Source organism: Pseudonaja textilis, chromosome 1, assembly GCF_049901715.1.
Source record: "Pseudonaja textilis isolate UNSWEBS1 chromosome 1, rPseTex1.2, whole genome shotgun sequence".
Classification (NCBI taxonomy): Eukaryota; Metazoa; Chordata; class Lepidosauria; order Squamata; family Elapidae; genus Pseudonaja; species Pseudonaja textilis.
The window spans coordinates 244,244,800-244,456,878 of record NC_141990.1 but is presented as its reverse complement, the minus strand read 5'-3'; the positions used below and the strand labels follow the sequence as shown (position 1 = coordinate 244,456,878).

Here is a 212,079-nt window from a genome sequence, read left to right as displayed (position 1 = left end):
ATCCCCGCTGAAGATTTCTACTTGAGATAAGATATCTTCTTGAAATAACTTGCTTATTTATGCTTTAAAGCCCTAAATACCAAGTTGATTTGAAAAGGTTCTCAGGAAATCATTTGGGAAGTTTATCCCACCTCCACTGAAGAAGAACTAGATTTTGCCCCATTTCACAAAGAGTCAAGCAGCATCCACAAGTTGCTGGATGTGAGACCCTGTTCATTAAGTTGAGTTCTAGGGATCAACTTCCCGGCTGCATAACAACCACCCTGCCTGAGCTTCTTGACTCAGCCTCAGTATTAGTAGTGGAGGTGCCCAAGTTTATGGTCCTGGGAGACTTCATTTTCTACTGGTGGGGCCTGGGGTAGATCAGACATTCATGGCCATCACGATAGTCATTCCAGGTCATCCAGGGCCTGGCACAAAACCATGGTTACTCTCCTGATCTGAAGTTCTTGTTGGAGCAATGTCAATATGATCTGAAATTAGGGGTACTTTTGGTGTCTCCCATCAGATCATGTTCTGGCAGTTATGATATTCTCTGATGCTGGCCTCAGTCACAGGAGACCACCTGTGCAACTGATCAGTCCACCCCAGGCAACTGATGGTCCCAGATGCAACTCAGAGGGAGTTGGGGATTATTCCTGATGATCTGATGCATATACCAGCTGAGTCCTTGGCCCCCGCTTGGGCAGCTAGGGTCTTTAGTCTAGATCATGGTCATGCAACCTCTTCTGTTTTGTAGATCCCATTGTTCCTCATGGTTTACAGAAAAGCCCAGAGAGCTGAAATGGGAGACAAGGCTTCTACAGCACAGTTGGAATTCAGTAAGGAATGAACTCATGAGACATGAATGAAACATGAATCAGAACTGCTATTGAAGAATACTTTGTGCTAGTAAGGGGTGATGAAGTGACAACAATTCCCTGCCCTTATTGCATCTGCAAATAGCCATCTGGTAGCCTTGTTTAAGATGACTGGATCCCTCTCCTGGGAAAAGACTTGGAGTTTACTTACAAGGCTGTGTAGAGGAATTTGCAGAGCATTTCTTGGACAAAATTGTTCAAATTCATTCCAAGTTGAATACCAGCTTTGATAAGGTCCAATAAAATTGTCCAATCTTGCTTTACTATCTGGAAATGATATGACTCTTTGGGCTTGAGAAATAGCCAGGGTTCTTTTGAATGAATTCGATCACCTACCCTTGAAACCAGAATTGGTACAGAACCCATTTGTGCAGAAAGTTATGCATTCACCTTGGACACTCATGACAGCATGCACTGCACCTCTGTTCTGAAAACTGCTTTGGTACCAGTTTGCTTTTAGGTGAAATTCAAGGTGCTAGTTTTGACCAGGTTATTTGAAGAGTCATCTCTTCCTAATTACATCAGATTTAGTAAGAGGAATGTGTTGCAGGTCCCATTATACTCCTTTCAGACAAGGGGTCATTTGTATTCTTTTAGCAAGTCATTAAGGACATCTAGAGGTTTATCTGTGTAGCCAGGGTCACCTGAGTATTGAAAATAGATATGGAGCCTTCTTGGAACTGTTGTAAGGACTGTGTTGTTGACTGGAGATAGATGATGTCGTATCCCTGTCCCTTTGTTGAGAGAGGGCTGTTCAATTTTGACATAGATGGCCTCTTTGACTGCTCTTTCAAACCAATGGTTCTCCCCGTCCAAAATGTGGACTTTGCTGTCTTCAAAAGAGTGGCCTTTGTCTTTTAAATGCAGATGGACTGCTGAATCTAGCCCTTATGGGCTTGTTCTCCTAGTTGTGTCATGCATTTATGAAGTAGTTGTTTTGTTTCCCCAATGTATAGATCTGCACATGGCTCACTGCATTGTACTGCATATACCAAATTGCTCAGTTTGTGTCTTGAGTGTTTTTATCCTTGGGATGGACAAGCGTCTGCCTTAATGTATTCTTTGGTTTGAAGTGTATGTTGTGTTGGCTGAAGATCCTCCTGAGGTAGAGTCTATAATTTTGCTGCCATCCACAGGTCATCCAGGGTTTTGTTGCAGAAGCACAACAGCCCTAGTATATATTTGTGCCTAAAGGAAAACAATATGGCATATGTATGTCCTGTATATGGAAGATAAAACAAGCACACATTTGGGGGAATTAGTGAAGTTTACAGATATTGTTTCACAGGCAATTAGCTTAGTCAATAAATATCAATAAATCAATAATATTAGGGTATTATTTTCCCTTTTAACTATTCATTTTTTTTTGGAGTATGACCTCCAGCACTGCGTTCAAAGGTTTATGTGGCCCTTTCTTGCCTCATCAAGATTATATACCCTGGCATAAATAAGTTTCAATGGACTAAGGATTTAAAAAGTAGAACAATATTAACAATGGACAGGGTCATCCTGTTCCAGGTTTTGAATGGATTTTCTGGAGAAAGGGTTGCTTATGCAATGTGTTATGTATAGCACAGTGTGCAAAATTCTTTGTCTGCTTTGTTTGGTTTGCTCTTCTATCACAAGAAACTGCAAACACATCTCTAAATCAGTTATAGTTCTTTTAGTCACTCCCAGCAGGGTTAACTGGGCCTGCAGGAGGGTTTTAAAATCAAAACTCTCTTTCACCAAGCAGAGTTTGCTGTATAAAATCACACATCTCTGTCAAAAAAAAATCAATTATTTGCTGTATGCAATCAAAATTGGAATGGGACAACTTGCTGCAGCCAACTTGCCCCGGCCATCTTGTCATGGCCATTTCACTGTGGCCATCTTGCTGTGGCCAAATTGCCACAAGACAACTCCCCACAAGTCACCGTGGGACAACTTGCTGTAGGGCAATTACACCTGGGATAATTTAACGTGATAAATATTATCTGCCATGGTTTCTTTAACATTATTTCCATTGACAAAAATGGAAATAATGTAGATGAAACAGTGACAGATAGCATTTACTGTGTTATTTCTACATGGATTGTCCTGTGGTGCATTGTCTCACGCTAAGTTGGCCACAGCAAGTTATCTCACTGTGATGAGATGGTTCTGGTGGGTTGGCCATGATGGGTTATCCACTTAACCCACCACTTAAATCAATATTTGAAATATGAAATGAAAACTCCATTTCAGATCAATTTGTGCTAAAATCAATATCTGTCTCAGGCAGGGAGTAGAAGGAGTCAGAGGTTGCTTTAAAAAGCTCAACTCTCAGATTATACTTTCGGGAATCTGGCATCAGCTCTCCTAGTAGTTATATGTTTCCTTGCTACTTCCTAATCCATGGGTGTCAAACTCATGACATCATGTTGGTGGGATTCCAATTGTTTTACTACCAATTCTGTGGGCATGGCAGGGGAAGGATAATGTAAAATCTCCAGTCAGAGATGCTGGTTCTCTGAACTATTCAAAATTTACGCTACTGGTTCTCCAGAACTGGTCAGAACCTGCTGAATACTACCTCTGACATTGCCATCACATGACAAATCATGATGTTTCTTCCCTTTGCAGAGTTGGGGTAGGCATGGCCTTCATGTGACACATCAGGTGCACAGACTGCTAGTTTGATACCCCTGTCCTAGTCTCTCACATCAAGTAGGAGGTAGCAGCAACATTCATTCCCATGGAAGCTTATTCTTGAACTTCACTGACAGCCATCATTTGTTACCATCCACTATCATTTGCTGCCACTGCCTACCACTATCCTTCCCCTGCAAGCATGGGACTGGAGATAATAATGCCATAATAATGCCATGGGACTGGAGACAATAATGCCAGATATTTTGGGGCAATCTTTGCAACCGGGACTAAGAAAGAACCGTTTGGGGAAAGCCAAATGCATAACTCCATCAGTGATTTCAGTAATTGGCTTAAATTGGCTAATTGTCAACAAAAAAAATCACAGCTAACAGAAGCATTTTTACAGCAAGGTTAGGGACCACTGCAGCAAAGTTATAGGCCTGTTTTAGGAAACAGTTGTTATAATATCTTAATTAGCAGTCAAATATTCTGATTATTATCCCAGAATAATTTATGACAAAGATGCAATTTAAAGAAATGCTTCATTAATGCTTAATACTTTCATCCTAGTATTTATTTATTTGTATCCCAGCTCTTTTAAAAGAATAATTCAATAAGTATTATAATATTAAAACTGTAAGAGAAATTACACATTCCTATTCCTGAATAGGAAGATTTTCACCAGTTTTGGAAAATTAGCAGTGCATAATAAAGACAAACATCTTGGAACTGGAATCCAGAGCCACTCTTTAGAAGACTGTTTCCTCAGTCTCCATCAGAGAGGTCCAGAATTATAGAGAAATACAAGATTTTCTTAGAAGATGGACTCCCAAACTCCTACTATGTAGGTAGATAGTATACTATGTAAGTAAGAACACAGGAAAAAGATAGGGAGCCAAATGAAGATAGCAACCAAGGATTAATTGTTGCGATCTGAAGAAAGGATCCCATTTATTCATATGTTTATCTAGCCTTTTGCTTTTTCTTATTTACCTATTCTTACTTTTTCTTGTTCGTCTATACATGTCTTGCTTTTCTCCAGCTTTATTAAATTTATATGCTGCTCACCTCATTCTACATAGCATCTCTGGACTTCTCATTTACTTCCATGTTCACATCAAACAACTAACTGCACACTTTTTGTCTGCCCTAGTTTTAGATGGCCAAACTATAAGCAATTGCAGTGGAGACTCCTTACCCATCTGCCTTCCAGAACTACACACCATACCAACATTATACAATGATGAAGATCAACATCACAATTTGCTTAGTCTAAAGTCTTCAAGCTCTCTTTTCTTATCCATTGAGTTCTTGGGTACTATAATTACTTGAAAGAATGAGAGGAGATTTAAGAATAAAATTTCTTTTAACTTTTCTTTTAAAAAGTGTGGAGATTAAAAAAAAACCCTCCAGTAATGTATATTGGAGGTGATGACCCTTTGAGAGCTATATGCAATGAAATTTCATTTTAATGTATGCTGATTAGTGTACATTTAAAGTGACAATAAAGTTGTTTTAAGTTCTAAGTGGAGAGAAGAATGACAAACATGATAAAAGTTCAGATAGCTAAATTGTATGATAACTTTGAGGGAGCTAGACATGTCTAACTTATTGAAGAGAAGAATTGGGGGAACATCTATCTTCCTGTACTTGAGGGATTTTTCTTAGAGAAGAGTGCCAAGTGCTAGGTCAAGGGTCTTCAAATTTGGTAAGTTTAAGACTTGTGGACTTCAACTCCCAGAATTCCTGAGCTTACATGACTGGAGGAGGAATTCTGGGAGTTGAAGTCCACAAGTCTTAAAGCTGTCAAGTTTGAAGGCCCCTGTGCTAGGGAAATCAGGAGATGCACAAAGTTCGAATGGGTATAAAGGTTTCTTTCAAGCTTAAGCTCTCTACAAGAAGCTAAACCGATATGGTCAAAGCAATTTGGCAGTAGAAAAGGAATTCAATATAGGTGGACTTAGACCTCTTGTGGAAGAGATCTTAAACTTCTGTGTGAAGGGACTCATGATGACCTCTCCCTCAAGTTCAGCCTGGTCAGCTCTTACAAAGAGGTCAACCTATTTTCTAAAGCATCAGACGGCAGGATAAGAATGGATGAAGCTTGTTAACCTAACAGTCCAACCTAGAAGGAGATATTTTCTGACAGTGAGAACAATTAATCAATGGAATAGTTTGCTTCCTGGAGTTGTGGGTACTCCATTAATGGAGGTTTAAAAAATAGACTAGACAACCATTTGACTGGGAAGGTGTTAAGATTTCCTGCCTTGAGAAGGGCCTTGGACAAGAAGACCTCCTTTCCAGCCCTGTGATTCTGTTTCCATGAGTGATGAAAAAGATGCAGATATATGGGAAAGGCAAAAAGATGTCTGGGTTTTTTTAGTGTGCCTTGGCATGTTAGTGTCAATCTTCAGATTTACTGTCCTCTCCAGGGAAGCTAGTTTTAATCAGCACAGCAAATATGTCTCATTTCTATTACATATGCAGTCTATTAATGAAGTTGTGCTATGCATAACTGACCACTTCATGTCCTAGAAAGACTAGCTTTAAAATATTCATAAACCAGGCTAAGGAAACTTGTTTCAATTATTCTCCTCCATGCTGCAGCAAGAGCCAAGGATGGGTAGACTCCTTCTTATGACATCATTAAGCTGGGTCTGTACTTGTATATATAAAAAGCCAGCTGTTATGTCCTGAGGACTCAAGGAGTTCTCACTCAGGTCCACTCACTTTGTGTGGGCGTTATTCCTCCATTCCCATTGGTCGGTTCTCCCCAGCAGCCAGCTATAAAAGCAGGCTGCGGGGTCCAACTGGCTGCTGATTGCTGCGAGCCAGTTCCAGGCTTGGCAAGCACGGTCAGCCCTTTATTTGTAAAATAAAGTACTGTTGCACTCATGCTCTGGTTCAGCCTCTCATTGCTCAAACTTAACACTGGCGACGAAGGTGGGATGGCTACCAGAAGCACCTTGCAACCGCTAAGTCACTAGCCACCGATCTACAGCCCAGAGAGAGCGATCGGCTGGCGACAAGGAAACGCTGATCCGCAGCCAGAGAGAGCGGTCAGCTAAGCGAAAGCGAGCGATCAAAAAGAGCAAACGCAGATCTGCAGCCAGAGAAAGCGGTCTGAGTCAAATAGTTAGAAGCGTCTGTAGCCGCTTGTTAGCCTCGCTACGGGGAAAGTGAAGCGCTGCGAGCGCGCAGCCGCTCTGCATTTGGCGCGAAATTCAAGCGGGTGTCATTTGAATTTCGAGCCAGTAGGAATCACAGCACAGTGCTGTAGAGAGTCACTAACGCCCACTTTTTTGGCGCGAATCAAGACACCTCCAGCGGCTAGCAGCCAACGTGGTAACCCAGAGAGAGAGAAAGAGAGGGTAGCAAAAACCTCTCCAGAGCTGATATCACTAGTAACTCATGAGCGTTCGTAGTCCCAGAGATTTTTCCGCAGGTAGCCCAGCCGTTCCAGCACCATGAGTTCCAATCCAGTATTCCGGCGTTTAAACCAGACAAAGAGAAGTGGGAATCGTATAAGAACCGTTTCAATCATTACATCGATGCGGTCGGCCTGTCGGATGCGGGAGAGCATCGGAAAAAATCCTATTCCTAATCTACTGCGGAGCCACCGTTCTGATACCGCTGCAGCACTCATGGCGCCGAGAGAATTAAAAAGCGTTCCGTGGTCGAGTTGCTTGAGATCCTCACAAACCACTACGCTCCCAGGCCTTCACAAATCGCCAGGAGGTTCACGTTCCGAATGAGGAAGCAATCAAGTAAGGAGACCATCAACCAATATATGGCCGCCCTCAGAACAGCAGCCCTGCACTGCGGGTTTGGAACATACCTGGAGGACATGCTCCTCGATCAATTGGTTTGTGGGGTCAAGGATCTCAACCTACAGAGCGACTGCTAGCTAAAAAGACCTCAACCTCGCATGCAGCGACAGAGGAGGCCCTAGCAGCCGAGCTAGCAGCGAACTCAGCCACCGAAATTCAGGGCCCAAGCGCCAAGCAGCAGCGTTCCCAGTCCATTCCGAAGAGGTGGAAGCGGAGGAAGGCCTGGCGATGAGCGATGTCCATCGCCTCACCAATGACAGACGGTCGCAGGTAGGGGCCAAACAAGAATACACCGGTCCACCCAAGCACATCACCCTGTGCCTAGCCTGTGGGGATCACATCAAAGGGCCACCTGCAAGTTTAAAGGAGCCGTTTGCAACAACTGCCATAAGAGGGGCACATTGCGAGAGTCTGCCAAGCCCCCAAAGCGCTGCACAAAGACCCCGTCCTCGCACTCGGGACCACAGAGGCAAGTATTAAACTGTCGCACGCACCGCCTTGCCAGGCGTACTTGCCACTCTGTTAGTAAAATTTCTCTCTCCGTTTCCCTAGAAGGTAAACCGTGCCACATGGAGGTTGACACAGGGTCAGCGCTCTCAATAATCTCGTGGAACACCCTCAAGAGACTCCACCCCAGCCTATCTACTACCCGGCTTCAGAGATGCCAGTTCGGTCTGAAGGACTACCAGGGGAAGGCCATTCCCGTGATCGGCAGAGGCAAGTTCTTTGTCAGTTTTAGAGCTTTTAAAGGCCACCTACCTCTAGTGGTAGTTAACGGCAATCTACCCACCTTATTGGGGCTCGATTGGTTTCCCCACCTCGGCCTAGGGTTAACAGGAGTCCATGCTGTCTCAACCTCAGACACTGACTCCTTATTAGCTGACTACGCAGATGTGTTCAGCGAGGAGCTGGGGTGTTATAATGGAACCCCATCTCGTTCACCGTTGACCCCAGGCAGTCCCAATCAGATTAAAACCACGTAGAGTTCCATTTGCTATTCGACCAAAACTAGGCAGCTGAATTGGATAAACTACTAAAACAAGGGGTCATTGAGCCAACAGATTTCGCCAAGTGGGAGGCGCCCATTGTCACACCCTCAAAAAGATGGTAGCCTGAGAATTTGCTCGGACTACAAGACAACAATTAATAAATATTTACAAGTTAGCGCCTACCCGTGCCGTCATTCAGCACCTATTGCACACATTCGAACCGGGCAGTATTTTTGCTAAATTGGACATGTCTCAAGCATATCAACAGTTCCCTGTTGATAACCAAACAAGCGGAACTTCAGACCATCGTCACTCACAGGGGTGCCTTCCGATGCAAGCGTCTCCAATTTGGCGTAAGTGTTGCCCGGGTATTTTTCAATCCCTCATGGGCCAGATTTTACAGGGCCTCCCTGGTGTAGTACCCTACTTCGGCGACATCTTGGTCTCGGCCAGGGACAGACCCCAACTCTTCCAGAGAGTGCGAGCAGTGTTAGAGAGGTTCAGACAGCATGGCCTCAAGTTAAAAAAAAAGAAAAATGCGCCATTGCCACTAGACAGGTGGACTTTCTGGGTTATAAAATTGGCGCCTCTGGCATTCACCCCCTGGAGTCCAAGGTCAGGGCGATCCACGAAGCTCCCACACCGACCTCCAAAACAGAGCTACAAGCTTTCTTGGGACTCCTAAACTTTTATGCATCCTTTTTGCCCCATAAAGCCTCAGTAGCCGAACCCCTACACAGATTACTAGACAAAAAGTCACCGTGGCACTGGGGGCACAAAGAAGACCAGGCGTTTAACGCCGTCAAATCACTACTTACGTCAGAGGCAGTGCTCATACAATTCGACCCCAACCTTCCTTTAGTACTGGCAGCAGACGCATCCCCTTTTGGAATGGGGCGGTCCTTAGTCACCGACTCGCCAATGGCGCCCGAGGCCCCCATCGCCTTTTTCTCCAGGACGCTCTCGGCCACGGGCGAAAGTACAACCAAATAGACAAGGAAGCCCTAGCAGCTGTTGCAGCCGTGAAAAGTTTCACGAATTCCTTTTGGCCACTTCTTGAACTGGTCACCGACCATAAGCCCCTCCTGGGCCTACTGGCCGGCGACAAACAGACACCTCAAGTCCTCTCCCCTCGGATGACAAGGTGGACACTTTTCCTAGCGGCCTACTCATACAAACTTATCCACCGCCGGGCAAAACTCTATCCACGCTGGCAGCGCTCAGTCGCTGCCCCTTACCCGCTCCGGCTGAAGACCCAGCTCCTGTCAATGCCATTTTTGAAATCACCCAGTTGGACCTGCCCATCACCGCCCTTGACATCGCCGCCAAAACCAAGGCAGACCAAGCGCTCGCCCAGGTGCTCGACTGGGTGAGGAGGGGTGGCCGGGAGGCAATGTTGATAACAAATTCGCACCCTTTAAGACTCGCATGCAGGAGCTGTCCAGTTTGCAGGGTTGTCTACTGTGGGGCACTCGGTGGTCATCCCGACCTCGCTGCGTACCCGAGTCCTGGAAGCGTTGCACGAGGACACCCGGCATTGTGAGAATGAAGGCGTTGGCCGCGCGCTACGTGTGGTGGCGGGTCTAGGCGAGGACATTGTCAATTGGGTAAGTTCCTGCAGCATTTGCCAGGAATCCCGTCCTGCTCCCCCATCGCCACCCCTACCAGATGGGAGGCGCCAGCGCCCCTTGGTCTAGAATCCATATCGATCTGGCCGGCCCGTGCATGGAAAGATGTTCCTAGTGGTCGTGGACGCTTATTCCAAGTGGATAGGCGTGGCGCAGCTATCCACGACCACCACACTAGCAATCACCAACGTGTTTACGCGCCTGTTAGTTACACATGGACTACCCGACTCCTTGGTCTCCGATAATGGCCCACAGTTCGCATCAGTAGAATTCAGCCGTTTTGCAGCCAACCTAGGCATTCGCCACATTTTCACAGCCCCATTTCACCCTGCGAGTAATGGGTTGGCTGAAAGGGCCGTCAGGACCACCAAAGAGGCCCTCGCTAGGTTTGGCAGAGATGACTGGCACCACAAACTCTCACGGTTCCTGATGAGCCAGCACTCAACCCCTGTGCAGTCACCAATAAGTCCCCAGCGGAACTTCTGATGGGCCGGCGCCTGAGGACTGTATTAGATAGACTGCACCCACAATACTGCCCTGACTCTCCCCTGCTTCCACTTCGGGGTTAGACATTTTATGTTACAGGAGCCGATATTCGCAAGGAATTTCGCTGGGGACCCACTTTGGATTCGAGGCGAGGTCATCGCCGTCACCGGGCCGAGATCGTATAGAGTCAGGCTGGAGGATGGTCGCGTCTGGAGGAGACACATAGACCAACTCAGAAGGCGCCTCAGCAACCTCGCAAACAAGAATCCAGAGTCTCCAGTCGAAGGGAACCGTCCCATCTGCCACCCAGCCCACCGCACCCAGTGACCAGTCTGCGCCAGCGTCGTTCCGGTCAGCCCAAACTCGGACAACAGCGCCCAGAGAGTTGACCAACCGGATCCAACCCACGAGAGTTTGACTCCAGAAACCAACCGGTGGTTTCGAGGATGCCAGTCCAGAGAGAGTGTTGGCGACACTATGCCAGCTCAACCATCACAGACTGATGCCGAACAGTCAGACAATGTTCCCGAGTTGCGCCGCTCTGGGCGCCAACACAAACCCCATCTACCTCAAGGACTATGCGTGTTCGCATCTGGGGGAAGGGTGTTATGTCCTGAGGACTCAAGGAGTTCTCACTCAGGTCCACTCACTTTGTGTGGGCGTTATTCCTCCATTCCCATTGGTCGGTTCTCCCCAGCAGCCAGCTATAAAAGCAGGCTGCGGGGTCCAACTGGCTGCTGATTGCTGCGAGCCAGTTCCAGGCTTGGCAAGCACGGTCAGCCCTTTATTTGTAAAATAAAGTACTGTTGCACTCATGCTCTGGTTCAGCCTCTCATTGCTCAAACTTAACACCAGCCCCGGGAGAATCCCCAGCTTTGACTCAGCTTCTTTAAGTCACAAGCTGTGTCTCTGAAAGTGTTAGCTTTATTCAGTGATTTTCTACAGAAGCTACCCTTGCTTCAATCAGCTCCTGGGGATCTGGGCAGCTGCAACTTCAGGAGAGTGGGGCCCCGTTCTCCTGCAATGTTGGGATAAACATTTTCCCAAGTGCGGCTAGGCAAGCAGGGAAGCGTCTGAGACCTTCCCCATAGCCGCAGTTTGTCCGATCGTAAAACTGATTGGCAAACTGATAACAGAGCCAGCTAGCTGATCATGTGGGAGTCATCTCTTCCTTCTCTGGCTAATCTGATCACTCGGGGCTTGCAATAGCCTAAGGAAATTCACTTCTTGGAGCCATCAATGAGCAGTGGCCATCTTTGAGTGCAATCTCTTCAGACATGAGGTGAGTGGCCATTTTAAGTGGCCTGGCAGCCATTTTCAGGGCTCCAAAGATCCAATTCCACCCTCTGCTATCCTTAAGCACTTTTGAGAGCCATTCTCTCAATGCTTGAGCCTTGCTTATTTAAATGGATCAGGACAGTGCTCATGCAGAGTTTTCCACCCCAGTGGAACAGGCCCTCCAACCCACTAAAAGGAAAAGATGCAGACAACGTACTGCTCAGAGGAAAGTGGCTGCAAAAATCAGAGCTAAGGCTCTAGCCCCTAAGAAGACAACTCAGGCTGAGTTGAAGGCAGAGAAACACAGACAGGCAGCTCTAGAGAGACAATTTAACAGGACTATTCAATAAATGAGAGGGCAACTGCAACAGGTTTCCTAGCCAGCCAAACATCAGGGTTTCCAGAGAAGCCCCCCCAGGGAAGGGGAAGTCGTTCATGGAGCCTTTGGACACCCTCCCCCGTCTGGTCCCCTGAGGCATTTGAGGAACAACCTCAGGATTACAGCAAGTCTGAGCTATATTTCCAGCTAACTTCTGGGCCCTATGCCCCCTCTCTTCCCTCCAGAGTTCAGGCCTCCCAGTTCAGGCCGGAAGCCACCTTCATGCCCACTGCAGCTGGCCTTCGGCCCTCCACTACCTTTGATAACAGGCCCAGGGAGATCCAAGATATTGTTTCCTTAGCCATTAGGCAGGGATTGGCTGAAGGCTTTCAACAGATTTTTTGGCCTCTGGAAAGGGTTCAGGCCCTTCTCCCTTCTCAATCTATGGCTTCCTTACCTCTGCAGCGAGATTTCCACAGACCCCAAGACCTCAGGGTCCATTCTTCACAGGCAGAATGGAAGGACTATGAAGGGGAAGAGGGCGCCTCTCTATCTGAACACAATTGCTCCTCTCCTTCAGAGTGCGAAAAGGGTGAAATCTGTGATCGCAATCTTTCAGAGGAAGAAGACTCTCGTCCAGACCAGCCCTCCTCTGCATTAGTCTTTAAACCAGCCCTCTTCAAACCCCTAATTAGCAAGGCCCTGGTCACTGCTAAGCTGTCACCTGAGGAAGCAGCACCTGAACAACAATGAGAGGTTTGGAGGTTTTGCCTTCTCCCATTTTGTTTCTCAACATAGTCAAGGAGCAGTGCACTCCCCCTTCGGCAGGTCGTCATCCATTATCTTTGGACAAGTGGTTTTACAATGTTAGCACATCCCTAGCCAACACCCTTGCAGTGCCCTCAGTAGACACTCCGGTTGTGGCATCATTCTCCTCTTCTGGCACTCCCACTAAGCCAGAGGATGTCCTTAGACCAGAGGACAAGCGTTCCAAACAGACCCTCAAGTGCAACCACCAAGCAGCTGCATGGGCTGTTCGGGCTTCGACTGCTGCATCATTTTTCTCTCCTCTATCAGATATGATCCATTTGGGTACTCCATGTAATCGATAAATGCGTTGTATGAATAATTGTGCTAGTTTTTTCGTTGATGGTATTCCTTTACATGGTATAAAATGTGCCTGTTTTGAAAATAAATCGATAACAGTCCATATAACTGTGTACCCATTGTTTTCTGGTAAATCCACTATGAAATCCATTTTGATTTATTGCCATGGTTTTGTTGGTTCCGATACAGACTGCAATAGATCCGTCCGTTTCCCTATTTTATTTTTATTCATCATGCAAATTGGACAGGATTTCACATATGCTTCGATATCCAACCACATGCTTGGCCACCAAAACTGTTGTTTTGCAAAATGTAAGGATTTCAGGAATCCATAATGTCCTGCCTGCTTAACATCATGACATCTTTTCAATACCACTATTCTCAATACCTTTGGTACATAAATTTTGTTCCCCCGCCAGGCTATACCATCTTTCATTTCGATTTGATTTAAGTTATGTGCCAACCAATCATCTTCTGTTAATAATACAGGCAGATCTGGCGCTAGTATAATGGCTTTAGTTCCTGCTACTTGATCACTTATTGGTATAAGCAGTTGGATTGTGTCCTCGCATTGGCTATGATACTGTGGAAGTCAGGATAAAGCATCCGCCATAAAGTTTTTCCCTGCTGGGACATGTTTCAATGTGAATTTAAACCTTTTAAAAAATAAAGCCCAACAAACCTGTTTCAGTGACAATGGATGTGGGTTTTGGAGGGCTTCCAAATTTTTATGGTCAGTCCATATCTCGAACGGTTTTGGACTGCCCTCTAACACATGTCTCCAGGTCAATAATGACCAATGAACTGCAAAAGCTTCCTTCTCCCATATCAGCCAATTACATTCAGTTGGGCTGAACTTACGAGAAGTGTATGCACACAGGTGTAAAACCCCATCCGTACCCTTTTGCAGTAGCACCGCTCCTACTGCTACATCGCTGGCATCTGCCTGGATGACAAAAAGTAATTCAATATCTGGATGTTTTAATACTGGTTTCTTCGCAAATAACTCTTTTAAGTTGTCAAATGCCTGTTGACATACTTTTCTCCATGGCAATTTAGTATTTGTCTTTGTATCTTTAATTCCTAAAGGTTTTGTCTTTAATAGATCTGTCAGAGGTAGAGCAACATCAGCAAAATAGGGAATAAACTGCTGATAAAAGTTTGCAAACCCCAGGAAACTCTGCAGCTGTTTTTGAGTGGTTGGTGCTTGCCACTTTAACATGGATTCTACCTTCTTTGGGTCCATTTCAATACCTCGTTCAAAGATACAATAACCTAGGTAATCCAGTTGTTTGGTATGAAACTTGCATTTTGAGAGCTTTACGTAAAGTTGAGCATCTAACAGTTTTTTGAGCACCTGTCTGACTAATTGGATATGTTCTTGTTCAGACTTTGAATAAATTAAAATGTCATCCAAATAAACCAAAACTCCTCTATATAAATGTTCATATAACATGTCATTTATCAGCTGCATAAATACAGCTGGAGCCCCCTGTAGTCCAAACGGCATCACCTTATAACAATAACTGCCCAATGAACAATTAAAAGTCAACTTCCATTTGTCTCCTTTCCTAATTCGTACTCAATAATATGCTTCTAGTAGATCAAGTTTTGTAAATATGCGACCTTGTGCTAAGGTGGTAAGTAGGTTTTTCATTAATGGTAATGGCTATAACGGTTCTGCAAAGATGGCATTTAACCCACAATAGTCTACACATAAACATAAGCTGCCATCTTTTTTTCATGGAATAACACAGGCACTGCCACATGTGATCTACTTGGAGTGATGAAACCCCTTTTTAATTTTTTTTTCAATATATTTTCTCAGCTCGTCTAATTCTTTGTGGGTCATGGAGTACATGACCCACAAGGTGTGCCTGGGATCAACTCTATGGCACAATCCGTCAAGTGGTGTGGTGGTAGACAATTAGTGCCATCTTCTTCAAACACCTTGCCCAAATCTTTATATTCATAAGGTTGGGGTGTACGGTTGACAATTCCTTTATCAAAGTGTGTTCAGGAGCCCGTTGTGCTCCATGATGACTAGGTGGATGAGGGCCAATTGCTAGAGTCAATTTCCAAAACCCTCCTTCCCATTTTATAGTTGGCTCCCACTTATCAAGCCAGGCTAAACCTAAGATTACTGCTTCACTCATATGAGGAACCATCACGAAAGAAATCCACTCTGTATTCACCCATCACCATTTTAAGATACTCAGTTCTATGGGTCGCTGGAACCCCACCTAAAATGGACCCGTCCACCTGTTCAAATTTAATGGGTACATCTAATTTAACAACATTTAAACTTAGTTTGTCCACAACCCTTTTAGTTATCAAACATCTTGTGAACCCAGAATCAATTAGTATCCCAACCTTGATTCCCTGTTCAGTCCGCTTATTCCATAGAAAAACAGGCAAGATAAAAGGATGGATTGGTTTGCTCACCATTGGATCATCGGGGATCCCACCTTCCAAATCACAGTCGCTTGAAACCGTAGTCGGTATATTGGAACTGTTATCGTCATCGTGGTTCTCCGGTGATTTGCTTCGAACACCCTGACTTTCTCCTGTCCATGCCACTCACTTCTGGTTGATCTGGTTCGGGTACTTTCTGGACCTACTCGAGGTATTCTGTCTTATGTCAAAGGGGGTATAGGGAATGCTGCAGCTCTATGCCCCAGTTTATTACATAGGAAACATATCATTATTCCTCTACCACCTTAATTAATTGCCCCTTTAGTCTGGGGTTTTATTACTGGATCCATAGTTTTACGTGTTTGGGTATCACTTTCAAGTTTAGGTTTCAAGCGCTGGAGTCCATCATCTAATTCTATTGACACCTGATACCATTTGGTGAGTCTAACATACGAGCACCTGTATAGACAGGCTTGATGTAACTTAGGGTCCAGACCTTCTTGAAATAGATGTATCAATAGACTTTCGGGTAACAACAGCAGTTTGCTAATCACCCTTCAAAATTCATTGACACATTCTCTGGCCATTCTTCCTTTCTGTTTTATGGCCAGCAGATCTTTTTTGGCTCGTTTATGGGCCGTTGTATCCTCAAATATTGTTTGTAAGGTGGCCAGAAATTACCCTATATCTCCTAACTCCTCTGCCCTGTTATGAAACAAATCTGCTGCCCATTCATATGCCTCTCCCACCAATACTCCATTGATCGCAATGATCATTGACCAAGTGGAAGGGTAACATTGGCTATGTAAGTCAAAATGATTCAATACCTGACCTAGAAATACAGCTACTTTTTGTATAGACCCATCAAAAGTAGCAGTCAGGGAGGTGGTCCCCATCTTCCTGGTGTCTGCCCTCCCCAATGAGGCCCATACTCTATCTCTCATTTTTCTATAGAGCCAGGTCTTATGGAATAACTTTCGCACCCCACACTCCTTTCATCTAATCCTCTAGTACGTAAATCCGACTGTTCCAAGCCTATCCCTACCTCAGTGTCCCTGAATCCCATTGATTTTGGTGTGCTCACCGAACTAATATCAGGAGTTAAAGCTTGTTTACGTCCTAAAGAGCCTCTATCCATGGGCCCACGCAATGTCATCTCTCCGAACTGCTGACATAAAAGTTCCAACATGTCACTACGTGGAACCATCCACTGGCTGTCTTCTGCTCCAGGCCACCTTTTCACTTTCCAGTTCAATGTTCATTCCATTTGGGGCAGCCCTTTTGGAGTGTAACTCTATTCACTCAAACGCACTTTTGGCCGCACGGCTGGCTGCGCTGTCAGTGGAATATCCTCCATCTTCTCCCCCATATCCTCATGGTCCTGTCTGCGCTCACCCCTCTCTTCAACTTCCTCACAAACCTCTTCCTCCAAAAAAATCAGGGTCTTTACTTTCTGCTATGATGATCTACCAATGGAGTAAATAGTATGAGGGAGCGCTGGCTTTCTGTCAGCTCCTACAGGAGGTCACTGAAACTGGTTCAATAAAACACTTCACTCACAGGCGTCTGCCTCTCAGCGCGTCTGCCTCTCTGCGCTGTTTATATTTCCCGTTCACCCCCCATTAATTAGCTAACATCTGCCCATAGAAAAACACCCAACATTGTTACAACAATCTCGCGCGCTATCACCCAAACCCCCAAACAACACCTTCCCCCTCCTCAAGTGCTGTTCTTCCACCCCGATCCATGTGATGTCCCCTATGCAGATTGCTGACCAGCCAAAATGACATCCCAAAGTCTTTCCTGGCTGAGAAGAGTGGGAGGCGTGTTACTTAGAGTTTTGCAAAATGCCGAACAACTGATAAGGCATTTTCTCAGCCGGTTGCACTGCAGTGGGGAAGGGCGGTTACGCCTGGCTCCGTCAGCTGTCATCGACATTGATTTGGGACCTTCAAGGTAGATAGCTCTCCCCCAACCACAGCGACGTGTCGGGCTTGATTCTGTCAGCAGCTTTGTTGAAGCCTGACACCCCCACTGTTATCCCAAATAAAACACAGTATTAACCTTAGAAAAGCCAAAAGACCAAGGCGCTAATAAAAAAACTGCCTGAAGTCCACATTCCAGCCAGACACCTAAAGAAAGGTGGCTCCATTCATAAGTAAAGCAAATATTGCCAGCAGAAATCCATTCAAGACAGGATATTTCGAAACCCCTTACAGCAATTTCGACAGCTAACGAAAGCAGAGGGATAGGATTAGTGCAAGCAGACCCTCACCCCCAAATCTAACACAGGACATAGCCATCAGCCACAATAAGAATTAACCAACACCCTTTCAGAACACCAAGCCTATATTGCACAAATCCCAAACTTCAAGGTTACAGAACCATATAAGGAACTTTCCATTCACCCAGTTAGTTGGTCAGCTGCCCCAGAACCACAGGTTGGTTCTGCTCTTCAGAGCCTTTCTTTCCAATCGACCTCCATGTTATTTCCAGCATATTTCTCCCAACTTGGAACTGAACCAGACGGGTTTTCCTTCCAACAATGCTAACTAAAGGATTTCAAGCCCCTCTTACTTATAACAACACTTGTGCTTCTCCCCCCTCCACTCTCCCCCTCCCCCCTTTATATATACAGCATTCACAGAGGTGGTATTCAGCAGGTTCTGACCAGTTCTGGAGAATCAGTAGTGGAAATTTTGAGTAGTTTGGCGAACTGGCAAATACCACCTCTGACTGGGCCACCCCCATCAATTCTCTGTCTCCCGAGCCCCAGCTGATCGCCTAGGTCTTCTTTTGTTGCCCTGCCCAGGAGAATGGAGCTGGAAAGCAGGTTAGTCAGGTGAAGTGGGGAGGGAATGGGATTTTGCAGTAACCTTCCCTCGGGAGTAGGGAAGAAATGGGAATTTTACAGTCTCCTTTCCTTGCCATGCCCACCAAGCTACACCCACCAAGCCACACCCACAGAACAAGTAGTACAAATTTTTGAATCCCACCACTGCATTCATTTCCTAATTGGAAAGTGGAAAGTGTTCTTAATAAAAGCTCGGCAAGGGGCAAATCTTGACTTCATCTGCATCCAGAGGCAAGCAAGAGTGGAGCTAGTAAATCCCAGGGAGCCAAGAAAAACTAGGGCTGCATCCTATACCGAGGAAGCAAAAAAAAAAAAATCTCGGATGCCGACCTATTTCTGTGTCCAGGAAAGTTTAAGAATTACATTTACGACGTCATCATTTTTTTTCCCAAGGGGGCCCACGCATGGCGGGCGATATCCTAAAAATCCAGGTGTGGTTAAAGCGCGCCAAGTTTGACGGTACAGAACGGCAAGGCCTTGATTCGTCACACAAGGTTCCCGCCACTAGGTAGCGCTGTTAGGTCGCCACTTGGACTTTGAGGTAAGGCTGTTTCTGAGCCGCGGCGCGTCGACGGATGAGCCTAGACTACGCGCAACTGGTGGCGGGATCCTCCTCCTCCTCCTCCGGGAGGGAACCTTCCTATCTCGCATGCCGGGCTGCAGAGGCAGGTGCGGCGGCGGCTCTTCCGTCCAAGCATCAAGGCCAAGAAGACGAAGTTGGGAGCAGCAGACCTCGGGGGGCAACGGCGCTTACCGCCGCCTCTGCTGCTGCTGCTGCTGCTGCTGCTGCTGCTGCGAAACATGCGGGCGTCTCCCCAGTTGCCTCGCTGTGGGCGCCAGACGAGAGGCGGGCAGCAGCCGAAGCCGCGCGTGTGAGCGAGCGGGGAGCTCCTCTCCTCTCACAAGGATGCTGGGGGACGATGCCTCGTGGCAGGGAGGACGAGATTTGCCGAAAAGCGCTGAAACTGCTGGTCGAGCTCTGCTCCGAGGGGACGGTCGAGAACGACAGGTGCCTGGAGTTCAGCTACTACCTGCGGGACAGCGGCAGACCCCGGCCGGCCGACGCAGGTAAGCGGCAGGGAGTGGCGGGACACGGGGAGGGGAAGGACACGAGGGGCTCCCGAGAACTTCCTGGATGCCAACCAGATCTCTTCAATGGGGTCTTCCTGGTTTCAAAGAAGCGGGCGCCCGTGCCGGCTGCGCTGGGCGGAGGGGCGCGTCTATCCTATCAACTGCCCGAATGCTGCCCATTGGATCCAGGCGAGCGCGGAAATTCGGGGCGTCGAGATAGCGCGGATCCGGCCAACGCGGCTCCCCGCACCCCACCTCACCCCAGTTGACTTCGGGCTGGCATTTACTTTATCGGTGGTGCTTGGAGGTGGAAGGCGTCTGACTCGGCATTTTATTCCGAGATATGACATTGCATGTTAAGCCCGCGCATTTTATCCAACACACCTTTATATTTTAGTGTAATGTAGGCGTTCAACAAGGTGTATCTTTACTCCAAGCTGAAGTCCTACTACAGAGTTCGGTGGAAAGCACTCTCAAATGCGTTTCGATCAGTGTGAGGAGCCGTCTGAGCTATTTTTAGATCCTGTCGGGTTTCCCAGCGCCGATGCAGTACTTGGTGAAAGGCGCCAACCCTTCTCCAAAAACTGTAGAATGACAGGAGATCCGGCTGATGGTGTATTCTTCTTCTGAACTTTGCACACAGCTCTTCCTGAAACTTACCAAGTACCCTATAAACTTCCAGGGCAATTCAAAATTTCCTGGACTATTTATCTCTTATACATCATAAATATCGATAAAAGTCACAGTAATAAAGAGAATCAAATGTGAAAGACGCATGAAGTCTCCTACTAGCATTTAGGCAATTGGGGAATGCATTTTCACTTGATTCCTTTAAGATCAAACTGGTTATGACAATAACTGGAAGCAAATCTTGTTTTTCTTGCAAACCTGTTTCCAGCTGGATTGGACTAGTTGCTCTTGAGTGAGTAGGTGCTGTCCCAGCATAATTATAAGCTAATTCATTATTAGTGGCAATAAGTTGTTGCAAGACTTAGTATATTTGAAACAGCTAGCTAACTTTGGTAAACTCAGTTAGCAAGGATCAGGGGAAGGAAATATGCCAAACAGTTAGAATGGTAAAGTGTTTATTTTCCTTCCTAGAATGATTCTTGTAATATTTCTTTGGAAGCAAATATGATTAAAGAAGTCTGTTCCAAAATAAATGTAAATGTCAAGCGCGAAGGAGTTTAAATTGTTTTGTTTTAGTAAAATCCATATTTATTCTGCAAGTAAGTTTGTTGCACCAGGTTTAATTTCCAACAGATCAAATACCCATACTAGCCTTTGTGGATGGGACTTATCCTGGATTATGTTTTTAGCCTAACAGTTTTAGTTTATCTTTTGGATAATGTACTCTTGGACATTTTTGTCTTTAAAAATCAATTTGGAGTGCATTGTTACTGCTCTACTTTCTAAAAGGGTATTAATTATTATTTTGCCTTGAAGTCCCAGAATTATTCCCTAAATATTACTGTAGGATATGCTCTTATTAAAAATTCAGTGTTCCCCTAACACATCGACAACTGTATTTTATCAAAGGAATATTTTCCAGATTACTAACCAATGGCCTAATGTACATTTTTAAGTTGGAATCATAATGAGAGTTTTATCCAATTCACATCCTAATTCTGAAATCTACACATGGATAGTTCTTCCTCATTAGTTATATTGCAGATGCAGGTGATGGCCAACCTAGTATACATCATTTAGATACCTACTGAGACAGAAGAAGATTCTCTCATGCCTGTATATCACACTTTCTTCAATCTCTCTCTTGCATATCCAATGCCAATTAGATTCTTTTTAAAAGAGTAATGTTATTAAAAATTACAATGTTAAAGAAAAAACTAATACAAACTAAAAGAATAAAAAGAAAAATAATAATATAGTAATATTATTTAATATATGAAGTCTTCCAGAGGCAGACACTCCTAAAATTAACTTCTGGGTATATTATTTAAAAAATATCCTTTAATATATCAAATATTAAAATATTTTGCTTTATTCTGTATTAGTAAGACATATTTAAGAGTTCTTTAATTGTCATCTTTAGTTCCTTCTGGTTCCCTATAGCATTCAATTTTCAAAGTCTCAACCATCAATTATTTTAAGAATTCAAAACAAAAGGGTTTTCCCATAGAAAGAAGTCTTACAATTAATTTCAAAATTTTGTTTTAAATTCATGTGGATTTTTAACTCATTTGTAACCTTTCAAAATGTACATCCTTAAACTTGTACTTAAAATACTTCTTTTCCGAATCATTGAAGTGTGATGGAATGTAGCAAGGAGCTGTGTTCCCAGGAGGGAGAAGGTGCATTTCAGAGGTGTAAGAAACCATTCAATCCAGATGTTATGTTTGAAAGAAAGAGAATGAAGACATCCTCTTCTTAAATAGTTCACAGAGTGTATTGTAGATGCAGACAGTAGAGGGCTCAGCATGGCAAGACTTCGTTTATAGGTGTGGACACAATAAATAACTCAACTTGAAAGAATCATCATGTATCATTCTTGGATTTGGGCATGACATAAAGAAAACTCACCCAGTGTTTTCAGATTTGCCAGTCCAAAGATTACTAATAGCTAAAAAGCAATTTCCCAAAGTGGTTAGAAAAGGAAGCAAAAAGAAGGAATATAAAATTGGCTAACTTGATTAAGGTTAAATATTTAGGGTTTTTTTCTTAATGGGGTTTTTCTTGACCATGACTGAATGATGGAGCTTTACAGATTTGTTTATAGATAAGATATGGGAAGAAGATACTTTTTCTTGTATTCTCAGAGAAGGTGTTAACTTTATAACCCTTAATTATTTCATTAAGATATATAGATGTTGTTACTAGTACATGTTAAATTTGTGAAGGAGTTTCTGAGATAAAGAGAAAATGATGAGAAATCAACTTGTGGGATACTATTTGAAAGGATTAATAATCAAGATTCTTAATATATTGTTTTTTCTGATAACTGCTAATGAACATTTTTTACTAGTTTTGAATGATGAGGCTTTAAATATTGATTTATAGATAAAAGGTAAGATAAAGGAAGGTTTGTTGTTGTTTACAGAAAACGATAAGTTGCTATGCTAAAAGAAAGGAATATAAAACTAATGTATTTGATTAAGATATATCTATGTTATTTCTAGTATTGTATGTGTATGTGAACTCAGTGTCCTTAAAAGTACCAATTATGGTTTGAGCAAGATAGCTATTAGTTTGCCTCCCAGAGCTTTAAACTACCATAAGGAGCAACTGTCTGGAGCACTTATGCGTGATCTGAAGTCCTTTCCCTGTCCAGAGAGGAATTATGAAGAGCTGGTTTTTCATTCTTCAGCGATTGTTGGCTCTGTTTTCAGTGGATCTATCTTCAGTTTACCTTTTCTTTTCTGAAGCCCTTCCATTTACATTTTTAATTTTGATTTAGCAATAGCATATACTGCTTCACAGTGCTTTACAATCCTCTCTAAGTGGCTTACAGAGCCAGCATATTGCCCCCAACAATCTGGGTCCTCATTTTATCAACCTCAGAAGGATGGAAGGCTGAGTCAACCTTGAGCTGGTCAGAATCAAACTCCTGGCAGTGAACAGTGAATTAGCCTACAATATTGCATTCTAACCACTGTGCACCATGGCTCTTCTTAACTGGAATATTTATTAGGAAACATATACCTTTAAGCTCAATGGGGATTCCAATCTGCTGTATATCTTTGATTGTTTGAACCTATGTTCTAGAGCCGAGGTCTCCAAACTTGGCAACTTTAAGACTTGTGGACTTCAATTTTAAGACCACAAGTCCTAAAGTTGCCAAGTTTGGGGACCCCTGCTCTAGAGAGCAAGAGTAAACCAAAATTAGCAGCAAGGACAGGAATCTCTCCTATAATCAGAACATTGCTGCATTTTTAATGTAGGGCCTGTAAAAATATTAATAGTTTGCCTACAAGTCTGTAGTGCATAGCTACAATTTCTTATACTTCTACTACATGGATTGCTATATGCATATCTGTACTGGATTTAACCTGGTAAAACCTGAGAGTTACAAGTGAAGAATGAACAGTTTAAAAGATAGGGTAGGTGAGATGATTGGAAATTCAAACCATCTTCTACTTTATCCCTTTTGCATCTGATGAAGTAAACTCATGAAAGTTCATGTGATTATTAAAGTTTGTTATTCTAGAAAGGTGCTACTAGATTCCTGTCCTTCTCCTCCCTGTGATCTTTTCCTTCTCCTGAGTAGCCTTTCTACCTTGGTCTACCCTGGTCATTGTCTTCATTAATCCCTTTCAGGCAGTCTTGTGTGTACACTATCCTATTTTCTTTTCTACCTAACTCAGCTTGTATGTCCATTGAGCATGGTCTATCTTTTGTTTCAGTACTGTTTATTAACTTCTGAAAAACAATTGTCAATGTAAAGATTTCCCCAAATTAGTTAATGTTTCTAATTAGTTGATTATGGTTATGCATAAATCATTAGTGAGCATGCCATAGAAGCAAAAATTGGAAACAAATTGTTGCATGGGTAAGAGAATCTTTAGAGATACTTTTCATAGCTTCCACTCTTTGGACTACTTAACTTTGGTCACCAGGACAGCAGAACCTGCATTAAAATACAAAGAGGTCCTTTTGAATTACATGAAAGTTTCCACCAGAGCAAGCAAAGTTCTATATTGTCTTGAGTCTTTAGTTACATTATTCACATTGTGATTTAGTAAATATTTTCTGCATATTGGTAGTGTTTCAATGAAAAGAAAGAAAATGTGATGAAAACCTATGCTAGGGGACTGATTAGTCAGTGTAACCCTGCAAATAAATCCACAAATGATATTAGCCATCGATGATATGCTGTGTTTACCCGTCTATGCATCTCACCTACATTAGTCATCTGAGGCATAATAACAGCAAAACATAAAAAGAGATGTATCCATTTTCAAGTGATTTCCTTGTCTCAGTGTTAGGATGCCATAGATAAATAAATATCCCATCCCACAAATTATATGCAGATATGCCCTAGCTGGAGAGCATCTGTAATCATATTAAGCACTTCAAGTAAACAGAAGGTTAATCAACTCAAATGGGATATTTGTGTGGGGGTGTGTGTGTAAACTTTACTTATAAATTATATATTGAGTAATTGATGGCTGTCTATTGGAAGGGATTCATAAAATAATTATTGTGTTAAGTTTTTGTCCAATTAAATAATGTTAATGAGACACCCAAAAATGATCTAACTTGAACTGTATTTTTCCTGTTCTTCTGGTCTCGTTTCTGGGCCTGATCCTCTTGTTCAGCTACAAAGTAGGTTAGCTGAATTTTTAAACATTGATGTCATCAACACCTTTGGGGGTTTCTTACCAAAGCTGCCTCATTTCTATAGAAATATCATTTGGGGAAGGAAGCACAGTAGGTGCAATATTTATTTTTACGATCTAACACAAAGAACTGAACTTGGCAAGTAGAATATCTTCCCCCACTTAGTGCTCCCTGAAGTAACTATGACTTTTTTTTTCAACTAATAAAAAACTTTTCTTAAGATACAGAAGGATCTTGATAGATTTGAACATTGGGCACTATCTAAAACAAAATAAAATTCAGTGGTGAAAAAAGTAAGGTTTTACATTTAGGCAAGAAAAACAAAATGCACAAGTACAGTATCTGTGGTACCTTGCTTAATAGTAGTAACTATGAGAGGGATCTTGGAGTCCCAGTGGACAATCACTTAAATATGATCCAGCACTGTGCTGCAGTTGCCAAAAAAGCCAACAAGTTCTAGTCTGCATAACCAGAGGGATAGAATCATGTGAAGTGTTAATACCATTTTATAATGCCTTGGTAAGGCCACACTTGGAATAATGCATCCAGTTTTGGTCAGCACAATGTAAAAAAGATGTTGAAACTCTAGAAAATGTGCAGAGAAGAGTGACAAAGATGATCATGGGACTGGAGTCGAAAACATATAAATATCAGTTGCTGGAATTGGGTATGTCTAGTTTAATGAAAAGAAGGACTAGGGGAGTGACATGATAACCGATATCTCAGGGGCTGCCACTAAGAAGAGGGAGTCAAGCTATTCACCAAAGCACCTGAGGGCAGGACAAGAAGCAATGGGTGGAAACTACAGTGGAAGGTTTTAAAGAAGAGTTTGGATAACCATTTGTCTGAAATGATATAGGGCCATGATGGTGAACCTATGCCATGCGTGCTGGAAGTGGCACACAGAGCCAGCACCTGTTGCTCTTCTGGGTTCCGGCACACGCAAGCGTGCCAACCATGTGGTCTTCACAGGTGTGGGAGCGCCGGAAACCAGAAGAGTAGCTCCCCAGAACACATGCACATATCAGCCAACTGGTTTTCACATGCGCATGCATGTTAGAAACGGAAGACCAGGGGGCTGGTGCAGACCAAGAAACTAAGTTTCTGGTTTCCAGCGCTCCCGCACGCACGGGTCAAGAAGCTGCTCTTCTGGTTTCTGGTTTTTGCATTCCCGTTTTAGCATTCAGTGCCAAAAAGGTTAGCCACTGGTATAGGGGTTCCTGATTGGACTAGAAGACCTCCAAGGTCCCTTCCAACTCTGTTATTCTATTCCATTTTCTGCAACAAAACTGTCACTCTTGCGTCATATTGTAAAGTACAAATTCATCTCATATTGATGTGTAAAATACATCTTTGCTATTATTTTATCCTGGCATACTTTATTTTCAGTTGTTTATTTTGGAAGGGGATGTATTGAATTTGCAGAAAAAATACTTGCTAGTACTGTAATAGTACAGGGACTTTACAAATTATAAGAAAATAAAATAAGGGGGGGGGGGGAGCAAATCACAGATTTAAGTTTCTAGAAAGGTCGCTGCACCATTTTGGTGCTAGTTTGTTGTCTTTACATAATAGGTTGAAATGCACAGCCTAATCTCCAAAAGAAAATGGATGAGAAAGTACAATACCATCTGTGTTCATATATTACCGCATCCAGGTGAGCGGATCCTCCCTATACTTTTGAAATTATCTTCAAATTACAAGAAGAACTTACTCCACATTTCATGGAGTCCCTGAACTTTTACATTGATGTTGGGCCTGTGTTTATATGGCTCAGATAATAGCCTCTGTCATACTATTAATTTGATGAAATAAGGGTCAACCTTTGACCCTCTGCATCATGAAGTCCTGCCATTTTTCTTCATGTCTAGGCAGAATGGGCAAATGGAATAAAGTACGTGTTTTTGATATCTTTTTGTTTTTGGTCTTTCCGTTATAGCTGCCATTACAATATTGGATACTGTAATTGGGATTTTCATACATGGTATGGAATAGAAGTGTACAGCTGATACATCCATGTGCATTTTTTTCAAGAGGCAACTGGACTTTCTGGTTTTTCTTTGAAGTCATTTCACTTCACATCCAAGATGTTTCTTCAGCTCTTCAGATGAAAAGCAAAGCATCTTCAAGAAAAAACTGAAAATCCAGTTGTCTCTTAAAAAAAACACTTTTGGGACAGTTATGACTTGGATGACTGAGAATCTCCATAGACATCAATGTTCAGACTTTATGACCAGAAACTTATTTCTATATCAGATCTCTCTTGCAGTGAGAGATCAGGTGTTAATCCAGGTAGTCCTTGAATTACAACAGTTCATTTCATGACAGTTCAAAGTTACAGCAGTGAAAAAAGTGACTTATGACTGTTTTTCACACTTATGACCATTGCAGCATTCCTATGATCATGTGATGCTTGGCACCTTGTTAGGAATTGATAGTCACGTAACAGTTGGGTTGGAAATATATAAACCAAGATAGACGTTTAATACTGTCTCTTTAAGAATGCTAAAATTGTAATTGGGTGTGGTTCCTCAATCAGCCATAAGACGGAGCCAGAAACCAGGGTTGTTCTGTTGTTGCTAGTTGCTAGGTGTTCTGTTGTTGGTAGTTGCTAGATGGTCGATGTTCTTGGTTCCTGAATTTTTTCCTTATGTACTGTTGCTGATCGTCATTTTTCTTGGATTGCTGTAAGTCTGTTACTGAACTGTTTATGATACTGGACTTTGATATTTGGATTATCCCTGGACTGAAAAACTGACTGCTTTAACCGTGTATGACTTGGACTGCTTGTTGGACTTTGCTTAACCGTTTACTGGAACTAAAAACCTACATTTTACTATACAGTGTATCTGTGTGCTGGTTGTATGTTATTCCTCACCACTCTCACTACGTCTCTCTGTGTGTACTCATTCTCCCATGAGCTGTTCAGAGCATCCAGAAGTGGGGAGGTGCTTCAGTCTCTTCTGGAAAGTCTGGGCTTAAAACTCCAGGACACTCCTCCTCCTCCATGGGACACCTGCCCAGCGTCCCCCAGTTTTAGCTCAGTCTTCATGGTAAGAGGTTGTGCACTCCCTGACTGGAACGGTTTTCTGATTCAGCTAGTCAAAATTCAGGTTTGCTCTTGGGTTAATTCGGCTTGTAAATTTTCCCCAATTAATTTGGCGATTTCAAGGCTTGTGGCTGTATTAGGTCATCCCCCCGATCAGTTTGAGCGCAGTTCTTTGTGGCTGGTGGAGCCTGCCACTCCACAGGCAGCCTGAGATGGCTGCTTCAGGCAATTAGCTTAAATAATTCCCCGATCGTCTTATCTCTGCGATCTTGGCGGAGCGCTCACAGCCGTGGCTCACTTCTCCTTGCCGTTTCGACTGATAGGATCATTTGTATGACAATTCAGAGTCAGCAGCAGCATCTCGTTAAACTGCTCAGGCAATTAACATAGGGGATTCTGCCTTCCTGCCATTTTCAATGACTGGCTTCAAGTTCGTGCCTAAATATCACAGGTGTCATTCCCCACTGGTTTCCCTTCTTGGGGACCGGGGCAAGTACCTTCCCACTCCACTTCCCTGGGATTATTTCTCTTTTATATTGCTGGTGTTGGATAGCAGGCTAATCCTTAAACAGGACTTTTTTTTTCTTTTTGCAATTGCTTTTGGATCATTACATTGGAGTGAAGCCGCAAGTGCCATTTCAAACAGTGGGAGATTTTTGAGAGAAAAGGATCTATCCAGGCCCTATATAGCTGGTTTCCCTTGTTAGGGAGCAGGGATTCAGAATATTTCTTGCTTGGAGGTTTCCCTTGTCGGGGACCTTAAGATACTGTTTCCCTATAGGCACGTATGTGTGTGTGTGTGTGTATGTGTATATATATGTGTGTGTGTGTGTGTGTGTGTGTATGTGTGTTTGTATGTGTATATATGTGTGTGTATATAGATAGATATATACATAGACTTACACTCCTGGAGAAGCGTTCTACCTTCAACCACAGGGGTAGCCATCACCCTTAAGTACAAATAATAATAATAATAATAATAATAATAATAATAATAATAATAATAATAATAATAATAATAATATAAAGTTAGAGTCACGAGAATCAGTCCTCCACAATGGAAGGTGACAACATCTTCCACTCCAAGACAAATAATTCCCGAGATAAGTCAGTGGGCCCCAAAAAGGCCTCTAAGGCGGCAGATAAGGATGCCCATAGACGGCACCAAGCCTTGGAAAGGCAGTTTCAGAAATGGGCCAGGGAGGCGGGCAAGATGACTATGACACAACAATCGGATCAGGGCCCAACTTCATTGTTGAGGCCCTTGGACTTATCCACCCAGCCCAGACAGTCTATTTCTGGACAGCCTCCCATAGGCATATCTCCTCCAATGAGCACTGCCCGGTGAATCCCAGAGGCAACCTTCACCCCTACGGCCGCCGGTTTAAGACAGGAGGAGGGATTACCTGAGGCTATTCCCATTGAAATGAGGCAATGGATGGAGATGGCAATACAAAAGGGCATTGCGGCTGGAGTTCAGCAATCCATCCGGACCAGACACTTTTCGGCTACTTCAGAAGTGGGATCCTTGTCTGCTCGATCCTTTGCGCATAACATCAAACTCAGGTATTCCCCAATATTCCTGACATACCAGTCCAGGGTCTTTGGGAAGAGGTGGAATTAGATGACCCGGATGTTCCCATGGAGGTGGGGTCAATCCATCAGATGGACTTGGGGTTGTCAGAGGCTGACCAACTAGAACGAGGAATGTTGGATGACGAAGGCCTCATTCCGGACCAACCTACCTTTTCTGGCCTTTTTCATCCATACCTCTTTAAATTTTTACTGTTCAAAGCAAAGAACACTGCTAAACTAGGCACATCAAGCCCTCATCCATTGTCAACAGGGTCTCAGGACGAATCCGAGGATCTAATATTCTCACAACCGGCTAATTAGGCAGAAACTATTCCTGTCCGTCGTATGTTTGCTGAATTAGTACAAAATCAATGGGCATCAGCAGCATCCTACCCAGCCCCAACAGGGTATGATAAATGATATTATAATTTGGCAGCAGAGTTTTCAAATTTTCTCAAAACGCCGGAGGTGGATGAGCCCATTGTGGCACTGGCCTCTTCTTCAACCCTTCCCAACAAGGCCGAGGAAGCCCTGAGACCGGAGGAAAAGAAAGCAGAGTTGGCACTCCATAGGGCGCATGTTTCTGACACCTGGGCCATTAGGGAAGCTACAGCTGCATCCTTTTTTATACGGTCCTCCCTACGATGGTTTTTCCACTTGAGGGATATATTGCCAACGTCAAATGTCAGAGCCCACCAGGACATTGCTAAGATTATTGCAGCGGCAGAATTCTCCGCTGACGCCACATTTAATGCAATCAAATTCTCGTCTAGAGCCATAGCATCTGACGTATCAGTACGGAGTCTGCTATGGCTCAGACATTGGCAGGCGGATACCAAGCATAAATGCAAGCTGGCATCAGCCCCAATATCAGCGGATAAATTATTTGGCAGTGTCTTGGAGCCCCTGCTTACTGAGAATAGAAACAAGAAAAAAATGCTTCCCCCTCTTTTTCGGAAGTCTGAAAACAGAACGCCCCAGTCGTTTTGAAGGGGTTCCTTTCAGCCCTACAGTCAAGGCCCATACCTTCCCAGGTTGCAGATAACATTAGGCTACAGGCCCAGTTTTAGACAGGATAGGTCGGAATCTTCCAATAGAGGTCAGTGGGGAGGCCAAAACAGAAGAAACCCCAGAGGTACCAGAGGCCGATTTTTTCATCGCCCCAAGTGAGTCCTTGACAGCAGCTCCCATTGAAGGGCAGCTAAAATTGTTTGCTGATCAATGGGACAGCTCCACCTCTGATGCGTGGGTAGGGACTGTGTTAGGTTTGGTTTGGCACTAGAGTTTCAATCCTTCCCCCCGAACTTTTTCATTAGGAGCCCTAGGTCCACGGACCCCATTAAGAGAACATTGATGCAGGAGGCTATCATCATCTTCTACATATTCGGGCCATTAGAGAGGTCCCATCTGAACAACGGGGTCAAGGCTGTTACTCTCTATTGTTTGTGGTCCCAAAGAGTTTGGAGGGCTGGAGGGCAATTCTGGACCTCAAACGTCTGAACAGATCATTGGTTTATTGAAAATTCAAGATGACTACTCTCTGCTCAGTCCATTCTGCTCAGCATCAGAGAGAACGATGTTCTGACCTCTATAGATCTGACAGAGGCTTATCTACATATACCAATTAGACCTGCTCACTACAAATATTTTAGATTTTGCTATTGTGATTGGCACTACAAATATATCGCCTTACCATTCGGTCTTGCTTTGGCCCTAGGACTTTTACCAAGGTTCTAGCAGCTTTGGCTGCCTCCCTCAGGATCATATCTATTCGTTTACAATGTTATCTGGATGATATTTTAATTTTGTCGTCTTCCAGACACCAAGCAAATTTGGATACCAAGATTACTCTGGAGACCCTTCAAGGTCATAGCTTTTCCATAAATTGGGATAAAAGCCATTTGATCCTCTCAACTAGGTTAGTTCATTTAGGGGCAGTGATAGATACCATGGAGGGCAAGGTTTTTCTCTCTCAGGACAGGTTGAATAGTATCCAGTCTTTGGCCAGAGAGATCAGAGCCTTAAAGGGAGTTTCCCTGGCAGTTCTGTCTCAACTGTTAGGGAAACTGATTTCTTGTATTTCCATTGTGCCTTGGGCTCATTTCCATTCTAGAGAGCTGCAATGGTTCCTGCTACCTTTCCAGCGATCCGGAAGAGCCACTTCCAACGTCCAGATAAAGATACCGCACAATGTTCTCCGATCGCTCCGCTGGTGGTTGGAAAACATGATAAACATGGGGTGTTCTTTCAAGGAACCTTGCAGGGCAACAATCACAACCGATGCTAGCCTGGTAGGATGGGGAGCTCACTTCCAATCCCACACTGCACAGGGAATTTGGACTATTTCCGAACAATCACAAAGCATCAACCTGTTGGAGCTGCGAGCAGTTCATCTGGCATTATGCAGTTTTCTACCCCTTTTCCAATCACGCCACGTTCTGGTCTTGACAGACAATATCACAACCAAGGCCCACGTAAACAGACATGGGGGTACCCACTCCAAACTTGTGATGCTGGAGATGGCCAGGTTGTTCAAGTGGGCCGAGGCCAATCTGTTTTTGCTCAAGGCAGAGCACATAGCAGGGGCCTTAAACACACAAGCGGACTGTCTCAGCAGGGCCACAATAGATCAGACAGAGTGGCGCCTACACCCGTCTGTCTTCCAGTAAGCAGAGGTTTGGGCAACCGGTGATCGATCTATTTGCCTCTCCCCTCAACGCCTAATTGCCCCAGTATATTTCAAGGTACCCGACTCAGGGGGCAGAGGCCGTCAACTCCCTGCGATGTCAGTGGCCTCCCGGACTTCTATATGCATTTCCTCCTGTAATACCCAGGTTGATCCAGAAGCTATTGAGGAATGAGCAGAATTGATATTGGTCGCCCTTTACTGGCCCAGGCAAACATGGTTTGCGGACTTACAGGACCTGTTGAGAGAACAACCTTGGAAAATTCCACCATCGAGGGTTTCCCTCTTGCAAGGGCCAGTACTTCACCCAGACCCACAATGGCTCAGCCTAGCCGTATGGAGGTTGAGTGGAGCCATTTAAGGACCCAACAGATTTCAGAGGATGCTATTGCCACCATACAAGCATCCAGACGGTCCTCAACAAATTGTATATACAAGGCCACGTGGTCCGCTTTCTGTCACTGGTGCCGGGGGTCTAAGATCGACCCAACCGCCCCATCATTAGGACAATTATTGGACTTTTTATAGGAGGGGTTGACCAAGGGCCTATCTCCAAATGCTTTACGCAGACAGGTGGCAGCCTTAGCCTCGGTGATATCCTGGGGTGACCTTCGTTCCATAGTGCACCATCCACATGTCCGCAGCTTTCTTAAGGGTGCTGCAAACTTACGACCTCCTGTAATTCACTGCTATCCCACTTGGGAGCTCAACAAGATGTTAACCGCACTTACAACTGGCCCTTTAAGAACTGCTAGTCTCAAATTCCTGACATTAAGGTGGTCTTCTTAATTGCGATCACATCAGCAAGGATTTCTGAATTGGCAGCATTGTCAATGAGAAAGAACCTGTGCGTGTTTCATGCCAACAGAGTGGTTCTCAGATTGGATCCATTGTTCACCCCAAAAGTAAATTCAGTCTTCCACAGAGCGCAGGAGTTGGTGCTTCCAAATTTTTGTCTGAAACCATCTCATAGACTGGAGCATCAATGGCATCGACTTGACATTCGAAGGGCATAGACCACATGGTGGCATTTCGAAAATCTGAGGTTCTACTCCTATCCTTCAACCCATCCACTTTAGGACACAAGGTGTCATCGACGACCATTGGTAGATGGTTGAGAGCCACCATAGCTAAAAGTTATGAATGCCAGTCCATCTCAGTTCCTAAGGGCATTACAGCCCAATCAACATTACAGCGGCAACATCAGCAGCATGGGCCACACGGGCTTCCCTAGACGAAATTTGCAGAGCGGCAACTTGGGCTTCACCATCACCCTTTGTCAGAAATGATAAAATTGATGTCTATGCCTCAGCAGATACTTCATTTGGCAGAAGAGTCCTGCAGAGGGTCTACAGAATTTAGGAGTGGATTTCAATCCAGATGGAGTCCCTCCCTAAGGACATGCCAAGCTTTGGTATGTCCCGCTTCTGGATGCTCTGAACAGCTCATGGGAGAAAGGGCGTTGATACTTACCTGATATGCCCGTTCTCTGTGAGCTGTGAAGAACATCCAGCCCCACCCATTTATTTCTGTCTGGTGGGGTTCCGTTCCAGTCAGGGATCTAGATTAGGTGATGAGTTCCAGACTTTGGCACTCAGTCTTCGCAAAACTGGGGGACGCTGGGGAGGTGTCCCGTGGAGGAGGAGGAGCATCCCGGAGTTTTAAGCCCAGCCTTTCCAGAAGAGACTGAAGCACCTCCCCACACCTGGATGCTCTTCACAGCTCACAGAGAACGGGCATATCAGGTAAGTACCAATGCCCTTTCTCCTAACGGGGAATTACCTTAACACACCTGACTCATATTTATGATGGCTGCAATGTTTCAGGGTCATTGCAGCCATCATCTTTTTGGGACCTTCTGACAAACAAAGTCAATGGGGAAGCTATCTTCACTTAACTGTGTTACTAACCTTAACAACTGCAGTGATTCACTTAACTGTGACAAGAAAACTTGTAAAATGAGTCAAAGTTCACTTAACAAATGTTTGGCTTAGCAACAGAAATTTTGAGGTTCAATTGTGGTCATAAGTCTAGGGTTAGGGTGAGGGTTACCTGTACAGTTAATGGATGAAAAAGTCTGCTTTTAAACATAATACTTTCCTAAATAATTCTCCGTGTTTTTGTATTTCCAAATGAGGCTCAGTAATCTCCTTTTGCTTTTTATGTGCTTTGTCATGTCTTATTTGGCCTTTGCACAGGGAGCCAAAAGACAAAGCTCTATGCTTTGGAAAGCTGTGCATTTGGCTCACATTTCAGTGATTGGAACAGTATTACATGAAGATTAAAGGTAATATCCCCTTCCTGTCTGGTTTTTTTCAGCCAAGAAGTTAAATTTTTTATCCTAATTGTAAAACAATATATTGAGTTTACTAAAGGGGGAGGACCCCTAAGGCAGCATTTACGGTGGCTCCACAGAAACCCATCAGACAGTCCCAAGGCATCTTGATTTATTCAGACAAGCTGTCTTTCTCAGTTAGTGGGAGACACTTAATGGGCTTTGAAGAATGTCTCTTCACGTTTCCAAGGATTGGACAAATGATGATTGCAATGGGAGCGGGACAACTAAGTGGGGGAAATCTGTAATGTACTGTGACCCCGATTTTATTCATACTTTAGCTAATTTCATGTACAAGCATTTGTGTTAGAGGATTTTGTCACTATATAAGGATAGCAAGAAGGAAACAAAGAAAAAAGAAACTTTCCCCCGCTTACCAAATATCTAAAAATAGGGACACAGTGAAAGGAATCATTCATGTAAGGTTAGAGCAATCTAGAATGCTTTCCACACTCCTATTCTTCTTTTATACTGGTAGCCAGGATTCTGTCATATTAAATAATGTACATTTACATCTATTAGTTCCACCAGTGCGGCAGTGTATTGCCCATTAGCAATAGCAATAGCACTTAAACTTATATACTGCTTTACAGTGCTTTATAGTCCTCTCTAAGCAGTTTACAGAGTCAGCATATTACCCCCAACAATTTAGGTGCTCATTTTACCAACCTCGGAGGTCAACCTTGAGTCAGTCATAATCGAACTCCCGGCAGTTGGCATAATTAGCCTGTAATTAGCCTGCAATATTTGATTCCTGATCCACATGCCACTTAGCGTATTTTTGGTTCTTTTGGTATTTTCCATAGATCAGACATTAAGCACACTGATATTTTCAATCAACCCGTTACATGAGCAGTGTTACCTGCTTTTTGGATACTGATTGAGATAATGATATTTCTGTTATATCTGGGAGGATGGTTCAAGAACGGAGGCAAGACTCAGATAGTAACTAAAGCTCTTTATTTGTGACTTCAGATCTGAGCAACTAACCCCAGCCGCAGCAGCCCCTTATATAGGGCTGGCTGCGGCTAGGCAGCCAATGAAGGCGATTTGAGTTTGCCACTCTTGGCAGGGCCAATCGCGGCAGCCCGTTTACTGGCCAATCGCATCAGTCTATGGCAACCAATCACGATCGGCTTTCAGCGGGCCAATCAGATTTGCAGGCTACGAGCCTGCTAGTCCGGAACAATTTCCTTCCCTTCTTTTTTCCCCTTTCACTCCCTGCTTGAGCACTGGGTTGGAGTAGGGGACCTTCAAGGTCCCTTTCAATTCTGTAATTCTGTTATTCTGTGGGTTTTTTTGTAGTTGTAGGATGTATTTCCATCAACATTAAGTTTAAATCATGATTGGAAGCATTAGTTGCCAAGGAAATTACTTGGATTTTTTCCCCCTCAGTCACTCTTGGAGGCAGCTTATTCCAACACGTGCTCTGAGGTGTCCAGTTTTTTGAGTAAAGATACTGGAATTTTATTCTCTAAAACTCAGCTCAGAGAGTGGATAAGTAATTGCAAAGGAAAAGACTCTACGTTGGGCACACATCCTAAGGTAAACAGTATCCCTATAACTCTAGGAACGACAGCTGAATTGAATCCGGATATACAGCCATAAAATGGGATGTTTTTATGTTCCCTGTCAACCAGTTTTGCAGTTGAAATAACCAAAGTAATATTACCAATTAGATGTGGGTTAACTTATAGAGAAATACACCAAAGTCGTAGGAAGAGTTTTTGGCATACAAATATAACTGCAATTTTCACTATGAATATTTTTTCTTATTTCCAGAGGAATGTGTTCCTTTTCAGCACCCAAAACTGCTAAGGCAATTATATACAACATATATAGAGCCAGTTTGGTGTAGTAGTTAAGTTGCTGGCCTAGAAACCAGGAGACCGTGAGTTCTAGTTTTACCTTAAGCAACTCATCTCACAGGGTGATTATGGCAAAAAAAGGAAGGGAATGAATTATTATGTACGTTCACCACCTTGAGTTACCTGTAAAAATAACCAAAGTGGGATAAAAAAATCTAATAAATAATAAATAGAATGTTTCCTCAATACTAAGTTGAAGGGCAATCCACCCATCCATTAACTGGCAGAAGACTATAGTGGCATGAAACAGATATTCATAACACAGAAAGTAGCTTAGATATGATCTTAAATAGAAAAAAATAAATAAAAGAATAATGCAAAGTAGATCACAAAATTATATATACCGGCTTCTAATTTAGAGGATACTCTGTTTAAAGAAATTTCAAGTTGCACAAAGTTACATATACTGAATTTGCATAAATAAAACAAATGTCACTGACATTAATTTGCCAGGGATAATAAAAATTACTGGTTGAAATGTTTCCTTGTTCATGTTATAAATGATTACAGCGGAAAATCTTCCTTCCTTGATTCTCCTAGGAAAATATGACAAAAGAAAGGTTGAGGAGATAAATATTCCTTTTTTCCTTTTCCCTAGCCTCCATTCTTCTCCCTCCATTCTTGCTTGCATTTAAATGAAAAACCTATCTTTCTAGACAAAAAGAGGGGATTGAGTTATCATTCTACATTGGGGGTCTCAAACTGGCAGCCCGCAGTCTGGATGCATCATGCACAGGCCACTCCTGCCCCTGCTCCACAAAGGCAAAAAATATTACAATACATCATGTGATGTCACGTGACACGATCGAGTTTGACACCTGAGTTCTACATAGTGTTCCAGCCTATCTCAGCCTAGAGAAAATGCTATATTTGAGTAACGGTCTGGTATTTTCCCTGAAGTGTTGGCATGCAGACTGCTGAGAGTGCAAGTAGTAGTAGCCTTCCCATTCACTATCTACTGTTAAAGTACTGTGACTTACTTTTATTCCAATAATGTGTATTGTGAATTTTACTAGCAGTGTTTACTATTAACTATCAGAGCATGTAATATTCTTGCCAGATGGATGCTGCCAAAAGTGATATATCTACATATAACCTTTAAAAGCCATTATTACATTGAAAGGAGCATTCATTTACTAAGTACCTTGGGTTGCTCCATGTTCTTGCTTCTAAGAAGATTATAATATTAATTTTAACATCTTGGACAACTTAAGAAAAGATATGGTTTTCAATATGATTCACACAGAAAGTAAATATGTAGTCTGTTTCTTTCTATAGAGCTTCTATTTAAGTCATGGCATCTCATAATAGGTTTGCTCAACTGTGAGGATTTCCTCTAGCAATATGGCTCTTTGGGAGTAGCAAGAAACAGATTAAAGTTTATGCAACTATAGCACTGATACAGGGAGGGTCAAGATCTTTGGATTATAATTCTTAAGGATGATTTTCATGAGCTGATATGCCATTCAAACAATTCCATCAGTGGGGTTCTTTTCTGAGAAATACGTCAGGGTTTGAACCTAAGAAACTTACATACAAAATTCATAAAGGTCATAGACTGCTGTGAAGCTCAGAATAGGGATGAAAAAGAAATCAGGAAATATTTATGTAGATAAGGATGATGAAAAGAAAGACCAGATCATTAATCACATTGAATTTCATTAATATCATGGTGAGTGGAAGGATGACACGGCCAATATTAAGTAAAGCTCTCTGTTTTTTATTGCCCTATTGTGTGTATATCGTTGAAATCCCCAAAACAAACTAATGGGCTACTCCTCTTTGTTCATATTAAAAACAGTTTCTGACACTTTGCAGTATAGATAAAGATTATTTTTTAGCAGCATAAATTAAATTCCTGGAGGTTATGAATCAAAAATACTAAAAAGACACATCTGTTCATTCATTAAAGTTGCGAATGGAGCCTTACATTTAGAAAAACCTTTTTTTCTTTAAATGTTCAGAATGTCACTTAGGTTTTGTGATGCATTATTCATTCCCATGGAATCAGTAATCTTATTATTATTTTGCTTGTAAATGTATTAAACTTAATTTTCTTTTATCTCAGCATGTAGGAAAAATATTCCTAGCATAACTTCTTAAATTATAAGCATATAATGCAAAATAAATCTTCCTGATTTGCAAGTATACTTTTAGGTGGGTAATGTTGTTATTAAACTCAGTTATTCTTTATCTGGACTCTTAGAGACAGATAGAGATCAGGCCACAGTTTTATTGCATTGTGCTGCTTGCGGTCAAGATCGCAATAGCAATAGCAATTAGACTTATACACAGCTCCATAGTGCTTTACAGCACTTTCTGAATGATTTACAAATGTCAACATACTGTCCCCAACAACCTAAGTCCTCATTTTACCAACCTAGGAAGGATGGAAGGCTGATTCAACTTTGATCCTGTTAGAATTGAACTCCTGGCAGTGAGCAGAGTTACCTTGCAATACTGCATTCTAACCGTTGTGCTAACATGGCTCCTTGGGATGGCTGAGGGCACCAGCAATCAGTAGGTGAGTTCTTTTTCTCCTTGGAGTGAGTGGCCCTTGGAGAAACACCAGAATGGGGAGTGGGGAGCACTTTTTCTTTTGGTCTGCAACTTCCTTTGTTCCCCCTCCCCACAATAAAGTGGCCAGCAGTTCCCACAGATCAGTTGAGGAGGAGAAGGCTGAGATGTTTCTTTGAGGCTATCCAGAATGTTAGGGGGGAGGGGAGGAATCACACAAGCCTGTATAATTTGAGGAAGGAGGAAGCAGTAACCAGTGGTAGAATTCAGCCAGTGTGCACCACTTCGGGAGAACCGGTTTTTAAGTTTCTGAGCAGTTTGTTGGAAGAAATCATTAGGGCAGAGAACCGGTTGTTAAATTATTTGAATCCCACCACTGGCAGTAACTCATGTCTGCTGGCAAAGTAAGCCAAATGGGAGTGCTGGCAATTGAAAGCTGAGCTCTCTTCTTCCCTAGAGGGAGAGGACGTTTGGGGACATGCCAGAATGGGATGCAATCTTCATGGTCTGGGGCTCCCATGGTTTCCCCGCCCCCCCAATTAAAGTGGCAGTCAGTTCCATAGGTGAATGGAGGAGGAGGAAGAGAAGGAGAAGGCTTCACCGGGGCTCTCCTGAGAGATGTGAGAGAGTAGGAAACAGGGCAGACCTATACTACTTGTGGGAAGAATGACCTAACTAGTCACAGGTTTTCTAGTATTTTATTCTTTTGTATAAATTTAAGGACTTTTTAACAAGACTTAAATCCAACATAAACATGAAAATAAAAGTCTTTTTCTTTTAAAGACAGTTCAATTTTTTTATATATTCAAGGGATTTTGGTCATTTTCATAACCGTACAAACTCTTGAAGATTTATTTAAGCGTGACAAATTTCAGCCGAAAGGAGAAACCATTTATGAAGTCAAAATCAAATGAAATTTTGGATTTATAAACAGAAAAATTCTTTCAAGTTAAAAAACTACATTTTGCAGTGAGTTAGCTATGACTTGAGTCATGCTTATCAGTATTTCTTATATTTGTTTCAAGGTGAAAATAGATTAAATAATGCAGCCTTTCCAATTTGGTAGACTTGTGTCCATCTTGTTTATAGAAGATCCCATATGTATGCAAGATGGCAGAGGCATGAACATTCTGGAAAACTTAGCATTATGATACCAAACCAGCCTTTCTGAAATAGCATAGAAGAGATGTTGATGTTTAAGGAAGGTGAGAGCGTTGGGGATTTTGTGGCAGACCTGAGGAACCTGGGTGGTTTATGTGGCTTCGTGAACCTCGAAGAAGCCATGAGAGATCGCATTGTCCTTGGCCTCAGAGACCCCACCGTCCAGAGCAAGATTATGGCCAAGGGAGACATCTCGCTTGCAGATGCCATAGCAGAAGCCACAGCAGCCAAAGCCACTTGTAAATCGGCAGCACAAATGCGTCGAACCAGCGGGACCAACCGCCAACCCACCAACAATGCTGGGAAACCTTCAGACAAGTACACATCAACCACCCATCACGAAGACGTCGAGTCATCCTCAGACAGTGAGGAAGAGAAGTCCACAGGCTCCAGTCAGAACGTGAGCAACGGGACCAGCGGGGTCGCAAAGCCAATTACCAATGCGCCGGATGCGGGGGAAACCACCCCCGATCTGAATGCAGATTCTTAGATGCCATATGCCGCTTTTGCGAGAAATGGGGACACATCACGAAGGTATGCAGAAACAAGAGAAATTCCAGCCCCAGACAGAGAGGGAGCAGCCCAAAGAGAAATGATGGCAATGCCACCACGCAGAGGGACTGCCCTAGCAACCAGTGGAACCGGTACAAAAGACCCCGAAGGTTTAACAACACCCCCAGACGAGAGGAGGCTCATCAAACCATCATCATCAGCCACGCTTCATCACTTGATGCTAAAAAGATCCGAGTAGAGGTCACGATTGAAAAAAAACCATGCAACATGGAAGTCGACTCTGGGTCATCACTATCCATGGTGTCCTGGAGAACACTCAAGCAGCTAGTCCCCAACATCCGACGCCAAGACCTCAGCAGTCAGAGACTCATACTAAAAGACTATCAAGGCAACCGGATTCCAGTCGCAGGTACCCGCCATGTGCAGGTCTCGTTCAAGGGACATAAGGCAATTCTACCACTCACCGTCGTAGACCGATACCGGCCAAGTCTATTGGGTCTTCAGTGGTTCGCGCCATTAGGAATTGGAATGGCTGGCATCCATCATACTGAAGACAATGACTGGGAGGCGGCCCTCGTCCACGATTTCCGAGAAGTGTTCAATGAAAGCCTAGGCAAGTACAAGGGGTCCCCTATTTCATTTAATCTTCGCCCCGACATAGCACCCATTCGTCTAAAGCCACGCCGAGTTCCCTTTGCTCTTAAATCCAAAATTGACGAGCAACTGGACAAATTAATTGCGCAAGGCATGTTAGAACCTATTGACCACGCCCGATGGGAGACACCAATTGTCACCCCCATAAAACCTGACGGGTCCATAAGAATCTGCGGTGACTACAAGGCCACCCTCAATCACGCGCTACAGGAGAGCGCCTACCCAGTACCAGTTGCTCAACATCTCCTGCATTCACTTGGGGGTGGCAAAATATTCGCAAAATTAGATCTGGCCCAAGCGTATCAACAGCTACCAGTTGATCCCGAGACTGCAGAAGCCCAAACTATAGTCACACATTGTGGTGCATTCAAATGCAACAGGCTCCAGTTTGGTGTAAGCGTAGCCCCAGGCATCTTTCAAAGCCTGATGGAGAGACTATTACAAGGGATAAAAGGGGTCGTGCCCTATTTTGATGACGTATTAATAGCAGCACCCACAAAAAACCAATTAGAAAAACGTCTCCGAACAGTCCTACAGAGGTTCAAAAACGCTGGCCTCAAGGTTAAGAAGGAAAAGTGCCAGCTATGCACAGAAAGGGTGGAGTTTCTTGGCTACCTCCTTGACAAGCAAGGAATCCACCCCACAGAAAAAAAATTGGCAGCTATCAAAAACGCCCCAAGACCTAAAAACAAAACCGACCTCCAAGACTTCCTGGGACTTATTAACTTTTATAAGATCTTCCTGCCCCAGAAGGCGACTGTTGCTGAGCCCCTTCATAGACTACTCGATAAAAGGGCATCCTGGAATTGGGGACGTCGGGAGGAACACGCCTTCCAGCAAGTAAAAGACCTCCTTACCTCAAAGGCAGTACTAATTCAGTATAACGAGACACTACCTTTGACTGTCACGTGTGACGCCTCACCATTTGGGGTAGGGGCCATCCTGAGCCACGTCCTACCAAACGGCTCAGAAGCACCAATTGCATTTTTTTCACGAACTCTATCAAAAACAGAAAGAAACTATAGCCAATTAGATAAGGAAGCCCTTGCTATTGTCTCTGCAATAAAACGATTTCATGAATATGTTTATGGGAGACCGTTTTCTATTATAACGGATCATAAGCCACTACTTGGGATCCTGGCGGGCGACAAACCTACTCCACACATTCTCTCCCCCAGAATGACGCGATGGTCGGAATTTCTCGCTGCCTACGACTATCAATTAAAGTACCGCCCGGGGAAATCTATTCCCCATGCAGATGCCTTGAGCCGCTCACCACTACCCGAGCCACAGGAAGACCCAGCTCCCACACTCCCGGAACTGCAAATAGAGACAATGCCATCACCTCCACTAACGGCTCAAGACATCACTTTTGAAACCAAAAGAGACTCTTGTTTGGCACGAGTTCTTGGCTGGGTGGAGAGGGGATGGCCAGATTACAACACTAAGGAAATTTTTAAGCCATTTAAAACAGACAAACGGAACTTTTTTCACAAAAAGGGTGCGTTTTGTGGGTAGACCGAGTTGTTGTACCAACTAAGTTACAAAAATGGGTCTTGCAAATGCTACACGATGGACACCCAGGCATCGTGCGTATGAAAGCGCTGGCAAGAAGTTACGCCTGGTGGCCTGGTATAGATAAACAAATCGAAACCTGGGTCACCTCTTGTAACAAATGCCAGGAGAACCACTCAGCACCACCTAAAGCCCCACCAACAGAATGGGAAACACCCAGGGGTCCTTGGTCTCACATTCATATTGACTTTGCGGGACCTACGAGAGGCCACACCTTCTTAATAACTGTTGATGCCTACTCAAACTGGCTTGAGGTCAATAAAATGAAAGCAACCACTACTGAGGCGGTCATTAAAAAACTGAACAGACTCTTCACCACACACGGGTTACCAGATGTCCTGGTCTCTGACAATGGGCCCCAATTTACTGCCTTAGCCTTTGAACAGTATTTAGCGGAATGGGGCATCCGACACGCACTCACATCACCGGTTCATCCTGCGGCAAATGGTAGGGCTGAACGAATGGTTCAGTTTACGAAAAAAACCCTACAGAAAATGGATCAAGGCAACATCCATGACAAAGTCACTAGAATGCTGCTCCTACAACACATCACACCAAACAGCACGACCAACAAGTGCCCAGCTGAACTCCTGGTGGCCAGGAAACTCAGATCGCCTCTAGATCATTTGCACCCTGCCTACACCCCGGAAAAGCCCCTGGGTTCCAGCAGCAAGCACCGTGTTTTCAAGGTAGGAGACCTTGTTTTCGCAAAAAACTTTTCTGGGGATCCCCTTTGGATTCCTGCCCAGGTAACTCAAGTTACGGGCCCCCGCTCCTACCGTCTACTCACCACTGATGGCAGACCATGGAAACGCCATATTGACCAACTGCGCTCCAGACTAACCACATCTTCCAAACCTGACCCTAACTTTGACACTGGGGGGGAGGGGAAGCAGTGAACTCAGAATTAGAACCAACACCTGTCTATTCCGAGCTATCACCGAGATCACCGCACCATGGTTGGCAACACTCACCAGCTGCAACTGAGACTGGACAGTCGAACGCTTCGCCAGGAAGCAGCAACCAGGCAGGAGCCAGAACAGTAACAGCGAGGCTGAGGACTTCATCATCCCGGAGGCACCAGAGGAGAGCCCTGACCAGGGTACCGGTTCACCGTTCCTGTTTGATCCAGCAAGCAGTCCATCTGAACCTGGGTTTGAACAGGGTCAAGCGGAACTGCGTAAGTCAGGCAGACAGGTGCGAAGACCTGTTTACCTGCGAGACTATATTACTCCACCCCTTAAACAGAACCGAGAGGGGAGGGTTGTTCCAGACTAGCAGGCTCGTAGCCTGCAAATCTGATTGGCCCGCTGAAAGCCAATCGTGATTGGTCACCATAGACTGATGCGATTGGCCAGTAAACTGGCTGCCGCGATTGGCCCTGCCAAGAGCGGCAAACTCAAATCGCCTTCATTGGCTGCCTAGCCGCAGCCAGCCCTATATAAGGGGCTGCTGCGGCTGGGGTTAGTTGCTCAGATCTGAAGTCACAAATAAAGAGCTTTAGTTACTATCTGAGTCTTGCCTCCGTTCTTGAACCATCCTCCCAGATATGACAATTACCATCTGGCAGATGGAACAGAATAATAAAAACAAGGACAACTAGGCTGAAAAACAGCTTCTATCTCAGGGAGTAGCTCTTTTGAATTCTACTGTATAGTGCAGTGTTGGTGTGATGTCGAGGTTTTCAATTCAATGTGTGGATGTGTGTTTGTGTTTATTTTCATGGTCATGATGTGCACAATCAAACACAAGATGGTGTTTGATTTTGTTGTACGAGATGCAAGGATAATAAAGTAAACTAAATCCTAAATCTGCAGAACATTTAAGTGCCCTGATTTGCTGGGTAGCTTACTCAGATCCTATAAGTACTGCTGCAAGCTGTAAAAGACCTTCTTTTGAGTGTGCTCAGTGGAACACTTTCTGCTTTTCAGTTGGGGGGAAGAACCTCTCTCAAGCTCTTCTGTTTAGTCCTTTCCCAAGGCCCAAGGATTCACCAATACCAGCTTATCCCCTCCTAATTCATCTCGGTTCTTGCATAAAATTGCCACCCTATAGCCAGAAAAGTTCCTCTTTGCTACCTTAGATTTGGGGGTGTCTCTTTGCCACTTTCCTTTCTCCAGAAAAGCCATCCAGGACCTTTTTTTTTTTTTTTTTTTTGCCAAAGCAGATCTTGCAACTGTTCCACACCCTCGTGTAATTTTACTCTCCAACTTTTCTCTCCAGTTACTCTGTTTTGCAGTTTTTTTCCCTCTTCTCCTTTCTTTTTGGGTCAGACCAGCAGCAGGTTCCCCAACAACTATGAAAGTAAGTGTTCCCCTAAGGCAGGGCTGTCAAACTCCTGGCCCGCAGGCCAGATGCATCACGTTTAGCGAAGGAGGGGGAAAAAATCCCGATATGTCACATGACGCTGCCGTGACAATGCAAGTTTGATACCCCTGTCCTAAGGGCTCTAATCTCCAGTATCCATACAACAAGCTGGATCAATGGGACTGGTGTTTCTACATCTCCTGCACCATCTGTGGGGAGGAGCTCAATACTACAGTTCATCAGCTCTCACAACAAGACAAGTGCCCTTCAAATCCAAAATTCAGCTGCTTCTCCCCCTTTCTCATGCCGTTTGCTCATCTGCACCAATACATCAGCAGCCAAGTCAGGCCACTAAAAAGGCGCAAACAGAAAGCTGCAAATCATATTCGAGCTCACAAATTCACCTGTGTAAAATAATCATCTTAGAACTGTGCATCAATCCATACAGTATAAAATGAACCCAGGTGTACAATTCACGGTGAACTTATTTCAGAAGACATTCTGTTGAAAAGAAGGAAGATGTTTAGGCATCTAAAAGAAGTATCTGCAGCTAAGATATTAGAGTTGAATTCATTGGCTTTTGCAAACATTAGCTGTATGGGGATAGGCTCTTAACCTTATTAGTGTCAACAGATAATGTTTAAGTACTTGCATTACAAGGCAGGAAAAGCGTCTCTACAGCAATAACTGCTAAGTAACTTTGAAGATGAAGGCAAAGAAATAGTCATTAACAGGATCTACAGACTTTCTGCAAACAGAATTAGGCTCTTTTATATGGTAGTGACAATGGGGATCTTAAGGGGTTATGTTACTTCCACTGTTATTAGATATAAAAGAAAATTCTTGCATCCCTTTTGAATAATGGCATTTAAGTGAGAAATTATGGAAGCTGAGATTTTTAGCTTTCTGGGAAACTTATCTTTTTTTTCTTAGCCTTTGTTCTTTTATAAACTACATCATATGTCAGGTTTACTGTGCCATTATGGGTTGTTTTTATTATCTCTAAGATTCAGGGCTGTCCTATTCACATAAAATAGTAAAGACTCCCTGGAGTCAGATTCGGTTCCTAGTGATTTCATGGACATAACTATCAAGTTTTCTCAGCAACCACAGAGAAGTAGTTTGCCCTTGCCTTGTTTTTGTTTATTTGTTTGTTTTATTCCCCCAGGGCAAGCTACAGGCATGACATTTATTACTATTACTATATACTCTATTACTAATTGCTAGCAGAGTATGTTGTTTTCTGTTACCACTTAGGACTGGAGAAGGAGACTGTCAGGAAATTCGATAGCAGTAAAGTATATTGGGAAATAAAGAAAAATAAAAATAAAGCCACAATGATAGCAGTGACACCTTAGGATCTGTTTACTTATAGAACCATCTCCTATCATGTCTGCCTAATCAGAATCAAGCTGGAAAAGTTAATGTGCTCCAAAACCCAGCTATAAAGCACTGACCCAGGAAAGGTGCCGCCTCTGTAGGGGCACTCATCCCATGGAATAGAATTTGCCCTATGTCCAGATAATCCTCACCCTGCTGTCTTTTCATAAAGATATGGGTTCTCTGGGTCATCATTGTCATCAGCTATTCAGTCTTGTCTGACCCTCGGCCACTTTATGGATTAGCATTCTGAGCCACGCTGGTGCAGTGGTTAGAGTGCAGTATAGTAGCTTACTTCTGCTGCCTGCAATTTGGCAGTTCAAATCTCACCAAGCTCAAGGTTGACTCAGCCTTCCATCCTTCTGAGGTGGTAAAATGAGGACCCAAATTGTTGGGGGCCTTAGGCTGTCTCTGTGAACCACTTTGGGCTGTAAAGCGATATATAAGTCCAAGCACTGTTGCTATTCTCCATGCCCCTCTGCTATCTGGGTAGAGTATAAAAAATTCATTTCCTAATAATATTCCTTGCTTTTAGGGTCATTTGAATTTATTTTATTCTTTTCCAGATCTACTACATCAGTGCCCCCTCCCCAACCTTCTGGGCACCAGGGATTGGTTCCCTGGGGAAAGATTTTTCTGCGGACCAGAGTGGGCATGGTTTTGCTTACTGCCTGCATCCCACAGATGGGGGCTTCGCTTGTTTGCACAGCCCAATTGCTGGCATGCTATGCACTGCTGCCAATCCACAGATCAGGGACTGGGGACGCCCACATTACTTGTATTAATGCTTTCTTGGTCTTTTCTATTTTTTAAACCCAAATGTAAGGGACCTAGAGTTACTCCAGTTACTCCAATAATTGAGTAGACATGCAAGCTGAGTTGAAGGAAACTAAGAATGTTGGCATTGGATTGCTGTCATTGAAATCAAGCTTTTTACATTGATATCATTGGAGACTATATTAGCTTGCAACAGTCTGGTTCCAGGATCTGGCATTTTAAAACAACATTCAAACCACTTTTTGTACCATCAGATGTGTGTAAATAGGCTGTCCAGAACTGTCTGGTACTCCCATTGGTGGTGACTCTGCAAACACTAATGTATTTTCAATACATCAGATTCACTTCTCATTTCCTGCTAGCTTTGGAATTGGAAAGCTTCTTGAATTTTCTATCAAGGCTGTAATACTTTCTAAGATGAAATGACTGTGTCTCTGTTATTAACTGCTAAAAACATTTTCACATAATCTGTATCTCCTGCTTGAATTCAATATGTCCCTGTTCTACCTTCAGTTTCAAAGCTATTGCATTTATTTTGTTTGTTTAGAACAAACATATCATGCCCTCTGAAACTTTTCAAATCATTCTGGATTTTAGCTGTATTCATGGCATTAATGTAAGCTGTTCAGGAGCTTTACTTAGCATGGAGAGACAAAAGGAGATTATTTTAGTTTTAAACCTATATTTTGTTGGTGGAATCTTGTGATATATTTGGCAAGGTTATTCTTGTTTTCTGTTTTCTTGTTTCTTAATAAAAGATTCATTATAATTTATTAAATGTTGACATTTATATTTTACTTTAAGTAAGTTTTTAATTTCTTCTTTTGATTCTGTCTACAGTGAATGAAATGTATACCCTTCCTGCACAACAGCTGGTGCTTTATTGTTGTGATCACACTTAAGCCTCAGCATTATTGGATTATTCATGTACTCTTAACAATCTAACGTAGTACAAACGATTATAGTAGGCCCTGAGTGTATCTATATAGAAATTATGACATTGTGTATAATGGAATTTGTAAGCATGCATCTAGAAAGGGGCATCTGTAGAGTAGTTGTGGCTTTACAATTCCCATTTTGCAACTCCCTGAATAACCCATTTGCACCACCAAAATTAGTAATTACACTAGCAGTATTCAGAAGTAATGTTTTTTTCCTGTATGTTTATTCTTAATAAGGTTGATAGGTTAACTGTTGTGAGGCAGTTAACCTTCCCAATGTTTTCCCCAGTGCTGCCCATCTGGTAATACAACTATATTTCCCTGAAGCTTCCCTGATGAAGAGTTGGAGACATCCATCATTTAGTAGGGTCAGTTTTCTTTGAATCTGCAATTATGAGATTGACCACGTGAAGATAGTCAAGGTCTAACTTCCAAGAATGCTTTTAAAATTATTTTTATTTATTTATGATGATGATTTTTTAAAAATAGTTAAAATCTTATGTGATGGTCAGGTTGATTTATTTGGGGAACAGCATCCCTTATATTATGGACCATTCCATACATTTGTATGGAACATGGAGAGGTTAATGACAAACTTTTATAACCAGTTTTCAGAAGTTAGAATGAGTAAACCAGAAGGAAATAAAGCTAAATATATATGTTTCCAAACATTTGGTCTGTGTCATGAAGTGGTCAGAAACTGTATGCAGCTCTGTATTTAAATGCATGTTAGTCTCATTCCTGGAGGTGCAGTAAAAACAATGCTTCATTCAAACATATATATTTGAAATATGTTAAAATCGTACCGGGGAAGAAGCCATTGATACACTAAGCCAAGTGTCTTCAAACTTGGCAAGTTTAAGACTTGTGGACTTCAGCTCCCAGAATTCCTGGAAGAAAGAATTCTGGGAATTAAAGTCTACAGGTCTTAAAACTGTCAAATTTGAAGACCCTTACATTAAGCTGACTTTGAGAGAAAACTTAATATATTCAGATATCCATATTCTTTTGAACCAAATTTCTATTACATGAAAATTGATGACTGGCAACAAAAATGGATTTGTTGTGCCATTCTTATTGCTCCATCACTGGAAAGAAAAATAATACTTCAGTTATTGAGTGGATGTTACATATTACTTATGAACCATTTGTTTACAGATACAGATTGTGTATGGATGATTATAATGCAATACAGAAATCCTTTAATGAAACTTCTGGTAAACCCAAAAACTCACGCACACATGCAAAAACACAAGATCTCTCTCATTTCTCATGTCTTTTGTTAAATATTGATTTATTAAATAAATACAGATTTTGTTGTTGGTTTTTAAACGAAAGATGCATAATAGTTGAGGCCAGCAGTTATACTGGTGCTTAGAGCAAACCATATAAATAGCTCTTCTTGACAATAAAGAATGATGATGATGATGATGATGATGATGGAGGAGGAGCAGGAAAAGAAGATGAAGATGATGATGACAATGATGAAGATAATGATGATGATACTTGGTTGATACCCAGGATGCTGGCAGCAACCCGTATCAACCATCAGAGCCAGTCAATGATATTTGTAATGCACTTTTAAATGTTCAGTTGACTGAGTTTCATGTTTAATGTATAAATAATAATAACAATAACAATATCAAAAAATCTGCTGATGACCCCAAATGCAGACTCTGCAAAGAAGCGGATGAAACCATTGATCACATACTGAGCTATTGCAAGGCAATAGCTCAGACTGACTACAAACAACGTCACAACACAGTCGCTCAGATGGTCCACTGGAACTTGTGTCACAACTACCATCTGCCTGTAGCAAAGAACTGGTGGAATCATAAGCCTGAAAAAGTGGTCGAAAATGAGCATGCAAAACTACCGTGGGACTTCCAAAACTAGACTGACAAAGTTCTGGAACACAATACCCCAGATATCATGATTGTGGAGAAGAAAAAAGTGTGGATCTTCGACATTGCCATACCTGGTGATAGCAGAATCGACGAGAAACAACTTGAAAAAGTCACCAGATATCAGGACTTGAGAATCGAACTGCAGAGACTCTGGCATAAACCAGTGCAGGTGGTTCCAGTGGTACTTGGCACACTGGGTGCTGTGCCTAAAGACCTAGGCAAGCACTTAAAAACAATTGGCGCTGACAAAATCACCATTGTTCAGCTGCAGAAGGCCACCTTATTGGGACCTGCTCACATAATCCACCAATACAACACACAGTCCTAAACGCTTGGGAAGTGTTCAACTAGTGATTTGTGATACGAAACCCAGCATAGTTATCTCATTTGCTGTGTACACTGTTGTTTTTTGTGTATAATAATAATAATAACAATAATAGTAGCTGTTACTTAATGGCAAACTAGATAGAAACAGTACAAAACCTAAACTTGACTTCATTTAAAGTTTAATTAACATTAATGACTTCACCTGTATTTAACTGTTTTCTTTTTCTGTGAAAAATTGCAACATTTTAATATAATGTTTGAAGGGGCATCAATCAAGTTGGCCTGGGGCCCCATCAAACTTCAAGAATTAGATAATAATCCTCTTCTTTCATTTATATGGAACATCTTTTTAATTAACTGCTTTTAATGTATCCACTTTGCCAGTTACTTAACATTGCAGGATATCTAAAAAGTGCTTTTATCCAGCTGTAGTTCATTGCTAGGTTCCTTTTTTTTTTTCTGTCTTTGATCTCTATATTCCCCCATTCAGATTGTCAAGTGTTCTTCTTGTATGGACTTCTTAGAAGAGAGAATGGAATTGCTTTGCACACAAGAAAGTTCCAATAGAAGAATTGTGGAGTGCTTGGTGCTCTCTGAGCTTGGTTGCTTACTTGCCGTTGCTTCATTACAGTACTAAGTAAAATCACCAGTGTAAGATCAAGTAAACAACCAAGTTTTGCAAGCATCAGGAACTCTACATACAAACACACAGCACACACACACACACACACACACGGAGAGAGAGAGAGAGAGAGAGAATAGATGTTTCCTATAATGATTGAAGTAGAGAAATCCTCCAAAAGGGACACAACTGCTCTCCTTTAACAAAATGTTTATCAGTTTTATCTCTGCTTTACTAACCCCTATGTTTTTCTCCTATAGGAATATAGGAGTATATACGTGTACAGGAATATATACACGTGTTTGATTAATGCTGCTTTTACCTGTGGAACTTTTAATTAACACTTTAAAAAAACACCCCAAAATGCTTTGTCTGTTCTGGTTTATAACCGCTGTTTAAAGTTTGTACCAAAGTAACAGCCCCCAACTTCGAAGCTCTTGTCTTAATATCTACTGTGTTATGTCCTTGTCAGGGGACGAGGTGATTTGTTCATTTGAAATTAAACTATTTTCTTCTCATATTACTTCAAAGACAAAATAGTGGAGAGGAGATAGTTCACTCGTTCCGTTCCTCACTTTCCCTTTTTTATCTTCTCTGTGTGTGTGTGTGTGTGTGTGTGTGTGTGTGTACACATATATACACAAAACACACATATACATCCTTCTCCCACATAATTGATATTATAGTTTTGGTTTATCTACAAGTGTTTTCACAGAGCATTGGGAGTCACCCAATTCAAGATAAATTGTCCAGACTAAGAGGACTTGAGAAAAACAGGAAAAAGATGAAGAGCAACAACATAAGCTTTGTTCTTTAGGCAGGCTGAGGCAACCCAAAATAGCTAATTTCACAGCAGTCTCAAATGAACAGTCTTCCTTTGCTCTTCTACAGTCTGGTAGAAAGATTGATGGATAACAGACTGTGTGCAGCTTCAGAAGGAGATTATTGCAAAAGTCCAGTGTTTTGAAGGTGTGGCCATACTTTTTCTGTGGTAATTGATCTGAGGGGAAAAAGAAGAGTTAGAATATACTGAAGGGCTAAAAAATATTGTGGAGAACAGACTCAGTCATTTTGTCTTCTGGATGTTTCATTACATGTCACACATCCCCACACTGTAATTATACGAGAGCTCCAACGTGATACCAGATTTCCAAATCTTCTCATTAAAGACAGTTATCAACACAATACTTGTCTGTTGTTATGATTTTTGTTCAAATTGGCTTCAGCAGACTACAATAAATAAGGTTCTTGGATGTATCATTTTACAATCTCCTACAATTAGTCATTTGCTCATATAGATGTGATTGATAACAGGTCATGTATACAGGAAAAAAAAAACAGCTTTTTGAAAAGCTAACTTTTGGATTTACTACAGGTAGTCCTTGACATGTGACCACAATTGAGCCCAATTTTTTTTCACTAAGCGAAACAACTCTTAGGTGAGTTTTGCCCCATTTCACAACCTTTCTTGCCACAGTTGTTAAGTGAATCACTGCAGTTGTGAAGCTAGTAGCATGGTTGTTAAGTGAATCTGGCTTCTCCATTGACTTTGCTTGTCAGAAGGTCAGAAAAGGTGATCATGTGATCCCAGGACATTGCAACCATCATAAATATCAACCAGTTGCTAACCATCTGAATTTTAATCACATGACCAAAGGAAGACTGCAACGATCGTAAGTGTGAAAAACGCTCATAAGTCACTTTTTTCAGTGCCATTGTAACTTTGAATGGTCCCCAAACAAATAGTTGTAAGTCAAGGACTATCAGTACAAGTATTTTAAACCGAAATAGATTTTGCCATCAGAATGTATTGCTCTATCTATCTATGCACCTTTATGAAAAGTAATGTTTTTACATCTGTAATTTTAATTGAGATTCAGTTCCTTTAAACAATGTAACAGGAAAATAATCCTGGATGTTAGCCCTCTTGTCATCTATATTTATTTCTTCACCAAATCATTACTATTTGTTGAACAAGCGTCTTAAAACCCTTACAAAAGAATTCTGCATATTGTCTCTTTATCTAGGTTCTGACAGTTCGTTCAACCTCTTCATTTTATACCAATAGAAGCTCCAAGGGGTACTCATTCAATTTTGGGGAAAGATGAAAATTATACAGTGTCAAATTGGGACCACATGACTGCAGCTTTGTATTAGCACCTTGAATGGCCCATAAGGTTTTAGATCACAAACTCATGTAGCAGCAAACCTTCTTTCTTGTGGTTTAAACTTTTGTTTAAAACTTTTAATGTTGCAATGTAGATCTCTAAGTTGATAAAAGTGCCAGGCTCAAGGCGAACCAGGTAAATAATATCAAAAATTCAGTTTTCCTACCAATTGAATTTTTGATTGTTTTTTTTCCCCCACAGGTGAAGTTTTGTGATAATATTCTATGGACCAATGCTTAATTTCTGGGTCATAAAGTTAAATCCATTTTTGTCAGCTTTAAAATATTGTGGAGAAATTCCTTACTTACTTTCATTTTCATAGCATAAAAACTGAGTGCAAATTTTGACTCTTACAAAGCTTTAATCTCTATCATCAGCATGCAAGGAACCCATCTGACATAAATGTTCTAATCCTGAAGAATATCAACAACATTACACACATGTTCCTGTGAAGAACAAATCTTGACAGCAATATCCTTTTGAGCAGTGGCCCCCAACCTTTTTTGTACCATGGACCGGTACAAAATCTAGAAAATGATCCACAGACTGGTACCGGCATCAGCACGCACGACCAAGGCAAGGCGAGCCGAGCGACCAGCCGTCCGCCGCTTCTCCCTGCCATGTTCAACTCCTCCTTTGTACCTTATCGCAGTCGATGGGCTTTTCAGGCTCTTTCTTAATCTCCTTCTGAGTAACACGAGACTCCACCGCCATCGGGATGGCTCTTCGTTCGAAGCCGCCCCCCCTTCAACGAAACTAAGGCGCGAGGATTCCTTCAACACCCAAACGCCACTTTCCAACCAACGACCGACAAGGTCACCCGGAAGCACTTTCTCAAGTGCCTTTGAAACAAGATGGCGGTGCCCAAGCAAAATAGGCAGCCCAGTACAAAATGATCCACGGACCGGTACTGGTCCGGGGCCCGGTGGTTGGGGTCTCCTGCTTTTGAGTGCTTTGCCAGCTATTGTAAGTCATATCATCAACTTTTCTCATGTGAAACTCACTGATTACTGTCACAGGTCATTCACTTTGTTCTGGATCACACAAATGAACTCATCCAACTTCACATATTTTCTGTCCCAGCAACATACAGTACCCTCTTCAACATAGCAATTTCCATAAATAACCTGCATTCAGCAGTGAATTTCAATTGGAAGAAGGCTTTCAATCATAGCCCTTTGCTTAAAGAACACTGAGTACTCACTGCAGACTTTCATTTCACTAACAACAATAACTTCCCATCGTAAGATTAAAGAGCACGTTACATATTCTATCATATAAGTCATCTGTTGGCAACTTACAATATTAGAGGCAAAACTTTTCATTCTGTCATACTTGTCAGTGTGAACTTTCAATTGGTTCTTTAGTTGTTGCCATAATAATATATATAATAAAGGTACATAAGATTGTATTGTTATATTTGCAATAGAAATAATGTTAGAAAATTGGAAACAGCATATGATTAAAAAGTGAAATAAAATAGTGTAATTTAGTGAAACTTGTGAATAAAATAAATGAAATGAAATAAATGAGAGAATTTAATTAGGAAGGAATGGGAACATTTTAACTACTCAATGTTTTATAAAACATAAGTGAAGTGGGAGGGAAGTAATTATGGAAAGCTTATAAGTGTTCCCATAGAAGTATGATACTTATTTGAAAAGCAATGCGTAAAATGTTTAAGATTTAAATGAATATCAACATTAATGATAGAATTGAATTGGTATGGATTGTTGTTTTATTTATGTTATATATTTGTAATCTTTTCCTTTTTTAAAAAATACATTGTGTAGTTTTAGAATGTACCAAGCAGAATCCGAATGGAAGTTATGTATTACATTAAATGTTATAATTTTTTAGGGGAAAGATATAAAGGCGTCATACTCCAATCAGTGATTACAGGAAAAATTTTCTTCAATGAGAAAAGATAATAGACAGCTGAAATAGGACAGACAAAGAATATAAGTATGATGATTTAAATTGAGATGAAATAAATAAAATAAAATTAAGAAAAGTTGAAAGAGGGGTGAAGTTATATATAAAATGGAGAATGGTAATAAGATATGGAATGGAATATAAAAATGAGCATGAATTTGAATTTGTGTCTGCACTAAGAGATGTAACCCGGGATCAGGCTACTTTCAAAAAAGATGTTTTATGTTTTTATGTTCTGTGTTTTGTTTGTTTATGTTTGTTTTTAAAAATCAATAAAATTTTCAAAAAAAAAATGCAGTAAAAAAGCTGGAACACACTTCCTCACTAGTCCAACACTTGAAAGCCACAGGTCATAGCATCAACTTCAATGGCACCAAAACCCTAGCCACTATAGAAAACCCCAGCCACAGAATTATCAGAGAAGCCATAGAGATTGAAAAAAGACCTGAAAGCATGAATAGAAGAGATGATTCCACTAGACTGTCAATTATTTGGAAGCCTGCACTCACAAACAAAAAAATTCCCCACACCACAAGCCAGGCAAACACCTGGGCACAAACAGATCCCCCCTGATACCTCCAGCTCAAACACACCCCAACCAGGCACCCAGATGAAACCTAGCTTCCTAACAAATGATAGCCGTCCATTTACTCGGAGCCAAGCTGCACTAAAAGCCTCCAATACAGGAACACAATGTTGCCAGCCAAGCAAGACAAAAAAAGCCACAAAACAGACAGAAGATATTAGAAACACCAATCAAACAGAACACAGCAAACTCCAAGACCAATAAACACAGACAAAGACTCCCAACCAATCAGGATGAAGAAAAAACCATTCTAGCACAGCAGTAGGCTAGCCCCAAATTTAAAACTGAAACAACTGTAAAAGTCTGACTCACAGACAAACACAATACAGAAGCCTGATGATGGCAGATGAGATTCTGCCGAAACGTTGCTACAACTTTAAAAGCACAACTATAATGACGTGGGAAAATACCTGAACAAAGCTGAATACCATACATGTAAGTACCCGCGAAAACTTAAGAAAATATATATATATTCTTAAGAAAATACATACATACATACATATATATTTCTTAAGTTTTCATGGTACTTACATGTATGGTATTCAGCTTTGTTCGGTATTTTCCACGAATAATATATATATATATATATATATATATATATATATATATATATATATATATATGGATCTTTGGTTGTTCGGGTTTTCCCGCGTAAGATTCGAAGTATCTAGGCAACGTTTCGATGAAGTCTCATTCATCATCTTCAGGCTTCTGTCTCCGGCTCTGTGCTTCTCAGAGTAATGTGAGATTGCACCTGCTTCCTCCTTTTAACTGCCAGTGGGGGTGGGACTTGATTGGTTGGGGGCTTGGCTGTGTTCTGATTGGGTGGGGGTGTGTTCTCATTGGTAGGGGTTTGGCTGTGTTCTGATTGGTTGGGGGTTAGCCGTGTTCTGATTGGTTGGAGGCATGTTCTGTTCAGGTGGGGGCTTGGTTGTGCTCAGGTTAGTCTTAGTTGCTGGGGGATTTGAGCTGGTGAGTTTTGATCTTGCTGTTTGGCTTCGAGTTCTTGGTCGTGCTGCATCTTCATAGTGGGTGTCAGTTTGCTTCATGTATGGCTCGGAGGGGTTTGAAGTGGGTAGTGATGCAGCTGCAGTGCAGCTTCTGGTCCATGGTTGTGTCTCATCTTCTGAGTGGGTGTGAGTCTGTTTTCTACATGGAAGTGTGGTGGTGGCATCTTGTGTGGCTCTCATGGGTGTGGGTCTGGTGTCCTTCTTCATGTTAGGTACTCGTCTGTTCATGAGGGTGGGTTTCCAAATGGCTGGAAGGCGGGAGGTGTCATCTCGTTTGTTCATGCTGTGTGGGCGTTTTTCTATCTCTATGGCTTCTCTGATTATTCTGCTGTTGAAGTGTTCGGTTTTGGCGATGGTTCTGGTATTTTTAAAATCAATTTCATGTCCTGTGGCTTTGAGGTGTTGGACCAGGGAAGAGGTCGTTTCTTCTTTTTTGATTGAGTTCTTATGTTCTTCAATGCGTGCACTTATTCTTCTGTTAGTTTGTCCAATGTATGTGGTAGGGCAGGCAGTGCAGGGGATTTCGTATACTCCTTGGTTTTCTAATTCGATTTTGTCTTTGGGGTTTCTTAGGATGGTGGATATTTTTCTGTTTGTGCAGAATGCTGTTTTGATGTTGTGTTTTTGGAGGATCTTGCTAATTTTGTCTGTAGTGCCTTTTATATATGGGAGGAGGGCTTTGCCGTTTTCTTGTTCTCTGTCTTGGATTTTGGTTGGGGTTTCTTTTTAGATTAGGTGGGTAATCTTTCTTTGGAATCCATTGGCTGTAAGTACGTTGGTGAGAGTGTGTAGTTCGGTTTTTTGGTGTTGTTCATCGGCTAAGCATTTTGTTCTGGAGATGAGTGTCTTGGCTACGGAATTGATCTGTGCTGGGTGGTGGTGTGAGAGTGCATGTAGATAGCGGTTAGTATGTGTTTTCTTCTGGTAGATGGTGTGTCCTAGGGAGCCATTGGATCTTTTGTATACCAAGACATCTAGGAAAGGAAGTTGATTGTTGGCTTCTGTTTCCATGGTGAATTGTATTTTGGGGTGTAGGCTGTTGAGGTGTGTGAGGAAGTTATTCAGTTTTTCTTTCCCGTGTGGCCAGATTATGAAGGTGTCATCTACGTATCTGAGCCAGAGTTTGGGTTTGTGGTCGTATTTTTCTAGAGCTTGTGTTTCAAAGTGTTCCATGTAGAGGTTTGCGATGACAGGTGAGAGGGGTGATCCCATGGGTGCTCCTTCTATTTGTTTGTATTTTTGTCCATTGTAGGTGAAGTATGTATTGGATAGGCAGTGGTTGGTTAGATCTAGGATGTGCTTGGGGGGGTTGTATTTGTTTTGGATGGCTGTCAAGGCTTCTTTTATTGGCACTTGGGTGAAGAGGGATATGACATCGAAGCTTACTAGTAGGTCGCTAGGTTGTAAGTTTTGTTTCTTTATGATCTCGATGAATTGGAATGAGTTTCTTACGTGTGAGTTGATGGATTCTGCATAAGGTTGTAGTTGTTTGGCGAGAAATTTGGCTAGGTTTTGTAGAGGTGAGCCTATGGAGCTGACTATTGGTCTGAGTGGGGTTCCTTCTTTGTGTATTTTGGGGAGACCATAAAGCTTGGGACATCTGGATGATTTCTCTCTGGGTATGATTCGTTGCTGGATTTCTTCACTGATGGGGGAGGCTTTTATTTTGGATTTGGTAGTTTTTTCTAGGTAGGTGGTGGGGTCTGTCTTTAGGGGTTTGTATGCGGGGACTTGGAGTAGGTTGGTTAACTTGATTTGGTAGTCAGATGTGTTCATAACCACTGTCGCATTGCCCTTGTCTGCTGGTAGGATTATTATGCTGGTGTCTTCTTTCAGGTTAAGTAGTGCAGTTTGTTCTTCTTTGGATAAGTTGCTTTTGGGTGGTTTGCTAGTGCAGAGGATGTTGGTGATTTCAAGTCTGATTTTGTTAGCATCATCAGGGTTGGTTCTGGTCAGGCTGGTTTCAACTCCGCATATGATGGTTTCTGTGGGGATGTGTTTGGGAGCGACAGCAAAGTTGAATCCTTTTGAAAGGACCTTGGTTTCAGCTTCAGTGAGGATCTTGTCTGAGATGTTGTGCACTGTTTGTTTCATGTGTGGCTGTGGGGGGGGGAGGAGTTGGTTTCTGGCGTTGTTGTAGTTTCCTGAGTTTGTTGGTGTGTGTGTCTGTCTTGAGGGTGGTCTGTGTTTCGGCTCTCCAGACAGCGAGTTGTTTGGATTTGTCCCAAAGTAGGGGGTGAATCTTGTTGCGAACTACACACTCTCACCAACGTACTTACAGCCAATGGATTCCAAAGAAAGAAGATTACCCACCTAATCCAAAAAGAAACCCCAACCAAAATCCAAGACAGAGAACAAGAAAACGGCAAAGCCCTTCTCCCATATATAAAAGGCACTACAGACAAAATTAGCAAGATCCTCCAAAAACACAACATCAAAACAGCATTCTGCACAAACAGAAAAATATCCACCATCCTAAGAAACCCCAAAGACAAAATCGAATTAGAAAACCAAGGAGTATACGAAATCCCCTGCACTGCCTGCCCTACCACATACATTGGACAAACTAACAGAAGAATAAGTGTACGCATTGAAGAACATAAGAACTCAATCAAAAAAGAAGAAACGACCTCTTCCCTGGTCCAACACCTCAAAGCCACAGGACATGAAATTGATTTTAAAAATACCAGAACCATCGCCAAAACCGAACACTTCAACAGCAGAATAATCAGAGAAGCCATAGAGATAGAAAAACGCCCACACAGCATGAACAAACGAGATGACACCTCCCGCCTTCCAGCCATTTGGAAACCCACCCTCATGAACAGACGAGTACCTAACATGAAGAAGGACACCAGACCCACACCCATGAGAGCCACACAAGATGCCACCACCACACTTCCATGTAGAAAACAGACTCACACCCACTCAGAAGATGAGACACGACCATGGACCAGAAGCTGCACTGCAGCTGCATCACTACCCACTTCAAACCCCTCTGAGCCATACATGAAGCAAACCGACACCCACTATGAAGATGCAGCACGACCAAGAACTCGAAGCCAAACAGCAAGATCAAAACTCACCAGCTCAAATCCCCCAGCAACTAAGACTAACCTGAGCACAACCAAGCCCCCACCTGAACAGAACACGCCTCCAACCAATCAGAACACGACTAACCCCCAACCAATCAGAATACAGCCAAACCCCTACCAATGAGAACACACCCCCACCCAATCAGAACACAGCCAAGCCCCCAACCAATCAAGTCCCACCCCCACTGGCAGTTAAAAGGAGGAAGCAGCTGCAATCTCACATTACTCTGAGAAGCACAGAGCCGGAGACAGAAGCCTGAAGATGATGAATGAGACTTCATCAAAACGTTGCCTAGATACTTCGAATCTTACGCGGGAGAAAACCCGAACAACCAAAGATCCACATACAAATACCCGCGAGAACCTCAGAAAACAAATACACACACACACACACACACACACACATGCAAAACATAAAAACATAAAACCATCTTCCATTTTATATACATAGAGTGTGTCAGTTGGATACGTATCTTTTGTGCTATCCTTTTGTAGTCATTTACTCACAATTTGTATCAATCTTCACATTGTCAAGCTAACATATGCTTATATATTTATCAGTTATTAATCATCCATGACTAAACTATTTATTCCATCATTTTTTATGAGATGCTCCAAGTTTTGTCTTAAATTTTGTGTTATAATTTCAACCAGTGGTTATATATATCTATATTATATTTTATATCAATCTATTAGATTTCTATCACAAAATTATCTAGTCTATTACATTACCATGTCTTTTTATCCAACCATTGATAAAACAAATCCCATATCATATAAAATTGCTTGTCTTCTTGTTCTCTAATTTCAAATGTCAGTTTACTCATTTCAGCACAGTCCATAATTTTTTTAATAACTTCCTCCTGCATAGGTATTTTGTCATTTTTCCAGTTCTTCACAAATACAATTCTAGCCGCTGTTAAAATATTTACAATCAAATATTTCAGTTCTTTATTGTATATGTCTGGTGTGATTCCCAATAAAAAGATCTCTAGTTTAAAGTCCATATGTTGTTTTATCATTTTTTCCAACCATGTGTGGATTTTAGTCCAATATTTCTTTGCGTCTGAACATGTCTACCACATATGGTAATATGAACCAGGTATCTGATGACATTTCCAGCATTTATCCGATTTATTCTTAAACATTCTCGCAAGTCTCATCGGGGGTAGGTGCCACCTGTAAAACATCTTATACAAATTTTCTTTATATGCAGTTGACATTGTCATTTTATAATTTTGAGACCACAGTTTTTGCCATTTTTCTAAATCAATCCCATATCCAAAAATTTTCCCCCAAGCAATCGTTTCTTTAACTTGTTCCTCCTCCAATTTAAATTCTAATAGATATCCATAAAGTTTTTTAATTACCTTTTCATTAGTACCCATCAAAATTTTATCTAAGTCAGTCAACTTATCATAAATACCTTCTGCCTTAGAGTCTTTATCAAACCTAGATTGTATTTGCAAATATGAAAACCAACACCTTGTTCTTCCAACGCTTGCATAGATTTAAGTTCACCCTTTTCATTCAATATCTCCCCATATTTAACTGTTTGTTCCTTTTTATATATTATTGGATAAGAAAAAGTTTCAATAGTTGATATCCATGCTGGAATTTTTAAATAATATTGTCTTTTTATCTTCTCCCAGTTCAAAAACAATGCCTCATGAATATAATGTCTTCTAAAATACCCCTGGGTTTTAGTTCCCTTATACCATAAAAAGGCATGCCATCCCAGCAGCAAGTCATGACCTTCTAAAGTCAATAATCTACTGTTCCTTAGTGTTATCCATTCCTTTACCCACATCAAACTTTTCGCCTGGTAATATAGCTCCCAATTAGGCAGGGCAAACCCTCCTCTTATTCTTGCATCTTGTAACAGTTTTAATTTTATTCTTGCTTTTTTACCCTGCCAAATATATTTCAATACAATTCTATTTAAATCTTCAAAAAAACTCTTTCCCTAATCAAATAGGAATTGTCTGGAATAAATATAAAATACCAGGCAATATATTCATCTTAATTGTAGATATTCTCCCAATCAATGATAGTTGCAATTTTACCCATTTCATCAAGTCTGTCACGATCTGCTGTTTGAGTTTAACATACTTATCTTCCTTCAGGGTACTGCATCTTGGTGTAATATAAATCCCTAAGTATTTAACCTTGTTCGTGACCTATATTTTTAAAGTTTCTTCCAACTCTTTCTTTTGTCTTGTTAACGTATTCTTTGTTAATATCTTTGTTTTGTCTTTATTTATTCTCAGACCTGCTACTTTTCTATATTCTTCTATTTTTTCTATTAATTTGGGTGCTGTTTCCAATGGGTCTTCTAATATAAATACCAAGTCATCTGCAAAAGCTTGTAATTTATACTCCTCCTTTTTAATTTTCATTCCTTTTATTTTTTTTCTTCTCTGATATTCCTGTTCAGCACTTCCAATGTTAACACAAACAGCAGAGGCGACGATGGACAGCCTTGCCTTGTCCCTTTTCTTATATCTATGGATTCTGTTAATTCTCCATTCACCATCACCTTTGCAGTTTGTTCATGATATATTGTTTCAATGGCTTGGATAAATTTCTTACTAAAGCCCATTTGTATCAGTTGCAGTAAAATAAATTGCCAATTCACATTGTCAAAGGCTTTTTGAGCATCTAGAAACATCAAGGCCATTTGCTTCTCAGTGTGTGCTTCATAATATTCCAGAGTATCCAAAATGATTCTCACATTGTCTTTGATTTGTCTCTTTGGCAGAAATCCGTTTTGATCAGTATGAATAAAATTTCTTTAATATATAATACCACACCTCTTTTTTTAGATTGTGCCAGTGACATAACTAATTTCCCTAATTTTCCTTGTTTTAGTATATATTCATGTTGCTTTTTAATATGTACCTCTTGTAAGCAGATTATATTAATTTTTAATTTATCTAATTTGTGAAATACTTTCCTTCTTTTAATAGCTGAATTAAATCCATTTACGTTAATCAAAATCAATTTTCTTTCATCCATGTTAAGCTTTATAAGAGGGTTTTATTGCTCTAGTAGATCTCAATTCTTGTTGTTCTCTGGGTTCACCACCTACTGCACCTTCTTTTTTTTTCAATTACTGCTATACACTCCTCTTGGAATTCAGTTAGTGACTCTTCCTTTCTTTCTTCTTCCTCCTTTTCTCTTAAGTATTCTAAGTAGAATAACTCAGCCTTTCCAACTGTGTCAATTCTGTGTCTTTGTTCCTGCCAAGTGAACAAAAGGCCTTCTGGCATCAGCCATCTGTAGTTTATTCCTCTTTTAAGTAGCTCTTTAGTCAAGAATAAATATTCTGTTGCCATTATGTTCATATAAAAGAAGCTGTTGTTTCCGCTGCTGCTGCTGTTTCTTCGTCTTCCTCTCTGAAACATCTGCATTGAAAAGTTATGACATTCTGGATAGAGCATGCCAATTGATTTAAAAGAACAGTGAAATTTGAACAGTAAATATGACATCAGGTTCTGACATGGTGTTTATGATTTGTATGAATTTCCAGATTTTGCTTTGCTTCATCAGATATATGAAGTATCCTTTACAAGCAATATTGCAAAGCAGCAGTTCTCTTCTAACCAATGTAACAGTTGTCTTTTTATTCCTAGGCAATTTTGTTGTGCATATAAACTGCTAGAAGAGAAACTAGCATTAGATTATGGTAAATTTCAGCCCAGTTTCATTGAAGTGTTACTGGTGTGTTTCATCATGGAAAGTCATATTCCTATATCAGATAAAGGACTATGTAAAGCAAATTCTAGCTTATTCCTAATGGCTCTTCTTCCCTGGTTTGTTGGTAGAGGTCATGTTCACATTGCTATACTAACAATTGGTTCAAAATTATGTGAAGTGGGGGGGGGGGTTCCCCCAACCTCAGTAACATTAAGGTGTATGGACTTTAATTCATTCTGTCTGGGAAATTCTGAGAGTTGAAGTCTACACAGGTTAAAGTTGCTGAGATTGAGAAACAGTGTATTAAGACCTACTTGAAGACTGAAGTGTTTTCAGACCATGTCATGATATGTGAGAATGACCTTGGGAGCAGAGATAGGAAGGCCTGGAAATTACATGGAAAAATTGGGGAAAAACCAGGGTTTTTCTGTTTTTTTCCAAAACTGTTTGGAAAAAAAAATGAAAAAAAGATACCTGTTTTTTTCCCAATTTTTCCAGGTTTATTTTCCAGGCCTTCCCATCTCTTTTTGAAAGATAGGAGGAAGAGTTGCAGACTGGATAACTGGCATGTGAAGGATACCTCAGTTCACAAAAGGAGGGAGATCGTGGGGAAATTTTCAGAAGGTTCTTTCCCTAGTTTTCTGGAAAGTAAAAGGAAAGGAGGGCAGAAATACTTCCAGTCTTGCAAGATTCTGCTGATGTAACTTTACAATAAAGGTACAGATAGTATTCTTCATTGAGCCTCTTGTTTGCAGTATCTCCCAGGGCTAATGCACTGATATTTTCTCTGTAGCTTCCTACTCACAGAGGGAATCTAGATTGCAGCTAGGTTGGTTTTTGTTGACATTTTGACACCTATTTTGACACAGTTAAAAGCACCACTTTTAAAGTTGTGGGGAATATTTCTAAATCAAACTTCGTTATAAAATTTTCCTAGCACAAAGATAAAAGTAAATTCATTTCCAGAGGGGAGGACACACTAAAAGTGAAAATTAATGTGATATAATTGATGCCTTTTGCATATTTAATTCCTCAAACAATTTAAGATGATAAATACAACTGTTTTTAGAAAGATTTCTACTTTTTTAGAACTTGTTGCAGATTTTTAAAAACATTTTTTTAAAAAAATTTCAATGTAGTCATACACAAGTAGTCCTTGGCTTATGATCACAATGGAGCTCAAGATTTCTGTTGCTAAGTGGGATATGTATTATGTGAGTTTTGCTCCATTTTGCAATCTTTCTTGTGACAGTTGTTCAGTGAATCATTGCAGCTGTTAAGTTAATAACATAGTCTTTAAGTGAATTGGGCTTCCCCCTTGGCTTTGCTCATCAGAAGGTCACAAAGGGGACTCTCATAACCCTGAGATACTGCAACCGTCATAAATATGAATAAGTTTGCCAAGGGTCTGAATTTTGATCACATGACCTTGGGGATGCTGCAATGGTTGTAAGTGTGAAAGATGGTCATGAGTCACTTTTTTCAGTGCTGCTGTTTAACTTTGAGCAGTCACTGAATGAACTGTTATAAGTTGAGGACTACCTGTATCACTATCAGTGGTTTGTCCCATGAATATGCTGGTGTATGCTTTAAAAACCATGTTTTGATTAAATGTGGGAATAGAAACTTCTGAATGATGAAATAACAAGGCGTTCCTAATTGCACTAAAGTTGTCAAGAAGGCCTGTGATTTCTATGCTAGTGTATATTTGGTCAGTTTGGAAAGAAATTGTATGTCTCGAACGTATGAGATACCTGACAAAATCTTGAAATGGAGCCTGAACTGATGGAAGGAAACTGCTTACTTATCTCATGGCATCATGAAATATGTCTGAAAAGGTTGCCCTTTAAAATCATAAATAAAAGTATCCTGCACGATATGGAATGGCACTTCTTTGTTTTCATTGCCAGTGATCATCTTATTTCTGTAAGTAAATTGGATAATGTTAAACATGAATGTTCCTGTTGTTTCGAACTCTTGATAATTCACCGGTTGGATCAAATTATACCTCTTTCCATGGTATTACTGACTCAGTCAAATTGGGAAGCTATGACAGCACCTTTAAAGTAGAAGAAAATAAAAATATCTGCTCTCTGTTGATCCTCAAATATTTCAACTGGTGTTAATTCCAAGTGGAAAGGAAACAAGGATTTCTTTTTATACAAGATGCACAACCTGTTTCATGGACTACTATCCTATAAAATCAAATTAGAAATGTTCTGGCTTAAGGTTTCAGCATCTTGTGCCAAAGTAATTGCACTACTGATAATGGTCTACGGCCATGAGGGCGAACCTATGGTGTGTATGCCAGAGGTGGCATGCAGAGCCCTCTCACTGTGTGCACATAAGCTGTTGCCCCAGTTCAGCTCTGCCATGCATGCGCCTCCCAGTTGGTCTTTGGGTCTCTGCCATGCATATGTGAGGTGTGTGCAGGGGTCGCATGTGCATACATGGGGGGCAGGTGCACATGCAGGGGTCACAGGCACAGGGCGGAATGCGTGCATGAGTGCGAGGATGGGGCACATGGGTGGAGGGTCACATGCATGGGTGCAGGATGCATGTAGGGGGGTTATGCATGCACACGCAAGGGTGTGGGGGGTTACGCCACATGCATGAGGGCATGGGGGATGCACACATGCATGGGGGTAGGGAAATACATGGGGCACAAGCACATGTTGCATTTTTTTTGGGGGGGGGGGTGCACGCACTTTGGGCACTTGGTGCCAAAAAGGTTAGCTATCACTGGTCTAGGGCATTGTTATACCTATGAAAAGCCATGTGAGTTGTGATTTTTCCAAGCTAAATTCTTTATTGTTTCACACCTATAAACAAAATTTTGCCAGACTGAGCACTCTACTCTCTGCATCTGCAAAATATACTTTCTGAACTATTAGAGGGGAACTGTCTTCACCCTTTTTCTATCACACATATCTGTACTTAGTTGCTTCTAACTCCTCTGGAATGTACCAGTTTGTGAGTGAGTGAGTGACCATAAGTAGATCCTGGAACTATATGTAATAGTTACCAGGCTTTGGCCTAGCTGCTATGTGAGAATCCTTTCCACCTTCCTTCTATTTTACCTTTTATTTCCCACTACCCTTCAAGCTCCTCTTTCAGCTTGGAGCCCAGCAGAAGATCTAGCTTTCTTCTTTCTGTCCTATTCCTTTCTTTCCAGAAACACTCTTTAGTGCATCTTCTTTGACAGTGAGCAGAAGACTGTCTTGTGTGGATGTATGATAGCCACTGTGTAGCTTGCACATACATGTAGCTCAGAGGAAATATTAAATGGTTGAAATGCAAATGGAATGTAGGCCGTGTCCGAGGGATGGACTGTGGTCTGTCTATGTTTTTAGTGGAAGATGTAGAGCAAGGCCAGGCCGTCTGGCAAGGATGTCATTTGTGAAGGTAGCTTTAAAGGAACATTCTGTTATGCCTTCCTATAAATGTTAGAACTTTAGTTATCAATACTGTTCTAAGCCATTCCTAAGAGCCAGCTGGATTTATTTTAGGTGCAAATGAACCAAGGCAAATAAAAAGTTGTGAGGCTGTATCAAAAAGTTTAAACACTTAAGTTTTATCTATAAATGTCCCCTGAGGTAATGGAAGAATAACAACTTTATTTATGTGCAAAGGGTACCAGGTTAGGGAAGCAGGACTTCTGCTAAACTAAACAATGCTACAGTTATTGAAGTTTACATTTTATTTAGCCTTTTCTCAGATTCAAGGGATAGTCCAACTGTACCTGCAAATACCTGTTATTCAAACTGCCCAAGTAGCTGCTGATACAGTTCTACAGAGGAATTATTGAGTCTGTCATTTGCATCTCTATAACTATCTGGTTTGATTCTGCAACCCAACAGGACAGACACAGATTTCAGAGGATAATTAGGACTGCAGACAATTACTACAAACCTGCCTTCCATTGAGGGCCTGTATACTGCATGAATCAAAAAGAGGGCTGTGCAAATATTTACAGACCTCTCACATCCTGGACATAAACTGTTTCAACTCCTACCCTCAAAACGACGCTATAGAGCACTGCACACCAGAACAACTAGACACAAGAACAGTTTTTTCCCGAACGCCATCACTCTGCTAAACAAATAATCCCCACAACACTGTCCAACTATTACCAAGTCTGCATTACTGTCACTATTAATCTTCTCATCACTCCTATCACCCATCCCCTCCCACTTGTAACTCTATGACTGTAACTCTGTTGCTTGTATTCTTATCATTTATATTGACTGTTTCCTAGTATGATTTGATTGCCTATTTGTACCCTATGACTATATTAAGTATTATACCTTATGATTCTTGATGAATGTATCTTTTCTTTTGATGTACATTTAGACTATATGGACCAAGACAAATTCCTTGTGTGTCCAATCATGCTTGGCCAATAAAGAATTCTATTCTATTCCCACCTAGCAGTTCCAACATTGCCCTTCTCTTCCTGTAGTGGCTGTCTTTTCCAACTTTTTTTTAATCTAAAGACTGAGAAAGAATGAATAGTGAAATCATGTAAGTAATTAAAGACAATCCTGTTTTTCTGATTGCTGTAAGAATTATAATCTCTGTTCCTTTTTAAAGTTACAATTTTACTCTGTTGTACACTATTCGTTTTATATAAATTTGCTAATTTATTTTTGGTGGGGTTTAAAGCCTTTACAATTTAATCAGGTGCTTGTTTTAGAAACCACACCAGTGAAGGTTAAAAAAGGAAAAAGTATTTTTCACTGAAGTTTTTCAGTTGAATTGCCCTGCTTTGTCAATTGCTTTGTGCTATTATAGTTTTCATAATCAACTGTTACCAAGACAGACAACACTGGACCATTAGCATCATAGTGCAAGAATGTTTTGAACTTGGGTTTTTTAAAAATAAAATGCTTTATATGATTTTAGGCTCTTCATGTTACATTTCTCCTGGAAGCACTAACTAGACATTTTAGCAGTTTTCAGAAACTCTGCTATGCTTCCCAGAAACTCCCTTGTGTATATTCGCTCTCCCCACAATCCCTCCCTCCCTCCCCCATTTCGTTCTCATACTGGGTACTTAGCATTAATTGATGTGGCTTTCTACAACATTCTCTAATCAAGTATTCATAAATATTGTTTTTTCTTCATTGTCACTGGATAAAATTTCAATTCCTGCCACCCGTTGGACATCAATAGGATGCAACCTCCATAAATTTCAACTCAAAAATTGTGAATGTGGAGTTTAGGATAATTCTAGACAAACTCTATAATATATTTCTCTTGTGCAAAATTATATAAATTAATTCATTGCTGCATTTTAGTTGTTACTCCACTGCAAATCAATTAACTGTTGCATCAAAAGCATTCCAGATCCAGAAAGTATCAGGACTATTTTTAGTTAGTGCCTATTTCAAATGGCATATACTTTACAAATGTAGTATAAAATTACAGTTTTTTCTCTGAATTCCAGTAGCAACTCCAGTGAATATAAAGATTAGTCTCGATTACATTCAGAAAGCAAGAATATTTCCTGAATAAAAAATAAATTCAGAGCAGCAAGAAAATAATTCACCTCTTGTTCAGTGCAGGAATGGAATGCTAGCAACTCACCATCTCTTTTCCTGACTACTAAATGCCAATTCACACAGGTTGCATGCTCCCTTGGAAACCTTGAGACTCAGATTTGAAGCAACAAGAATGAACAAAATGCACATGTAATTCTCTTTTCTGATATGAGTGGAAGAGTTAGCCTTTTGTAGAACCTTGGTAGCCAGAAGGTAGATATTTATTATTTTTTACAAAGAGTTTGCTTATGGAACAAGCTTTGCTGTCAGTGGTGCATTTCAAAATAGTTTACCACTGGTTCGGTGGGCGTGGCTTGGTGGGCGTGCTTTGTGCGCACACACACACTGCGTGCATGAGCCAAACACGCTTTGCACAGGCGCAGAGGCTTTCCAACTCACTTCTTGCAATCCTGCACTCTCCCTGTCGCTTCAGCAGCTGACGCGCTGCAATCTGCTGTGCCACGCAAAACAGCTGCGCTTCAAAAGCAGGGAATAAAGGTCAGTATGGGAGCCCTGGCGGGCAGGTCGGCCTAACAGCAGCTCCTCAGGTTCGGTCTCTGTTGATCTTCGGCACTACCGGTATGACAGAACCGGGCTGAACTGATAGAATATCACCACTGATTGCTGTCCATCACCGCTACCCCATTCACTAACTTTGCTCATTGCAGTCATTTCAAGATTGACAATCATCCAAGCACTCAAGCAGAGAATAGGCAAGCACAAAAGACAAGCCCAACCTTGCTTGAACAAGATAAATGGGACAATGGGGGGAAAATGGCAATTTTAAATGAGCCTCAAATGGGGAGAATTCTAGGGTCAAGATTAAGAAGGTGCCATCTCCCTTGAATCTCAGAACATAAGCTTGGTCATCCCAGAAAAGCTAAAATCAAAAGAACATGGAATTAGGAAGAAACACCTGATTTCAATAATTGATATTTTGATATCAAATTAACCAAATTCAAAGGTAACCCAATTAATCTGGAATGACCCGTCAGTCTGTGTTTTATTTTAATGTCTCTTGCTAGTAAACTTCTTTAATGTCCCTTAAGATTTTAGCGTTTGGATTCATTGCCTGTTGTTTCATGTTCTCTGCCTAGTTTGCATAGTTCTTCCTGTTTTACACATCTTGGAACCGATACCTCTATGTCTTTCCAAAGAAGAGCAAGCCAGGAGGCCATCAGAGTGGCTGTTCCACAACCTTACTTCTCCTTTTTATCATTCAGTATAGTATCTTTATCATATATTGATGATATCATTAGCATACATCATTCAATATCCAAAGAGGCTGTTTAGATTGTTGGTGTGGAGAAGAAAAAATAGCAAGCTGTTAAAATATCAACCAAAGCAAGGGAAATCCAATAGAGGGTTTCTTTACTGAAGACTCCTGAAACAGTGATTACTGGTTTCACAGCCAGTTAGACTAAAAGCTCCAACAATAGTTTGACAGAGGATTATAGAGGAGATAGAAAAGGTGCATCAACACTCATTAATAATGAATTACCTTTGCATAGGCAGGAAAAGCCTCCAAGTCTCTACCCTCAATAAATGTAATCATCCTAATCCAGACCTTGGTGCCAGTGTTTTGCATTCACCCCTTTTACACGATCCTTTGCCTGACATTTTTACGCCTTGTTATCAGGCTTCCATTTTCTTCCTGCAGGTCACTTGGAACTGAGTTTCAGTATCAGAGAGTATCCTATGTCCCAACAATTGTCTTAGTTCTGTGCTTTTTTTATTTATTTTTTTACTGGCACAGGAAACATGATTTAAGTATAAAAATCAAAGTCTTGAGTAAGAAAAACTGGAATTCTAACTTGTAACCTCAACCATTAGATGAGAAATGTTGGTAGTAACTTCTTTCCTTACTTTCTATAAAGCTTAACTTATAACTTCTGTGAACTGAGAAATAATAAAATAATTTAACTTAAATTATTTTGTCTCCCAAAGTATTGGGGATGGGGATGGAGAATCAGTTTTTCCCCTAGAATGCAATACAAACTCAACTACATTTATAGGAGGGGATTATATTTTAGTTCACTTTTTCCACTCTTATATTTCTGTGATTTGCCAGTATGGATCCCTAATTGTCCCACTGTATTGTGAAATAACTGTATAAGAATTCTATTATAGTGACCATGGCTGAGCCTGTATTCCCCTCTTCTGTTTTTTGTACATCTTGACTGCCCTAAATGCCTTGGCATTTTCAACACCAGTTCTTGAAAATATACTTTATAATTTCAGATTTAAATTTTAAGTCTTGAAAACCATTACAGACACATTGTTCGTAAAAGTAATAAAATATTACTAATATCAATAACAATATTGTTGGTTTAATGAGAAGAATGACATTTACCAGCCGTGTGGTTGTACAATTAAACTGAATAGTACATGTTAAAAATAAAGGCAAAGTTAAAAACAGAACTCCGTGTATCATTGTGGATATATTGGCTTTCTACTGCTATAACTCTTAAGATAAAAGTTGTGGTTTCATTGTGCTAGAATATATCCAATTCTGTAGTGTTGCTTCTGGCAGGATCCCTTAAATAGTACAAGCCAAAGATCTATATACTCCCTTTCCATTCCTGTGAAATTGAATATAATACAACCCTGATATCAGTCACTTGAAAAGGCACAGTAGTTTTCCATCAGTCACAATTAACTTTTCCTCTTTTTATCAAACTCCCCAATGTATTTATTTGGACGCAGCATTTAAGGTCAGTTTTCAACAGCTTGTTCATAGCAGCTGCAAATAACCAATAATTGTCTTACCGTGCTAAGAAATAGAGGGGGTGTTTTTTTAGAATTTTTTTTCTGCCTGTATTATTTTATTAAAAAATTGAAGATGGAAAATATATCAAATACTACTTCTCCTATTTTCTCCACAATAATCACCCTGTAAAGTGAGATAGATAGATAGATAGATAGATAGATAGATAGATAGATAGATAGATAGATAGACAATCAGACAGAGTTTGTATGGGGATGTTGCTTGTGTTGAAACATGTTGATGATTGACATGGTCATTGCTGTCCTTCATCAGACCTGTCACTGCATACAAAGATTATCAATTGTTCAGGTCATGGTTGTCCCAAAGGTGCTTTTCAAAAGGCAACTGGACTTTCTTGGTTTTTTTCCCTTGAAAACATTTTGCTTCCCATTTAAGAAGCTTCTTCAGTTGAACTGAACTGAACTGACGAAGCTTCTTGGATGGGAGGTGAAACATTTTCAAGGAAAAAAAACCCAAGAAAATTCATTTGCCTTTTGAAAAGCACCTTTGGGAAGACCTATCATTGCCTACACATGCCTCTAAGTGATGATGATTATTGCTTAAAACCTAAGAAAACTAAAATATGAATATTGTAATCCAATAAAAGCAAATCTAATCCTGTGAGATATATATAAATCAAATGCATTTATAATGTTATTGTCATATATGAGAGACATCGCTTGTTTGCTAAAGTTGATCCATAACTTTAAGGTTTTGGGATGCAGGATCATTCAGGTCATACTAAATGAGTTGTTTATTTTGAACACTTGCAGAAAGAGTCAAAAGTTCTTGAAAAAAACTATTCACTGTTGTAATCCTCTTCCCCCATTCCTGAATAGAAAAATGGTGGCAGCATTCTGGCAAAACACCCTTTTTTCACCAGTGTGGTGAATTTAATACTATGAATTCCAGGTCATTGATTGTAATTTCTGCATAATGACAAATCCGCAGATATTCTCCACACTGGAAGAAATTCTGTGCATATTTGGGATTGTTGAACATCACCCAGAATCACTTTCTGTGAGATGGGCAGCCATATAAATTTGATAAATAAATACAATAAATAAATAGTGTTGGTTTTCTCCTGTACCAGCTTAGAGTGACATTGCCAAGTTTCAGACATTGGGATCACCAACATTTTATCTTACCCAAAGAATTTTGGACTAGGAACAAGAGAGAAGAACTATTGGAAATATGTTGCAGATTCAAAGTAAACCTGCTTGAAGCAGATGGTGACACAAGGTTCTTCTCATACTTGCTCAGAAGGATTCAATCAGGGCAGCTGGCGAGATACGCTAATATTCATGCAATGTTTTATTTTGCAAGTTTCCCCAATTGTACCTCTAATATACATGAAAAACAATTTTGAAAATAATTGAATACAATAAATGCAGGTTATTCATCTGATAAGCTATAGATTTTGGTTTCTTACCCAGGCCAGAAGTTGTAATCCGCAACTGACCATAGACTCTGAGGTAAATATCTTTAGTAACATGATCCAGAGGAGGCCAGAAGTTGATCTAATTTTATTTCCTGAAAGTTCGGAAATGCAAACATTCTTCTTGTTTCTTCTAAGTGAAAATAATTTCTGTTTATTTTTTTAATGTGTCCCACGTAGCAGATATTCTAGCACCCAAGTAATGAACTAAATACTGACATTGAAATGTCTGTAATGAAATGACAGATGAATTGGACATGGTTGAACTGTAGAACTCTTTTTTTAATCTGAAGACTAATTATGTGTATCTGTAGACTGCCACCCACTGGTTTTGTATTCTTCTCTTTACCATGTGACAATTTTGTCTTAACAACATCTACTTCAGAAGTCATTGCTGCTCACTTTTGCTTTCTGTTTTGTTCTGTGCTTCCCTCGGATCCCTCATTATGAGCAGCTTGTATATTCCAAGGTTGCACTGAATTTTTGTTTGATGTAGTGATTAAGGCATCAGATTAGAAGCCAGGAAATGCTGAGTTCTAGACCCACTTTAGACTCAAAGCCGGCTGGTGACCTTGGGCTCATCACTTTCTCTCAGCTGCAATGCAAACTGCTTCTGAAAAACCTTGCTAAGGAAATTGCAGGGACTTTGTCCAAGTAGTCTCCTAGAATCAGACATAATTGAACAAAGGGGGGAAAATGTCTTCATGGACGACTGTGATACATTGGAACACTTTGGCTTTTCTGTTCTGATATGTCATAGAATGTAATGGGATTTTACTTCTTGGCCCTATAGACTTTGAATCCCACAATCCATTAAGCCCCCTTTAAAGTACAGAATTATAGTTCCCAGCGTTTTGGTTCAACATAATAAGAAATGTCAGAGCTAGTCTTTGCACTAAAAAAAAGAAATTATTTTGCCCCAAATAATTTGACTTTAAAATGGGAAGTTAATCTTAAAGTATCTAAGAATACAGTCATGGTGGACAATTATATTTTTTTCTGTGCATCCTATTTCTTGAGAGTGGGAAATGACTTCTCATTTATATAAATATAGTTGCATTGTTGTTGTTGTTGTTTATTTATTTTACAACATTTGCACCCAGCCTACTTTGTGGAACAGGATGGCTCACAATTATGAAACATTATAAAGAGCCACCATAACATAAAATCTTAATAACACAATCATTAAATCATTTAAAAAACACAATAAGCTTCCAATCACAGCCACGAGGGACTCTGTCAACTTTGTGGCTCTTGATCTACCTCTTGAAAGCCTGACGATAGAGGGTGGTCATTGCTTTTCCTGGCTCTGCTGCTGCCTGGCTATGAAGGGTAATTACGCAGCTATAAATTTCTTAGCCGAGACAGGCTGTAAAACCCTTCTGCCCTACATAAAGAGCAGAGAGGTACTAAGATGAGCAAGAGCAGCAAGAAATAGGAATCTAATCAGGCTTGCTTTCAAACACCTTAGGCGGTCATATGCTGCAGCAGAAGCCACAGCAGGTTGAGAAACAAATCCAACAAGACGGAGAATTTGGAAGTGTATTTAAACAACATGCCAAGTGCTAACAATAAGATGAAATTAGTAGGAAAGCAAGCAGCAGCCAGAGCAAAAGACCAATTTTCAGCAATTTGCTCTATGTAAGACAAGACTTTAATGCTCCTTTCTCAGCCTATTTCCAGCATAGAGCTAAGAACCGTCAGTTCTACTATAGCAACTTTTCTGCCAGGAGCCAGTCTGGTACTAATGTACTGTGCAGACATCTGACCTGGTTCTCTGGTCTGCATTTTCCCTAGGGGTGTTAGGGTCCCACGGCTTGGTTTGGGCAAAGAGGTCTTGGAGGTAGAAAATTGGTCCATGGTTAAAGGCTTCTGCATCTTAGAATGTCTGGAAGAGCTGCCTTGGATTTTTTTTTTTACAAAAAAGATTAAGTTGTTGATTTAAATAGATCCCAGAATTCTCCAATTATACTGTTTGGGAAAGCTGGATTAAAATTCTCATAATGAAATCCATATGGCCAAGTACAAAGAGAACTGCAACCTTGAGTTTATCAGGGTCTGAAAGGTGTCCATGTATTGTACTTTTCCCTTTTTTGATCTATGTGTAATCTGGCTTCCATAATATTTTGGCACTATCTTTGTTATCTCTCATTCATTTCAGTTTTTGCAGCTTAAGCATAAGCATATATTTTTAGTTATAATTAACTTAGATCTGTTAAATTTGTGAAGGCAACGATGGCTATTGAATGTGAGGCTGGTTAGTGTTCATACGTAGAATACTACTCTCAGACTCAAGGCAGTGCAATTTTTTTAATTAAAACCAACCTATTTTTCACCTTAGTTTTCCTTGGAGCAACAATGAAACATTTGGCTATTGACCTACTTTTGACTCTATACGAACAGAATTTAATTGTATGCACGTCAGTAGATCAGAATCTACTTTCTTAAAGCCCATAGTCATAGCAAAAGATGAAAATAATTATTGTATATAAATTATTTTGTCCAGTCTAATTAGAATGTACTGTACTGTGCAGACATCTGACCTGGTTCTCTGGTCTGCATCTTTCCTAGGGGTGTTAGGGTCCCACGGCTTGGTTTGGGCAAAGAGGAATTAGAAATAGTCTAAATATCTAAATATAAAATGCTTAACAGAGTACTCCAGTGCACATCTATTGTGTTCACTGGGTTATATCAGAGCAGAGTGCCTGAAGTTGCATTCTTCTAGCCGAAGTAAGTTCCACTGAATTCAGTAGGGTGTTTTTGAGCAGGTATAAATATGATTTAACCAAGAGATAGTATGGAAATTTCATTCAAAGAACACCACAGAAATGCTTATGGGTTTATCTATTTATTTTCAAAGGTACATTTGTTTTGCTTGTTGCAAGATGGGAGGAGGTGAAGGCATATACTATGCTGTCAGCTATTAATCCTATCTGGTGATCAATCCATCCTTTCATAGAACAGCTGAAATAAAGAACCTGTGTGAATAGAAAAGTTAGGTCATGAATAAGTAATATTGAGTATTCCCATTACCCCAATTCATGGCAACCTATCAATTTTTTATATTCTAGTGAGGATTAAAGGCTTCTTCTGTGCTTTTTCATGCAAAATGTGCTAGATTTCAGATTGCCCTTTCTCTTTCCGATGGGTTGGCGCAGGGTAGCCTCATTTTGTGTCTTCTGACATTTGTATTTTTCAGTCTTTGCAAGGATAAGTCTCTCCATACAAAAATCATTGCAGAGCTTTGTACTTGGTGTCTTAAAAGATACTTAACATTTCTGTAGCATATTCAATAACATTTGGAATGAAACAGGATTAAAAAAAAACAATCAGCTGCAAGTGAGGAGAAATGTCCAGCACATGCGGCTTTTCTCTTTTAACAAGCAGTTTTCTTCTAAATATAAACTCAATAATATTTGACCTACTTGCAACCTTTTTTCAACTCTATCTATGTTATAAAGGGAGGGAGGGAGGAAGGAATCTTCATTCTGAACTTAGCTGTGTTATATGTCTATTTGTTTGTTTTAGTATGTCTTTGAGTGGGTCACACAATACACAGTATCATAATGTTCTCATTCTGTAACCTAAATTTGGAGTCAATTTAAATGCTGCAAATTAGACAGGTTATGCAGAACATATGTTGCTTGTTGTGAGTTGTTTCTTCAGTTTCCCAAAGTCTCTGTTAAAGTGATAATTAATCGTACTCATTCTTTGAGATAAAGATTGTAAGAAAGAGAAGACCAGCTTTGTAGAAATGCTTGCCAGGAAATGTAAATCACAAGGAAAAGCTGTTCATAAAACTGTGGCTTCAGCACTTGGCTCTGAGAACTATTGCGTGTTGCTTGTCAAGTTGTTTTAAAGTACTGCTTCACGGTTTTCCTGGGTATAATGAATTACTTTCTAAATATCAACTGCTCCATGTGGCAATCCCAAAATATACTTCACTTGGCTGTATTTCTCTACCTAACCCACTGTTTACACAATGCAATCTCTTACAAGGGTTATTTTCTTTATACCATGCTCTGACCTGAGCCATTGTACTTACAATGCAATGAAGTAGGTGTGAAAATTGTGTTTCTCGTTGTTTAATTCTATATGAAGGTGTTGTGTTTAGAATATATATAGTATACACACACACACACACACACACACACACACACATACATACACTAGCTCAATACCCATGCTTCGCTAGGAAACTATGCGGTTGGCCTTAGTTTTTGAGCAGGAAAATAAGGGGGGGGGGGGAATTCTGCCTCTGCCTACCAGCATCCATAGGTATTCATCTGGATAGCATCCTGTCAGTGGGAGAGTTGAGGGCTGTTTGGAAAGTGAAACAATATTTGCTGTGTGAGCAAGAAGGAGACAGCAAGGAGCCTGAGCGTGGCTTAGCTCAACTGTTCTGTACTAAAGCTGGTTGCTGCTCTGAAACTGAAACTCCTCTGTTTGTGTTTTACATTTGAAACAGATTTCTTTTCAGGTGGGGAAGGAGTGGGGTAGAACTTAGCATCAGAGCGTGATAACAACAACAACAACGATGATGATGATAATATACGAAATACTAATGCTCTGATGGTCATTTTGAAAAATCCTTTCTTAGCGAGCACCTAGAAGCCAAGAGGAACATACGTGCCAAATTTCAAGTTTGTAAAGAGTGGAGGTGTGCTATATAAACATTTACTTTTCATCTGTATAGAAGAGTATGGTTCATTAGTCTGATTGAGAACAGATGCTTACTTCAGTCCTGTATACACCACATAGTAAAAGTAGTAATCTTCTCTGGTATCCTATGAATACAGATAATTCTTGCCTTACAACCATTAATTTAGTGACTGTTCAAATGTGTAACATCACTGAAAAGAGTGACTTAGAACCATTTTTCACACTTGCAACCTTTGCGGCATCCTCACAGACATGTGATCAAAATTTGGATGCTTTGGCATGTATTTATGATGGTTGCAATGTCCTGGGAATTGTGTGATCACCTTTTGTGACCCTCTGACATGCAAAGTCAATGGGGAAGCCAGATGCATTTAACAACCATGTTACTAACTTAACTACTGCAATGATTCACTTAGCAATTGTGGCCAAAAAGGTTGTAAAATGGGCTTAACAACTGTCTTGTTTACCAATGGAAATTTTGCATTCAATTGTGGTCATAAAGTCAAGGACTACATGTCAAGTTTGATCCTCGAGTGACTATAACCTTGTGGTTTTCAGTGGTTTGTAATTGCATTCTCTCAGGATGCTTCTGGTTTATTCCCATGAATGAAACAAACCACCCATTCTCAAGTGTGTATGGAGATTCTCAGTCATCCAGGTCATGTTTGTCCCAAGGGTGCTTTTTCAAGAGGCAACAGGACCAGTGATGGGGTTCAAAAAATTTTTTACTACTGGTTCTGTGGGCATGGCTTGGTGAGCGTGGCTTGGTGGGTGTGACAGGAGAAGGATACTATAAAATCTCCATTCCCACCCCACTCCAGGGGGAAGGTTACTGCAAAATCCCATTCCCTCCCCACCCCATTAACCTGCTTTCCAGCTCCATTCTCCTGTGCAAGGCAACAAAAGAAGACCCAGCCTATCAGCTGGGACTCGAGAGGCAGAGAATAGATGGGGGCAGGTCCAGTCCGAGGTGGTATTTGCTGGTTCTCTGAACTACTCAAAATTTCTGCTACTGGTTCTCTAGAACCTGCTGAATACCACTTCTGAACGGGACTTCTTAGATGAGAAGCAAAATGTCTTCAAAGAAAAACCAGAAAGTGCAGTTGCCTCTTGAAAAAACACCTTTGAGATGTCCTTTCACAATTAAGATTGTCTTGATAAAATCCTGGCAAATATCAATGAACTTTCCAGCTAACTTATACCATAATGGAGTTGGGCTGTAGTACCAGCAAGAGTGGTCTCCATCTCTGTACTGCAAAATTCTCCAACCTTTCCGGCTTTGCAGACTGATGGTAGGAGTGAGAGGAATGGTTCTGCACAAGCAGGTGGCAAGCTTGTGTGGGCGTGCTTGCCCACTACTCACACAAGTGGGGGTACACGTGCACTTGCCCGCTGCTTCTGCAACCCGGTTCTAAGTAGCAGCCCAGGGGTTGGGGACCCCTGTTGTACTGCACAGGACAATCAGAGCTTGCTACCAGTAATTGGAATAAGTTAATATATGTGCATTAGATACTTTTTCAGTTTTTTTTTTCAAGCAAGCCAATATTCATGGTTCACATATCACTCTAAATTAAGCTGGGGAAGTAGCTTTCATGATTATTTAATGTGGCAGGAAGAATCAAATGGGGATGATGGAGCAGCGTACACCAGCAGAATAAGCCAGAATTTTGATGCGAGAAGTTATCCAGAGTACACCTAGGTATTCTAATATTCTATGCCTGACAAGTGCCCACCTAAATGAAAAGCATATAATAGCCTTAAGAATCTGATTTTAGAACAGCGATCTCCAAACTTGGCAACTTGAAGACTTGTGGATTTCAACTTCAACTCCAGCTACTGGCTGGAGAATTCTGGGAGTTTAAGTCCACAAGTCTTCAAGTTGCCAAGTTTGGAGATCTCTGTTTTAGAGTTTGGTAGTTTACACTGATTATGCAATAAAAAGGAAAGTGGAGACAATGCATTGGATTCTTTTTGAGACATATGATGAAGATGAGCAACAAATACCGTACCTAGCAAACAGACAATCTTCTTTGTTGGTATAAAAAAATGCATAAAGCCACAGTTACTCCAGTAGTGTTTGACAATCCATGTGAGCAAGTGGGGAAAAAAAACACCCCATCTCTCATGCCAGAAAAAAGTAGAATGATAAAGAACATTTGGGATTTTTGCCTTTGAGTTGCCTTAGATGAAATGGTTTATGGTTATTTTGTCTTCATAATAATTCTGTCCTAATTCCCTGGAAACCCATAGGATTAACCACACCCATTTTTAAAATGTGAAAGCAACACTATCTTAGGTAATTAAATCAAAGTCATTAATGTTAACATCTTCTCTTCCAATGTAGCAGTGGGGGCAGAGTGAAAAGAGCAGTTGGTTCCACAGCCTATGACAGGCCATGGACTGGGGGCTGGAGACCCCTGCCATAGAGCTTTTGCAATAGTTTACTTTATTGTCATTGGACCTCGTACAATGAAATCAAACACCCTCTTCAGTGCACATCATGACCATGACCATGAAAATAAACACAAACACACATCCTTCACCCTTCGCACATTGAACCAGAAACCCCTGACACCACACCAACACCAACACTGCACTATACAGCAGAGTTCAAAAGAGCTATTTTATAATAATATAATAATAATACTATTGCTGGTGGTGCTTCTCTGGTGTGACTTTTGCTGAATGAAGGTCATTGCAATGTACTGTATATCATCTCAAGCCAAGATGCCACATATCTATGGAGTTGGGAAAAGGTTCCCCTTGCACATACATGCTAGTCATTTCTGGCACTTGAAGGCGGTGCTCATCTCCATTACAAAGCCGAAGAGCCAGCGCTGTCCGAAGACGTCTCCATGGTCATATGGCTGGCATGACTAAATGCCGAACGTGCACAGAACATGGCTACCTTCCCACCAAAGTGCTCCCTATTTTTCTACTTGCATTTTTACATGCTTTCGAACTGCTAGGTTGGCAGAAGCTGGGACAAGTAATGGGAGCTCACTCTGTTACGTGGTGCTAGGGATTCGAACCACTGAACTGCTGATCTTTCTGATCTACAAGCTCAGTGTCTTAGCTACTGAGCCACCATGTCCCTTTTGAAGACCAGGCTAGGGCAAAAAATTGATGCACTTCATATTTGTTCCCTTTTAGTTTGCTTTTTGAAGTGTTTCAGATGTCTGAAGTGTATTGCTGCTCATTTCCCCCTTTCCTGTTGTCTCTTTTTTGACTCTTTTAACAGTGTCTCTCCTTTCTTGTTTGCATTATTCCTCTGGGAGAGAGAAAGAGAACAATGAGCATATATTACCAAAATACTGTTTCTGAATCTGTGGGAAGCTTTTAAACTATTGCTTTCAATCTGCAGAGAAAATATATCTGCTGTACATTCAGCTTTTAGGGACCTTAACCAAAAAAAAAAAATCCAAATGTCAGAATTCCAATAAGTTTTGTTTTCTTTTACTAAAGAATTAAGTTGGCAGAAATATGTTTTCCTTCTGCCATGGCTGTGTGTCATAACACCCTGAAAAGAAGGCAGTCTGTCAAGAGGAAGGTCATCTGTTTGAGGCAGTCATGTATGAGCCAATTCTATGAACCCTGATGCATCGCTATAGAAATCTGGGAAGCAAGTAATTGTGAACAGCAGGCAATGTCCCATATTGAATGACATTCATAGCTACAAAGGTTGCACATTTGAAGATGGCAATGCTTCCATTTTATTTTAGGGTGCTGTAAGAATGTTAAAAAGGGTCTACCCAATACCTAACTGAAAATACATTACTTCCCATCATTCTCAGCACAGTTGCTTTAGTCCGCATATACATGGATCCAGATTTATCTAAGCTTGTATCATTATGCAACATATAAAGCCATGGCATCAATGTAGGTAATTGCCAAAAATCTTTTTAAAAAATCCAACGAGCGCATTGTCTTCCCTATCCCCACAATAACCCTCTAGCCCAGTGCTTCTCAACCTTAGGAACTTTAAGATTGTGGACATCAACTCCCAGAATTTCCTAGTCAGCATGCTGGTTGGGAAATTCTTGGGAGTTGAAGTCCACACTTCTTTTTTTTTTAAGAACAAGTTTTATTGATTTTTGAAGACAAACAAAACATAACACATAAAAGTATAAAACCTCCTTTCTAAGAATTACTTATAAATTTTAACAAGGCAAATAAAGCATTATTTTTTTAAAACATAGTTCCACATTATCACATTTCCATTTACACATATATATCTTTTCCAAATTTCTCATTATTTCTCCCTTCACTTTTATTCAATTATATTTCTTTCTATCAAAGTTTTAGTAATTCTCAATCAGTCATAAGCACACAAAATACATAACCTAAAGCAAAACATTGGGAAAAAAAACCTCCTTAGTTATCATTTATACATGTCTTTTCCCAATTTCTCTCCCTTTGATTTCATTTCTCCAAGATTTTATTAATTTACAATCAAACATAAATAATCAATACACAAAACATAAAACATAAAACTTCTTTTGAAAAGTGACTTGGCCCCAGGTTACATCTTTTTTGACAGACCTAAATCAAATTCATGCCCACCTTATATACCCTTCATATCTTATTAACCATTTTGTATTTTCTATATAACTTCTCCCATCTTTTCACTCTCTTAATTATATTTTGTTTATTTCATCTTATTTCAAAGTCATTATACTTATATCTTTTGTCCGTTCTTTACCAAACATCTATTTATCTCTTCTCTTTAACAAAAAATTTGCCCTGTAATCACTTTTGAAGTATGACTCCTTCTCCTAAAATAAAGCTTAAAATAGTACATAATTTCCATCCTGATTCTGCTTAGTACATTCTACATATTAAATCTTAAAATAAAAGAATAGTAAACTTATAGTATAGTTAAATGTATAATTTCTATTCTAATTCTAATTCTGATAAGTACATTGTTATAGAATAAAAAAATAAAATACTAAGGTTATAATAACATTAAAACAGTAACAAATTAAACTATAACTAAGCATTGATCATTTAACACATTCTCCTAATATTTTATTAAATATCAACATCTAACATTATTAAACATTAATATTTTATTAAATATTCCAATAAACTATTTCAAATGCAAATACTACAATACTATCTTATGCACTCTTGCAGAATCTTCTTTAATTATACACTATCTATCATCCTTCGTCTCTAAAAAAAACCTTCTTTTTAAAATCTTGTTCTAGCCCGTGGCTTTTTTTTTCTTTTTCCCTCCCTTTCTTCTCCAATCTGGTCTTTTTGCCCCTCCCCTCCTCTCCCCCTTTTTAAGTTTCCCTCTCTGTTGTAATTCTCTTTTCAATTGCTTTCTAACATTGTACCTTCTTTTCACCCTATTTTTCTTTTTCTTGGTTGTTTTATTAAATCTTAAATTCTCATTTTTCCTTCCTCTCTTCCCATTTTCTTTCTTAGTCAAACTTTTTAGTCCATTAAAGATGGCTTCTTCCTTTTCTTTTTCTTCTTCTTCTTCTCCTTCTCCTTCCTCCAGTATTTGCTGGTACGTAGAAACGACCATTTCTAAAAAATGGAAGGCAGCTCCCAAGGAATCCTTGCCACTTTGTTGTCTTTCTTTTAATTTTTCATATTCCATTTTCAGTTCATCAACAGATGGTACCATTATAGGTTTTTAAAAACAACCCAGATGCTTTCAATCTTAAAGTAATTTCCAAATGTCAGAGTTATCAAACAATCTAAACAAACAAAAATTATTTCCTCTTCTTCTCTTTACAGTTTTTCCTCCAGGGGCAAAATCCCAAATGTATTTTAAAAGCCGTATTACAATTAATTGATGGTCTTGTAATCTTCAAGGCGTCTCCTCCAACAAAGTTTTTTTAAAAAAAAATTTTAGTCCTCTCCTTCCCACTTATAACAAAGAGCTTATTTTTACCTTTAAAAAGCAGGTTTTTCTGTGCTCCTTTGCTTTCTCCGTAAGGAGGGGGAGTGAGCTTTCCTTCAGCACTTTCGCCGATGTAACAAATTCTTTTGGAAATAAATGTATCAATCCAAAGTCAGGTTTCCAGGGTGTTTTAAAAGTAACTTAATGTCCTGGTTCAGCCAAGAAAACTTCTGGCTCTTCCTCCTGCACAATCTTATCCAGTTGAAGATTTCTTTATGGCTACCATTATTGACAGCCGCTCCACCGTCTCAGGAAAAAGGAGTCTAGCCGGCTGGGGAAGGGGGGTGCGATATCCCCAGACCCGTGCCCGGATCTCCTCTGTTTTCCACTGTCCCTTCAGGGCAGCGACAACCCCCAAATCCAGTTGGATCGGGGGTACCTCAACGGCGAGCGCAGCAGGGACCCACAGAGAAGCGGATTCCTGCCGCCGCCGAAGCCTTGCAACCGGAAGTGTCAAAGTCCACACTTCTTAAAGTCCCCAAGGTTGGGCAACACTGCTCCAGCCTCTCTTGTCTTGATATAGGAAAAGAAGTTTTAAAAAGGAAGTCAAAATTTATAGACAGACAGACAGACAGATAGATGATTTAGATATATGCATGTATAAACTCTGAATGCAGTTTCAAGATAGCAACTGAGTTTTGAACTAAAGATCACTGGATATGATAATGCCCATTTTAAGGACATATTAAGTTACAGTACAGCAGGGGTGTCAAACTCGCATTGTCATGGCTGCATCATGTGATGTATTGGGACTTTCTCCCATGAGCTGTTCAGAGCATCCAGTAGTGGGAGGTGCTCCAGTCTCTGCATGTCTAGGCTGGGCTTAATTTGTGGAACGCTCCTCCTCCTCCACGGTACTCCTCCCCAGCGTTCCCCAGTTTTTGGCTCAGCCTTGTGAGAGATAGGCAGTGCTTGTGATTCTTCCTTGGCTGAAACAGGAAAAATTCTTTCCTTGCTATCAGGTTTGAAAGTTAATCAGTTTGTCTTTAGAAGCCTTTGGCCTTCTAATCGCATTGCGATCTCTCGACGTTAGGTCGCATTACAGAGATTGCTCGCATTACAGGGAAGCGCCAATTCATGCCCCAAAGCGTCGGGAGGCTTCGGCACTGCTCCGCACCCCCTCCTCACAACTGATCTTTCTACCCCTGCCATTCCAACAGATTGCCACAGAGTTTCTTTACCCGAACAGCGGTGTGAGCTCTTTGCTCCCAACAGAGTCATATCGCTTTCCTTCCCCCTCTGAACGCCACTTGGGGTGGAGAATTCAAATGCTTAGTGCCTCCCACCCTTCCCTGCCGTTTAGCCTTATAGAAAAAGCCATTGGAGGCTATTCCTTCACACGGCGGGAGTTTGCTACTGGGGAGTGCACCAAAAGATTAACCGCCGGAGGCCATCCTTTCTTACAAGACCTCATGGCCACGCATCTGTATTCCATTTCGTGCTGTGTGAGGTAACTCTGTTCCGAGCAGAGGTTCCCTTCAGGAACACTGGGGACCATTATACCCTCGTCTTGGTTTTTTTCTACAATCAAGGCTATTCTTACAGTTAAATTGTTGGCTTAACCCTCACAGTCCAATCAACCCACAGCGAGCACCTAGGCCTGTGTCCGCCTGTGCAGGGAAGCTGTTGAAAGCCTCTACCCTTATCAATCTGGGCCTTTAGGCATTCTCAATTTGGCTGTTTGGTTTCTCAGCACATAACATCGTGCCACTTAATTAATATTCATATACATATTGCCATATATATATATGTGTGTGTGTGTGTGTGTGTGTGTGTGTGTGTGGTTATATAATTATTATTATTATTATTATTATTATTATTATTATTATTATTATTATTATTATTTTCTCTTCAGTATAATATTTTAATATCAATAACATATTATTACTGAGATACGACTCATTATAGATAGGTATTATTCAAAAAAAGAGGAAAGGGGGCAATAAAAACATTGTCAGGGCAGCCGGTCTGTCCTCAGATCAGGCCCCTGGGCGTGCCAACTGCCTTCACAGTATTGCATTGTATAACAAGCATATTGCAATTCCAACTTCAATCAAAATGGCAGATGGTAGCAGCTCTCAGACCTCATCCTTGAAGGTCAAAGCCAAATCTCAGCACAAACCTAAGCAGGCTAAAGGGAATTCTAAAACTCCAGAAAGGGATGCCATCAGGTGCCATAAAGCTTTACAAAAACAGATAGATAAGTGCACATGGGAGGCGCACAAGGTCTCACAGGATTTCCCCTCCTCCAGTCCAGGTCCGTCTACCTCTTCCCACCCTCCTCCTCCCCTAGATCTCTCCCTCTCATCCAGACACAGCTTGGCTCCCCAAGGCCAACAGACCCAAGTATCTGGGACACCGACCACACGACGGGCTCCCGAAGCTACATTCACTCCGATGGCTGCCAGTCTTCATCAGGATGGCATTCTTACAGAGGAAGTTCCAGAGAGGATGAAGGCCTCGATGGAGCTGGCAATCCGCCAGGGAATCGCAGCAGATCTTCAACATGCAGTTATGACCAGGGAATATCCTGTGATCGCCAATCATGATTCCCAATCACTGAGGTTGTTGACCAGGTCAGAGCAGCACTATACCCAGATACATTTACAAGGGGAGGTCCCCCTCCAAGGGCTGACTGAGGAGGAGGAGGGGGAGGAGGAGGAAGAAGTGGATCAAATTGATCAAATGGAAGAGATTGAATCAGGATCAATACATGACAGCGAGCCCCTGTCAGAAGCAGACCCCTTAGAAAGGGGAATGTCTGAAGATGAGGGCCTTGTTCCTGACTAACCTGTTTTTACAGGCTTATTCCGTCCACAACTTTTCAGATTTCCCTTGTTTAAGGCAAAAAATATTGCACGCCTAAACAAGTCTACCCCTTCTACCACTCCGACTCCTTTGGAAGAGGGACCAGAGGATCTAATTTTCAACCAACCAGTAGTAGAAGCAGAGGTGACCCCAGTTCGTCCCATGTTTTCGGACCTGGTACAGAAACAGTGGGCCTCTGCAGTGATGTACCCAGCCCCCACTGGATATGACAGGAAATATTTCAATTTGGCCCCTGATTTCTCAAAATTATTGAATACTCCCGAGGTAGATGAACCCATAGTGGGATTAGCGTCCTCCTCCATTCCCAGTGATGCGCGGGAGGCATTAAAGCCACTAACCAACGAGGCCGAGGTTTCTATTCACATCTTTTTGTTGTTCACAAAAGTTCGGGGGGTGGAGAGCAATATTGGATCTGAAACGTCTCAACCGTTTCTTAGTATGTCGCAAGTTTAAAATGCACACCATGCAATCTATCTTACTTGGCATCAAAAAGGGTGATGTCCTCATGTCCATAGACCTGACGGATGCGTACCTACATATTGCTATTCGGCCTTCCCACTATAAATTTCTGAGATTCTATTATAATAACCACCATTTTGAATATGTGGCCCTTCCTTTTGGACTACCTTCTGCCCCCAGGACCTTCATGAAGGTTCTCGCAGTGCTAGCTGCTCATCTCCATGATATCCCCATACGACTCCAGTGTTATCTTGATGGCATCTTGATTTTGTCATCTTCTGCTCATCAAGCAGTCAAAGATACTCAGAACACATTACAATCCCTACAACAACACGGATTCTCAATAAATTGGAAAAAGAGTCATTTAACACCATCAACTCGGTTAACCCATCTGGAGGCAGTCATAGATACGGTGGAAGGCAAAGTTTACCTGTCACCAGATAGACTAAATAGCATTCAGCAATTAATCAAGGAGATCAGGGGTCTTAAGAGGGTGTCCCTAGCGGAACTATCAAAATTGTTAGGCAAGATGATCTCATGTATCTCTATCATCCCTTGGGCCCAGCCCCCACACTAGATCCCTCCAGTGGTTCCTGCTCCCGTACCAGCGCTCCGGCCGAAGCAACTCCAAATACAAGGTCAGGGTACCATCAAAGGTCCTCATATCTCTCCTCTGGTGAACCACAGACCATTCATCAACAGAGGCTGCCTCTTCAAAGAGCCACACAGACTTACCATTACCACCGATGCCAGCCTGTTTGGATGGGGAGCACATGTTCAATCGCTCACAACCCAAGGCCGCTGGTCTGCCATAGAACAGTCATGCAGCATAAACTGGCTGGAGCTTTGAGCAGTACACCTGGCTCTCCGCAGCTTCCTTCCACAGGTACGCAATCAGCACATACTAATATTGACCGACAACATAGCAGCCAAAGCTCACATAAACAAACAGGGGGGGCACACAGTCAAAACATCTCATGCGTGAAGCGGAGCACTTGTGTCGTTGGGCAGAGATCAACCTACTTTCCATCAGAGCAGAGCGCATTTCAGGTCTGTCGAATACACAGGCAGACTGGCTGAGCAGGGCCACGATCGATCAATCGGAGTGGCGCCTCTATCCGACCCTGTTTCAAGGGGCAGTCATGACATTTGGACAGCCACTGGTGGACCTGTTCACTTCCCCCCTCAACGCTCAGCTCCCAAGATTTTTTTCCAGGTACCCCTCGCAAGGAGCGGAGAACTTCAATTCAGTCCGCTGTCGTTGGCCCCTGGGACTTCTGTATGCATTCTTCCACTTCCGCCACTTCCACTGGTTCCCAAGGTCATCCAGAAACTGCTAGATGAGAGGGCGGAACTATTTCTAGTAGCTCCTTACTGGCCCAGACGGCCGTGGTTTGCAGATCTCCGCAGTCTATCCATATCAACACCATAGAGAATTCCGTCAGCCAGGGTTTCGCTAACCCAGGACCCCTTCAACATCCAGACCCTCAATGGTTGCACCTGGCCATCTGGAGGTTGAGTGGAGTTGTCTGAAGAGTGAAAACCTTTCCAACAGAGTTATCGCCACTATCCAAGCTGCCAGACGCCCCTCAACAACTCGCATTTACAATGCCACATGGTCCAGTTTCTGCAAATGGTGCACCGAGTCTCGAATTGATCCCATCTCTCCATCTGTGGCTCAAATCCTAGAGTTCTTGCAAGAGGGACTTGACAAGGGATTATCACCTAATACGTTGAAAAGACAGGTGGCGGCCTTGGTGTCAGTTCTCATTCGTGAAGGTCTATCTCTTTCCCATCATCCACGCATACAGAGTTTCCTTCGAGGAGCCACAAATTTACGCCCTCCAGTGTTATCCCACCTGGGACCTTAACAAGGTTCTCGTCGCAGTCACTAAGGGCCCTTTTGAACCCTTGAAATCGTCAAGTCTCCAATTTCTGATGTATAAAGTAGTTTTCCTTGTAGCGATCACTTCTGCTCGTCGTATTTCAGAGATTACAGCTTTGTCTGTCAGACAAGATCTTTGTGTTTTCCATTCTGACTGGGTGGTCCTTCGTCCTGATCCTACATTTATACCCAAAATTAACTCGGTCTTTCATAGGGCACAAGAGCTGATACTTCCTAATTTTTGTCCCAGACCATACCAAGGGTTGGAACTACAATGGCATAGGCTTGATGTGAGGTGAGCATTGCAAATATATATATCAACCACACAGCGGCTTTCAGAAAAACGGAGGCCTTATTTGTGTCTTTTCAGCCCAACACTCAGGGATGCAAGGTTTCACCTTCTACAATAGGCCATTGGCTACGGGCCGCGATAGCGAAAAAGTATCAGACTCAATCCCTGCAGGTGCCCAGGGGCATAACAGCTCATTCAACAAGGAGTGCCACAACATGGGCAGCGTGGGCCACACAGGCACCAATAACTGAAATTTGTCGAGCCACAACCTGGGCCTCTCTATCACCATTCATTAGGCATTATAAAATAGATGATTTGCATCTGCTGAGGCCTCCTTTGGCAGAAGAGTTTTGCAACGGGTCCACAGGGACCAGGAGGAGATTCCAGGCCAGACGGAGTCCCTCCCATAGGACAGGCCAAGCTTTGGTATGTCCCACTACTGGATGCTCTGAACAGCTCATGGGAGAAAGGGCATTGGTACTTACCTGACATGCCCGTTCTCTTTGAGCTGTGAAGAGCATCCAGACCCACCCTTTTTTTCCATCTAGTGGGGTCCTGTTTTGGCCAACGAGTTGTTAGGGCATTGAGGAAGAGGGCAGTTATTTCTCTCGTCTTCGCCAAAACTGGGGAACGCTGGGGAGGACTACCGTGGAGGAAGAGGAGCGTTCCACAAATTAAGCCCAGCCTAGACATGCAGAGACTGAAGCACCTTCCACTACTGGATGCTCTTCACAGCTCAAAGAGAACAGGCGTGTCAGGTAAGTACCAACGCTCTTTTCCCCCCTTCACTAACCGGGCTTGAGTGTGACCAGTGCGTGACACATCCGGCCCATGGGCCGCGAGTTTGACACCCCTGCTGTAACAGGATGCAGTACAGATATTTTTATCTAATAAATATATATAATTTATCTATCTTTATATAATTAGTATGAAGGCCCAATCCAGATTAGAACTTCCATGCATACATGGATGGAGGAAGCTTAAATCTTCTTTTATCCAATTAGCTTTAGAATCTCACCTTCTTTCCCAACATGCAACCAAAAAAGAAAGGAAAATCTTTTTTTTAAAAAGAAGATACTGTCCACAGTGGAGGTCCAGGATTGTTTTTCCCCACTCCCTTTTACTTTTATTTGAATGCAGTGGTGTAGACACTTTTGAAACACAACAAAGAAAGAAAGGAGACATCACACCTTTATAATCAATGTTCAGAAATAGCCTATCTCTATTTATAAACGTAGGCGAAAATAAAATATAAAATATCAATAAACCATCCTTTAGTATGCTCAGATGTATACGGTATCTTATGTCTGGTCATTTAGCGATGGACCCAAATAAAGCTATCAATGACCTGGATTTGAAGTTCTGATGATCGGATTCCCCTGCAGTCACATGATCTCATTTTTGGACACTTGGCCCACATTTATGTGACTGTGATTTTTCACATTTTTTGCTGGAAATTGGTGTTTACTTCTGGTTTCTGACAAAAAAAAGGCTATTGCAGATAATCAGGTTACTTACAAAGTGCAGTATTTGCTTAATGACTGCTGAAAAAAAGGTCATAAAATGGCTGCGGTCAGTGATGACCTACTTAATGACTGGCACGACTTAGGACAATAATTTCAGGCTCAGTTGCAGTCATAAGACAAAGAACTACCTGTAATGGCATACTATGGTTTAATCAGACCCAAGCAATAGTTGTTTTAAATCTCCTTTTTTTAAAATAAAGTTTTATTTGGGTTTTCACACATACAAAATACAAGTAAAACATCTTTTTTGAAAATAGCATGGTCCCAGGTTGAACTTCTTTACACAAAACTCAATTTCATGCTCCTTTTTGTATTCTATTCCATATCTTATACTATTTTACATTTTCCATATAGTTTTTCCCCCTCTTTTAATTTTCTCAATTTTAATTTGATTATCTCATCTCAATTCAAATTATTATATTTATACTTTTGTCTGTTCTGTTTCAATTTCATATTATCTTTTCTCATTAAACAAATTTTCTCTTGTAGTTACTAATTGATACCTTTATATCTTTTAATTACATCCATTCAACTCTTATTTAAACTTCAATATATACCTTAAGATTATGACCTTCAATATAATACATAATACGTAACTTCCAATCGAATTCTGCTTGGTACATTCTTATAATACACACTATATTCTTTTTTTAAAAAAAGGATTGTAAATATATGTAATTATAAACCCTCATTCCATTCCAGTTCAGTTCTATCATTAATAATCATTAAAATCTTAACATCTTTAACACTTCTTTTCAATTAAATATCATACTTCCTTAAGAACACATATAATCTCCATAATTAATTTTTCCCTTATTTCTTTTCACATATGTTTTATAAATCATTAAATATAACTTTTATTACATGTATTTATTGACAAGCATTCCACTGAATTATGATAGCTATTTTATCAGACATTTTAATCATACATTGTTTCATATTTTCTAAAATTATTTCTGTTTCTAATATAACCATACTATCTTATGTACCTTTGCAGAATCCCTTTTTCCATTAAATTTTCACCCATTATCTCTAAATAGGCCCTGTTTCTCTGTATTTTGTTTCTGTCCTTTATGACTTCTTTTCCTTTCTTTCTTCCCTCTCATCTTCTCCCTCCCCCTTTTACCCCATTGTCTCTCTCTAGTTCTAATTCTCTCTTCTGCATTTCCCTCTTCTGTTGCTTTCTGATTTTATACTTACTTTTCACTCTATTTTTTTTTGGAGTTGTTTTTCCCAATCTTAAACTTTCCATTCTCTTTCCCCACTTTCCTTTTTTTCCTCCATCTAAGATTACTTGTTCATTAAAGATGGCTTCTTCTTTGTCACAATCTTCTTGTTCCGCAGGCATTTCTTGTTGTTTCTCATAATTCCAAATCTCCATTTCTAAAAACTGAAATACAAAGCCAAAAGAAGCTCTGCCCTCTTGTGCATCTTCTTTGTACTTTTTAAGTTCCATTTTCAGTTCTTCTAGAAGTGGAGCCATTTTAAACAGTTTTAAACAACCATCCAATTGATTTTAGTCATTCAAATACAATAACCAAAAATCCAGAAATTATCAAGTAATCCAAATAGTCCCACATTATTTCTCTTATTTCTTTTTCGACTTTCTCTTCCTGGGGTTTTTGTTGCAATATTTCAGTTAAAATGTATCTTTTGGAAGTCTTGTTGAGATTTTGCTGTAAATTCTTTTTAATTCCAGGCAGTCTCCCCCCTTCCAGATCCTGCCCTTTTATTCTTTTTCTCTCCTTTCCTGTTTTCAAAAGCTTTTGATTATCCAGAAATCTATATTATCCCTTTGACTTTTTATTTTCAGCATTAAATGCCTATTGATGTCAAAGTGGATTTTTTTTCCAATTTCTTACTTAAGTCTCTTAGCTGCCAGTATAGGAAAAGGAGAAAAAAAACCCAAATCTTTTCCCTTTTCTCTCTGCTTCGCAGCTTAAAAATCTTCTTAGGGAACAATGTTATTGTTTTTTAATAGTTTCAATTCCAGGGTACCTTATTTGTTGCTTTTGCTGTTTGACCCAGTCAACCAAAACTTTCTCCTTTTATCTTCCTCCTGCACATTCTTTTCCGGTCAAGTTCTTCTTTGTGGTGGACATTTCTGACCACCACTGCAACCGCCTTTGGAAAAGGGAGTAATGGCCAGCTGGGGAGGAGAGATGCGGCTCTCCTCAACCCTACAGGCAGTCTCCCCCCTCTTCACCACCTCTATGGGGTGGCTTAGCCCCGAAGCCAGCCAGCTTGGGGCGCTCCAGCAGTGAGCACGGATCAAAGCCTTGCAGAGATGAGGTTTCGGTCTGTCGCTGAAGAAGCTCAAACTGGAAGTTCCTGTTTTAAATCTCCTTGTAGCTATGCTGGAGAACTAAAGAAATGTAGGACAGGCTCCTTTTCTAAAGTGTGTGATGATTTTAAATAGCATTTGTATCAATGTTATTATTCAAGCTGGACTCCTGAAGAGTAACAAGCATAAAGCAGATACACGCTACCTCAAAAATGTGCTTTATGCAAAAGCAGCAATGAGCTCCACTTTATGAAAAATCAAGGACAGATACCCCAGAGCTTTGATGCATGCAATCAAAATTTCATTGAAGTAAAGTAGTGTAACTCAATAAAAACTCTTTTTAATACCTCTTCTATAAAGCACTCACATCTTTAATTGAAACTAGATTACTTCCAACAATTCACTCTTTGTATCTCTTCAGCTCTACTCCATTCTGGTAGCTGTTGAGACCTCTGACTATATTTAAATACCTTTGTGAACTCCCCTCCAGCTTGTATTTCATTGATTTTCTTAGCACAATCATGACTTAACTCTCTGTGTTACATTTTTACAGGAGTTGGGATGGATGAACAAACATTGTAAGATTATAAAGTTCAAGGAGTCATGGCAAGCAGCAGTTCCTCATGAACTTTGGCTGATCTCAAAAAAATCTAAGTAAAGTTGGACCTGACTATTATTGGGATTGGAGATCCCTTAAAAGCCCAGGTTGTAAGCTGCACTGGAATGTTTTCCAAGCACCTCAGATGCAAAGTCTTTTCTATTCTTTTGAGCTCAACTCAAGAGAGCCTGCTAAACTAGTGAATTCTTACCTGGATTGAACTGCTAAGGGACCGAGTGGCATATTTTAAATCAGTTGCCAACCAGTGGGCCACAGCCACAGCCCACTGGTGGGCCATGAGAAAATTTTGATAGGCCGCAGAGAAATCTCACCCCGAGAGCACCCCCACAAAGCAGTTAATCCAGGCTGCGCAGAAAGACAAGGCTGCACCACCCACATGGGCCGCGGAAACCTTCCCCACCCACTCACTCCTTATCTAGTAAACTTGCCTGCTAAAATGCTATTTTTCCTTTTTCCCACCATCATCTGTTCTGCTGTGCCAGGAGATTTAGATTAGCTGGGAAGCAGGAAATGGTTGGATTTCTTGCTTTCTAGCTAGTCTTTAGATCTTCGACTCAGCACAGCCAAACCTCCCTTAGGACTGAAGGTTTGCTTGCAAGCAAATTCAGTGCAGACTCATGGCAAGCAAATTTGAGAGATTGAGCTAGCCGATGGCAGATAGATCACTGAATGGTTCTGTGAGTAACTCAATCTGCCTGCTTTGCCTGATTTTGGGTAAAAATTGCTCTTTTTTAAAATAAAAAATTCAATATTTACATGCATGGTGTGTTGTGAGTTAATTTTGTGAGTTTGCTTGTTAGCAAATTTTATGAGTTTGCTTGCAAGCAAATTTTATGTGACAGACTGAGCTAGCCAATGGCAGATAGATAGATCTCTGAATGAATCTGTGATTCTGTGAGCAACTCAATCTGCCTGCTTAGCCTGATTTTGGGTAAAAGTTGCTCTTTTTAAAAAAATAATTCAATATTTATATAATTATAATATTTACATACAAGCCATGCCCAGCCAGTCATATGACCACCAAGCCACACCCACAAAAACAGTTAGTGGTCCCTAGGATCTAAAATTATGAGTTTGGTGGTCCCTAAGGTCCAAAGGTTGGCGACTCCTGTTTTAAATGACTGACAAAAGTATCTCTGCATATAGTTGTGTTGAAGTTTTGTTGCTTGGCATTTTTCCTGGCCTGAATGTTTCTATTCAAAGTATTTTTTTTTCTGTTAACAATGTTAGCACCTTCCTAATTTGATTAATGTGGACAATTTTTTATAACCTCAAAGACAAACACTGGCCTGATTAAAAGAAGTAGCTTGTCGGTTCCTGTTTCTGCAAAATTCTATATGTAGACATCAAATAAGTGATGTTGTTTAATGTTCTTGCATATGCACAAAGGAAACCAAACAAAAATCCATTTGTTTCATAACTAATCACCTTTTTCTAAATCAATCTTCTGTGCTGCAAATAAGCTGAACAGCAAAATCTCCCGACAGTTGAACATACTGAGATATGAACAATTCTTTCCTCTTACGTACTGTCTTTCTTTCTGCAAGTGAATAAACAGAGCTGAATGTCTTTAATTAGAGTGTCCCATTTTACCAAAAACCTTGCAACTCTGAGTACTAATTTCAGAACCGGTCAGGATATTAAACCAAGGTGAAGCCACTTTTAATATGCTAATTTTGTTAGCTATAGTTTCCTGATTTGGATGGAATACAAAGAGGGTATTAGATAGATCCCAGTATGAAAATTTGCATGAAAAGGGATGTGAACATTTGAAAAGTTTGTATGAGGATGTTTGGGCTCATAAAGACTTCTGTATGGCTGTAAGCCAATATTTTTTTCATTGCTACTGCAATCAATTCAATTTTCTCCGGTTCTGCTGACAACGATCACATCAGTGATTTTACATAATTTACATGTAAATAATTTAGACATCAAATGTCCATTGGAGCTGGGCAGCTAATGAATTCAAATAAATAAATATACAATTATTTTTATTGTATAAATCCTATCTTTGATTGTTGCAGCGAGGTGTTAGTTGAATGCAATCACTGAAAGTTGAACTCTGTGGGCTTTTGGATTGATCCATTTGAGATCCTTCCTATACTTAGGAGGCAAGATAGCACTAGTTAAATATACTTCCGCAGAAATCTATAATGGAGAAAAAAACTTTTAATGAGGCATTTAGAAGAAAAAAATGGCTTGGAAGTAACATTTTCCTTGGGCTTGCTATGCACAAAAAAGCTTAGTCCTGATCTATGGTAGGCTTTCGGAGAACATCTCTTCTTTGAACATTAACATGTATTACTTTATCTTCTTTCCAGATATCACAGTAAGTTTGCTGTCCTTGGTGGTCACCGCATGTGGACTTGCTTTGTTTGGGGTATCTCTGTTTGTGTCCTGGAAGCTTTGTTGGGTTCCATGGCGAGAGCGTGGCCTACTAGGCAACAAAGACAAGCAGGAATCCTTGAACTACACAGACACAGAGACCAATGACCAAGACTATAGTGAGGAATTCCTGGGACAGCCAACTACCTACCCTGACGCTTCCATGAAAATTAGCCACACTTCTCCAGACATTCCATTGGATGCTAAGGGAGGGACCAAGGAGAACTGCATGCACAATGTTCGGATGCATCGACAAATCACAGAGCCAACACCTTCTGCTAGGTCAGTACACTGCTATCTGTGTCAGGATAATGAAGTAGAAGACTGAAAAGGTCAATTCTTACCTTTCTATATCCTTAATGCCAAGGAGAAATAAATGTGGGTAGGGTGGCATTTCCTTCCCTATTGTCTTACATTTCTTTTATTTGATGGGAAGCATCAAAGCAGAGATTCTAAGGATGCTCTTAAGGTGCAGGTTAGAAAATGCCTTGCTTTATCAACTTTAGGAGCTGAGTCTATAATTGGAGATGAAATTTAAAAAAATAGAAATCTGAGCAAAGAGAAATTAAGTATGGAGGTAATAAACAAACTAGATGCTTTTCCCTGGGCTGTGAGCAAGATCCTATTCCTAAAAATAAAACAAAAAAAAGTAACCTAGCAAATAGAAAGACAGTTATAAAAGACAGAGAAAGAAAGACTGAGGAAGAAAAATATGTAGTTTTTACCGAATTAGTCAAAGACAAAGTTGGAAAACCAGAAACAAATGTGTTTTTTTTTTTCCATACAGAATTAGGCACTGGGCATTGAAAAGATCTAACGAAACTTGCCCATAAATTGTTTGGTCTGCTTTATATATAGATTAAAACTTAAAAGTGTTATCAACACTTTGACTCCTGAATCTCTTCTATAGGGTCAGTAGCATCCACATGAATTTGCTGCTTTCATTTTTGACCAAAGCAGGATTGATATGTTGCAGTCCATGGAGAAAAGAGTGGTTACCTTTACCACAATGTTCTTGTCATCCACTTGACTCTGCTTGACTCATCCTGCACATGCCTAGTCTATTTGTGTTAAGATTCTTTGTCATTTTAAACATCCCATTCATGGGAAATCACGGGGTATTCTAACTGGGGACTTCTGAATAATGATTGGTCAGACAAATATTATCTGCAATATTTCACTTTTGGGAAGAATTAACTTTTTATTGAATCGCTGGTTAGAAAAAAAATAAAATAAGCTTCTAGTGCAGGGTCTCCTTCTTTCTCTCTCTTTATGCACTATAGCTGCCTTTAGACACAACCATCTTTTTTTTAACAAAGAATTTGAATTGAAAATTAGATCCATAGAAACAAAAGGGTAGAAAGAAGGTTAGAAAAACACTTCTAATTCTAGCAAAAATCTTCTAATTTTTCAGAGAGGACTGAAAACTATCACCAAAATCAATCTGAAATCATTTTTTTCCCCAAAAGTATGTGCAATGTGACCAGATGTGTAGCATAACAATAGCATTTTAGGCTCATAGTATTTTACAGTGCTCTCTGGGAAGTTTACAATGTAAGCATTATTTGCATATTGCCCTCAACAACCTGGGTCCTCATTTTACCGACCTCAGAAGGATGGAAGCCTGAGTCTACCTTGAGCACCACCAGATCAAACTTCAGGCTGTGGATAGAGTTTGCCTGTAATACTGCACTTTAATCACTGTGCCACCAGGGCTCATGTTTATGGGACTGCATCATGTGCCCCAAAATGGGCAGAGCAAATTAAATAGCTTATGAACTATATCATTCCTTTTATAAAATTAGTTGAAGCTGCATACATTCATGTAAACCAGTTCTGTCAAACTGGCAGCCCATGGGCCAGATACAGCCCATGCAGGCCATACCCACCCCAGCTCCACAAAGGTGAAAAACATTGTGATACGGCACGATACAGTCAGGGGTGGGATCCAACAGGGTTAACTACCAGTTCAGTGATTTACGAGGTTCGGTGATTTATGATGTGCTTCCCTGCACTCTGCCAGCCCGTGCCTGTAAATCATCATCAGCATGCTGCATTCAGAGAAGCAGCCTTTCAAAAAGTTCTTTTTTCCTGCTTTTTAAACTGCAGCTGTGCCTCGCACAGCAGCTGAAGTTGAAAAAAATCAGGAAATAAAGGTCAGGTAAGAGCCTGGGTGGGCAGGTGTGCAAAAACATCAGCAGACATATAACTGTGTATAATACCACAGAGCAAGAGACAGATCTGTTTATCTGGGTTCAATGTCACTGCACATGAAGTAGTGTAGAAACACAATAAATTATTTTATACATTGTTCACAACAAAAAATGGGTTAATAGAAGCCTTAACACTAGTATCCAAGCATAAGGGAACATACTCAAGCCTTAACTGGTAGTTAATCATATAGAATTCAATGAGTCCTACACCCAGGCAAGTATATTTAGGACCTGTTGAGTCAGAATGGGAGCCTTTTTCTGCTCTTCATTCATTCATTCATTTAAAACATATAGCTGCCCATCTTTCAGACAATTCTGGGTGGGTCCCAGTAAAATCATATAAATTTTGTAGAGGCTTTCTACCAATTTCAGTATTTTGGTTTTATTCATTAGCATGGAAAGCCTCCACTGATGGGAGGAAGAGTTCCATCGGAAATAGTCATAAATGCAATACTAAAGAGTCTTCAAGATCCACCTCACTTGGTTGTTCGTGAAGACAGGAATGTTGTTATACTTATTATAAAGTAATAAAGCAGGGTTATTGTTTTTAAAAAATGGAATAAATGAATGAATACACTTAAAATGTTCTTCTTTTAGTTTGTAATGTGTAGGAAAGGAATGCAGAATTAATTGATGCTCACACATGAAAAGTCGCCTTGCTGCAAGAATTTAGGGACCCTGGAAGCAAACTTGATCAACAAAACAAAATGAGTGTGTGTGTGTGTGTGTGTGTGTGTGTGTGTGTGTTGCAGGAACAATCTTCCATTTACAGGCCATGTATAGCAAGAGCCATTTTCTAAACCAGATAAAATTGCCAACTGTAGTATGTGAAAGCAGTCCCAATTTAATCTTGCAAAGTATGCTCATTTGCACTTATCTCTGCTGCGGTGAGTCCTGATGCATCTCTGCAAAGATGTCAGCAAAAATAGAACAGGTTAATAAAACACTTCTGAGAGTAAGAAATGGGAAGTGTTAGGTTTTAACCACAGCTTTGATTGAGTGGGAAGCATGTGAAGTCACCAAGGGGGACTGACTGAATATCAAGGGGAACATCACAAAACGGTGGGAGCATTAATGGCAGTGGGCAGAACCAACATAAACATTATCCAGGCTATATAAAACTTGTGTCTGGATTGTTATATTGCTGAAAATGACCAATCCCAAAGCTAATGAGACATGGCAAATAGGATTATGCCCAGCGTTCAAAAGGAGTGCTTCATAAAGCACATTTACATAACATTTACGTGCAAGCCCATTTTCTTGAAGCATTATGGCCACAACATCCTCTGATAGGATTGTAATGGTTTGGATGGCTGCTTCAACTGTGTGGACATGTACTTGAGACCCCCAGGGAAGCAACTATCCATGTACCCACAGGCTTTTGAAGTGCTTACAGTGAATTGCAGAGGATTCAGGGAGCTGTTTAACCTTCAAGGAGGGGTGCATTGTTCACACTAATATACTATACAGATAGTCCTTGGCTTATGTCCGGTCACTTAGTGACCATTCAAAGTTATGGTGGACCTTCTAAAACAGGGGTCCCTAATTCCCAGTCCATGAACCGGCATGGGCCGTGGCATGCCAGAAACCGGGCCACACAAACAAGTGAAGCCTCATCTACAGGATGCAGGCAGCATGCGAAACCACGCCTTCTCTGGCCCATAGAAGAAACTGTCCATGGAATTAGTCCTTGTGCCCAAAAGGTTGGGGGCCACTGCTCTAAAAGGTACTTACAATGAAGTTCAATAGTCCAGGGATGACTGCCCCCCTGCAGTCACGTATTTTGGGTGCTTGGCAGCTAGCCCATAGGTATGGCTGTTAGCAACATTCTGTGGTCGCATGGCCAATTTAAAGACTGCCTCATTTTACGACTGCCACAAAAAAGGTGATGAAATTGAATCATTCACATGATGACCAGCATCAGGATTATCTTGATTTATGTCTATAATGGGCAGTCTCCATTATGGTCATAAGTAGAAGACTACCTGTGTGAAGTGTGGCAACTTTAAAACAGGCATATCCTGACAAAGTGCTCCTTTCAAATGCTTTGCATGGCCTGATAGATACACAACAGAAAAACTGTTTGCCTCCATTTACATTAATAAAAGGTGCACCAGCTGCCTCTGCAAAATGAAGTATTCTTATAAACTCTCCAAAGTACTAGCATTGATACCATAATGGTGGATGATAATCCGTTGTGACATAATCTGTCATACATTTATCTCACCCAGTTAATTTGGTGCTTAGACCATACCTTGTGGCAATGAAATCCTGCAAATTACAATAGTTACTAGTATTCATCAATTTCCTGAATCTGCTATTTTTTTCCAACTAGGATTCCAGAATCCTTTTTTTTTCTTTTTTCTTTCTTTTTTTTCTTTTTCGTGGTCTAGGGCCTTATTTCTGGGTTTGCTAATTTGATGCCCATTTATCAAAGAAGAAGCATGATCTTTTTGCAGTCAGTTAAGTGCAAAGATGGTTTGATGATAATAAAAATAAATAACTTAACCTTAACTCATTACCTCCAGTATATTTTTAGTGCTGGGTGAGGAGTTTTGCGTCCTAGAATTCAGGAGTTTATTATACTTGAAAAAGGGCTATGCGTAGTGTAGAGAGATTTGGCTGTGAACTATTGGCTATTTTGGACAACATTCTGAGTCAGGCCAAATAAGGAAAAAGTTATAAATGTCTTTTCTGATGATGTTATGTTTTGATACTTTAAGGCAGGAACTTGAAGGAGAGAGATGGGGCAAAGGAACATACATATTTTTCAGAAGCTTTCCCAAAGTTGAAAATCCCATTAGTCTGTGTTACTCCATTTTACATAAGAAGGCTGCAATCCTACTGCATTTATTTCTCAAACTAAATCTCACAAAGCTCAATTGGAGTATCATTTTAATAATCATGTTTAGGATTTTACTGTGCAAATAGCAATGTAACCTAACATTCAAAAAAGGAGGAAAAAGGATTTTTACAGGTGGCTTTGTATCAGCTAGGGGAGGAGGAAAGGATGTTGCAGTGAACCCTTCTGGTGATGTTTGTATGTCTGTGTGTGATTTTATTGTTTAACAACCTGTAATGAGGATGCAGCACGATAATAACTACTAGAAAACAAAAGGAGTTTTGTGCGCATTATGAGACGCTGAAGTACTCATATCCCTGTTTCTTTTTCTGAAATCTTGGCAGGTATGATTTATTTATGACTGCTTTCTTTTGTTTATCTTGTTGCTTTTAACTTCTAGCAAATTTTACAACTGGATTGTCTCTCCTCCGCCTGCTGGAAAGATGACTGGTACAGGAAAAACTGAACAAAAGAACATTTCTTTGCTATTTTTCAGCAGTTTTAAAAAATTAATTTATGATGTCTTACCCTGAGATTCTTTAATAGAAGTTTGGGGGATATTCTGAAAATTATCTTAGAAAGTAGGGCCATAATTACAAGATACTCTGTGTTCTAGAAGGTTGGTCAATGAATTAATATGGTTCCTGCTGGATTCTCATCCGAACATCGCATTCCAAGTGCACTTTGTAGATGTGTTTACCTGCAAATGTTCTTTTGCATAATTTTTTACTCTTCAGTTTGGCAATCATTCAAATGTACAAGGATTCTCCCCACTGCCAATAACAGCACAAGTATAAACTGGAACCATTAGGAACGTTCCCAACATATTTTTTAAATTATTATTTTCCCTTTTTGTAAGATACATTTGTGCTGTAATTTCTTATGTTACTGAGAGTAGAGTAAAGGTAGGAGGCAGTGGCATGTTTGATCATTGAAGCAACTCATTGTGAAACTGCCCTTCGGTGTCAATAGCCAATTTGGTGTAGCGGTTAAAGCAGGGGTGTCAAACTCATGTTGTCACAGCATCGTCATGTGACGTATCAGGACTTTTTTTTCCCCCTTCACTAATCTGAGCGTGCATATGGCCAGGGCGTGACGCATCTAGCCCATGGGCCAGAAGTTTGACAACCCTGGGTTTAAGCATCAGATTAGGAGACTGTGAATTCTACTCCTCCATTAGCCACAAAGTCAACTGGGTGGAATTGGGCCAGTCAGTTCTCTCAGCCGTAGAAGGAGGAAGTGGCAAACCACTTCTGAAAAATGCAGTCAAGAAAGATGCAGGAGGCCATCGCCACAAGCCAAAACTGACATGAAGGTACTATTTTTCCCCTCCATTGTTGCTCCTCCGCCAACATGAACCTCCGCCAACATGGCAGTAGCAACAGGACTCCATACCCACCACCAGTGCCTACGCCAGTGAGGAATGCCCCTTCCCACTCTTTACAGTTAGTTCTCCACTTACAACAATTCATTTACTGACCATTCAAAGTTACAATTGCACTGAAAAAAAAGTAACTTATGACAATTTGTCACACTTATGACCATTGCAGCATCCCCATGGATCATGCAATCAAAATCCAGGTGCTTGGCAACTGACATGTATTTATGACGGTTGCAGTGTCTCGGGGTCATGTGACCTTCTGACCTTTTGTGACCTTTTTTGTGACCTGACACGCAAAGTCAAGGGGAAGCCAGATTATCTTGATAACCCTGTTACTAACTTAACAACTGCAATGATTCACTTAACAACTGTGGCAGGAAAGGTTGTAAAATGGGGCAAAACTCCCTTAAATATTTCACCTAGTAACAAAAATTTTGGGCTCAATTGTGGTCATAAATTGAGGACTATCTGTACCTCAATGATTTAAGCCACCCAAATAATCTGTGCCATTGATCCAACTGGTTGTTTTACATATATTTAGCCCATGTGTGAATCATGGGGAAAATGTTCTCCAACCTGATACTAATTCTGCTTAGAAATAGAGACCCTCATCTCAAATATTGCAATCTTGCAAGCAGTCCCAAATATAAGAATAATCAAGTGTTAGTTCCAAGCCAGCAGAACAGGAAATATTATTTCTGTTATCAGCAAGGCTTATGATTCCTTCTCAAATTCCATACCTATTGAATCTCTGAATATTGCGATATCTTTAAGATTTGTATTCAGATATCCTAAATGTCAGGACATTAATTGGCATGTCTCCTTTTTACATGTTATATACATTATGTGTAATGAAATATTATATGATTTGTGCACAGTATAGCTTGGGGGGGGGGGAGATTTCTCCATTTAGCATAAGATTCTTTAAAAAAAATTAAAAAATGATGCCTGATTATACAAAGAGCAGGAAAATTAAAAAGTAACTGAGGTTAATCTGATTGGATGATTTGTAGCTGGAGAAATCAACACACCAAAACATTTCTGTAATAGCCCGATTGATAGAAGTGGCCAGGCTCTGAAAGCTACCCCAAAGCCTAGCAGTCCTTTTTAAAAACTAAAGGGGAGACAGGAATTCCCGTAGGAAACTCAAAGTATTAGTTACTATGGTAGTCAAAACAGGGGCCATCTGGACTGTTTGCAAATTATTTAAATGCACCAATTCAATACCCTTCCAAAACAATTGTTATAGTTTCTGTGAGTGGGAGAGAATCTCTCTCTCTCTCTCTCTCTCTCTCTCTCTCTCTCTCTCTCTCTCTCTCTCCCCTCCCTCCCTCTCTCCTCACTCCCACTCCCATTCTCCCTCTCCCCCAATAAAGTATTCTACTCTTGGCCAATAAAGCGTTCTGTTCCGTTCTGTTCTTCTCTCTTTATAATAGTTGTTTTTTTAATTACAGAGCAAGAAATAAATGCAATCAATCAACCAATCAATATATTTTGCTTTAATTTAAGGCACAATTCAATACGAAGACAGCTCAATCTCTCAAATCCTGACTTCAACATCCAACAGATCCAGAAGCAGGAACAGCTGACGGGCATTGGACGCATCAAACCAGAGCTATATAAGCAAAGATCAGTAGACACCGATGATGGTCGGAGAAATAATAACAAGTCTTGTGGGAAAATCAATTTCATTGTAAAATATGATTGTGACTTAGAACAACTTATAGTGAAGATTCACAAAGCTGTCAGCCTGCCAGCAAAGGATTTTTCTGGAACTTCAGACCCTTATGTCAAGATCTACTTACTTCCAGATAGGAAAACAAAACATCAGACTAAAGTACATAGAAAAACTCTTAACCCAGTATTTGATGAAGTTTTTTTATTTCCTGTTCCTTACAAAGATTTGAGTTCAAGAAAACTTCATTTTTCTGTCTATGACTTTGACCGCTTCTCCAGGCATGACTTGATTGGCCAAGTGATAGTGGATAATTTTTTAGAGTTATCTGACTTTCCTAGGGAATGTAATATTTGGAAGGATATTGAATATGTCACAAATGTAAGTATATCCTTTTTTATTCTGAAATTCACTATTTTATTACGTCTCTTTTGCAAACCAAATGGAAAACAATCCAGGATACATCAACCTAGTGCAAACCTCAGTAATAAGTGTATTGTTCATACAGGAATTACTTTCTTGTTACAAATATATTTGTCCCTTACAGGTAATCCTCAACGTATGACCACAATTTAGCAGAACATTTCTGTTGCTAAGCGAGACAGTGGTTAAATGAAATTTGTCCCATTTTGTGACCTTTCTTGCCACAGTTCTTAAGTGAATCACTGTAGTTGTTAACTTAGTAATACAGTTGTTAAGTGAATATGACTTTCCATTGACTTTGTTTATCAGAAGGTCATAAAAGGTGATCATGTGACCACAGGACACTGCAACTATCATAAATATGAGTCAATTGCCAAACATCTTGTCAGGTGGTACTCCATTCAAAATCCAAGAAAGACATTCTTAGACTCCATTAATATAGAGAAAAGAACTTTTACTGGAAATCAAGTGGTAGCATCAAAGGAATTCTGAATCTGAGGATTTACGTGCTACAAAGTGATGGCAATGTTCCCACCCACAATAGTTCAAATTGTCCATCCAATCAAAGATGTGTATAATATCATGTGGGGCATCTTCAGGTGGTGATGCAGACATCTGGCTGTTGACCTTGGCCAATTTTGATAAAGTCTCACAGTTGCGCAGTAAGCAAGCAAATAAGCATAAACAATAAAGTTTTTTCCCCAAGTTATACAGTTCATTCTTCAACACATCCAGCACATTCCCCACACCCACAAAGACCAATACTTTCCCCTCCCCCCATTACTATGGCAGCCGAAAGATGCAAAGGAAAGGAAAGGAATCTTGAAGGCTGACATTCAGCCTTCCTGCAAAAGAGGCATTAGCCCTAAAAGCGAAGAAAAAATGCAAGATAACATAATAATATACATTTCATAAACAATACAAAACTTAAGGTTTGTCAGGATATTTCGCTCAAAATGCCTGTATGAGCCTAGGGACTTGAACATCTTGTTCATTTACCCATTCTGACTGAGAAGGGGGGAAATGCTTCCAAACAACCAAATATTAGAGTCTACCTCTTTGTTTTCTTGAGTCCAAAATTTCTTTACCCTCAAAATGGTGTTCACCCTCAATCAACAGAGGTACCGGAGGCTTGACCTGAGCAGGTCTCAAGTCACATGTATGGTCAGGTTTTAATAAACTAACATGAAAAACAGGGTGAATATGCCTAAGGGTCTTAGATAATTGCAATTGGACTGCTACAGGATTCACTATTTGTTCAATTGGGAAAGGTCCAACATTTTTAGGTCCCCATTTTTTGGACTTTTATGTACTTTGTAAATATCTAGTGGACAAGAAAACTTTGTCCCCTACTCGATATTGTATTTGTGGAGCTCTCTTTTTATCAGCTTGTTTCTTATGTGCTTTCATCCAATGCTTTACGGCTAACCAGCCAGGTAAGCTGGAGTTGGGTTATCCACTCACTTAATGATGGAACATTGGGTTTCTCCTGTGGAAGTTCGGGTATGAGTACAAAGTCTTGCCCCGAAGCTACTTTAAATGGGGTAAAACCAGTACTATTGTGAACTGAGTTGTTATATGCTATCTCTGCAAACAGTAAGAGGTCCGACCAATCATCTTGTTGATAATTTATGAAGCATCTAAGGTATTGCTCCAATACTGAGTTAGTTCTCTCACAAGCCTCATTGGTTTGTGGGTGATGGGCAGAGCTTAAGTCTTGGGCAGAGCCTAATAACTTCAGGAACTCTTTCCAAAAGTTCGATGTGAATTGGACACCTCTATCTGAAATTATTCGTTCAGGAAAACCATGCAACCTATAAACATGTAAAATAAACATTTTAGCCAAGTTTTTTACCAATGGGATTTTTGCACAAGGTATGAAATGTCCTTGTTTGGAAAACAAGTCCATTACCACCCAAATAATTGTATGTCCCCCACTTTCAGGTAATTCCACTATAAAGTCCATAGAAATTTCTTTCCATGGAGCAGTCAGCCTTGCTACATTTTGTAATAAGCCAGCCAGTTTACCAAGTGGCCATTTGGCCAAAGCACAAATAGGACAACTAGCCATGTAAGCTTCAATGTCCTTTTTTAAAGTAGGCCACCAAAATTGTCATTTAACCAAATGTAGGATTTTTACAAACCCAAAATGTCCAGCAGCTTTTGAATTGTGAGCTTGTTTTAAAATGGAGATTCTCAACTTTAATCTGACTCAATATTTCAGCAGTATTAACATTTGCCATAGCTACAGTAAGAGTACAATTATGAAGAATATTGTATTCTCATCTTATTTACTCATCTTATTTATTTTTTATTTTATTTATTTATTTGTCGAGCATGTATTAGATAACAGATATGAGTATAAACATGATTATTAATACATGAAATAGATAAGAATAAAAGGGAACATTAGGACAGGGACGGTAGGAATGTTCGTATGCTTATGCTTATATTCCCATAGTATAGCTGTGTTCCTTTCCTAAAATAATAGGTTTACATTAACTGTATATAGGAACTGTATATAGGAACAAAGTTTTCCAAATTTCATTGAAAGCGATGCAGTAGTCATCTCATTACACTCTTTTAAAATATTTTCAAAAAACTGTTGTATATGGGAAGATATTGACAAATGTATCTTTTCTTTTATGTATACAGAGAGCATTTGTACCAAGACAAATTCCTTGTGTGTCCAATCACACTTGCCCAATAAAAGAATTCTAATTCTAATATAATTCACTTTATAACCATTTAGTTTGATTGCAAGGTTCACTCGGACGTGATGGCCATTGAATCCAATACTCCTCCTTGATATCATGACACTTTGTATAAAATCTCAGAGTTGGAACAGAGGAGGCAGACTCACAATTTTGCTCTTCTGAAAATATTTTTTTAATTATTTTGCTTTTTGTTGTATTGCAGGTTTTTGAGCCATAGAAATATAAGTAATAAAATAAATAAAAGTCAGTGCAAATCCCTATAAAGTTCTATGCTTATTATCTTGGATTTCCTGACAATAGATGCTATTTACAAATGATGATAATTATTTAGACATTAATAGATTTCTGCAGACTTTGTTTCTGAATTCATGAAACTTCAGCATTCGTTTCCCCAAACTTTCTAGAATCCATCTTGAGTTTATAACCTAAGGAGCCAAAGTGTATTTCTCTTAACTTTTTTGAAGCTCTGTAAGCCCTTTTACACATGCGTTCCACAATTGATATTAATATCTGCTAGTTTGGTCCCTTTTCAATTGTTAAGAAAGGAAAACCACTCATTTATTTGCCATTTATTGTAGGGAGCCACAAAGATGATCTTGGGAAAGCTAGGCAGAAGGAGTGATGGTTACAAAAACAAAATTATATGTTAAGTTCAAGCAATAATTCAAATATGAGAAAGAACCTCGGATTGATTCCTTTCTAATTCTTTATAAGAGATATGGAGGAGAGAACTCAAATCAGGCTTTCAAGATTCTATTATTATAGTATATTTCTATACAGTCTGTGTCACATTTGTGAGGATTGTTTCCTGACCTAGCCTATGTCTAAGGGATGAATATAGGTGGTTCAGGAAATATAAGTTATTTCTGAAGCTTTCTTCCTTTCTTGCAGTGTGATATGTGTGATATTGCTATATTCAGAAAGATATTGCAATGCTCTCAAGAAGTTGATTTCAGACAAAAAGGGAGGAGAAACAATAGGAAGAGGACTTTGAGAATCATACTAGAAAAGGAAGGAGGGAGGGAAGAGGACTTTGAGAATCATACTGGAAAAGGAATGAGGGAGGGATTTGGGAAATTTTAAGCCTGTCAGTTTGATGTCTATACTGGGCAAGGTATCTGTGAGCACTTGGAAAGGCATGCTACTAATAACAAAAGCATGGGCATGATCAAATAAATCATGCTAAGGTAAAGGTGAGGTCAGGCAAGGGTGGGATTCAAATTTTTTAACAACCAGTTATGTGGGCGTGGCTTAGTTGGTGGGCGGGCTTGGTGGACATGTGACTGGGTGGACATGACTTGGTGTTCATGTTATTGGCTGGGCGTGACCAACTCAATATCACTCACATTGAGGCACGCATCTCCTTGCCTGACCTCTCATGACTGTGGGGACACATAAGTGTGAAAAATGGTCATAAGTCACTTTTTTCAGTACCATTGTAACTTTGAATTCACACACACAAGCAAAGTACCAGCAAAGAAGGGAAAAAAAATTCCAGAGAAGTTCCTGAGACAGGAAGTCTAGTTCTGCCAAGCATGTAATAAAGGGTTAACGGAGAGGCAGGTTCTGTAAGCAACACCAGAATGTTTCCTTCCTGCCTTCCTTACAGGATTAGGTCAGTAATTTCTTCTAACAACTGGTTCTCCGAACTGCTTAGAATGTTAACAACCAGTTCTAGTGAATAGATACAAACCTGTAGAATCCCATCCCTGAGTTCAGGAAGCAGACAGTACAAGGACTGCTAGAACTCTTTTCTTAGATGATACAGTAACAAAATCTTGAGAAGCTGTCAAATGGTACTCAAGAGGAAGCAAAACTGAGAGAAAGTGATGTTTTCTAAATAAGAAACCCATGCATTTTATTTGCAAATTAATATTTTATAACTTTCTATTGATTTAAACATTCATAATTAACAGTGTGATTTAAGACTTCTTCATATTTACCTACTGTCTTCCTTTATGTAGGGGGAGACAGTCAGAGATAGTTCTCACACGTGGTAAATTTCATGTCAGACCCTTGTATGGTAAACATTGTGTCAAATACTTGGATTTCTTCCACATTTCATGAATCTTTTGCCTGAGCTGAGTGATAAGAAAAATAGAACTGATTTACTGTGCAGAACAGAAATAACATGGATACATTTTGATGTACAGTTGTAAATGTTAATAACTGTTCCAATGTTTTTAATTTATTCATCAGTTTTAAACATACTTAGTCCTGAAACCACTGCACTTATTTCTGAGTAAATATATTTAGGAGTTGTTTTGTCTGTGGAGCTCACCATTTTTCAATGGTGATTCTGTGTCACCTGCACTTAAACCATGTGCAATCAAACCCAAGAAGCAATCGTAGATTGAAAAATTATACAAACTCCACTGGAAAGAAAAAAATCTCAAATCCAGATTTTTCCAAATATAGATTATTGCAGGTCTGGATTCTTGCAAATTCCATAGGGAAAAGAATAAATAGAGCCTTCCAAAAGCAATATAAAAATATATTCTGAATTGGTAGTATAGACAGGTGGTGTACTTTTCTCAATCAGGTGAATTACTTTGAGCTCTGTATGTCTCCTAGCAGGTTTCATAGAAACTATACATACAGTGTACTGAGAATTTTAAACAGAATTGGCGTACAACTCTAATAAATAAACCAAAGGTATAGTGCAATATCATGATAATGGAATTTGTTGGGTACATACTACTGTTATTCACATAATACCTCTACCATACTGATTTGAATAAACATTGATGAATTAATCCATGTTTTAAAAAATGTACAGCACATTTAACTAGGTGCATAAAGCAAGACCAGGTGACCCCCAAGCCAGTAGAAATGTAGGCCTAAATAAAAATTGGCTACTCCTGGTTGCCAGGCAATGACTGGTACTTCCTTACTGTTTTAATAGCCAAGCTAAGGAAAACAACTCCAGCCATATTTCCCTCTCACCTTGTTTCCCATACCTATGGACAAACTCTCTACTGTGGGTGGTGTGAGATTGGGGAAGTGTGAGTGGGTGTTGGAACAGTGTATTAAAGCTGCATGACAAATACATTGTGCGGAAGCAGCAGCAGGGAGTGATGGCTAGTGCACAATTTGTATCTCTTGCAAATGTTGCAAGGGAAGGATGGTCCTGACACTGAATTCCGTTCTTTTTCATGGATGGCAGCTTTCAGGCAATGCCCATGGGCAGTCAGGAAGGTATAATCATGTAGGCCAAAGGGTGCCCCCCCCACTCTTAAGTAGCGGAAGGAATACAAAAAGCTAGATCACCCATGATATGTTAGGTCATCATTTCAGAGCTATTTCCTTCCCTTCTGTATTGCCTTCGAATGAAAAAAAAAATAAGCTAATTGAGCACAACCACACAAATTAAAATACACATTAATGTAAGAAATATTCTTAAAAACATACTGGGGTGATATTTAAATTCACTTAAATTCATAATGAAAATCTATTCCTTTGCCTGCTAGTTTTGAGTTTGCTAGGTTTAAATCAGTCTACCTAGCATAGGTACAAACAGCCAGAGCACAGGAACAAAAACAAGGAGATTTCACAGGTATTAATAGCTATTTGATCTAGTATACTTACACTACTTTCTGAGCAGTGTAATATGCTTTTAGTTCTGGTGCTGCAATTTATTATATCATTTCTAAAATGGATGTAATTCAAGATGATACAGTCATGTTGTTGCTGATTGCAAAGAATTATATATATCTCATATATATCTCAAACAAGAATCTATCATTTTCTCCTGATCATAAGAATAAATCCCATTTTCTGTCTCATTCTACTTTAAAAGGAAGAAAATCCATTCCAATTCTTGGTATTCAGTTTCTGAAAACTGTTTATTTTGGGGGGGAGGAAGGGGGCTTCAGAAAATGCCTTTGATAAAGCCTTGTGCGGATTTAGCTATTGCTTTAAACCGAAAGCAGATGTTGGCTTATTCCAGCAGGCTGAATGGCAAACAATGAATATACAGGTAGTTTTTTGTACCATCCCTAAGTAGTTGCTACTGAATGAACTATAAGAAGTGTCATGTGTCAGATTAGAGAGCTTTTGATGATGTGTGCATCAAGGCCAGCTGGATGGACTGATGATGAACCAAGATTAAAAAAAAACTGGCTGGAGGTTTCCTTTATTTTATACGTTATATTAAATTTATTTTTGAGATTGCACTATAGTTTTGTGTTTACCATTCTCAAAATGACAAAAAAAATCAACAATTTATACCAGCTGTGACCAAATATAGGCATAGGACAGGGCTTCAGAGCAGCAGTTTACCTACCTTGATCTAAAAGGGCCCTGAAATTCAATCTTATGAATTCATGGACAAGTTAGGGACTAGTTATAGTTCTGCATAGCTTGAATCATCAAGAAATTGAAATCAGAAATCACACTAAATGCTAAAACGCTTTACAAATTTAATTAACAATAATCACTCCTTTCCATAAAATAAGTATTTATGTGTGACTCCAAAAGGATACAGAAGTAATTTACTGTGCATAAATTAATTTGTTGATAATATATAGTATCTCTGAAGCTGCACAATTATATGAAGAGTCCTTAAAGTTTAGAGCATTAAGGACAGCAATAGAAAATTATATATCAGAAGCAGAGGATATGATAGACATTGTGTCTTTCACTAGCTGTTCATTCCAGGATAGTTGTTTTCTCATTATCAATATGCAAGTGATAATAAGCAAGTTATATATGTCAGTAAAATATGTAATTGTTAGTCTCAGCAAAAGGCAGCATCTGATTGATCATGTCTAGGATCAGGCAGTAATCCAAGTTGGGCTTTATTAATAACTAGATGTAACTTTACCAGGAAATATTAGAATACTAGACAATAAAAATGGAATAATAACTAATTCTAGGCAATAAAATATAAGCAAGAGGTGGTCAGCAACTTCAATATTTCAGTGTGCAGGAATCAATTGAAAAATCTATTTATTTTTATTGTTAGTTTAAACAGTATTATTTCACTTTTGTATATGTTGGATATAATTCTCCAGCTTGATACATTGAAATGTCTTTATCTAAAATTTCCAGTTCATATGGTTTTAAACATGCTAGCTTGGGATTATGGCTGCTGATATTTACTGTGTTTGGAGAGTACAATGTAGGGGAAATTGCATTGCAATCTCAAAAAAGTAGAAAATGTTTTACAAGTGTAGGGAGAATTTATTTATTTTTTACCACCATAGATTACCATGGCTCTCCTTCCACAACATCTATGAGAGTAGAGAGAAGGAAAAATCTGCTTCTTTCTAGCTTTGTTTAATGAAATACATCTGGTCTTGGATTTGTTATAATGTGCAACTAAAAAGTGTTGCATACCAAGTGATGTAAATAAGCAACATCACCACTGAAAAGGAAGAAATAATTGTTCTTCACACTTGACATGGAAGAATCATTTTTTGTAACGCCTCTGTTGGTTCACTGTGAACATTTTTTTTAAAAAAAAAACTGTTTTATATTGTGCGATCATTTTCATTTCTAAGCACCTTTTCAGGAGAGTTGGTTTCTTTTAATTTTTAGAAATCGACAACTTTTAAAATATGTTATGAGTTGCTGTTAACCTAGAATTAAATAATTGTAAGGAAGTGTGGCTTTTTCAAATCTGAAAGTGATACGAACTACTCATGGGACATACATCCCACCTTCGAACAAAGCCAGCAGCAAGATTTGTTTTAGTTTCTGTAACCTTTGCAAATATTTGTGATAAATGTTGGTAGAGTGAAATGATCTCTGTATGGTAAACTCATCATCATTATCATCATCATCTCGCACAATTTATTGATCCTTAAGTGATTGCTATTGTACAACGAGAAGGAGAGGTGTTAAATACTCCATTCCAGAAGACTGCTATGGTAGCTGGTGATTTAAGTGCCAAAATAAGGCCTGTAGTAGCCTGCTCGTTGCAATTATTTCTCTTCTAGTTTGAAAGGTAATGTGAACTGGCAGAATGTACACTTTTACATAATGTAAGAAAGTAAAATTATTAAAATGTGTTTCATTGAGCCCAGGTATTTCAAATATGAATTCTTCTGCGATACTCTTTAGAGTCAAGCTGTACTTGGTATAGTCTTTGTCACTCAGACATACCTAGAGCAAGAGACATGAGGTTACTTAGATCTTATATGGTAAGTTGATCAGAGCCAATTTGAGTAAGTGCACACAGTAGCAGAAGCTTTCAAATAAAAATGGAATGACTTTGCAACTGATAAGGAAAAACCCATAGAACAAGGATCTCTCTCATGGTATGAAAATCTTATAGACCCCTTCTTAGAAATGCAACACAGCAGTTTTGATATTTAAATTAAGCTATGACCTAATCGTTATTCCAACAAGCTGAATTTACAGGAGGAAGACATGAGGAGCAAGGGTGGGATTCTACCGGTTTGGATTGGTTCGGGTGAACCTCTTGCTCTGAAGATCAGCTGGCAGTGATGAGCATGTGGGCCCGACCGCCCACCCCTGCGCTTTCCTGTGCTTTATTTTGGTTTTTTTAGAGCACAGCTGATTCACGCAGCAGAGCAGTTTGCTGCACCTCAGCTGTTTTTTTCACAGGGAGTGCAGTAGAGGGTAAGTATTATAGCTTTTTAAAATGTGTAGTGTGCACACAGAGCGTACAATCACCAAACCAGTTGTTATACCAGCGGAATCCCACCCCTGATTAGGAGGTGTGGCAGCATATATCCTTGAGTTCTACCTTCCTGCAAGGAATGACCTCTGTAACCCATTAGTCATAATGGGTACAGATTATCACAATAATAAAAATTTTATCCTTAAGGATGCTTCTTGAGAAGGACAAAGAAAGAATTGATGAACTTAAAAGAAACATGTAATAATCATCCCATAATAACAACAAATGCACAAATTGATTCAACCTAAGTTCTTGTTCCAACCCATCACATACACACAAACATTCTGTGAGTCCTTGGTGCTCTCTGAGCTTGGTTGTTTTCTTGCAGCCATTGCTGCAAAGAGACTGGCAATCTAATCATTGTGTATATGTGGGTGAGAGAGATAATATAGATAACCTACAAGACTATTACAAGACTTTCATGTAGTGTGACAGACCCTTCCTTCACTCACAGCATCTGCTGTATGGAACAGTTTGCATTTGTCTTTGAATATTAGTAGCTCAGGTTGGTAGTTATGTTGTTGGTTTGAGCTTGCAAACATTGCACGAACACTTCCTGGCCATCAAGAGACATGACTCTCTGTCTCTATGTCCATTCACAAAGACTCAAAAGGACACAAATTCGATCTAACCAGGACCACAGTTGTAACCCAGGCAAAGTCAAGGAGAGAAAGCACCAATAAATCAATAAACAGACACATTGACATCAACCAATCTACCAACCACTTAGAATGAAAGAACAACATCAACCATAATCCTGAGGGCAGCATTTAAAAACCAACAAACAGCCATACTGCAAACAAAGTTAGAACTCAACAGATCACAAGAAATGGGACCACATCGCACACAGCCGATCAAATCAACCTGAAACCACACCATGACATCATCAAAAGACATTGGAACAACACCAGCATTAATTTACACCACACAGATGGTACTTAAAACCAAGGACTATGATTCAGCAACTACATCCATTCAATCACACAACCTGAAATCAGACCAGCACTCAGAAAGATATTTAAAGACCAGTGCTCTCCCAGACTAGCACTGAAGATGTCTCCTAGAATGGGGACAAAACGTTTGCAACAAAATTACCTAGCTCGGAGCTCAAACCAACAACTTATCTATGGAATACTGTAGTCTCTACCCTCTCCCCAAAGATACAAAAACACCTGACTCTACTAGCTTTTTAGAAAGCCATGAAGATCCGGGTCTTCTAATAAGCATTAAGGCCAAAGTGTTGAGTTTTTGAAGCTCTGGTAAGAGCGTATATGATTTGTGGGAAGTGAGATGTTTATTGGGCCTCATTGGGCCTAGTTTTTTTCTCCCTCTTGGTTTCATGGATCAGATTTTTTTTTAATTTGTTTGTCTCAGAGTTTTACTGGCTAGATTGATTCATAAAATAAATAAATAAGAAGTGATAATAGCATCTATAACAAACCATGATGGCATCAATATAGCATATGGCATTGTGGAAAATGCCTCAATAATGTCTAACTAAAGTAGGTCAGTCATGTAATTGTGTGCTGTCATCGCAATCACCTGCCCTTCCCCCAAATGCCTGTGATTTGTACATGTGGAGTACATATGTTCCTTTTTCCACCCCAGCACAAAATCTTTTCATCTGTAACTTTGTGTAGTCTTTGCTGAGAACAGATTCTAGTTCTATATTTGGAGATTCTGGTTTTTTTACTTTAAAGTTTTTATTTTTTACAACAAATATACAAACAAAATATAGAAACATAAAACGATCCTTCTATTATATATATACAGTATGTCAGTTGGTTATGATCTTTTGTGCCATCCTTTTTTTTAACCATTACTCACAAGTTGTATAAATTCTCACCTTATCAATCTAACGTGCTTATATAATATCAATCATTATTCATTCATTTGACTAAACTATTTTATCTTCATTCTCTATGAGATATTCTAAATTTCATTATAATTTAATCTTATACATTCATCCAATGGTTATATATTTTATATTGTATTCTATATCAATCTATTAACTTTTGCTTTTAAAGCTTCCTAATCTATTTCTTTACCATGTCTTTTTATCTAACCATTAATAATATAAATCCCATATCATATAAAAATATTCATCTTCTTGTTCTCTGATTTCAAATGTCAATTTACTCATTTCAGCACAATCCATGATTTTCTTAATAATTTCCTCCTGCATAGGTATTTTTTCATTTTTCCAATTCTTAGCAAATACAATTCTAGCTGCTGTTAAAACATTTACTGTCAAATATTTCAATTCTTTACAGTATATTTCCGGTATAATTCCCAATAAAAATATCTCAGGTTTCTACAATTCTACTATCGACAGTCTATGGTTCCTTGTTTGTTATCAATATTGGTGATAAATTTACAAATACATCTTATTGCGAATATATAATTACTACCTCTTTTACGTTTTACGTGGAATTGTTAGTTTCTAATCATTTTCTTTTTTCCTATTACTTTTTTTTCTTCTTCTGTCTGTTGTGTATGTGTTTGTTTGATATTTTAGTTTTATAATCAATAAAGTTTGTTTTAAAAAAAGAATATCTCAGGTTTAAAGTCTATGTGTTGTTTTATCATTTTTTCCAACCATGTGTGGATTGTAGTCCAATATCTTTTTGCATCCGAGCATGTCCACCACATATGGTAATATGAGCCAGGTATCTGATGACATTTCCAACATTTATCCGATTTATTCTTGAACATTCTTGCAATTCTCATCGGGGGTAAGTGCCACCTGTAAAACATCTTATACAAATTTTCTTTATATGCAGATAAACATTGTCATTTTATAACTTTGAGACCACATGTTTTGCCACCTAGATCTATCCCATATCCAAAAATTTTCCCCCACGCAATCATTGTTTCTTTAACTTGTTCTTCCCCTAGTTTAAACTCCTGCAAATGTCCATAAACTTTTTAAATTACTTTTTCATCAGTACCTGATTTTATCTAGAGCGGTCAACTTATCATAGATACCTTCTGTTTTAATATCTTTATCAAATCTAGATTGTATTTGCAAATATGAAAACAAATTCATTTTTACACCTTTTTCTTCCAACGCTTGCATAGATTTAAGTTCACCCTTTTCATTCAATATCTCACCATATCTAACTGTTTGTTCCTTTTTATATATTATTAGATAAGAAAAAGCTTCAATAGTAGATAACCATAGTGGAATTTTTAAATAATATTGCTTTTTTATCTTCTCCCAGTTTAGAAACAATGCTTCTCGAATATAATGTCTTCTAAAATACCCTTGCATTTTAGTTCCCTTATACCAGAGGAAGGCATGCCACCCTAAGAGCAAGTCATGTCCTTCTAAATTCAAAAGTCTAGTATTCCTTAGTGATATCCAGTCCTTTACCCATATCAAACTCAACGCCTGGTAATATAATTCCCAATTGGGCAAAGAGAATCCTCCTCTTACTCTTGTATCTTGTAACAGTTTAAGTTTTATTCTCGCTTTCTTCCCATGCCATATATATTTTAGCACTGTTTTATTTAGATCTTCAAAAAATTATTTTCCTAGTCTAATTGGAATTGTTGGAATAAATAGAAGATTCTAGGCAATACATTCATCTTAATTGTAGATATTCTCCCAATCAATGATAATTGTAAATTTTCCCATTTTGTCAAATCTGTCACAATCTGCTGTTTGAGTTTAAGATAATTGTCCTCCTTAAGTGTGCTGCATCTTGGTGTTATGTGTATCCATAAATACTTAACCTTATTTGTGACCTGGATCCCCAAAACTTCCTCCAATTCTTTCTTTCGTCTTGCTAATATATTTTTTGTTAAGATCTTTGTTTTATCTTTATTTATTTTCAGACCTGCTACTTTCCCATACTCTTCTATTTTTTCTATCAGTTTAGGTGCTGACTCCAATGGATCCTCTAATATGAATACCAGATCATCTGCAAAAGCTTGCAATTTATACTCTTCTTTTTTAATCTTCATTCCTTTTATTTCTTTTTCTTCGTTAATGTTCCTATTCAGCACTTCCAGTGTTAACACAAACAACAGTGGTGACAGTGGACAGTCTTGTCTAGTCCCTTTTCTTATATCTATAAAGTCTGGTAACTCTCCATTTATCATAACCTTTGCAGTTTGTTTACAATATATCGTTTCTATGGCTTGAGTAAATTTTTTGCCAAAGCCTATTTGGTCCAATTGTAGCAACATAAAACACCAATTCACATTATCAAAGACTTTTTGTGCATCTAAAAACATCAAAGCCATTTGTTTTTCGGGATGTGCCTCTTAGTATTCCAGTGTGTGTAAAATTATTCTCATATTGTCTTTAATTTGTCTCTTCAACAGAAATCCATTTTGATCAGAATGAATAAAATTGTTTAAGTATCTTTTCAGTTTTTCTGCCAGAATTGAAGCAAAAATTTTATAATCTGAGTTTAATAGGGATACAGGTTTGTAATTTTTAACTTGCTGTGGGTCTGTGTCGTCCTTCAGTGTAAGTGTAATATATGCTTCTGACCATGTTTTAGGCATCCTCTTCCTTGTCATAACTTCATTCATAAATTTTTTTGTTTTTTAAATAAAAGTTTTATTTAAGTTTTCACAAAACATACAAATACAAATAAAATATCTTTTTTTGAGAAGAGCGTGGCCCCGGGTTATCACTTCTCCATACAGACATAAACTCAAAACATATTCTAATCCATATCTTATAACTATTTTCACAATTTTTTCAGTAGCTTTTCCCTTTCTTTACTTCCTATAGCCTTATTTTAAATTATCTCATTCCTTTCTCATTCCTTTCTTAATTCAATTACATATCTTTTTCTAATTTATAAAATCTTTCTAGTCAATGTTTTTATACTTTTGTCTGTCCTGTTTACAATTTCATATTGTCTTTCCTCATAAAACAAATTTTCCCCTGTAATTACTAGACTGGAGTATAACACCTTTGTATCTTTTTTCAAATCTTATTTAAAAATTTAAGTTACATCTTTACAGTTATAACATTCATTTTCTAACCTTTTTTATAACACATACCTATTTTCAATCGAATTCTGCTTGGTACAGAATACACACTAAAATACACACTAAATTCTTAAAAGAAAAAAGTATATATGTATATATATCTGTTTATATATGTATAACAATAGTAAATGGAATAATTATTCTATTCAAGTACAGCTCTACCATTAATATTAATAACAATCTTTTACATTTCTATTTCTTTTAACAAACATTACCTAGTAATATCAGTTGTCTTTCACTTTAATCATCTATATTTCATATTTTATTTATTACTGTCTTTAAATAAAAAACCAAACAATAGTTATTAACAGTAGTCAATAAAGTTATTATTATTCAAGTTCACCTTATCAACTGATAAAAATCTTCCATGTTCCTTCTTAGCTTTTTTTAAACGTTCTTTTTAAATCATTGAGAGCCTTATTCTCTTTACAAACAAATATTCCACTAATAGAAATAGAAATTTCTTCTATCACTTTAATCATCTAACATATTATATAACAATGCTATCCCATGCACCTTTGCAGAATCCTCTCCTTAAGTTAAATTTTAACCATTGTTTCTGTGTCTTTTAAATAGATTTATACCTTTAATTCTTGTACGTTTTTCCTGTACCTCTTTATCTTGTTTCTGTCTTTTGTAGCTTCTTTTCCTTTCCCTCTTCCCTCTCTTCTTCTCCCTCCCCTTTTTATTCCCTTTTCTATCTGATTCTACCTTCTGTGATCCTCCCTTCTGCTTCTTCCTGATATTATGATTACTTTTCAAATTATTCTTCTTTGGTGGGGTTGTTGCTTCGGTACTTAAGTTTTTAACTTCCTTTCCCCCCCTTTTCCTTTTTTCACCCGCTTAAAATTGCTTGGTCATTAAAGATGGCTTCTTTGTTGTCCCACCCTTCTTGTTCTGCCAGCATTTCTTGTTGTTTTTCATAGTTCAAGATCTCCATTTCTAAAAATTGAAATACAAAGCTAAAAGATCCTCTTCCATCTTGTGATTCTTCTTTTTGTTCTTTAAGTCTCATTTTTAACTCTTCAAGAAATGATGCCATTTTTAAAAAAATTTAAACAACCCCCAACTGATTTTATTTTATTTTATTAGGATCCTCCATCGAAAGTTCCAGGAATCATCCAATAATCCAAAACTGTTTCTTGCTTCTTTTCTCACTTTCTCTTTCCAGAGGCTTTGTTCTCTTGTAACAAAGTTTCAGCTACAATCTATCTTTTGCAAGCCTTATTAAAATTCCACTATCAATTTTTTTTTTAAGTTCCAGGTGGTCTCCTCCATTTTCCAGATTCCACCCTCTTTTTCCTTTTTCCCTCCACTGCTTTCTTTCTTTTTTAAAGAAAGTTTTTAAATTATCCAAGAATCTTTATCCCTTTAACACTTTATTTCCAGCTAGAAATAGCCTATTAATGTCAGAGTGGATTAGTATAAATTTCTTATTCGAATCTCTTCTTCTTAATGTTCCATGTCAGTTAAAACTGTCGATGTTAGAGGAAAAAAAGCCAATTCCATTTCCTTTCCCTTTCTCTTTCGCAGCTTAATTTTTTTTTTTTTTTAGGAATAGTATTAGTCTTTAAAATTCAGGTTCCAGGTACCTTAAATAGATGTTCTCCATTCAACCTGGTCAGTCAAACTTTCTCCTTTAAACTTCCTCCTGCACAATCTTGTCCAGTAGGGTTCTTCTTGGAGGTGGCCATTTCTGACCACCGCTGCAACCGCCTTTGGGAAAGGGAGTAACGGCCAGCCGAGGAGGAGAGATACAGCTCTCCTCAACCCCGCTGACAGCTCCCCCTTCTTCTCCACCTCTACGGGGTGGCTTCAGCCCCGAGTCTGGGCAGCTCGGGGCACTCCAGTGGCAAGCACGGATCAAAACCGCGGACAATTGCGATTTTGGTCCTTCGCTGAAGAAGCCCAAACCGGAAGTCCTATTCATAACGTCTAATAAATGAAGATTCAATGTTTTCTGAAATGTCTTATAAAATTCCGCTGGCAAACCATCCGGACCTGGTGCTTTTCCAATATTTTGCTTTTTTAATGTTATGTTACTTTCTAACATTATTTCAATATCTTTGGGTATCTTGGGCAGATTTGCTTCCTGTAAGTATTGTTGAATTCTTTCTTCCTGAACATTCTCTTGATGGTGCAATTTTCCATAATAGTCTTGAATAATTTTTTTCTTCTCCACATTTCCATAGCATACATGTCCTTGTTTGTTTATCAATTGATTTATCCTTCTTGAATCTCTTTCCTTTCTCAATTTATATGCTAGCCATCTGCCTGGTTTATTTGCATCTTCAAAATAGTTCTGCTTAGCATTTTTAATTTTTTGTGCTATTTCCTCTGTTTCCATTAGCCCCATTTTATGTTTAGTTATGTCCATTTTAACTTTAATGTCCTTTTTTTGTGGAAATTTTTGTAGCTCTTTTTCCAGTCCCTTGTAATCATCTTCCAATGTCTTAAAGGTTTTTCTCTGCTTTGTGTTTCTTTTCCTTGTATAGTCCATTATCAAGCCTCTTGTTTAAGCCTTCATCATATCCCAGAGATTCTGTAATGATGTATCCTCTTTTGTATTTTCTTTAAAGAAGAAAGTCAGTTCTCTCTCAATTTTCTGTTTAAAATCTTTTTCCTTTAATATTGTATTATTTAAAATCCATCTGGATCTCCTTTTTGTTTTCCATACAAGTGTTATTGGACTGTGATCTGCCCAGGTACTTGTTTCTATTTCAATGTCTTGTATGTTGGAGAGCATTTCTGTTGACATCCATATCATATATATTCTAGACCATGATGCATGTCTATTTCAATAAAAAGTATATTGTTTATTTTCCACGTTTCTCTCTCTCCATGCATCTTTTAAGTTTATGGAGATTCTGTTTTTGAAGAGTGAACTTTTGCCTAAAACTTTACATGGTCTTCATCTCACCCTTGAATAATTCACACGGTGAATGCTTTCTCTCACACATTCAGAGTCTATTTTCCTTTTTTTCGAAATGCTTTTGAGCTCTTTCCTCATCAACGTGAGCTTTAAAACTCATTTTCTAATGTTAATACATTATTGGTCATTTTTTGTGATTACTCTCTCCTTTCTTTGCATTTTCAACCTCTTTAATGAGGCTGAGAAACAGCAGGTTCCAGCTTCTTTTCCAGTAAGGAAGACTCAATGATATCAGGAAATTCTAATTTAACTAATTCCCTTTTTGATCTATTCCTACATGTGTTCAATCTGAGTCTATGTTATATTAGATCCTAGGTCTGTGCTCTTTTGTGGAATAATTTTAAGGGTGTTATGCAATTCTGTGATATTCATAGCATTATAGTGATTAGAGATAGATCTTTTAGCATAGCTGCAGTGTTCTTAGTTTTCATTGCAACTCTCTGGACTGAGATTACATAAATATTCATTGTTCATCTATGGACATTCAGTTGAATTCTTGAGGCAAACATTGACTCTAAGCAATTTCATATACTTGATTATGATCTGATTTACTGTTAATTTGGATGCTAATATGGGGATTCATCCCCCCCTCTCTCTCTGAAAATCAAAGTTGAAGGATTATGACATAAACCGGCAATCGTGGCCATACCCCAAAACCTTGGACTGTATGTAAAAAATCTGCATATTGACAAAATTTTCATCTGTCAATTGCAAAAGGCCATACTGCTTGAATCTGTATATGTACTACACTAATACATTATGACATCCTAGGTTCTTAGGAAAATCTCGATGCATATGAAGCCCAACACCAGCTATAGAACTGGCAACTGTGATTTCACATTGTGGTGGACAAGAATAATAATGTCATAATTGGTAAAAGCAGCTTTGTAATTCAATCATTGTTGATCTGTCCACGGAGGTGCTGATAGTGCCCCATTTTTGAGAAAAATGGTTAGATAGCAATGTTTTTCAATTCTGACATCTGTTCTTCAGAAAAGACTCCTAGAAGTTAGAAGTTATTGATTTCCCGGAGCTGGAGCCAGAACCTCAGCAGCTCCAGTGTCAGCCCCTCAGAGAGCCAAGGCTGGAGCTGCAACAGCACTGCCATCTCTGTGTACAGCCAAGACAACAAGAAAAAGCACAAGAAATGGATCTATAGAACTGAGATCCGAAATGGGACTAACATGAGTAATTGTTGAGTGAGGGTGTTAGAATACGTTTATATATTTTATGCAATAACTACAGCCAACCAGTAGATGGCAATGTTTATAAGTTTGCATCCATGTTAAGTTTGCATCTATGTATTTTTGTTCTAAGTAAAGTTTCCTGGTTCCTGTTGCAGTTAAGCAGTAAAGCCCATGTGGACTGTACTATTTGTTTTGTAGGTCTATATAAACAGAATTTAGGTAAATGATAGGTAGGTGGGTGGGTGGAGGGAGATTCCTCAATATTTTTGACGTACTCTTATTAGACATTTTTTGTGGGTTTAGCTGAGTGGAGAAAATGACATCAGTCTAGAAAGGAACAGCTTGCAGTTTGTCACATTGTGATAGATTTAATGAGAAATAATGGGATTTTCCTCATTCTGTTCCAATTCATACAAGTTTTTAGCTTCTGTTTTAGTTTGTTGGGCATAATAACTTTAAGGACTAACGTACGTCTTTTGCTGCATTGTGTGCTGCACATTCTGAAGTTACTGGCAAAAAAAAGTACTGTAGGTTGAGTGATACTTTCAGGATGCTTCTGTAGTGAGATGATGACCTAAGAACGAAGTGGCTATGCTATTTCACTTCAGCTGCTTTACTTACTTCGATCTTCAGCCTCCTTAATACCTGAAAAAGATTTCTGTGCCAGCATGTTAGCATTGCTAATGCAGGGAGATTGAGAGGATGTGGATCCAAACTGAATCACGATACCTGCTCAATGTAATGATATTTCTGCCTTCTCTGAGGAACTTATCTCTAGAGTGTTATGGAAATCAATCTGGCATCATAGCAGCAGGACAGAAGCAAATAAGCTACCATTATACAGATTCCTATAAAATATTTTAATGCCAAGATTGGAGATACAATACAAAATCTTGGGAATTGTAATAGGAACTCCTGTCCTCATTATTTGTAAGTTCATTATGGAAGAATCACTTTGAATATTTTGAATCACTTATTCACAGATATTTTGCAGTCAGGAACTATTGTTTATTAGATAAGCTATTGACAATCCCCTCTCCTACTTGTTAGTTGTTTATCTGTGGCATTCCTGCCTTGTTTGCTGTGGGACTTTTGTTCATTTCAAATGGTACAAGATACTTTGAGAATGATGGTAATGGAGTAAGCTCCCGGTAGGAAAAGCTGAGTGTCACAGTCAGGAAGATGGCAGTCCATATCACAATGAAATCCCTACCACTTTTTAATGTATGTGTAATATTAATGCACATCCAAAGGGGCAAAGCTTGTAGCAGTGATAGCTGATATTAAATATCAGCTATTTTGTGTCTATGTAAATGCTATTGGATAAGTGTCAATTATATACCGGTAACATTTTCTACCCAAAACACTTGTTTTTCCCCCACAATGGACACAAGCAAGTAGAGATGCCTAAAACATTATTTATTGGAAAATGCAGAGATGGGCACTGCACATGTACTTTTTGTGTTAACTACAAAATCTTACCACAGGTAATTGCTGCTGCAGTTCTTCATAAGAGTGACTATCTCTCTGCCTTGATACTCAACTAAACAAGAAAGAAGAAAGGAAAAGAAAAGCGATAGGAAAAAAAATCCTTAGCTACAGCTCTTGATAAATTAGACTTCAGAAACTACCCTGCTTAACCAAAAATAAGAATCCTGAGTGGGAAGAATGGAATCAAGAAGGCGTTTGTTTGGCTCTCACATTATCCCAAGGCACAGACTTGTAAAGCACGAATTCCTGAATAACCGATAATTGGCTACAATTACATGCAGTACACTAATAACATAGTTAAAGAGTACAGACACTAGCTAAGCCACAAAGAAGCATGGCTTTTAGCTTTCCTTTTGGGAATTGCAAAGAAGTTAGTAAACTGCAAAAGCATACTTGTAGGTGGTCTATAAAATGCCTTGTACTTGGGGATTTAATTTAAAGAAGATTAGCCCTTTGGAACAACTCCTTAGAATTATATTTTTAAAATGTTTGAATAATCTTCATTTTAAAAGTACATGATGTGTGTGTTGTAAGAAGAATAATTTGAGCTTCCAACTTGAGCCAGGGTTGTGTAAGAATAAATAAAAATGAGATCCCGATAGCTGTGAGAAAAGATGAAATATTTATTCTTAAAAGCAAATTTGCCTTTAGAGGCAGCTGAAGAGAAATGGGGGTACAGGGACAAAGTTATATAGGGGAGTTTGTCCTGGGTGTGGAAGTGTCTACATGCTGATTGTAGGGTGACACCTGAGGGCCATATGCATGTGTGTAGGTATGTTTATTCTAGTGAACATTCAGTTTCACTGGGAGACCTAATTTAATTAACTCTATTTGTGTTTACAGACCTTATCCTTTGATGTGTGGATTAAGTCTGGGTAATTTATTTGGGGGTTTGAAGAAGTTTGAGTAAAAGATCCCCCGTCCTTTGCTATTTTTACTTGATTAATTTAGTTTCAGCTTGACTGCCAATTATCTAGAGGTGACACTGATTCTCTGTCCACTGTGTTAATGTTTTAAGGGAAAATAGAAACAATATAAAGAATAAGATATATTTTGATATACAGTAAAACTTCCCAGTGTTGTTTTTTTTTTTTTTTAAATGATGAAACATAGAGCTCACCTGACTGGTAAACTGGAAGTGCTTCTTCTAATGCCACTTTATAGGACACTTGTAATTTTCAGATTGTTGCATTTAAATTTACAAGATCTTGTTTTTACTTTAGAGACTGACCTTATTTCCAAGGGGATTCAGTTTGGGTGAGATAATATAAGTAAGAGGCTTTAGATAAAAGACCAAGGACATCCCGCCAGAAGCTTAAGGTTTCCAGAAGTCCATTCATTCAGGGATTAACAGTGGCTTCCTCTCAGAACATGTCTTTGTCTTTGGCAGTCCCTGCCCATCCCTTTAGGATTATAGTTCTGTCAGAACTCCTTTCTCTTAGAACAGTTGCAAGACAGGTAGAAACTTTACAAGCGAAAGTTATATTCTATAGTTATACTCATATGGCCTAAACTTTGATCCTCCTGTTTTATTTGTTGTAAAAGACTTAGAAATCAGACTGGAAAAGGGTAAATGAAAATCTCTTTCAAGTCAAGCTTGATTCCTGGTAGGCATTTCATTCTAGTTTTTCAACAACAATAGTGAAATTGTTATCTTGTCTTAGTGTGCTTTTACAGTTGTTTAGTCTGTAGCTTTTGTAGTCTGTGACAGTCTCTCACCCAAATACTAACCAGACTGGCAGGGCCATCTTAACAGCATTACGGGGCCCGTACGACAACTACGCACAGGAATAAAAATGTAAATGGTGGATAAAATTAAACATATATTTGCATGGTAGTATGAATAAAAATGCAGTAAAATGTAATAAATATGTTGTTGTATTTATATGATATAAGGTACATTGAAGGGTTAACATACACAGATTAATATGGGGCACCTATGCTCATAGGGCCCACAGACAAGTACCCATCAGGCCCAGGGGTGGGATTCAAATTTCTTAACAACCAGTTCTGTGGGCGTGGCCTAATTTGTGGGTGTGGCTGGGTGGTCATGTGATGGGTGGGAGTGGCTTGCTGATTGGGCATGGCTACGTGGTCATGTGACTGGGATGGGCATGGCCATCTGGCTGTCAACCCAAATTTAAGTGGTCCTCACTTAATGACCAGGTGCTTGCTTAGTGGCCAATTGCTTAGCAAGTGGCCAATTGCTTAGCAAGTGCTTTTTGCCAGTTTCCAAAGCCTGGGGAGGCCCTGGCAAGGCCCAGGCAGGTGGCCATGTGGCTGGCAACCCAAATTTAACTGGTCTTCACTTAATGACCAGGTGCTCACTTAGTGGCCAATAGCTTAGCATGATATAAGGATTAATGCAAATTGGAAAGGAAAGACTGCAGAGATTGTGCACAAGTGATTTGTACCAACCAACACGCTATGTAATTGAAGATGGTTTATGTTTTATGTTTTTGTTTATGTTTTAAAAAAATGAAACACTTTTATTTAAAAAAAATTCATTTATGTATGCATGCAACTTCTTGTTATATTGATGTTGCTATATATTGATTTAAGAAGAAACAGATAATGTATAACATCAATGTAGTTGCCTGTCTCCCTTTTGGTAAGTTGCTTTATTTATTTATTTATTTATTTTTTTACTATTTGTTTTTGTTTTTATTAATCATAAAAACAAATCAGATACTAAAGAAATAAATAAACACATAAATAAAAATTATTTTACTATTCATCTTGAAGTTTCTTTAAGCAAAGGAGAAAGAAACATCAAGATGAATAGTAAAATAATTTTTATGTGTTTATTTCTTTCTTTAGTATCTGTTTTGTTTTTATGATTAATAAAAACAAAAACAGATAGTAAAAAAATAAATAAATACATAAATATAAAAAAAACAACTTACCAAACAGGAAACAGGCAAGTTGGCTAGCCAACTATGCTGGGGTCCTCCCAAGTCTTCTAGTTTGCTGCGGCGATGTCGGCTGGCCCAGGAGTCGGCTCTCAACTGGGCTGGCGGCGGAGGTAGGGGACCAGCCCAGCAGGACTTGCTACTTTGATTCCTCACTACCAATCAGTGGTGGGAAGGCAAAGTAGCAACCCTTGGGCCGCAGCAGGTGAGGGAAGGTGGCGGGCCAGTGGCCTAGCCAAGATGGCAGCCACCATGTGGGCGAGGCAGCAGTGCCCGGCCTAGGAGTCGGCTCTCAATCGGGCTGGGGGTGGCGGCAGCGGCAGGAGGAGGTAGGGGACTGGCCAACAGCAGGAGTTGCTGCTTTGCCTCCTCAATCAGTGGTGGGAAGGCAAGGCAGCAACAATGGAGGGCCACGGGTGAGGGAAAATGGGGGCGGGTGACCGGGACTGGCGGCGGTAGGTAGGCGACCAGGTTGGAGGATCGTACTTACCAATCCGCATCTTCAGAGGCCGGCGGCAGGGTAGGCAGTCGGGGTGGGCGAGGCCGGCTAGTGGCAGTGGCGGGAGGCAGGCAGGATAAGGCAGGACGGCCGGGTGAGGACAGTTAGCTGCAGTGGCGACCAGGGCTTGTGGCTTGCCCTCACTCAGCAGGGTGGCAGAAGGCAGGCAGCTAGCTGGCTGGCTGGGCTGCTGCTGCTGCTGCTGCTGCTGCTGTTGGTGTGAGCGATGGTGCCGCATGGGTAATTTTTGTAATTAGCACACATGCACTATAAGTAGGGGAGGGTGGGGGAGAATGAGAAAGGGATTTTTGCGCATGCACAGTAAAAACCTGTTTTTTTTTTTAAATGGTTTTTATAAGAAAAGGGTTTTTTTTCCCTTTGGAGTGACGGATAGTGGTGGGGGCTGTGGCAGCAAAGGGAGGGGTGGGTGGGGGAGAATGAGGAAGAGATTTTTGTGCATGCACAGTAATAAAAACCGGTTTTTGGCCCGTAGGAGCAGTGGAGAGGGGTGGGGCCCAGCAGGGCTGTTTTACCGGTTCTTAGAACTACCGGTGAAGTTAACAACCAGTTCTATAGAACCGGTGAGAACCGGTAGAAACCCACCCCTGATCAGGCCCATGTGTCAAGACAGCCTTGCAGACTTGGCCCAGTATAGCTTTGAAGGCAAATAAGGTCTCTTGCATTCTGTTGCTTGTTGAAAATAGAAATAACAATAGTTCTTCCTTATTATGAATGAATTCGGACTTTCCTCCTTAAATAGGGGATTTCTACAGATTTCCTAGATCAGGGCTGTCAAACTCCTGGCCTGTGGGCCAGATGTGTAACATGCTGGCCACCCCCCTTAGGGAAGGGAAAAAAGTCCCAAAATGTCATGTGATGACGACATGACGATATGAGTTTGACACCCGTTGTCCTAGATCTACTTAGATTAATCTAGTTTGATTTCCTAAATTGAATTACATGGAATACTGTACTGCAGTTTGGCAATACCAAGATGAATAGAATGGTAAACTTACTTCTCCTACAACCTGACTGTAATAATGAGGGTTTAGAAGTGCACTTTCCTCTTGATTAACAGTTGGTTATACCATTCAAACCCAGGGGTGGCTAATCGCAGCATTGAAACAAGCCAATTTTAACTCATCAGCCTTAAAGCTGTGCCTCTGAAGTAAACAAAAGGCAAGGCTATTCCTACTTTAAGCAATTTGACACCACTGCAATCCACTAAACTTTGATTGATTGGAATCGGAGACTTTTTATTTTTTCAGTAATGTAAAGCCCCATGCAGTTGATTGCTCTCTTTTTAAACCTTTGAGTACTATATGTGGATTTTCTAAAACCATATCAACAGAAAACCTGTCTCATGCAATCAAACTGCTTCATACTTCAGGCTCCAGTGATGTCAAGGCATTAAGACCACAATTACAGTACAGTACAGTGTATATATTTTCAGATAGGCAGTTTAATATATTATTTTATTTTCCAAGCTCAAGTGAATCTGGCTCCCCCCTTGACTTTGTCAGAAGTTTGCAAAAGATCAGGGGTGTTAAATTCAAGGCCCGAGGGCCAGATCCAGCCCATGGGGTGCTTAGATCGGGCCCACAGGGCCAGCCTGGAAATATCAAAGGACTGGCCCATGATGCCTCTGCTGTCCAAAACGGACCATGGGGGGGGGGGCATTGCATGGCCTCCCCGTGGCCTGTTTTTGGTCAGCAGAGTGGTGCAGTAGGCAATGGAGGCCAAACACAGTCCATAGAGGGGCCTTGCTTGCTCCCCACACAGCCCATTTTTAGCCAGCAGGGTGCTGCAGGAGGTATCTGACCTGTCTCCCCCCACCCTTGGTGTCCCCCACTGGCCCACAGAGGAGAACTACAATGCTGATCCAGCCCTTGAAGAAATCCAATTTGACACCACTGCAAAAGGTGCTCACGTGACCTCAAGACACTACAACAATGATCAACACATGCCAGTTGCCAAGTATCTGAATGTTGATCACACGACCACAAAGATGTTACAAGGATCATAAGTGTGAAAAACAGTCAGAAGTTCCATTTTTTAATATCGTCGTAGCTTTGAAAGATCACTAAGCAAATGGTTGTAAGCTGAAGACTACCTGTATAAGGATATTGTTATGACAGTTCTTCCAGTTTGAAATTATATGCCTATATATTTATATTTATATTTATTATCTATGGTACTATAGCTGTAGTTCCTAATTTTATTCAAAAAACTGATACAGGATAATTCCATTTCTAAGCTCATTTATTTTTGAATGATACAAAGAGCTGCAGCATTGCAGGAAATTAAAGTATATGCTTTAAGAGTGTACTCACATACAGTTGTTGCTGGAATTGTGTAGGTCTAGTTTAATGAAAAGAAGGACTAGGGGTGACACAATAGCAGTGTTCAGCTATCTCAGGGGTTGCCACAAAGAAGAGGGAGTCAAGTTATTCTCGAAAGCACCTGAGGGCAAGACAAGAAGCAATGGATGGAAACTAATCAAGGAGAGAACCAACCTAGAATTAAGGAGAAATTTCCCGACAGAACAATAATTAGTGGAACAAATTGCCTCCAGAAGTTGTGAATGCTCCAACACAGGAAGTTTTTAAAAAGATGTTGGATAACTATTTGTCTGAAGTGGTGTAGGATTTCCTGCCTAAGCAGAGGGTTGGACTAGAAGACCTCCGAGGTCCCTTCCAACCAGGGGTGGGATTCAATTTTTTTAACAACCGGTTCTGTGGGTGTGGCTTAGCTGGTCAGCGTGGCTTTCTAGTCATGTGACTGGGTGGGTGTGGCCAAGTCAACATCACTCACATCAAGGGGCACTTCTCCTCGCCTGGCCTCTCATGACAGTGGGGATGCTGCAATGGTTGTGTGAAAAATAGTCATAAGTTACTTTTTTCAGTGCCATTGTAACTTTGAATGGTCACCAGTTTTAGACCAAAACTCAAAAAGGGTATGTAAACACGTTTGTCAATCTTTCTACCTAGCAAATATGCCTTGCTGAACTCATCTTGGTTCCTTGTCATTAAAAGCTTCTTTCTAGCAGCTCTGCTTCATTATTCAATTATTTCTTCAAAGTGCTAACTCCAACAGGGGAGTATTTCCTCCCAACAGCAGTGTAAAAAGCTTAAAACAACCCTTCCCCTTTAAGAAAGTACCAGCAAAGAAAAAAAACCTCCTTCGAGGCAGTAAGTCTAGGCATACTGCCAAGAATGTAAGAAGGGTAGAGAAAAACAAAAGGAAATTTCTTCCAACAACGGGTTCTCCGATCTGCTTAGAAAGTTAACAACTGGTTCTAGAGAATAGGTGAGAACCTGTAGAATTCCACCCCTGCTTCCAACTCTGTTATTCTATAGTTCTACAGTCTCAGACTGGAACAAACGTTTCTGTTTGTATCCATTTTTATTTTTAACCAGACTTAAAATTTTAAAATGCAGCAAATAGGAATAGGCTGGTTGGAAAGATCATTAATGTATGAAAACTTCAAAAGCAATTTGCTGTTTGGGGCCCTGTAAGAACTGAAATATTTATCCCCTCAAAACAAAGGGAACTGCCAAAGTGGCTGAACAACTGGGTGATTTTAGAGCAACCAGACATTTTAGAGTTACATTTAGGACAAGTGGTTGGCAGTTTTAACTAATGTAGCTCTTGTGTTATTAATATGATTATGCAAGCATTCGCCCTAGTAGCCTAAATCAAGAGTTGATCTGAGTCATTTATCTTGCCTAATATAATGGTGGGTATCACTTTCAGACTTTCTAGCCAGATGGACGAAGCACTTCGATTCTGAACAATTCTTTTTTTTTTTTTGCTCCTATCATTCTTTTGGATTTCCATTCTTTGTGCTCAGGTCAAAATGTTATTTTTTTTCTTCCTTCCCTATTCCCACAGTAGCTCCATGATTGTTAAGAAGTGACAGTCTCCTTTTTATGTTCTTTAGTGCCCAGTTTTGTCTGCTCCTTACTTTATCAATTTCTGGCATGATAGAAAATGGGGATAAAGTAGACATATTTTCAATGTAGAGCATGCAAAGTAGAATTTATCATAATTCATTATTTTTAGGAATTTGGGCATCAAACTTCCTAACCAAGCCCATATAGTCTAACTGATAATGAGAGAAGGGCAAAAATGTTTTATTATCAATCATGCATTGCAATTTTTTTTGCAATTTTTTTCAAAATACACGAATGAATTCTGGCCAGGTCTGTGCAGAAAAGTACTTTTCAGTAATATAGCAATAGCCCTTACAATAGCACTTAGACTCAATAGATACATTGTGCTGTGGGTATCCATAGTCCAACAGGAAACAGTAGGTTTCCAACTTTTCCTTCTTAACAAACATAATTAGTTCCAATGGGGAAATTCTGGTTAGGGATTTACTACTTACTATTCTAGGTTTTTCATTCTGCCAGCAAGAAGATAGGATCAGATGATAAAAGAAGCTCTAAGAAGAACATAGGAATAAGTGATAAATCTGGTACTTTGTAGGTCCTTTTTTAAAAAAACAACCGAGATTCACAAATGCACTTTTCCCACATGGCAATCTTATTCAGAAAACTTCACTCAGAATTTCCCTTTTGTTCTGGAACCAGCAAAAAAGTTGAAAGCCTGATAAATATGGGACTGCAAGGAATAAGAGATTTATCAGTCTCATTAGTGATAGTTTAACAGATGCTGAAAGACCTTTTTAATATTGTTCCATATGTAATGCATATTATGTATTCTATTGCTCTGTAGGACAAAGTGGATCTTGGCGAGTTGATGTTTTCGCTTTGCTATCTTCCAACAGCTGGCAGACTAACCATAACTATAATAAAAGCAAGAAATTTAAAAGCAATGGACATAACTGGAGCATCAGGTAAGAATATGTTTCACAGTGCCCTAAGATTATTTTTGTATGTGTGTATGAGATAGGCAACTATGTAAATTAAACATTATAAATAACAAAAATATTGTTGGCATGCATGTGGCAGGGATACATTTGTGCCTTACTCAATCTTAAATTGCTTAAAAGTTAGTTGTGTAAAAAGTTTGATAAATAAAAAGAGATAGTGAACTTGTTAGTGTTTTTCCTTCAATTGGGGTACAGAAGAACTGCAGTTTATTTTCAGTCCTTGAAACCTGAGTGAGTCTGAAAAATGCCAATTCCAATATATTAACTACTCACCCCCTGGATTTGCTGTGTTTCTGACTTGCCTTAATATTTTTTCCTATCCTCCTTTGAAATAGGGCTAAACTGATATGACAGTTTTGGCTAAAGAAATCCAAAGAGGAGGGTGGCCCTATCTCCAAATTTGATTGACTATATCACATTTACCTTCAATACTAAATTGCAATTATTTAGGGGAGGGGAGATATTTAAAAAATGAATTCTACCCTAATAGTAGCAGTAACTTCTAAATGATTTCTGATGATATTATTGAATATACAGAACTATCTGCCCTAGGCTGTTTGTGTGTTTGGAATGGATTAACCCTTCTATTGAGAGAGAAGGATTTTAGTTTGGACTTTTTGTAAAAGCTCTGTTAAGCAGGGGCTGGACTGTGTATATTTGTAGGCACATTAACATTGGAGATCTAGCCCAGTAACAAAATCACTATTCATTTGGATCTGATGAACACAAAAATGGTCCAAGTTAATGGACTAATAATATTCCCCAGGCAGCATGATGACAAGGAAGAGCAGAAAAAGTCAGTTATCCCCCTGGATTACAATACTTCTAAAAGTGAAATAGGCCTGCCTACTAAAAATACATAGCTATAAAAAGAACAGCCAAATATTTTGAATTCTGGCATATTTTTGTGTTCTGTCTCACCTGTGACCACGAGGTGAGAGTCCAAATTTCCAAAGGAATATAAATAAACAGACAGGACCAGGAATGACAGAGTTAAACTCCTTTGGCTGGAGAAGTCCTTGGCAGTCTTCCAAAAGCTGCCTGCCAAGTCCGATAACAAGACAAGACCATAAATCAAAGGCAAACGCCGCACAGAGAATTTGTCAAAGCTTCTATCCCAAATAAACAAGTTGTCCCGAACAAGGATTCAGAGCTAACACGACCCCTTTTATTTCCTGAGGGGCATGTCAGTCTCTCATCTCAGTCCCTGATTTGACATTTCCTTTTATGTTGCATTTCATGTCTATGTCTACGTCTTTGCCTTGGATCAAACCAACATTCCTCAGTCAGAGGCTCCGCTACGCTCTCCTGATTATCTGCCGACACCTGAGGCACAACCAGGGAGGAAGGTCCTGGGGAGGAAGATGATTCCGAATCCTCCAGCAAAGCAGGCTCAAACCTCAGAGCCAAATCCTCCTCTTCCTCCTGGCTCAAGTCTGTGTCTTCCAGCAAAGCAGGCTCAAATCTTGAGGCCAAATCCCTCTCTTCCTCATTGCTTAAGTCTGTATCTTCTAACAAGGCAGGCTCAGACCTCCGAGGCACAACATTTTTGTTGCCTGTTTGCTTATTGCAAACTTAACTGCAAATTCCTCTATCTCTACATTTACCCACCCCCAAAAAAAGTTAGAGGCTGTGATTTAATGATGTGGGTTTGTCCTCAATGTAATGTAAAAATGTTATTCATTTTTATCTCAAGAAATAAATTCTAAAAGAAATTAGCAAGGTCATGAATTAAATCATTTCTTTTTGTTCAGTGAGAAGAGTATAAAGGCAGGGCAGCTAAGTCATACGAACAGATTGGTCAAACTTTAAAATAAAGCAAACTAAAATTCTGAGGTTCTTCTACCTGTTACACAGATCCATATGTGAAGGTGTCACTGATGTGTGAAGGGAGACGATTAAAGAAAAGGAAGACTTCTATCAAGCGGAACACCCTCAATCCTGTTTACAATGAAGCCATAGTCTTTGATGTCCCTCCAGAAAGCATTGATCAGATTCACTTGTCTATAGCCGTTATGGATTATGACCGGTGAGATATCTGGACAGCTATGAAAAATGATGAGTGGAAGCTCTAAATTAGGATGTGCAAACCTGAACAAATGTTTAGCACAAAGGCGGTATTACGAGTTCCTGCTAAAACTGTTTAGCAGGATAAATAAAGTAAACACGATAGTTTCCTTCTTTGGTTTTTCTTAATTTCTCAGTCTGATGTAAATGGGATTTTTTTCCCCAAATATTAATCAGGTCTTAGCTTTTCTAATCAACTAGATGATACCAACTGGCCAATAGAAGACTAGAAACACATGGTTTATTTGTAAGAACTAAATTTCTGAGCTGCAAACTGCCCAAGCAGCTTAGGTGTAAAAGGTGGGTTTTTAAAAATTGAACATTAATTTCAAAGTGAACATTTAGAGAAATAGGCAAAGAAAGGACATTTCTCCTAATAGGAGGGAAAATCCTCTACTTGTGTCTTTGATCGGCTAACTTTGCAGAAGTGATTTTCATTGGGGCTTTTGCAGGAGAGAAAAAGGTTATATTTATGCTGTTCCCTACTATGATCTCATTAGCATGAACAGCAAAGATATATTTAAGAACCCATCTGCTTCACTATTAGATCATTTGGACTGCATAGTTCCTGAATGCATAATTTTAAGAAATAAATATTATTGAACATTTTCACAGTGTAGGTCACAATGAAGTAATTGGAGTCTGTCAAGTAGGCAACGAAGCAGAAAGTCTTGGGCGAGACCATTGGAATGAAATGCTCTCCTACCCCCGAAAACCCATTGCACGCTGGTATCCACTTGCAGAGGTAAGACAAATGAGCTTTTACAGGAAGATGATTTTTTGCTTAAAATTACTTTTCCTTCCTTCCTTCCTTTCTTCTCTTCCTTCCATCCTTTCCCTTCCTTCCTTTTTTCCTTTTCCTTCTTTCTTTTCTCTTTCTTTTCTTTCTTCCTTCCTTCCTTTTTCCTTCTTTCTTTTTTCTCCTTTCTTTTCTTTCTTTCCTTTCTTTTTTCTTTCCTTTCTTTCCTTTTCCTTTTCTTTCTTTCTTTCCTTCTTGTTTTCTTTTCTTTGTTTCTTTTTCCTTTTTCCTTTTTTTGTGTGTGTGGTGGGTGAAGGGGTGCTGGTGGTTTTGAATCAGTATTGATGTATGGTGATTGCCTGGACCCTGCAGTTTCTTGGCAAGATTTCACTAGCACTGGAATAAAGAATCTGTTTGCTTAATGTAAATCCAATAAAACATATTGGAATCCCTGGGTTTATATCAAAATTGATGCGCAATGCAAATAAAATCTGTTCCTCAGAGATTTTCTCTTTTTTATATATTTTTAAACATAAAATTATTCCAAGTTAAGGTAAAATCCAAATAATATACTGTACCTAAGAATATTTTTTTTTAAAAAAAAACTTAGATTTGGATAGACAACCAGGTTGTCATTCTCATATACAGCTTTAAGCTTTGAAGGATGGTGCTTTATATAAGGCATTGGGTGGTATATATGGAAAAACAATTTCAAAAAACTTATTGTTATATTTATATGGAACTAAGGTAAAATAATTCCACTTCAGTGTCCAGAGCGATGTCAAACTTCTTTGACATTAAAAGTAACATAGAGATTAGAACATGCAGTCGAAAGCTCTCCTCAAGTTGCAATCAGATGCCTTTGTGTTTTTTTTGTCTTTATTTAGGGCCCTATTGAGCAGAAATGTTCTGCAGGCCTTCTGCGCATTGATGGCTGCCGAAGAGGCTTCTTCACTCTTTTAACCTATTCAGCAGAAATTTGGCATTCCTGTTGAACCCTTACTTAGCCACTTTCTCAGGGGCCATTCTGCAGAGAGTCCAAAGGGGTTAAGGCATCCCTTAATTCCGTTATTTGGCCGTCGCCTTTTCCCCAACCCCAGGATTTATAAATCCCAAGCCTTAGAAATGCAAAACTTTTATTAGTTACAAAGATGCTCCTGAAGCTTTCTACAGTTTTCATTCTAACATAGTTACCTGTGTCTATCAGGAACACCCTTCTATTTTTACTGATGGGCTTTCTGGTAAATTATATAATAAGTCACATTGTCCCAGTCAAGAGGATAATCCATTTTGATATACATTTTGAAATTTATCAAAATCCTATTTTTATTTATTTTATTTATTTTATTTTTTATTTTTATTTATTTTATGGTTATTGTCATAAATACGTCCTTGCCACATCCTACTTGCCATTCTTTAGATGTCATACTATTGATAAACCGCTCTTGCAAATTTACAGTCTATGAATTACCATGCAATAAATGTTCTAGAAATTTCCACAAACCGAATTCTAACTCCTTTCAATATTCAAGATGAGCTGCCTGCCCGTAGCCATACAAAAAACTCAGAAAATAAGATTAAATTTATAAAGTTTCCTTTTTAGTCACACTTGAAATGTCCTTGTAGCTGTTTAGGTGGCAGCATGGATAGTTATAATTATATTGTAATTTATATTCAATACAAAATAATAATTAATTGTAACAATTGTTAGGGGTGGTTGAATGGTCAGCCAGATATTGAAATTGTAAAACAAGGGAAGGGATAAATTCCTATATTTTTTTCTGATTTTTTTCTCTAGTGAAAAATTAGGAATAAGAGTTTATAGTCATAAACATATTTAATATTGTATCCTAAAAGTACCCTCTAAATATCTATATAGTGAGAAGCCTTTCTCCAGCATCATTAAAGTTATTACCTTGAACTGGAGGGTGCATTTCTGCTACTTTCCCCAAAACGAAGGAAGGATTTGATACCTTCTTTATATGTTGCCTTTCTTGTTCACTTTTATAGAGGTTGGGAATCTGGCCCTTTCCTTCTACCATCTTGATGGGTAGGGAAACTAATAGAGTGAGCAGCAAATCATTTATTCTTCTAGATATAGAAGCTACAAGCTTGTTATCTGGCCTTTTAAAATTCCTTTTGCCCCTGCTATTTTTTTCTAGTTACATAGTACATATGACCTAGGTTAGCTGAAATAAGCTGGTCTCCCAAATCTTTCATCTCAAGATATCTGGAGTAGCTGTGGGCCTGATGAGAACAGAGCAAGTCTAAAGACTTATGACTCTTTTTCTGGTTCTTTGAGATGATTTCCCTCCAGGTGAACAGAGTAGCACAGAGGAACTAAATAACAATGTTTACTGCTTTACTAAAAGATAAGAGTTCTGAATTCTATATGTTAAACTCTATTTTAAGTGTATGTATATTTTTGTAAATTATAAAATGGAATTATAAATTATAGTTAAATTCCTACTAAATAGATATTTTGTAACAAAAGCACCCACCAAATATGCTTTTAAATTTACAGATCAATCACTTTTCAATGTAATCCAAATCAGGCCATATATATTGTTTTGTTTTCAAAGTAACAAATTGATTATACATCTGTAAAACCTGTTTTAATAAAAAGATCTATTTGTTTTCTACCCAACCAACCACAAACTAAAATGTATTTTCCTCTAATTTCAAACATTTCAAAAACCTTTCAAATTTTATTGAGGCACTATAAATAATTACATGAAACAATTTTAAATGTATCTCATTGTAGACAGGAAGCTTGTGGATTTTGTGGAATGCTTCAAATCATGTTTAGAAAAACCATGACAATACAAGACAAATATTACTTAGAGAGGCATAATTGAAGTAATAACACCATATAGTAAACCATCCATTACAGCTTTCACTAACCTTCTGCAAACAAATGTATAAACTTTGTTCTTTCATTAGATATGTGTTGGAACAAAAGAAGAAAAGTTTTGATTATATGTAGCTATTGGTACTGTCTTGGTTGACTGGTTGGTTGAACTTCCATTTTTCTTTGTAACATTGCCTTAAAGGGTTGAAAAATCTGATGTTCAAGCCCTCATTCTAGGGGAAAGGTCAATTAATTCAGCTAGTAGATTTTGAAGAAAATGTTGCTACTTAGCAGATATTCCCTGCAGCCTACAACAAATCTGTTAAGCACTTTTTTTTATACTGTACTGTATGCAAGATTACTGTCAATCAAAAAGTGGAATGACTGACGAGTTCCTAATGGAAAATGAGTCTTCCCCAATCTGATATCTTTCAGACACGTTGAAAATTCTTCAACCAGCATGGCCATTATGGGAATTGAGGACCTGGATTAGGGAAGCTGATGTAGACCAAGACATCTTGATTACAGTATTTTTTTTAAATACTCTGGAGTTATGTGGTTTGGTTAATCAGATTTGTAAACCAGTGTTGAGAAAGTCTGATATCACCGATTCATGCCATCACATGCATAACAGAGAAAAGAATCAAAAGAAATGCGTCATTGCAGAGTTCTGCTCCTGAGGATACAGTCTCATCCTTAAAGATCATAGGCTAAATATCCCATTTTTGGTTCTATGTTAAGTTCTCAATTAACAAATCAATTTTATAGAATAAAGGATCTCCAGACCTGTACATGCATATCCACACACAGACGGGCACACATATTTCATGCTACTTCACCTCCTAAAAATTTGAGTGTAATCAGCCATTTAAAACTCTATTATATTTTCTAGATGCCTCTGTAGGTGATTGTGGGTGCTTATTTGTCAATCAAATTTATATAGTTGCCTACCTCAGAAATATGATTCTGGGTGGTACACAAAAAAATAGTCTAAAACATCTGTGTTGTTGTTAGTTGCAAAATCGTCTCCGACCCATCGCGACCCCGTGGACTATGTTCCTCCAGGCCTTCCTGTCCTCTACCATCTTCTGGAGTCCATTTTCTACTGCTTCAGTGACTCCATCCAGCCACCTCATTCTGTAAAACATCTGTAAACAGCCATTAAAAACAATTAATTATAACTATAAAAATTGTCAGAAAATAGGCCAACATTCTATATAAATGTAACATTTTGCACAGTTCCTGTTTTCCCAAGGCTGCTGGGGAAAATCATGTTTTTAAGAGATTTCTGGGAGGCATCTCTCTGAGTGACCTAATGTTCCCACTGACATAATGTTCCAAAACTACAACAGAGATAGCACCATAATAGACCACAATATATCTATCCACTCCATCAACTCACCAGGCAAAGTATTTAATGGATAAATACTTTGCCTGGTGACTTGATGGAGTAGATAGATATAATCAGGCAGAAGCAGTCCCACAAACAACCTGTTCCAATATCATGTTATGGTAATATACACAGACATAGACTACCACATGCATAACAGATGGTAATATACACAGACATAGGTAATATACACAGACATACAGGTGAAACTCAAAAAATTAGAATATCATGCAAAAGTTCATTTATTTCAGTAATGCAACTTAAAAGGTGAAACTAATATATGAGATAGACTCATTACATGCAAAGCAAGATAGTTCAAGCTGTGATTTGTCATAATTGGGATGATTATGGCTTACAGCTCATGAAAACCCCAAATCTACAATCTCAAAAAATTAGAATATTACATGCAATCAATAAAACAAGGAGTGTACATAGAACAATATCGGACTCCTGAAAAGTATAAGCATGCATATGTACTCAGTACTTGGTTTGGGCCCCTTTTGCAGCAATTACTGGCTCAATACAGCGGGGCATGGAAGCTATCAGCCTGTGGCACTGCTGAGGTGTTATGGAAGACCAGGATGCTTCAAAAGCGGTCTTCAGCTCTTCTGTATTGTTCGGTCTCATGTCTCTCATCTTTCCCTTGGCAATGCCCCGTAGATTCTCTATGGGGTTCAGATCAGACAAGTTTGCTGGCCAATCAAGCATAGTAATCCCACAGTCATTGAACCAGGTTTTGGTGCTTTTGGCAGTGTGGGCAGGTGCCACATCCTGCTTGAAAATGAAGTCAGCATCCCCATAAAGCTCATCTGCGGAAGGAAGCATGAAGTGCTCCAAAATCTCCTGGTAGATGGCTGCATTGATCCTGGACTTAATGAAGCACAGTGGACCAACACCAGCAGATGACACGGCTCACCAAATCAACACAGACTGTGGAAACTTCACACTGGACTTCAAGCATCTTGTAGTGTGTGCTTCTCCATTCTTCCTCCAGACTCTGGGTCCTTGGTTTCCAAATGAGATGGAAAAGTTGCTGTCATCAGAAAAGAGGACTTTGGACCACTGAGCAACAGACCAGTTCTGTTTTTCTTTAGCCCAGGTAAGACGCTTCTGACGTTGTTTGTTGTTCAGGAGTGGCTTAACAAGAGGAATACAACATTTGAAGCCCATGTCCAGGATCCGTCTGTGTGTGGTGGCTCTTGATGCACTACCTCCAGCCTCAGTCCACTCCCATGAAAGTCCCCAACACTTTTGAATGGCCTTTTCCTGACAATCCTCTCCAGGCTGCAGTCACTCCTGCTGCTTGTGCACCTTTTTCTTCCACACTTTTCCCTTCCACGTAACTTTCTATTAATGTTCTTTGATACAGCACTTTGGGAACTTCCAGCTTCTTTTGCAATTACCTTTTGAGGCTTTCCCTCCTTATGGAGGGTGTCAGTGATGGTTTTCTGCACAACTGTCAGGTCAGCAGTCTTTCCCATGATGGTGATTCCTACTGAACCAGACGGAGAGACCATTTAAAGGCTCAGGAACCCTTTGGAGGTGTTATGGCTTAATTAGCTGATTAGAGTGGGACACTTTGAGCCTAAAATATTGAACCTTTTCACAATATTCTAATTTTCTGAGATTGTGGATTTGGGGTTTTCATGAGCTATAAGCCATAATCATCTCAATTATGACACATCACGGCTTGAACTATCTTGCTTTGCATGTAATGAGTCTATCTCATATATTAAGTTCACCTTTTAAGTTGCATTACTTAAATAAATGAACTTTTGTACGATATTCTAATTTTTCGAGTTTCACCTGTACATATCTGCATTGATGCTGCCATCTCCTTGCTGTACACCATCATGAATGTCCATGTTGCCATCTGATAAATATGGTGCAGTTTTTGAAGACTGAGTGCAGCTAAACCTTCTGGAAGGGGCTTATGATTTGAGTATACCATTCCATGTCAGGTTTATAAGAAAACATGGGATCTGGTTTGATTACTTTGTTATTAAATGTGTCAACTTAAGCTGGAAGTGCCATAATTCACTGAAGGTGTTCTGCAGCATGTATTATTCAAATTATTCCATTTAACTCTCCAAGCAAATGGGCTGAACCTAGAAAAATCAATTAATCCAATCTGTATACATATAGACACACACATGCACATAAATATATAGGAAAATGAAACAAAGGGAATAAAAAAGGACTTTTGAGCAGTTAACTCAATCTGGGAGATATGTCAGATCTTTCCTTTTTTCCTTTCATTTTTCTATAATACTAGGTTAACTAACTATATATACTATATAATTATTTATAGTAAAACCTCAATTCAACTGGTCTTGATTTAATTATGCAGATAACACATACTTGGATTTAATGTACTCTTTCATCTAGAACTGCTTCATTAAATTGAGGGTTTTACTGTATATTCTCTTTGTTGTACTAAAATTGGTTTAAAGGAAAAATATGGGTTAGACTTCCAATGGCACTAAAGCAGCATAATAATGGTTAAAAAAGAATGAAATAAGAAACCTTATAAAGAATTGTCACTTCTAGCCCTCTTTTTTAAATCAAAGAATAAAGTAGTTTCTTAGCAATTACAATGAAATTAGTTTTATTTTAGCAGTTTGGCATTGGGGAGGGGACTGCCTGAATAACACATAATGAAATACCATATATGCAAACAAGACAAATCTTTTAATTGTACCTTCAAATTAAATATGTGCATTGCATGATCATGCAGCTTTGTTGTATCTCTCAAGTTCCCCTTTAGACATGCATCCCAGTCTTGAAGTTTTTAATATCTTCTGTCATTGACTGTGTTGCTACATGTGTAACTCCCACATAAATTTCAGATGTAGAAATGTGAGGAGTTTGTGCTACTTGAAAGATACAGCACATTGTATGAAGCATTAATGAAGAAGATACCTTTCAAGCTAATGAGTTACTCTCTGTCATAATTATCACCCTCAGCAAATATTATTGCTTTAAATTCAAATAGCTGTCAGTAGAAACAGACTAACAAGGAGCTGGATTTAGACTTGATGTTCTGCAAGAAATAAGTTCATTTGTGCTAAAGATTTAAAGCCACTCATAGGTATCATAATCCCAATGATACTTAAAAGGAAAAAATGTGCACTGCAACATTATAATTCAAGGTCCATCCTTTCATTCTCACAATGCAACGTTGCACACATATATATTGGGTCAGAAGTTTATGGGAAGTTCTGGTGCACATTTGGTTATTCCCCAAGATTGCCTGTAATGCCTCTGGAGATTCCTAATGACAGAAGAGGCCATTTTTGTTCATTGAATAATATTACTTCTAATCTAATATTTAAAAAGAAATGATGAATTTCTGTTCTTTAATGTCATCTTTTCAGTTTCATATTTGGTCACCAATCCCTTCCAAAAATAATAACAGGATATGAAAACAGTCAATTATATAGAAATACACTATATTGAATTTTAAAGGATATATATATTCCTTTAAAATTCAAATTATTCCACTAGGGAGGTATCCAATAAGTGATAGTTCGAATAGCACTTGTAGAAAAGTAAAACAAAATAATCCTAAATTAGGGGAATAGTTTAAGAAATTAGTGGAAAACCTATTTTAGGGACTTTTTTCTCTTTGTGGTTATTTTAGCAATACAATGTGTCCCCATTCTTGATGTTACAGCAAAAAGATGGAAAGCACCTTTTTTTTTTTTAAAAAAAAGAATTTGTTCAAAACAAATTGAATTATTCTTGATTTATCACAGCTTTGTTTCATTCTGATACTATACTGTACGACTACAACTTACTATAAAATTATTGAACCTATGAACAAATAAAGGCATTTGAATGAAATTGTAATGGAAAAATAATTATACCATTAGGTCCATTTTTACAAGGTAGCTTGTTCTATTTTTTTTATATAAAAAATTATTTTTTTTATAAAAATTGTATTAATACAAGAGAGGGGAACCCTAAAATCTATTTCACTTTGATTCCCACTGTCATTAAATATTGTTCATCAGTGTGGAAATTAGCATCATTCTCTGAAAAGTTAATAAGCTGTTGCTAACTGATATAAATGCAACTGTGCACATCATTATGTTCAAACACTGCATTAAGAGATGGCTTCTAATGCAGTGGGTTGGGCAAGGAACAGTAGTTGAAAGTACATCCGTGTCCTGCAGTTCTTTCAAAGGGCCTCAGTCACCCTGAAATAAAATTATATAAAATAAAAACATTAGGATGGGACCCCGTTCGGAAAGGGTAACACGGGTGATCACCTCAGCAGCTAAATGAGCTAACTAACTTGTTACAGTTCAGGCTTTTCAAGAAGATGGACTCTCGTGTTTCTTTTCTAGTGTTTTCTCTTTCTGTTTTTCTTTGATCAAGTGACCATTTTTCAAATGGAAATGTGTTCCCATTGTGTTTGTAGGCGTTTGAGAAGTTGGTGATCTTTTATCACGCTGCAAATAATAATAATTGCACTGCTTAGTAAGCTTTGATCAGAACCCTCTAGAGAATTTGGAGGGAGGGACAGCTCAAACAGTTTATCAGATGATTGCAAGCACATGGTCTGGTATCTGCACTTCTCATAAATAATCCACTGTATACACTCATTATCAAACTGGAATGTTTTATTCAGTTGCATGCTGGATACTCATCCTTCATTTTTATTTACTATCTGTCTCCAAAGGTACATAAATAGAGGTCCTGTTATTTTTAATATGCCTTTGCTTTTATGACATACTGACATTGTATTATGCTTTGATCTTTGCTGTTTTGTTAGTAGTCTTTGTACATCTTTTTTGTCAACTTTGTGGGCTTTATTTCTCTTTGTTCAGTAAAAGTACTGCATGATTCATTTGCTGTAACAATTTGAGGGATGAAAATTACATTTCTTAATTTTATAAAAAGTATAATGTTCTTATAAATACAATGAAAATGTATGGTGATTTTATTTATATAGATCTAGTCTGTATAAGCAATTCTGTTCTTAATAAAAATGATGTTGTGCCATTGTAATTTATGCCTATTTTGTATTTATATATTAAAGTTGATGTGGATATTTAAAAGACGTTCAGTGTTTTAATACTTGTTCCTTGATTACCATGTGCGTTTTCTCTAATGCAAAAGCACAAATTAATGAGGGGAACAAAATAAGCATGTGCCTTATTCAGCTAGGAGAGGACAATGTAACAAATAAATGATGATTGCATCGTGAAGTGAAAGTCGGCAAGATAAAAAGCTGTTTTTGTAGAGTTAAATCATATTTCCTTAAGCACCAACAAGCAAATTAAGGGCAGTATTGTGATTTGATTTACCCACCATATTTCATTTGGATGAAATTTCTCAAAGTGACAGAATATTATTTTCTTATTTAAATGAGTAAGATTGACTTTCTGTTCATGTTTGACATGACACTTAGCTAAAATATTAGATGTGCTCAGTAAGTGTGGTCTTGTACAAAAGGAAAAATTGTGAATGACTAAGATGAATTCTCAACAAAATCATACAGATTTCTTTTACTGAGAGTTATTGCATTGCATTCGCATTGAAAAAAATGCTATTTTAGGGTCCTTTCCTTTCCACCCTTTCCCCTTCCCCTCCCCCTTCCCCTTCCCTATTCCTTTCTTTGAGTTTTGGACTCCTGGTGGCTGCCTGGACAAATTCCTGCAGTTTTCTCGGCCAGGTTTTTGGGAAGTAATTTGCAATTGCCTCCTTCCTAGAACTGAGAGAGAATGACAGCCATCTTGCTGGCTTTGTGCCTAAAATAGGACTAGAACTCAAACTGACTTTTTAAATTTTTTTGCTTTGTTTTGCATTTAACCCTACCAATTCATTCAGACTATCCTCTAAGTAAACATTTACCAAATTAGACTATAAACACCTTTTCTAATACAGATTGACTTGTGCAAAATTCCTATATTGGATGGCAGAGACATGCATAATATGAGTTTTCTGAATTGCTCAGTAATCATCAAAAAAGATAGTAATGCACAAGGACAGGCTGCATAGTTTCTCTGTATTTGGGGACTTCCCCAACAAGTATGACCAATTGTATGATTTGTTAAACTTGTAATCTCAAAATGTTGTAGAACTCCAAGCTACCATCCCATCTGACACCACATAAGAAACCCATCTGACACCTTATAAGAAAGAAGGCTGATAGCCTTCAGAGCTATGGATTTCATACGGGACAAATCAGATTATAAAAACATTTAATATTTAATATTAATATTTGACTCATAAAACTGGACATACTTTGGTTAATCCACTTTGATGGAAACTTTTCAGCATGCTTGTGGAGATTCTGAGTCATCCAGGTCATGGTTGTCCCAAAGATGCTTTTTCAAAAGGCAACTGGACTTTCTTGTTTTTCTTTGAAGATATTTCGCTTCTCATCCAAGAAGCTTCTTCAGCTCTGACTGGATGGTGGGGAATGGAAGGATTTATGACATCATTTGCATTCTTTTTAGAGAGTTGAACTCAGAATCATCTGAGTAGTGCAAATGGGTGTGGAGTCTACGGACAATAGCTGGAAAGTCTCATTTGTGCCCATACATGATGCCTTGTTGAATCTTAGTCATTGCTTGGCAGTTTAATCGCACTGCATTCCCCAGAAAGAATATTAGTGGAAGCAATCTTAGAACCACTTAGACTCAGTCTTACTGTGCATGATTCATCCCATCCAGGTTCATTACACAAATAGAGACATTCCCTCATCTATGTGACTAAAATTTTGCCTGATAGGATATAAAACACATAGCCATAGATTTCACATAGCCATAGATTTGCAAGTTTTAATTGTAACATTATTTACTGTGATCGTCAGGTTGAAAGCATTCAGATATAGTATGATCATCACCTTATACTTTATGGCATGACAGTAACAAAATCTATAAACCATTTGATGCTGAGGTAAAATATATGGACATCATTATTTTCTTCAATCTAATTATGAACGTGAAATCACTTCCTGCTATCTCAAGCCTAAGTCGTTTGTCAATGTCTAATTTATTTCTATTAAAGGAGGAAAAGGAAAAAGTTACAAGAGATTCCAGACTCATCCCCAAAGTCAAACAAATGTAAAGGTTGTAGACTACAGTTAAATGCCATTGTATTGTCATTTATATTGCAAATTGTAATGACATTTTCTTTCATGTATTCTGCATAAATTGTGATTTTTTTCTTTCTGTCTCATTCTCCCCTTTTATTTTTTTTCAAAATGATATTTCTGAACATATCTAAGTGAAGCTTAATATTCTAATTTAGCACAACTAATCTCTGGAGCAGCTAGCAGTTCTTAAATGCCACATCCCATAACCAGAAGTATTAACCAATTACTGACCAAATTTGTGCTTTCCATTATTATGATTTATAAACCAATAGGCAGGGATCACACAGTATACCAAACCAAACCCAAACAAATATCTTCATAATTTAGCAATAAGGTTATTGTAAATTGACACACAAAACACTGAAATATTTATTTTGCTTCTTATCATTCTCTAGGTCATAAGTAGTTACCACAGTTATTGAGGCCCATTCAACCTGTTATTATATTATCCTGTTCTATTTACTAGTAACCATAATAGTAATAATACCTGAAGAGAATTTTGGACTTTCCTCTTAGAAATATAAGTTTTCTCTCAGGAATGGAGCAGACAGATGATAGAGGACTTGAACACCAGATGCTTTACCGAGTTTCTTCTGTTTAGACTTCCCAATTATAGGAAGAGGTACTAAAAATACTAAGAATATGAAAATCAGCAATAAAGAATACACGTCCTCTTTAAGCAAAATATCAGGCTTTGATTTAAGACTGACAAAAAAGAATGGGAGAGACTTTAAAGGCCACAGATGACAATGGATTCCAAGTGAAAATTCCCTCTCCTCTAGTTAACATTTTATTTTTATTTTATTTTTTTATTTTGATTTGTCAATCGCTTACAAGGTAATAGGTATAAGCATATACATAGTTATGAATACATGAAATGGATACATATAAGAAAAATAAAAAAAATATATAAAAGAAACAATAGGACAGGGACGACAGGCACGTTGGTGTGCTTATGCACGCTCCCTACAGACCTCTTAGGAAAGGGGTGAGGTCAATAGTAGACAGTCTAAGGTTAAAGTTTTGGGGGTTTGGGGAAGAAACCACAGAGTCAGGTAGAGTATTCCAGACATTGACCACTCTGTTGCTAAAGTCGTATTTCCTGCAATCAAGTTTGTTGCAATTAACCTTGAGTTTGTATCTATTGATTGCTCTTGTGCTGCTATGGTTGAAGCTGAAGTATTCATTGACAGGTAGGACATTGCAATGTATGATTTTATATACTATACTTAGATCGGACCGAAGACAGCGTAGTTCTAGGTTTTCTAGGTCTAGAATTTCGAATCTGGTGGCATAAGGTATTATGCAACGAGTAGAGGAGTGGATAACTCTTCTTGTGAAATATTTCTGGACTTTCTCAACTGTGTTAATATCAGATACATAATGTGGGTTCCAGACTGATGAGCTGTATTCGAGTATTGGTCTAGCAAATGTTTTGTATGTTCTAGTTATTAGTGTAATATTACCAAAGAAAAAGCTACATAAGATTAGGTTAACAGCTCTTAATGCCTTTTTTGGCTATGTAGTTACAGTGGGCTCTAGCACTCAGATCATTAGAGATGAGTACTCCAAGATCCTTGACAGAGTTTGGATCATCAACAAGGTCTTGACTATTCAGCCTGTATTTTATTTTCTGATTTTTTTTTGCCAATATGTAGGACAGAGCATTTATTTGTTGAGATTTGAAGTTGCCATTTGTTTGATCATTCTTATACATAGTCAAGGTCTTTTTGAAGGGTAGCAGTATTGTCTGTGGTGTTGAACAGCTTTACATCATCAGCAAAGAGAACACAGTTGCTCTTAATGTGATCACAGAGGTCATTTATGTAGAGTATGAAGAGAGTTGGTCCTAGAACACTGCCTTGGGGGACACCACTGTTGACAGGTACAGAATTTGATAGGAGGCTCCCAATTTTGACCATTTGTTGTCTGTTTGACAGGAATGCTTCTATCCAGTTATGCAGTTGTCCAGAGATACCATAAGATTTTAGTTTTAGGAGTAGTTTGTCGTGTACCACTGAAGCGTAAGGTTATATGTTTTTTTCAGAAAATTCAGAAACAATAAGACCCCTTTTTTCTAACCTGAAATTGCACATACAATGCATGCAGAAAGTATTCAGACATTTGTCTTCACTTTTGTCATTTTTGTTATCTTGCAGCCTGATTCTACAGTTGCTGAATTTTTTTTTATTAATCTACACTCAGTACTCCCATAATGACAAAGTGAAAACAGAAATTTACAAATGTCTGTAAATTTATTGCACTGTACAGTATAGGTTTCTCAGAAGTGTCTATGGAGGTGATCATAATATCAAGATAGCCAGAGTGGGTTGCCTGTTTTCATGTGCATTGCATAAAAGAAACAGAGCTTTCATCACCTTCTTATCTCCTTATTGCCTTCTTATGGTTGCTGTCTTCACTGTTTTGACCAGTGGTGGGATTCAACGTTCTTTTACTACCAGTTCTGTGGGCATCGTTTGGTGGGCATGGTATGGTTTGGTGGGCGTGGCTTGGTGGGCATGGCAGGGGAAGGGTACTGTAAAATCTCCATTCCCTCCCCACTCCTGGGGGAAGGTTACTGCAAAAGCCCATCCCTCCCCACCCCACTAACCTGCTTTCCAGCTCCATTCTCCTGTGCCGGGCAACAAAAGAAGACCCAGCCAATCAGCTGGGACTCGGGAGGAGGAGAATAGATGAGGATGAGGTCAGAGGTGGTATTTTTGCTAGTTCTCCAAACTACTCAAAATTTCTGCTACCGGTTCTCCAGAAATGGTCAGAACCTGCTGAATACCACCTCTGGTTTGACCATATCCAGCCAACAGACCTGAGGTTTCTCCTTCCCATTTCACAGCAAGATAAGCTTTGATAGAACAATGAACATTGTTCCCTGTCAGGGGCAAGTAACGTGACCCTACAGAAATTTTAAATCAGATTTCTATGTGCCCTTGTAACATGGCTAGTAGTGAGGGATACAGGATCTATTGTCCGGCACCAGAGGTTTATCAGTCCTGTTCTATGGCCTCAGAAGCAAAGTAGGTATTAGAAACCAGGTCTTTCCTATCTTGGTCAGCCATCCAATACTCTAGCACATTGATTTCCAGTGAACCAGTGCACTGAATGCAGTTAATCAACTATATCAATATTGTAGCTCCATCAAACTAAATGCAATGTCCATCTACTAAAAACCCTAAGGTATTTATCTGTTTGTGTTAACATCTTGCCAAGAATGCAAAATTAAAATGATCAAGGATCTTGTAAACTGTTAATTATAGCTGTTTGGCCTTTTACTTCAAGTTATGCAAGAAATGCATGTCAAACCATGGTATTTTGTCCATAGCTTAGTGAAGGAAAAAATTAAATTTCAGGAAACATTTAGAATCCCTTCTGTCTCTGTCTTTCTCCTGATTTGCCCTTTTAACATAGTGATCTATAATCTAGAGACTATATATAGAAGTGTTTGCCATTTTCAATTTAATTAAACCACAAGCCTCTGTTTCATTCAAAGAGTCACTGAGAAGGTCACAGGCTTTAATTTAAATGATAAAAGTTGGAAACTTCTAATATTTTGCAACTAGAAGTGTGTTTATAGATCTAAGAAAGTTCCACTGGTTTCAAAAGATGAAATCAAGGTCAAATGATTTTACATATAGTAGAATTTTTCAAGAAGCAACTGGACTTTCTTGTTTCTCTGAAGATGTTTTGCTTCTCATCCAGAAATTTCTTCAGCTCTGATAGGACGGGGAGAAATGGAAGGATTTATATTCCTTGCAGACAGCTGGTCATTTGCATTCTTTCTGTTTGCAAGGAATATAAATTCTTCCATTCTTCACCATCCAGTCAGAGTTGAAGAAACTTCTTGGATGAGAAGTGAAACATCTTCAAAGACAAACAAGAAAGTCTGATTCTTGAAAAAGCACCTTTGGGACATCTATGACCTGAATGACTGAGAATCTCCATAGACATTTACAGTGGAGGTTTTAAATAAGCTGTTCAATATCCAGCCTCTGTGCTTTTCTTCTGGCCAATAGGCAAATAACAGATTAGAAAGACATCCTGGCTATAGAAGGCATCTGTGTCTTTAGGCTTGATAGGATTTATCAGTTAATATTGCAGAAGACTGTAGAAATCCAAATTTGAAGAGCAAAATGTAATTCAGAACAAAATGTGATTCAGGACTATCCATATATCACCTGTTAAATATAACTTAAATGCATATTTTTGAGGATTCTAACTCAGCAATGGAGAACTGTCATATACACCTAGAAAAAGATCCAAATCTGTTAGGGTTTTCTCAAAACAATGATTAATATATATATATATATATATGAAAGATAGACAGACAGACAGACAGATAGATAGACAAATAGACAGATGACACCATGCGTACAGATGTTTCCTATAGAATTTGACAAACTCTTAGATTCTTTTTTTTTTAAAGACAAGCCGAATCCTTGTGCTAAATAATTGAATGTGCTGTGTAATTAATGATAATAACTTTAGTTTCTATCTGTCTTCTAATGGAACTTCAATAGTGGGGGTTCTTGTTAGGATTCACACCCCAAATCTGCAGCTCTCAACCACAGGAGCATTACCACCAGTGGCCGTGAGCAAACTCAGATCTCACCATGTAATCTAGAACAGGGGTCTCCAACCTTGGCCACTTTATGACTTGTGCACTTCAACTCAGCTTTGCTGGCTGAAGAATTCTGGGAGCTGAAGTCCACAAGTCTTACAGTGGTCAAGATTGGAGACCCCTGATCTAGAAGCCTACCGTTTCCTAGCTAAATGTTCCACATGGAAGAAGTTCCATGACTGTTCTTAATCTGTTCTTAATCTGGTTCTGAACCACCTTGCCGTTTTAATAATATTTGACAGTCGGGGACTATGGGACAGATCCATGGCATCTTTTCATGCAATGCTCAGGGCATTTTAAAAAAAACTTCTTTAAGTGTTAAAGATAATCTGAAGACTTATAACTTTTTTTTTTCATTATTCAGGAGGGTGAAAGAGAATGTAAAAACTTGCATCCTTTTGAATTCTGAGCTTTTTAAGGTTGGTGATGAAAACCCTGGAGTACCTCAAACTGCTTATGGGCAATGTGTTTTTCCTTTCCTGTGATTTAAATTCTTGGAATTCTTTTTTCAAGCAACACATTTTTTTGTGTTTTGTATATAGATTCCAGGGCAGCCAGCATGGGCTGACTTTGCACATCGCCTAAAATGCCATAAATTGTACAATTACAGTCTGAAGCCCAATTAATAAGAGCTTGTGAGTCCTGCTGAAAAGATATAATTAAGGAAATGAAGAATGTGTATGTGGATTTTGCCTGCATTCTCAACTATCAATTAAATCATTACCCTCTAAATGTGTTCTCGGGCTACAAAATGTTCTGTGAGTCAGTAAAATTCCTGAAGCTACCAGAAATCTGTTTTGAGATTGTTTTTAATTGAAATTACTGAGCTTATTGAATGAATTAAGGTAAATACATTATAGCTATGGAAATGAGGGTTGGAGCACTCACAGTTTTTTCATGACTAATAGTTCTTACTTCACTGTTCTTGCTTTACTGGTCTAGGTTTAGTTTAATAATGGTGGGCTTACTGTGGGAAAAATACGTAGTTGTGGCTCTGTAACTTTGTAGATCACTCTTCCTTTTTTAAAGAAATGATTATTTTGAAATATAATTATTAAATTTCCAAATCAGACAAAATGGAAAGGGAATAATAGGACAACAGCAATAGCAATAGCACTTACTTTTACACCACTCCATGCAGCACATTCTAAGCAGTTTACAAATGTCAGCATATTCCCCGCAACAATCTGGGTCCTCATTTTACCAACCTTGGAAGAATGGAAGACTGAGTCAGCCTTGAGCCAGTCTGAAATGAACTCAAGCCAATCAGCAGAAATAGCCTGCAATACTGCATTCTAACCACTGCGCTATCACAGCTCCTAAAGTGAAGTAACCAAGTTAAAAAGTAAACAAAAAGAATAATAATTATAATACATCTAATAGCTATATAACAATAGTTACCTTTGACTTTTCTATTACAGAGAAAATTACGTTACACTCTGTCAAGGACCTTGGAGTACTCATATCAAATGATCTAAGCTCCAGAACTCACTGTAACACGGTTGCCAAAAAGGCATTAAGAGTTGTAAAACTAATCTTATGAAGCTTCTCCTCCGGTAATATTGAATTGCTAACTAGAGCATACAAAACTTTTGCTAGACCAATACTCGAATACAGCTCATTGGTTTGGAATCTGTACTGTATATCGGACATTAATACAATTGAGTGAGTCCAGAAGTATTTCACGAGAAGAATACCACACTCCTCTGCTCGCAACAGATATCCTATATCACCAGGCTTGAGATTTGGGGCTTGGACAACCTTGAACTACACCACCTGTGGTTGGACTTAAGTGTAGCACACAAAATTATCTGCTACAATGTCCTACCAGTCAATGACTACTTCAGCTTCAACCATAACAATACAAGAGCACACAACAGATACAAATTCAATGTATAAACCGCTCCAAACTTGATTGCTGAAAGTGCGACTTCAGCAACAGAGTGGTCAATGCCTGGAATGCACTACCTGACTCTGTTGTTACATCTTCTAACCCCCACTCCTTTAAACACAAACTATCCACTATTGACCTCACCCCATTCCTAAGGGGCATGCATAAGTGCACATTCGTGCCTACCATCCCTGTCCTATTGTCCTCATTTATTTGTACCTATTTCCTGTATTCTTATTTATGTTTATACTTATACTTATTATCTTGTAAGTGATCAACAAATCAAATAAATAAAATAAAATAAATAAAATAAAATAATAATATAATACAGCAATCTCTAAGTTTAAATGAGTAGTACCAGTATTTAAAATACCACATTCTAGAAAAACAATATTCATAATGTATTCTTGTCTTAATTTCAATGCAACATATAATATGTTGTAAATTATGAATAATCATAAAATTATAAGTCCACAATATTTATCTGGTCAAATCAAATCTAATCCTCAAAACCCAAAGTCAAAAATTGATATTTTTTTTCTTTGCCTTATAAAAAAATCCAAGAACGGTCTCCAAGTCACAAGAAATTTAATTAAATGAGTGTCTCTAATCACAGCAGTCAATTTCATCATTTCCTTCTGATATGGATCTTTCACCATAAGAAGAGTCTAATGATGCTCCCAATCAGAGAGCCTAATTGGACAGATTGTTTTTTCCCCCCAGTTCAACTATGCCTCCTTCTTAAAAGAACAGAGTGCTTTTTACCTCAAGAAAAAGAAGAGTCTGGAAGAATCTGACTCAGTATCTAAGTAAGGGCTATGCTTGACTCATAGATGCAGACAATCTGTCTTGAGGATGACCAACAGCAAATGTCAGAATTTGGAGCCTGTATATTCACAACACCAGCCAAGTTAACTTTCATTGAAGTTATTTCATAAAATATACACACTGAGGTAATTTTTAAAAAATTGGTCCAATTGAGTTTTCAGGTTTGCATTTGCAAAATGCAGAAAGCAAAATCAATATATAGGTAGTCCACAAGTTATAACCATAATTGAGCCTCAGCAAAAATGGCATAAATTGCGGCCATATGACCTTGGATACTGCAAATGGCCATAAATGCTGAACAGTTGTCAGGGGTCCAAAATGCCTTCATGTGACATTGGGGGAAGTGGGAGCAGAAGTTAGAACTTCAAAACTTGTTCAGGGTCCATTGTAATTTGGAAGAGTCACTAAGCAACCAGTTATAATTCGAGGACTACCTATAATGCATTGAATCAACAGCTTTGAAAAAGGTGGGGAATTGCTTTGACTGAAAAATTAATACAACAAAGAAAATTTACATAGATAAATTTATTGAAATCTGGTGACTACTTTTCTTAACTGATATATTCTAGACAAATGTCACTCTGGATAGAAATACTGAATATGGCTTATAAATGTTTTTATTTTTTTCTCCAGACCATATTGATACATAATTATCTGTAAATGCACACACACACACACACACACACCCCTATCTTTTCACTTCTTTTATTTTGGTTTTATCCCTAATTTGTTTTTATTTTTAACTCTGTAATTAAGATTGGGTTTTGTTTTGAAGTTACGTCTGCCAAAGAACATGGAAAGGAAAAAGAACTTTTTCAGAAATGCAGATATTAGTCAAAAGCAAATGGAAGCAGAGAATCAACAATTTCAAATCTCTTGAGAAACCTAGAGAACATTTAAAGCAACCATATCAGAAGAATTACAGAAGAAATGGGACCCTTAATTCAGAAAGGATATAGGTAAACACAAAAGGTTTCCAACTAATGATACAATGAGATGGCCACATAAAGTTGCTATTCTCCAGTCCTTGAGTGGGCAGAAAAATGTGCAGGTTTAGTATTATAAGGGCAGCTATCTCTGCAGAAGTTTTGACTGCAGTTCTTCACATGTTGTTGAAGGACTTGTCATATAAAATGGGTTACCAGGGCACTGATGTAATTAGAAGCAGGGGTGGGTTTCTACCAGTTCTGTCCACCTCTGTAGAACTGGTAGCTCTGAGGAGCAGCAGACATAGAACCAGTTCTATGTCTGCTGATGTTTTTGTCCACCCACCCACCCGGGCTCTTACTTGATCTTTATTTTCTGATTTTTCAACTTCAGCTGCTGAACGACGCACAGCTGCAGTTTAAAAATCAGGAAAAGAGGGCTGTTTCAAAGGTTGCCTCTCTGCACGCAGCATGCTGATGATGATTTACAGGCGCCCACTCGCAGCATGCAGGGAAGCACATCATAAATCACCAAACCTCGTAAATCCTGAACCGGAAGTTAACTCTGTCCTATCCAACCCCTGATTAGGAGATGTGAGAGTCAGCCTTTTATAAGTGAGAAAGACCTTGCTTTAGTGATTTCTATGTTTATTGGGTTAGATCAAGCTATTAAAAACAGCAAAGCCTTCCATGAGATATTGGAAGTCATGCCGAAATGTGAAGTGAAGCAAACACCCCAAAATGAAAATGAAATATATCTTAGGAAATAATCACTTAGTTGAGTTGGGCAGCTATAGAAATTGAGTAAATAAATAAAAATAAGGGATTTAGGGTACCAATTTCTAAGGCACAAAAGAACAAAGCAGCACTGTATGCAGAAGCTAATATTGCTTTTTCAGAGCAAGCAACTGTTAAACATGGCCTAAGTTCCAGTATTACAACCAAGATTAATTCCTAGCTGTGCTATGTCAAATTCATGGGGAGCTTCAGCTAAGTCTGAGCCCGCTTGAGGGGAACCTGAAGAGTTCTTTGAACAATCAGCTTATTGAATATTGTTGGTACTTAAAAAGAGCACATGCAGACATTCATATTAGTGCAAGATTGCAGAGTGATGAAATTACAGACATGCATTCTGTAAACAGAATGTCCATTGGAGCATCGCTATCTAAAAACCATAGCTTAGGTATAGGATGGATTGAAAGGCTGAGGATTGGATCGAAAGACTGAGAATCATTGATGTAGATATAAAAGTCTGTAGAGATTCTCAGTCATCCAGATCATGGTTGTCAGAAAGGTGCTTTGGGACAACCATGACCTGGATGATTGAGAATCTCTACAGACTTTTAGCTATGCAACTTAGGATGAACACCCTTGGAATGCATACTACAGGAACCAGTAGGACTACTCAGATGACCTGGGGACACACATAAATCTCCAAGTGCTTCAGTGACCCTCTAAAAGGATGCAAGTGACCAGTTGTCTGCAAAGAATATAAATCCTTCCATTCCCCATTATCCTGTCAGACCTGAAGAAACTTCTTGGATGTGAAGTAAAACATCTTCAAAGAAAAAACAAGAAAGTCCAGTTGCCATTTGAAAAAGAACCTTTGGGACATTGATGTAGATAGCAATGCATTTCTGCTAATAGGGAATATTTAAGGTTTTTGAATTACTGCCTCTGATAGCAAAGTTATGTTACTATTGAGTTATGGAGCCAAGCCAGGATGATGTCAGCAGACTTGGAAATATACTGTAATCTCTAATCATAACATTCCTCAAAAGCTGAGATACACAACCTAACAGAAAGAAATGAGGAATGGACATGCTTTGTGGCCATCAAAAACCAACTATGGGTTGGAAATGGACAATGGGCTGGATAGAAAAGAGTAGGAGAGAAACCCCTTAGAGCTGAATGCATGGCTGGCTGAAACCTTAAGCAAGGAAACATTTATTGAAGATCATGCACCCTTGTATTTATTCCACAAAGAACCAGATGCAGGCTCTGGCATCAATGAATGGGGCATTGGTAGATAAAAGTGGTCACCTGTAGCTCAGATGTTCATTGTAGTCTCTTTGAATAAACAGAATTTTTATGATTAATGAATAGAATATTCCTTCTGAAGACCACTGAGAACTCACGTCTAACTTCTATGTATTTAGAGATTTATTAAGTGCATTACATTTTTACTGTTTCTTTACATTTTTATTGTTTAAAGTTTAAGATATTGTGCAACTAAAGAATTTCGTTTGAGATAGCAACAGCAATTCTAGAGCACAGGTAACATTGACCAAGCTTAATGGCCTAGTGAAAACCTGCTCACGCAACATGGAATATCGCCTCCATAATATTGTTTGACTCTTACCCTCACAGTTCTGTCTTTAGGAACAGCAAAGAATGTTAAAGAAGAGAGAAGGGGGGAAAAGTCCATAAGGAACCCATCCACTGCATTTATTGGACTGCACCATACCACAACTATGGTAATATTAGCCAAGGGCAGATCTGACACTTCTGGGACCATCTAGAACCAAAGTTCACTGAAACCCAAGGGCACAGCACTCAGCCAAGAGGAAGCCATCATCTTCTGACTGACAGGCAAAAAGTGGGAGGCAAATGTAAGCAAATGTAACCCCCCACAAATGTAATCCTCCCCCTCTCTTTGTAGTCAGCTGTGCCCAGAGGAATTAAAAAAACCTGATTCTCCAGCAGATGGATATACAGTAACTCTCCTGTGAAGCTCTGAGAGAATACTATTTTGTTTCTCATTGTGAATTTTCTACATAGATGCTGTTAGTAATTACTGGATTTGTCAAATTTCATCTACTTACTCACTTTCTAGTTTATTTGAAGTATTGCTCTTTTGAAAAAAAATGAGACTGAAGTTGTATATTTTTCACACATCAGACAAAAAAAAAATCCCATTAAGCAGACATGACCTTTCTTTAATGAAACACTCCCTGTTGCATTAATAATTAAATATTACTTTAATTAATGTAACTTAATAATTTAATAATAACCCAGGGTGTCTGAGACATGCTCAAGTATGTGTTGTCCTTAACAAGAAATCCATGCCCTATCATTCCTGTATTTTCAAAAAACACATGCTAAATACATTGCAAGATACTATTTGGACTAGTTATACTTCTACTAAGCTGATATATCTGTTTAACCACCGTAAATGATAAAAGCAGATGATGACACTTATTAAGGGTGTTGTTCTAAATGATGAGCTTTGATGACATAGGAAAACTACTGCCCAAAATGATAACTCAGAATGATTGACACGTCACAATTGGATGCTAATTGGAGACAAGACAATTTCATGCTGCATGAAATTGAATTTGAAACAACTGAAGATGTACTTGTTTTTATAAGAATGGTGGATTTGTGATCTGAATCAATGATCCTCACTAAAATAAATTTCAGGTCTATAAATTAAAATAAATTACAAGCATTTATAAAAATGCAAAGTACGTTTTTTTCACTCCTGAAACAAATGACTGGTTTGATATGCTGCACTGTAGTGACCACTTATGGTCTCTCTTTCTTTCTTTCTTTCTTTCTTTCTTTCTTTCTTTCTTTCTTTCTTTCTTTCTTTCTTTCTTTCTTTCTTTCTTTTTCTTTCTTTCTTTCTTTCTTTTTTAATTTTCTCTCTCTTTTTTAAAATCTTCATTTGCTATTGAGCTACCATGCTTAAGCTAAGAAGACATTTGTTTAATGCAAGAAAGTAAAAGCAGTGATGCTCATAGACTTTGGCAGGAGTATGATATAGACTTAATGGGGAATAAATCTGATTGACTGAGTGGGATTTAATTCTTAATAAATATACTACAGGCTGTACAGTATTCCATTATCCTATAGCTCTATTGCACAAACCTTTTAATCCTAGGGCCGTAATTATTACTTTGAGCAAGAAAGGCTGCATTGGGCTTCAGGATATCAGGATTTCCCTTGCTCTGTTTGTCTGTTAAGTTAAGCTAGTTTGATGATTTCCATTATAACCCATTTTTCCCCCAATATCAAAATGTTAAGAAAAGATGCTGCCAGTTTTGAGAAACGTAACCACAGAATTTAGAGAGGGCCTTGGGCAGCACAAGAAGTTGACTCTGCCTGGTATCATATGGATTAAGCAGCATAGAACTCGGCTGTTTAAAAATGAAAATTTTGAGGCACAGAAATTTTTGTCACTGGACTTAGTCACAAGAACTTTATATATTTCATTTCCACTATTTCATTCTGCTCTTCTAAGTTTAAACAGGGAAGATTCCTAGTAATGTTTCATCACACCTGCAAGATATGCCTGGGAGAGTTTTCTGATTTCAAGAACTTGTAAACATTTTACAGCTCTTGGGTGCTCATTTAAGTTGAATGTCTCAAGACAGCAGAAGCCATTTAAGATCTCCAAAGAGACCATAAATCAAATACAGGTAGTCTTCAACTTACAACCACAATGGAACCCCAAATTTCCATTGCTAAACAAGACAGTTGTTAAATGAGTTATGATCAATCTTACAACCTTTTTCACACAATTGTTACTGCTGTTGATACATGAATCATATGATTATTAAGCAAATCTGGCTTCCCCAAAACAAAAAGTTATGGTACTTACGTAGTTACTTACCAAGCACATCTAAATTATATTAAAGTAACCAAAATATCTTTACAATTTTCAAGGCATGTCACAATTTTTGAGCACCCTTAATGTTTGGAAATTGAAAGTTGAAAAATTTGGCATGTCCTATGAAACCCCCATTGACTGCCTGTCAAAAGGCAGCTGGGAAGGTTACAAATGGTGATCACATGACCCCAGGACATTACAACTGTCATAAATACATGCCAGTTGTCAAGCACCTGAATTTTGATCACATGACCTTGGAGGTGCTATACAGTTATAAGTGTGAAAGCAGTCATAAATCAGATCTGCTAGGATTCTTATCATTTTTATATGGCCACTTTAGTGAAGGTGCAGGCCTAAAAACCAGGCAACTGTGAATTCTTGTTCCATCTTAGGCATGAAAGCAGGCTGGGTGACTTTGGGCTAGTCACTGTCTCAGCCCCACCTACCTCACAGGGTTGTTGTTGTGGGGAAAGAAGGAATGTAATATATCCCCGCCACTTCTGTTACTTGCATAGTAATAAAAGCAGAATAAAAATGTAATAAATAAATAATAAAACCCCCACTTAGATTTTTGAAAGAGGGAAAATGTAAGAATGCCCAATATCTTACTGATTCTCAAACTGTAGTTTTCCCTCTGATGTGCAATGTAGAAATTGTCAGATATATGCTCTATTCTTATACACCAGGGAACCTGAAGGATGCAATCCTTGTTTTTTTCATACAACATGAAAGATAAAAGTATTATAGTCCCATAGTGACTCATTAAGCTGTTTGAGAATTCAGACAGAGTTCACATCTCATGCTAATGTGTTTGCACTTCACTTATCTCTAGCTTATTTTTTAAAATATGCTCATTAAACAAGTGTCTCATAAATCCTTATAGAATATGTTTCTATAAATTATCCCAATATACTGCATAGACAAGCAAATTGGAAGCAACAAAATCAGAATAATGCTCAGAATACTGAAAAACCATGTGGATGTTTTTCCTTCAAGGAACCACAGGTTTTCAATAGTAAAAAATCATTGATAAAATAGTGAATATTATGGGAAATAAATGGAGGGGGAGAATATTAATGAAATAACAATGAATCTTGAAGCAGCTGGAAAACTGTCATATTTATTATAGCTGAAGGTTCCATGAACTAGTATCTGTTACATGTTTCTGCCATAATCAATTTGTTAGCCTTTAAGATGTGAAAAAAATTGTTGTTTTCCTGCAACGGCAACTTAGATAGTTAATGGTTAAATTGGGGAATTGGGCACAGGTATAAACAGAAAGAAGATAGATTTAGGAAATGTGTTGGTAATCTCATGTCAACAACCCTTGTGATAATTTAATTGCAGGATTTCATGAACCATTATGAACTGATGAAAATACAGAGATATTATTATCAAATCATTCAGTTTTGGTAATATACCAGCTGAAATCATTTTTAAAAATCTTCAGGAAGATTCTTGAATTTTGCTGTTTCTTTATCAAACGAACAAACAAAAGCAACCATCCCCTCACTGTGTCACAGATATTGCAAATCTGCTCTCAGTCATTTCTATACCTTTTTTTTTCTGCACCAATATCACTTCAACTCAGATAAAACACATGCACATAAGCAAAGCGGTCGTGCAATGGTCATAAAAATGGTAATTGTTTCTGTCACGTTTATAGTGAACAACCCAAGAGAACTTCCTACTGCTTCACAATTTTAATTGCTCAACATTTACATTACTTCATTATTGCTTCTGCCTATCAAACTAGGATATGACAGCAGTGAACAAAAAAGCTCTAATTGACTCTAATCCCCTGGGCTTGTTCATGCTCTAGCAAGCTTTATTTGGTAACTGAAGATACCTGGATTGCAGTTAGTGAAGTATCATCCTGCAATTACAGATCTCATTTCTTTAGAATGGAAGTGAATTATTGCCATATTCAGGATAAAATATGGAAGTCATTAGTGGTTTTTTAGACATTGGGGGACTTATGGAAACTGTCTCTGAGGTTTTAATAAGGTCTAATGTAGTCTTCCAACAAGAATTAATATGAAACTTTTCCCATCAATTTGAAATAGCATTGAGGTTAGAAAGCAATGGGTTCTATTTTGTTTTGATGAGATCAAGCAAAACCTCTGATGGTATGTAAAAGGGAATTGTTAAGTTTGAGCAATGAGAGGCTGAACCAGAGAATGAGTGCAACAATACTTTATTATAACAATAAAGGGCTGACCGTGCTTGCCACGCCTGGAACTGGCTCACAGCAATCAGCAACTGGTTGGACCCCGCAGCCTGCTTTTATAGCTGGCTGCTGGAGAGAATCAACCAATGAGGAAAGGGGGAAGAACGCCCACACAAAGTGAGTGGACCTGAGTGAGAACTCCTGGAGTCCTCAGGACATAACACCCCTTCCCCCCAGATGCGAACATGCATAGTCCTTGAGGTAGACGGGGGGGTTTGTGTTGGTGCCCGGAACGGCGCAGCTCGGGAGCATTGTCTGTCCGTTCAGAATCAGTCTGTGACGGTTGAGCCGGCAGCGTGTCGCCAACGCGCTCTCCGGATTGGGCATCCTCGGGACTCACAGGGTTGGATACTGGGGGCGAGTTCCCGGGGGCTGGATCAGGCTGGTCAACTCTCGGGGCGCTGTTGTCCGAGTTCGGGCTGACCAGAACGGCTGTTGGTGCGGACTGGACGTTGGGTGCGATGAGGCTGAGAGGCGGATGAGGCGGTTCCCCTTCGTCTGGTGATTCTGGATTTCTGCTGGCAAGGGTGCTGTGGCGCCTCCGCAGTTGGTCTATGTGCCTCCTCCAGACGCGACCATCCTCCAGCCTGACCCTATACGATCTCGGCCCGGTGATGGCGATGACCTCGCCTGGCATCCATAGTGGGTCCCCAGCGAAATTCCTCGCGAATACAGGCTCCTGTAACATAAAATGTCTAAACCCGAAGTGGAAGCGAGGGAGAGTCAGGCAGTAATGTGGGTGAAGTCTGTCCAATACAGTCCTCAGGCGCCGGCCCATCAGGAGCTCCGCTGGGGACTTATTGGTGACTGAACAGGGGGTTGAGTGCTGGCTCATCAGGAACCGTGAGAGTTTGTGGTGCCAGTCATCCCTGCTGAACCTGGCGAGGGCTTCTTTGGTGGTCCTGACGGCTCTTTCCGCCAACCCATTACTGGCAGGGTGAAATGGGGCTGTGAAAATGTGGCGGATGCCCAGGTTGGCAGCAAACGGCTGAACTCTATTGATGCGAACTGTGGGCCATTATCGGAGATGATGGAGTCGGGTAGCCCGTGCGTAACGAACAGGCGCGTTAACACGTTGGTGATTGCTAGTGTGGTGGTCGTGGATAGCTGTGCTACATCAATCCATTTGGAATAAGCGTCCACGACCACTAGGAACATCTTCCCATGCAAGGGGCCGGCCAGATCGATATGGATTCTAGACCAAGGGCCGCTGGCGCTCTCCCATCTGGTAGGGGTGGCAATGGGGGGAGCAGGACGGGATTCCTGACAGATGTTGCAGGAACCTACCCAATTGACAATGTCCTCGTCTAGACCCGGCCACCACACGTAGCTGCGTGCTAATGCTTTCATTCTCACGATGCCAGGGTGTCCTTCGTGCAACGCCTCCAGGACTCGGGACGCAGCGAGGTCGGAATGACCACTCGAGTGCCCCATAGTAGACAACCCTGCAAACTGGACAGCTCCTGCATGCGAGTCTTAAATGGAGTTAATTTGTTATCAACGATGCCACCCGGCCACCCCCTCCTCACCCAGTCGAGCACCTGGGCGAGTGTTTGGTCTGCCTTGGTTTTGGCGGCGATGTCAAGGGCGGTGATGGGCAGGTCCAACTGGGTGATCTCGAAAATGGCGTTGACAGGAGCGGGGTCTTCAGCCGGAGCGGGTAAGGGGCAGCGACTGAGAGCGTCGGCGTGGGACAGTGTTTTGCCCGGGCGGTGAATAAGTTTGTAGGAGTAGGCCGCTAGGAAGAGTGTCCACCTTGTCATTCTAGGGGAAAGGACCTGAGGGTCTGTTTGTCCCGGCCAGTAGGCCCAGGAGGGGCTTATGGTCCGTAACCAGTTTGAAAAAATGGCCAAAAGGAATTCGTGAAACTTTTTCACGGCCGCAACAGCTGCTAGGGCTTCCTTGTCGATCTGACTGTAATTGCGTTCCGCGGCCGAGAGCGTCCTTGAGAAAAAGGCGATGGGAGCCTCGGCGCCATTGGGAAGTCTGTGACTAAGGACCGCCCCAATTCCAAAAGGGGATGCGTCTGCTGCCAGTACTAAAGGAAGGTTAGGGTCGAATTGGATAAGCACCGCCTCTGACGTGAGTAGTGATTTGACGGCGTTAAACGCCTGGTCTTCTTTGTGCCCCCAGTGCCACGGTGACTGTTTGTCCAATAATCTGTGAAGGGGTTCGGCTACTGAGGCTTTGTGGGGCAAGAAGGATGCGTAAAAGTTCAGCAGCCCCAAGAAAGCTTGCAGCTCCGTTTTGGAGGTTGGAGTGGGAGCCTCGTGGATTGCCCTGACCTTGGACTCCAGGGGTGAATGCCAGAGGCGTCAATTTTATAACCCAGAAAGTCCACCTGTCTAGTGGCAATGGCGCATTTTTCTTTTTTTAACTTGAGGCCATGCTGTCTGAACCTCTCTAACACTGCTCGCACTCTCTGGAAGAGTTGGGGTCTGTCCCTGGCCGAGACCAAGATGTCGTCGAAGTAGGGTACTACACCAGGGAGGCCCTGTAAAATCCGCTCCATGAGGGACTGAAAAATCCCTGGGGCAACACTTACGCCAAATTGGAGACGCTTGCATCGGAAGGCACCCCTGTGAGTGACGATGGTCTGAAGTTCCGCTGTTTGGTTATCAACAGGGAACTGCTGATACGCTTGAGACATGTCCAATTTAGCGAAAATACTGCCCGGCTCGAATGTGTGCAATAAGTGCTGAATGACGGGCACAGGATAGGCGCTAACTTGTAAATATTTATTGATTGTTGTCTTTTAGTCCGAGCAAATTCTCAGGCTACCATCTTTTTTGAGGGGTGTGACAATGGGCGTCTCCCACTTGGCGAAATCTGTTGGCTCAATGACCCCTTGTTTTAGTAGTTTATCCAATTCAGCGTCTAGTTTTGGTCGAATAGCAAATGGAAGTCTACGCGGTTTTAGTCTGATTGGGACTGCCTGGGGGTCAACTGTGAATGAGATGGGGGTTCCGTTATAACACCCCAGCTCCTCGCTGAACACATCTGCGAAATCAGCGAATAAGGAGTCAGTGTCTAAGGTTGAGACAGCATGGACTCCTGTTAGCCCTAGGCCGAGGTGGGGAAACCAATCGAGCCCCAATAAGGTGGGTAAATTGCCGTTAACTACCACTAGAGGTAGGTGACCTTTAAAAGTTCTAAAACTGACAAAGAACTTGCCTCTGCCGATCACAGGAATGGTCTTCCCCTGGTAGTCCTTCAGGCCGAACTCGCATCTTTGAAGCCGGGTGGTAGATAGGCTGGGGTGGAGTCTCTTGAGGGTGTTCCACGAAATTATTGAGAGCGCTGACCCTGTGTCAACCTCCATGTGGCACGGTTTACCTTCTAGGGAAATGGAGAGAGAAATTTTACTAACAGTGTGGCAAGTACGCTTGGCAAGGCGGTGCGTGCGACAGTTTAATACTTGCCTCTGAGGTCCCGAGTGCGAGGGAGGGAGTCTGTGTGCAGCGCTTTGGGGGTTTGGCAGACTCTCGCGATGTGCCCCCTTTTATGGCAGTTGTTACAGGTGGCTCCTTTAAACTTGCAGGTGGCCCTTTGATGCGATCCCCCACAGGCTAGGCACAGTGTGATGTGCTTGGGTGGACCGGTGTTTTCTTGTTTGGCCCCTACCTGCGGCCGTTTGTCGTAGGCGAGGCGGTGGACGTCGTTTTCGTCGTTGAGGGTTTCCTCTGTTACCACCTCCTCGGAATGGACTGGGAACGATGCCAGCTTGGCGCTTGGGCCCTGTATTTCGGTGGCTGAGTTCGTTGCCAGCTCGGCTGCCAGGGCCTCCTCGACCGCTTGTGCGAGGTTGAGGTCTTTTTTTGCTAGAAGGCAAACTAATTGACCCCAATTAGTTTGACCCCACAAACTAATTGATCGAGGAGCATGTCCTCCAGGTATGTTCCAAACCCGCAGTGCAGAGCTGCTGTTCTGAGGGCGGCCATATATTGATTGATGGTCTCCTTACTCGATTGCTTCCTCATACGGAAAGTGAACCTCCTGGCGATCTGTGAAGGCCTGGGAGCGTAGTGGTTAGTGAGGATCTCAAGCAACTCGGACCACGGGACGTTTTTCAACTCTCTAGGAGCTACGAGTGCTGCGGCAGTATCGTAAACGGTGGCTCCGCAGTAGATTAGGAAATAGGATTTTTTCCGATGCTCTCCCGCATCCGCCAGGCCGACCGCATCGATGTAATGGTTGAAGCGGTTCTTATACGATTCCCACTTCTCTTCGTCTGGTTTGAACGCCGGGAATACTGGGTTGGAACTCATGGTGCTGGAAACGGCTGGGCTACCTGCGGAAAAATCTCTCTGGGGACAACGGGCGCTTGTGGGTTGCAAGTGAAATCAGCTCTGGAGAGGTTTTTTTTTTTTTTTTTTGTTATCCTCTCTTTCTCTCTGGGTTAACCACGTTGGCTGTTAGCCATTGGAGGTGTCTAGATTCGCGCCAGCGTGGGCATTAGTGACTTACTACAGCGCTGTGCTGTGTCTCTCTTGGTTTGAAATTCAAATGACACCCGTTTGAATTTCGCGCCTAATACTGAGCGACTGCGGCGCAGCGCTTCACTTTCCCCGTAGCTGGGCTAACAAGCGGCTACAGACGCTTCTAACTTTCGAACGAGACCGCTTTCTCTGGCTGCGGATCAACGTTCACTCTTTTTGTTGGCTGACCGCTCTCTCTGGCTGCGGTCAGCGTTTCTCTTGTAGTCGGCCGATCGCTCTCTCTGGGTTGCGGATCGGTGACTAGTGACTCAGCGGTTGCATGGTGCTTCTGGTAGCCATCCCATCCTCGTCGCCAGTGTTAAGTTTGAGCAATGAGAGGCTGAACCAGAGCATGAGTGCAACAATACTTTATTATAACAATAAAGGGCTGACCGTGCTTGCCACACCTGGAACTGGCTCACAGCAATCAGCAACTGGTTGGACCCCGCAGCCTGCTTTTATAGCTGGCTGCTGGAGAGAATCAACCAATGAGGAAAGGGGGAAGAACGCCCACACAAAGTGAGTGGACCTGAGTGAGAACTCCTGGAGTCCTCAGGACATAACAGGAATGATGGTTTTCATTTGGGACTTTTGAAAACCAATTTAAAATGTCCAGCTTTTTCCTGTTAAGGTTGCATGTTTCTTCTATCCCTCCCTTCTAAACTGCTAACTTTGGAACAATTCTTGTGTAGGTTACAGGAAAAAGAATAAAAAAATGTTTGGCAGTCTCCCACAACCTCTGCAGGTTTGGCAAAAGCCACAGCTGAATTTTCTTGAAGTGATGGCCCTCCATTTTACATTTGTTTCCTACAACTCTCAGTCAGCATCACTGCTACCAGTAAGTTCTTGGGATTGCAAGCTGAGTCTTCCACGTTTGATGGACACAAATTGCAGAAAGCTATCCTACCATAAAACCATTAGAAATTATGTGTGAAATTAATACAGAGCCACTTAATGTATCAAGGGATTTGTATCAAGCAATGTCTAATATTGATTAGTTGCAGGACTGCTTTTCCAAGAAAGTAATTGTCTGTCCTACCAGATGAGATAGGGTAGACATGACTTGGAGCTTGCCTCAGATAGGATACAGGGACTTCAAGAAGTGTGCCTTTTCCATGGCTGCTCCTACTTGTGGAACTTCTTCCACCTGGTGATTTGGTAGCCGCCACCACCCCCAAGCCTTTTAGCCTTTCAGAAGACCACCAAGATCTGGCTTTTCATCTAGGCACTGAGATAGAAAAAGGATATCTGGAGCTGTGGTGGCACATCCCAAGAGAATATTGAGGTGCTAGGTGTTTGTTTTATGATTTATGGTTTTGTGGTTTATGATTTTACAGTTACAGGGTTTATTGTTGTTGTAAGCCACCCAGAGTTGTGCTTAAGATTGGGGTGGGGTGGGGGAATACAAATCTTTTTTTTAAAATGAATGAATGAATGAATAATAGAATTTTTCTTTCAAGGATTTCCATGGTATGAGGTAATATTTGGACAGCATATATATCTTATAAATAAATAAAGAATAGAATTAATCTCTCTTCCCATGAGATATTAGTCAATATTTGTTTCCTCCCTTGGAATTAAGCAGGCTTGTTAAGGTATTTATTATGTGAAGTATTTACTTTTTCCATTTAACTAGATTTTAAAGTAGTCCTATCTATAAAGCTGTCTGTTTTTTTATTCAACATCACATGACCTAAAATGGACACCTAACATCAAAAACATCATAAAAAAGGCACAACAAAAAAGGTTCATTCTGCACCAACTCAGAAAGCTCAAACTGCCCAAGGAGCTGCTGATACAGTTCTACAGAGGAATTATTGAGTCTATCATCTGTACCTCTATAACTGTCTGGTTTGATTCTGCAACCCAAAGGACAGACACAGACTTCAGAGGATAATTAGGACCGCAGAAAAAACGATTACTACAACCTGCCTTCAGTCAAGGGCCTTTTCATTCTGGTTGTTAGTACTTTATAATGATAGAACCACATAGGAACCAGGTGGGAAAAATAAGCTTTGTTTTAAACAATGTGTTCACCCCTGTCTTGAGGTAATTTATTTATATCTCTAGGGAAGGCAATTATTCAAACAACAGCAACTGTTGAGCAACCAGTTCAATTTTACATAGGACATGCTTCTATTTGACTGTGCCTTTTTTGATAATTGATTCAGTTCATGTCTGGTTTAAAGATAAACAGCTGAAAGAAGGAGTTTTCATATTGTCCGTGAAGATTTAGAATCTGAATAGCAGATGGGTATGTGCTGGGGTCACTCAGATATAGTCTTCCCCAAATAATGAGATTTGTTTTGTTTATATTAAATCAACTTTCTTCAAATTGGTACCTGCATCCCTAATCCTACACTATCTGTGCAATCTTAGCATGTCTTATATTTTCCTGTTTCCTGTCCTTCCATCTGTTTCTATTATTTACATGATAGACAGCACTGGCTGCTTTTTTTTCCCTGAAAAAAAACATTGAGGTACTTGTCAATGATCTTACTACTTGCCCTATAGTAATCTTTAAACAGTTTCAGTCAGGGCCTCAAAATACAGCTTAGTCTGAATGAATTAAGTCTCTCATCCTAGTTATTCTTTGGAACTAGGATAAAATTGTGGGAAGTCTCATGTGAGGAACAAAAAAAAATACATCAAACAACGAGTCACACAAAGCAGCACGCAGTATGACAAGTCAAGAGGAGGAAGGGGAAGGGAAGAGAAGGAAAGGGAAAAGAAGAGAAAAGCAGAGATATTCAGAAAAAATAGATGAATGGAAGAGAAATGAAATGATTCAGCTTATTGTTTAAATTAACTTTATGAGTCAGAGTACAATAGGAAGAAAAATATACTTTAATGTTTATTAGCCTTACAAACAAAAATATAATCCCCAAGAATTCCTTATAACAGAAATGAACAGAAGTGGCTTGCTTCTTATAACAGTGGAATGCTAGTATCTTTTTTTTAAAAAAGGGCAGGATTTATCTCCATACAAGGACTGCTTATTTTTGCAAATGTCTTTTCATTCTTTCCAAAAACAAATAACATGTTACAGCCTCTTTCCTATAAACCCGCATGTGCATAATATGCTTCAACCATAACAACACAAGAGCACACAATAGATACAAACTCAAGGTTAACCGCACCAAACTTGATTGCAGGAAATAAGACTTCAGCAACAGAGTGGTCAATGTCTGGAATACTCTACCTGACTCTGTGGTTTCTTCCCCAAACCCCAAAAACTTTAACCTTAGACTGTCTGCTATTGACCTCACCCCTTTCCTAAGAGGTCTGTAAGGGGTGTGCAGAAGCGCACCAACGTGCCTACCATCCCTGTCCTATTGTTTCTTTTATTTTTCTTATATGTATCCATTTCATGTATTCATAACTATGTATATACTTATACCTATTATCTTGTCAGCAATTGACAAATCAAAATAAAAATAAAAAATGTAATTTGAAAGTACTCTGCCAATTTCTTTGTAAGTCAATTAAAAAAGCTTCTACATTAATAGAATAAACAAATAATTCTGGATAAAGGATTGGGTAAATTTAAAAGATAAAATAATGTTAACACTAGAAGGTCATGACCTCCAAATAGGCTGGCACATATTTTTATGGGAAAAAAGAAGTAAAGCTTCTTCTATAGACATCAAATAAGAGACTCCCTTATTCAGATTTGGATGAAAATCAAAAAGAAACACTACATGAAGATACCTCGCTGGCTGTCAACTATGGAGGCCATGATCTACTGGAATACATTGGATATTTAAAAAATGGTAAGCTATAGATAACCAAGGGAAGCTTAAAATGAACCAGGAGCTGAGAGAACAAGGAATTATAATTAATTGGTGGACATATTTGTAATTACAGGATAGATATAAAAAAAGACTTAGAGGAATTTGGATTCAATAAAGAACAACAACAATTAGATAAAATTTTACTTGGAACAGAGGAAAAAATTATAACTAAAACATACAAATATTTATTGGGATTCAATATGAAGGAAGAAATTGTAAAGGGTCCCATGATAGCATGGGCTCGAAATTTCAGATACAATATTGAATTAGATGAAATGGGAGAAATTATGGACTAGGAATTACAAATTAACGACCTCTACGGCCTACAAAGAAAATCTGTATAAAATGTGCTGTCAGTGGCATCTGGCCCCAGCGAGATTGGCCAAGATATACTCTGACACAAGTCCAAAACGTTGGAAGTGTGGACAAAAACTTTCTAACATATGTGGTGGTTGTGCCCTGAGACCAGAAAGTATTGGGTTAAAATAAAGAACTGGCTGCAAGAGATCACCAAACATCAAATTGAACTCCAACTGGAATTCTTTTTATTAGGAATAATTACAGACCAATATCCTAAAAAGATTAAATATATTATACTGCATATTTTGACAGCAGCCAGAGTAGCCTTTGCACAATTATGGAAAGGAGCTAATACCCCTTCAGAAGACTTAGTCACACAAAAAATATTGGAATGCATGGAAATGGATAAGCTCACATTGGCAAAGAAAGACATGAAGGAATCCAAATATTACGTAATATGGGATAAATGGTATGAGTGGCTAAAAAATAGGTATAAAGACTAGGAGGAATGGATCATATAAAATAGGTATAAAGCAGTGGGATTCAAAAAAATTTACTATCAGTTCTATGGGCATAGCTTGATGGGCATGCAGGGGAAAGTTATTGCAAAATCCCATTCCCTCCCCACCCCACTAACCTGCTTTCCAGCTCCAGTCTCCTGTTCTAGGCAACAAAAGAAGACCCAGCCAACCAGCTGGGACTCAGGAGGCAGAGAATAGTCAGGGGTGGGGCCAGTCAGAGGTGGTATTTGCTGATTCTCCGAACTACTCAAAATTTCCGCTACTGGTTTTCCAGAACTGGTCAGAACCTGCTGAATACCACCTCTGGTATAAAGACTAGGAAGAATGGATTATTATAAATAGAGCAAGAGACCTTAAGAGATTATTAAGGTAGATGTATATATAGTAAGGTATATAGGATATACACATTTGTCGATGCCAAAACAAATATAAATGAGATTTGTATTTTTGAAAACAATTTTAAAAAAGAAAGAAAGAAAAAGCTTCTACATTTGGCTGCTTATGTCACCCAATTCTAGCAAAAAATGTCCTTATTCTTTTTTCTTCTTCTTTTTTTTAAGTTGCAGCAATTTAAAAGTCTTAATCAGAGTTTGGATACTGAATCAACCCAGACAGCCTCTGCTTGGTAGAAATTCAGGTTACTTTATAGAACACTGAATCAGATCCTTCCTGAAGCAAATGCCATTTATTCAGTTTGAGTGTTGGTGTTGCCTGACTCTAAATTGAGCCTGGGTGGCTCACAGATTGTATAATGTTAAGTCTGCTGGATGAAGGCAACCCAGAATCAAAAGAGGAGGAAGCTCTACCTGAGAAGAGAAAAGAGATGACTTCAGAGAGAGACAGAGACAAAGAGAGACAGAGACAGAGAGACAGAGACAGAGAGACAGAGAGAATATCTTCTGACTATGGACCTGTCTACAGCTTGCTTATTGATTAGGAGACAAAAATGATGCACCTTAACTATTTAGATCAGGAGAGACCATATAAACTTTTGTCTTGTATTTTTGACTTAGTCCTGTATTGTTCTGAATTGTCCAGTCACTTGGAATCAGGTGGTGCTTAAATTGAATTGAACTGATATCATGTAAGACAAAAGAATGCTTAGGAATTAAGAGTACTTAGATAGCTCAGGTTAGCTTCATACAGATAGTTTTAGACTTGCCACAGTCCATTTAGTGACCGTTCAACATTACAGGCACTGAAAAAAGTGACTTATGACCATTTTTCACACTTATTAACATTGCAGCATTCCCGTGGTCACATGATTAAAAATTCAGGTGCTTGGCAATTGACTCATATTTATGACGATTGGAGCACCCTGGGGCCATGCAATCCCTTTAAGCAACCTTCGGACAAGCAAAGTCAATGGGGAAACCAGATTCACTTAACTACCATGTTATTAACTTAACAATGGAAGTGGTTCACTTAACTGTTACACGAAAGGTTGTAAAATGGGGTAAAACTCACTTAACAAATGTCCAGGGGTGGGATTCTCCTGGTTCGGACCGGTTTGGGCAAACCCCTAGCTGCAATGATCAGCTGGCTCTAAACTGGTTCCATTTGACAATCATATGGGCCCACCTGCCCCTGCACTGTACACACCTATATCTGTTCAGCTGATTCACATGACAGAGCAAATTGCCGTGCCTCAGCTGTGTTACTTCCCTGAAGTAACATTGAAGGTAATTAATTGCGACAGCTGTGCACACACGCGAAGCACACGATCAGCGAACCAGTTGCTACACTGGGAGAATCCCACCCCTGCAAATGTCTCACTTAGTAATAGAAATTTTGGGCTCAATTATGGTCGTATATCAAGGACTACCTGTATCTACAGAGAAAGAGAATGTTAGGTTACTCTGGATTCTTTTTTTTGGCGGGGGATAGCTCTAGGAAATGATCATGGAATAAACTGATCCTGATGGAAGAAGGAAGAAGGCACTCTTGTCTTCCTTAGCGTGCCAAAAGGCATAAGCGTAAAGGAGTAATCAGGCCTATCCTCCTTTGGCATACAAAGAGGTTTTTCTTCCCCCTACTCCTGACCTCTGGAAGAATGAGGAGGAGAGTAACAATTCAATCTTTAGTCTGGATTTAGCCTCTCATACTACTTAACTTCTGGGATGCAGTGACTCAGGGCCTAAGATACTGAGCTTGTCGATCAGAAAAGTTGGCAGTTCAGTGGTTCCAATTCCTAGCACTGTGTAATGGAGTGAGCTCCCGTTACTTGTCCCAGCTTCTGCCAACCTAGCAGTTTGAAAGCATGTAAAAATGTAAGTAGAAAAATAGGGACTACTTTGGTGGGAAGGCAGCTGTGTTCTGTACACCTTCGGCGTTTAGTCATGCTGGCCACATGACCACGGAGACATCTTCAGACAGCTCTGGCTCTTTGGCTTTGTAACGGAGATGAGCATCGCCCCCTAAAGCCGGAAATGACTAGCACGTATGTGGAGGGGAACCTTTACCTTTTACTACTAAACTATTTATTCTTTTTATAGAATGGAAAGCAGAAAGGGCAAGGAGAAAGTTTTCAGACTAATATATAGGCAGTGGTTTTTTTCACCCTATAAGCAAGAGATGTGGCTTAAATTGCAATTTACATAATTGCACTTTGCAAAATATAGTTACTGGAAACCCAGGACATTTGACCAAATGTCCATACATATTTGTTTATTTATTTTTATTTATTTAGACTTTTTTAGCCGCCTTTATTATTTTTATAAATAACTCAAAGCAATGAAGATACCTAATCCTCCTCCTATTTTCCCACAACAGCAACATACCCTATGACAGAGGTCTCCAAACTTGGCAACTTTAAGACTTGTGGGCTTCAACTCCCAGAATTCTCCAGTCAGCTGGCTGGAGAATTCTGGGAGTTGAAGTCCACAAGTCTTAAAGTTGCCAAGTTTGGGGACCCCTGCCCAATGAGCTAGGTTAAAATGAGAAAGAGGGATTGGCCCAAAGTCACCTAGCCAGCTTTCATGCTAAAACTCATAGGCTCCTGGTTTCTAAGCCAGAAACATCACCAATAGACCAAACTAGATTCTCTTTTAGTGAGAGAAAAAAATGTTTTTTTCTCGAAAAAGTAGATTATCAAGAGGGGGGAGGTCAAGAAGGTGGCATTGTAGCTCTGTCCCCTTTTCTATGTGTTGCATGCATGGCATACATAGCGGAGGTGAGAGTGCACAATCACAGCCCTCATTGTGATTCTTTTTATCCTTTCTCTGGATATCCCAGCAATAAAGAATTCCTGAAGTCATATTGCAAATATTTTCTGTAAAATCCATCTGTTGTAGAAGGTTGAGCAAAGCTTGTTGGAAAGAGTATATGGAAATTTTTATACTAGAAGTCCACAAAAAAACATATTTAGTATTCCTGGTCATTTTGGGCAGATTTCTCAGAAAGGGTAATTTGATCCTAAGTTATCTGCATCAGCATTTCTAGGTCTGTATTCCAGTAAATAAAATACTGGATTGCATAACAATTCTATACTTTAAGTGTTTTCAATATCCCCCTAAATGCTGATGTACATCATTACCTTAAAACAATTTTGTAAGCATGTTGCCTTTCTTATACAGCACAATGCATTAAGCTAGCTTGATCACATAATCTTTTCTAATGACATTCTGCTATTTTGAGCAGTTATACTGTGGGTTTTTTAAATCCTTTTCTCCTCAAGAGATTTTGTATTGGGGTGGAGGGGAAATAACAAAAAATAGCAACAGTATTACTATTTGGTTTTAGGACTATGTTATTGTTTCCTGCTTAGGTTTTAGCAGGGAAGGCAGAAACATTATAGTCTTATTAACTAGAAGGATACAGAGATTCCAGCTGGTTTTGTTCGTGTCAATTCAAGAGCTATTTTCCTCCCAAAATCCTGCAAAATAAAATAGATGTCTTTAAAAAGGAAACACACACTGATAATTGTAATTTCACAGTCATTTTATCTGGCGAAGGATCCATTTGACTACTTAAGAAGAAAATATGTGCTTTATGATAAAGCAGTGGTTCTCAATCTGTGGTCACAGAGGTTCTGTGAAGGCTTGTTACGATTTAAATCTCAAGTCTTGGGGATCCTTGGCCACTGTCTGTGGCCACAAAAGTATTTAAAGGGAGTACGTGCTGAAGAAAAGGTTGAGAACCACTGTGGCAAAGGATTTGTCAATTGTCTACTAAGAATTGCAAAACTATTTACTGCAGGGCACAAATAGATACCTGCTTTTCAAACATTTTCAATCGTTTACATAAATCTTACTTGAAACTATTCATATAGGTACTTCTATATAAGAGCATGTGACAATTCGAGAAAGGTGAGATGGCAGGAGGATTGACATCTTAAAAAGTTGTTGTCTAGTTGCATGCAATACATGGTCTTTTGTTCATGAAGTTTTCAATCATTTTTTTTCATCCTTCCTTCCATCTTTGCTTTCTCCCTCCCACCTTTTCTCTCTCCCTCCCTTTCTTTTTTCCTACATGCACTGATCCTACTGCTTGGAGAAATTTTTCAAGAGGCAACTGGATTTTCTTGTTTTTCTTTGAAGTCATTTGAGTTCTCATCCAAGAAGTTCTTCAACTCTGGCTTGATGGTGGGGAATGGAAGGATTCCCACCATCCAGTCAGAGCTGAAGAAGCTTCTTGGGCAATAATTGAAACGTCATGAAAGAAAAACAAGAAAGTCCAGTTGCCTCTTCAAAAAAACATCTTTGGAACAACCATGACCTGGATGACTCAGAATCACTATAGATACTATTTGGAAAGTGTTTGATCTTCTGGAACTGAAGCATCTCATAGTATTGCATAAGATTTATTTCCAAAAAGGACAAGCCATTTGGAAGAGGAAGATCACCACTTATTTGGAGAAATATAGATTGTTTTATGGAACATTAGAATATTCCTTTACCAAAGCACAGCGTTTTTGCACATCCTTTTTTGACCCATAATTTAACGTTTCAGGCTTTTATAGTCATATTATATATTCCAGTGTTGCATATATATTATCCATTCAGTTGTGTCTGATTCCTGGTGATTCTATGGACCAGGTCTCTTGATGTCTTCCAAACTTGCACTACTTACGTAGTAATAAGAGATCTCTTATTATTGGAAGTGCAAAATGTGCCTAAAACTACATATTATACCAAATTAAGAGGGATGTTATGTCATCCCATGTCTCAGTATTCTTCACGAATCATGGATGTGGGAATGGAGTGAAGAAATACTAAGGAAAGAAGTATCATCTTAGCTGTCATCTTAAGCTGAGTTTGTGCCTAAACCATATATAAACTTACCTATTTATTTGTGACACAATACTCAATATGTGGTCATGTGCTGTCTGTAAAATGTTTCATGGATTCCTAAGCCTTACATCTAATGTCAGTAGGACTACTAAAGCTAAAAACATCATGCCACTCTTTACTTGTTCCAAAATAATAGCCCAAATGAGATGCAATGGCAGGCAGGCAGACAAGCAGGTTAGTTGGTTGTTATGGAGACATTAGTCATATTTTTGAACTTCAAGAATGACAATTAATTTTCAGGGTAGCTTTTAAATGCTATTCATGACCAAATCTGTGTTTCTGCAAGCAGATGATGATGATGTAAAATTGGTGAAGTGTTTTGCTAAAATCATTATTTTAGCTCTTTTAATTATCTGCAGGTTCTGTACCTTTTATATTATGTTATCTAAAGCCATTGATGAGAAACTGGAGGAGCCATTGAGATTTTGTGAATTAATGCATGAAGGAAATTGGTTTAAGCTTTGATGCTTCACATGAAAGGCAACTTTAGTATGATATTTCAAAATGCTCAGAAAGCATGAATAAAATAGGAATTTTCAAAAATGTGGCCCATTTCTTACTTTGTTTTGGGTTTTGCTTCTTCATGTGTTTCAGATCCTTTGCTTTTGTACTCTAAGCTCATTCTATACAATAATCCATCCCTAAAACCACTTTAGAATTGTGGTTAAGGTGCTAGTGTAGAAACCAGGAGACCAAGACCTACCTTAGGCATTAAAGCTGGCTGGATGTCTTGGGACAATCACTTTCTCTCAGCCCAACTTAACTCACAGGGTTGTTGGTATGGGAAAAATAGAAGGATGGAGTATTAGGTATGCTGGCCATCTTGAATTATTTATCAGAAAGGTAGGATAAAAATCTAATAATGATAATGTCAGCTTTAAAATTCAGCTGCCACATTTTTAAGAGAGTTGGAGGAGTTGAAAAGTTCAAGGTTATTCTGTATGTCGTATTAAGAAATTCCAGTGGCAGTTAATTGGTTCTCGTGATTTATGAAGTGGTAGAAGTGGGAGGAGAGAAGGTGGATTCTGTGTAACGCTCAAAAATAATTTCACTTGGGAAATTGCCTTTGACATGCCAGATCTGTTTCTAAATAAATCAATTGGAGAGAAATGTCTCGGAGTGATTGATATCATGGATACTTTCTGGATGCCTTACAGATAATAATAAAGAAGAAAGATGTGATAATTTTCACCTAAACATTTTGCAAATTAGTTGTTCATTGTACAAGTTCTTCCCTTGTGCACAAGATTCTATCCAGATTTGACCATTTACATCTTTATATGTACCAGTGCATCTCTGAATACAATAGACCCAGAGATTTAATTTTGGGGAATTGCTTATATGGATTTGCAGAATATGAGTGTCATTCCTTCTTGAACAATTTCAAGTTTCCTTCTAGGGCTCTGTTTTAGGACTTCTGTTCAAATAAGTCATTTATACAAGCATGAGATTTCCTCATTAAATCAAAACTGTCAGCTATAAACTTCCCTATACCAGTTACAGTAGTTACTAAAATAAGCCACATCAGTTGAGTTATGGTTTCTCTTATTGGGGTCATAATGTAACATTACAGTTGAATGACTTACAGCTTTACCATAACAGTAAAAGTAACAGATATATCTTCAGACTAAAACTTCCACATCAAGCATTCTTAGAGAATTTTTATAGGAAAAGGAGAATTATCCTGTTTTATTCAAAGGCTCATTCTAAAGCATTGTTTACTATGAATTATCATGCCATACCTGCAAAATGTCGGAATGAAAAATACGGAATGTTATTCCATTGTATAGTGCACAAAATCTAATTTGTTTATGCTTCTCTCCACCCTTTCCCTGCTATATATTCTATTTTTCATTCCCTAAAGGTAATATAAAATAAGGATTAATAATTGGGACTGAAAAGGCCCCATTGGGATAAACATTTTTCCTTACCATAAGAGATATACAAACAACATAAAGGAACAAATGTTGTTCAGTTTACTGAAATTATCATTCTGTGCAAATGACAAATGTACTGTCATTTTATTTCATCCTCCCTGAAAGCTGATCTGTGTTTCTCTGTCACTGGAATGCATGGATTGGGGCAAATTCCTTGTGTGTCCAATCACACTTGGCCAATAAAGAATTCTATTCTGTTAGCCTACAGAAGGCAAGGAGGTATGGGAAGTACATCAGAAGGGGTATTCTGGCCTAGATTTCCCTTAGAAAGAGCCATGGTGGTGCAGTGATTAGAATGCAATATTGCAGGTGAACTCATTACTCGCTGCCAGCGGTTTGATTCCAAATGGCTCCAGGTTGACTCAGCCTTCTCTTCCTTCCAAACCCAGTAAGATGAGGACCCTGATTGTTGAGGGCAATATGCTGACTCTGTAAACCACTTACAGAGGACTGTAAAGCACTATGAAGCCGTATATAAGTCTAAGTGCTATTACTATTCTATACAACCTGGTAGTTTTTAATGAAATTCCTAGTCATTTACAATTGGCCATTTGACTGGATTAGGTGAGAATTGAAATCACATTAACAGTCCTGGGGCCTCATTATCATTATCATCGTTCATAAAATCTGCCCAACATCTCCATTTCAAATGTTTAATATTGGGTGGATCATAATTCACAGGTGTCAGATCAACAGAATTTTAGCCTGTTCAATCTGTATCTGCAGAAGTCATGTGGTGCAGCTTCACAGCACAGTTAGCCGGCTATGAGATTAGAATAGCCTCTGATGGATAAGATAGAGGTGTCTGAACATCTATTATCCTTTATTGCAAAGGGGGCCATAAGAAATAATTAAATGTTCCAAGTGTTGGTTATCAGCTCTTTGTTTTCATGGTATTCCCCTGCACTCTGCACACACCAATTCACTCCATTACATTCAAAGCTAGCATTATCCACACAGGGTGAGATAATAAGACTAAATCCACAGTAGAAAAACAACAATTCAATAGGTCAGATGTAAAACACAGTTTTAATGTACTTTTCTGATTCAGGCCAGCATAATATGCATAAAAGAATCTTTATTATTTTCTATTACTATGTGCCTTATGAGAACAAACATTGTTATCTGGTTAATGCTTTGGCCAGTATCACTTTTCATGACTAAACAGATCCTTGTCGCGCAATTAGAGATTCACATAAAAAGTAAATTTGCGTGACTATAGGCAAATAAATGACCATTGAGGAATGTGTGGGAGGTAACAATTGCTGATCAGGTTCATAAAACGATAAATTCAGTTTAAATCAATATCAATAATTTGGGTAGGCTTACATTTACTGGCATTTAGAAAAACAGTGACAAAGTTTTGCTTGTTTGATGGCTATATTTAATATCAAAGATTGCATCATACAGAAGATCACACAGAAATGGAGCAGATATTACCAAGATTCCAGGAAAAGTTTTCAGTTTACTTCACATTGCTGTTAAAAGATGAGAAATCCAGGCTATGAAAAGAGTGATTGGCAGGACTTTTCCAGTTCCCCAAAGAAAAAGACTCAAGAAATGTGTGAATACAATTCATATATTTGCAAAATGATAAACACAAAAATGTTATTGGTTTAGTATATTTAACAGTAGTCTGATCAGGGGTATCCTCAGAGAGAGAGTCAAAAAATCAAGATGGCAACCACAATCATGAAATTGTAGCCCTGCTAATTTTTTAATGTGCTATCAGTAGCAGAAGTTGCCAGGTTGACTTTTTCAATCCACAAATATCTCTGGAAGACATCTATGGGGATTCTCGGTCATGGTTGTCCCAAAGTTGCTTTTTTCAAGGGGAAACTGGACTTTCTAGTTTTCTTTGAATATGTTTTGCTTCTCATCCAATAAGCTGCTTCAACTGAAGAAGCTTATTGGATGAGAAATGAAACATTTTCAAAAAAACCCAGAAAATTCAGTTGCCTCTTTGAAAAAAGCACCTTTGGGACATCTCTGGAAGACAAAAATCTTTACTTTTATGGTCGTCAATACCAACCCTCTGATACTGAGATGGAATGTAGGCCAGAGTGATAATAGGGAGGGACTCTTTCCCAAGGAGAAAAGAGAATAAGAAGCTTGGAATCTTGGGTATGCAGAAAAGGAATGAAGGTGGACACTTCCGGCCCCCTGGCATTTCTCTGGGAATATCTGGTAGTTATGCAGATCAGTGCTTTAGTTTGGCAAGAATTCTCTTTGTAGGCAAGCAACAATAAAGAAACTACTCTGAAGTAACTCCTCATATTATTCTTGGTTCCTTGACAGATATTCACAAACATGCAAATTTATGTCATACAGAGATAAGGTACATCATCTCAATCCAGGAAATCAAATCCACAGAAAGGCTAAAATTAGTTTTATTGAGAACAACTTTAATAACTGAATCTTGCAATCTGATGGGGCAGTATTTCTCCTTCTTATTTCTTATATCGTATTTCTCCATTGAACTAGAGAGGTATCAGTCTGAGCTGTTGCCCAATATTACAATTAACTTACAACCATTTGTTTAATGACTGTCCAAGGTTACAGTGGTGCTGAAAAAAGTGGTTTACAACTGGTCCTCTGGCCTACATTCCATCACAATATCAGACTTGGATTTTTGTGGTTTTTGATGATTATAAAAGTAAAAGATTCACAATTTCTAGGGATATTTGTGGGTTCAAAAAGTCAGCCTAGCAGCTATCACAACTGATGGCACATTAAAAAAAAACCCAACTTATTGTCACAACATCTCCACAGTCACATGATCAAAATTTAGGTACTTGATGCAACTGTCATGTATTTATGGAGCCTGCAGTGTCCCATGATTGCCCATTTGTGACTTTCTTAGCCAGATTCCAACAAGCAGAGTAAATGGGGGAAGCCAGATTTGCTTAACAACTGTGTGATTCACTTAACAACCATGGTGATTCGCAAAACAGGTGGTAAAATTGGGAATGACTCACTTAAAAGCCACCTTGCTTAACAATGGAAATTCAGGTCCCAATTATGACTGTAAGTTGAAAACTACCTGTAAACTTAAATTATTAAATAAGGTTTGAGTCTCCTTTGCTTAGGTAATGGTTTCTGCATATCTGAACAAAAGAATATCTTTTGGAAAGAATCTGCCAGCTCTATTACTTTGTAAGTAATCCTCATGTTATTTTACAACTAGAGATTGAACAAAATGGACTCCAAAGTTTAACTCTGTGATTTCCCAATTCTTATATATATATACACTAGCTGGATACCCATGCTTCGCGATGAAACTTTGTGATTGGGCTATGCAGGAGAAATTTAGTTTACAAACCATTGGCTCAGTGGTGGTCAGTGATTGAAACACATAAGGAAATAGCGCTCCCGCTACCTTGAGTCCATAAGCAGTTCCATAGGTGGAAGGCATAGACATTTTGGTGAGGTACTGACATTTAGTACTCTAAGAAGCTCCAGGCCGCTCCTGAGTGAAAGAGTGGAACGTCTGCCAGTTTGAACTGAGATAACAGAATGTGATGCAACTGGCAGTTGGAACAGAGTTCTTTTCAGGTGGGGGTGGGTAAATCTAGTATCAGAGCTGTTAATATAAGAACGCAGTTGAACAGATTCTTTTCAGGTGAGGATAGGGAGTAGAACTCCTTAGCATCAGAGCATGTTAATTACTGTATAAGAAATACTAATGATCTGATGGTCATTTCAAAAAAATCCTTTCTTAGTGAGCACCTAGAAGCCAAAAGGAACATACATGCCAAATTTCAAGTTTCTAGGCTTTACGGTTCTGAAGATTTTGTGATGAGTGAGTGGTACTTGACTTTTATATATATATATATTCTTTGTCATTTATTAGGAAAGTGATGGACCATTTATGAATTCTGTGAGTTTAACAGGATTGCGCATGGTAGAATACCAAAAGGCAATGCTTTTTGTATTCATTCCCCTCCATGTTGAGAAATGGATACAGCAATTCAATTTCTCAGAGCCTTTGACCTTATTAAAAGAACAGAACAATTCTACTAAAAGCACAGTTCCATTAACAAAAGTTACATAGTTTTACAGAACATTATTTTCATAGATTCAATACTGAGACACTCTCTTGTACAACAAATGCACAGTCCTTAAGTTAAATGAGAACCATGCAGGATTGCAGATCTGTTCCCTACATATTTAGAAGTTGGCAATTATCTAACTGGAAATGCTTTATATATGCAGTTATGTGGTATGTACTATCACTGTTTTCCAGACTCAGAGATTCTGTATGTAACCACAATGTATTACTTTCTGCATATTCTTTAATTGTATAATGAGCAAACACAAAAATAAAGCATAGCAACATGCTACAAATTACTTGCAAGATGACTATTTTAAAATTTCACTTTGTGGCACTAATGATCAAACCTACAGAGCTGTTTACTTTTTAAAGTTGTTGACTTGTTTAAAGAAGATGAAATCCCACTATTTCTTAATATAATTTTATTGAAGAAATTTTGAAAAAGATTAAAAATAATAAAAATATTAGGAATGAAAAAAGAAAATAAGGAAGAATTATGGATATGGGAGGACAAAAATAGAAAAAGAAAGAAATTATAAAGGAGCTTCCAATCATTTTGACAGTAGTTATAAAGACATTTATATTTTATTCTCTCCCTTTCCCTCCCTCTCCCTCTTCCTCCCCCACCCTCTCTCCCAGAAATTTCTGGATTTTTTACAAGTACACCAGGAATCATAAAATGACCCTTCATATTCACCAGATTTCCAAAATAGGCTGAAATTTAATAATAAATAAAAATAAAATAAAATACATTCTAAAGTATTGTCTGGAATTGTACACCCATCATACATCATTTTATAAAAATTCTGGTTTTGGTTAACATAGTGTAAATTTCAATCATTTGAATCAAATATTTTCCCATTATTCCATCAATATATAACATCCAAAGCTCTTAAGCCATTTTATCATGCAACCTTTCACATGTTCTTCTGTTTCAAATGTCAATAAAAATGCATAAATTTTAACAATTACAAGTTCATAGAATCATCGAATCACATGGCTGGAAGCAATTGATAATCACGGTTAATGGCTGGGTTAGTAGTGGAGGAGACTTAGACACAAGTCTACCCTCAGCCCTAAAAACTTCATCAATTGATGATGGGCCATGCAAAAACCTGTATGTAAACTTCTCTCAGACCCTGAAGGAATGGGAAAGTGTACAATATAGAACTATATCTGACATCTGTAATTGCTACCATACGTAATTCAGCATTTCTCTCCCTTGATTTCCCCACACAGCCTCTACTAGGACAGGGCATTATCTAAGGACATAATTATTGTTACTATTCGTAGACTCCCATTAAGGCAAAATTTCCAAGGTGTTATCAATTCAGAATAGAAAATATATCAATAACAACAACAATAATAATAATGTGAGTGCAGCAAAACCATGCAAACTGATTACAAAGCTAGACATGACCGAGTTGCTAAATTAATCCACTGGTTGTTATGTAAAAAAAAAAATGACTTATATGTATCCGAAAAGTCATGGGAACATAAAGCAGAAAAAGTTGCTGAAAATGAGAAAGTGAAGATCTTGTGGGACTTTTGAATACAGATGGATCATCATGTAGAACACAAATGGCAGATATCACAGTTGTCAAAAACTAAAGCATACAATTTATTGATATCACTGTACCAGGAGACACCAGAGTCGAAGAAAAAGAACTGGAAAAAATCACAAAACATTGCAACCTGGCCATTGAAACTACGCGATTATGGATGAAACATGTAACAGTGATTTCCATTGTCATCAGAGCACTTGGTACCATGTCCAAGAATTTTACAAATTACATCAAGAAATTGCAGCTTCCTGTAATCACCAGTAGAACTGCTAAAAACTGCACTAGTCAGAACATTGTACATTTTAAGAAGATACTTGGTTGATATGTAGGATGCTGGCAGCAACCCGTATCAACCATCAATGTCAGTCAATGATATTTGTGATACATTTTTAAATGTTCAATTGACTGAATTTCATGTTTATTGAATAAAAGAGATGATGATGATGATGATGATGATGATGATGATGATGATAATGGCTCCAAGAAAAGAGCCATAAGAATGAAATAAAATGAAGCAGGACATGGCATTTAGGAAAAAATGGCATTTAGGGGAAAAATGAATATTTCAGTGTATTCTGAAAATTTTATTTATTTGTTTGTATGTTTGTCAAAATGACCCTAAGCAGCTTCATGAGGCTGAAAGAGCCAACGATAGATAAATATACACACACACACATCATTATATAAGAACATGATATTCTCTGTTGGAACAACAAATCTTGCCTTATATTAGTAGAAATGATTAGCTTCATTAAAACAGTGCTATCTGATAGGATTTTACTTGAAAGTAAATCCTACTGTGTTCAGTGAAGCTTATTACTCTAGGAGATGCACTAAGTAGGATAATATAATGATTATGGAAGCAGAGCATTTCAAGAGAACAATATAAGAATGTTTCTAAAATTACTAGTATTTCATAGATCATAGTGATATGTGCTCTCTGAATCTTTTGGCGCTAGCTCTGTGCTCACTTCCTTATTTCAAACTGCAATTCTAATATCTTTTTTCAGTTTTGTGCTTGGTTGCAGGGCTAATGGTCTGATAATAACAACATCTCTTCATGGAATCATATAGTTGCAAGCAACATGATATTATAAAGCAGTCAAAGCACCAGCTATTATTGGATTCTTCCAATTGCAATAAAATGAAAAATTATTCTCTGCCTCATCTACTGAAAAACCATGTTTGCTACTAGTTAGAAGTCCATTACAATGGGGAGGGGCAAGTGCTGTCAGTTGTATTATGACATCCTCATGAAAATATGTATTTGAATTCCCTCTACACACACACATACACACACACACACAAATCCCGAAAGTGGTCAAGCAGTCAAGAAAAGCATTACATTTGTTACACCAGTCATGAAGACCTTGGAAAATACAATCAAATGTCATGGTGATCTGTCTATAACTACAATGATCAGAACTGGGAAACTATGGAATTCCTTATGACAGTCTATGGAAGTGAAAGTTGAACTTAGAAAAAGCAGAATAGGAAGAGTATTTATGCTTTTATATTATCAAGTGGGAGAAGACTCCTGAAATACTGGAACAGCCAAAAATGCAAATAGATGGATCACCAAACAAATCAATCAGAATTCTCACTTGAGGCGCAATTACCAGGCTCAAATTATTCTACTTTGGATATATGTGAAGATCTATCTCTCTGGTAAAGGCTACCATGCTGGAAAAGGTGGAAGAAAAGAAGAGGATGAATAGCAGCAAAGATTCAGCTACAGTGGAGACTGGTGTACCACTGGAACAGCTAAAACCCAGGAATATCTTATCTATGTGGCCACTAGGAGTTGAAAACTACTTGATGGCACATCATTATCCTCAAACATATATTTGCATCAGATATTATCCTATGAATAGATAATTATGTTATTGGCATGATGACAGGCTATGCACATGTCATTAATTTGAAGCTCTCCCCTCTTCTTACTAATGCCGAGTACTCTAACAATGTGTGGCTCGCTGTCAGAGATAACAGAAGCTATAGTCTAATAGCATTTAAAGAACTGAAATTCTCTCCCTCTTCTATAGGCTGATGATTTAGGAAGAGCACTGCTTAGACTAGGTCACCTCAACTAGTGCAGCATCAGCATGGCTGTGTTCTAAAATGGAGGGGAAGACTTTTTGCTTGGTAGCTAAGCTATCACACAGCTGCCTAGAAGAGGATCTCCTGCTTAAAATAACACACACAAACATACACACCAAGAGATAATCCCAAATAAGGTTTTTGTGTTCTATTTAAAAAGAGCCATGTTTTAGTTAAATAAACTACATAAATGATGTACAATAAAACATTGCCTTTTCTGGTTAGTAACATTAGAAAGCAGTTAATTCACTGTTCAACTTGGAAGTGATTTTAATTAATGTAGAGAATCCATTTAAGTATCCTGATGGTTAGTCTCCTGTTTAGTGTTGACTGTATGGTTAATCCTGTTCTCTTGCCTTGTTATCTATACATCTGTCTATAATTAATACTGGAATGCAGGAAGAAATAAATTCTTCATTCTAACCATTACAAGAATAATCGTGTCTTACACATTTAAATCAAGCAGTTTTTGCTTATTTGCTGCGTGTTAGAGAGATACACTTTATTCTTATTCTTTAACAGCAAAGCAACATCAACTTTCCTATCCAAACTGGCAGATCATTGAAAACTTAATGGGATATAGTAGATATTGGATCATCAGGCACAAAAAATTAGCAGTAATCTATCTTAGCCCTGATATTAAATCTGCATCATTATTACTCTCAACTTCTGTTACTGATCAAGGCTACCGGAGCGTGGATGCAAAAATCTAGAAGATCACTAAATGGCAACAATGAGAATCAGAAAATTCTTACTCTTGGTTCCATGTAGTAGTTATTCTGAAATCTGCAGTCCAGACTTATTAGCACTATGACTGTTTACAGATTACAGATTACAGATAATGAGAGTTGGAAGGGACCTTGTAGGTCATCTAGACCAACCCCCCACCCAAGCGGGGACCCTACACCATTTCTGACAAATGGCAGTCCAATCTCTTCTTGAAGGTCTCAAGTGATGGCATTCCCACAACTTCTGAGGGCAAGCTGTTCCATTGGTTGATTGTTCTCACTGTCAAAAAGTTTCTCCTTGTTTCCAGAAAGTTTCTCCTTGTTTGCTGTATGATCTGATAGTACCACATATGCCTTGTCACAAATGAGCAGTCAACCAATTTAATTGACTTGATATGTCATTGTATTTTCTCAGAGGAAGTGCTGTTGACTGTGTAGTTTACTGCCATGAACTTACTTCCAAAGTATATATATAGTTCAATGCATATGTTTCCTTATGCTAGATTGTTTCATGTGCAAGGGCCTATTAAAAGCATTGGTTTTCTCATTAATAAAAAAGGTGGGGGGGGGGTTCTAAAAGAAAGTAATAATGTTTACATATTAGCAAATGTGTTCCTTGTTACAAGGAATTACAGCAAATTATCTTGTAGCCAAGATACACTTTTAAATATCTCTTGCTTGTATTGGGATCTTTTGTGTTAAGAACATGAGCACTCGCAATGATTGCATTTAGCTATTACCATTTATCTTTGATCCCATAATAATTAAATCAATCCCAAGCAGACCTGATATGTCAGAAAATATTTGGCTTTCCTTCAGTGAAGGAAGAAGATATATATTCAAAGAATTCAAATTAAACATAAAAGAGAGAGGGGGGGAGAGAGGGAGAGAGAGAGAGACGGCATATTTGTACATATCATATCCATCCATCATTCCCTCATACAATCAATATATATACATATATATACATATACATATACATATACATACATACATACATACATACATAATATATATATATATACATATATATATATATATATATATAATACATATATATATATATATATATATATATATATATATATATATATATATATATATATATATATATATATATATTCTTAAGCCTGATGATGGCAGATGAGATTCTGCCGAAACGTTGCTACAACTTTAAAAGCACAACAACAATGACATGGGAAAATACCCAAACAAAGCTGAATGCTATATATATATTATGTGTGTGTGTGTGTGTGTGTGTGTGTGTGTGTATGTGTATGTGTATGTGTATATGTATATGTATATGTATATATATAAACAAGTACATACATACATCAGTAAAGCGGCCACCACATTTTCCAGACTTACAAAGAGAGTAGACAAGAAGCTGACAGAACATGCAAAGATTCAGGTCTATAGAGCCTGTGACTTGAGCACACTCTTGTACTGCAGCAAGTCTTGGAGAGAAAGTTGAACACATTTCATATGCGCTGCCTCCAATGTATTCTTGGCATACCTGGCATGACAAAGTTCCAAATAGCGTGATCTTGGAACGTGCTGGAATTTCTGGCAAGTATATATTATTGAAAGAGTGATGTCTATGCTGGCTTGGGCATGTCGAGGTGATGGCTGATGGGTGGATTCCAAAAGACTCCTGTATGGAGAATTAGTGCAGGAAAAGCACCCTAGAGGGAGACCACAGCTGCAATATAAGGATATCTGCAAGAGGGATCTAAAGGCCTTGGGAATGGACATCAACAGCTGGAAAACCTTGATCTCTGATTTTTCAGCTTGGAGGCTAAAGACATAGCATCGCCTTCTCCAATTCAAAGAGACACTTGTTTGGCAAGAAGGCAAAGAGGCAGTCCCGGAATCAGCAAAATTTGGGGCCTGGACAGGGGACAGACTGTATGTGCCCTCAGTGTGGAAGGGATTGCCACTCTCAAATTGGCCTTTTTAGCCACACCAGATGCTGTTTTAGAACTTCTTTTCAGAGCATGATACCATAGTCTTTTGAGACTGAAGGATGCATGTGTCAGAATTTAACTCAAGATAGAACAATGAGCACTGAGGATTATTGCAGGATCACCTTCTGAGTCCCATCGAAAAGCTCTGGAGTCACTATCATCATGTTACCTCCAGCAAATAACCAGAAACATAATTTCAGCAATGGTTCTGAAGATACTAGAGGGAATTAGATTGTGTTTTGCTCCATCTGTTCTATGGAATTAAGCTGCTCCTTACCAAAAACTGACAAGAAATTTGATCAGAATGCATCCAAATAACTTCTATCATTCAAGATTGCATAAGACTGACTCACTTGTTTTTTTAACCAGAAATTCAGTATATTGGGCCTTGTTCCAATCAAGACTTCTATACTTATTTTGATTTTTTACTTTAACAAGTGTCAGTTTTAATTTACATATTTACCACAATGATAATGTGTGTTTTGACCCCTGCTCAAGAATAGAATATATAAGATTGGATAATAGAATCTTCTATTTATTTCTGAAAACTTTACTTGGGCATCTATACTCATTCTGCAGGGAAACTGCATTCAGACTTGAAAACCAAAAAATTAAACACAGAAGTGGATGTTGTTAATTTCAGTGTAAGTGATGTTCAGCAAAGTTGCAAACCTTGATTTGATTATTTGCTATCAAGTGACATACTGTAGATAGATCCTTTCCAGGATGATTTGCTGCCACCTGGCCTTTCAGGTCTTCCAGAGGAACATGAAACACTGCCATAATAAAATACATTCACCTTGCTAATCGTTGTACTGTCTTTCTCTGCCATTTCCACTTTTCCCAGCAGTATTGACTTCTACCAGGTTATAACATCCAAAATAGAACAATTTGAGATGGTTGTTATAGTCCTCTCACATTTCCAGAGGCTTGTCCCTTTTCAGAATGGACCCAAGATAATGTGAAACAGGGCTAGTGGATGACTATCTTCATAGTAAAGGTGGAAATGTATAAATGTTTTCCACCCTTGTTGCCGTGTAAACTTTATTACATTATGCTCAAATCAGAATCACTCATTGTCCTCCAATGGGCATTCCAAGAATTTCTTTACCCATTTCATTTCCTTCATCTCCTTTGTAATCCAAGAGGAGCTCTGGGAACCATGGAATGAGAAAGGCTGCATAGCTGCACTCCAATCCAAAACCCTAGTTACCCAGATCAAGATATTGTCAAGCTTTTGAGGTAGAGCAGACTAGAAACCAAAGTCATGCAGGCAGGTAGCAGCATGAGAACACTCCAAGGCAATCTAAAAATTATCCTTTTATGACAGAAAAGCAATTTCTCCTAAAACCAGATCACAGTGAGAGGAAAAACAGATCTAAAATGTCACTGCTATGGTGTATCGGGCCTTTGATAACCTTGGCCAGGTCAATGACTATCATTGTGGCAGTGAACCCCTCAATCACTTCAGCTTCTGCCTGCAGGAAAGGAAGGGAGAGACTGTTTTTAATGTTTTTTATTTATAATTGCCCAGAGTCATTAGGAGTTGGGTGGCATATAAATTATCTTCTTCTTTGGATTTTGTTTCTCTGTATGGCAACATCAGCAAATATAGACATCCCAAAGTTATTGATCTAACTGTATCGTACATACCATTAGAGCTCTGAATGATCCTCAACATTTCCTCAGAAGTATGTTGAGTGCCATCTGACCTGAAAATTCATCAATTATTTCTTATTTTTATCATGTAATTTTCTTGGTAAAATACAAGACTGGTTTACCATGGTCTTTTGCAATGCAGTATGAAAGAACACCCTTGCTATTGTCACTAAAATGATTGCCCACCTCTAGTATTTTTCTATATCACTGTTGCCCAATACAGATGCATGCTTGCTTTAGGCAGCTGGCATGCCCTAACCCTTGATACCTTGGGTGATCCTATTGGAAGTATATACTCATAGCATACACACATAACATTATTTTCTCATCCCTCCTAGGATCATCCCCAATCATCAAATTAGGAGACATAGCATCATAACTTGAGAGGAAGTAACTTTAATCCTCCTGGCATTAAAATAAATAATCTGAGTAATTCCTCCAGTATATGATGGTCTTATGTGGCAGTAAGTTAAGGTGCCATCTGGTTAGGGGCTTCAGTAACAAATTCCCTTTCTTTATATTTATTCAATTTGTGACCAACTATCTTTTTATCAGATGATTACATTTGTTAAAAGGAAGTTCTCGTCATCAGCTGCACTGTCGATTTTACATGATAATCCCTGTATCTGCTTTCACACAGATATAACCCATTAATTATTAACTTGACCTAGAAAATTATTATCATGGGGACCCTTTGAGCTTTTATGGTGCATAATTCAAGCCATCTTGAAAGTGTTATTGAAGATGGAGCAAACAAAAGCTTCAAGATGCAAAGCTGAAAAGATTCTGTAGCGGTAGACTAATATAACAACCCTAATAGTAAAAGCTATGGCTCTGCTTAAGAGTCTGATTTTTAAGACTACCGTGCGCCGAATATTGGATACTGGATTTCAATTAAATATGCATAGCCTTATGCAGAAAGTAATGGTGTACTAAGTGCAGGCTTCATTGTGATAATTTTCTATGGAAATCCAGAGTACTGCCTTCCATGCAAGCCATATTTGTGCTCTGTACATTTAAGCTCAGAGTTAGAGTAAAATTTATTTTGTACAACTAAAAGTATGTATGGTGTTACTGAGGGTTTGAGCTCCTCTCCTCTTTGTTAATGAAAAATGTCTCTCTGCTCTCAGAGCAAAAGGAGCTCTGCACAGATGCTGCTCCATCTTTCCAAAGCTTTCTTCCTGCAATATTATCAAGTTCTCTTTAGAAGCAATATGGACATTCCAGGCATTCCTCAAAGAGAATCAGCTCATCTAAAAGCCTCACACTGCTGCTGTGAGTATAAGGGCATCTTTTCTTCGAAAAGAAGAAAGGCCAGGTTCCAGGCACTGTGTGAGGCTATTTTTCCTTCTGTAGAAGTACAAATGATGGAAGAACTGAGTGACTGCTATCATTTGCCCAATCTGTTTCTAACAGGTCATATTGTAAAATTATTCCCATCTTTGCTTCTTAGTTCCCACTCTCCCCAATAAAAAGTTTTATATTTATATTTTCTGTTGTGTACCCTCAAAGGAGCTGTCCCTTGCTGAAGATTCCATCATGAAACACAGGCATGCAAAACAATTAAAAAAAAACCCACCCTGCTCACTAATAAAACCTCACATTTATAGGTTATTACTTATGGGTTATTATTTATAGGTTATTATTTATAGGTTGTTATTGTGACCTTATAGTAGTATTTTGGGAACAGGCTTCATTAAACACAGTGATACCTGTTGTTATTTTCAGTTCGGTTTGTGGGGGCAGGGACACCAAACCCAAGACTTAAACAAAAGCTATTTAGCCAGCTGAAATGTAACCTTCGGGTTTCATTAAGAAACTAGGTAACCCATGCCTTTTGGGGTCATCATTTCAGAGATATTTCCTCACCAGATTTCTCAAAGTCTTCGACAATGATGGAACTTGTAATGTACCACCATCGCTGGAACAGTTGGAATATATTCAGAAATAGAAATAGAATAACAGAATTGGAAGGGAGGTCCTTGGAGGTCTTCTAGTCCAACCCTCTGCTTAAGTAGGAAAAAGAGATGTATCTGCCTTGAAAGCAGCTCATATTAAACATCAGTACAGGAAATGATGTATGACGTTTTGTATTATGTCATAAACTGCTTTAAGCTATTATTTAGGTCATAAGGGAGGGAGAGGGACAGGGATGGAGGGAGTGGGAAGAGAGAGAGAGAGAGATCTTGCCAGCAATTTCTATGTCTCATTGATTTCAGTATTAGAATCCAAAAGTATTTTAAGGCTAAAGTATAAAGCATATTTTGCATTGGAAGAAAGTAGCAGTGAACAGAGTAAGCACACATAGGAAATAAATATATACGGAGAGAGAGAAAAATATAATTGAAGTAAATGCAGTAAAGTAAGGCATGCTAGATTGTTCTGTGAAATTCCTTATTTTTTGCCGAATAATCTCACTGTTTACAATAAAAGTAAACAAGTCATGTGCAGACTATAGTTGAATTTTCCCATGAATGGGGTACTTTCAATTTATTAGTGTACTAATCAATTAGTACACTTATTAGTGGAGCAGTAATATACTGGTACTACTAAAACATTGACTCCAGTTTTTTATATTTGGGCACAATATAGTATTTAAAGGTTAAACTATATTATTTTTAATCATAAACCAAATACATTCTAATAAGAGTTTCCTGCCCTCGTTAGAGCCTTCTGAAGAACAATCAAATATATCTATGTTGAACTACACTCCAGGAACCAAAGTTCAGCTAGAAAATGCAAAGAAGCACAGAATGATTTCTTTGTATCTGCAGAATTCCTTGGCCTAGAAAAAAAATAAGAAGTTGAGGTGATTTTGAAACTATTATCATAAATTAACTTTAGACTGCCTTTTGAAGACAGTGAAACTGGGTAATATTTGTCACCATTTCCCTAACTTTTTAAACTTGGAATCTTATTGTTGTAGACTGCCAGTTCAAAATACTTGCGGAACAAAAATAACACTTTTCGCTAACTTTATTTAATGATGGAACTGCAGATGTTGACACTGCTTTTAATTCCAGTTTCCTGTTTCCATTTTCATACAGCAAAGGAAAACCTGTCTCATTACTAAACACACAATCCTCGTACTGTCTAATAATGCTATTGTTGAAGTAATAACACTCTTTATATAGTCCTCTAGCCATTCCTGCAACCCACAAACATAGATAACATAAAATTTTAATTTCATTCAAGATGTGGTCTAAAAATGCTAAAGAAATGAAAAGAAATAAGTGTTTTCAGATACATCTGTACATAGGCTCAATTTCAGTTTTGCTCCCAATAGATCTACAGAAGATCTACACCAATGCCATCGAATATCAGCTAACATTCTATCAAACCCTGTGTGCACTGTTGCATTATAAACTAAGTTTGTCCATGACAATTCTAGGGAGACTAAATGTATGTCAAAACACTGTAATTAAAATAGCCCAGTTCAAGCATGACATTCATGACATTCATGATATTCAGCAGCTGCTTCTGTGCCACTTGTACTCTAGCCTCTGCTGGCAAAAATAAGCCACCTGTGCATTTTTATTTTCATTCAATAAGATATATTTAGATCATTATTCTTCCATGGGATCACAGAGAAATCAGCTAAAGTCACTCTCAATTTCTGTACATGAATTGGTTTTAACTTTTTCATACAAACTGTTTTTTATATATGGGCTAAATTACCATGCATGGGCGTTAAAGAAAGCAAGGAGCTGTCCTTCATTCAAAGTAATAAAGCTAAACCTTGAACACTTAATGGAAATGGTAATTCACAAATGCTATGCATAATAGCATGTTAATTTTTCCTGAGAATACTACTGCTAATAATATTTGTCCCATTATATTGCACAGACACATTCACCAGAATATATTGCTTCATTAACTTGTCCCCCATTTTGTGTTTGGCAAAGTATCTGATTCCTTGGATTTCTGATCTAGGTTAAAAGTTCTACGTTGCTTCTCATTTGATTATTAGATTTATCCTGCCTGTATTTTGTACAACTCCAGGCCATGTACGTAATGCCTTCACCTCCTATTTTCCATAGGTTGGACTGAACCAGTGTGAGTAACTGGTTTAAAGTCAGCCAGCCAGCTTTCATGTCTAAGAGAGGATTAGAGCTCAAAATATCCTGGTTTCAGACCAGTACCTTAACCACTACACCAAACTGGCTCTCAAAATGTTATTAGCCAAACACAGAGGAAGTAGTTATTTAAGTTACTTTTCAAATTGGCATTTGTGGTTCATCCACTATTTTACCCTCATAACAACACTATAGGAAGGTTAGGAATCTGAGTACCTTATCATTCAATTTCCAGTCAACTAAAGCCATGATTTTTAACACTGCAACCACCGCGGAACAAGATGCACTGTCAAATAATTGTCCGTATGATTTCTGTTCTGTTCTATTCTGTTCCACTCTACTTTTATGTGACCAAATCAAAAAGACTCATGGAAGTTAACAATAAAACTTGTAGACAATTAAAATATTCATGATAAGCATCATTGAAATGAAAATCGTAAATAATGCATATTCGGTAATAATAGAAAAAAATGGATAATGTAACCAAAATGTAAGAAACATGGAACACAACACTTACATTGATTTTTGAAGGTGAAGGTTCATTCTCCAAGCTTGTGGATTGGTTTCTGAACATTTCATTACCAGGCTAGGTAACTTCTTCAGTGGAGTTTAGTTTCCCTAAACTCTGCTGAAAATGTTACCTAGCCTCATAATGAAATGTTTGGAAACTAACAAACCTTCACCCTCATCCTACACCCAAGCTACAAACATTTGCCATTATTGCAAACATTGATTTAAAAAAAAAAAGAACACCAGCTATGTAACCCAAAGATTCTACAGAACCATTCCATTTTAAGCAACATCTGGAATATTAAGAGGGATTGTGAAAGTCTTAAACCAAAGGCAGACCACTAGGTGAAAAGGGTGAAAAGGGTGAAAAAATGTCATCCATTCCTATGACAAAGAGGGGGAAAATATCTGACTACCCAACATATGCATCTAGAGTAGTGGTTCTCAACTAAGGGGAGGCACTGGGCACCCTGGAGGCCCTAGGGTATTTCAAGGGGGCCACAGGTAAAAAACTTAAAACAGGTGGCAATGACCATTCCAAGGGGAACACAGAAAAGCAAAGTACTTATCCTACAAACACTGTCTTGTTGATTCCAGAAAACACACCAGTTATTATCCCAACTCTGTATCCATTAATGGGGACTGGATGGGGTGGTGAGGAGACCCAGGAGAAAAACAGGAAGTCAGACATAAAAAGCTGAGAAACCCTACTCTAGATATTCTAGATTTTAGAAATAGTACAGCCATTGATAACATCTAGAGAGCACTGGATTGGCAAGGGCTACCTTAAGTCCTGATTTACTTAATAATGGATTTTTGAATTAATATCCAAAAACTGGCTTCACATCCAGTTTCCCACAGCGTTTCTGTTGATGGTGCCAAATACATTAGTTTTTAATTGTTTTTATTCTTTATTGTATTCATATTATTGCTTATTCCTGATTGGTTCATTATTATTGATTATTCCTGTTCGTCTTATATTGAGCCGTTGTCTTTGTAAGCCACCTGTAGTCACTGAGAGAGAGTTGGGTGATCATATACATTTCCTTAAACAAACAAATAAACATTGTAGCATTCAGACAGCTATTATTCATGGGTGGTTTCAATACATAGGTAATAATAAGGTGATAAGAGCCATGGTGGTGCAGTAGTTCGAATGAAGTATTGCAGGCAAACTCTGCTCACATTGCCAGGAATTCAATTCTTTCTATCCTGACCAACTCAAGGTTGATTCAGCCTTCCATCCTTCAAAGGTCAGTAAAAAGAGCACTCAGATTGTACATTTGAGAGCCTATAGCCTTCCCAATGTTTTTGAGCCAATGTGAAGAGAATTAAGAACTGAATTTCAACAACAACTCAAACTTTCTTTATCTCTCCTCGGTAGGGACCAGGTAACATAGTCCAGGTTAAATGCAAAGAACCTTCAAAAGGGAGCATTGAGTCCAAAAAGCTACAACAGTTACCATACATAGAATAAGCAGACATACAGTGCAATTATACTCTTCACATTACGGTTTGACTCACTGTCCTTATATTCAAACAACAGCATTTTTTTCTGAATTTGCATATGCACAAAACAATTACCATACACACATTTCATACAATTTCTACTAAATTTTACACTTTTTTGGTGTTTACAAGTGGGCCATCTGAAGGACCCAAAACATTGATCTTATTGAAGTAACCCATATTTCAGCAATACCTTTGGATGAAGAAGTGAGCTACAAGGGCTTGTCCTTCTCCACAGAAGCATTTGTCCTTCTCCACAGACGACACACAAAAATAATCTCAGTTCTGGCATCCATCTTCTACCATCAGACCACTCCCAAAATGAGCAGTCCAGAATCATAAGCAGTAGAGTTCCATATAATTGTAACAGTTGTAGCTAATTTATTCTGTGGTTTAGGTGTTTCTGGTTAGCCATAGCCCAGTGTAAAATCCTTAGTACCCAAACAGTCACCCATATAACAAGTTTAATAAATAAATATATCCCCCTTCCATACTCTGGTATTTCTAAGAGTATAAAGAGTACATTGTGAGACTCAGGCTGACCACAGATCTATCTGCAAGTTGAGTTGGAGGACGAGGGGAAATAATGACAACAGTGTCATGCCATCACATTGCAAGAGTCATGATCCAGTTAGTGTACAGGTGAAATTCAAAAAATTAGAATATCATGCAAAAATTCATTTATTTCAGTAATGCAACTTAAAAGGTGAAACTAATATATGAGATAGACTCATTACATGCAAAGCAATATAGTTCAAGCCATGATTTGTCATAATTGAGATGATTATGGCTTACAGCTCATGAAAACCCCAAATCTACAATCTCAGAAAATTAGAATATTACATGCAATCAATAAAACAAGGATTGTACATAGAACAATATCGGACTCCTGAAAAGTATAAGCATGCATATGTACTCAGTACTTAGTTTGGGCCCCTTTAGCAGCAATTACTGCCTCAATGCGGTGTGGCAGGGAAGCTATCAGCCTGTGGCACTGCTGAGGTGTTATGGAAGACCACGATGCTTCAATAGCAGCCTTCAGCTCTTCTGCATTGTTCAGTCTCATGTCTCTCATCTTTCTCTTGGCAATGCCCCATAGATTCTCTATGGGGTTCAGATCAGGCAAGTTTGCTGGCCAATCAACTACAGTAATCCCATGGTCACTGAACCAGGTTTTGGTGCTTTTGGCAATGTGGGCAGGTGCCAAGTCCTGCTGGAAAATGAAGTCAGCATCCCCATAAAGCTTGTCTGCGGAAGGAAGCATGAAGTGCTCCAAAATCTCCTGGTAGAAGGATGCATTGACCCTGGACTTAATGAAGCACAGTGGACCAACACCAGCAGATGACATGGCTCCCCAAATCAACACAGACTGTGGAAACTTCACACTGGACTTCAAGCATCTTGCAGTGTGTGCCTCTCCATTCTTCCTCCAGACTCTGGGTCCTTGGTTTCCAAATGAGATGGAAAAGTTGCTGTCATCAGAAAAGAGGACTTTGGACCACTGAGCAACAGACCAGTTCTGTTTTTCTTTAGCCCAGGTAAGACGCTTCTGACATTGTTTGTTGTTCAGGAGCAGCTTGACAAGAGGAATACGACATTTGAAGCCCATGTCCAGGATCCGTCTGTGTGTGGTGGCTCTTGATGCACTGACTCCAGCCTCAGTCCACTCCTTGTGAAAGTCCCCAACACTTTTGAATGGCCCTTTCCTGACAATCCTCTCCAGACTGCGGCCATCCCTGCTGCTTGTGCACCTTTTTCTTCCACACTTTTCCCTTCCACATAACTTTCTATTAATATGCTTTGATACAGCACTTTGGGAACATCCAACTTCTTTTGCAATTATCTTTTGAGGCTTTCCCTCCTTATGGAGGGTGTCCATGATGGTTTTCTGCACAACTGTCAGGTCAGCAGTCTTTCCCATGGTTGTGATTCCTACTGAACCAGACTGAAAGACCATTTAAAGGCTCAGGAACCCTTTGCAGGTGTTATGGCTTAATTAGCTGATTAGAGTGGGACACTTTGAGCCTAGAATATTGAACCTTTTCACAATATTCTAATTTTCTGAGATTGTGGATTTGGGGTTTTCATGAGCTGTAAGCCATAATCATCTCAATTATGACAAATCACGGCTTGAACTATCTTGCTTTGCATGTAATGAGTCTATCTCATATATTAGTTTCACCTTTTAAGTTGCATTACTGAAATAAATGAACTTTTGCATGATATTCTAATTTTTCAAGTTTCACCTGTATGTTTATAATCATTAGAGATGTTTCAAAGAGTTCTGTCACCAAGCCTTCAGTATTTGAAGTCAGGCTCCTTTACAGAATCATAAAACTTACTCACATTCTCAAAGCAGGTAGTAATAATGCATTTTTGCTCCTTTTTCTATTCTGAGAGAATAAAGATACAATTTCTAATTGGAAACTTTAGTTCCATTAACAGAAGAGATCTTCAAGGGGACACTTCTTCCACATTCAATTTTTAATGAGATTTTTTATTGTATACTTTAGGAGATTAAATACTGCTGAAGGCAAACCATTAACTAATGCAAATAAAATATTGAGGGGAATCTTGCTGCCAGAGGTCTTACAGTTTAAATAACATTTATCCAGCTTTTGCTAGTGGGATGAATGGGCATTAGAAGTGTCAATCAAAGCATATTATAGCAGAGTATCTCCTCTTAGTTCTTATTCTGGAGTGAAGGGGAAACTGGGCAGTGAGTTTTGTGAGTGGTGGGTAGAAAGATGGGTTTGAGGGAAGCTTATAAGCCATTTGAAAGTTCCAGCTTTCAGAATGACCAGCTTAAAATATACATTCAGGCCAAGCAAGGCAAGAGTTAACATCTCATACACTGTAGGACTGTCAAACCCAGTTTCATTGAGGGATGCATCAGGGTTGTGTTTGACCTTGGGGTGGGCGGGGTAAGCATGCTCAGTGTAGGTGTGGCCAACTCAACATCACTTGAGTCAAGGGTGCCTGTGGTGGTCCCAGCACTCTATCAGTAAAAACAGGCTCCTGAGCTCTGTTTTGGCTACGATGGCCTCCTACAACCCCCTGCCAAAAAGGAGTGCTGCCTATGGTCCTCGCAAGCTCTATTTTCAGTTGTGATGGCTTCCTGCATCCCTCTGCCAGTGAAAACAGTGCTTGGAAATGCCACCTGTGGCCCTCACAAGCTCCATTTTCAGCTACAATGGCCTCCTGCAACTCTCTGCCAGTGAAAACAGAGCTCAGGAGGGCCGCCTGCAGCCCCTCCCTAGCTTTATTTTCATTGGGAGAGGCACTGTGGGCCCCCAGGCCTTGAGTTTGACACCCCTGCTGTAGGAGAAGAGATGGTTGAACCTGAAGGTGGAATGAAAAGGGGAATTAGCCTAGAATCCCTACTTAGCCACAAGAGAACCTAGTTCCCACCCCCCAAGTGCCATTGACCCTTATCTAACTCTAAGCAGGTATGAACACTTAGCTAAGATTCCTGTGCATAGATTTTTTAGCAATAAATCAGTTTAATTGAACCACCATGAGTGGACCTGGTCTTTTACACCTGATGCATACAGACATGTTAGGAGTGTAAGTCACCTAACAGTTATTTGGGTTGGAAATATATAAACTAGGATAGACATTTTAATACTGTATCTTTAAGGGAATGCTAAAATTGTAATTGGGTGTGGTTTCTCAAACAATCATAAGATGGAGCCAGAAACCTGGGTTGTTTAGTCTCAGTGAATCTCTCTGTTCATTCTGTTGGAGAGAGTTACCGTTCCTCCTAATACCTGTTAATGATCATTGATGTAAGTCTGTTACTGAACTGTTTTTGATACTGGACTTTGATATTTGGATTATCCCTGAACTGAAAACTGACTGCTTTACCTGTGAATGACTTGGACTGCTTATCTTGGACTGTGCTTAAACGTTAATTGGAAGTAAGAACCTACATTTACAGTACAGTGTATCTGTGTTCTGTGTGTATGTTATTCTTCACTTCTCTCATTACGTCTCCCTGTATGCTCCCTTTCTCCTAACGGGGAATTACCTCAACAATACATTTTAACAATAAGAGTAAAGATCCAATGAATAAAAGTGACCACCTATTTCCCATATTCCATTAATCCCATTACCTTAGAGTCAGAAATGATGAAAAATTAGAGGAAGGAAAGAAAGAATATACCAACTATAGCAGGTTTTTGCGATGGCAACAAAACCAATATTTTCCCCATTTTTGTTGTTATAAATCTGGATGTTTTTAATTGTTCCAATACCATGGTGTTTATACATTATTAATTGAAAATTATTGACATTCTATTATTTAGATAACTTAGAATGTTAGAAATAGGGAAGAGGTGTTCTTTCAACATAAATTAAATTTTAGGATGGTGATGTTGCAAGCATTAAATTATTGATAATCCTGTAATTCACAAGTTCACATTCAAATATGTTAAACAAAATTTACCAGAATACAGAAAAACATAGTTGGAACAGACCTTGGAAGTCTTCAGGTCCAACTCCTTGCTCAGACAGGAGACCCTATATCATTCTGGACAAATGGCTGTCCAATCTCTTCTTGAAAATCTCCATGGTTGGAACAACCACAACTCCTAGAGCCAAACCATTCCATTGATCAATTGTTCTCATTGTCAGAAAATTTATCCTTAGTTCTAGGTTAGATCTCTCCTTAAAAAGTTTCTATCAGTTACTTCTTGTCTTTCCCTCAGGTACTTTGGAGAATTGGCTGGCCTCTCTTCTCTGTGACAGGCCTCAGATATTGAAAAAATGCTTTCATGTCACTCCTACTCCTTCTCTTTGTTAGAGTAGGCATATTCAATTCCTGCAACCATTCTTCATATGTTTTAGACTCCAGTCCCCTAATTATGTTTGTTGCTCTTCTCTGCACTCTTTCTAGTGTCTCAACATCATTTATGTATTGTGGTGACCAAAACTGGATGCAGTATTCCAAATGTAGTCTTACTAAAGCGTTATCAGGCAATAGTAACATTTCACATGACCTTGATACTATCCCTATGTAGATGCAGCCTATCACTAAATCAGCTCTTTTGGTAGCTACACACTGCTGGCTAATACTTAAATAGTTGTCCTAGATCTCTCTCACAATTACTTCTGCTGAGCCATGTACCACCAATTTCATACCTGTACGTTTGTTTGTTTGTTTGTTTTGCCTAAATATTAAGCCTTATTTTTCTTACAACTGAATTGCATTTTGTTGGATCGGGCCCAGTGTTCAAATCTGTCAAGGTCCTTCTGGATCTTAAGCCTATCTTCCAAAGTATTGACTGGTTTCCTGCAATTTGGTTTTGTCTGCGACTTCGATGACTTCCCCTTCTATTCCTTTATCTAAATACCACATCTAGTTGAAAACAAAAAGAGAGAGATATATTTTTTGTTTATTCAGGAAGCCTTCTGGAAAGGCACACCATTTCTTTTATTTTGAAATATTGTTTTCTTGCTTTAAGAGAAAATGACCTGTGTAGTGGAAAGGTGTATTTATTCATTTGTTTGTTTGTTTATTATCCTTGTGAAATGAATTGGGCTGAAACAGAATGACTGGCTCAAAGTCATCCAGCTGGCTTTCACAGCTAAGGCGGGATTTGAACTCATGGTCTCCTGCTTTTTAGCTTTGTGCCTTGACTGGCTTTCATTATTTTTATTAGGTTATTGTTATTACTAAATGAAACTAGAGATTTTGAAGAAAAATTTACTTGGAAAAAAAAGAGCAAGAGTCAGAATAATAAAGATACTTATCATTGACATAGTCTTTCAGTGTCATGAAAGCATCACAGTTTGGTCTCAGATGAGCTTCCTCAATCTGGAGCCTTCTATACTAAACAGATGATAAGTGCCATCATTAGACAGGGAAGTTTTGGATTTCTAGCCCAGCTTTATCACTGATCCCAGCTGAGGAAGGTTAGGTCAGGGCAAGGAGAGGAACCATATTGCCACATTCGAGAAGGCAGATTGGAAAAAGAAACAGAGCAAGAATAAAAACTAAAATCTATGCATCAGTTTTTTTAAGCCTGGGTATACTGGCGCCAAAGGGTTGCCAGATAGTTATACATAATGAATTGGGAGCATGGTATTTTCCATTCCATTCCATTCCATTCCATTCTCTCTACTGAGAATTTACATAACTCATTGGCTTTGTTTTTTAAAGAAGCTACTACAAATTTGCTTCCTCTGTCACTTCTTCCTATTGAATCTTATCTATTAAACATGTAGATTATATATCAAATACAACCCACCCACAAGTTAAACATATACACAGCATATGGCTCTGAATATTGTGTGATCAGATGCAATCCTTGAGGATTTGAGAGATCAAGCAGCTCTTGTGTAATTTTTATACAGCTGATACAGCTAATCCCTTTGCTTTCAACCTATTTATGGGGGGAGGGGGGAGAGTTCATCTCCATCCATGTTTACCTGAGATATTTTTTCATTCCAATCTAGCATAATCCACATAGTCCAAGATCATGTGTACAAAATAGTAGCTTTTCATAAAAAAGGCCGTATGAGCTTTACAATATAATTTATGTCATTTATTACATTTAAGCCCTGCCTTTTTAAAGATCTGAAAGTGAAGTATATATCCCAGTCCAACTTAATTCTCATTGCAAATCTGAAAATTTACAACCAAGAATTTAAAAGCAATTTGTTGGCTATTTTGTTTGGTGTTCTACCACAAGCAGCAGCACAAACACTCAGATTTGTTTAACAACGATTTTATAAAATTTCATGTAATTTCATTGCAACAATAAAAACCAATACATACAAAATAAAAAACTAACAAAAGAAAAAACAGACAATGCAGAAAAAACAGAAATGAAAGAAAAAATAAGTATATAAAATAGAAAAAGAAAATAAATATATAAACATTACTTTTCTCTTCAATATAACAAGTTTAAGCAATGTTAGCAATTCAGATCAGACTCAGTTATCAGGGGATATGCTGTTGGATTTATTTGATCAAGGTTAAAATAGATATATTATTATCTCCTATAATTCTTAATGGACTTTTCTGACATCAGGATTGAAATGTTGAGGTTCTAAAGATTTGTTTATAGATAAGGAATGGGATATAGGAAGAAGAGATTATTTGTTGTATTTTAAAAGTAGGTGGTAAGTTAAAACTGTTTATAGGCGGAAGTAATTTCTTTTAAAAAAAAAACAATTTTATTGGTCTTTTTAAAAACAAACAAAACAAACAAAACATAAAAACACCAGCTCTCTTCCATACATATATACAAGCAGTGTGTCGGTTGGTTCATCAGTTTTGTGCATTCATTTCGTAGTCTCAGTTACAGTTATATTACATAATAACTCGTATTATCAATCCAAACTTATATATCCTCATATCGCTATTAAAAAATCATTTGACTATGATTTTATTCATTCATACTTTATGAGATAACTATAATTTAGGTAGTTTATTCTATAACAAATCATATAATAATACCAAATCTATCCTTAAAATACTTTATAGATATGATGTCAAATAACAAAAGAAAAAGAAAAAACAAAGATATTCCTTATTATCTAACATTCTAAATATTCTACTATTGTATTTTATCATCCAACCATTGATAGAAAAGGTCCCAAATTTTATGGAATTGTTTATCCTCTTGCTCTCTAATTTCAAATGTCAATCTACTCATCTCAGCACATTCCAATATTTTCTTAATAATTTCTTCCTGCAATAGTATTTTCTCATTTTTCCAAGTAATTTCTTTATATATTTTTTCTTTTTCTTCACTGCATTTTTATTCTTTCTTTTTTATTTTTCTTTTATTTCTTTTTTCTGCACCTTCTACTCTTATTTATTTATTTTTTTGTTTGTACTTTTTAATTGTTGTAGTTGTGATTCCTAATAAAATTATTATTAAATAAAAGCTTCTCCTCTCCTTTGATACATCCTCTGTATTATCTTTCAAATATTGAGAGTGATCATGTGATAAAAAGAAGAAGGCATATTGATACCGTAGTATGAACTCTTAAGGAAGGGTATTTTCAATGTTAGCTGTAATGGCCATGGTAACCAAAGAAGGATTAGAAAGGATGTCCTTCATTGTAGTGCATTTTGGAAAAGACCAAGGCATTCCAATCCTAAAAATTCTTTGTTTTATATATCTATACATTTGTTTGAGATTTTCTTCTTGGGTCACCCTGTCTATGTGAGACTGTGGGTATGGATATGTATAAAGTGCTTATTTAATCATTAAAACTAGTTTGTGTGTGTATACACATATATATTTTCCTTTTATTTCTGTGCACTGGCTTTATGTGTTGCCTAATGAGAAATTAATTTTGCAACGAACCATACTATATAAAGTAGTGTATTGCTGGGAGGTCTTATGAACAAGTGAAATGAGAAGCCCAAAAGATAAATAAATAGAGGTGAAATCTAAGAGAGCAGAAAACATGTCTTATGATTTGTTGATTCCAGAAATGACTGCAGCTTGGTTAGAAGCATTTAGAATTCAGTAATATTTCAGCCCATCCCCCTGCCCCATCTAATTATCAAAAAGCAAGGTTTATTAGGAATTTGTTCATACTCTGCTCTAAAGCTGCAATGCATCTCTACTAGTCCCCAGTCAGTGTTTGTGAAATATTTCCTGTAGAAATCCAAAGTGTTTTATTCAGGTCACATTAGATCAAACAGATCCAGAACATTTCTTTCTTATTGTCAGACAACAGTGAAAGTTCTTCCATTGTCCTCTGCCAGCTTCTTGGAAAAAGATGGATTCAGATGGATTCATGTTCAGCTAAAGAAATCCACTGCATCAATACCGCCTTGCGGGTTAAAAATTCTTATCACTGATATTCAGAAACATGGTGTGCATGTGCATTTTCTAAATCAGAGGGGATAAAAACAATGCTACAATATACATGGGACAAACTGTCATCATACATTACATATTTCAGCATATTTATCCTAGAATGAAACCAAGCATGGGTTGAGTTTCTTCTACCCAATAAATAATAAGGTGCAATTCTAATATGCACAGAAATCCAGTCTTCAAATATGAATCAGAGCAAGTAAGCCAGGGGTAAAGTTAGAAAGAAAGCATTTGTCAATGCTCCAAGTAATGCACACATTGAAAAATAGGACTCTGAGGCAGGTAGAATCCTCAGAGAGCAATTTATTGGATACATCACATTGCACAACTGGTGAAAACCAACTCTGAAAGTTCCTGTGGTTTTCACCTGCTTAAAAAGTGAAAGTTTTCCCCTTCTCCCAGGTCATCAGTCACATTGTCCAATAGAGGTGCTGGACAGTTGCTTGGTTACTTCACTCCTCCTCTCTTAGCCACCTGTTGGAATGACCTTGATTTCCACAGGAACACTTTTTGATTTGACTGAAAAGTCCCAGCTAACTATTCCCCCGTCCCTGTTCCCTCTTCTGCCTTGTAGCAACCTCAGCCAGGTCCACTTCAGGGTTGACAGCATTCCTGTATTCAGGGGTGGGATTCTACCAGTTCGGACCAGTTCTATAGAATTGGTTGTTATGATACTGTGCAGTTCGAAGAACCGGCAAATCACAGCACTGGCTGGCCCCTCCTCTCCCCTCCTGTCAGATTTCTGCTTTCTAGCTAATCTAAATCACTGTTGAACTGCTTTGCCTTTGCCCAGGAGGTTTCCCTGAGACCCAGTCAGGGGTGGTATTCAGGGGGTTGGGGGTGGGGGAGAAGTGGCCTGAGAGCAGAGCTGAACCTTCCTTAGGACTGAAGCTTCTATTTTTCAGTGCAGACTCAGGCAGCAGATTGCAGAAAGGTAGATCTGTGAGTGAATCTGTGATTCTGCAAGCAACTCAATCAGCTTTGCCTGATTTTGAGTAAAAGTTGCTCTTTCAAAGATGAACACTATACAGAAGCCATGTAAGTACCCACGAAAACATATATATATGGCATTACATATATATGGCATTTGGCTTTGCTCGGGTATTTTCCCACATCATAGTAGCTGTGCTTTTAAAGTTGTAGCGACGTTTCAGCAGAATCTCATCTGCCATCATCAGGCTGAACCATCTGCCATCATCAGATGAACACTATACAGAAGCCTGATGATGGCAGATGAGATTCTGCTGAAACGTCGCTACAACTTTAAAAGCATAGCACTACTATAACGTGGAAAATACCTGAAAAGCAATGCCATACATGTAATACCACGAAAACTTAAGAATATATATATATATATGGCATTCAGCTTTGTTCGGGTATTTTCCCACGTCATTGTAGTTGTGCTTTTAAAGTTGTAGCAACGTTTCGGCAGAATCTCATCTGCCATCATCAGGCTTCTGTATAGTGTTCATCTGTGAGTCAGGCTTTTACAGTGGTTTCAGATTTAAATTTGGGGCAGCCTATTGCTGTACCAGAATGGTTTTTTCTTCATCCCGATTGGTTGGGAGTCTTCGTCTGTGTTTATTGGTCTTGGAGTTCTCTGTGTTCTGCTTGATTGGTGTTTCTAATATCTCCTGTCTGTTTTTTGGCTCTTTTTGTCTCTTGATTGGATGGCAACATTGTGTTACTTTATTGGAGGCCTTTAGTGCAGCTTGGCTCTGGGTAAATGGACGGCTATCATTAGTTAGGAAGCTAGGTTTCATTTGGGTGCCTGGTTGGGGTGTGTTTGAGCTGGAGGTATCAAGGGGGATCTGTCTGTGCCCAGGTGTTTGCCTGACTTGTGGTGTGGGGATTATTTTGTTTGTGAGTGCAGGCTTCCAAATGATTGACAGTCTGGTGGAATCATCTCTTCTATTCATGCTTTCTGGTCTTTTTTCAATCTCTATGGCTTCTCTGATGATTCTGTGGCTGGGGTTTTTTATAGTGGCTAGGGTTTTGGTGCCATTGAAGTTGATGCTATGACCTGTGGCTTCCATGTGTTGGACTAGTGAGGAAGTGTGTTCCAGCTTTTTGACTGCATTTTTGTGTTCATCCAGGCGGGTACTTATTCTTCTATTGGTCTGTCCAATGTATGTGGCCGGCATGATGCACAGGGGATTTCGTATATGCCTTGGTTTTCCAGGTCAATTTTATCTTTGGGGTTTCTAAGGATGGCTGCTATTTTTCTGTCTTTTGAAGGCAGTCTTGATGTGATGTCTGTGCAGTATCTTACTAATTTTGTCTGTAGTACCTCTTATGTAGGGCAGGACAGCTGTTCCATAGGTCTGTTCATCTTCTGGGTCTCTATTATGTCTCAGTGTGTTTTTGTTGATCAAGCTGGTAATTTTGCTTTTGTGGAAGCCGTTGGCTGTCAGTACTTTAGTCAGGGTGCATAGTTCAGTCTTAATGTGTGTCTTGTCTGCCAGGCATTTAGTTCTAGTAATTAGTGTTTTAGCCACAGAGTTTATCTGTGCTGGGTGGTGGTGGGATTGGGCGTTGAGGTAGCGGTTAGTGTGTGTTTTCTTCTGGTATATGGTGTGTCCTAGTGTGCCATCTGTTTTTTTGTAGATTAGTACATCTAGGAATGGTAGTTGTTTGTTTGTTTCTGTTTCCATGGTGAACTTGATTTTGGGGTGTGTGCTGTTTAGGTGTGTTAGGAAATTGTTTATGTTTTCTTTTCCATGGGGTCAAATCACAAATGTGTCATCGATGTATCTTAACCATAGTTTGGGTTTGTGGACGGCATTGGCCAGGGCTCTGGATTCGAATTCTTCCATGAACAGGTTTGCAATGACAGGTGACAGTGGTGATCCCATAGGGGCTTCTTCAATTTGTTTGTATCTTTGTCCTTTGTATATGAAATATGTGTTGGTTAAGCAGTTCTGTTAGTTCCATGAGGTGTTTAGCTGGTTGGTATTTATTTTTGATGATTTCAAGGGTCTCTTTTATCGGGACTTGAGTGAATAGTGAAACCACATCGAAACTTACAAACAGATCTTCTTGCTCCACATGTAGATCTTTGATCATTTCCAAGAAGTGGTATGAGTTTTGTACATGTGAAGCTGCTGTTTCAGCATGGGGCTGTAGCTGTTTTGCTAAGTGTTTAGCTAGGTTTTGTAGTGGTGCTCCTCTGGAGCTGACTATGGGTCTGAGAGGTATGCCTTCTTTGTGTATTGTAGCAATGTTTCAACAGAATCTCATCTGCCATCGTCAGGCCCCAGAAGCCTGATGATGGCAGATGAGATTCTGGTGAAACGTTGCTACAACTTTAAAAGCACAACTACAATGACGTGGGAAAGTACCCGAACAAAGCTGAATGCCATACATGTAAGTACCCACGAAAACTTAAGAATATATATATATATATATATATATATATATATATATATATATATGTATATGTATATGTATATGTATATGTATATGTATATGTATATTACAATATTTACATAAATATTGACAATATTTACATACAAGCTATGGCCAGCCAGTCACATGACCATCAAGCCACACCCACAGAACCAGTTGTTAGGAAATTTGAATCCCACCCTTGACTGTATTGCTTTTTTGAGGTACTGCTATATTGCTTCTAGAATTGGGGGTCAGCTCATAAATTTGGTGGATAGAGAAAGCGAATTCCATTTTAAAGAACCAAACCAAAGCAGAACAGCCTTTGAGGATTATGTTTAGAGATTATGATGAAGGCACAAAAAAGTGGCAAATAAATCTGGGTTGCTGTGACCCTCCAGAGGTCACTTGCAATACTATCAACAAAATGAACAGTGAAACTTCAGTATAATGCCTCATAAGACGTACATGAATCAAATTCCATAGAATGCATTTCTGATTTTTTTTATCAGAAAAGAAAATCAATTTATCTTTTACCTTATTTACAAATCATTAATGAGGAATCCAAACAGATTCAATTTGGCAGCTGCCAAATTTAAAAATTTAAAATTTGATTTAGAAATCAGAAGACTTTCTAACTTAGCAGAATACCAATAGCTAGGAAAACAATTGGGATTGTAATGGCAGAAATCAAATGCTAGCTTAAGTAACATTTTGATATAGTGATCTGTCCACAATGAGAAGATTGTGGACACTACAGTATCTATTACAAAATTATGAGGATAAAGAAATTCCATCTAGTTCTAGTATATGATAAAGTGAACAATTCTGATATGATCTATCTGTGTTGTATGCCTGTAGTTCACATATAAATTAAACTGCTTTTAGACTTTGTTTTGTTTTCTTTAAAAATCTGCAGTTTACTGAATTAAATGTGTACATAAACTTGCAGAAGCTACTACTAAGATAAAATATATCACAAACCAGAACAAAACAACTTAAAACCCTCATTAGCACAAATAAATTTCAAGAGCTTAGAATCAAGGAGATGACATCTCAAAATTCTGATTAGGATGCAAAACTGACCTAAAGAAAAGCAAAGAAGAAAAGATGCAAACACTAATTAGAAGTAAACTATCAAGTAAAAAAATGTTTTTTTTTAAAAAAAAAACCCTAGCCAGCACAGTTATCAGAGACAAGATATTTTTACCTATAATAGGAGATAGAAAGAGAAAATTATAGAGCAAATTATGTCAATCCATTCAAACGATTCTAATTTCTAAAAAGACATTTGACATATTGTATTCTGAGCAGGACTAGCTTTCGGCTAAGTCTGAGTAGGCACTGGTAAGAGGACAAAGCTTAGCGGGTGCCAGCATCAATCCTCGTTCCAAATCATCCCCAAAATGCACATTTTTTGCATTGGCAGGCAGTGGTGCCATCAGCCAATGAGACCTAGGAGGGTCATGTACTCTTAAGCAGACACTGATTCTACTAGGGAAAGACTACTAGGGAAAGAGAGATCTTTACGTCAAAGGGAAAATAATAAGGCAGTTAATATTAATATTTATTTGTTTATTACATATATACGCCTCACCACACCTCAAATTTCTTTTTACTACTGGTTCTGTGGGCGTGGCTTGGTGGGCGTGGCAGGGGAAGGCTACTGTAAAATCTCTAGTCAGAGGTGGTATTTGCCAGTTCTCTGAACTACTCAAAATTTCCGCTACCACTTCTCCAGAACTGGTCAAAACCTGCTGAATACCACCTCTGCCTCACCATAATGAAAGAGATCCCTTTCATTTTGGTGATATACACTACACTACACACATATACACACACATATTCACTGCCTTATGAAAGAGAGAGAGAGAGAGAGAAAATAGGTATAGATATATAAATATTCACTGCCTTATTGTTTAATACATTAATAGATAGATAGATGATAGATAGATAGATAGATAGATAGATAGATAGATAGATAGATAGATGGATAGATAGATAGATGATAGATAAATAGATAATCTATCTAATGAAAAATGTATTAGCTATCCAAAGTATTATAATTATACAAAACTGATTATACAATAATTATATTCATTATCCAAGATTGCAAACATGAATCTTTTACAAGAAAAAAAGAAAAGTCTACGAATTCTACTTTTATGACTAGGTGATTATTTTTATTCAATAATGCTGAACTATCCGAACTTGTTTCATTTCAGAAGCTAAGCAGAGCCAGATCTGGTAAGTACTTGGAAAGCATACTACCGTATTTCCCCATGTATAAGCACCCCCTTTGTATAAGCCACCCCCCCCAATTTTTGGACTGTGAAGTTTTGAAAAAAATATTTTATTAGAGAAACAAGTTATGAAGAAAGAAAATTTACAAAGAAACAAAATTCGACGTCTAGATCTACAACTTCGGTCATGATGCCGAAAGCGGTGCGGGCGACGCTAGCAATCTACGCATCGGAACGAGAGTAGGAACGAAGCATTCAGGCCGATGCCTAGCGTATGCATTTCTATCGCGTACTCGCACTCGTAATCGTATCATCATGTACAATTTTACAAAAAGTATAGCATACTGCTGGAAAACCAGTTTATTCCTACTTTATTATTTTATGCATTTTTCACATATAAAAAGTGTACCTGCTTTGTATATGCCACCCCCCTACTTTTTGGGCTTGAAAATTTTGGAAAAAAGGGGTGGCTTATACATGGGGAAATACGGTACTGGAAAATCCCAGTACTGTTGTTTAGAATGAGATGTTGAAACATAAATCAAAAGAAGACAGTGTAGCTTATTATCAAGACAACAACATGAAGTCACCACAAATCAAACTTGACTCAAATGAGATTTGGCTTTATACTATGAAGTACTAATACCACTTTATAAAGCCTTAGTAAGACCACACCTAGAGTACCTTTCCTTTTAATCCTGTCTTTAAATATTAACAATGCAATGTTTAACATATTTTTTATTTTAAAAAATGGAATATTATTAAAATTAAAACTCTATTAGCATATATGGTAATTGTGATGATAGTGCAGAAGTAGCCCCAATGCTAATATAAGCTCTCCATCCACCAGTAGTTTTTCTTAGTTGTTTTTTTAATTTTTAGTAGCTCACCTTTGTTCATTTGCCATGCACTGATAGTAAGATGTATCTGACGATTAACCCAACGTATAAAGATCTTATTC

The 212,079-nt window shown here is 39.1% G+C and overlaps 1 protein-coding gene across 4 annotated transcripts; it reads left to right on the top strand.

Moving 5' to 3' along the window:
* Positions 1-18,733: 18,733 nt before the first annotated feature.
* Positions 18,734-140,819, top strand: SYT9 (synaptotagmin 9). Of its 4 annotated transcripts, XM_087921160.1 has the most exons (8): positions 18,734-19,126; positions 19,164-19,447; positions 95,978-96,323; positions 103,987-104,533; positions 132,716-132,836; positions 134,730-134,901; positions 135,555-135,684; positions 136,566-137,012. In XM_087921160.1, exons 1-8 carry the CDS (start codon positions 19,029-19,031, stop codon positions 136,671-136,673), a joined length of 1,806 nt encoding a protein of 601 aa, XP_087777286.1. In that variant the 5' UTR covers positions 18,734-19,028; the 3' UTR covers positions 136,674-137,012. The 4 variants fall into 4 exon arrangements, with proteins under 4 accessions (XP_087777286.1, XP_026561676.2, XP_026561669.2 ...); XM_026705891.2 differs by lacking the exon at positions 136,566-137,012 and adding an exon at positions 138,965-140,819 and having other exon boundaries at positions 18,734-19,447; XM_026705884.2 differs by having other exon boundaries at positions 18,734-19,447.
* The last annotated feature ends 71,260 nt before the right edge of the window (positions 140,820-212,079 follow it).

What these genes read in the sequence shown, in the direction of transcription:
- SYT9 (XM_026705884.2), top strand. Translation starts at nt 18,955, where the DNA reads ATGAGCCTAGACTACGCGCAACTGGTGGCGGGATCCTCCTCCTCCTCC. An exon ending in ATATTGAATATGTCACAAAT is followed by an intron (nt 104,534 to 132,715) that starts GTAAGTATATCC and finishes ATTGCTCTGTAG; the next exon opens with GACAAAGTGGATCTTGGCGA. An exon ending in GGACATAACTGGAGCATCAG is followed by an intron (nt 132,837 to 134,729) that starts GTAAGAATATGT and finishes CCTGTTACACAG; the next exon opens with ATCCATATGTGAAGGTGTCA.